Genomic DNA, 262,235 nt, shown 5'->3' with positions numbered 1-262,235 from the left:
CCTCCTCTCCTCTCTCCTCCCCTCCCCTCCTCTCTCCTCTCCTCCCCTCCTCTCCTCTCCTCTCTCCTCCCCTCCTCTCCTCCCCTCCTCTCCTCTCCTCTCTCCTCTCCTCTCTCCTCCCCTCCTCTCTCCTCTCCTCCCCTCCTCTCCTCCCCTCCTCTCCTCTCCTCTCTCCTCCCCTCCTCTCCTCTCCTCCTCTCCTCTCCTCTCCTCCTCTCCTCCTCTCTCCTCTCTCTCCTCCTCTCTCCTCCCCTCCTCCTCTCCCCTCTCCTCCTCCTCTCTCCTCTCCCCTCCCTCTCCTCCTCCCCCTCCCCTCCCTGCCTCCCCATGGCCCTGCACTGGGAGCTCCCGGAGTGTGACAGAAAAAGAAGGTCTCCAGGCAACGAACAACAACTCGCAGAAAACTCCTTCATAATTCATCGGAGCAGCGGCCTGTGAGGGAGCACAGGAGCACCCCTCACTGCAGGAGCACCCCTCACTGACAGGAGCACCCCTCACTGACAGGAGCACCCCTCACTGCAGGAGCACCCCTCACTGGAGCACCCCTCACTGCAGGAGCACCCCTCACTGACAGGAGCACCCCTCACTGACAGGAGCACCCCTCACTGACAGGAGCACCCTCACTGGAGGAGCACCCCTCACTGACAGGAGCACCCCTCACTGGAGGAGCACCCCTCACTGCAGGAGCACCCCTCACTGACAGGAGCACCCCTCACTGGAGGAGCACCCTCACTGCAGGAGCACCCCTCACTGGAGCACCCCTCACTGCAGGAGCACCCCTCACTGACAGGAGCACCCCTCACTGACAGGAGCACCCCTCACTGGAGGAGCACCCCTCACTGACAGGAGCACCCCTCACTGGAGGAGCACCCCTCACTGACAGGAGCCCCCTCACTGCAGGAGCACCCCTCACTGGAGGAGCACCCCTCACTGGAGGAGCCCCCTCACTGGAGGAGCCCCCTCACTGGAGGAGCCCCCTCACTGGAGGAGCACCCCTCACTGACAGGAGCACCCCTCACTGGAGGAGCCCCCTCACTGGAGGAGCACCCCTCACTGGAGGAGCACCCCCTCACTGGAGGAGCACCCCTCACTGGAGGAGCACCCCTCACTGGAGGAGCCCCCTCACTGGAGGAGCCCCCTCACTGGAGGAGCACCCCTGACTGACAGGAGCACCCCTCACTGACAGGAGCACCCCTCACTGGAGGAGCACCCCTCACTGACAGGAGCACCCCTCACTGCAGGAGCACCCCTCACTGACAGGAGCACCCCTCACTGCAGGAGCACCCCTCACTGACAGGAGCACCCCTCACTGCAGGAGCACCCCTCACTGGAGGAGCACCCCTCACTGGAGGAGCCCCCTCACTGGAGGAGCCCCCTCACTGGAGGAGCCCCCTCACTGGAGGAGCACCCCCTCACTGGAGGAGCACCCCTCACTGGAGGAGCCCCCTCACTGGAGGAGCCCCCTCACTGGAGGAGCACCCCTGACTGACAGGAGCACCCCTCACTGGAGCACCCCTCACTGGAGGAGCACCCCTCACTACAGGAGCACCCCTCACTACAGGAGCACCCCTCACTGACAGGAGCACCCCTGACTGACAGGAGCACCCCTCACTGCAGGAGCACCCCTGACTGACAGGAGCACCCCTCACTGGAGCACCCCTCACTGGAGGAGCACCCCTCACTACAGGAGCACCCCTCACTGGAGGAGCACCCCTCACTGCAGGAGCACCCCTCACTGGAGGAGCACCCCTGACTGACAGGAGCACCCCTCACTGCAGGAGCACAGGAGCACCCCTCACTGCAGGAGCACCCCCAACCCTCACAGGAGGAGCACCCCTCACTGGAGCACCCCTCACTGCAGGAGCACAGGAGCACCCCTCACTGCAGGAGCACCCCTCACTGACAGGAGCACCCCTCACTGCAGGAGCACCCCTCACTGGAGGAGCACCCCTCACTGCAGGAGCACCCCTCACTGGAGGAGCGCCCCTGACTGACAGGAGCACCCCTCACTGACAGGAGCACCCCTCACTGGAGGAGCACCCCTCACTGACAGGAGCACCCCTCACTGCAGGAGCACCCCTCACTGACAGGAGCACCCCTCACTGGAGGAGCACCCCTCACTGCAGGAGCACCCCTCACTGCAGGAGCACCCCTGACCCCAGGAGCACCCCTGACCCCAGGAGCACCCCAGGAGCACCCCAGGAGCACCCCTCACTACAGGAGCACCCCTCACCCCAGGAGCACCCCAGGAGCACCCCTCACCCCAGGAGCACCCCTCACCCCAGGAGCACCCCTGACCCCAGGAGCACCCCTCACTACAGGAGCACCCCCTCACTGCAGGAGCACCCCTCACTGCAGGAGCACCCCTGACTGACAGGAGCACCCCTCACTGGCAGGAGCACCCCTCACTGGCAGGAGCACCCCTCACTGACAGGAGCACCCCTCACTGGAGGAGCACCCCTCACCCCAGGAGCACCCCTGACCCCAGGAGCACCCCAGGAGCACCCCTCACTACAGGAGCACCCCTCACCCCAGGAGCACCCCAGGAGCACCCCTCACCCCAGGAGCACCCCTCACCCCAGGAGCACCCCTCACCCCAGGAGCACCCCAGGAGCACCCCTCACTACAGGAGCACCCCAGGAGCACCCCTCACCCCAGGAGCACCCCTCACTGCAGGAGCACCCCTCACTGCAGGAGCACCCCTCACCCCAGGAGCACCTGTCACTGACAGGAGCACAGGAGCACCCCTCACTGCAGAAGCACCCCTCACTACAGGAGCACCCCAGGAGCACCCCTCACTGCAGGAGCACCCCTCACTGCTGGAGCACCCGTCACTGACAGGAGCACCCCTCACTGCAGGAGCACCCCTCACTGGAGGAGCACCCCTCACTGCAGGCCAGGAGCACCCCTCACTGACAGGAGCACCCCTCACTACAGGAGCACCCCCTCACTGCAGGAGCACCCCTCACCCCAGGAGCACCCCTCACTGCAGGAGCACCCCAGGAGCACCCCTCACCCCAGGAGCACCCCTCACTGCAGGAGCACCCCTCACTGCAGGAGCACCCCTCACTGCAGGAGCACCCCAGGAGCACCCCTCACCCCAGGAGCACCCCTCACTGCAGGAGCACCCCTCACCCCAGGAGCACCTGTCACTGACAGGAGCACCCCTCACTGCAGGAGCACCCCTCACCCCAGGAGCACCTGTCACTGACAGGAGCACAGGAGCACCCCTCACTGCAGGAGCACCCCTCACTACAGGAGCACCCCAGGAGCACCCCTCACTGCAGGAGCACCCCTCACTGCTGGAGCACCCCTCACTGCAGGAGCACCCCTCACTGCAGGAGCACCCCTCACTGCAGGCCAGGAGCACCCCTCACTGACAGGAGCACCCCTCACTGACAGGAGCACCCCTCATTGATAGGAGCACCCCTCACTGACAGGAGCACCCCTCACTGACAGGAGCACCCCTCACTGCTGGAGCACCCGTCACTGACAGGAGCACCCCTCACTGACAGGAGCACCCCTGACTGGAGGAGCACCCCCTCACTGACAGGAGCACCCCTGACTGGAGGAGCACCCCTCACTGACAGGAGCACCCGTCACTCTCAGGCGGTGCCCCCGAGACCTGGCTCAGCCCACCCTGAATCTCCCTCACAGGTGTCCCCACCCCGTTCAATCCTGTATTTTTGAGGGGTGCTCTGAGTCTGAGGTCCCCCTTGTCCCTCCGATCCTGGATCCAACAGAGGGGGGCCGCTGAGGTCAACCCCGGCCCCCCATCCTGAGCCTCGGATCGCTCCTCCGCAGGGGGGATCACGGATGGGAGATGCTGCTCTGAAGGTGAGTGACCCTCCACCCTAGGGGGGCTCGTGCGGCGGGGGTATTGTGAGATTTTCAGAACCACCTCCCACCCCCCTCTGAAATGTTGTTTAACTCCGCTCAACACTAGGAACTCTCTCAATCAATCAATCATTCATTCAGCGCTTCTAGGGCGGGGCCTATTCCCTGTGCGGGTCTCCAGGCGCTAGGTGCTGAGCTCAGTCGAAAAGCCAGGTCTTGAGTCTCTTCCTGAAGTCCACAGCGCGGGGGGGGGGTCGGAGGTGAAGGGGGGCCGCGCCAGGACTTGGCGGCGACGAGGGAGAAGGCGGGGCCTCGTCTGTGGCGCATGTGCGCTGTCTGTGTGAGGGTGAGAGAGGCGCAGTGTCTGTGTGAAGGTGAGGGAGGTGCTGGTCTGTGTGAGGGTGAGAGAGGCGCAGTGTCTGTGTGAGGGTGAGGGAGGCACGGGTCTGTGTGAGGGTGAGGGAGGCACGGGTCTGTGTGAGGGAGGCACGGGTCTGTGTGAGGGTGAGGGAGGCACGGGTCTGTGTGAGGGAGGCGCAGTGTCTGTGTGAGGGTGAGGGAGGTGCTGGTCTGTGTGAAGGTGAGAGAGGCGCAGTGTCTGTGTGAGGGTGAGAGAGGCGCAGTGTCTGTGTGAGGGTGAGGGAGGCACGGGTCTGTGTGAGGGTGAGGGAGGCACGGGTCTGTGTGAGGGAGGCACGGGTCTGTGTGAGGGTGAGGGAGGCACGGGTCTGTGTGAGGGAGGCACGGGTCTGTGTGAGGGTGAGGGAGGCACGGGTCTGTGTGAGGGAGGCGCAGTGTCTGTGTGAGGGTGAGGGAGGTGCTGGTCTGTGTGAAGGTGAGAGAGGCGCAGTGTCTGTGTGAGGGTGAGGGAGGCGCAGTGTCTGTGTGAGGGAGGCGCAGTGTCTGTGCGAAGGTGAGGGAGGTGCTGGTCTGTGTGAGGGTGAGAGAGGCGCAGTGTCTGTGTGAGGGTGAGAGAGGCGCAGTGTCTGTGTGAGGGTGAGAGAGGCGCAGTGTCTGTGTGAGGGTGAGGGAGGCACAGGTCTGTGTGAGGGCGAGGGAGGCGCCGATCTGTGTGAGGGTGAGAGAGGCGCAGTGTCTGTGTGAGGGTGAGAGAGGCGCAGTGTCTGTGTGAGGGTGAGAGAGGCGCAGTGTCTGTGTGAGGGTGAGGGAGGCGCAGTGTCTGTGTGAGGGTGAGGGAGGCGCCGATCTGTGTGAGGGTGAGAGAGGCGCAGTGTCTGTGTGAGGGTGAGAGAGGCGCATTGTCTGTGTGAAGGTGAGGGAGGTGCTGGTCTGTGTGAGGGTGAGAGAGGCGCAGTGTCTGTGTGAGGGTGAGAGAGGCGCAGTGTCTGTGTGAGGGAGGCGCAGTGTCTGTGTGAGGGTGAGGGAGGCGCAGTGTCTGTGTGAGGGAGGCGCAGTGTCTGTGTGAGGGTGACAGAGGCGCAGTGTCTGTGTGAGGGTGAGAGAGGCGCAGTGTCTGTGTGAGGGAGGCGCAGTGTCTGTGTGAGGGTGAGGGAGGCGCAGTGTCTGTGGGAGGGAGGCGCAGTGTCTGTGTGAGGGTGAGGGAGGCGCAGTGTCTGTGTGAGGGAGGCGCAGTGTCTGTGTGAGGGTGACAGAGGCGCAGTGTCTGTGTGAGGGTGACAGAGGCGCAGTGTCTGTGTGAAGGTGAGGGAGGTGCTGGTCTGTGTGAAGGTGAGAGAGGCGCAGTGTCTGTGTGGGGGCGAGGGCGGCGCCGGTCTGTGTGGGGGCGAGGGCGGCGCTGGTCTGTGTGGGGGCGAGGGCGGCGCTGGTCTGTGTGAGGGTGAGAGAGGCGCAGTGTCTGTGTGAGGGTGAGAGAGTCGCATTGTCTGTGTGAGGGTGAGGGAGGCACAGGTCTGTGTGAGGGCGAGGGAGGCGCCGATCTGTGTGAGGATGAGAGAGGCGCAGTGTCTGTGTGAGGGTGAGGGAGGTGCTGGTCTGTGTGAGGGTGAGAGAGGCGCAGTGTCTGTGTGAGGGAGGCGCAGTGTCTGTGTGAGGGTGAGGGAGGCGCAGTGTCTGTGTGAGGGTGAGAGAGGCGCAGTGTCTGTGTGAAGGTGAGGGAGGTGCTGGTCTGTGTGAAGGTGAGGGAGGTGCTGGTCTGTGTGAAGGTGAGAGAGGCGCAGTGTCTGTGTGAGGGTGAGAGAGGCGCAGTGTCTGTGTGAGGGAGGCGCAGTGTCTGTGTGAGGGTGAGGGAGGCACAGGTCTGTGTGAGGGCGAGGGAGGCGCCGATCTGTGTGAGGATGAGAGAGGCGCAGTGTCTGTGTGAGGGTGAGAGAGGCGCAGTGTCTGTGTGAGGGTGAGAGAGGCGCAGTGTCTGTGTGAGGGAGGCGCAGTGTCTGTGTGAGGGTGAGAGAGGCGCAGTGTCTGTGTGAGGGAGGCGCAGTGTCTGTGTGAGGGTGAGGGAGGCGCAGTGTCTGTGTGAGGGTGAGAGAGGCGCAGTGTCTGTGTGAAGGTGAGGGAGGTGCTGGTCTGTGTGAAGGTGAGGGAGGTGCTGGTCTGTGTGAAGGTGAGAGAGGCGCAGTGTCTGTGTGAGGGTGAGAGAGGCGCAGTGTCTGTGTGAGGGAGGCGCAGTGTCTGTGTGAGGGTGAGGGAGGCACAGGTCTGTGTGACGGCGAGGGAGGCGCCGATCTGTGTGAGGGTGAGAGAGGCGCATTGTCTGTGTGAAGGTGAGGGAGGTGCTGGTCTGTGTGAGGGTGAGAGAGGCGCAGTGTCTGTGTGAGGGTGAGGGAGGCACGGGTCTGTGTGAGGGTGAGGGAGGCACGGGTCTGTGTGAGGGCGAGGGAGGCGCCGGTCTGTGTGAGGGTGAGAGAGGCGCAGTGTCTGTGTGAAGGTGAGGGAGGTGCTGGTCTGTGTGAGGGTGAGAGAGGCGCAGTGTCTGTGTGAAGGTGAGAGAGGCGCAGTGTCTGTGTGAGGGAGGCGCAGTGTCTGTGTGAGGGTGAGGGAGGCACAGGTCTGTGTGAGGGCGAGGGAGGCGCCGATCTGTGTGAGGGTGAGGGAGGTGCAGTGTCTGTGTGAAGGTGAGGGAGGTGCTGGTCTGTGTGAGGGTGAGAGAGGCGCAGTGTCTGTGTGAGGGTGAGGGAGGCATGGGTCTGTGTGAGGGTGAGGGAGGCACGGGTCTGTGTGAGGGCGAGGGAGGCGCCGGTCTGTGTGAGGGTAAGGGAGGCGCCGGTCTGTGTGAGGGTAAGGGAGGCGCCGGTCTGTGTGAGGGTAAGGGAGGCACGGGTCTGTGTGAGGGTGAGAGAGGCGCAGTGTCTGTGTGAGGGTGAGGGAGGCACGGGTCTGTGTGAGGGTGAGGGAGGCACGGGTCTGTGTGAGGGTAAGGGAGGCACAGGTCTGTGTGAGGGTAAGGGAGGCACGGGTCTGTGTGAGGGAGGCACGGGTCTGTGTGAGGGTGAGGGAGGCACGGGTCTGTGTGAGGGAGGCACGGGTCTGTGTGAGGGTGAGGGAGGCACGGGTCTGTGTGAGGGAGGCGCAGTGTCTGTGTGAGGGTGAGGGAGGTGCTGGTCTGTGTGAAGGTGAGAGAGGCGCAGTGTCTGTGTGAGGGTGAGGGAGGCGCAGTGTCTGTGTGAGGGAGGCGCAGTGTCTGTGCGAAGGTGAGGGAGGTGCTGGTCTGTGTGAGGGTGAGAGAGGCGCAGTGTCTGTGTGAGGGTGAGGGAGGCGCAGTGTCTGTGTGAGGGAGGCGCAGTGTCTGTGCGAAGGTGAGGGAGGTGCTGGTCTGTGTGAAGGTGAGAGAGGCGCAGTGTCTGTGTGAAGGGGAGGGAGGTGCTGGTCTGTGTGAGGGTGAGAGAGGCGCAGTGTCTGTGTGAGGGTGAGGGAGGCACGGGTCTGTGTGAGGGTGAGAGAGGCGCAGTGTCTGTGTGAGGGTGAGGGAGGCACGGGTCTGTGTGAGGGTGAGGGAAGCACGGGTCTGTGTGAGGGTAAGGGAGGCACAGGTCTGTGTGAGGGTAAGGGAGGCAAGACTGCATCAACTCACTTTACCATCCTAAAATGGCTCTGTAAAATACTTTGGATTGCCGGGTCCCACTCAAAGATCCGTGGTCTAAGCCTTGATCATGTCTAGGCTGGACTATGGCAACGTCCTGTACCTAGGAGCCAATAAGGAGGTAGTTCGAAAACTGCAAGTGGTTCAGAACTCTGCGGCGAGGCTGCTTTGCCATGTGCCAAAAACATCTTCCATCTCAGGGGCTCTGCGCGATCTTCACTGGCTCAGGAGAGAGAACTGGACTAAATTTAAGGCCCTATGCTACATGCATAAGATCAAACCGGGCATAGCACCCCTATATCTTTCCTCCTTAGCCCAGACATATCTCCCGACACGTCTGCTCCGATCCTCATCTCATGCCAAATCTTTAGGCCCTAGGTTCAAACGGTCACGCATGGGTGGACGGTCTTTTTCCTTTCTGGCCCCTCTGCTGTGGAATTCGCTACCCACACCACTCTGACATGAAGTCAGCCATAAGATCTTCCGTAAAGGCCTCAAAACCTGGCTTTTTACTCAGTAGATGTTGTCCTCTCTGTTGCAATTTGTCCATTGGCGCCGGGAAACCTCCGGGGAACTGTGCGGCTTATAAATGTAATTTAATAATACATAATAATAGGCACAGAGAGGAGACGTGACATGGGACCAGAGGCGAAGGTAAGTTTACATTTTTTTTAATGAAACACCCCCCTCCCAGCGTGACCGCCCCCGCGCGAGCCCCCACCCCGCCTGCCCACCGCTAGTCATGCCGGCCGCCACTGGTGCAGTCTAGGGGTGCCCGAGAAGCCAGGTGTGTGCAAAATGTGTCATGGAAACTTCACTGGTTGTGTTTTGTATAAAGGAACAGGTGATTGACGGGCGTGACTGAGGGCGGTCAGGTCACTCAAACGGGAAATCCGTCCGCCAAGATCTAAATCAGGCCGTAGGTGTTCATAACTCTGCGGCCTGGAGCTCACGGACTACGAGAGAGGCTGGTGGCCCTCTTCAGTTTACTACGGGGGACCTGCTTTTCATCTGGTTCTTCTCCCTGGACTGTGCAAGAGTCCTGCCCCGTTCGATACACCCGACTATGTGGCCGTTCTCTGCCTCCAGCGGGGTAGAAAGCTCTGCCCAGCCCTGGGAGGGACCCCAGCGGACCTGGGGGTGCAGTCCATTGAGGCTGGACTCTGTCCGCGGGGCCACCATTTCACAAGGACCCCAACACAGGGCTCTGGATGAACCAGGAGGGTTCCCTGCTCCAGCAGGGTGGCACGCTCTCACTGGGCCCCTGTCAAAGCCCTGTGAGGGCCCCAAGCCGAGCCATGCCGGTGTCTGTGCCCTGTCTCCAGTTTACCTTCAAATCTGGCTCCCAATCAAAGGCCAGCTGAACACTCCCTTCAAAAGGCTCGGTGCGACCAGACCGCCCTGTGAGTCCGGTCCCCTGGTCACGTGAGGAACACAGGGTGCAACCAGCTGGCCCTCACGTACCAGAGGAACACACAGGGCAACCAAAGGACCATCCCATGATGTTGGGTCATCAGGTCACGTGTCACGTGTCAGAGGGACACATGGCGAAACAAGATCACCGTCTTGTGAGTCCGTTCATCTGGCCATGTGCTGGAGGAACGCATGGTGCAGCCAGATGACCATCCTGTGAGTCCAGCCATCCGGTCACGTGCCGGTGAAACACATGGCAGAATCAATTGAGTGCCCAGTTAGTCCAGTCATCTGGTCAAGTGGCATAGGAACACATGGTGCAACCAGCTGACCGTCCAACTAGTCCGATCATCTGCTCATATGCGGTACGAACACACAGCGCAACCGGAAGACTGTCCAATTAGTCTGGTCATCTGATCACGTGGCGGAGGAACCTAGGAACCCACCCTCAGGTAAGCCCCAAAGCACCCTGAGGTGAGGGTTGGGATGATTCAGGGGTCCTTCCCAGAGGAGGGGTCGGAGAGTGGGGAGGATACTCCCATGTCCTTTGTCCAGTTTTGCGCCAGAGCGGGAGCCAACGGCTCCCTGATCTAGTTTGAACTCGGCTATGTGAGGAGGGCACCGAGTGTGCCCTTCCAGCAGACTACGTGGCGCAGGCAGGCGCCCCCACCCTGTCTGGGAGGTGGTCACACCTCCCTGTGACAGGAAATCTATTGTACCACCTTCCCCTGCTCGGGCTTGTCCCAGCAGCAGGGGGGCAGAATCGTGTCGGGCCGGCAGCAGCCCTAGCTTGCAGTTAGACTCTGTAAGATCGGTCTCTGTATCTCCAGTGGCTTTAAACGTGATACATTTTTCTTTAGAAACTGGAATAGCGCCTTCTCAATGGAAACAGGCCATGGTTAGACACTCTTGAAGGAAACGAACCTTGACCCCGGAGTACTCTCTAATTACCGCCCTATCTCTTCATTACCAGGGATTGGGAAACTGGCTGAGAAGCGTGTGAATCGTACTCTTTCTTCCTTCCTTGAAGACATCTTTCATCTCCATCCTTCACAGAATGGATTTAGACCACAACATGGTACAGAAACTGCGCTATTGATAGCAGTGGAGGAACTACGGAAAATCTTAGATGGCGGAGGCTGCGCTGCGCTCTTTCTGTTGGACCTCAGCGCAGCCTTCGACACGGAAAACCATCACTTGTTGATTCAAAGACTGAGGAAGATAGGAGTAGCAGGAACAGCATTACAATGGCTGCCGTCCTTCTTAGAGGATAGATCTTTTGTTGTTTTCGAAGAAGGAATTACCTCCAAACAAATGCCCCTTAGATGTGGGGTTCCTCAGGGCTCTTCCCTGAGCCCCACCCTATTTAATACAGATATGAGTTCGTTAGCAGACATAGTTACACCGTTCGGCATCCAAATTGTCACCTACGCAGATGACACCCAGTTGGTTGTTGCCCTCAACCAACAGGAAAACACAGGCTCGAATCTAGCCTTATGCCTTGAAAAGCTGGATGGACGACTCTTATTTGAAGCTGAATGGAGATAAAACTGAGCTCATGCTTTTGGGCAATTCCACCTCGTTGAACATAGATTCCCTCTGGCCCAGCTGTCTAGGGACGACCCCCTCTCCAAAGCTCTTCATCAAGAGTCTAGGTGTATGGCTAGATCAAAAACTGGACTTTAAAGAGCAAGCTGGTAAGGTGGCAGGCTGTTGCGTCGGGATCCTTGGAATGCTAAGAAAGATCCTTCCTCTGCTACCCTCTTCGGCTAGAAAGCTTCCGGTTCAAGCTTTGATTTTATCGCGCCTGGACTACGCTAATGCCCTTTATCTAGGAGCACCACTCACCACAATAAAAGAATTACAGATAGTCCAAAACTGCGCCGCACGTTTGCTTCTGAACACCCCCAAACGCCTCTCAGCCAAACCGGCACTGGCATCACTCCATTGGCTGCCCATGCAGGAAAGAGTCCAATTCAAGGCTCTATGTATTATGCATAAAGCATTCTCAGGCAGAGGCCCTCCGACCATCAGAGGCATGATTCAACCTTACCGCCCCAAGAGGTCTTTGGGATCAGACAATAAACAACTGGCAGGAGTCCCAAAAAGAAAAACGTTTGAAGCGGAGGACGTCGCTCTTCATTTAATGGTGCAAAGTTGTGGAATCATCAACCTGCCGTCATTCGCCTGCAACCTAACTATTCGATTTTCCGAAAGCAATTTAAAACGTATCTGTTTCCTTAGGACTGCTTGTAGCGGGAACCGCAACGCTACTAGCACTGGGATGCTCCCGGGTAGCCATGCGATTTAGAAATGCCTTTCAATTCCATTCCTTTCTGTTCCATGGAGGGCTCACCGGAGGAGCACTACCGTGGATGGAATCATACCTCCAACACCGGATACGGTCTTGGGGTACGATTCCAACACGTTTGATACCAAACACGCTCAGGTTCGTTCCAGCCAGCTTAGAGATGGTCATTGCGTAATGACGCGTGGCCTCTCTAAATATTAACGGCTGATTCACTTGCAAAGCCCGGAGAATGGACTCGGGTTTGTAGGGGTGGTCTGCTCGTGCAGGACCACCCTCACACTCCTAACCAAGCCCCCTGCCTTTGGGACTGAAAGGCCTCCTAGAGGGTGACTTATAGGTTTCAAGTGCAGTGACGTTAGATATAAGGAAAATTATATATCTTTCGTGAGAGGTGTATGCCCCAACTCACACAGGCTGCATCGGCAGGCCTGTAGACAGAGTTTGGAGGGTCCTTGTGGGTGGCATAATAAATGCTGCAGCCCACCGGGACCCCAGGGCTTGGATGGGTTCCTCCTCTCTAAGAATAAACCTGGATTTGTTACTACTAAAACGCCTCCAGCTTCTCCCTTCAGCTGCACTCAAGAATCCTACAGAGAACCATCAGTTTTAGGACTTTTGCGCTAACCCTCAGTCGAGAAAGGAGTGCGAACAGATATGGCCATTCCAAGGTTTCAAATGCCTTGGTGCCATACAAAAGCATTGCAGCCACCTAGGGCCTTATTTATGAAGGCCTTGCGCCGCCGGTGCGTCACTTTTAACATGGGAAAAAGTGACGCACCGGCGGCGCAAGGCCTTCATAAATAAGGCCCACTGGAGTCTATTTCTTGTACAGTCCCGAAAAAGGTTGCGTAGGTTGGGAGATGTGGCTCTGCCAGGGACAAAGCCGCACGGGTCAGGGCGCAGCACAAGCGGTAACAGCGGGAGGAGTCTCGCAGCAATGAGTTTAGCGAGAATTTTACTGTACAGGATTATCGTTAATAATGGTATGTGATTCTTATTAAAAGTATTCCAAAAGTAATTACTGTGTGATTTAAACTGCTTTTTAAACCAATACAAACCTGTAACAATCGCTCATCCATTCCCAATTGCATTTCTGTGTTAAGTCTTGCAATTGAAAGTACATTTTACCTACCTGTACCAAGTCCTGCTTGGTTCCAGAAATAAAACATAAGTATACCTTTTTATACTTACCTAATTGGTCTGGAAAATGTGTAAACTTTCATTAAGCAATCGAAAGTTTGCATGCATCGCTATATGTGGACTTCTAAATAACCGAGGGCCAGATGTAGGTAATCTTGATTTACCGATTCTAAAATACCCAATTTTATCGATTCGGTATTTTAAAATAGGTAAATGCTATGTAGGTAAATATTCGGTAAGTATTACTGAATCGGTACCGATTCGGTAATTCCTATTCATTCCTATGGGCCTCCAGGCCCATAGGAATGAATAGGAATTACCGAATCGGTAAATACAGATTCGGTAAAATGGGGAACTCATTCAAGGGTGGCAGGGTGTCACATTGACACCCTGTTGCACCCCTGAATAGTGCATGGGTGTACATGTGGCAGACATACATGCCCTAAGGCCAAATCGCACTGTAGTAAAAGCAAAATAATTGCTTTTGCGAAGGTTTTCGATATTTACCACCAACTTGTAGTTGCTGGTAAATACCGAATCCTAACCTATGCAATGCACTCATTTGAGTGCTCCCTACATTGCAAATTCGTGAATTTACAGATTCGGTATTTTAAGGAATCGGTCATTTACAGATTCCTTAAAATACCGAATCGGTAAATTGCCGAATTTGTAATTGAGGCCACCTACATCTCAGTAGCCTAATACCGGTTGGTAACGGACGAAATTTGGAAATTTCGGCCGTTACCGACCGGTATTAGGCGACCTACGGTGCACAGACATAATATCGACTCCAAAATATCGTTTGGACAAAATATCGAGGAAAAAATATCGTTTGGACAAAATATCGACTGGACAGAATATCGACAGCCAAAATATCGTTTTTAAGGTAAGTGCAGTAATATCGACTGTAAATAATATAGAAAGTGAAAATATGTAAGTATATACTATAGATAGTAAAATAAATTGTTTTTATTTTTAGGGTTCAGGGTCAGTTTTGGGTTTTTGGGTAAAGGGGTATTTTTAGGGTTCAGGGTCAGTTTTGGGTTTTTGGGTAAAGGGGTATTTTTAGGGTTCAGGGTCAGTTTTCAGTTTTTGGGTAAAGGGGTATTTTTAGGGTTCAGGGTCAGTTTTCAGTTTTTGGGTATTATTTTATTATATTTTATTACTATATATATATGTTTAATAAATATGAAATAAAAAAATATTTATTTAACTTTCATTAATTATTTAATTATTATAAGTTAATTTAAGTAATTTTAAGTATATTTTAGTAATTAATTATTAATATTAATTTAATTTAACACTGTTTTTAGTAAATACGATATTTTTTACAACTATATTTTTGTAAACGATATTTTGTACTCGATATTTTTGTACTTACCTGTTTGTACATACAAACTCGATATTTTTGCTGTAGATATTTTTTCCTCGATATTTTGGGTAGTCGATATTTTGGTAGTCGATATTCTTTCAGTGATCCGCGACCTACATCTGGCCCCAAGTCTCTTACCATGTGTAACGTTGTTTCACAGCACGGGCAATTACTAGGAACCGAGAAAGTCACAGGCGCACCTATGCTGCCTCCTATAAGAATTAATAATTTTTATATGTGATTATTATTTTTGTGCATTATAATGTGGTGTGATTTATATATGTAATCATTTGTACATTGGATATGTTTTTGTATTGGATTGTGTACATATTTTTGTGATTATGTGTGTGTATATAATTATATCTCTAATACATATGAATTGTTTGATTGGCTTCTGTATGATTATTTGAAGTGATTGGGAGACTTTCTGAAAATACCGTTTCTATCATTAAATGATTATCCCCAGTGGGTGGGTTGGATTCGATTGTTAAAGAATTCCTAGAGAGAGAGGAAGCAGAGCCATTGTTCGTATCCTCAGGTTCTGTACTTAAACTGGGTTCCCTGATTGATATTAATAATGTCCCAACAAACCAGCACTTAGTCCCCCACCAGTTGCTACTGGTGTGGCAAATCTCCAGATGGGATCTATAGTGTGCCCAGAAAAATCAGGGTTCACACTGAGGCTGTTTCAGTCTCTGAAGGGGAGGGAGGGTTAGCCACCTTGACTGTCTGGCCCCCCTAATTTAAAGAAATAACTGTAATACCCCCTTAGTGAATGGGACTAAGATAGAAGCCCTGAGGGAAACAGGTGCCAGTGTCACAGTGGTGTAAGATACACTGGCTTCCCCACAGCAAGACCTAACTGGAAAAACCTACCCAGTTACCCATACAGACAGTGTCACCACTAACTATGCCATGGCTTTGGTGATATTAGACTGGGGGGTTACTGGCCTGAAACAGGTGGTGGTCTCTCCAAAGCTCGCGGGTGCTGGCTTGCCTGGAAATGATCTGGGAGCCTCAGCCTGGACTGAGGGAGAAGGAAAGACACGTGCAGCCACGATGCAAAGCCCAGAGACGGTGTGTGTGAAACAAGAGCTCAGTGCCTCACACAGGGTTACAAGGAGTGGAGCCAGGAATGATGGCCGACCCTCCCACGAGGAAAGGTAGAAAGACTGGAGGAACAGCTTCCACACAGCAGAAGGATCAGAACCCCTCTCCTCGGGAGAGGACTGGTCAGCCCCAGAGGGAACTGAGCCCAATCAATCAATCAATCAAGGCATTTATATAGCGCACTACTCACCCAGAGGGTCTCAAGGCGCTGGGGGAGGGGGGTCCGCTACTGCTCGAACAGCCAGGTCTTGAGTTGCTTCCTGAAGGCGAGGTGGTCCTGGGTCAGGCTGAGGTGAGTCGGGAGGGAGTTCCAGGTCTTGGCGGCGAGGTAGGAGAAGGACCGCCCCCCTGCGGTGGCTCTTCGGATACGGGGGACGGCGGCGAGGGCGTGGCCGGTCGATCGAAGCTGGCGTTTGGGAGCGTAGAAGTTGAGGCGGGTGTTGAGGTATCCTGGGCCTTCGTTGTGCAGGGCTTTGTGTGCGTGGGTGAGGAGACGGAAGGTGATTCTCTTGTTGACGGGGAGCCTGTGCAGGTCTCTCAGATGTCCGGAGATGTGGCTTCATCGGGGGATGTCCAGGATGAGACGTGCTGAGACGTTCTGGATCCGCTGGAGTTTCTTCTGGAGCTTGGCGGTGGTTCCGGCGTAGAGGGAGTTGCCGTAGTCCAGACGGCTGGTGACGAGGGCCTGGGTGACCGTCTTCCTGGTCTCGGTGGGGATCCACCGGAAGATCTTACGTAGCATGCGCAGGATGTTGAAGCACGACGAGGAGACGGCGTTGACTTGTCTGGTCATGGAGAGGGAGGAGTCCAGGATGAAGCCTAGGTTGCGTTTGTGGTCTGTTGGTATGGGTGCGCTGCCTAGGGCGGGGGGCCACCAGGAGTCGTCCCAGGTGGAGGGTAAGGATCCCAGGATGAGGACTTCTGTCTTGTCTGAGTTCAGTTTCAGGCGGCTGTTCTTCATCCATTCGGATACCTCTTTCATCCCTTCATGAAGGTTGGCTCTGGCGGTGGCGGGGTCGTTGGTGAGGGGGAGAATCAGCTGGGTGTCGTCGGCGTAGGAGATGATGTTGAAGTTGTGCTGGCGTGCGATGTCTGCGAGGGGGCTCATGTAGACGTTGAAGAGGGTTGGACTGAGCGAGGAGCCTTGAGGAACTCCGCAGATGACTTCGGTGGCTTCAGATCTGAACGGGGGGAGGCGGACTCTCTGTGTCCTTCTGGCAAGGAAGGAGATGATCCACTCCAGTGCCTTCTCCTGGATTCCGACGTTGCTGAGTCGCTGCACTAGTGTACGGTGGCAGACAGTGTCGAAGGCCGCGGAGAGGTCTAGGAGGATGAGGGCTGCTGTTTCTCCGTTGTCAAGCAGTGCTCGGATGTCATCGGTGGATGCGATCAGGGCGGTCTCGGTGCTGTGGTTGGCCCGGAAGCCGGACTGCGAGAGGTCGAGGGATCCGTTTGTCTCGAGGAAGGCGGCCAGCTGCTTGTTGACGGCCTTCTCGACGACTTTAGCAGGGAACGGGAGCAGCGAGATGGGGCGGTAGTTCTTGAGGTCGGTGGGGTCCGCTGATGGTTTCTTTAGTAGAGCGCTGAGTTCGGCGTGCTTCCAGCTCTCCGGGAAGGTAGCGGTGTCAAAGGAGGTGTTGATGATGTCCCGCAGGTGGGGTGCGATGACAGCGTCGGCCTTGTTGAAGATGTGGTGAGGGCAGGGGTCGGTAGGGGATCCGGAGTGGATGGAGTTCATCGTGCGGACGGTGTCTTCGGTGCTGATCGGGGTCCAGGCGTGGAGGGTGGTGGTGGGGGGCGGTGGTTCAGTCGTGGTGTGCATCGGTTGAGTGCTGAAGCTGTTGTGTATGTCCGCGATCTTGTTGTGGAAGTAGGAGGCGAGGGAGTTGCAGAGGTCTTGCGAAGGGGTGATGTCGTTGTTTCCGGCGTTGGGGTTGGAGAGCTCTTTAACGATGTTGAAGAGTTCCTTGCTGTTGTGTGCGTTGTTGTCCAGTCGTTCCTTGAATGCGGTTTTCTTGGTGGCGTGGATGAGTTGGTGGTGTTTTCGGGTGGCGAGCTTGAGGGCGGTCATGTTGTCCGGTGTTGGGTCTCTGCGCCATGTTCTCTCGAGGGCTCGGCAGTGCTTCTTGGAGCTCTTGAGTTCGTCGGTGAACCATGGGGCTTTCTTGCTACCGGGTCTGCTAGGCCGGGTCTTCAGAGGGGCGAGGTCGTCTGCGCAGTTGCTGATCCACTTCGCGAGGTTGGTGGCCGCCTGGCTTGGGTTCGTTGCGCTGGTGGGTGGGTTCTTGCTCAGGGAAGTCACGAGCTGGTCGGCTGTGATCTTGTTTCAGCTTCTGCGGGCAGCCCATGGAGCTTGACCCTTACGAGGTGGAGCTCATGGGACCAGGGGGACCCTCGAGGGAACAGCTGCGCCTCGGGCAGCAGGTATGCCCCACTCTTGAAGGCCTGAGGCTGCAAACTGCTGCCCAGGAGCAGGGAGAGGTCAGTGGTACCCACAGAGCCTATTGGGAGGAAGGAATCCTGTTCACTGAGACCAGAGACCCCAAACCTGGAGCCAGTAGGAGAGTGGGAGAGCCTCAGCTGTATAGGGGCCTTCTACTCACTCTAGCCCGTGATATCTAGTGCGATATCATGGTTAGGATCAGCACTGCAGGGGCCAACGACCAGCACAGGAGCTGCACCACCAGCCGCGGCCGAGTGCAGGGTGCAAAACGGGCATCGGGGACCCTGTGCTTTTTCAATGGAGACCTTTGGTTTTACTAAGTTGCTGCGGGCTCGGGCAGGGAGACTTCCTGAGGTGACCATCGGCTGGCGAGGTAAGCTGGGATCTCGGGAGATGACTGGACACCGTCCGCTGGGCCTCCCAAGGCCTTGTGCCAAGGGATGTCCTTAGGCATCCAGTTTTCTTACCAGCTCTGGTTGCGGTCAGGGGGACCCTTCAGGTTGAGGTTGCAAGCTTGTCTTGAGGCTTGAGGGAGGTCGGGGCGGGGGGTCACCTAATTCCCAGGCCAGGATCACTGGGGAGACCTCCTTGTGGTGTTGGGCCACTCGAACTTGGGCCCTGTGCGTTTTTGCTTTGAGCAAATCCAGTGCTCGTGGAGACAGAGTCTGAGGAAAGGTGGAAGGGCGGCTCCTCTGGACTCTGGGGTTCGCTGGCTGTTGGACTCACCGGGGCTCTTGCTGTAGGCAGGTCGTTGACTGGACAGCCCTGTAGGTCTGGGGCCAAGGCAGTTGGTGTCCTCTTCTTCCTGGGTCAGCACGGCTCTTCGGTTCTTCTTCTTTCTTCCTCACATGTCAGGAGGCAAGGTTCGGGGTTGACCCTAAAAACTCAAATTTGGGTCTTTAAAGGGGTGTGCATTTCCATACCAATGGGTCCCTTCCTTGTTGTGGGGCACCCCCTATTATCCCACTGTCCAGTGGAAGGGGGGCACGAGCCTCCCCCTAACTGTCTGAGTCCCCCCATCTTCAAGATGGAGGGGACTGAGGTGAGTGCTTCACCTCGCCTCCCCCGCCTAGCTTGATTTCCCCGTCGATTCTCCCGCCCAAAGTGGGGGCCAAAACCAGTGTCTTTGAAGCTTTCCCTTTCTTGGACCCCGCCCATCCTGGGGGAGGCGGCATGACACCTCTGCCCAGGATGGGCATCGTTTCTGGACCCAGAGAGCGGAGGCCCTCTACCCAGGGGTCCAGAAACCTGTCTCGTGGTGGCAAATGGTGGCAGCCACTCAGGAACCACGCCAGAGCTGGTTGGTTTTCAGGGATCATCTCTAAGATGCCATCTGAGTGCATTTTACATTAAATCCCACACTGGCATCAGTGTGGGTTTAATGCACTGACAGGTTTGCACCCAAACGTCACAGGTTTCAAATCCGCCATTATGGAGCTGTGGAGCTCTTACTGACCGACTCCCAGACTATATACACGCTATGGCTTCACTGCACTTACAACGTCTACGAATGGGCTTATACGCTGTAGGGGTACAGGGCACCTGCCCCTGTACCCTCATCTGAGGGCTAGCGCACCCTGCTAGAGGGGAGACGTGCCTAGGCCCCAGGCACTGGGCTGCAGGCATGGCGCACAGGGATGGCGCACAGGGATGGCACACAGGGATGGCGCACAGGGATGGCACACAGGGATGGCGCACAGGGATGGCACACAGGGATGGCACACAGGGATGGCGCACAGGGATGGCACACAGGGATGGCACACAGGGATGGCGCACAGGGATGGCGCACAGGGATGGCGCACAGGGATGGCGCACAGGGATGGCGCACAGGGATGGCGCACAGGGATGGCACACAGGGATGGCGCACAGGGATGGCACACAGGGATGGCACACAGGGATGGCGCACAGGGATGGCGCACAGGGATGGCGCACAGGGATGGCGCACAGGGATGGCGCACAGGGATGGCGCACAGGGATGGCGCACAGGGATGTGTAATTATACAATCAAGCACTTGTACTTGTTCCAATGTGCACTTTTGCAAAAAAACAAATCTATTACTTTTTGCACAAAATAATGTATATTTTGAATGGTATAATTTCACTTTAAGAGTTCGTATAACATATAAATGTAAATGTTAATGTGTGTATACTTGTAAAGCGCACTACCACCTGAAAGGTATCTTGGCGCTGTATACCGCTGGGGAACCCCTCCTGGCTTTCCCTGTGAGATGCCCCCTTACTGGGCACCTCCAAGGTGAAGCCAGGCATCCTAGCGCTTTCGGGGCTGGTGTGGAGATTAAGCAGCTATTGCCCAGAGATGCAGAGTGGGACCCATGATTAGAATAGGCACCGAGGCGAGATTTATCGAGTCTGTGGACATTGAGCCCAAGACCCTGCCGCGTCGGGAATTGAACCCTGGTCCCGGGGCTAGACCTCTGCCTCAGGGTCTGCCGCTCTAATCGGTGAGCCACACTTCTCCGATATATACCATTGCAATTTTTTTTTCTTTTCCTACATATACATTAAATACACCTGTCTATTCTGTTCACATCACAGAGTTACGTCTTCAAACTGTTAGTGTGCACAGTTTCCTTTGTTCCACGCTCAATGCGTTTCAAGACACGCGTCCCTTCATCAGGGGCCAATTAGATGTGAATCTGCAACTCCAGTTTGCGATGAATTATAAAACAACCTGAAAGCTGTGTGTTACTCTCAAGCTATAAAACCCGATCGAAGAAGCCACCGTTCGTATCTCATAACTATATTGCAAGATTTTAACGGGATTCTGGATGCTCCAATTGTTCGTGTACCACCGGGATGTGTGCCATGTTGACTCCTCACTTTTCTTTGCACCAAAACAGGCAGCGGCAGGGTGTGGGTGTTAGGGTGCAGGGCCTCTGAGGGTGGCACAATAGGTGCGGCAACCCTCAGAGGCTTTCCCTGGTCTCAGTGCCCTTGGTACCCACGGTGCCTTTTAGAAGGATCTTACCTGTGGCCAGAGACGGGCCAATTGTGGGTACAATCGCAAAGTCTTGGGAAAGAACACAGGCCCTGGAACCTGATTGGCAGGGACCCAGGGCACATCAAGTCAAAGTGCATCAAATGTCGGCCAAAAAGTGGAGGGTAACCATGCAAAAAGGGGCACTTTCCTACACATACTGTGCAAAACAGCTACTCAAATACCCACTCATGTACCCGTACATCCACTTACACACCCAGTCACTCACCCAAAGAACCATTCACACAGCCACTCAGTCACCCAACATAGTGGAGTGGTGTGGCTCACTGGTTAGAGGCGGCAGACCCGGAAGCAGAGAACGGCCCGGGGCCAGGGTTCAATTCCCGACGCGGCAGGGTCGTGGACCAGGGTCAGCGGACTCGATAATTCTCGCCTCGGTGCCTACCCTAACCAGGGATCACACTCGGCAACTCTGGGCATTAAGCTTGCCTCATCTCTACAACGGCCCCCCACAGACGCCGGGGATGCCTGGTTTCACCTTGGAGATTCCCAGTAGGGACCATCTCACAGGGATAGCCAGGACGGGTTCCCTAGCGGTCTACAGCGCCAGGACGCCTCAGGGCAGCAGTGCGCTTTACAAGACACATACATTTACATTTACATACAGCCACTCACACACACACTCATCCACCTATAGAGTCACTCTCACAGCCACCACAGTCACTGATACAGCCACACACACACTCATCCACCTATAGAATCACTCTCACAGGGATGTATGACGTTACAACGCATACTTTTACAACGACTACCATTACAACAAATTTTTTACAACGCAAAAACCTTTACAACGCATACCATTACAACGCAAGATTTTACAACGCAAGTACCTTTACAACGCATACCATTACAACGTAAATATTGGTAAGTATATAATATTTTTTTTTATTTCAATTATTTTAAATTATTAAAATATAATTAAATTTTATGTAATTTTATTTAATTAATTTAATTTAAATATAATTTTAATTTATTTTTACAAATTAACCCTGTACCCCAAAAACCCAAAACTGACCCTGAACCCTAAAAATATTTTTTTTAATTTAAATTAATTTAAATTATTAAAATATAAATAATTTTTATTTAATTACATTTAATTAATTTAATTTAAATATAATTTTATTTTATTTTTACAAATTAACCCTGTACCCCAAAAACTGAAAACTGACCCTGAACCCTAAAAATACCCCTTTACCCAAAAACTGAAAACTGACCCTGAACCCTAAATATACCCCTTTACCCAAAAACTGAAAACTGACCCTGAACCCTAAAAATACCCCTTTACCCAAAAACTGAAAACTGACCCTGAACCCTAAAAATACCCCTTTACCCAAACACTGAAAACTGACCCTGAACCCTAAAAATACCCCTTTACCCAAAAACTGAAAACTGACCCTGAACCCTAAAAATACCCCTTTACCCAAAAACTGAAAACTGACCCTGAACACTAAAAATACCCCTTTACCCAAAAACTGAAAACTGACCCTGAACCCTAAAAATACCCCTTTACCCAAAAACTGAAAACTTACCCTGAACCCTAAAAATACCCCTTTACCCAAAAACTGACCCTGAACCCTAAAAATACCCTTTTACCCAAAAACTGAAAACTGACGCTGAACCCTAAAAATACCCCTTTACCCAAAAACTGAAAACTGACCCTGAACCCTAAAAATACCCCTTTACCCAAAAACTGAAAACTGACCCTGAACCCTAAAAATACCCTTTTACCCAAAAACTGAAAACTGACCCTGAACCCTAAAAATACCCTTTTACCCAAAAACTGAAAACTGACCCTGAACCCTAAAAATACCCCTTTACCCAAAAACCCAAACATATAATATTTTAAAAATAATTATATACTTACCAATACTTACGTTGTAATGGTATGCGTTGTAAAAGTACTTGCGTTGTAAAATCCTGCGTTGTAATGGTATGCGTTGTAAAAGTTTTTCCGTTGTAAAAGTTTCGTTGTAAATGTTGTTTCCCCTCTCACAGCCACCACAGTCACCCATACAGCCCGTCAGTCACTCATACAGCTACTCACACACCCACTCTGGAGCACTGCACCTGCTCGGAAGGGGGGGCCTTGGCCTCCCACCGACAGTGCAGTGCTCGCCCCTGGAGCACAGTCCCTCCTGGGGCAGATTGCCTCCACTCCACCCCTGGGAGGCCTCGAGGTCTGGGGCCAGCCCACCTCAGTGCTGCAGTGAGCCCAAGATCACACCTCTCCTCAAAGGCTAGAGCTGCCCCCCCACCCTAGTGCCTTCCGTTGAGTCTTTGGCGCTCGCATCCTGCAGGAATGATGCTTCTCTGCTTCTTTTTGAACAGGGATCCGTGTGTGCCTCCCTGCACATCTGGGAGGAGCCCCCGCCGCACAGCTGCACCAGAGGAGCCCCCGCCGCGCAGCTGCACCAGAGGAGCCCCGCCGCGCAGCTGCACCAGAGCATGGGACCGTAGTAGGGTCGATCCAAAGCCAGGATGGAGCGCAGGAGCCTGCCGGGGTCTCACAGCAGGAGCCGGGTGTCGGTGAGTCTGTCTTCTACCCTACTTACCAGCCGTCATGGAGTGTGCGTCTTCCAGCTCTGCCTGGTGTCTTCCGTGCAGGCCTGTGCCAGGATGTGGGATCTGGGAGGAGCTATGAAGGAGCAGGGGTGGGCCACGAAGAAGCAGGGGCTAGCCATGAAGAAGCAGGGGCGGGCCACGAAGAAGCAGGGGCTAGCCATGAAGAAGCAGGGGTGAAACATAAAGATGATTGGGGTTGTTCAGAGCATCCTGGGTGTCTGAGAGTTGGGTCCGGGCATGCTGGGCTGTACGGGTGTTGTATGGGTGGTGTACAGGTGGTGTATGGGTGTTGTACGTGTGGTGTACGGGTGTTGTACAGGTGTTTTACGGGTGTTGTACGTGTGGTGTGCGAGTGTTGTATGGGTGTTGTACGTGTGGTGTACGGGTGTTGTACGGGTGTTGTACGGGTGGTGTACTGGTGTTGTACGTGTGTTGTATGGGTGTTGTACGGGTGTTGTACGGGTGGTGTACGGGTGTTGTACGTGTGGTGTACGGGTATTGTATGGGTGTTGTACGGGTGTTGCACGTGTGGTGTATGGGTGTTGTGCGGGTGGTGTACTGATGTTGTACAGGTGTTGTATGGGTGTTGTACGGGTGTTGTATGGGTGTTTTACAGGTGTTGTACGGGTGTTTTACAGGTGTTGTATGGGTTTTGTACGGGTGCTGTACGGGTGTTGTACAGGTGTTGTATGGGTGGTGTACGGGTGTTGTATGGGTGGTGTATGGGTGTTGTACGGGTGGTGTACGGGTGTTGCACGTGTGGTGTACGGGTGTTGTATGGGTGTTGCATGGGTGGTGTACGGGTGTTGTACGGGTGTGAGCTGCATACCATGCCTACTGCCAGGTTCTGTCTTCTAGTTTATAATGTGTATTTCTAGAGGTTTAAAGCTATATGCCTGTGTAGGAAGCTGGCTCTGTATATACTGTACCAAAGTAAGGTATAGTGGGCACAGAGTCCAGGGAGTCCCCAGAGTGATAGCAGAGGCTAAATTAGAGAAGTACTAATAGCTCTCTTTATGGTAGTGTGGGCGAGCAGTTAGGCCATTCGGGAGGGTGTGTTAAACATTTATTGTATTCACTCAAGCCCCCCACGCCATCTCCTCCTCCCTCCGAGTCTACCCCTCCCTCGTCTTGCCCCATCTCTCTCTCCCTCCCTCCCCGTCCCTCGTCTCTCCCCTGTCTTTCTCTCTTTCTCTTCCCCATCTCTCCCACCCTCCCGCCCTCTCTCCCGCACACCCCCTCACCATTTCTCCTTTCCTCATCTCGCCCTCCCTCTCCCATGTCTCCTGCTCTCCCCACCCCCTCTCGTCTCTCCCTCCCTCCCTTTCTCCCCATCCCTCATCTCTCCCTCCATTCCTCGCCATCTTTCCCTCTCTCCCATCCCTCGTCTCTCCCTCCCTCCCCGCCTCCCTCTCCCTTGTCTCTCCCTATCTCTCTCTCTCCTTCCCAGTCTCACCCACCCTCCCGCCCTCTCTCCCTAACACCCCTCCCCATTTCTCCCTCCCTTACCTCTCCCTCCCTCCCCATCTCTCCCTCACTCCCCCATTTTATTTTTTATTTTATGCGTTTTTATGTAGCGCAGACTTTCCCCGAAGGTGTCAGAGCGCTTCACAATAGGAACAGAAATGAAACATAATGAGAAAATTACAAGTGAGCATGTTACAATAGCAAACTTTACGTTACATGAGGCAATAGTGACAATTGTGCAAGTATCAAGAGCAAATAAAATACAATAGGTGGCAAACAATACGTTACATGAGGAAAGAAAGTGACGTGTGTGCATGTTACAATAGCGTACAAAGTACAAGTAGAGGTATAAAACTGCAATAAAAGGCAGATACTCAAAAACACAAGAACAAACGTTGCGTTACATGAGGCAATGGTGGCAATTGTGCATGTATCAGAGGCAAACAAAATTCAAGAGGTAGCAAACTATACATTGCACGGGGAAAAGTGAAGTGTGCATGTTACAAAAAAGTACACAATACAAGTAGAAGTATAATACTGCAATAAATGGCAGGCACTCAGACTACAAGAGCGCACTGGGAAGGCACTTCTATAGTCATGGAGAACAGAATTTCATATAATGGAAGGGCTTCCTTCAGATAATAGAGAGGGCGTGAATTAAATTTGGAAGTGTCTTTGAAGGAGGAGAACTTTGAGGTCCCTTTTGAAGGCCTGGGAGGAGGTGGTGGTCCGGAGCTGAGGCGGAAGTGAGTTCCAGATTCTCACTGCGCTGCCTGAAAAGCATTGGGCCATTGTTCTCTCCTTCTTGAAAGTGGGAGGTTCAAGCAGTAGATTCTCCGCATTACGTGATGGTCTAGAGCCTCCAGAGAGTTTAAGTTTATTCGCCAGGTATCAAGGAAAGGAAGTGTGCAAGGCTTTGTGGGTGATACAAGCGGTCTTGTAGATAGCTCTAGCCTCGAAGGGAAGCCAGCGGAGGGTGGATAAAATGGGTGTGATGTGGTCGCTTCCTTTGGCCCCATATATGAAACGAGCTGCTGAATGGAGAACAGATTTAAGGGGGGGCAAGTGGGATTTGGGGAGGTCAGTAAGAAGAGAATTGTAATAGTCCAGTCTGGAGAGGACCAGCGATTGGACCAGGGTTATAAGGTCCTGCTCCGGAAAGAAGAGACAAATCCCCCAAAGAAGGCGCAGTTGGTATCGAGCAGACTTTGCAGTGGAATTGATGTGGGAGATTAGATTGAGTTTTGTGTCGAGTATGACACCAAGGGATTTTGCGCTGTCGACAATGATGGGTTTATTGTTAAGTAGATTCATCTGATCCATCCATGATTGAATCGGGGGAGGAGAGAGTGAGGAGGAGAGGAGGAGGAATTCAGTTTTGGAGGGATTCAGAATCAGTTGATGAGTTGACATCCAGTTTTGAATGGAGTCGAGGGTAGAGCTTAGGATAGAGAGATCGTGAGTGGAGGCAACCTTGAGGTAGATTTCAGTGTCGTCTGCGTAGAGATGATAGTGGATCCCGGATTTACTCAGGAGATTTCCCAATGGTTCTAAATAGAGATTGAACAATGTGGGTGCAAGTATAGACCCACCGCCACAGGAGATGAAAGACTGTCCGCTATTTTGATCATCTGGGATCTATCAGAGAGGAAGGAGGCAAACCATTTAAGCACAGTGCCCCCCACCATGCCCATTCTCTGTTTAAGAATGTTGAGGAGGGTGTTGTGATTGACAGTGTCAAAGGCTGCAGAAAGGTCAAGGAGAATTAAAAGACAAGATCCCCCGAATCGAGTATCCGCAGCACGTCACCAATCACTTGCAGTAGGGCTGTTTCAGTGCTGCAGAATGAAGCCGGACTGGAAATTGTCAAGAAGATTATTGTCCTTGATATGACGAGAGAGTTGTTTCGCTACACAACTTTCTGTGATTTTCGCAAGAAAAGGTAGGCTAGTGATGGGGTGGAAGTTGTTGAGGTTGTTAACATCAGTGGTGGGTTTTTTAAGCAGAGGGGTGACCTGCCCAGTTTTGAAGGACACAGGAAGGGAGCTTTGACAGAGGGAGAGGTTGACCAGAGTGGTCCAATAGGAAAGAGAATGGGTATAGAAGTCAATGGCAATGGCACTGGGGATGGGGTCCAGAGAATGGTTGGAGGGCTTTGTTTCGAGGATGCATTTGAGGAGGGCATATTCAGAGATGGGGTCAAAGTTCTGCCAAATGGTAAGGATTTGCGCTCCTCTGGAGGGGTAGGATGAGCGACCTGATCCACAAGTGATTTCACTTTTTCGTCAAAGAATATAGAGAATTCCGCTGCTTTCCTTGTAGAATCCTCCAACTTGGAGGTTGGGGGATGTTAGAAGGGGCGATCCCAGGGAAGGCCAGACTATGTACCTGACCACCCTGTGGCCCACCTCTCCCAGGAATGCTGCCGAGCACTGATGGGAGACCCTTCAGGGGGAGAGTATCGAATCTAGGATCGCACGCGCTGAGCTAGCACCATACGACAAAGGGACACCACACTGTAGGTTTTCAGGAGAACGTAGTCTTTATATCTTAAGTAAATGGATCCTTATGATCCGCAGGATTCTTATGTACAAGTAGAGCAAGGGCTCAAAGAGTCTCGGTAGGGATTTGGGCAGCGGGACAGTCTTAGTGTTCAAGAGAGATGCAGGTGCGTATCCGGCGCACAGCTCTCAATCTTTGAGCTGGGGGATACGAGTAGATCTTGGGTCCAGCCGGACCCGGATAGTCTCTGAGCCGCGACCACGTCCGCAGGGCTCGAACAAGGATGTGGCAGTTCTTACGGTCTTAAGGGAGCCGCGATCGAATCAGCAGGGCTCAGGTGTTCTCAAGGTGGCGAGGGAGTCGCGACCACGTTTGCAGGGCTCAGATGGTTCCGGGCAGAAGTCCTTCTCTGCCGGGTAGGAGCCGCGACGATGTCAGCAGGGGTCAGATGGTTTCGGGCAGAAGTCCTTCTCTGCCGGGTAGGAGCCGCGACGATGTCAGCAGGGCTCAGATGGTTTCGGGTATAAGTCCTTCTCTGCCGGGTAGGAGTCGCAACGATGTCAGCAGGGCTCTCGTAGTTCCAGGATTCAACTAACTCGATCGTCCCAGAGCACCCCTTGATATAGGAGTGTTCCTCTTTGATGTCCGGAGTCCTCGCAGGCAGAGGTCTTAGCACCTGGGGGCTGCTTGTTGGGGGTTCCTCCCACGAGGGCCCTTTCATCCTTTCCAGTTGGGTCTGGAGGGATCCCAGACACGCAGCAGGCTTGGAGCAAGCCCTCAGGGAGGCCGGATGGGCGATCGAAACCCATCTCTTGAGGGGAGGTGGGAGGTGTGATCGAACTACTCCACCCTCTCTCGCTCACGGGGAGCGCTCTACCCCCCAGCCGGGTATGGCGCGTCTAGGGCCGAGGTCGTGCTGGGGCCGAGGGCGGCCAGCTTAGGTGCAGTGGAATGGGCATCTGGGGCCTTTGGGACCTATAGGGTTTGGGTGCGTCCGGTACCGGGAAGATGGAGGGGGGGAGGACAGGAAAGTCCAGTGTCGTGTGTGTGGATCATGGAGGGAATGGCGGGTAGGCCGTGATAATCAGGGGCCTGGTGTGGTGCACGGGTCAGGGCGGACCACGCCACGAGGCCGGGTCTAACACGGGAGGGCAGCTTGGATTCTTATTTTTGGCTGAGTCGAGGAGGGTTCTGAAGTGCGCCGCTTTTCCTAGGAAGATGTGCTGTGGTCCTCGGATCTTGCTGAACTAACCATGGCCAAAATATCAGTGGAGGGCTCTTGTCTCCATTGTTTCTCCAGGAATCTTAGGTACTTCCTTTCTTCATAGAGGGATTTGCTGAACTGTTGAAACCTGAGTCGGGTCGGGGACAATCGATATTTGCCCGGCGGTATTGCCTCTGTGACCCTCTAGTTATTTAATCAATGAAGAGGCAGGCGCTGGAGACTGGAAAGCAGGAAACGAGGTTTTTATTCTCTCCGGAGGAGAACACAGCAAAACGGACAGAAGGTATCGTTCTGAGGTGCTCTAACTGCATCCCTGAGGCCTGGCCTCTTATACACAAGTTTATCTCTTTATTACATGTAACACATTCATGTTAAAGCTTTGATATATGGAAAAGACATTCCCGGAACCCCCTCTTTGGGCCTGTTCCCACACACATTTACAGTTGAAGTCCCCACCCTAGTCACAACAGGTGATGAGTATCGCGCAGCTGGATATTCCGCCGATTCACGGAATGTGGGGGGTTTGATCGGATCTCATGGAGTGGGGGCTTTGATCAACCCGGGGATCCTTTGATGGGGGAAGCTTTCTATTGTACGGGGAGGGTCAAGGAATGGTATCGGCAGAGCTGGGTGTCGGCCTGGGAACGGGGAAGACAAACGGGCACACGGGGAAAAAAGGGGGGGTTTTCATCTAAGGGCCGGAGATCATGAAAGGGAAGAAGGGAGGTGTCGCGCTGGGAACAGGATGAGGGCCTGGGGCAGGGCAGTGCCGAAGAGGGGTTTATGATTCTAGGCAGGTGCAAGCAGGGGGTTGGTCAGCGTGCGGGCTAAGTGAAGGCGAAGGGCTATGTCAGGGGCCATCGGCATGAAAAAGGGTTCGTTCTGATCAGGGCATTCTAAAATGGCGGGTGCGCACGACAAAAGTGTGGCATCGGGGGAAGAGGCAAGATGGCGCAGATAATGTTCACCAAACTGTACTAATTTTCAACAGTCCTCCCTTTAACATATTTGTTGGACTTTGGCCCTTAGGGCAGGTTCACCCCTAGACTTTTTGCTGGAAAAGGGTGACCTGGAGATGGTGATTTTGGGATTCTGCGCACTTTCACTGTGTCCCAGGGGAAAGTGCGTGCGCACTCTGAGTGCATGTGCTGAGCTAGGCCTGCCCACCCATAGGAATGCATGGGGAATGTATGTGTCCCTGGTAGTTCCTGATGCGTGGGGTGTACAGGCTTGAATCTGGTATGTGTGAACTCGTGTGAGTGAATGCTGCGCAACGGTGTATGCAGCATGTATGTGTCTAGTAGCGAAGCGCCATTTCTAGACATGGCTGTACGTGTGCTGTGAGGGTGCTGGCGTGTGATTGGCTGGAGCTGGCTGGGATGCCAGGCTCCAGGAAGTCTGGATGGGTCTGCCTGGTGGTGAGTGGGAGATTAGCATGAGTGATGTGTGGGAGGAGTATACCTGTGTCCTGGATGGGCTGGGTTTTCCCCACACAATGCTGGCTCCGCCCCCCTGTGGTGTGTCTAATGACCCAAGCCCTGCCAGTGAATAGAGAGGGTGGTTGAGGTAAACAGAGTACTCAAGAACCAGCTGCGACTGGTTCCGCCCCCACTCTACACCCTTGAACAAAGGAATGCACTGTATAAAAATGGGGCTGTGTCCCCACTGAAGTTGTTCTCTTCCAGGATCCTGAAGGGGCTGTTGCTGCTGCTGGGCCAGAGGACCGCCACTTGGGGTGTCTCCCTGCCTGGAGACCCAGTGTGCTGGCTCTGGGCCCAGCTTTGCCCCTTTGCCTGCCTACAAGGACTTTTGCTGGGTCTTTTCCTGATTTATAGCGCTAGGAGCGCTTGGCTTTTCCTCCTAGCGCTTGGAAGCGCTTTGTTTCGTCCTAGCGCTGGGAGCGCTGTGGTTTGTGCCCCCTAGCGCTTGAGAGCGCTTTATATAGACCCCGAGGCGCTTGGGAGCGCTTTTGTAAGGCAGGTGCCCACCCTGCATTTTGCCTGCTCTAGCGGCTGCCCACGCCGCATATTTGCGTGGTTATCGATCTACGAGGGAGCCCACTCCTCGGATCATCTGGGAAGCCGCCTGCCTGCCTAAATCGGGCCGCCGCGCTGCCCGCGGTGACCCGGAAGTGAAGGGCCGACCGGCCAATCGCAGCGCGGCCCAGGAAAGGCCGACCGGAAGTCCCGCCCCGCAGCCGCGACCTGGAAGTCAGGCAGGCCGGGGGCAGGAGAGAGTGAAGCCGGAAGCTGCTGCCTTCACGGGGCTCCCGGGACCGAGGGAGAGCCCCGGAGTGCCGTCAGGAGTCAGAGGCAGAGAGCTCTGCAGCCGCCGACGAGACGCGGTGAGTGTTTCCCGGGAGGAGGGGGGCGTCGGGGCCAGTTCAGAGGCCTCTGTGAGTCCGAGTCCCCCAGGAAGAGACTCCGCCGGCCCCCGAGTCCACGAGAGACTCCAGCTAAAGGGGGGTCTGCCCAGTTCAGAGCCCGGTGGGGCTGAAGTGCTGAGCTCCAAGTGCCCCATGTGTTGAGGAGCCGAGAGAGGCTCAAGGCGACCCCTGCTTGGTTCCAGAGTTCCCCGAGAGGAACTCCACCGCCCGCATCAGTGATTAGGAGCTCCAAGACTCCTAGGCCCCATTGTTGTTGCAAGCCCAGAGGAGGTTCGAGGGGCATTTCATTGAGTCAGAGCCCTGAGAGGCTCTTGTGCCCATAATTGTGTTTTGAGCCCAGAGAGGCTCAAGAAGGGCATTTGGTGTTCGTTGAGCCTAGTGAGAGGCTCGAGGCACCCCCAGTGTTCCCGGGTCCCCCGTGAGGGACCCCAACAGCCCAGTGAGGCTGCACCTTTTTGGTTGAAGAGCCCCGAGAGGCTCTGAGAGGGCCATTCGTTTTGTGAGCCCAGAGAGGCTCTGCAGTGCCACAGTGGTGGTTCTTGAGCCAGAGAGGCTCCAACGTTGCCCTAACTTTCCCTGCACCAGTTGCCCAGCACTTTGTGGGCAACTGCTACGTTTAGGCCCCCCCTGACATTGGACACAGGGCGTCCTAGCCCCAGAGAGGCCAGTTGGCCTAGGGACAGTCACAGGTGGTGACTTACGTGAGTTTGGCGCAATTGTTATTGTTTTTGCACCTCTGAATGTATTGTTTATGCGTCATGTGCCTTTACACCTCTGAATGAATGTTATGCATTGCATCATGTGTTTTCCTCTTACACCCCTACAGGTATTGTGATACATAGGTGGTTGTTTTCTCCCTAGTACAGGTGGTGCTAGTGAGATCCTGTTACCAGTAGTTACTGGTTGTGTGCTATTTTGTGCTATATTCTATGTGATAAGTGCTATTTCTGAAAGTGCTACTTCTGATTCCTGACAGTGGTCCAGGTGGCCCTGTCTTGTACATATCCCCTGTAAATTCTGCCCGTGCCCCTGGTACATTGTAAAGTGTGTGTTTTATCTAATGTGTTTTGGTGTAATACAAAGGCTATTTTTATAGAACCTTGTGTGGAGTTTCCTTTGTGGTGGGCCTTTGGTTGTTGTTGCTGGGGTGCGTGCGCAAATACTTAGCCTACATCGCCTCCAAGTTTAGCCTTGCTGCTCGCGCCACGTTACCTAGAGGGTGAGTAGGGGTTATCTTGGCGTGTAACTCCCTTGCCCTGACTTGGGTGTGGTGGTCTCTGACTGACTTTGGCGAAAGCCCTGGCCAGCCAGGGATCCCATTTCCAACATTGGCGGCAAGCGGCGGGATAAGGATTTGTGTTTGCGTTGTACCTTAGTAGTAACTGGCCATACCACAAAACTCTGCATTTTAGATGACCACATTTTAGGGGATTGTTTTTGAAATTCCATTGTTTCTTCTCCTGAAGAGTGTCATTTGATTGTGTTCAGTACATTTGTCCCCCGCCCTGCTTCCAGAGTTTGGTACCTGTGTCGCTTTGGTCAGGTTGAGAAGTCAGGGGTGGTAGAAACTGCCTTACCGATCCGAGGGGAGGGTGTGTGTGGATGAATGGTGTGTTTTCCTGGACGCATGAGTATGAGTTCTCTTTGATAAGGAGATTGTTGAAGTTTTGGAATTGTGTCCTCTTACTTCAGATTGTTCAGTCCCCTGTGTTGCACGTGTCTGTGAGCATCTTGCCAAGATGGAGTCTGCTTTTAATGTCTGGGGTCTGTTTTTGCATGAACTGAGAGAGTTTTGCGAAGAGAGAGACATTGCAGTGAATGAGTCCGACACCCAGTCCCAACTTAGGGGTAACCTGATCCAATGGCAGAAGGATGACTGGGAGCGTGAGCACAGTGCGGAGAGGGCCCGGGTCTCACACCATGAGGGTGGTGGGTCAGAGGGGAGCCCTGAAGAGTCTGAGGAGGAGGAAGATGATAGCACAGGGACGCCAGCAGATAGTGAGGACCCCATAGATAGGGAGTCCCTTGCTGGGTCCAGTTTAGGAGGCAGCGCCTCATCCCTTTCCCTGTCCCCAGAGGAGCTGGAAGATAGGAGGAGAGAAAGGGAGCACCAGCTGGCTTTAGAGAAGCTCAGGTTGGAGCATGCCCAGGCTATGGCACAGCTGGGCATTAGAAAGCAACAACTGGAGACCGAGAGGGTCTTAGCGCAGGACAGGATAGAGGAGGCTGAGAGGGCCGCCACCAGAGGCAAAGTAGCTCTGGAGGGTAGACTATCCCCTGCGCGCAGTGTTGAGTGCCTGGATCCCCCAGGGAGGGTTGGGTCCAGTGGTGGCAGCTATTTAAATCACAGTGTAGAAATTCCCAGTTCCCAGAGTATGGTTCCTGTTTCCCCAGAGGAGGAGAATAGGTTGAGGTTTAGGAACCTTAGGAAACCGTCTCACCAGTCTTGGGTAGACTTTGAGGATGACTGTTGTGGAGCACTGTGGGCTTGGGTAGAGGTTCACACTGACTCTGATTTTGAAGTCTTGTTTGATCTTATAGTCAAAGAGCAGGTGCTCAGTGGTTGTTCGCCAGAGTTGCGCCAACACCTGTTGCAAGTTGGATTTACTGATACAGAGTTACTGGCAAGGGAAGCCGACCGCTGGGAAAGGGCCAGAGGTTCTCTAGAGTCATTGGTGAGTGACTCCAAAAGTAGTGGTTCAGGTATCCTCCAGCCCAGCGTGGTGGAAGAGGCTCAGTGTAGCCCAGCTAGGTCCCAGGATAGCGAGGGGGGTGTAGGGGCTCACTGCCTGGCTCAGTGGAGCAGGAGTGAGGGGGAGACCGAGGTTCCCCAGACGCCCGAAGCCCTGCCTCAGGACTTGGATGGTTTCTTGAGGGAACACCAGGTTGGGGACCTAGGCTGTCCTGTTAGTCCACTTGAGGAAGATCTCCTAGTGAGTAGAGGACCTGGAGTGTCTGTAACCAGAGCTCCTGTGGTTCTAGAGTCTGGCAGTACCGCTCCGGTAGGGAGGGTACAGGAGTCCAGCGTGAGGAGTGATTGGGGGAGTTCCCCAGTGGAAGGACCAGTGGGTCAGGGACTACCCAGTTGGGCTAGGTTCCCGTGTAGTGACCATGGTGACAACACTTCTGGTCTGGGGGATCTTCACGCACTGTCAGGTGGACAGAGGGCGGGAGATCTGCGCCAGACAGACAGTCACACAACAGATGTGACATTTGTTAGCCTCAGGGGGATTGTGTGTGAGTCCCCAGAAGTCCTGGAGTGCCAGGCAATTGTTCCACCGAAGGTTTTAGACCAGAGGTTGGAAGGCCAGGTTCAGGATCAGCCTGACCTGAAGGGTAGGACAACTGTAACCAGTGTCCTGACCGGTTCTTCTTCCAGAGGAACTTCTCCAGGTGGGAGAGGGCAGACCTCTGGAAGGGGGTGCAGAGGGTGGGAGAGCCCACCTCTGACCCCGGTGCAACCTGAGTGGATAAGTCCTGGGTTGGAATGGCGTTCTAGGGGTACCCCTCGCAGAGGGAGGAGGAACCCTAGGAGAAGAGGTAGGGGGAGGAGAGCCTTCCCTGAGACTCCTGGTCCGCCTAAGGTTGTAGGCCCTAGGCTGGAGTACCAGTGGCAGTCTAGTCCTGTCTTGCAGACAAGAAGAGTGGAGAATGGCTCCTATGTGCCAGGGGTTACTACCCCCCGCTCTGCGAATTGGCATGGACCAGTGGCACCTGGGTGGCCCAGGGCCTGGTCCTGGCCGCGGACAACTTGGGAGTACCAGTGGGGTAGCCCAGTTGGTCCAGACAGTGTGTTTAGAAGGAATCCCATTGGTTCACCGTGGCGTAGAACAGGAGGGTGTCCCTGCAGTTGTGGGCCCGCGTCCGTGTTCTATCGCCCCAAGCAGGGAAGTCCATCACGGTGGTGATTGGTCTCCCCTGCGTTTTGGCTGGAAGGGGGTTATGTTGGACTTTGGCCCTTAGGGCAGGTTCACCCCTAGACTTTTTGCTGGAAAAGGGTGACCTGGAGATGGTGATTTTGGGATTCTGCGCACTTTCACTGTGTCCCAGGGGAAAGTGCGTGCGCACTCTGAGTGCATGTGCTGAGCTAGGCCTGCCCACCCATAGGAATGCATGGGGAATGTATGTGTCCCTGGTAGTTCCTGATGCGTGGGGTGTACAGGCTTGAATCTGGTATGTGTGAACTCGTGTGAGTGAATGCTGCGCAACGGTGTATGCAGCATGTATGTGTCTAGTAGCGAAGCGCCATTTCTAGACATGGCTGTACGTGTGCTGTGAGGGTGCTGGCGTGTGATTGGCTGGAGCTGGCTGGCATGCCAGGCTCCAGGAAGTCTGGATGGGTCTGCCTGGTGGTGAGTGGGAGATTAGCATGAGTGATGTGTGGGAGGAGTATACCTGTGTCCTGGATGGGCTGGGTTTTCCCCACACAATGCTGGCTCCGCCCCCCTGTGGTGTGTCTAATGACCCAAGCCCTGCCAGTGAATAGAGAGGGTGGTTGAGGTAAACAGAGTACTCAAGAACCAGCTGCGACTGGTTCCGCCCCCACTCTACACCCTTGAACAAAGGAATGCACTGTATAAAAATGGGGCTGTGTCCCCACTGAAGTTGTTCTCTTCCAGGATCCTGAAGGGGCTGTTGCTGCTGCTGCTGGGCCAGAGGACCGCCACTTGGGGTGTCTCCCTGCCTGGAGACCCAGTGTGCTGGCTCTGGGCCCAGCTTTGCCCCTTTGCCTGCCTACAAGGACTTTTGCTGGGTCTTTTCCTGATTTATAGCGCTAGGAGCGCTTGGCTTTTCCTCCTAGCGCTTGGAAGCGCTTTGTTTCGTCCTAGCGCTGGGAGCGCTGTGGTTTGTGCCCCCTAGCGCTTGAGAGCGCTTTATATAGACCCCGAGGCGCTTGGGAGCGCTTTTGTAAGGCAGGTGCCCACCCTGCATTTTGCCTGCTCTAGCGGCTGCCCACGCCGCATATTTGCGTGGTTATCGATCTACGAGGGAGCCCACTCCTCGGATCATCTGGGAAGCCGCCTGCCTGCCTAAATCGGGCCGCCGCGCTGCCCGCGGTGACCCGGAAGTGAAGGGCCGACCGGCCAATCGCAGCGCGGCCCAGGAAAGGCCGACCGGAAGTCCCGCCCCGCAGCCGCGACCTGGAAGTCAGGCAGGCCGGGGGCAGGAGAGAGTGAAGCCGGAAGCTGCTGCCTTCACGGGGCTCCCGGGACCGAGGGAGAGCCCCGGAGTGCCGTCAGGAGTCAGAGGCAGAGAGCTCTGCAGCCGCCGACGAGACGCGGTGAGTGTTTCCCGGGAGGAGGGGGGCGTCGGGGCCAGTTCAGAGGCCTCTGTGAGTCCGAGTCCCCCAGGAAGAGACTCCGCCGGCCCCCGAGTCCACGAGAGACTCCAGCTAAAGGGGGGTCTGCCCAGTTCAGAGCCCGGTGGGGCTGAAGTGCTGAGCTCCAAGTGCCCCATGTGTTGAGGAGCCGAGAGAGGCTCAAGGCGACCCCTGCTTGGTTCCAGAGTTCCCCGAGAGGAACTCCACCGCCCGCATCAGTGATTAGGAGCTCCAAGACTCCTAGGCCCCATTGTTGTTGCAAGCCCAGAGGAGGTTCGAGGGGCATTTCATTGAGTCAGAGCCCTGAGAGGCTCTTGTGCCCATAATTGTGTTTTGAGCCCAGAGAGGCTCAAGAAGGGCATTTGGTGTTCGTTGAGCCTAGTGAGAGGCTCGAGGCACCCCCAGTGTTCCCGGGTCCCCCGTGAGGGACCCCAACAGCCCAGTGAGGCTGCACCTTTTTGGTTGAAGAGCCCCGAGAGGCTCTGAGAGGGCCATTCGTTTTGTGAGCCCAGAGAGGCTCTGCAGTGCCACAGTGGTGGTTCTTGAGCCAGAGAGGCTCCAACGTTGCCCTAACTTTCCCTGCACCAGTTGCCCAGCACTTTGTGGGCAACTGCTATGTTTAGGCCCCCCCTGACATTGGACACAGGGCGTCCTAGCCCCAGAGAGGCCAGTTGGCCTAGGGACAGTCACAGGTGGTGACTTACGTGAGTTTGGCGCAATTGTTATTGTTTTTGCACCTCTGAATGTATTGTTTATGCGTCATGTGCCTTTACACCTCTGAATGAATGTTATGCATTGCATCATGTGTTTTCCTCTTACACCCCTACAGGTATTGTGATACATAGGTGGTTGTTTTCTCCCTAGTACAGGTGGTGCTAGTGAGATCCTGTTACCAGTAGTTACTGGTTGTGTGCTATTTTGTGCTATATTCTATGTGATAAGTGCTATTTCTGAAAGTGCTACTTCTGATTCCTGACAGTGGTCCAGGTGGCCCTGTCTTGTACATATCCCCTGTAAATTCTGCCCGTGCCCCTGGTACATTGTAAAGTGTGTGTTTTATCTAATGTGTTTTGGTGTAATACAAAGGCTATTTTTATAGAACCTTGTGTGGAGTTTCCTTTGTGGTGGGCCTTTGGTTGTTGTTGCTGGGGTGCGTGCGCAAATACTTAGCCTACATCGCCTCCAAGTTTAGCCTTGCTGCTCGCGCCACGTTACCTAGAGGGTGAGTAGGGGTTATCTTGGCGTGTAACTCCCTTGCCCTGACTTGGGTGTGGTGGTCTCTGACTGACTTTGGCGAAAGCCCTGGCCAGCCAGGGATCCCATTTCCAACAATATTCAAGACATCTTGCTGGTTCATTTTCTACTCGGTTCTATTGTGGTGGGCATGAGAAAGAAAACGGTAGGAACCCTAGACGAAAAAGGAGTTGAAAACAATACATTTTAACATTTCTAGTTTTAGGAGGTGGACCTATTTGATAGACTTTGATCAATTTGTTTTTAGCAGGAAAGTCATAGAAATGCAATACAAAAACGATTCTGTAGCGAGAGCAGCAAGTACATTTCATAACGTGGACTGGTAGGTTATTACATATCTCAGATTCGGATTGGAGCAGGATCAATACAATGGCGGCTGGGAGAGGAATGAGGCATAGCAGAAACGGTGCTCATTATTCTTTGTGGTCTTTCGTTGGCGCTGTGGAGCACCGGTGATGGAGCTACGGGTCCAGCTCTATTCTAAGTTCTGCGTTGCAGGGCACGACCCTTTCCTCGCGTTTCTGGTCGGAAAGGTCCCTTTCGCCCTGTGTCCTTTGAGGTGATTGTCAGAAAGTTCAGATGGAAGAAGAGCGTACAAAACAGTCCATAGGGTAGGTCGGAGAAAAAGGGGGATGGAGCAAGGTCAAATTAGGAACAGACTAGGGGAACGAGAGACTTCAGATAGGCGGGCGTGTGACCGAATTCAGAGAGCGGGGACTTGTCGGCAAACACTGGACATCGAGCAGGGGCATCAGGTCGGCCCTTTCTTCTCATGTTGTCGAAAACAGTGCCTCGTCCTGCAGCTCTTTTCTGTCGTGGTCTCGCCTTGGCTAATGTCGCAGGTGTTCCTTAGTCTGTAGTCAGGCCTCGTGCTCCCACATCCGGTCCTTCTCTCCTCCAACGGCAGTACCCTTAAACAAGTTTGAAAAGACAGTCTTTAGAGAATTTGCAGATCAAAAAGTCTATTTCTCTCCCAGCTCCAGGCAAAGAATGAAAACGTCCGTTATATCAATGTTCACAACTGGCATATGAATGACCGGTGACGGGCCTGTTGGATTTACTATGACTTTCCTTCACAATTATTTTTTTTTTTTATAGTCACGACAGTTCATCTGATGGTGACCCACCTTCGTAAGACAGGTTTGACAAAGATGTGCCGTTCTCTAGGGCTTTATATTTACCAAGGGTACTGTGTGCTATCGACATGGTACTAAACAGATATATTGCTGATGGACGAACATAGGCTAAACATTTATTTTCTATCAATGCCTCCTGCTTTTCAACTAAACATTTTCGCTTTCGGCATGGTACAGTGTAATGGTTTCCTTTGCTCCAGTCTAATCTTAACTTTGCAAAAAACATCATTCTGGTCCCTATGCAGCCTCTCGCGGCCGGATTACTAAATTAGAGAAGACAGGGGTCTCATCGGAAGACATCTAGAGACATAGAAAACTTATGGTAAGGGCGTAAATCGACCCATCTCTCACAACCGGGAATGAGGGGTAGTCTCATAACTCCAATTTTGAGCGGCTGATACAGGGGATGTAACAGGGGTGATCATTTTTCCTGTTTGGGTATTGCGACAATTCGGGGCGGGGAGGGTCGCGCATTCTGGGGTCCTTGTTTTATACCATAGGAGCCGTTGACATGTAGTTCCCTTATTACGGGCCAGATTAGGGAACCTCTGTCGTCTTACCTGTCCTTTCCCTTACGGCCCAACCTCGGTTCATTGACTTCTAGCGGAAAAGGAGAGGTAATGACACGGTCTCAGGGTGATTGTATTAAAGACAAGTGTTTGTGCAAATACTGACGGTATTTGAAGCCAATTAGGTGGTGTGCTAGGGGTAGCAGTCTGCCAATTTCGGGGTTAATCGCTCGGAAGAGTGGGAGTGCAAAAATAGAGGGAGAGAGAGAGAGAGAGAGAGAGAGAGAGAGAGAGAGAGAGAGAGAGAGAGAGAGAGAGAGAGAGAGAGAGAGAGAGAGAGAGAGAGAGAGTGCAACGGCAGGCTAAATAGTACACGTGCAACAGAGAGGGTGGCAGTGTATTCAAGAAAGGCTATTTAGTGCATTACACAGTAAAGGACATTCACGGGTCTGCGTTAGAATCTTGTAATCATGCAGTTTGAGCATTAGACAGGGTAGAGGGGACGTGCCTTGAGAAAAGGAAAGAAGAAAGGAGGTACCATTTTGTCGCACTTTCTCGCACTCTCGGTCCTTCGACCAGTTGGGTCAGCGCCTCAGTCACACACACACATTCTCTCATAGTTTCGCATCATACGTGACATGGGTTCATTCGTCCGGTCTGGTTTAAGGGTGATCACTTTTTATCAGGTTGTGCTAATTTTTCGGGTTTGTTCGATACGTGAGTAGTTTGCAGGCGTGCTTAGGCACCACCTTGCGGCGCTAGTCTGCTTCGTGTATTAGACATGGCAAGGCTTCAGATCTTCGCCACACCTCGGCTGTAATCTCTGATGTAACCTGCAGAGGGAGGAAAAAAGGGGGTGGGGGAGACAGCATTCGCGCATATTCAGATACATGGATTCATAAGTCCTTTACTTACCTCTTACTCGTCTTTCCTCCTCGGGGCAGGGTCCCGGGGGTATGGTTTCTGGGGTCGGGAGGGGAGGGGGGCAGTGTGCCCTTATAGGTCGTGTGCGGGGAAAACGTAAAAAGAAAACCAGAGGTGCCTAGTGCGAGGTATCTAGTCAAAAGATGTATCTCACTATCGGGATCCTTAAACCTCCTTCAACGCTGTGGCGTTCTAAGGTTCTTCGGTTCTTGGGTCAGCTCCGTTCCCTGATACCTTGGAACGTTGTACTTTATAACATTTACATTATTTCATTTCACCCTCCTTTTACATTCCCTCATTTACACCGTTCGTTTTACCCATCCTTGGAAGTCGAGGTCTTCCTCTACGCGAGAGTTCATGAGTCAGTCGCGTACTTTGAAGGCAGAGTGTCGTGTTGTCGATCCGATCCGTCCTCCAGGGCTGGGCAACCATCTTCTTTCAACCTTAAAGAGAGAGCAGAGTAGGGTGCACAGAAAAGAACTTTCCCACCGATCCCACATTTTTAAAATAAAGCATGCAATACCCGTCCATAGTTTCAAAAAAACTTTATTTTGCAAAATCATTTCAGCACGTGGATTATGAGGGTGCGGTCGTATTTGGCCGGTCGTGGCAATGGCTAAAGTGCGTACAGTGGGGGGTGTCGTTTGCAGCAATAAAAACATCGGAAAGTTTTATTCATTCATTTGTAAGAAACTAAAACGTCTATTAATTGGCTGGGGGTTCGGGGGCATTTATTTTCATAATTTAGAAGCATAATCATAATAGTTGCAATCAGATTTCCTATATGCATACTGTATGTGTGCGTCGTAGATGAGGTCATACATCAGCTATAAAAATATAATACATTGTACATTTGTAATCAACTTTTTAACGGGATCCTTTCATACTGTTCGTCGAGTGAGCTCTCCTTGTCTTTTCTAGCCAAGTGTACAAAGGATCATATAAAGTCTCAGAACATCAAGTTTATATTAGTGCGAAGGAACACCACGAGGTGTTCGTAAGTTCCGATTGATACCAGCGCCATTTTGGGCGGGGCCGGCTCAGTCCGGAAGCAGCATCAGGGGGAAATGTTTCCCATTACTGGCAGTTTGGACCAGAGTCCTTTTCGGCAGTTCTAGAATTCATGCTAACAGAAGGAGTGGCAATGTCATGTTTGTTTCGTTGGCGATCAAGGCAGCCGTCCCTTACCGGAAGCCTGCAGAGGCCGAAGGTTCCGCCGGGGACTTTTGTAGGGTCTTCAAGGCTGCGGAGATGCTGTCGGAGATGGGGGCTCGTGCCCCAGTGGGCAAATGTCCGAGTTATATTGCTGGTCAAAGTTACTCTAGTGGCCGGGGCCCGCCTTCCAGCGGACCCAGACGCCATTTTGAGGCCCTACAGGGGCCACTCTCGTCGAGTTTGCAAGAGTGGGAGAGATCCTTCGGAGTGAAAGGAAGAGGTCCCTGTTGTGTGAAAGCGGGACGTTCAGCTGGGGTGCAGCTGTGATGCCCCCACCTGGGGGGGGCGAGGGAGACTCGTTCGCGCCGTCTCCTTCTCCCGGTGCACTCCATGCTGTTCTTTTTCATCGCCCCGCATGAAGGTCTCTCCACATCCGGTGTTCCCCAAGTCTTGTGCTCAATGCTGTGGGAGTATGGCCACCTGTGGCGCGCATTCGGCGCGGCACGAGTATCAGTGCAGTCATTGCTGGTTCGGTGTTCCGAAAATATGGCCACCATTGCACGTTCGGTGCTGCGCAAGTACTGGGGTGCCACCATGGTGTGTTCGGTGCTGTGGAAGTATTGGCACCATCGCCTGACTGGGGGTGTTCGGCGTCGGGCCGGGGGCTGGGAGACCTCCTATCGGTGGAGGTGGGAGAGGCTCGTCCGCGTCGCCTCTCCCTCCCAGCCCAACTTGGACAAATTGTTGTGGAGGTACGTGCAGGACATCCCGCCGTCCAGAGCTGCTGCGGCTGTTACGGAAGGGAAAAGAAAGAGGTGCCTCGTTCTTCTCTGGACATGTGGCGGGACTACTTAAGTCTATCCAGGCCCGTTGCGGCAGGCTGAGGAGACATGTGGCGGGACTACCTACAACTGCCCAGGCTGCTGGCTCCTGCCTCTCCTCCGGCTCCCCCATACGTTAAGATTTCCTGACCAAGAGTTGGCAGCGGGGCCCGCCTTATATGGGTTGTCGCTGGTTGGGCGTAGCCGTAACCCTGCCCTACCTTGGAAGGTTCCAGAATGGGGGGGGGGTGAATGTTCTGTTTGACTTTCATTTTCTACAGTTTTACCGTTATTATTCCTTGTTTGTTGTGCTAAATTAAAAGTTCAAGTTCATCAATGGTCTACGGATTTTGTTTTGCCATTTCTTTCTTTCCAGGTTGCTTTTATGCTAAGTTTCTGCTAACAGAGGTCGAGTAACACGGAAACACGTGTAGAGGGATGACGCAGATTCGTACATTACATACACACAAACTCAGACGGGGGACAGTACAAGTACGACATACAAAGACCCAAGACGAATATAAAACAGTTATTGGTCATGATTATCTCTTTCCGTCTGTGAATTTTAAAGCGAGGCTGGGTTCCCGTCTTGACGTTGCCCGACCTAGGAGAACTTGAGCATGCCGCTGAAATTGTCCTGGCGAAATCTGTGCCATCGGGCATAATCAAACGTGGTGGTTCTATCTGGTCTGCCTATGTAAGTCGGGTTCTTCTTTGTCTCGCGCTTTTTCTCGTACTGCCGGTCTGTCGTTCCTGTCGGCCCTTTGCCTTTACTCACGCTCAGTAGAGTCGGGCATTGGGCTTTCCAGTGTCCGACATATCTACAAAAAGCGCATTGGTCTGGCCCTAAGTCTGGTCGTCTTTTGCATAGTGTCGGGGGATAAGTTGTGGGTAGCGGTGTCCTGGGGTTGTCCTGTCGGTATATTTCTCTACTTGGTTTGTCCTCGTCTTTTCTCTGTCGTTGCATAGCCTCTCTGCGCCACATACCGAGACTGTCGAGCATAATAGGCGTTGTCTTATTATTTCGAAGGGCTATTTCTAACGTTTCTATTTTATCAAGGTCAAAGGATCCTGCCAGTGGCCACTGTTTGTCTTGACTTTCTTTGGTATACCTGTGCCACAATTTATTATAGGCTATGGTAACTAATCCATAGTTTATGAACATGTCCTTATTAGGGGTGCCTTCTAGTGGAGCTATATGGTCCACCTCTAATACACGGTCCGGGCTGAACCAATTATCAATCAATGGGGAGAAGACAGACATGACGGCTCGTAACGAGGGACTAATAAGTCAGCAGTGCCTATCTTATCACTAGGTGCAAAGACTAGACAGAATATTCCTATTCTACGTTGTTTGCAGGCAGTGAATACCTCATGAACAAAAATAAAAAAGAGTAACCAAGAACGCGGAACAATCAAGCAATTAATAAATAAATAAATAGGATAGAAAAAGGACAATGGGGAGAGTAAGTAGGGCGCAAAAGTCTGCGTCCTCTACCCTTTCACTAACCGCAAAGAGGAAGCTGTTGTTTCCGGTTTGCAGACAGAGAATCTCCAGAAGACAATCTGTGAACAGTAGTTCGGGGTTAAAGAACCCAGTTAATCAGTGAGGGAGTGGGGAGTCTCCCAAAAACCGTTGAGAAATAATAGAGTCAGTGGGGGAGAAAGATAGGCGCGACGGTTACGTTACCTATCCTTCACCGTTTGCAAAAGAGAAGGAGCCTACTGTTTCTCCGTGTGCAGACAGTGAATCTCCAATTAGGTCAAACAAAGAGTAATACTAGTATTTTATAAATAATCAAGCAATCAAACAATCAAGCAATCATTTCGCACCTTGTCGTGATTACACGACCTTACCCGGACCATGTGGACAGTTTCTTGTCTTCCGAATCCAGCGCCCGATCGTCCTCTTTTTCTCGTAATTCTCACGGCACTCCTAATGGTCCCCAGTCAGGACCGTAGATCACTCGAGAGAGGTCTGTTCGGAACTAGTGAAGTTCGGATGATCGGCTGCCAGACGAGGGTCTATTGGGCAAGAGCTCTCCCGATCGTTGCAGTCGTTCACTCTGTCGTCGGGACCTCTCCCACTGGATCCACGAGTCGCTGATGGGCCCCACGCTTGGGACGCCAATTGTTGAAACCTGAGTCGGGTCGGGGACAATCGATATTTGCCCGGCGGTATTGCCTCTGTGACCCTCTAGTTATTTAATCAATGAAGAGGCAGGCGCTGGAGACTGGAAAGCAGGAAACGAGGTTTTTATTCTCTCCGGAGGAGAACACAGCAAAACGGACAGAAGGTATCGTTCTGAGGTGCTCTAACTGCATCCCTGAGGCCTGGCCTCTTATACACAAGTTTATCTCTTTATTACATGTAACACATTCATGTTAAAGCTTTGATATATGGAAAAGACATTCCCGGAACCCCCTCTTTGGGCCTGTTCCCACACACATTTACAGTTGAAGTCCCCACCCTAGTCACAACAGGTGATGAGTATCGCGCAGCTGGATATTCCGCCGATTCACGAAATGTGGGGGGTTTGATCGGATCTCATGGAGTGGGGGCTTTGATCAACCCAGGGATCCTTTGATGGGGGAAGCTTTCTATTGTACGGGGAGGGTCAAGGAATGGTATCGGCAGAGCTGGGTGTCGGCCTGGGAACGGGGAAGACAAACGGGCACACGGGGAAAAAAGGGGGGGTTTTCATCTAAGGGCCGGAGATCATGAAAGGGAAGAAGGGAGGTGTCGCGCTGGGAACAGGATGAGGGCCTGGGGCAGGGCAGTGCCGAAGAGGGGTTTATGATTCTAGGCAGGTGCAAGCAGGGGGTTGGTCAGCGTGCGGGCTAAGTGAAGGCGAAGGGCTATGTCAGGGGCCATCGGCATGAAAAAGGGTTCGTTCTGATCAGGGCATTCTAAAATGGCGGGTGCGCACGACAAAAGTGTGGCATCGGGGGAAGAGGCAAGATGGCGCAGATAATGTTCACCAAACTGTACTAATTTTCAACAGTACCAGGGTGCTGAGGGAGTGGGCCTTTTCGTTTTGCTTTTGAGAGGAGCGAAGTTCTTGATTTCGACTGCAAGGACTGTGAGGCATTGGGAGGTGAGTTTGTTAACATCTAGGTTCGGGTCTAGCCTTGGAAGTGACAGCAAAGCTGATTCACAGAGGGGACCGAGGTCAATATTTTTAGAGTCACAGAACCAGGAGGTAGCCCTCTTAGGTTGGCCAAGAGTTATAGAGTGTGATAGTTGAAGAGAGAATGGGATGAGGAGGTGGTCAGACCAGTCTACGTGAATAGGGCTAGTGATGGAAAGGATGCCTGCTTTAGAAATAACAAGGTCCAGGATTGCGCCCTTAGAGTGTGTTGATTCTGTGCAGTGTCGGATAAGATCGTTTGTGGAGAGGAAGGTGGCCAGTAGGTTCGCGGACGAGTCTTGCAGAGAGTCCCAGTGGAGATTGAAGTCACCCACGAAGGTCTGATTGTCACTTTGCGAGTGTTGGTCGCTGATGAAGTCAGTGAGTTCCTCCATAAATGAAGGGCCGCTACAAGGCGGGCTGTAGATGACATGGAATCTGAGGGGTGAGCGGTGGTGCAATTGAAGCTCAAGAGATAGACATTCAAAAGTGCCGAAGGAGCTGTTAGGAAAAGCCTTAAGTTGAAGGGAGTTTCTAAAGATGACTGCAACACCTTCCCCCATGCTGTCAGTTCTGTCATTTCTAAATATAGAGCAGCCTGTGGGTAATAGGAGATCAAACATAGAGTGAGAGGTATCTTTGAACCAGGTCTCTGTGAGGAAGAACAGGTCAATATTGTGAAAGGTGATGGTGTCGGAGATTTCGAGTTTGTGTTTTATTGCAGATCTGCAGTTGTGGAGCAGACAGCGCAGCTCTGTCGAGACTGTTTTGGTGACGGGGCATTTGGGCTATGAGGGTTGATAGGGATAATGTACTTATACGAGGGTGCTCGGGAGGGTTTAGGTGGATGAGTCGTTCTGACAGAGGAGATGATCGGAATAGTGTAGCTAGTTGGGTTACTTGGAGATAAAAGTGGAAGATGGGTGGCGTTCGAAGGCTTGTGTGAGTTTGCGATGTTTACAGACGCAGGTTATGTTTGGCTATTATGGGGTGAGGGGGTGAGGTTCATCTCATTGGGAAGGTGAGAGTTTTCCAAAGGAATTGAGGTGTATGGAAAAGTGGAAATCTTGGAGCTTAAAAGTGAAATGGAAGGTACAAGCTGGGAGATGGAGGTGATAAGAGAGCCTAGCTTATTTTCCAGAGAGAGTAGGGCAGAGCACGCCATGTTGGGTGGCTCGATGGAAACAGGAGGGGGTGCAGTTGGCAGTGGAAGGCAGGGGGAAGTCGGGGGCGGGAGGGGAGTTGGGGTATAGGGTTCAGAGGTGGGGAAAGGTGGTGGTTGAGAGCGGGCGCTGGTGCATCAGAGGTGAAGGGAGAGTTGTCTTTGTTGGCGTTGCAAGAAGGATAGGAATTAAAGACATAATTAGGGGGAGATGGGTGCCGATCAAGGCGGTGGGGCGGAGGGAGAGGGGAGGAATGTGTGGAGTAATAGGAATGTAGGAGGTTTGGGAGGAAGCGGGGGTAGGGGATTGGAGAGGTCCTGTCAGCTCGGAGAGGTGGCTGTGAGGGAACGGGCACCTGGCAGAGTGAGGGGGGTTGGGAGATAGGGAAATTGAAGAAAGGAAGTGGTTGTGCTAGGCCCGAGGGAGGGAAAAGGAAGGGGTTACGAAGGGGGAAAGGGGGTACCACAGCATTGCTGGAGGAGTGGGGGAAGGAGAGGGATGCAATGGGATTTTGGAGAAATCAGGGTACAAAGCGAGGGGAGGAGAGGGAAGAGAAGAGGAGAAGAGGAGGGAATAAGGGGACGAAAGGAGAGTTAACAAGGGGGAAGGTTGGAGGAGAGGGTGGACTAAAAAGGGGGGTGGCAGGTAGGGATAGTGGGGAGGAGATGAGGTTGGATGGTGCAGTTTGGACGAGGAGCGGATTAGTTAGAGGTCCGGATGAAGTGATGAAGGGGGGGCAAACTGTGAGGGGGAAGAAAGGGAGAGGAGGGCACGGGGAGGGGGAGGGAAGGGGGCCGACCTGCGCCTCCCGAGGGTGCAGCCTATTGGAGTGTAGGGGGTCAGCGGAGGAGAAAGGGAGTAATGGGTGGAGCTAGATGGAGAGTCAGGGGATGACCCGGTAGTAGGGGCGGGGAGTAGGGAGGGGAAGAGGTGGTCAAAGAGCGAGAGACAGGTGTCTTCACCTTGGATCACGACAGTGCCGTTGTTATAGAGTGAGACAGTGAGGGAGCCGTTGAAACACGCAGAGGGGGAGACTTTTAGCTGTTTCCCATGAGGAATAGAGGAGGAGGAGGAGGTGACATTGAGGGAATTATATAAGCTGGTGGAACAAGAGGAGGTGTCGTCAGTGAAAAAAATGAAATAGTTTTTGAGCCTCCCATGACGACCATTGTAAAATTGATCGACAAAAAAGGAATCAGGGAAACGTTCAATGGTGTTAGCTTGAATCGTTTTGCTGCAGCTTTAGTCTGGCCGGGAGGATACATGATTTTGTAGCAGTTAATTCCAGACTTAACTGGAGTGGAGGCCATGTTGAGAAAATGAGGAGGAGGAGGGTGGGGGGGGATATGAGAAGAGTGTAACTAGGGAAGCGGTGGTGAGGAGAAGTATAAGGACCAAAAGGAGGCACATATTCAGGACATCGGGTGAAGATATCTGAACTAATGTGCAGCCTCACCGTCTCCCCTCTCTCATCTCTCCCTCCCCCGCCCTCTCTCTCCCTCTCTCCCCCTCCCTCTCCCTCTCTCTGTCTCTCTCCTCTCTCTCTCCCTCCCCCTCCCCCCGCCCCCACCTCCTGACTCAGCTCTTCTCCACAGATCCCCATTCAGCCGGCAGAATAGAGGGCGGGAGCCGCCCCCCCTCCCCACTGACACAGAGGGGCCCGTGGCACGCAGTGACGCCGCATTGTGCAATGCTGTGCACTCTGTACCGCACTCTACTGCCCTCTGTACCGCCCTGTACTGCCCTCTGTACCGCCCTGTACTGTCCCCTGTACTGTCCTCTGTACCGCCCTGTACTGTCCCCTGTACTGTCCTCTGCACCGCCCTGTACTGTCCTCTGTACTGTCCTCTGCACCACCCTGTACTGTCCTCTGTACTGTCCTCTGCACCGCCCTGTACTGTCCTCTGTACCGCTCTGTACCGTCATCTGTACTGTCCTCTGTACTGTCCTCTGTACTGTCCTCTGTACTGTCCTCTGTACCGCCCTGTACTGTCCTCTGCACCGCCCTGTACTGTCCTCTGTACCGCACCGTGTAGAGGGAGAGTAAAGGAGGGATGAGCAGGGACAGAGAGTCAACAGTGGAGCCGAACACACGAGAGGGAGTGCGAGGGGGGGGGGAGAGAAGGGGGAGTGGAGAGGGGGGGGCTGGGGCAGGGTGCAGTGAGCCAGAGCTGAAGAGACGGATGGACCGAGACCGGAGCACGGGAGAGCCCCCCGGGCAGAGACCCCCCATGCCAGATGAGGTAGGTGCTCGACCCTCCAAGCCAACAGCGGGGTCTGGCATTTGGGGCGGGCTGGGGGATATGGGGGTGGAGGGGGGGGACGCTGTCAGGGTAAGAACAAGCATTTGCAATGCAATAGGTCTCGCATTAGGAAAGAATGAGCTATTGGTATTTTAAATGATAATTTTTTTATTTATGTGTTGAAATTAATAGCTTTTTCATTTACAATGCCAATAGTTTTAACTTTCGCAAATGTGACACCTATAGCATTTGTAATACAATATGTGTTGTATTTACGTGACTTAGATGTATTGATATTACAAATAACAATGGGGCATATTATCAACACAGGCGATAAAATTATCGCCCGCTTTATCGGCAGAAAACTGCCGCTAAAGCTGCTTTTGCTGCAGTTTTCTGCCGATAAAGCGGGCGATAATTTTATCGCCTGTGTTGATAATATGCCCCAATGACTTTTATTTTTTTTAAAATAATTAATACTTAAATAAAAGTTGTTGTAATTTATAACAACAATAGCTTAATTTTTTGTAAATTACTTTTGTGAAGATTATGTTCAGTGTATTTTATTGTGTCAAAAATCCACGAACAGAAGTGAAATATTAACATCTTTTTGTGACGTGAATTTCTATCTTTATATGCTAAGTGCATATAGTACTTTCACAATGGTGAAACTGAAAATTAGCAAACAGTTGGAGATGTGAGGATTTTGGGATAATCCCTAACCTAGGGAGAGTACCAAACAGATGCCTTGAAAACAAAAAAGCACATCTTATTGAACGATTTAGTTGTGGTCCCATCCTCTTAGGACAAACCCAAACGCAGGTTTTGGCAAAAAAACATTCCCAACCAAAGGCCCTGCAAAGCATTATGGGATGAGATTAGCAGTGGGCAGTGAATATTTTATAGTATACAATATCAAAAGAATTCTACCAAGAGCTGCAGTTCAACTGGTCGTCCCTAGATGTCCCTCACGAGTCAAATGCAAATGCTTGATGAAAGGATTTCAATGGTTTTGCATTTGACTCGTGAGGGACATCTAGGGACGACCAGTGGAACTGCAGCTTGATGTAAGAATAATTTCAATGCTTTGCATTTGACTCGTGAGGGACATCTAGGGACGACCAATGGAACTGCAGCTCTTTGTAGAATTATTTTGATATTGGATACTATAATATTCACTGCCCACTGCTAATCTTGTCCCATAATGCTTTGCAGGGCCTTTGGTTGGGATTGTTTTTTTGCCAATAACTGCTTGGGGTGGTCCTAAAATGATGGGATCACCACTGAAGTTCAACAAAATGTGCTTTTTGTGTTCAAGGCATCTGCTTGGTGCTCCCCCTAGGTTAGGGGGCACCCCAAAATCATCAGCTCTCTCATTACCTTATGTTTTCATTGTAAAAGTTCATTTTTGTGAATTTGTTATATGTTGTTAAGCATGTGAAATTGCTTCTTCAAAGCATCTGAGAATATTGTTTATTTGGAAGCTACGTTTTAAGCCCAGGGTTAAACATTTGTCATAAAGCTTGCAACATTGAGAGAACATATTTGAACCAGTTGTTGTTGAATGTTTGCACAGATTGATGCTGAGGTGGCGCGATAGATAAAGTGAGTGCAATAGATAGTTAGAGTGAGGGCGATAGATAAAGTGAGTGCAATAGATAGTTAGAGTGAGTGCGATAGATACATAGAGTGAGTGCGATAGAGAGATAGAGGGAGGGCGATAGATAGATAGAGTGAGGGCGATAGATAAAGTGAGGGCGATAGATACATACAGCCTGATTCATCATTCTCCCGTTTTGCGAGCCTCTAATAGCGATTCATAACGAATCGCTATTAAGGACTTGCAAAACGGGATTCATGTAGGAATTGCAATAAATATTGCGATTCCTACATGTTCCTTATTTGCGATTAGCTAATTGCTAATCGCTAATAAGGAATAACTCCCCATGCATTCCTATGGCCTACAGGCCCATAGGAATGCATGGGGAGTTACTTCTTATTTGCGATTAGCAATTAGCTAATCGCAAATAAGGATGCGATTTCAAGGGTGCAGGGGTGTACAAAGGACACCCTGTAGCACCCCTGAAATGTAATCTACATTGGCGTTGCGCACACACATGTCCAAAGGACATGTGTGTGTGTAACATGCAACTTAGAAAAATGCATTTAAATGCATTTTTCTAAGTTTTTGCTATTTACCGAGAGGTCTGACCTCTCTGTAAATAGCGGCCCAAAATTGCAATTTCGCAATTTTAAAATGCTTCATGAATTGCATTTAAGGAATCTCAAATAGAGATTCCTTAAATTCAATTCTTTGCAAATGTGCGAATTCTTAAATAGCGAATTTTGCATTTGGGATGATGAATCCCAAATGCAAAAATTGCACTCGCAAAAGGCAAGATTCTGAGAATCTTGCCCTTTGCAAGTGCAATTTTGCTTGATGAATCAGGCGGATAGAGTGAGTGCGATAGATAGATAGAGAGAGGGAGGGCGATAGATAGAGTGAGGGCGATAGATACATAGAGTGAGGGCGATAGATATATAGAGGGAGGGCAATAGATAGAGTGAGGGCGATAGATAGAGTGAGGGAGGGCGATAGATAGAGTGAGGGTGATAGATAGAGTGAGGGTGATAGATAGAGTGAGGGCGATAGAGGGAGGGCGATAGATAGATAGAGTGAGGGCGATAGATAGATAGAGGGAGGGAGATAGAGGGAGGGCGATAGAGGGAGGGCGATAGATAGATAGAGTGAAGGCGATAGAGTGAGGGCGATAGATAGAGTGAGGGCGATAGATAGAGGGAGGGCAATAGATAGATAGAGGGAGGGCGATAGAGTGAGGGCGATAGATAGAGGGAGGGCAATAGATAGAGTGAGGGCGATAGATAGAGTGAGGGTAATAGATAGATAGAGTGAGGGCGATAGATAGAGTGAGGGTAATAGATAGATAGAGTGAGGGCGATAGATAGAGGGAGGGTGATAGATAGAGGGAGGGTGATAGATAGAGGGAGGGCAATAAGATAGAGTGAGGGCGATAGATGGATAGAGGGAGGGCGATAGATAGAGTGAGGGCGATAGATAGAGGGAGGGCGATAGATAGAGTGAGGGCGATAGATAGAGGGAGGGCGATAGATAGAGTGAGGGCGATAGATAGAGGGAGGGCGATAGATAGAGTGAGGGTAATAGATAGATAGAGTGAGGGCGATAGATAGAGTGAGGGCGATAGATAGATAGAGTGAGGGCGATAGATAGAGTGAGGGCGATAGATAGAGTGAGGGCGATAGATAGAGTGAGGGCGATAGATAGAGTGAGGGCGATAGATAGAGTGAGGGTAATAGATAGATAGAGTGAGGGCGATAGATAGAGTGAGGGTAATAGATAGATAGAGTGAGGGCGATAGATAGAGTGAGGGCGATAGATAGAGTGAGGGAGGGCGATAGATAGATAGAGGGTAATAGATAGATAGAGGGAGGGAGATAGATAGAGGGAGGGCGATAGATAGATAGAGTGAGAGTGATAGATAGAGTGAGGGCGATAGATAGAGGGAGGGAGGGCGATAGATAGCTAGAGGGAGGGCGATAGATAGATAGAGTGAGGGCGATAGATAGAGGGAGGGAGGGCGATAGATAGATAGAGTGAGGGCGATAGATAGATTGAGGTCGATATATATATATATATATATATAGTGTAGTGCTTAGAAATCGCTGGAGGGTGCTGGGGTGTCAAGAAGTTTCTAAACATGTTAGCAATGTTTATCTTATTTTCTCTGCTTCTGACATGCATACATGCTTTCATATCTTCATGCTGTGGTTACTGTGCACATGTTGAGTATGACATTAACACTTTTTAAATACAAGCTTTAAATAAATCCCTGTTGCTCCTGGTACCTTTCAATTTTCTTGATTGTGTTGCTCAAGAAGGAAAGATTGTTAGGAAGTAGCCAGGCAGAGTTGCTCCTGGGTGAAGGACAGGGCTGCAGGTGAATGGGGGTTCCTCCTCATAGTAGTGAACTGAACTAAGTTCTTGCACTTGTGGTTCAGAAATCTGACCCCCTCCAGATCTGGGGATCCCAGAAGTGTATCATCTCTCCCCTCCTTGTCCCACTCCTCTCCTGATCTCTCCCCTCTTCCCGCCCTTCTGTCCTTTCCCTGCCTCTCACCTCACTGTCTTTGTCTCCTCCCAGCCTCTCTTCCCTGCTCGTCCCAGTCTCGCTCCTCTCCTGTCTCTCCTTGCTTCTCTTCCTGTCCTCCTGTCCTTTCCCTGCCTCTCACCTCACTGTCTTTGTCTCCTCCCAGCCTCTCTTCCCTGTGCGTCCCAGTCTCGCTCCTCTCCTGTCTCTCTTTGCTTCTCTTCCTGACCTTCTCCAGGGCTCAAAAAATCCACTCGACCGCTCGCATAGGCGAGCTAAATTTAACGAGGGCAAGCTGTTTTTAGGTCCTACTCGCCAAAGCTAACTTTTGTCCTCGGTCTGTGAAAATGGAGCAAATGTGACAAGATAACAAGATTTAAAGGCATTTTTATTGCTCACAAAGTTAATGAGCAATAAAGAGGCCGTTAAATCTTGATATCTTGTCACATTTGCTCCGCTTTCAGAGACAGAGGTCAAGTAGGTTTCAGTTAGGTCGAGGAGATTTTTCAAGGTACTAGTCCTGCAGGAGTAGAACCATTTGGGGGATTTTTCGTGCCCTGTTCCCTCCTCTCCCTGCCCCTTTCCTCTCTTTGCATTTCTCATTGCCTCTCTTCCGCTCCCCACCCTGTCTTTCTGTGCTCCCTGACTCTCTCCTTCTCTCATACCCTTGCCTCACTGCCTCTCTCACTCCTCTCTTTGCTTCTCTCCTCACCTCCTTCCCATGGCCTGCTGCATGTCCCCCTTGCCTCACTGTCTGTCTTGTCTCTCTTGCGTGACTGCCGACTCCTTGCCTTGCTGCATGTCTCTTTTGCCTGTCTTCGCCTCTCTCTCCCTGCGTTGCTGCATGTCTCCCCTTGCCTCACTGACTCTCTTGCCTGTCTTCGCCTCTCTCTCCCTGTCCTGTAGCATGGCCCCCTCTTGCCTCACTGCCTTCTGTGCTTCTACCTCACAGGCCATGACACAGGGGAGCACTGTGAGCAGAAAGTCTCGAAACGCAAAGCGAAGGATCTTCTGGAGATTGCGGCAGAAGTGGAAACTCTTGGGACTGTTTGAGATCGACCAGGAACATGAGTTTTACAGCTTCACCTGTGTTCTGAAGGAGGGCCTGAGGGACGCGGTGCAGGCCTCCATTGATGCGTCCAGCCTGGTAAGTGTCCTTTGGTGAGTGTCCTGTGTGGGACCAGGATCCCGAAGGAGGGCCTGAGCGATCCAGTGCAGGCCTCCATCGATACCCTGAGCCTCCATCGATACCCCGAGCCTCCATCCATGCCCGTTCATTCACGATAACTCGCGCCTCCATCAATACCCTGAGTCTCCATCAATGCCCCGATCGTCCATAGATACCTCTAGCCTCCATTGATACCCTGACCCTCAATCAATACCCGAGCCTCCATCAATACCTCTAGCCTCTATCGATACTCCGTGCCTCTATCGATACCCCAAGCCTCCATCGATACCCTGAGCCTCCATCGATACCCCGAGCCTCCATCGATACCCCGAGCCTCCATCGATACCCCGTGTCTCCAACCATGCCCGATCATTCACGATAACTCGCGCCTCCATCGATACCCTGAGTCTCCATCAATGCCCCGAGCCTCTATCGATACCCCGAGCCTCCATCGATACCCCGTGTCTTCAACCATGCCCGATCATTCACGATAACTCGCGCCTCTATCGATACCCCGAGCCTTTATCGATTCCCCGAGCCTCTATCGATACCCCGAGCCTCCATCGATACCCCGAGCCTCCATCGATACCCCGAGCCTCCATCGATACCCTGAGCCTCCATCGATAGCCCGAGCCTCCATCGATAGCCCGAGCCTCCATTGATACCCCGAGCCTCCATCGATACCCCAAGCCTCCATCGATACTCCGAGCCTCCATCCATGCCCGATCATCCATGAAAACTCGAGCCTCCATTGATACCCCGTGTCTCCAACCATGCCCGATCATTCACGATAACTCGAGCCTCCATCGATACCCTGAGTCTCCATCAATGACCCGATCGTCCATAGATATCCCTAGCCTCCATTGATACCCTGACCTTCGATCAATACCCGAGCCTCCATCAATACCTATAGCCTCTATCGATTCCCCGTGCCTCTATCGATACCCCAAGCCTCCAACGATACCCCTAGCCTCCATCAATACCCCAAGCCTCCATTGATACCCCGAGCCTCCATTGATACCCTGAGCCTCCATTGATTCTACGAGCCTCCATCAATACCCTGAGCCTCCATCGATACCTTGAGCCTCCATCGATACCCCGCGCCTCTATTAATACCGTGAGCCTCCATCAACACCCCAAGCCTCCATCGATACCCCGAGCCTCCATCGATACCCGAGCCTCCATCCATGCCCGATCATCCATTGATACCCCGAGCCTCCAACCATGCCCGATCATTCACGATAACTCAAGACTCCATCGATACCCTGAGCTTCCATCAATGCCCCAATCGGCCATAGATACCCCAAGCCTCCATCGATACCCTGAACCTCCATCAAAACCTGAGCCTCTATCGATACCTCTAGCCTCTATCGATACCCCGTGCCTCTATCGATACCCGAAGCCTCCAACAATACCCCTAGCCTCCATCAATACCCCAAACCTCCATCGATACCCCTAGCCTCCATCAATACCCCAAACCTCCATCGATACCCCAAGCCTCCATTGATTCTCCAAGCCTCCATCAACACCCCAAGCCTCCATCGATACCACGAGCCTCCATCGATACCCCAAGCCTCCATTGATAACTTGAGCCTCCATCGATACCCAGAGCCTCCATCAATAACCTGAGCCTCCATCGATACACTGAGCCTCCATTGATACCCTGAGCCTCCATCGATACCCTGAGCATTCATCGATACCCCGAGCATTCATCGATACCCTGAGCCTCCATTGATACACCGAGGCTCCATTAATACCCCGAGCTTCCATCGATACCCCGAGCCTCCATCAATACCTCTAGCCTCCATCAATACCCCGATCATCCATCGTTACCCTTAGCCTCCACCAATACTCCAAGCCTCCATCAATACCCTGAGCCACCATTGATGTCCCGATCATCCATCGGTACCCCTAGCGTCCATCGATACGCCAAGCCTCTATAGATACCCCTAGCCTCCATCGATACCCCTAGCCTCCATCAATACCCTGAGCCTCCATCAATACCCTGTGCCTCCATCGATACCCTGAGCTCTGAGGCAGTTAGCTACATGAGACTCTAAAACTTTACCCAGGTAGGGCAGCAGGGAGATGGGGCGGTAATTACTGAGGGCCGATGGGTCTGGGCCCGGTTTCTTCAAAATTGGAATAATTTCTGCCCTTTTAAATGAGTCAGGGACAATACCAAGCTTAAGCGAGTTGTTGAGAATGAGAGGGGGGTCTGGGCAAGTAGTGAAGGCTTCTCGAGGTAAGTGAGGGGACAGCAATCAGTGGGGGAACCAGGGCTAACCTTTTTTAGTAGATTCAAAAAGATCTCCTCAGGGATCGGAGGAATTTGATCAAGACAGTGTGGATTCTGACCAATTTTCGAATCCTGTATAGGGAGGGATACTAGCCTTAATGGCGACTATTTTCTCAATGAAATATGAATTAAGAGAATCACATAGACAGTGTGATGGAGCAGGTTTCAACATACCGCTATCTGGTTTAGAGAGTTCGTCGACTATAGAGAAGATCTCTTTAGACTTATTTGATGAGTTGATAATTTTTTAGGAGAAATAGTTTGCCTTTGTTTGAATAATCAAAATTTTATATTCTTTCAACAAGGTTAAGTAAGGGACCTGTTTATCTGGGAGCTAATGGCGCCGCCATCGGCGTTCTTGTCTTAATGCAACTTTCTTTGTTTTTAAATCATCGGAGAACCACCCTTGTGCGTCGAGGGGTCTCATGATCTTTGTTTTTTGAGCGGAGCGACGCAGTCGCTGGCCGATTCAAGCTATGTCTTAATACTCTGGGCCCGATTCACAGAACTAACTTAAGACAAAATCCTAAACTTACTACCATTTTGGTATTCCCAGAAGGCACTTACTCATTTCGGTTTTCACAGTAGTTAGGAGTCCTAACTTTAGGACTCCTAAATGCCTTCTGTGAATACCGAAAGTCTTAACATTTGGATTTTTCTCAGTTTAGGAGTATTAAAGGAGTTGGGATTTCAAAAAAGGAGCACAGAGAGAGTGAATCTGATCAAATAGTGGTCCGACCAGGCACACAGAGCTATCAGGGGAGTGGAAATCTTCAAGTTTGATGTCCAAACTTGATCTAAAATGTGCCCTTTTTCCCTCACGTGCGGGGTACAGTTCATCCCAGAAAGAAGGTCGGCCAATTCCCTCGAGCTGGTGCTCTCCCGTCATCACTGGGCCAGTAATTGAAATCCCCAATTATAAGAATTCTTGCATGATTGATGACAAGGAGGGATATCATCTCCCCCAATGCCTGCGGGAATGTGGGCATGTTACCGGGAGGTCTATAAAAGAAGGCGCAGATAAAGGACGACTGAGGAGGTTCAAGTTTTAAGACCAGGTATTCAACTGAGGGCAAACCAGTGACCCCTAGGGAAGTAAACTGATGTTCCTTGCGGATAATAGCTGCAACCCCGCCTCCTGCTTTCCCGCAGGACCGATTAGCCGGAAGGATGTAATAGCCTTCCGGAATTGCTGCTAAAGTATCTGGGACAGATTCTTCAGTAAGCCACGTTTCGGTAAGAAGGAGTGTATCAGGGTTTTCAGGTTGTAAGAGCAGTAAGATTTCAAGCTGGTGTTTCACCATAGAGCGGGTATTCAGATAACAGACTGTGAGTCCCATTAACTCTTGAGCCTTACGGGTATCGGAGGTGGAGGAGGACGTATTGTTGGGATAAGGGATTTTTAGATAAATTTCAGGGAAGGTATGTCTTTATGTTAGGATTCCCTCCTTGTCTAGGTTAACTTTGGCATTAACATTTGATTTGACGGTTACCCTCCAACAATTTCAACTCGTTGGAAGAGGACCAAACAAAATGGGCACATAGGGTTGCCCCAGGCCCCGTTCAGCCGCGGACAGGTGCAGACGGGCTTGCCTTTGGCGCGCCTTCGACGCACCCGCTGCGCGTCCGGGGGGGCATCTTATTTTTATCACTTCTGATATCCCGCCACCAGCCCGATAACCAGCCGGAAGTGGGGGTGGTCTGGGAGGGTCGGAGGTGTCCCCTAATGCGTTTCTCCGTACAATCGGCACAGGGAAGCCGTGACGGACCGGAAACGCTGACAATAGCACGTAAACAAATGAGCAATGCAAGGAGTGCAAAGACGCTAACATAAACAATTTAAAAGTTAAGAAACATCCAGACACAATTAAAAAGTATTTGCAAACGTAGCACAACCTTGCCAAGCAGACCTCGATCCTCTCCCTCCCTCCTTCTCTTGAATCTTTCTCTCTTCTTGTTTATTCTCTCCCTCCATCCTTCTCTTGAATCCTTGTCTCTCTTCTTGTTTATTCTCTCCCTCCATCCTTCTCCTTAATCTTTCTCTCTTCTTGTTTATTCTCTCCCTCCATCCTTCTCCTGAATCTTTCTCTCTTCTTGTTTATTCTCTCCCTCCATCCTTCTCCTGAATCTTTCTCTCTTCTTATTTCTTCTCTCCCCTCTCTTGAAACTTTGTCTCACTTCTTGTTTATTCTCTCATCGCTCGCCCTGTCTTGAACCCGTGTCTATCATGTCTTGTTCCCTCGTCTTTCTCCAGCTCGCCCTCTTCTCCTTGACTAGTGACCTTCCCTCTCTTCCTTGGACCTGTGTCTCTCTTCTTCTTTATTCTCTTCCTCTCTGGAATCTTTGTCTCTCTTCTTCTTCCCTCGTCTTTCTCCAGCTCGCCCTCTTCTCCTTGACTAGTGACCCTCTCTCCCTTTTCCTAGGACGCCCCGAGTGACACCGACTACAAGGCGGTTCTCACCCAGAGTCACGAGGTAAGTGCTCCAAGTCACCAGAGTGTGAGAGGTGGTGGAAATGGCAACATTAACCCCTTGACCCCAGATGATGTCATAGGGTTGACCCTTCTTTTTCCTGTCATTGTGGTGGGCAAGGAGAGGGAACTACATGAAGACTTACAGGGTAGGAGGAGACTGCAGAGGATGAAGGGGAAGAAGCTGAGAATGAAGAGAAGAGAAGGGAGAAAGCTCGCCCAGCACTGGGCAGGGAGGTCCAGGGCTGGCTGTGGGAAGGCCCGGGGTGCTGCTCTGACTTTAACCTGCTTGCTGACCAGTGCAGACCAGTGCAGACCAGTGCAGTATGTGGGCAGACCCGGCAGACTCAGTGCGTAGGCCTAGTGTGTATCTCCTGAGCCTGGCACTCACCAGATGACGTGTCCTGGCACTCACCAGATGACTTGTCCTGGTACTCCCCAGGTGACGTGTCCTGGCACTCACCAGGTGAGGTGTCCTGGCACTCACCAGGTGAGGTGTCCTGGTACTCCCCAGGTGACGTGTCCTGGCACTCACCAGGTGACCTGTCCTGGCACTCACCAGGTGAGGTGTCCTGGCACTCACCAGGTGAGGTGTCCTGGCACTCATCAGGTGAGGTGTCCTGGCACTCAACTGGTGACGTGTCCTAGCACTCACCTGGTGTAGTGTCCTGGCACTCACCAGGTGACGTGTCCTGGCACTCACCAGGTGTCGTGTCCTGGCACTCACCAGGTGTGGTTTTCCTCGCACTCACCAGGTGACGTGTCCTGGCAGTCACCAGGTGACGTGTCCTGGCACTCATCAGGTGAGGTGTCCTGGCACTCACCAGGTGAGGTGTCCTGGCACTCACCAGGTGAGGTGTCCTGGCACTCACCAGTTGAGGTGTCCTGGCACTCACCATGTGAGGTGTCCTGGCACTCACCAGGTGAGGTGTCCTGGCACTCACCAGGTGAGGTGTCCTGGCACTCACCATGTGAGGTGTCCTGGCACTCACCAGGTGAGGATTCCTGGCACTCACCAGGTGCAGTGTCCTGACACTCACCAGGTGAGGTGTCCTGGTACTCCCCAGGTGACGTGTCCTGGCACTCACCAGGTGACCTGTCCTGTGGTTTTCCTCGCACTCACCAGGTGACGTGTCCTGGCACTCACCAGGTGACGTGTCCTGGCAGTCACCAGGTGACGTGTCCTGGCACTCATCAGGTGAGGTGTCCTGGCACTCACCAGGTGAGGTGTCCTGGCACTCACCAGGTGAGGTGTCCTGGCACTCACCAGGTGAGGTGTCCTGGCACTCACCAGGTGATGTATCCTGGCACTCACCTGGTGCAGTGTCCTGGCACTCACCCGGTGACATGTCCTGGCGCTCACCAGGTGAGGTGTCCTGGCACTCACCAGGTGACGTATCCTGGCACTCACCTGGTGCAGTGTCCTGGCACTCACCCGGTGACGTGTCCTGGCACTCACCAGGTGACCTGTCCTGTGGTTTTCCTCGCACTCACCAGGTGACGTGTCCTGGCACTCACCAGGTGACGTGTCCTGGCAGTCACCAGGTGACGTGTCCTGGCACTCATCAGGTGAGGTGTCCTGGCACTCACCAGGTGAGGTGTCCTGGCACTCACCAGGTGAGGTGTCCTGGCACTCACCAGGTGACGTATCCTGGCACTCACCTGGTGCAGTGTCCTGGCACTCACCCGGTGACATGTCCTGGCGCTCACCAGGTGAGGTGTCCTGGCACTCCCCAGTTGACGTGTCCTGGCACTCCCCAGGTGACGTGTCCTAGCACTCACCTGGTGTAGTGTCCTGGCACTCCCCAGGTGAGGTGTCCTGGCACTCACCAGGTGATGTGTCCTGGCACTCACCAGGTGTGGTTTTCCTCGCACTCACCAGGTGACGTGTCCTGGCACTCATCAGGTGAGGTGTGCTGGCACTCACCAGGTGAGGTGTCCTGGCACTCCCCAGGTGAGGTGTCCTGGCACTCACCAGGTGACCTGTCCTGGCACTCACCAGGTGACCTGTCCTGGCACTCACCAGGTGAGGTGTCCTGGCACTCACCAGGTGAGGTGTCCTGGCACTCATCAGGTGAGGTGTCCTGGCACTCAACTGGTGACGTGTCCTAGCACTCACCTGGTGTAGTGTCCTGGCACTCACCAGGTGACGTGTCCTGGCACTCACCAGGTGTCGTGTCCTGGCACTCACCAGGTGTGGTTTTCCTCGCACTCACCAGGTGACGTGTCCTGGCAGTCACCAGGTGACGTGTCCTGGCACTCATCAGGTGAGGTGTCCTGGCACTCACCAGGTGAGGTGTCCTGGCACTCACTAGGTGAGGTGTCCTGGCACTCACCAGGTGAGGATTCCTGGCACTCACCTGGTGCAGTGTCCTGGCACTCACCAGGTGTCGTGTCCTGGCACTCACCAGGTGTGGTTTTCCTCGCACTCACCAGGGGACGTGTCCTGGCACTCACTAGGTGAGGTGTCCTGGCACTCACCAGGTGAGGATTCCTGGCACTCACCTGGTGCAGTGTCCTGGCACTCACCAGGTGACATGTCCTGGCACTCACCAGGTGTCGTGTCCTGGCACTCCCCAGGTGCGGTGTCCTGGCACTCACCAGGTGACGTGTCCTGGCACTCAAATTCAAATTCAAATTCAAATCTTTATTCGGTTAATTGAACAAACAACCATAAAAGCATAGTTCAGTAGGCAAAATTTTAAAAAAGATAGAATCAGCCTAAAAACCACTTCCAGAATTTAAAAATCACATTTCACCTTATACAATACAATGTTAAAACGATATTAAACATTTATCCCTCCATGCTATTTCTAAATTTTAGTGCCAGTTTTAAAAATCCGGTTACAAATAAAGTGCAATCGTGGGTTAGCAGCTGTAAATAACAGAGTGCAGGTAAACCTGGGTAAAATTCATTTTTTTAAGAAGAGGCTTTAAGTAAAGCCTCCGAGGTATGTCATAATAAGGACAAATAAATAGGAAGTGCACCAAGTCCTGCGGAGACGCGTTGTCGCAGCCGCAGGACGGTAGCACTTGACCTCGGTGGCTCCCCTTAGGAGCGGCAAGCAGTAAATGGAAGAGGTCCAGACGGAACCTACTTAACAAAAATCGATCAAAGCCCGACATTGGCCAAGACAGGTACGGTTCCGTACTGGGTGTAGATTTTATTACAACATATGTCTGGACACTGCTTTTGTTCAGTTCCACCTCCTCTCGATGCAGATACCGAGAGAGGGAAAAGGTTTTCCTCACATATGTTATATCTGATCTGTTGATAGAGTCTGGTCTTGTAAAAAGCTTAGGTCGCCCCAGTTCTGAGAAGCAATCTTTCAAGTATTTCAGCCACGGGATTTTGTGCACATTGTCCCAGGTTAGGGCTTCTCTCAGAAGTTGGTGATTAAGTGGCAGGTCTTTGTTTAGCCAACACTTTAACCAGCAGATGAAAGGTCGTAGGGCTCTAGTATCACTTATGAAGGGGACGCCCAGTTCTTCATGCACTATGAAACTGGCCGTTCCCCTTGGGACCCCCAGCAGCTGTTTCAAGAAATTATTTTCTACTACCAACAGATCATTGGGTGCCGTATGCCCCCAAAGCTCACTCCCGTAACAGCCAACCGCCACACTCTTTGCCTGGTCAATTTTTAGCAGTGCAGCCATTGGGCGATTGCCCATTTTCCTAACAAAGCTAAAAATGGCCGCGTTAGCCCGAGTTAACTCCCCCCTTCTCCTCTGGACTGCAGGGCCCCATTTCAACTGGTTATTAAACAGGACTCCTAGGTATGAGAAGGTTTTAGTAGTGGGGATCTTCTCCCCATTAACTTGAAATGAGAACGACTTCTTATAGCCCTTCCCTACGTTCATTACAAAGGATTTTGTGTTGTTAATGGCGAGATCTCGGGATTTCATAAAGCTCTGAAAGGAGTCAAGTAGCGATTGAAGCCCTTTTGCGGTCCTTGCCAACAAAACGGCGTCGTCCGCGATAAGTAAAACGGGAAGTCCTTTACGCCCAACATAGGGGTAATCTGCTCCGGTATTTAAAAGGTTCTCCTCCAAGTTATTAAAATATAAATTAAAAAGAAACGGAGCTAAAATACAGCCCTGTCGGACTCCCCGATGCACTCCAAAGTCCCTTGTTACCTTTAGCTCTTGGGAGTAACGTACATTGGCCCTCGTGTCCTGGTGCAGGTCTGCCAGCAAGTTTTGCTCCACGCCCATATGTCCCGTTGCCTCCCAAAGCTTAGCCCGATTGACACAGTCGAAGGCTGATGAGAGGTCCATAAATGCCATGTGTATTGTGCCCTGGCGTGCCAAAGTGTATTTTCCCAGGACCATATACAAGTTGAGGCACTGTGAGATCGTGGAGTGACCTGGCCTAAAGCCGTATTGGATCGGGGAGATTATATTATGCTCTTCCGCCCAGGTTGTTAATCTATTCAAGATTACCCCCCGCTACTTTGACCACGGAATCGATTAAAGATATTGGTCTGTAGCAGGATGTGCTATTGCGTTCCCCTTTCTTAAACACGGGAACTATCGTGGAGACCCCCCACGACCTAGGGCATCCAGATACAGCGGCTGCATTAAGCACAGCGGTAAGAACTGGCGCCCACAGTGATACACGTGACTTAAAAAGGTCCAGGGGCAGGCCATCGGGCCCTGGCGCTTTATTACTTGTTAAGCCTTTAATTCCCTTTTCGACCTTGCTAATGGAAAAGCACCGAGGGTTATCTTCTAAAACAACAATTATAAATTCAGCTTGTGGTAAATTACTATAACAAATAGAGCTAAAACGAGAGACCCGCTCTTCTTCTGATATGTTAGTGCCTACAGCGGAATTACCTGTTAATTCAAAAAGTGGTGTATTTATAATTTCCCAGAATTTTGCACTATTTCCAAGAATGTTGGGATCTAACAGGTTTTCCCAGATAGAGGCCTTCACTTCTGTTTTGCGTTTAACTAGGGCCTTATTGTAATGAATGCGTAGTGCCCTGATTCGTGCCTGGTCTCTGGGCCTGGCCTTTAATGCCGCCTTTAGGTCACGGCTTGCCTTAGAGCAAGAGTAGTCAAACCACTTCGGGCCGCTACGAGCCCGACCCGTAGAAGGCACGGTTAACATTGCCCCGACTTTTGATACAATACCGTCAAAAGCAGACAGGGTCTCCAGGGGTGGAGGTGCCAAAGACGCACAGAGGGACAACTCGGAGCCACACGTGTTATTAATTGATTCATACAAGTGGCTCGAGTTTACCATTGTCCACTTTAAGCGACGTTTACCGTCCGTACACTTTAAAAACCCACCATCTGACCTCTTCTTGCGCAGTTCAAATAACATGCCACCCAGTTGAATACAGACTGGATTATGGTCGCTATGTTGGTTCTCCTGAATTTTAAAGTCCTGGATGGAAGAACCAAGGTCACCAGAAAGTAGTATATGGTCAATATAGGACCCCCCTTGATTTCCTTTATAAGTGGGTACATCATGAAGGGTGTCGTCAGCCACCACAGACATGGCCGAGGTTAGATTGAATTCATTCAGAAGGTCATTCAGCAAGTTACCCCGCCGTGTGTGATCAAAATGAAAACCTCTCTGCCTGTGGCAACCCAGTGAACCCGTTACAGTATCCCCTGGATTCCCACAGGGATGCGTATTAAAGTCCCCTGCAATGAGTATGTGGTGTGGGAGGCTCTCCAGGTTATTCCTGAGAAAATTACCCAGGTCCACGAGTCTACCCTCACCTGCGTGATTAACAGCGTTGTAAAGGTTAATCAGGGTTAATGAGTCTTTCCCTTTCTTGACCAGCAGCGCTTGAGTGTCAGTATTGGAGAGGGTTAGTGCTGGATTTACATACACAGCCAGTCCTCCTTCGGCTCTACCGCTACGTGACGGCTCTGCGGGTACAAAGAAGCTTTTGTACCCTTCTATGAATACGTTATTCCCCCCCAACCATGCCTCTTGAAAGCATATCACTGCAAAGGATCTTATAAACACTAACCAGATCGGGTCACTAATTTTACTTGCTAGCCCAGAGATTACATTGTATCTGGAGGTCATCGGTTCAGTAGGGGCCATCACACATGCGGATAAGGCTTTATCTGGGGGGGCCACAGGATGGCTTCAACGCTATCCCCTACGACTGTATCTAATTTAGTGACATCTCTCAGGGTGATTTCTGGCACCTGGATAGGTTCACAAGTGGTTACGGGGTAAACTTTATCTGGGCCACTATAATTCAGGGAATCGCTATCAACCGCTAGTTGCCCAGGGATAGGTTCAACCATACCTGTTACCCTGGCTACATATTCTATAAATAAATGTGATATTTCCCGTGCAGCTGTTAAAAGGTCCAAAGCTACCTTCACCTGATCCCCAATTACTATCCCACTTCGTAATTCAGAGGGATTGTAACTAACAGAGGGCGGAGTCTTTACACAAAGTCAATCCTGAGAGTGGAAGGCAATGAAATGATTGAAAATAGGGACCCTATATCAATGATCATAGTGATCAAAGTACCTGTTTTCATGGATATAATTTGAGTGCGGATTGCCATGGGTCATGTATTGGTTATCACAATGATCGTAAGACCTGCTTCCCTTTGTGTAATGTTGGGACGTATTTCTTTGGGCCATGGGGGTTGGTGGGTAGAAGTGAGTTCCACAGTTTGAATCTTGCTTTCTAAGTCGCCTTCCCTCCAGCCGCTGATATAGTTTACCACGCGCCTGTCTTTAAAATTTATGATGATGCAGTCGCCTTCTAAGACCTTGGGGCATATTATCAAGGGGCTTTATCTCCGCTTTAAAAGCCAAGAAAGCGGAGATAAAATTATCTCCCTATTACCTAGCTGTCGCTAACACCAGTTAGCGACAGCTAGTAGGAGATAGCGACCATCTTGGGCCCCGCTTTGCATGTCAGTGATATTTACCACTAATGACATGCAAAGTGGGCGTGCCAAGATGTTAGCGACTGGAAACAGTCGCTAACATCGCTATCTCCTATTACCAACTTTTGGAGATATTCGCGCTAAGCGCGAATATCTCCAAAAGCTAACACCTGCCCTGAGCAGTTCTTAGCCATGTTATCCAATGGGAGGTGGATAACATGGTAAGAGCATTTGCTCGATAATGCATGAATATCGCTGACTTTTCAGCGATATTCATGCATTGCGGCTGTTTTTTATCGCATTTGCGATAAACCTTGCTAATAGCAAGGTTTATCTGCGATAAAAATCGCCGATTTGCGGCGATAATGCTTGTCTCTAAATAAGTTAGAGACAAAAATTATCTCTATTGGTTGGTAATATGCCCCCTTGTCTTTCTGACCCACCCAGTCCACCCTTCTAACGTGAAGCATTTGGCCGTTTAGGTATGAGGGAATTGGCCTATATCTGGTTAACCAATGGCCAACTTTGTTTTTTAATTCACTATAATTTTCCGATTTCCCCTCTCCTAGTGTTGGTACACCTGTCGTGACCACGGTAAAGGGGTGGGATTCAGGGGGCAAATCAATGCGCGCATTCTTGTCAGCAGGTCTTGGACTTTTGGGTTGCTCTGGTTGGTTATTACTAACAATATTGGTCAAAACCTCTGCCGCCCGCTCGCTCCCGTCCTTTCCGTTTCCATTTTCCGCTGCTGCTTCCATGGGTTGTGCATCAAGAGGGGACAACTCGCCACTACTCCCGCCAGCTCTTTATGAGTCTCCTTGTGACTTTTATCTGGAGGTGTCAATGACTGTACCTGCTTGGCCGACTCACCTGAAGCTGGTACAGCTCCTGGGGTGCTATTATTGTTTAGCGAGTTCGAGTGTCTATCATTAAGTTTATGTTTAGACTGTGGTTTGTGGGATTTAATACATTTTGTCAGGATTTCATTATTCTGCTGTTGCACTACTTCTAATTTCTCCATTTTTGCCCTTTCATGAATGGGGAGCGTGAGGGACCTCATTGGGGGTTCCATTTGTTCCATGAGAGTCTTCGTACAAGTGGGGTTATCACAGGCCTGGTTTGCTGATTTAGTAGTGTCTTGACCTGTGTCTCCCTGGGTGTCTGTTGTCTGGTTTTGGGTTACTGTTGTGATAGATTGTGAAGCCCTGTGGGTAATCCTCTGAGTATGGCGCGTGCTTCTCCTCTGCCCGAGTCTAAATTTGTGCCCTGGGTTTACTGGCAGCCCTCATGATGCTTCTAGAATGTGCCCTTTCTCTCTCAAGTGCTCGTTTGAGGGCTCCCTTTATCAGATTCCATTAGAGATACAAGCATCAGTCCCTTCTTCTCCACCCATCACGTTGATGAGGTCAGAGGGTTCTACGTTTATCTGCATGCTGGGGGTCAGTGACAACCTACTTTCCCTGCTGTCAGAGTCAGGTGGTGGAGATTGGTCTGATGGAATTATTGTTGCTATCTATGCTTGGAAACCTGCAAATGATTGCGTAAGGATAGAATCCTGTGATTACGCGGTAGTATTAGGGGAATTGACGTTCGTATTGATTTGGGGGTAAGGAAAGGCCCCTCTCCGTACTCTCAATCGCATTGACCACAACACCAATTGCGCTGAGACTTGGGAGGGGGGTGGTAACTTGCGCATTTTTCCTTGTGGTAGATCTAGTCGACATTGGTGCGTGTTTAGACATATTCGTGTTATGATATCTTGGTACAGCTACAAAATAAAGTGCAGTTCTCTCCTGGATTAAAGCTGTTATACATACACGAAAGTGCAGACGTGTGCCTAAATAGAAGTCCATATACCAGAAAAAAGAAAGTCAAGAGTCACCTTACTCACAGTTACAAAGGGCGCCACAGAAGGGGGATGGGCCAGCCGAGCCTCCTCGAGCCTCTGAGGGCCACAGAGGGCCCGCCCTTTGCTCGGGCTTAGCCCAGCGTCCTGCTCGCGTCCCGCGACGCGGGGGACTCGCAGCCTTTGTAGCGCCTCCAGGCGCAGGGATGACGATTCCGGGCTGCGCCGCCGCAGGGGGCGATGGGAAGCCGAGTCCTCCACTCAGCGGCTGCGAAGATGGCAAAAGCGGCGGCGGGAGGACTCGTGCAGCACAGCAGCAGGGTAAGAAAGCGCCCAAAGTCACTAATATCAATGTCCCACAAATTTCCAGTGGAGCTGGTTGTGAGTGAGGATGCGTGAAAGAAAAAAAGGTAAGTCTGTTAAAAATTGTCCTGGTTTAACTTAAAAAATAAAGTTTTATTTGTAAGCAACTGGACAATATTAAAATCAAAGTGGAGAGATAAAATGAGGGTAATTATGAGCCCATGTATCTCTATGTGTTGTCTGGTCTACATGTTTCAACCATAAAGGTGTAGGTTCACCAGGTTTTCTTCAGGACCGATGACCCTGAGAGTAGATGGTCTGCGTCCCCTAAAAGGCGCACCCGGTCCTACTCTCTGGGACCACAAAAAGTGGCAAAAAGTATGCCTGTGGTATAGGCTAAGCCCGAATGGGTAAGCCTGAAAAATCAAAATACCTGTAAAGGAAAATTGAAGACTAATGTCAGATAATTGGTCTTGTACAAGCCTGTTACGTAGTGCAGTGTCTCACATACGTGTCTGCATGCTGATGATCCCATTAGGAAAGGTACCTTTTGTGAGGATTTACAAGGTACTGCTTCTCAGTGTGATGATGTGGAAGTGCCTTGGCCATATTTTTAGCGATAAAATGTTTTTCCAGGTGCGAAGGTTACTTACAGTTCTGTAGCGAGGAGTCTGGCCGTATACCTATTACCGTCCTCCGCCCTGTTGCAGTGTGTCCGGGGCTCGGGGATCGGAATGTAAGCAATCTGCTTCCGCATTGGGCGGGGTTGTGTGCCGGTCACGTGGGGCGGCACAGGAGCGTCAGGGGCGGAACCAACCGAACGGTGGCTGCAGAGGCCCAGTAGCCCCTGCAATGGAGGGGTTCGATTCCCATTGCAGGAGTCAGCGGAGGGATTAGTAAAAATGTATTAAAGTGATGGCTAAATAGCGCTTGATTGCAAGGTTCGAAAGTACAGAACCCTGGAATATGGAACAGGGGTTATGAACCAAAAAATTAGTTAATTAAGAGCTAAAAATTGAAGGTGGTAGACCAAATTAATGGGGATCGGAGTGTTGGTTGGTCTCCGCAGGAAGGAGAGATCAGGAGAATTATGTGGTGAGCTGGCCGTCACTCCCAAAAGGTGATGATCGGGCGGAACTTCGCTTGGTGCTCCATGGTCAAGAGCTGCAAATCGGGGCAAATTATACTATTGGTAAATGAAGATGTGCATTAAGGGACTGTATGGCAGAGGTGATAATTGATAAGGCAACCTGTCTGGTACAGTAGCTAAGGTGATTATGAGGGTTAGGTTCTCATGTCATTTGAGCACTGAATGCCACGGAATGTTATCATTGAGCCCTGTTCTGTGGGTCGACATTCTGTAGACCCAGCGTTGTTCTTTTTCATAGAGGAGTCGTTGAGCATTCGGTCCAGATGGGACTTGTTCAATGACGGTCCATCTCATGTCGTTTGGTGTATGGTGAGCCTCAAGAAAATGATCAGTGAGTTTCGTCGCATTTTTCTTGCACCGTATGGTGCTGTGGTGCTCACAGATACGTTGCTTGACTTTTCGAGTTGTCATGCCTACGTAAGATTTCCCACACACACACACTTGATCAGGTACACCACATTAGCACTATTGCAGTTCGTATGTGCCCGCTGTTCCCACACTTTGCCTTCCTCTAAGTCCAACGTCTTTGTGTTCTCTGTCAGGTGACAGACACTGCAGTCTCCGCATTTGAAATGTCCTGTTACAGGGGGGAGGTTCCATGCTGTTGTGATATTCGGGTTCTGGTTGGCAGGTTTCACTTTTGGTCTGGTGGTGACCAGGCTGTTTTTGAGACTGGGTGCCTTTTTGTAAGAAAACAGTGGCTTGTCCCATTTGAATGCACCTGTGTTTACTATTGACCAATGTTTGTTGATACATTTGCTAACTTGGTTTGATATGGTGTTATATGTCGTAACACAGGTAAGCGGTACTTGGTCATTTGCCACAGTTTTTTCTTCAAGGAGCCCCTCTCTAGGTTGGTTCCTTGCCCTCTTTTGGCATTTTTTGATGATCTTGGTTGGGTACCCACGTTGCTTCAGTTTGCTGGTTAGATCTTTGGCTTGGGATTTGTAGTCAGATAAATTACTGCAGTTTCTCCGGAGTCTTAAATATTGCTCATAGGGTAGATTTTCCCTGAGAGGGCGAGGGTGAAAACTCTCGTATCTGAGGAGATTGTTTTTCGCAGTTGGTTTGAAGTGGGTTTTTGATGTAAGTACATTTCCCTCTTTTGAAATTTCTAGGTCCAGGAAGACAATGTGTTGTTTGTCATAACAGTGGGTGAATTTCAAATGTGGGTCGCAGGAGTTTATCCATCTGATGAACTCCTTGAGTGTTTCCTCTGGTCCTTGCCAGATGGCTAGGACGTCGTCAATGTAACGTCGCCAGAATTTAATGTGGTCACTGAAGGGGTTAGTCTCTGCTCGGATGAATTTCTCTTCAAAGTCATGGACGTATAGTCCAGCCACGCTTGGGGCAAAAACACTGCCCATGGAGGTCCCCCCGATTTGAAGAAACAGAGAGCCCTCATATTCAAAATAGTTCCTTTTTAATGCCAGGGTGGCACACTGAAGAATGAAGGATATTGGTGTCTGATGCTCCCAATTGTTACTTTCTAGGATGGTTTTTAGTACATTAATGGTGGCATCCTGTGGTATGCTGGTATACAGACTTTCTATGTCAAAGCTGAGTAAGATGGTTTCTTCGTCAACTCTGATTTCTCTGAGCAGTACCAGCAGGTCTTTCGTGTCCTTCAAATATGTGGGTGTGGATTGTACGATGGTCTTAAGGAAGAAATCACCGGTCGGTCTGAAGGGTGATGGAAATACATTGTTGATAGAAACATCAAATAAAAGGAACAGATTATACAGACTATACCTATAACAAGCCGAGCAGTGAGGGGCACAGCAAGGGTGAACCATGAGGATCATGGTAGTGACAAAAATTGAGTAGGTTGATAGGTAAGATGGGCGGAGTCAGTGTTCTCACAGTCAAGTGAGGCTCTGTTTACGTAAGTTTGCCATGAGGATGCCTTTACTTCCAGTTTGAAGGAAGAGATGGAGGGGTTCAGTCTTATTTCTAGTGGAAGAAGCCTGCCTCTCACGGTGCCACTGGGCACTGCTGGTGCTGGGTGTGGGCGGTGCCAATACCAATCTCCAAAGAAACCTTCTGGTCACCAGTGCACTTTTTTCCCAGCAAATTAAGCACGGAGTTGGAGTGAAAGTGTCACACGTGGGACAGATCCGCTTGACAGCTATGTTTTAGAATTGTAAATGGTGGTCTAGTCCCTTTCCCAGTGATGTTTCTCGTGGAACAAGAAACGTAAACACTTCGGATGCTGGAGGAGTCTGCATTATAAATCCACTTCCCTGCTTCTCCCAGACAAACCCCAAAGTGAGTGGAAGGAGCAGTAAAGTATAGACCGTGCCAGGGCAGGCCAGCATCCGGGTGCAAGGAGGGGTTTATCGCAGGAGCCTCTGTCAGTGCGTTTGCACTCGTCGTTAATGTATGGCTCGGTGGCAGCACAAGCAAAGGGAGGACTCCAGTCAGGGTCCCCTCAGTGGACAGAGGCTCTGTGTACCCCCCCCTACTGCCAGCCGCACCTTCCGTCTTCTTGCGAGAGAGCACCAGGCGTCTGTTCAGGTGCAGGAACGTGAGCTCCGCGCTGGCTGAGGGTGCAGGAACGTGAGCTCCGCGTCTGTTCAGGTGCAGGAACGTGAGCTCCGCGCTGGCTGAGGGTGCAGGAACGTGAGCTCGGCGCTGGCTGAGGGTGCAGGAACGTGAGCTCGGCGCTGGCTGAGGGTGCAGGAACGTGAGCTCTGCGCTGGCTGAGGGTGCAGGAACGTGAGCTCCGCGCTGGCTGAGGGTGCAGGAACGGGAGCTCCGCGCTGGCTGAGGGTGCAGGAACGCGAGCTCCGCGCTGGCTGAGGGTGCAGGAACGTGAGCTCCACGCTGGCTGAGGGTGCAGGAACGTGAGCTCCGCGCTGGCTGAGGGTGCAGGAACGTGAGCTCCGCGCTGGCTGAGGGTGCAGGAACGTGAGCTCCGCGCTGGCTGAGGGTGCAGGAACGTGAGCTCCGCGTTGGCTGAGGGTGCAGGAACGGAGGCTCCGCGCTGGCTGAGGGTGCAGGAACGTGAGCTCCGCGTTGGCTGAGGGTGCAGGAACGTGAGCTCCGCGTTGGCTGAGGGTGCAGGAACGTGAGCTCCGCGTTGGCTGAGGGTGCAGGAACGTGAGCTCCGCGCTGGCTGAGGGTGCAGGAACGTGAGCTCCGCGCTGGCTGAGGGTGCAGGAACGTGAGCTCCGCGCTGGCTGAGGGTGCAGGAACGTGAGCTCCGCGCTGGCTGAGGGTGCAGGAACGTGAGCTCTGCGCTGGCTGAGGGTGCAGGAACGTGAGCTCCGCGCTGGCTGAGGGTGCAGGAACGTGAGCTCCACGCTGGCTGAGGGTGCAGGAACGTGAGCTCTGCGCTGGCTGAGGGTGCAGGAACGTGAGCTCTGCGCTGGCCGAGGGTGCAGGAACGTGAGCTCCGCGCTGGCTGAGGGTGCAGGAACGTGAGCTTGGCGCTGGCTGAGGGTGCAGGAACGTGAGCTCTGCACTGGCTGAGGGTGCAGGAACGTGAGCTCGGCGCTGGCTGAGGGTGCAGGAACGTGAGCTCTGCGCTGGCTGAGGGTGCAGGAACGTGAGCTTGGCGCTGGCTGAGGGTGCAGGAACGTGAGCTCTGCGCTGGCCGAGGGTGCAGGAACGTGAGCTCCGCGCTGGCTGAGGGTGCAGGAACGCGAGCTCGGCGCTGGCTGAGGGTGCAGGAACGTGAGCTCCGCGCTGGCTGAGGGTGCAGGAACGTGAGCTCCGCGCTGGCTGAGGGTGCAGGAACGTGAGCTCCGCGCTGGCTGAGGATGCAGGAACGTGAGCTCTGCGCTGGCTGAGGGTGCAGGAACGTGAGCTCGGCGCTGGCTGAGGGTGCAGGAACGTGAGCTCGGCGCTGGCTGAGGGTGCAGGAACGTGAGCTCTGCGCTGGCTGAGGGTGCAGGAACGGTAGCTCCGCGTCGGTTCAGGTGCAGGAACGGGAGCTCCGCGCTGGCTGAGGGTGCAGGAACGTGAGCTCCACGCTGGCTGAGGGTGCAGGAACGTGAGCTCCGTGCTGGCTGAGGGTGCAGGAACGTGAGCTCCACGCTGGCTGAGGGTGCAGGAACGTGAGCTCCGTGCTGGCTGAGGGTGCAGGAACGTGAGCTCCGCGCTGGCTGAGGGTGCAGGAACGTGAGCTCCGCGCTGGCTGAGGGTGCAGGAACGCGAGCTCCGCGCTGGCTGAGGGTGCAGGAACGTGAGCTCTGCGCTGGCTGAGGGTGCAGGAACGTGAGCTCCGTGCTGGCTGAGGGTGCAGGAACGTGAGCTCCGCGCTGGCTGAGGGTGCAGGAACGTGAGCTCCGCGCTGGCTGAGGGTGCAGGAACGTGAGCTCCACGCTGGCTGAGGGTGCAGGAACGTGAGCTCCGTGCTGGCTGAGGGTGCAGGAACGTGAGCTCCACGCTGGCTGAGGGTGCAGGAACGTGAGCTCTGCGCTGGCTGAGGGTGCAGGAACGTGAGCTCCGCGCTGGCTGAGGGTGCAGGAACGTGAGCTCCGTGCTGGCTGAGGGTGCAGGAACGTGAGCTCCACGCTGGCTGAGGGTGCAGGAACGTGAGCTCCGCGCTGGCTGAGGGTGCAGGAACGTGAGCTCTGCGCTGGCTGAGGGTGCAGGAACGTGAGCTCCGCGCTGGCTGAGGGTGCAGGAACGTGAGCTCCGTGCTGGCTGAGGGTGCAGGAACGTGAGCTCCACGCTGGCTGAGGGTGCAGGAACGTGAGGTCCGCGTCTGTTCAGGTGCAGGAACGTGAGCTCCACGCTGGCTGAGGGTGCAGGAACGTGAGCTCCGTGCTGGCTGAGGGTGCAGGAACGTGAGCTCTGCGCTGGCTGAGGGTGCAGGAACGTGAGCTCTGCGCTGGCTGAGGGTGAAGGACCGTGAGCTCCGTGCTGGCTGAGGGTGCAGGAACGTGAGCTCTGCGCTGGCTGAGGGTGCAGGAACGTGAGCTCTGCGCTGGCTGAGGGTGCAGGAACGTGAGCTCCGCGTCTGTTCAGGTGCAGGAACGTGAGCTCCACGCTGGCTGAGGGTGCAGGAACGTGAGCTCCGTGCTGGCTGAGGGTGCAGGAACGTGAGCTCTGCGCTGGCTGAGGGTGCAGGAACGTGAGCTCCGTGCTGGCTGAGGGTGCAGGAACGTGAGCTCTGCGCTGGCTGAGGGTGCAGGAACGTGAGCTCCGCGCTGGCTGAGGCTGCAGGAACGTGAGCTCCGCGCTGGCTGAGGGTGCAGGAACGTGAGCTCCGCGCTGGCTGAGGGTGCAGGAACGTGAGCTCCGTGCTGGCTGAGGGTGCAGGAACGTGAGCTCCGTGCTGGCTGAGGGTGCAGGAACGTGAGCTCTGCGCTGGCTGAGGGTGAAGGACCGTGAGCTCCACGCTGGCTGAGGGTGCAGGAACGTGAGCTCGGCGCTGGCTGAGGGTGCAGGAACGTGAGCTCCGCGCTGGCTGAGGGTGCAGGAACGTGAGCTCGGCGCTGGCTGAGGGTGCAGGAACGTGAGCTCCGTGCTGGCTGAGGGTGCAAGAACGTGAGCTCCGTGCTGGCTGAGGGTGCAGGAACGTGAGGTCCGTGCTGGCTGAGGGTGCAGGAACGTGAGCTCCGTGCTGGCTGAGGGTGCAGGAACGTGAGCTCCGTGCTGGCTGAGGGTGCAGGAACATGAGCTCCGTGCTGGCTGAGGGTGCAGGAACGTGAGCTCCGTGCTGGCTGAGGGAGCAGGAACGTGAGCTCCGTGCTGGCTGAGGGTGCAGGAACGTGAGCTCGGCGCTGGCTGAGGGTGCAGGAACATGAGCTCCGCGTCTGTTCAGGTGAAGGAACGTGAGCTCCGCGCTGGCTGAGGGTGCAGGAACGTGAGCTCCGCGCTGGCTGAGGCTGCAGGAACGTGAGCTCCGCGCTGGCTGAGGCTGCAGGAACGTGAGCTCCACGCTGGCTGAGGGTGAAGGAACGTGAGCTCGGCGCTGGCTGAGGGTGCAGGAACGTGAGCTCCGTGCTGGCTGAGGGTGCAGGAACGTGAGCTCGGCGCTGGCTGAGGGTGCAGGAACGCGAGCTCCGTGCTGGCTGAGGGTGCAGGAACGCGAGCTCCGTGCTGGCTGAGGGTGCAGGAACGTGAGCTCCACGCTGGCTGAGGGTGCAGGAACGCGAGCTCCGTGCTGGCTGAGGGTGCAGGAACGCGAGCTCCGTGCTGGCTGAGGGTGCAGGAACGTGAGCTCTGCGCTGGCTGAGGGTGCAGGAACGCGAGCTCCGCGCTGGCTGAGGGTGCAGGAACGTGAGCTCCGCGCTGGCTGAGGGTGCAGGAACGTGAGCTCTGCGCTGGCTGAGGGTGCAGGAACGTGAGCTCCGTGCTGGCTGAGGGTGCAGGAACGTGAGCTCCACGCTGGCTGAGGGTGCAGGAACGTGAGCTCGGCGCTGGCTGAGGGTGCAGGAACGTGAGCTCCGCACTGGCTGAGGGTGCAGGAACGTGAGCTCTGCGCTGGCTGAGGGTGCAGGAACGTGAGCTCCGTGCTGGCTGAGGGTGCAGGAACGTGAGCTCCACGCTGGCTGAGGGTGCAGGAACGTGAGCTCGGCGCTGGCTGAGGGTGCAGGAACGTGAACTCGGCGCTGGCTGAGGGTGCAGGAACGTGAGCTCGGCGCTGGCTGAGGGTGCAGGAACATGAGCTCCACGTCTGTTCAGGTGCAGGAACGTGAGCTCCGCGCTGGCTGAGGGTGCAGGAACGTGAGCTCCGCGCTGGCTGAGGGTGCAGGAACGTGAGCTCCGTGCTGGCTGAGGGTGCAGGAACGGGAGCTCAGCGCTGGCTGAGGGTGCAGGAACGTGAGCTCCGTGCTGGCTGAGGGTGCAGGAACGGGAGCTCAGCGCTGGCTGAGGGTGCAGGAACGTGAGCTCCGCGCTGGCTGAGGGTGCAGGAACGTGAGCTCCGCGCTGGCTGAGGGTGCAGGAACGTGAGCTCCGTGCTGGCTGAGGGTGCAGGAACGTGAGCTCCGTGCTGGCTGAGGGTGCAGGAACGTGAGCTCTGCGCTGGCTGAGGGTGAAGGACCGTGAGCTCCACGCTGGCTGAGGGTGCAGGAACGTGAGCTCGGCGCTGGCTGAGGGTGCAGGAACGTGAGCTCCGCGCTGGCTGAGGGTGCAGGAACGTGAGCTCGGCGCTGGCTGAGGGTGCAGGAACGTGAGCTCCGTGCTGGCTGAGGGTGCAAGAACGTGAGCTCCGTGCTGGCTGAGGGTGCAGGAACGTGAGGTCCGTGCTGGCTGAGGGTGCAGGAACGTGAGCTCCGTGCTGGCTGAGGGAGCAGGAACGTGAGCTCCGTGCTGGCTGAGGGTGCAGGAACGTGAGCTCGGCGCTGGCTGAGGGTGCAGGAACGTGAGCTCCGCGTCTGTTCAGGTGAAGGAACGTGAGCTCCGCGCTGGCTGAGGGTGCAGGAACGTGAGCTCCGCGCTGGCTGAGGCTGCAGGAACGTGAGCTCGGCGCTGGCTGAGGCTGCAGGAACGTGAGCTCCACGCTGGCTGAGGGTGAAGGAACGTGAGCTCGGCGCTGGCTGAGGGTGCAGGAACGTGAGCTCCGTGCTGGCTGAGGGTGCAGGAACGTGAGCTCGGCGCTGGCTGAGGGTGCAGGAACGCGAGCTCCGTGCTGGCTGAGGGTGCAGGAACGCGAGCTCCGTGCTGGCTGAGGGTGCAGGAACGTGAGCTCCACGCTGGCTGAGGGTGCAGGAACGCGAGCTCCGTGCTGGCTGAGGGTGCAGGAACGCGAGCTCCGTGCTGGCTGAGGGTGCAGGAACGTGAGCTCCGCGCTGGCTGAGGGTGCAGGAACGCGAGCTCCGCGCTGGCTGAGGGTGCAGGAACGTGAGCTCCGCACTGGCTGAGGGTGCAGGAACGTGAGCTCTGCGCTGGCTGAGGGTGCAGGAACGTGAGCTCCGTGCTGGCTGAGGGTGCAGGAACGTGAGCTCCACGCTGGCTGAGGGTGCAGGAACGTGAGCTCGGCGCTGGCTGAGGGTGCAGGAACGTGAACTCGGCGCTGGCTGAGGGTGCAGGAACGTGAGCTCGGCGCTGGCTGAGGGTGCAGGAACATGAGCTCCACGTCTGTTCAGGTGCAGGAACGTGAGCTCCGCGCTGGCTGAGGGTGCAGGAACGTGAGCTCCGCGCTGGCTGAGGGTGCAGGAACGTGAGCTCCGTGCTGGCTGAGGGTGCAGGAACGGGAGCTCAGCGCTGGCTGAGGGTGCAGGAACGTGAGCTCCGTGCTGGCTGAGGGTGCAGGAACGGGAGCTCCGCGCTGGCTGAGGGTGCAGGAACGTGAGCTCCGCGCTGGCTGAGGTTGCAGGAACGTGAGCTCCGTGCTGGCTGAGGGTGCAGGAACGTGAGCTCCGCGCTGGCTGAGGGTGCAGGAACGTGAGCTCCGCGCTGGCTGAGGGTGCAGGAACGTGAGCTCGGCACTGGCTGAGGGTGCAGGAACGTGAGCTCGGCGCTGGCTGAGGGTGCAGGAACGTGAGCTCCGCGCTGGCTGAGGGTGCAGGAACGTGAGCTCCGTGCTGGCTGAGGGTGCAGGAACGCGAGCTCCGTGCTGGCTGAGGGTGCAGGAACGTGAGCTCCGCGCTGGCTGAGGGTGCAGGAACGTGAGCTCTGCGCTGGCTGAGGGTGCAGGAACGTGAGCTCGGCGCTGGCTGAGGGTGCAGGAACGTGAGCTCCGCGCTGGCTGAGGGTGCAGGAACGTGAGCTCCGCGCTGGCTGAGGGTGCAGGAACGTGAGCTCCGCGCTGGCTGAGGGTGCAGGAACGTGAGCTCCGTGCTGGCTGAGGGTGCAGGAACGTGAGCTCCGCGCTGGCTGAGGGTGCAGGAACGTGAGCTCCGCGCTGGCTGAGGCTGCAGGAACGTGAGCTCTGCGCTGGCTGAGGGTGCAGGAACGTGAGCTCCGCGCTGGCTGAGGGTGCAGGAACGTGAGCTCCGCGCTGGCTGAGGCTGCAGGAACGTGAGCTCCGCGCTGGCTGAGGCTGCAGGAACGTGAGCTCTGCGCTGGCTGAGGGTGCAGGAACGTGAGCTCCGTGCTGGCTGAGGGTGCAGGAACGTGAGCTCCGCGCTGGCTGCGGCTGCAGGAACGTGAGCTCCGCGCTGGCTGAGGGTGCAGGAACGTGAGCTCGACGCTGGCTGAGGGTGCAGGAACGTGAGCTCCGCGATGGCTGAGGGTGAAGGAACGTGAGCTCCGCCCTGGCTGAGGGTGCAGGAACGTGAGCTCCGCGCTGGCTGAGGGTGCAGGAACGTGAGCTCCGTGCTGGCTGAGGGTGCAGGAACGTGAGCTCCACGCTGGCTGAGGGTGCAGGAACGTGAGCTCCGCGCTGGCTGAGGGTGCAGGAACGTGAGCTCCGTGCTGGCTGAGGGTGCAGGAACGTGAGCTCCGCGATGGCTGAGGGTGCAGGAACGTGAGCTCCGTGCTGGCTGAGGGTGCAGGCGGTGTGCACCGGTTGACGCTACAGCAGCCCTGTGAGAGCGGCGCTGCAGGCCTCTGGGCACGCACTTTACCACGTGCACGCAGCTACTCACAGGTCTCCTTTGGGGTATCTCAGTCTATGGCGCTCACCACAACAAGAATACACGTCATGTTTACACGGCTTCAGCTCCTTCACTAATATGGCTGCCACCCAGGGCGTAACAGAGGCCCCCACAGCCCCCACCCGGCGGGGGACCCACCCCGAGCTCCAGGGGCCCCTTCAGCCGAGTCCCCTGTCAGCAGAGCTCCTGAGTGTGGTCGGAGGGGGCCCCGAGCTCCAGGGACCCCTTCAGCATGTCTGAATTTATACCGTGCCCACTGCCGGTCATATGGTGCCTAACTTTAAGGAATGACTAAGTCCTGCTTACCCCCAAACTAGCATATTCACGAATAGGGGGGCGGGGGGCTTCACCTGCCCACACTGAGCAGCCCCAGGGGTGAAATATAACCTGCCCTGCAAATTAAATTCCTGTAGCACACTGGGCATGCCACATGCTCTACTGCAAAGTCTTTCGTGCTTGACACCTTGTTTCCCCATTTCTTGGGACGGCAGCACAGGATGACCTCAACAGTCCGCTTGGTGTGCTACGGTAAACCCCAGTGATCATAAGGACCTTGAAAAGCATCCAATTTCCAGCTGGGCGTACCTCAAAGTTGAGGCTGGCTTTGCACAGCTGTAAGGCCACAGAGACACATCTCACCTATTTACTGGTTGTTGCCACTTGGCACTTTTCTGGTTGCAGCTCTGTGGTTTAGTGAAGCGCGCGTGCCCCCGGGGCCCTCTGTTGCTGAATAGACGTATATGTTACCCATTTGCTGATACGGTGTATCAGTAATCGCCCAACTTGGATTGAAGGAATGCTGAATGGACCCAAGGCCTTTGCACATAATCCTCCCCTCAGTTTGCCCCAAAACAACAACAAGTTTGAGACACCAGTCACAGAAGCTGCACTTTACAGTCTCGGTTCAAGCCCATGGGAGGAACACCCGGGGGGGGGGTGGCAGGCAAGTGTGATGGAACCAGAGGGAAACCTTATGTGCAACTACCTTCAGTTTCCCGTATATCCGGAATGCCCAATGGTCTAAAATATCCTGTCGCTCCAACTCAGTGTCTACCAAACGTTTTGCACAACAGCACCCCTGTTAGCCTACAACACCACCCCTCGCCTGCTGGCCTGGCTAAAGTCCATCAGGGGTCGAGGCGTTGCCTTCGCCGCCCTCTCTTGTGTTGTAATTGCCAAGGGTAAGTGTAAAATTGTACTGTCCCCACTAATGGGCTAGTTGGATGGCTGACACCCTTGCGGGGACCTGGTAGTGGTATAAAACCTTTATATCCTCGCCGCATTGCAACAATCCCGCCGCAACATTGACATGGTGCGTGAGCGTTCGCTGATCGCGCTGGTCAATCCCTCAATTATTTCAACTCATCATGAATAAAACCATGCACCGGCAGCTGAAAATTTCACCTGTTAGTCAATGTGAAACATTTTGGATTTGTCCATCGAATTAAACCCGGCACCACCCTGGGAAAGTCTTGCCCTCCCAAACTTCCGCTACCAAACCCGGGAGCCGACAGGGAGGAGGGGAACTATATGTATCAGACCTCACCCTTTATAATACTGGGAATGCCAAATGTTCGCTAATCCACTGACACCTTTTTGTGTTTTCACTTTGGCTCGCTGTTCTAACCCAGTTCGACCCCAAATGTAGGGGTTTTCCAGAGCCCCGCTATGTATACTTGGCTACCTAACCGCTATGCACAGGTAAACTACCCCCTACCCGTCAAGTTGGGTTGCACAGTACATACAATGGATGCTGTGGGCAATGTTAGCGGTACAAAAGGGGGTGGTAATGGACGGAGCATCTGAACCAATCAAACACTCACATCCAGTCAAAAGATCTCGGTTTAATCCATCACCGTTCTTTAGCCCACTCTGCCACCCCAGTTCAGACATGGCTATATGCAAATCAGTCTGACCCTGTGCCTCATGGGAACAGTCCAGCCCGAACTGCCAAGCCATGCCTTCCCTGGACCGGAAACAAGCTTCCGAGGACCGGTTTCTGGCATTCCAGCCGTCTTCAGCCCGGCTTGCTTGAATCCAGTGGCAAAGTGAGCAAGGGACTCACATCTGAGCATACCCTGCCACACTTATGTTAGACCTGGCACCATTGGTGTGGGTCTCCCTTCCATTTTTTCTGTTGCCTCATGTATTTTTGCTGGTGTTGTATGCTTTGGGCACTGTGCCACTGCTGTCCAGTGCCACAGTGCAAGTGCTCCCTACTGTAAATTGATGTATGAACCAGTGATTCTATGTTTGGCTATTTTGGTTTACTTGTCAGACCCCAGTCTAGTGCATTGAGTGTGCCAGGGTGTGTAATCCAAATGCTGCAAGTGGGCCTGCAGCACTGGTTCTGCCACCCACAGAAGCAGCATTGTAAAATGTGTCTAAGGTCTGCCATTGCAGAGCCTACATGCAGTCTGGTACTGTCATGCTGACTGGGCAAGTGCACCCACTTGCCAGTCCCTAAACCTTCCCTTAACTTCATATTAGTCACCCCTATGGTACGCCCAAGGGCAGGGTGCATTGTAGGTATAAGGTAGTACAAGCCCTGGTGTGTGTGGCATGTCCTAATAGTGAATTACAGTCATTTTCGTTTTTCACTATTGCAAGGCTACCTGTTCTCCATAGGCCAGAATGGGCTGTTAGAGTTATTACATTTTATAATCCTAACCGTCTCAGAGAACATGGTAGAAATTCGAGTTTAGTATGCCTGAACTCAGAATAATAAAATACATCTTTTAGTGAAGTTTATTTTAATATTCTGTGTTTGCAAATACCACTTTTAGAAAGTAGGTATTTGCTTGTCTAACCATTCAAACCTGCCTCTGCTAGGTTGTGTATTCCTAGGTCTGGTTTTGAGAGTGACAGGGCTGGGGGATTCCAGGAGACAGGCTGAGTCACCCAGTGGTGAATAGAGAGATCTGCATCTTGATGGGAGGGAGGAGTGCACCTGAACCTTGAATAGGGCTGTACTTGCCTTCCACAATGCTGGCTCCACCTCCTGGGGAGCGGCTGATGTCTCTGCCCTGCGCACTGAAAGAAGAGAAGGAGTCCTGTAAACAAGGTGCTCCAGGACTGTACTGCCTTCCACAATGCTGGCTCCACCTCCTGTGGGGCGTCTGATGTGCATGCCCTGCACTGTGAAAGGAAAGGAGGAGTCTGGTAAACAGAGTGCTACAGAACTGGTTTGGACTGGGCAAAGGTCCCTCTGCCCTCAGAGGACAAAGGATTTTGGGGTATAAATATTGGGACCCTGATCCCAAGAAATTAGATCACTTTTGGACAAACAAGAAGAAACCTTTACTGAGGAGAGGAACCTGAAGAAACTGAGGAGAGACTATTCCCAAGCTGAAGTGCTGCTTGGGGGATTGGCCTGCAGTGGTTGCCTTACTGCCAAAGGAAGGAGAAAGGAACTTTGTGTACTTTGCTTTCAACTTGTGAAGGATCTCCAAGGGCTTGGAAAAGAGCTTGCCTCCTGCTGAAGTCTCAGGGACAACAGACTTCACCCCCTGCTCTCCAGAGTTCTTGTGGAAGTGCCTGCTGCTTTTTTTGGCCTTCTGAGGAACCGCGTGTCGCAAGGAGCTGGAAGCGTGACTCAACGAGAAGAAGCGTGTTGCCGTCGCTGCGCCTGCCGTCGCAACTCCGAAGGAGGGTGTCGCCGCTGGAACTGTCGCACTGCACCGCATCGAGAGAGGGAGAGGTGTGGCGCCGCGGCCAGGGCGACTGACGCTGGAATCTGGGGAGCAGGGTTCGATCCCCGGCTCCGGCGGCAGGTTAGCCCAGCACCATGCGACTCTGGGCAATAGCTTGCTTAATCTTCCCGACGGCCCCCAGCGCCTAGAGACCCTAACGGGTGATTGTGCGCTATACAAATGTGGATTATTATTATTATTATTATTATCGATGAGAAGCGTCGCACAATGAAGCGTAAGCGGGTCGCCGTCGCTGCTGCTGCTGTTGCAACTCCGAAGAAGGAGGGTGTCGCTGCTGAAGTTGTCGCATTGCACCGCATCAGGAGAAGAATCTCCCAACAAGGTCGTAGCATGTCACCATCGCTGTGCCTACCGTCGCAACTCCGAAGCAGGAGGGTGTAGCCGCTGGAACTGTCGCACTGCACCGCATCGATCAAGAGCACCTAGCATCCCCGAGAAGCGCGCCGCCGTCGGAGCTGCTGCCGTCGCATCTTGGATGTCGCCGCTGTGACTGTTGCATTGAGCAGAAGATTCACGCATCGTGGAGAAGAGCGTCGCCACTGGAGCTGTTGCCGTCACATCGTAAGGGTGTCGCCGATGCAGTCCACGCATCGATCCTAGGACTTCTCACATCCCGAGAAGCGTGCCGCATCTGGAAGATCTTCACGACTTTATTTCTTTGTATTTAAACTTTGCCGCATTTCCATCGCTGTGACATTGCTTGTCGTGGAAGCGCAACCCAACTTAAGGTACATTGACGCAGAGTGTCGCATCTAAGAACTGAACTAAGCTTAAATCTACCATCTAAAAGTAATCATAGTGTGTATTTTTGTTGTTTATGGTCTTGTGGTAACTCTATATATATATAAAGTCTACTTATTTGTTATATAAAACCTGTGTGGCGTCCATTGGTAGTGTTGTCACTGGGTTACTGTATGTGTTCACAACTGCTTAACTTACAACGCCTCTGAAGTAAGCCTTGTCTGCTCGCGCCACGCCACCTACAGGGAGAGCAGGGGTTATTTTAGGAGTGTAATCCCCCTTACCCTGACTAGAGGAGAGGGTCCCTATTTGTCACAAGTACCTACCTGAGCCAACTAGAGACCCCCAAATCTAACAGGCAGTTATTCTCCTGAGGCGCTATGCCACTGCACTCGCGGCGCTAATGAAAACTTTGTTGATTTGGGTGTCAGGTTTGCTGCCTCCACCACCCGCCAGCCCGTTTGAAATTGTGCTGGACTCTCGCTTATACCCTAATGGGTGACCCACTGTACACACCGAATTCCTCAACAATGTCCGCTTCCGCCTGTAATTGGGACCCGGCCCCCCCCATGTGATCAGGGCGCAGCCCCCCCATGTTTATTGTTACTAAAACTCCATAGTACTTATGTTATCGACCTCAGGGGTGCGAAATGCCAGGTGGACCTACCTGGATCTAAACCTGCGACCCAGGGGTTGAACCAGCCGCGCCCCAGGCCTGTGCACTGCCTCCCAGGGCCGACTGCGGCCCTTGAACCCCTGCTAGGACAGGCCTGAGCTAGAGACCGCAGATCTAGGAGGCCTGCCCCTGGCTGACCGCTTCCAACACCAGAGAGACAAGCAGCCACTGCTCAGCCGAATATATGATGATACAACGAATTCCGTTGCAACGCATGCCTTTACCACGCATGCGTTACAACGGAATTCGTTTACCACGCATAAACATTTCCTCGACTATTAGCGTGGTGACGTCATACGTCGTTAAGAGAAAACTGCATTTTTTCCCGATTTCTCTTAAACGACTATGATGCCGACGTGACTTATGGTGAGTTGTTTTATTTGGGGGGGAGACCCCCCCAAGCCCCCCCTTTATTTTTTTTACCTTTACCACATATACCTTTACTACAAACATCGTAGTAAAGGCATGCGTGGTAAAGGCATTAGTGGTAACCACGCATGCGTTGTACTGCATGCGTGGTTAAAGATTACGTGGAAACGGCTTCGTTGTAAAGGCCGTTTCCCCACCGGGCACCCAAGATTATTACTGTATGTTATTAATTCTGAACCGTTTGAGGCTGAATGGTCATATCGTATCAGACACTGGGAATCGGTTGCATCCGGAAGTGACTTTTGGTTCCTAGTTTTTGATTTCGTTATAAGTCATGGGGCCACATTTTGTGAGGTTGCTGCTCTGAAAGGAAGCTCCTGAATGAAGGGTGGGGGCCCTTTAGGGGGTAAATGCAGATCTGGGGATGACGTCATCATTAACCCCGGCTCAGGGGGGAGCCCAGCCTGCTGCCCTCAGAGCTGAACATCCCTGGATACTTCACAGGTTGGAAGCCCAATGACGTCACCGCTGGGACAGGAAGTGACACTGGATCCAAGCCTGGCTGCATTACACACGTCACACTTGCTTTTAACATTTCTTCAAGCCAGAACTGTCTAAACGAATCGTTAATGGTTTAAACGATGCCAGTGTCTAAAGCTGGTGCGCCCTCTGTGCACAGGGGGGCACCGGACACGGCGTCTGACCTCCTAACCCCTGACGTGTCCCTATAGGTGGGGGGTCAGCATATGAACCCTGGCAGCTGCTAATGACGCAGGTTATTACCCAAAGCCAGGCCCGGCTCCAGGAATTTTTAATTGGGTGGGCCAAGGGTGCAGTCGGGTGGGCCACTGCGGGCTCGATTTGTGGCATATATGTCTAGGCAGGCCTGCTTCAGGGCCCTCCTTTACCTCGTCTTAGTCTTACAAGGCCCAGTAAAACTCACTCTTTTCCAAATCTCTTTTTAATGTTATCACTCACAAAAAGTATTTTTTCTATGTAATGTTCCTTTGATGGGAAGAGGGGGTTTCTGAGGTGGGAGTATCAGGCGAGTGACACTTCTCGGGCTCCCTCTGTTTGAGCCTTCAGGGAGAATCCCTCTTCATTACTACCTCCACCTGACCCCGGACTCTGCAACGCACTCCCTTACAAGCTTGATTAGCCACTATTCCTCTCCGGTGCACCTTATCTCACAGATGACCTTGCCCCATGTCAGGCACCATCTCACGGTAAAAACATTAGTAAAATCACCTTCATACTTAAAACATTGAATAGAGCAATACATATAATTAGCACGCACTTTAAAGTATTTTCCACAGTGGCCCTTATGGCCCGACTGCTAATTAAATAAATAAAAACAGAAAGGCCATGACAGGGCCGGCTTCAGCGCTGATGCAAAAGTCTTTTTTGGCGCTGCACCAAAAACCTCTTTCTCCATAAATACCTTTACTACCACCTTCCAACAGTGTACCTCATCCATCCATCCCCCCCCCTATTGACCTCTTCCTCGGATTCCCTCACTGCCACCCTCCACAAGTGCCACTCGTCTCTCTGTAGCCCCTCCCCCTCATGACCTTCTCCTTAGACTCCCTCACTACCACCCTCTACCAGTGCCCCTCATCTCTCTCTAGCTCCCCCCTCCACCCATGAACTCTTCCTCAGATTCCCTCACTACCACCCTCCACCAGCGCCCCTCATGTTTACGTATCCCCTCTCTCATATGCATTTAATTTGTTGTATAACGCTGCTCATATCAATGTAGTGTGTGTCAGTACTTTACACCACGCACACCCTTACAGAGACAATGAATCATGCAAGTATGTAAATCAGTCTATAGGGAATGTCACATAAGCCAATGAGGATTACAAGGTGTAGGAATCATAGGTCATCCATTCTGGAGGGCAGGATATTTTAAGAGGGTTTGGTCTGTGGAAACACAACCTTAGGATTTAAAGAGTATTCCATGGGGGTCGGCTTTACTGATAAAAATAAAGTAAAAAAGTCCACATTTGTAAAGCACACAATCACCCGTAAGGGTCTCTAGGCGCTGGGGGCCGTCGGGAAGATTAAGCGAGCTATTGCCCAGAGTCACATGGTGCTGGGCTGACCTGCCGCCGGAGCCGGGGATCGAACCGTGGTCCCCAGATTCCAGCGTCAGTCGCCCTGGCCGCGGCGCCACACCTCTTCCCAAAAATGTATATCTGCCCAAACATACTCATTTTAGCAACATTAGAATAATGAAAAGACTAGGGAAATTCTAACTATATCCCAAAACAAAAAAAGCGAGGTTCTAATTATACCATTCATGTTTGTTTGCAGCCCTTTGGTGGCAGTTCATTGTTCACTGCCTTTTGTTAGGATTGTAACTTCTGAAGTAACACAAGGATCTCTGTGACAAAGGCAGTAACCCACTGAGCTACCCACATAAAATACAGTGCGTCTGCATTTAAAAAATACTAACAGACAAACGCTTGCTCTCCAGCAGGATCATTAATCACCAACTTTATCTGGATATTGCCATTTTGTATTGTTTGATTGTTGACCAGCATCGGCTCTGATGAAATGATAAAAACTGTTTAAATGAAGCACATACGAAGTATGCGTCCTGCTGGGTCTGTGCAGATTTTAAAAAGATTTTTTTTTTGTAACACATTCTCTTACCTACTCCATTAGTCACACTTTGTGTCACGGCCTTATGTGATAAGCAGCTGCAGGGGTCAGGGGGTGACTAGGAATAAACAGACCACTTTTCCCCTGCGCTGCATAGAAAAAGAAATATCAACACAACAGGACAGGAGGCAAAGGTGACCAAAGGTTACCAAAGGTTACCATTGTCAAAGAAAGGATGTGTCGCCTTTCGCCATGCAGAGATGAAGGGGTGAAAAGTAAACAAAGCCTAGTTAACATGTTAATGGTCTTTTAAAGACCTGTTAAGTACTTTGGTGCGGCTGCGGATAATCTTAAACTGTCTGTGTGTGTGTGTGTGCGCCCGGGAAGCTGTCTCCCCGGGCTGACACACACGACCTGCGTTGCACGCCTGCCTTCAAGCCCTCACTGCGAGGGCCAAGGCTCCTGTTTGGGTGGGCCGGGCCCACCCGCTAGAACCGGGCCTGCCCAAAGCCTGGTGAAGTTCACCCGCTCTTACTATTAAACGATAGTAATTTACAATCAGTAGTATTTTGCGTCTGCTCGGTCTGTGCCAACCGAGTGCATCAGCAACGTGCCCCTGGGGGTAGGGGGGGGGGGGGGGGGCTGCGGGGACAAAACACTGCGTTCTCCAGAGCGCGGGACGAACCTGGCAAAGGTGGCCCCTTCATGAGCCCAATGGAAACAGAGAAGGACCATCCGTGGTCGACCGGATGTGACCGGGGAAGGACGGTGAGGCCTCCTGTATGTACATAGGCCGGGCCCCCAGGAGCTCCTGCACGAGGCTGTCTTGATCTTGCTGTGCCAAGGATGACGGTGCTGCGAGCTGGCACCGGACCCGGACGTGTTCCCTTGTTTCAAGGGACAGACAACCCTTCGTGTGTACCCCTAGGACTGCCACAGCCATCGGACCCCCCAACCCCAGGGCGTCGCCGACTGTGAGACTCAGACTTGCCTCTCCGGCTGCTCCGCACAGCAACTTCCTGCCCAGCAAGCCTCTGTCCTCGAAACTAGGCACCTTTCTGCCTAGCAAGCCTCTGTCCTCGAAACTAGGCACCTTTCTGCCTAGCAAGCCTCTGTCCTCGAAACTAGGCACCTTCCTGCCTAGCAAGCCTCTGTCCTCGAAACTAGGCACCTTCCTGCCTAGCAAGCCTCTGTCCTCGAAACTAGGCACCTTCCTGCCTAGCAAGCCTCTGTCCTGGAAACTAGGCACCTTCCTGCCTAGCAAGCCTCTGTCCTAGAAACTAGGCACCTTCCTGCCTAGCAAGCCTCTGTCCTCGAAACTAGGCACCTTCCTGCCTAGCAAGCCTCTGTCCTGGAAACTAGGCACCTTTCTGCCTAGCAAGCCTCTGTCCTCGAAACTAGGCACCTTCCTGCCTAGCAAGCCTCTGTCCTCGAAACTAGGCACCTTCCTGCCTAGCAAGCCTCTGTCCTAGGAACTAGGCACCTTCCTGCCTAGCAAGCCTCTGTTCTAGAAACTAGGCACCTTTCTGCCTAGCAAGCCTCTGTCCTGGAAACTAGGCACCTTCCTGCCTAGCAAGCCTCTGTCCTCGAAACTAGGCACCTTTCTGCCTAGCAAGCCTCTGTCCTCGAAACTAGGCACCTTCCTGCCTAGCAAGCCTCTGTCCTCGAAACTAGGCACCTTCCTGCCTAGCAAGCCTCTGTCCTAGGAACTAGGCACCTTCCTGCCTAGCAAGCCTCTGTTCTAGAAACTAGGCACCTTTCTGCCTAGCAAGCCTCTGTCCTGGAAACTAGGCACCTTCCTGCCTAGCAAGCCTCTGTCCTCGAAACTAGGCACCTTTCTGCCTAGCAAGCATCTGTCCTCGAAACTAGGCACCTTCCTGCCTAGCAAGCCTCTGTCCTAGGAACTAGGCACCTTCCTGCCTAGCAAGCCTCTGTTCTGGAAACTAGGCACCTTTCTGCCTAGCAAGCCTCTGTCCTGGAAACTAGGCACCTTCCTGCCTAGCAAGCCTCTGTCCTGGAAACTAGGCACCTTCCTGCCTAGCAAGCATCTGTCCTCGAAACTAGGCACCTTCCTGCCTAGCAAGCCTCTGTCCTGGAAACAAGGCACCTTCCTGCCCAGCAAGCCTCTGTCCTCGAAACTAGGCACCTTCCTGCCTAGCAAGCCTCTGTCCTGGAAACTAGGCACCTTCCTGCCTAGCAAGCCTCTGTCCTCGAAACTAGGCACCTTCCTGCCTAGCAAGCCTCTGTCCTGGAAACTAGGCACCTTCCTGCCTAGCAAGCCTCTGTCCTCGAAACTAGGCACCTTCCTGCCTAGCAAGCATCTGTCCTCGAAACTAGGCACCTTCCTGCCTAGCAAGCCTCTGTCCTCGAAACTAGGCACCTTCCTGCCTAGCAAGCCTCTGTCCTCGAAACTAGGCACCTTCCTGCCTAGCAAGCATCTGTCCTAGAAACAAGGCACCTTCCTGCCTAGCAAGCCTCTGTCCTGGAAACTAGGCACCTTCCTGCCTAGCAAGCCTCTGTCCTGGAAACTAGGCACCTTCCTGCCTAGCAAGCCTCTGTCCTGGAAACTAGGCACCTTCCTGCCTAGCAAGCCTCTGTCCTGGAAACTAGGCACCTTCCTGCCTAGCAAGCCTCTGTCCTGGAAACTAGGCACCTTCCTGCCTAGCAAGCCTCTGTCCTAGAAACTAGGCACCTTCCTGCCTAGCAAGCCTCTGTCCTAGAAACTAGGCACCTTCCTGCCTAGCAAGCCTCTGTCCTAGAAACTAGGCACCTTCCTGCCTAGCAAGCCTCTGTCCTAGAAACTAGGCACCTTCCTCCCTAGCAAGCCTCTGTCCTAGAAACTAGGCACCTTCCTGCCTAGCAAGCCTCTGTCCTAGAAACTAGGCACCTTCCTGCCTAGCAAGCCTCTGTCCTCGAAACTAGGCACCTTCCTGCCTAGCAAGCCTCTGTCCTGGAAACTAGGCACCTTCCTGCCTAGCAAGCCTCTGTCCTAGAAACAAGGCACCTTCCTGCCTAGCAAGCCTCTGTCCTCGAAACTAGGCACCTTCCTGCCTAGCAAGCCTCTGTCCTCGAAACTAGGCACCTTCCTGCCTAGCAAGCCTCTGTCCTCGAAACTAGGCACCTTCCTGCCTAGCAAGCCTCTGTCCTCGAAACTAGGCACCTTCCTGCCTAGCAAGCCTCTGTCCTGGAAACTAGGCACCTTCCTGCCTAGCAAGCCTCTGTCCTGGAAACTAGGCACCTTCCTGCCTAGCAAGCCTCTGTCCTAGAAACAAGGCACCTTCCTGCCTAGCAAGCCTCTGTCCTCGAAACTAGGCACCTTCCTGCCTAGCAAGCCTCTGTCCTCGAAACTAGGCACCTTCCTGCCTAGCAAGCCTCTGTCCTCGAAACTAGGCACCTTCCTGCCTAGCAAGCCTCTGTCCTGGAAACTAGGCACCTTCCTGCCTAGCAAGCCTCTGTCCTAGAAACTAGGCACCTTCCTGCCTAGCAAGCCTCTGTCCTCGAAACTAGGCACCTTCCTGCCTAGCAAGCCTCTGTCCTGGAAACTAGGCACCTTCCTGCCTAGCAAGCCTCTGTCCTGGAAACTAGGCACCTTCCTGCCTAGCAAGCCTCTGTCCTAGAAACAAGGCACCTTCCTGCCTAGCAAGCCTCTGTCCTCGAAACTAGGCACCTTCCTGCCTAGCAAGCCTCTGTCCTCGAAACTAGGCACCTTCCTGCCTAGCAAGCCTCTGTCCTGAAAACTAGGCACCTTCCTGCCTAGCAAGCCTCTGTCCTAGAAACTAGGCACCTTCCTGCCTAGCAAGCCTCTGTCCTCGAAACTAGGCACCTTCCTGCCTAGCAAGCCTCTGTCCTAGAAACTAGGCACCTTCCTGCCTAGCAAGCCTCTGTCCTAGAAACTAGGCACCTTCCTGCCTAGCAAGCCTCTGTCCTAGAAACTAGGCACCTTCCTGCCTAGCAAGCCTCTGTCCTCGAAACTAGGCACCTTCCTGCCCAGCAAGCCTCTGTCCTCGAAACTAGGCACCTTCCTGCCTAGCAAGCCTCTGTCCTAGAAACTAGGCACCTTCCTGCCCAGCAAGCCTCTGTCCTAGAAACTAGGCACCTTCCTGCCTAGCAAGCCTCTGTCCTCGAAACTAGGCACCTTCCTGCCTAGCAAGCCTCTGTCCTAGAAACTAGGCACCTTTCTGCCCAGCAAGCCTCTGTCCTCGAAACTAGGCACCTTCCTGCCTAGCAAGCCTCTGTCCTGGAAACTAGGCACCTTTCTGCCCAGCAAGCCTCTGTCCTGGAAACTAGGCACCTTCCTGCCTAGCAAGCCTCTGTCCTGGAAACTAGGCACCTTCCTGCCTAGCAAGCCTCTGTCCTGGAAACTAGGCACCTTCCTGCCTAGCAAGCCTCTGTCCTGGAAACTAGGCACCTTTCTGCCTAGCAAGCCTCTGTCCTAGAAACAAGGCACCTTCCTGCCTAGCAAGCCTCTGTCCTGGAAACTAGGCACCTTTCTGCCTAGCAAGCCTCTGTCCTAGAAACTAGGCACCTTCCTGCCTAGCAAGCATCTGTCCTCGAAACTAGGCCCCTTCCTGTCTAGCAAGCCTCTGTCCTCGAAACTAGGCACCTTTCTGCCTAGCAAGTCTCTGTCCTGGAAACTAGGCACCTTTCTGCCCAGCAAGCCTCTGTCCTGGAAACTAGGCACCTTCCTGCCTAGCAAGCCTCTGTCCTGGAAACTAGGCACCTTCCTGCCTAGCAAGCCTCTGTCCTCGAAACTAGGCACCTTCCTGCCTAGCAAGCCTCTGTCCTGGAAACTAGGCACCTTTCTGCCTAGCAAGCCTCTGTCCTGGAAACTAGGCACCTTCCTGCCTAGCAAGCATCTGTCCTCGAAACTAGGCACCTTCCTGCCTAGCAAGCCTCTGTCCTGGAAACTAGGCACCTTCCTGCCTAGCAAGACTCTGTCCTGGAAACTAGGCACCTTTCTGCCTAGCAAGCCTCTGTCCTCGAAACTAGGCACCTTCCTGCCTAGCAAGCCTCTGTCCTCGAAACTAGGCACCTTCCTGCCTAGCAAGCCTCTGTCCTCGAAACTAGGCACCTTTCTGCCTAGCAAGCCTCTGTCCTCGAAACTAGGCACCTTTCTGCCTAGCAAGCCTCTGTCCTCGAAACTAGGCACCTTCCTGCCTAGCAAGCCTCTGCCCTGGAAACTAGGCACCTTTCTGCCTAGCAAGCCTCTGTCCTAGAAACTAGGCACCTTCCTGCCTAGCAAGCATCTGTCCTGGAAACTAGGCACCTTCCTGCCTAGCAAGCCTCTGTCCTGGAAACTAGGCACCTTCCTGCCTAGCAAGCCTCTGTCTTGGAAACTAGGCACCTCTCTGCCTAGCAAGCCTCTGTCCTGGAAACTAGGCACCTTTCTGCCTAGCAAGCCTCTGTCCTCGAAACTAGGCACCTTCCTGCCTAGCAAGCCTCTGTCCTCGAAACTAGGCACCTTCCTGCCTAGCAAGCCTCTGTCCTCGAAACTAGGCACCTTTCTGCCTAGCAAGCCTCTGTCCTAGAAACAAGGCACCTTCCTGCCTAGCAAGCCTCTGTCCTCGAAACTAGGCACCTTCCTGCCTAGCAAGCCTCTGTCCTAGAAACAAGGCACCTTCCTGCCTAGCAAGCCTCTGTCCTCGAAACTAGGCACCTTTCTGCCTAGCAAGCCTCTGTCCTAGAAACTAGGCACCTTCCTGCCTAGCAAGCATCTGTCCTCGAAACTAGGCACCTTCCTGCCTAGCAAGCCTCTGTCCTGGAAACTAGGCACCTTCCTGCCTAGCAAGCCTCTGTCCTGGAAACTAGGCACCTTTCTGCCTAGCAAGCCTCTGTCCTAGAAACAAGGCACCTTCCTGCCTAGCAAGCCTCTGTCCTCGAAACTAGGCACCTTTCTGCCTAGCAAGCCTCTGTCCTAGAAACTAGGCACCTTCCTGCCTAGCAAGCATCTGTCCTCGAAACTAGGCCCCTTCCTGCCTAGCAAGCCTCTGTCCTGGAAACTAGGCACCTTTCTGCCCAGCAAGCCTCTGTCCTCGAAACTAGGCACCTTTCTGCCTAGCAAGCCTCTGTCCTAGAAACTAGGCACCTTCCTGCCTAGCAAGCATCTGTCCTGGAAACTAGGCACCTTCCTGCCTAGCAAGCCTCTGTCCTGGAAACTAGGCACCTTTCTGCCTAGCAAGCCTCTGTCCTAGAAACAAGGCACCTTCCTGCCTAGCAAGCCTCTGTCCTCGAAACTAGGCACCTTTCTGCCTAGCAAGCCTCTGTCCTAGAAACTAGGCACCTTTCTGCCTAGCAAGCCTCTGTCCTAGAAACAAGGCACCTTCCTGCCTAGCAAGCCTCTGTCCTCGAAACTAGGCACCTTCCTGCCTAGCAAGCCTCTGTCCTAGAAACAAGGCACCTTCCTGCCTAGCAAGCCTCTGTCCTCGAAACTAGGCACCTTTCTGCCTAGCAAGCCTCTGTCCTAGAAACTAGGCACCTTCCTGCCTAGCAAGCATCTGTCCTCGAAACTAGGCCCCTTCCTGCCTAGCAAGCCTCTGTCCTGGAAACTAGGCACCTTTCTGCCCAGCAAGCCTCTGTCCTCGAAACTAGGCACCTTTCTGCCTAGCAAGCCTCTGTCCTAGAAACTAGGCACCTTCCTGCCTAGCAAGCATCTGTCCTCGAAACTAGGCACCTTCCTGCCTAGCAAGCCTCTGTCCTGGAAACTAGGCACCTTCCTGCCTAGCAAGCCTCTGTCCTGGAAACTAGGCACCTTTCTGCCTAGCAAGCCTCTGTCCTAGAAACAAGGCACCTTCCTGCCTAGCAAGCCTCTGTCCTCGAAACTAGGCACCTTTCTGCCTAGCAAGCCTCTGTCCTAGAAACTAGGCACCTTCCTGCCTAGCAAGCATCTGTCCTGGAAACTAGGCCCCTTCCTGCCTAGCAAGCCTCTGTCCTGGAAACTAGGCACCTTTCTGCCCAGCAAGCCTCTGTCCTCGAAACTAGGCACCTTTCTGCCTAGCAAGCCTCTGTCCTAGAAACTAGGCACCTTCCTGCCTAGCAAGCATCTGTCCTCGAAACTAGGCACCTTCCTGCCTAGCAAGCCTCTGTCCTGGAAACTAGGCACCTTCCTGCCTAGCAAGCCTCTGTCCTGGAAATTAGGCACCTTTCTGCCTAGCAAGCCTCTGTCCTAGAAACAAGGCACCTTCCTGCCTAGCAAGCCTCTGTCCTCGAAACTAGGCACCTTTCTGCCTAGCAAGCCTCTGTCCTAGAAACTAGGCACCTTCCTGCCTAGCAAGCATCTGTCCTCGAAACTAGGCACCTTCCTGCCTAGCAAGCCTCTGTCCTGGAAACTAGGCACCTTCCTGCCTAGCAAGCCTCTGTCCTGGAACCAAGGCACCTTCCTGCCTAGCAAGCCTCTGTCCTGGAAACTAGGCACCTTCCTGCCTAGCAAGCCTCTGTCCTCGAAACTAGGCACCTTCCTGCCTAGCAAGCCTCTGTCCTGGAAACTAGGCACCTTCCTGCCTAGCAAGCCTCTGTCCTGGAAACTAGGCACCTTTCTGTCTAGCAAGCCTCTGTCCTGGAAACTAGGCCCCCTCCTGCCTAGCAAGCCTCTGTCCTGGAAACTAGGCACCTTCCTGCCTAGCAAGCCTCTGTCCTGGAAACTAGGCACCTTTCTGCCTAGCAAGCCTCTGTCCTAGAAACTAGGCACCTTCCTGCCTAGCAAGCCTCTGTCCTAGAAACAAGGCACCTTCCTGCCTAGCAAGCCTCTGTCCTAGAAACTAGGCACCTTTCTGCCCAGCAAGCCTCTGTCCTGGAAACTAGGCACCTTCCTGCCTAGCAAGCCTCTGTCCTAGAAACTAGGCACCTTTCTGCCCAGCAAGCCTCTGTCCTGGAAACTAGGCACCTTCCTGCCTAGCAAGCCTCTGTCCTCAGAACTAGGCACCTTCCTGCCTAGCAAGCCTCTGTCCTGGAAACTAGGCACCTTTCTGCCTAGCAAGCCTCTGTCCTGGAAACTAGGCACCTTCCAGCCTAGCAAGCCACTGTCCTGGAAACTAGGCACCTTTCTGCCTAGCAAGCCTCTGTCCTGGAAACAAGGCACCTTCCTGCCTAGCAAGCCTCTGTCCTGGAAACTAGGCACCTTCCTGCCTAGCAAGCCTCTGTCCTAGAAACTAGGCACCTTACTGCCTAGCAAGCCCCTGTCCTCGGAACTAGTCACCTTCCTGCCTAGCAAGCCTCTGTCCTGGAAACTAGGCACCTTCCTGCCTAGCAAGCCTCTGTCCTAGAAACTAGGCACCTTCCTGCCTAGCAAGCCTCTGTCCTAGAAACAAGGCACCTTCCTGCCTAGCAAGCCTCTGTCCTCGAAACAAGGCACCTTCCTGCCTAGCAAGCCCCTGTCCTCGAAACTAGGCACCTTCCTGCCTAGCAAGCCTCTGTCCTAGAAACTAGGCACCTTCCTGCCTAGCAAGCCTCTGTCCTGGAAACTAGGCACCTTCCTGCCTAGCAAGCCTCTATCCTAGAAACTAGGCACCTTCTGCCTAGCAAGCCTCTGTCCTGGAAACAAGGCACCTTTCTGCCTAGCAAGCCTCTGTTCTCGAAACAAGACACATTCCTGCCTAGCAAGCCTCTGTCCTAGAAACAAGGCACCTTCCTGCCTAGCAAGCCTCTGTCCTCGAAACAAGGCACCTTCCTGTCTAGCAAGCCCCTGTCCTAGAAACTAGTCACCTTTCTGCCTAGCAAGCCTCTGTCCTGGAAACTAGGCACCTTTCTGCCTAGCAAGCCTCTGTCCTCGAAACTAGGCACCTTCCTGCCTAGCAAGCCTCTGTCCTAGAAACAAGGCACCTTCCTGCCTAGCAAGCCTCTGTCCTAGAAACAAGGCACCTTCCTGCCTAGCAAGCCTCTGTCCTGGAAACTAGGCACCTTCCTGCCTAGCAAGCCTCTGTCCTGGAAACTAGGCACCTTCCTGCCTAGCAAGCCTCTGTCCTAGAAACTAGGCACCTTCCTGCCTAGCAAGCCTCTGTCCTGGAAACTAGGCACCTTTCTGCCTAGCAAGCCTCTGTCCTGGAACCAAGGCACCTTCCTGCCTAGCAAGCCTCTGTCCTCGAAACAAGGCACCTTCCTGCCTAGCAAGCCCCTGTCCTCGAAACTAGGCACCTTCCTGCCCAGCAAGCCCCTGTCCTCGAAACTAGGCACCTTTCTGCCTAGCAAGCCTCGGTCCTAGAAACTAGGCACCTTCCTGCCTAGCAAGCCTCTGTCCTCGGAACTAGGCACCTTCCTGCCTAGCAAGCCTCTGTCCTCGAAACTAGGCACCTTTCTGCCTAGCAAGCCTCTGTCCTAGAAACTAGGCACCTTCCTGCCTAGCAAGCATCTGTCCTCGAAACTAGGCACCTTCCTGCCTAGCAAGCCTCTGTCCTGGAAACTAGGTACCTTCCTGCCTAGCAAGCCTCTGTCCTGGAAACAAGGCACCTTCCTGCCTAGCAAGCCTCTGTCCTGAAAACTAGGCACCTTCCTGCCTAGCAAGCCTCTGTCCTCGAAACTAGGCACCTTCCTGCCTAGCAAGCCTCTGTCCTAGAAACTAGGCACCTTTCTGCCTAGCAAGCCTCTGTCCTGGAAACTAGGCACCTTTCTGCCTAGCAAGCCTCTGTCCTAGAAACTAGGCACCTTCCTGCCTAGCAAGCCTCTGTCCTCGAAACTAGGCCCCTTCCTGCCTAGCAAGCCTCTGTCCTAGAAACTAGGCACCTTCCTGCCTAGCAAGCCTCTGTCCTGGAAACTAGGCACCTTTCTGCCTAGCAAGCCTCTGTCCTGGAAACTAGGCACCTTTCTGCCTAGCAAGCCTCTGTCCTAGAAACTAGGCACCTTCCTGCCTAGCAAGCCTCTGTCCTCGAAACTAGGCACCTTCCTGCCTAGCAAGCCTCTGTCCTGGAAACTAGGCACCTTCCTGCCTAGCAAGCCTCTGTCCTGGAAACTAGGCACCTTTCTGCCTAGCAAGCCTCTGTCCTGGAAACTAGGCACCTTTCTGCCTAGCAAGCCTCTGTCCTAGAAACTAGGCACCTTCCTGCCTAGCAAGCCTCTGTCCTCGAAACTAGGCACCTTCCTGCCTAGCAAGCCTCTGTCCTAGAAACTAGGCACCTTCCTGCCTAGCAAGCCTCTGTCCTCGAAACTAGGCACCTATCTGCCTAGCAAGCCTCTGTCCTGGAAACTAGGCACCTTTCTGCCTAGCAAGCCTCTGTCCTAGAAACTAGGCACCTTCCTGCCTAGCAAGCCTCTGTCCTCGAAACTAGGCACCTTCCTGCCTAGCAAGCCTCTGTCCTAGAAACTAGGCACCTTCCTGCCTAGCAAGCCTCTGTCCTGGAAACTAGGCACCTTTCTGCCTAGCAAGCCTCTGTCCTAGAAACTAGGCGCCTTCCTGCCTAGCAAGCCTCTGTCCTGGAAACTAGGCACCGTCCTGCCTAGCAAGCCTCTGTCCTAGAAACTAGGCACCTTCCTGCCTAGCAAGCCTCTGTCCTGGAAACTAGGCACCTTCCTGCCTAGCAAGCCTCTGTCCTGGAAACTAGGCACCTTTCTGCCTAGCAAGCCTCTGTCCTGGAAACTAGGCACCTTCCTGCCTAGCAAGCCTCTGTCCTAGAAACTAGGCACCTTCCTGCCTAGCAAGCCTCTGTCCTCGAAACTAGGCACCTTCCTGCCTAGCAAGCCTCTGTCCTAGAAACTAGGCACCTTCCTGCCTAGCAAGCCTCTGTCCTCGAAACTAGGCACCTTCCTGCCTAGCAAGCCTCTGTCCTGGAAACTAGGCACCTTCCTGCCTAGCAAGCCTCTGTCCTAGAAACTAGGCACCTTCCTGCCTAGCAAGCCTCTGTCCTCGAAACTAGGCACCTTCCTGCCTAGCAAGCCTCTGTCCTCGAAACTAGGCACCTTCCTGCCTAGCAAGCCTCTGTCCTAGAAACTAGGCACCTTCCTGCCTAGCAAGCCTCTGTCCTAGAAACTAGGCCCCTTCCTGCCTAGCAAGCCTCTGTCCTAGGAACTAGGCACCTTCCTGCCTAGCAAGCCTCTGTCCTCGAAACTAGGCACCTTCCTGCCTAGCAAGCCTCTGTCCTAGGAACTAGTCACCTTCCTGCCTAGCAAGCCTCTGTCCTCGAAACTAGGCACCTTCCTGCCCAGCAAGCCTCGGTCCTGGAAACTAGGCACCTTTCTGCCTAGCAAGCCTCTGTTCTAGAAACTAGGCACCTTCCTGCCTAGCAAGCCTCTGTCCTAGAAACTAGGCACCTTCCTGCCTAGCAAGCCTCTGTCCTGGAAACTAGGCACCTTTCTGCCTAGCAAGCCTCTGTCCTGGAAACTAGGCACCTTTCTGCCTAGCAAGCCTCTGTCCTAGAAACTAGGCACCTTCCTGCCTAGCAAGCCTCTGTCCTCGAAACTAGGCACCTTCCTGCCTAGCAAGCCTCTGTCCTAGAAACTAGGCACCTTCCTGCCTAGCAAGCCTCTGTCCTGGAAACTAGGCACCTTTCTGCCTAGCAAGCCTCTGTCCTAGAAACTAGGCACCTTCCTGCCTAGCAAGCCTCTGTACTGGAAACTAGGCACCTTCCTGCCTAGCAAGCCTCTGTCCTAGAAACTAGGCACCTTCCTCCCTAGCAAGCCTCTGTCCTGGAAACTAGGCACCTTCCTGCCTAGCAAGCCTCTGTCCTGGAAACTAGGCACCTTTCTGCCTAGCAAGCCTCTGTCCTGGAAACTAGGCACCTTCCTGCCTAGCAAGCCTCTGTCCTAGAAACTAGGCACCTTCCTGCCTAGCAAGCCTCTGTCCTAGAAACTAGGCACCTTCCTGCCTAGCAAGCCTCTGTCCTCGAAACTAGGCACCTTCCTGCCTAGCAAGCCTCTGTCCTGGAAACTAGGCACCTTCCTGCCTAGCAAGCCTCTGTCCTCGAAACTAGGCACCTTCCTGCCTAGCAAGCCTCTGTCCTGGAAACTAGGCACCTTCCTGCCTAGCAAGCCTCTGTCCTCGAAACTAGGCACCTTCCTGCCTAGCAAGCCTCTGTCCTCGAAACTAGGCACCTTCCTGCCTAGCAAGCCTCTGTCCTCGAAACTAGGCACTTTCCTGCCTAGCAAGCCTCTGTCCTAGAAACTAGGCACCTTCCTGCCTAGCAAGCCTCTGTCCTAGAAACTAGGCCCCTTCCTGCCTAGCAAGCCTCTGTCCTAGGAACTAGGCACCTTCCTGCCTAGCAAGCCTCTGTCCTCGAAACTAGGCACCTTCCTGCCTAGCAAGCCTCTGTCCTAGGAACTAGGCACCTTCCTGCCTAGCAAGCCTCTGTCCTCGAAACTAGGCACCTTCCTGCCCAGCAAGCCTCGGTCCTGGAAACTAGGCACCTTTCTGCCTAGCAAGCCTCTGTTCTAGAAACTAGGCACCTTCCTGCCTAGCAAGCCTCTGTTCTAGAAACTAGGCACCTTCCTGCCTAGCAAGCCTCTGTTCTAGAAACTAGGCACCTTTCTGCCTAGCAAGCCTCTGTCCTAGAAACTAGGCCCCTTTCTGCCTAGCAAGCCTCTGTTCTAGAAACTAGGCACCTTCCTGCCTAGCAAGCCTCTGTCCTAGAAACTAGGCACCTTCCTGCCTAGCAAGCCTCTGTCCTAGAAACTAGGCACCTTCCTGCCTAGCAAGCCTCTGTCCTAGAAACTAGGCACCTTTCTGCCTAGCAAGCCTCTGTCCTCGAAACTAGGCACCTTTCTGCCTAGCAATCCTCTGCCCTGGAAACTATGCACCTTTCTGCCTAGCAAGCCTCTCTCCTGGAAACTAGGCACCTTCCTGCCCAGCAAGCCTCTGTCCTGGAAACTAGGCACCTTCCTGCCTAGCAAGCCTCTGTCCTAGAAACTAGGCACCTTCCTGCCTAGCAAGCCTCTGTACTAGAAACTAGGCACCTTCCTGCCTAGCAAGCCTCTGTCCTAGAAACTAGGCACCTTCCTGCCTAGCAAGCCTCTGTCCTCGAAACTAGGCACCTTCCTGCCTAGCAAGCCTCTGTCCTAGGAACTAGGCACCTTCCTGCCTAGCAAGCCTCTGTCCTAGAAACTAGGCACCTTCCTGCCTAGCAAGCCTCTGTTCTAGAAAGTAGGCACCTTCCTGCCTAGCAAGCCTCTGTCCTGGAAACTAGGCACCTTTCTGCCTAGCAAGCCTCTGTCCTGGAAACTAGGCACCTTCCTGCCTAGCAAGCCTCTGTCCTGGAAACTAGGCACCTTCCTGCCTAGCAAGCCTCTGTCCTGGAAACTAGGCACCTTCCTGCCTAGCAAGCCTCTGTCCTGGAAACTAGGCACCTTCCTGCCTAGCAAGCCTCTGTCCTAGGAACTAGGCACCTTCCTGCCCAGCAAGCCTCTGTTTATTCGAGAGAAGCTCCGTGGCTCACCGGGGCTGTGCTCGGCCTCTGCAGCCCTGCAGACCACGGTTCGGGTCCCGAGGGGTCAGTGCGCTTCACAATAGAAACAGTAATGAGACATGAGGAGAAAATTAAGAAAGGGCTCAGCTGCATATAAGTGACACGAGCCCCCTAGACTCGCTGCCATTGGGAGCAACGAGAGGCCACTGGAGCCGCAGGCATAGGTTTCCGATGGTGGAAATGGCGGTAACAAGCCAGCGCATTGATGAACCTTGCATTACTGAGCCCTGGATGCAGGGGAAGCTGCCTGAGCCCCAAGCACACCTTTTTTAATTGAATTTGGAGCGGGGGGTCGAATTGTAGCGTTCACACCCGCATCAGGGCGATATTTCTGAATGTTTGTTACAGGACGGGCGAGGTTGAGATTCCCGCATGACACCATCTTGGGTTAAAGGAAGGGGGGGTGGTATGGGTCGGCCTCGCCTCGGTGTCTCTAAGTGCGACCCCGGCCCTGCCAGGCTCTGTTGGACGATACTGTGGGGTTGATGCTGTGGGGTCGATGCTGTGGGGTCGATGCTGTGGGGTCGATGCTGTGGGGCAGATGCTGTGGGGTCGATGCTGTGGGGCAGATGCTGTGGGGTCGATGCTGTGGGGCTGATGCTGTGGGGTTGATGCTGTGGGGTCGATGCTGTGGGGCGATGCTGTGGGGTCGATGCTGTGGGGTCGATGCTGTGGGGCAGATGCTGTGGGGTCGATGCTGTGGGGCAGATGCTGTGGGGTCGATGCTGTGGGGTCGATGCTGTGGGGCTGATGCTGTGGGGTCGATGCTGTGGGGTCGATGCTGTGGGGCGATGCTGTGGGGTCGATGCTGTGGGGCTGATGCTGTGGGGTCGATGCTGTGGGGTCGATGCTGTGGGGTCGATGCTGTGGGGCAGATGCTGAGGGGCCGATGCTGTGGGGCCGATGCTGTGGGGCAGATGCTGTGGGGTCGATGCTGTTGGGCCAATGCTGTGGGGTCGATGCTGTGGGGCAGATGCTGTGGGGCCGATGCTGTGGGGTCGATGCTGTGGGGTAGATGCTGTGGGGTCGATGCTGTGGGGTCGATGCTGTGGGGTCGATGCTGTGGGGCACATGCTGTGGGGTCGATGCTGTGGGGCACATGCTGTGGGGCACATGCTGTGGGGTCGATGCTGTGGGGTCGATGCTGTGGGGTTGATGCTGTGGGGCACATGCTGTGGGGTCGATGCTGTGGGGTCGATGCTGTGGGGCACATGCTGTGGGGTCGATGCACGGTGGCTGCCGTTGCCGAGGACTCAAACGCTCGTCCTCTCAGCCAGACCTGAGCATCAACAGGTCATCTCATATGATCAAGCACGATCCAGCCGGATGCAGTTTCCAAACGTCACTATCGCGACTCCATCCGACCCCTTATCTATGACGAGCTGGAAATCGAGTTGTACAAAATAATCCATCGAGAGAAACATGTCCACGCGCATATTAAGCACGCATAACCTCTTACAAACTGCCCGGATAAACAAAACACTACACGGAGAATGTTCAATATTATCTGTACGGTGCTATTAATGAAATTGCAGGAGAAAATCCATGAAATGGTCATGAAAAACTCTGGCGTGTTCGGAGAAACTGTAAAACCGAGGGATGGCGCCGCCCATTGGCCAAAACCCCTCACTGCCCCTGAGTATGGACGCGAACGAGCAAAAGGTGTTCGTGCTCTTTGGAAACTTTCATGAGCTCGATTTGAACCATCCTCCTCACCCAGCGGGGGGCCGAGCCCACCAATTTGTGTTCGTGGCCCCCCGGTGTTGGCCTCTACAGCCAGCCCTCCGTTACGCCACCCCGCACAAAACCAAGTTTGCACAAGTCACCTTCAACGGTGTACGTGCAAAGAAAACCCTTTTTACTCACACGCTACAAACCGACAGACTCAATGAATCCGGGACGACAAAGAGGTCGTCAGCGTGGTGAGGGGGTCATATATACCCCTCGTGCACCGGGCATGACGCTTCACTGCCCGCGACCAGGAGGGGACCCCCCAAGAAAGGGGGGTGTGGGGTGCCCGATGGCGCTGCAGGGCCACCCTCTTGAGTGTCCTCCAGCAGTGGCCTCGGGCAGCCGCAGAAAGGAGCTTGAATATTGTCCTTGCATCTCAGACTCCATCTCAGACCTCCCACTGACCTCACACCTCCCATCCCTGCACAACTTACACTCCCCCCAATGCTTCCCAACCCTGCTTCCCTCTTGATAATTCCCTCTTCCCTCCCTTTGACCGCACAGTCCATCACTCCTACCACAACTTTCATTTACGTTCACCTTTCATTACCCATGGTACCTGGCCTGCACCCTCTCTCTTCTCCCCACTCCTGTGGCCTTCCTTTGACCTCCCTCCCTCCCCTCCCTGTTCATCCCCTTCTCCTCTCACCTCACCGTATCCATGGCCTTCCCATAACCCCACTCCTCCCCCCTCCTCCTCCAGCCATCCGTTTCTACTTCTCAACTTCCTCCTAGGTATGATCTCTATTCTTCACCTCTGCTCAACTCCAGTAAAAATATCACAGTAACTCCATCCACTCCTTGCTATCACCTTCTTCCCCCCCTCAGACCCTTGTATCACATCTCTCTCCCCACTCCCCCACAGCCCACTGTCCTCCTTCACCTACTTCACTTCCTCCCCCACCTTCGACCCCCGCACCCCAACACTCTCCCCGGTCCCCCACTTCCTCCTGTCCTCCTTCGCCTAGGCCACTCTCTCCCTTAGCCATTGAGCCACCCTTCGCTCCGTGCTCAGCTCACCTCTCGCTGGAAACTAAACTTGATTCCCTCCTCTTCCATTTCCCAGCTTGAAGCGTCCATTTCACTCCTTTGTGCTAAGATATCCCCCTCCACGAATAACCTCCCGAGGAGTTCCTTGCTCCCGCGCCCCAATAGAGCCAACCACAATCTATCCTCCACAGACATCACCAACTTATTGGCTACCTACAAGACCATCAATGTAATTTCCCCTCCACTCGCCTCTCCTAACAACTCTGCTCAATTTACCAATCAGACCATCTCTTCTGTCAGAACTTACCAGCCTCCCCCTCAAGGGGCACCCTCATTCTAATCCCTATCCCCCTCATCAGTCCAGACACTCACATCACCAAAACAGTTGCGTCAGAGCTACACTGTACGCTCCATAACTGCAGATCCGCAACCAAACACAAACTGGAAATCTCCGACACCATCACTCACCACACTCTCGACATGCTCTCTCACTGAGACCTGGTTTAATGACTCCTCTCACACTTCATTTGATCTTTTGTTACCTACTGACTACTCTATTCTCAGAAACAGACCAGGCAAGATCGGGGGAGGTGTTGCGATATCTTCAGAAACGCCCTCCAAATCAAAGCCTCTCCCACTACCCTCTTTCGCACCTTTGAATGCCTCTCCCTAGAACTCCAAGTTCATCGCGGCACACCCTTCAGGTTCCATATCATCTACCACCCGCCTGGAAACTGCTCTTCCTTCATGGAGGAATTCATTGACTTCATTAGTGACCAATGTTCACAGAGCGACAAGCAGATCTTCCGAGGTGATTTCAATCTCCACTCGGGCTCCGTGGAAGACTCGGCTGCCAACAAGCTTGCAACCTTTCTTTCCGCTAACGATCTTGCACAACACTGCTCGGAAATTACACAATCTCCATCCACCTCAACCTCTCTCTTTTACGTTCAGCAAGATCCATATACCACAAGCACATCTTCCTGTAAAAAAACATCACACTTCAGATCCCTCCTCGATTCAGCTAAAAACAGACCCCAAAAACTTTTTGATCTCATCAAAAACCCAAATTGTTCTCCCCAAACCATCAAGCCTAAGAATGCTTCAAAGAGAGCAACTGAGTTCGCTATATTCTTTGATCAAAAGGTTACATCTCTTTGTAATTATTATTTAATTATATATAATAATATATATATAAAAAAATATATAACTATTATTTAGTGGAGAAATAGTGATTGAAACTGCAGTGACCTTTCACATATAGCAACAGTGCGCAGAGGTTGAGTGGCTAGTCCATTCAAGTTAGGCTGTTCATGTACATAACAGGATTACCAAAATAATTTATATTCGGTCCGCCGACCACACAACTTGAGGAACATCAGCAGAACACGCGTGCTCACAGAAAGGGGTCACATCAACGTTTGGAGCTTTTTGAATGTGCGTTGCATCACCTTAGGAAGGAGGTGCGGTCTTGAGTTGTTAGCGAGCCCCCCCCCTCATTTTGTGAGCGCGGATAGAAGCCTCCTTGACCTCCTTGCTCCCCGTTGATTCTTTGCACCCCCAAGGGCCTCACATATGAGGCCATGCGTCAGTTTTGTGCTTCCGATCCGTCACTTTTGCACCTACAAATACGTCAGAAATACTGACGTATCTGTGACTCCTTGCGACATGATGCGTCATACTGTACATATAATGCATCAGGTATGTTGCAAGGAGGGCGCACTGAGACGTGACGCATCGCTGCTTTCACGCAGCGATGCGTCATTTCTCATGAATGAGGCCCCTTGTGAGGATGAATAGCAATGTAACCCTGATCACCAATTACCACAACTCGACCGACAAGGGCTCGGGGGGGGGCAGCACCTGAGGGGCCTCTTGTGTAAACTTCTGTTGCACCTTAATGTGTTCCACGCGCTCGCATGTGTGCTTTACATGCACAGCGCCTCGCTCCACGTTGCCAGACCTAAGCGCTTTGCTTGCCTCCACTGCCACCCACCCTTGCAGAGACCCTTCAGCAGCGCGATGATGAGGAGCTGTGGGGGAGGTGGAGGGGGGTGCACAGCGCCTTGCTCCATGCTCTAAGCGCTGTGCTTGTCTCCTCAGGGCTTCCAGATGCGCACCTACGCTGCTCCCGTCTTTGGCGCACCTGCGCAGGGGTGCAGAGACCTGTATGGGGTGTGGGGGTGTGTGTGGGGGTTTAGGGGGGTGCACAGCACCTCACTTCCTCCTCTAAGTGCTGTGCTTGCCTCCGCAGGGCTTCCAGATGCGCACTTACGCTGCGCCCGTCTTTGCGCACCTGTGCTGGGGTGCAGGGACCTTTGTTGGGCTGTGGGGGGTGGTGTGGGGGTGTGTGTATGTGGGGGGTGCACAGCGCCTTGCTCCATGCTCTAAGCGCTGTTCTTGCCTCCGCAGGGCTTCAAGATGCGCACCTACGCTTTGCCCGTCTTTGCGCACCTACGCAGGGGTGCAAAGACCTTTGGGGGGTGGTGGGGGGCGGTGGGGGGTGTGTGAGGGGTGCACAGCACCTTGCTTCCTCCTCTAAGCGCTGTGCTTGCCTCCGCTGGGCTTCCAGATGCGCACCTACGCTGCGCCCATCTTTGCACGCCTGCGCAGCGGTGCAGAGACCTTTGGGGGGAGTGTGTGTGTGGGGGGGGGTGTGTGTGAGGGGGTGCATAGCGCCTCGCTCCATGCTCTAAGCACTGTGCTTGCCTCTGCAGGGCTTCCAGATGCGGATCTACGCTGTGCCCGTCTTTACGCACCTGCGCAGGGGTGCAGAGACCTTTGGTGGGTGGGGGTGTGGGGGTGTGTGTCGGGGGTGCACAGCACCTTGCTTCCTCCTCTAAGTGCTGTGCTTGCCGCCGCAGGGCTTCCAGATGCGCACCTACGCTGTGCCCGTCTTTGCGCACCTGCGCAGGGGTGCAGAGACCTTTGGGGGGTGGTGGGGGGCGGTGGGGGGTGTGTGAGGGGTGCACAGCACCTTGCTTCCTCCTCTAAGCGCTGTGCTTGCCTCCGCTGGGCTTCCAGATGCGCACCTACGCTACGCCCATCTTTGCACGCCTGCGCAGCGGTGCAGAGACCTTTGGGGGGAGTGTGTGTGTGTGTGTGGGGGGTGTGTGTGAGGGGGTGCATAGCGCCTCGCTCCGTGCTCTAAGCGCTGTGCTTGCCTCTGCAGGGCTTCCAGATGCGGATCTACGCTGTGCCCGTCTTTACGCACCTGCGCAGGGGTGCAGAGACCTTTGGTGGGTGGGGGTGTGGGTGTGTGTGTGAGGGGTGCACAGCACCTTGCTTCCTCCTCTAAGTGCTGTGCTTGCCGCCGCAGGGCTTCCAGATGCGCACCTACGCTGCGCCCGTCTTTGCGCACCTGCGCAGGGGTGCAGAGACCTTTGGGGGGCTGCGGTGTGTGGGGAGGGTGTGGAGGGGTGTGGGGGTGCACAGCACCTTGCTTCCTCCTCTAAGCGCTGTGCTTGCCTCCGCAGGACTTCCAGATGCACACCTACGCTGCGCCCGTCTTTGCGCACCTGCGCAGGGGTGCAGAGACCTTTGGGGGGCTGCGGTGTGTGGGGGTGTGTGGGGGGTGTGGAGGGGTGTGGGGGGTGCACAGCACCTTGCTTCCTCCTCTAAGCGCTGTGCTTGCCTCCGCAGGGCTTCCAGATGCGCACCTTCGCTGCGCCGTCTTTACGCACCTGCACAGGAGTGCAGAGACCTTTGGTGGGTGGAGGTGTGGGGGGTGTGTGTGGGGGGTGCACAGCACCTTACTTCCTCCTCTAAGTGCTGTGCTTGCCTCCGCAGGGATTCCATATGCGCACCTAGGCTGCGCCGTCTTTGCGCACCTGCGCAGGGGTGCAGAGACCTTTTGGGGGCTGCGGTGTGTGGGGGTGTGTGAGGAGGGTGTGGAGGGGTGTGGGGGGTGCACAGCGCCTTGCTTCCTCCTCTAAGTGCTGTGCTTGCCTCCACAGGGCTTCCAGATGCGCACCTACGCTGCGCCCGTCTTTGCGCACCTGCGCAGGGGTGCAGAGACCTTTTGGGGGCTGCGGTGTGTGGGGGTGTGTGGGGTGGGTGTGGAGGGGTGTGGGGGGTGCACAGCGCCTTGCTTCCTCCTCTAAGCGCTGTGCTTGCCTCCGCAGGGGTTCCAGATGCGCACCTACGCTGCGCCCGTCTTTGCGCACCTGCGCCAGGCGCTCGGCCTGCAGGAGACGGAGTACCAGCGCTCCCTGTCCTCCGAGGCCTCCTACCTGCAGTTCATCAGCAACTCCAAGAGCAAGGCCGACTTCTTCCTGACGTGAGTCCCGGGGGGGAGGGGGAGGGGGTGCAGTGTGTGCTGTAAACAGAGGCATGTGTGCGTGCACTGTGCAAACAGAGGTGTGCGCTGTGCAAACAGAGGCGTGTGTGTGCTGTGCAAACAGAGGCATGTGTGCGCTGTGCAAACGGAGGCGTGTGTGCGCTGTGCAAACAGAGGCATGTGTGCGCTGTGCAAACGGAGGCGTGTGTGCGCTGTGCAAACAGAGGCGTGTGTGCGCTGTGCAAACAGAGGCGTGTGTGCGCTGTGCAAACAGAGGCGTGTGTTCGCTGTGCAAACAGAGGCGTGTGTGCGCTGTGCAAACAGAGGCGTGTGTGCATTGTGCAAACAGAGGCGTGTGTGCGCTGTGCAAACAGAGGCGTGTGTGCACTGTGCAAACAGAGGCGTGTGTGCGTGCACTGTGCAAACAGAGGCGCGTGTGCGTGCACTGTGCAAACAGAGACGTGCGTTGTGCAGACAGAGGCATGTGTGTCCTGTGCAAACAGAGGCGTGTGTGCGCTGTGCAAACAGAGGCGTGTGTGCGCTGTGCAAACAGAGGCGTGTGTGCGTGCACTGCGCAGAGGCGTGTGTGCTGCAAACAGAGGCGTGTGTGCGTGCCCTGTGCAAACAGAGGCGTGTGTGCGTGCACTAAGCAAACAGAGGCGTGTGTGCACTGTGCAAACAGGTGTGTGTGCACGCAATGTGCAAACAGAGGCGTGTGTGCGTGCACTGTACAAACAGAGGTGTGCGCTGTGCAAACAGAGGCGTGTGTGTGCTGTGCAAACAGAGGCGTGTGTGCGCTGTGCAAACAGAGGCATGTGCGCGCTGTGCAAACAGAGGCATGTGTGCACTGTGCAAACAGAGGCGTGTGTGTGTGCACTGTGCAAACAGAGGCGTGTGTGCGTGCACTGTGCAAACAGAGATGTGCGTTGTGCAAACAGAGGCGTGTGTGCGCTGTGCAAACAGAGGCGTGTGTGCGCTGTGCAAACAGAGGCGTGTGTGCGCTGTGCAAACAGAGGTGTGTGTGCACTGTGCAAACAGAGGCGTGTGTGTGCTGTGCAAACAGAGGCATGTGTGCGCTGTGCAAATAGAGGCGTGTGTGCACTGTGCAAATAGAGGCATGTGTGCGTGCACTGTGCAAACAGAGTCGTGTGTGCGTGCACTGTGCAAACAGGCGTGTGTGCGTGCACTGTGCAAACAGAGACGTGCGTTGTGCAAACAGAGGCGTGTGTGCGCTGTGCAAACAGAGGCGTGTGTGCGCTGTGCAAACAGAGGCGTGTGTGCGCTGTGCAAACAGGCGTGTGTGCGTGCACTGCGCAGAGGCGTGTGTGCCGCAAACAGAGGCGTGTGTGCTGTAAACAGAGGCGTGTGTGCTGTAAACAGAGGCGTGTGTGCGTGCATGGATGTGTCTGTGTTCACACACAGAGGTCAGAGGGGAGAGATGCATACACACAGAGGTCAGAGGGGGAGGGATGCATACACACAGAGGTCAGAGGGGGAGGGGTGCATACACACAGAGGTCAGAGGGGGAGGGATGCATACACACAGAGGTCAGAGGGGAGGGATGCATACACACAGAGGTCAGAGGGGGAGGGATGCATACACACAGAGGTCACTGAGGGGGAGGGATGCATACACACAGAGGTCACTGAGGGGGAGGGATGCATACACACAGAGGTCAGAGGGGGAGGGGTGCATACACACAGAGGTCAGTGAGGGGGGATGCATACTCACAGAGGTCAGAGGGGGAGGGATGCATACACACAGAGGTCAGAGGGGGAGAGGTGCATACACACAGAGGTCACTGAGGGGGAGGGATGCATACACACAGAGGTCAGAGGGGGAGGGGTGCATACACACAGAGGTCAGTGAGGGGGGATGCATACTCACAGAGGTCAGAGGGGAGAGATGCATACACACAGAGGTCAGAGGGGGAGAGGTGCATACACACAGATGTCAGAAGGGGAGGGATGCATACACACAGAGGTCAGAGGGGGGAGAGGTGCATACACACAGAGGTCAGAGGGGGAGGGATGCATACACACAGAGGTCAGAGAGGGGGGATGCATACACACAGAGGTCAGAGAGAGGGGAGGGATGCATACACACAGAGGTCAGAGGGGGGAGAGGTGCATACACACAGAGGTCAGAGGGGGAGGGATGCAATGCATACACACAGAGGTCAGAGGGGGAGGGATGCATACACACAGAGGTCAGAGGGGGAGGAATGCATACACACAGAGGTCAGAGGGGGAGGAATGCATACACACAGAGGTCAGAGGGGGGAGAGGTGCATACACACAGAGGTCAGAGGGGGAGGGATGCATACACACAGAGGTCAGAGGGGGAGGGATGCATACACACAGAGGTCAGAGGGGGGAGAGGTGCATACACACAGAGGTCAGAGGGGGAGGGATGCATACACACAGAGGTCAGAGGGGGGAGAGGTGCATACACACAGAGGTCAGAGGGGGAGGGATGCATACACACAGAGGTCAGAGGGGTCACCATTAAAAGCAAAAAGTTCAGGGGTGAACCTGCCTGAAGGGCCAAGTCCAACAGCCGGCCTTACACCCACCCAACACCAGCACCACCAATCAGGTGACCCTCCCAGAGGGCTGGCCTTACCCACCCCGCACCCACCCAACTCCAGCACCACCAATCAGGTGACCCTCCCTGAGGGCCGGCCTTACCCACCCCGCACCCACCCAACCCCAGCACCACCAGTCAGGTGACCCTCCCTGAGGGCTGGCCTTACACCCACCCAACCCCAGCACCACCGGTCAGGTGACCCTCCCTGAGGGCCGGCCTTACCCTCCCAGCACCCACCCAACCCCAGCACCACCAGTCAGGTGACCCTCCCTGAGGGCCGGCCTTACCCACCCAACCCCAGCACCACCAATCACATGACCCTCCCTGAGGGCCGGCCTTACCCACCCCACTCCGCACCCACCCAACCCCAGCATCACCGGTCAGGTGACCCTCCCTGAGGGCCGGCCTTACCCTCCCAGCACCCACCCAACCCCAGCACCACCAGTCAGGTGACCCTCCCTGAGGGCCGGCCTTACCCACCCAGCACCCACCCAACCCCAGCATCACCGGTCAGGTGACCATGTCAATAAAAACTAAAAAGGCCAACGTGCCCGTGCTGAGGGCCAGTTCTCTCCTCCACTGACTAGTGTCTGTGGTTTGTGGGCCCGGGGCCCAGAGCACCACAAGGGCCATTGGTTAAAGGTAGCTGAGGAGCAAGGGTTACAGGCAGACAGTGGTGTCAGTGGGGTCAGAGGTCAAGAGTGGCAGGTGAGAAGTCAAGAGTGGGAAGGTAGAGGTTGATATTGGGGGCCACTGGTTAGAAGAAGGTGGGGAGCGTTCGTTCTAGACAGAGAGTGGGGTCAGAGGTCGAGAGTGGGTTCAGAGGTCGAGAGTGGGGGCCATTGGTTACAGGTAGATGAGAAGCGGGTTAAGTTGGTTTGTGGGGTCAGAAGTCAAGAGTGGGAGGTCAGGGGTCGAGAGTGGTGTCAGAGGTCAAGAGTGGGGGCTATTAGTTGAAGGTAGGTGGGGAGTAGGTTAAGGCAGAAGGAGGGCAGTCATAGGTCGAGAAATTACAGGAGGTCGAGAGTGAAGGTCAGGGTTCAGGTGTCAAGCTTGTGACTTTGTTTGTAGACAATAGTTATCCAGCTGGAGTTGTCTGAATTCTGGAGTTAAACATAGAGCGTGCGTGTTTGTTTCTCTTAGTGTGTTTTAAAAATCCTGTCACTGGGTCCTATATATAACAAATCGAATTTACTTTGAGGAATCTGCGGAAGTGTTTTCATGTAAACCTGAAAGCGAATAACTTATTTCATGTAGTATCTCAGCTGAGGCAACCCCTCCCCCCATATCTGCCTTTGAACGCTGGGGTAACATGCCATATCACAGGTCTCAGCTCCTTGAAGCCCCATGAACTCTGGGGCAGATTTACAAGCCTAAAGTGCCACATTTACGCCGCCGTTGTGTCACTTCTGTGACGCAGCGGCGGCGAAAACCATGCGGCACGTTGCGCCTTATTTACAACGTGACGCATCTAGGGAGATGCGTCACGTGGCACATCTTTCAAATGCTGGCGGCGGGCTGAGGAGCGCGGCGTCGTACTGGAGCAGTAAATGAAGTAACTGTCTATATATGGAGATTCACCTATCAAAGTGAACGTGACAAATGAATTCGGATTATGATACACAGTCTGAGGATTCAATGTTTTTCCAAGAAATTGTGGACCACTAATTGAAAGTGTGGGAGATACTGGGGATTTTTCGTGATTACTACGGGACACAGAAGAGCATACATTGGCGTTAAGTATAAGGTTCAGTGATCCTGTTACAGCAGTGATCACCCTAAGATTGGAGGATTCTAATTACTGCCCTGAGGAAGCCCCACTGGGGCGAAACGCGTTAGCTGTATTGTTTGCTGCTGTGTCCAATCATCTATACGCAATGAATGATGCAAGAATCTATAAAAATGGAACATATCACATATTTCTGAAGAGTCTGGATTGAGTTACCTGTTGTACACTTGTGCATTTTCATAATATTTTGTGTTGCCTCTCTGTGGGTTTTGGATTATACTTTATTTGTGTGGTCCCGTGGCAGTGGACTAATGAGGTGTGCAACATTGACTTAGTAGCATATTAACAGTGTGTGTATAGTAGGGTAGTGCAACCTTTATTCCTTACTGCCGTTGTTCTGTTTTGTGTCACGTTGTAAAGCCCTGCGCCACATGAAACCTGCGTCAGTTTTCATGTGGGCGTTCCGGCGCAGGGTGAGCGTTCTGTCGCAGGAACGCCTTGTAAAAGTGATGCAATGAAATCTACAAGATTTCACTCAGTCACTTTTACGTCGATGCTGCGTCAAAACCCTGCGCCTGCTTGAAGCAGGCATAAGGAGTGATACAGCATGTTAGGCATAGGGCGCCCCTGAGCATTGCTGGAGCCGCGTCGCACTTGCGACACGACTCCAGCAATACGCCGCCCTTATGCAACAGGATGCGACACGCATCGCCCTATCCTTGCGCCACGGTGCGCAGAATTGTAAGTGTGACGCATCCGTGGTGGCGCAGGGAGGGATTTGTGTGTTGCATCTTTTCTGGCGCATCCCTGCTGATTTTCAGAGATGCGGCAAAACTCGTAAATATGCCCCTCTGAATGTGGAAATGCAGCCAGGGCGGGGGTCGTAGGGGTGGCAGTGAAGGGGGTTCAGGTCCCCGAGATCTAATTCCTAAAGCCCTTTTTCTCTTCCCACAGGAACGACAAGCGGTTCTTCCTGAAAACTCAAAGTAAACGAGAAATCCACTTCCTGCTGAACAACCTGAGCAAGTATGTGCAGCACCTGGAGTCCTACCCTCACACCCTGCTCGTCAAGTTCCTGGGTAAGATGAGTGTGTGTGTGTGTGTGTGTGTGAGTGTGTGTGCAGCACCTGGAGTCCTACCCTCACACTCTGCTCGTCAAGTTCCTGGGTAAGATGTGTGTGTGTGTGAGTGTGTGTGTGTGTGTGTGTGTGTGTGTGTGTGGTTGTGTGTGTGTGTGTGTGTGTGTGAGAGTGTGTGTGCAGCACCTGGAGTCCTACCCTCACACCCTGCTCGTCAAGTTCCTGGGTAAGATGTGTGTGTGTGAGTGAGTGTGAGAGTGTGTGTGCAGCACCTGGAGTCCTACCCTCACACTCTGCTCGTCAAGTTCCTGGGTAAGATGTGTGTGTGTGTGAATGTGTGTGTGTGTGTGTGTGTGGTTGTGTGTGTGTGTGTGTGTGAGAGTGTGTGTGCAGCACCTGGAGTCCTACCCTCATACTCTGCTCGTCAAATTCCTGGGTAAGGAGGTGTGTGTGTGTGTGTGGGTGTGTGTGGTGTGGGCATCTCTGAGGTGTGTACTGTGTACATGTGCTGTGTGAGCAACACGTGTACAAGGACTGGCACATCCCTGCATATCAGCAGGGATGCGCCAGTAAAGATGCGACACGCAGGAATACCCTTGTGTCACCACGAATGCGTCTCATTTACAATGCGGCGCACCGGGGTGCAAGGATAGTTAGATGCGTGTCGCATCTTCTGGCGAAAGGGCGGCGCGTTGTTGGAGTCGGGTCACAATCGCGATGCAACTCCAGCAATGCTATGGGGCGCCCTGTGCCTAACATGCTGCGTCACTCCTCACTTCTGCTTCAAGCAGGTACAGGGTTTTGATGCAGCATGGATGTAGGAACTGGGGTCACCAGTTCCCCGGGGGTAGTCTGGCACAAGCAGGTAGGCACCCGAAAGCTTAGGTGTTAAGTGACTACACAGCACATGCATCCACTGAGACAGTGAGACGCACACAATGACTGACACCACACCAGTAGATTTGATTCAAAATCAATAAGCTTGTATATAGGATTAGAATCAGGGCAATCAATATTCAAGGTATCAAGAACTCAGTGCATTTCATTAGGGGAGCAGAGGGAATACTACAATCACCCATGCAGTATGTTTCTATATCCACCTCCTTGCAGGAGTAAAAGGGGTGGTGATGCCTTAATCACTACAGCAGATCTCCATAAACATTTCATTCAAGGAGCGACTTAGGAGATAACTATGGGCATTTCAAACCCCAGGTCAGTAAGTCAGGATAACCGTTTCAATAATCACATTAGCAGTAACCATTTCATTAAAGCAGTGAGCACTTCCCTCTGTAACCGTAGGCATTAAGTTCACCTTTCATTAGATATGCAGCAACATTTCATCAGGTAACAAGCAACATTACATTAGGTAAGAGTAGAACATTTTCGTCAGGCAGGAATAAACATTTCAGTTAACCAGGAATGGGTGTTCCAGCACTCAAACAGGTCAATATGCCCAGCAGCCTGGCTTCCTTGGAAAAACACAAGCGGTGAAGAGCTAAGCCTCAGCCAGGGGTTAACTCTACTAACTGGGCAGTCACTAAGTTCTTACTGAGGGCTCTCGCCCAGTCTCAGAAGCCCTGCGGGCACAAAAGGGGCCAACGGGGCCCAACAACAGTCTCCCTCGGGGAGGGGCGAACTCGGGCCTCCCTCCAGTTCTCCAGAGGCCCCGCGTTCACTCAAGCGGCCCGCCCTCCTTCCCCGAGGGGTTGCCTGTTTCTTCGGGCCTCCTCGGGCCCCTTGCGTCAGCTGATGGCGGCTGGTATGGCCACCGGGGGACTTGTGCTCTTCCTGAGCCCTCCGGTGGTCTTTGGGGCCTTGTGGTGCTATGGCGCCCCTCCGGGGTTGCTCCGGCATGTGGGGGGGGGGGGGCACTCGCACACTTCTGGTGCCCGGCGCGAGCTCTGATCTCGGTCCCGGGCCTCCAGAGGCTTCCCGGGCCCAGGACCAGTCGGCAGGCTTCCTTAGGGGGGCGCGGCCGCCAATGGCAGCGCGGCCCGCGGGGGCGTTCCCGCCTTCCTTCAGACGACGTCAGCAAGGGCGGGGGCGTGGCCAATGACGAGGCCGGGTGCCCCCGTCACGTGAGGAGGGGACGGTGACTTCAGGCCCATCGCGGCCTAGTGGACTCGGTGCGGCGGCCCTCTCCTGGCTCTGAGGGGCGCCGAGGGGGCAACGATGTCGGCGCTAGCTCTGTTGAGGGAGTGTCGGGCACAGCACGGTGGCGGACAGCAGAGCTCGCAGGCACAGTGCGTCACGGGGATTTCTACGTGCGGCGCTGGAGCCGCGGCCACAGGGATCGGATTCCTCAGACGCCTCAGCAGGGCGCGAACAGCTCCGGGCCGCGCCGGTGAGTCTGGCCCTACTGCAGCGCTTTTTGGGCCCCGAGGGGGCTCCACACGATGGGGGCAGAGGTCAAAACACAGCGCCTCAGGTGTCACGCCAGTTACGGGCTCAGTGCTCCACAGGCATCAATAATCTTCCGAATCTCAGCACTTCTCGAAGGGGCACAGTAGGAGAGCGCTGGGTAGGTAGGGAAGGCAGTCTATCCGCCCAGCAGTTTTAGCAAAGGAGATAAGACAGGACAGCGCTGGGGCGACAGATGCAGATAGAGGGGGCAAAGTTGGCGCAGCCCAGTACCTGGTTGATCCCCAGTAGTCCTGTGGGCTGTGTGGTTTCTTCTTGGCGCTTGCTGGTTCTGGCGCCCCTTTGGGGAAGCAGTTTCTGGGTTTCTTGAGAAGGTGGGGGGTTGAGTTGAGGGCTGGTATCAAGTTTCCTCAGCAGGTCATTTCAGATGGTCCCTGGGTTCCCCTCCCGCCGGGCCAGATCAGTGGGCTAGTTCAGTGTTCCTCACACAGCTTGGTGGGCAGCGCCTAAACCCTATCACTCCCAGTGGTATAGGTTTCTGACTAGGCCCTCCCACCTAAGTCTCCTGCGTAGGGTCCCCCAGGTCAGTAATGCCCCAACTGACTGAAAACTTTCCCTCCCTTTCTTTATATAGGCCCAGGTCAGGTGACCACCCTCTAAGGCGGGAAAAACAGACTCCGCCCCTATTCTAGAAATTTCCAGGAGCTTCCCTACTCTAACTGTGGGCAGGCAAGGCAGGCTGGAATGGTTACAATGTTTAGGGGTTCCAGCCAGCTCCTGGCAACTAGAGTGCGACTAAAAAGACCACGCTGCAGTAGCAGGGGCCAGTGGCAGCCATGTTGGGAGAAGAGAGCACCTGCACCTAGCAATGATTAGTAATGGGAAGGCGCTCGGAGACCTAAGGCCAACAAAAAAGAAAGGTGGGAAAAATGAGGCAAGGGCAAAAAAAAAAATAGGGAAAGACCACCCTAGGGCTGACAGGTCTCACTATGGACGTAAAAGTGACTCAGTGAAAATGTGTAGACGGAACAACCACCCTGTGTACATTATATCTGACGCAGGTATAATGTAGCGCAGGGCTTTACAACGTGACGCATCTCTCTAGATGTGTCACATTGTAAATCTTTTGCATGGAGGCGCATTGTTTACGACACGCTGCATCACAGAAGTGACGCAACAGTGCCGTAAACATGTCGCAAGGGGCTTGTAAATTTGCCTCTTGGAGTCCTACCCAAACCCTCTGCTTGTCGAATTCCTGGGTAAGGAGATGTGTGTGGTGCGTAGTGGTGTGGGCAGCTCTGAGGTGTTGTACTGTGTACATGTGCTGTTTGTGCGACACCACTGCTCATCTCGGACAGATTTACAAGCCCCATGCACCTCTTTTACGCCGCTGTTGCGTCACTTTTGTGACGCAGCGACGGTGTGGAGCCAGCACCATGCTGCGGGGTATTTACAACGTGACGCATCTGGGAGATGTGTCAGGTTGTAAAGCCCTGCGCCACATGTAGGCGTTCTGGCGTAGGGGGGGGGGGCGTTCCGGTGCAGGAACGCCTCCTAAAAGTGGTTGAGTGAAATCTACAAGATTTCACTCAGTCACTTTTAGGGCCAATGCTACGTTAAAACCCTGCGCCTGCCTGAAGCAGGAGTAAGGATTGACGCAGCATTTAAAGGATAGGGCACCCCCGAGCCTTGCTGGAGATGCAACTCCAGCAATGCGCCGCATTTCCGCCGGGGACGCGTCACGCATCTGCCCATCCGAGCGCCATGGTGCGCTGCATTGTAAATGCAGCGCATCAGTGGTGGCGCACGGGTGGGCATTGCAACTCTTCTGGCGCATCTCTGCTGATTAGCAGAGATGTGCCAGAAGTCGTAAATCTGTGCCCAAATGTATAGGGTAAGGAGGTGTGTGTGTGTGTGTGTGGTGTGGGCAACTCTGAGGGCACTGGTCATCCCTGGAGGGCCCTGGTCATCCCTGGAGGGTACTGGGCATCTCTAGAGGGCACTGGTCATCTCTGGAGGGCACTGGTCATCCCTGGAGGGCACTGGGCATATCTAGAGGGCACTGGTCATCTCTGTAGGGCACTGGTCATCTTCTGAGGGCACTGGTCATCCCTGGAGGACACTGGGCATCTCTAGAGGGCACTGGTCATCTCTAGAGGACACTGGTCATCTCTGTAGGGCACTAGCCATCTCTAGTGGGCACTGGTCATCTCTAGAGGGCACTGGTTATCTCTAAAGGGCACTGGGTATGTCTGTAGGGCACTGGTCATCTCTAGAGGGCACTGGTCATTTCAGTCGGGCACTGGCCATCTCCGGAGGGCACTGGTCATCTCTGTAGGCCACTGGTCATCTCTGTAGGGCACTGCTCATCTCCGGAGTGAACGTTACCCATCAGGCAGCCAGTACCTGACAGTTCCAGTCATGTTGAGGCTGGGACAAGAGCCACAGCCAGAACCACAGCATGCCGAGGATAAGGTGGACACACAGATGTAACAACAGCAAGCCTTAAATGTGACCATCACCACCTGACCCGAGTCAAACAGTCCTTCCTGCAACCCTCACAACCTGAACCTTCCACATTACACTTGTTGTCATATGTGCCACAGGCAAGACCCCACACACCTCTATCTTTAACTAACAAAATAAACACATTAGAAGAAGAACAGTAAACATGAAATACACAGTTTAAGAAAGAAACATAGAACAGCAGGGAAAAACAAAAAAAGTGGTATCCAGGAAGGAGAAAACTGAAATTCAACCCAACACAAAACCTTTGAAACAATTAGGTGAATATCGTTTTCAGGGTGGGCGGCCAACTTGCATGCCGCCAGTAGATGTTTCCACCTCACTGACTCCTAAACAAGAGCTCAGGTTTATTGTCTGGAACCACAACCACTCTTTCTTGATTCCACAATCGTCCATCACTGGGCCTCACAGCAGAAGGCAACACTGGAAAGACTCGTACAGGAGGTGAACCTTGGGCTCACCCTTCACCCCATGGCTATGGTCCTTAATTCTCACCCAACTTCCTACTGCATTATGGAAACGTTAGCTGTGACATCACCACCATTCTTTTCCTGTACTTGTTTTCTGACATTCGCAACTTGGTGTAGACGTGAAGAACCCATAGACCAATCCACCTTCTCTTCAATTGTCAACCCGGTCGTCCCCCTTGACTTGCAGAGACATTCTTGTTGCTCACAAACATTAACCTACACCATCCTCCATTCAAGCTTGTTCATTAAAGCCAATTGTAGCAGGCCTTAGAAGGTGCTGTTAACACGCTCAGCAATCCCATGACTCCCTGGATGATACAAGGCTCTTTTCATACATTTGATACAATTGGTTTGCAAAAAATACCCTTATCTTCTCAGACACCAACTCCTTGAAGAAACTTGATAGCAGTCTGGGTATTAACATTCTTCATCAAAGTGATTTCCTATATTAACATTCCCCCTCTAGTTGAATTTTCAACTACATCCTTTACCCTATACTTCATGACAGTCACATTATTCAAAGTTTGCTGTGTTTCTGTTGTGGTTGTTACTAATTCCCTAGTTATTTGCATTCTACCTACCTTGAGGACTGGGTTTTTACTTTTTACTTGTAGTAAATCACACAAAAATAGCACAACAGTCTGAATTTTTCCAGATTTTCCTTATACTGAGCCCAGACAAAGTAATCAGCAGTTCTTTTTTCTCTAGCCTGATGCAATAGAGTTGTTTTCTTCTGTAGGTGATATAGAAATAACTCAGATAGATCTTCTCCAGGGATGATCAGGGTCAGGCTGTGTATGGTTATGAGGGTGCAGAGGCCTCGCCATCCGGGGAGGAGCTGGTTGTAGGCAAACTTCCCATGTTGCCAGTAGATGCCCATCAACAGGTGGGTACCCCATTACATATCTGGTATGTACTGTATTGCTTCACAATATTTGTTGGTACCAAGCCATATCATTCCTTTGCCTCCGAAACACAGCAAATACAGTGTACGTTTCTGTACAATTAGGTGTTGCCCCTTCCCTTCCAGCCATGTGTCAATTAATCAATCAGGTGATTGTAAGTACGCTACTCACCCGTGATGCTTTCAAGGCGCTGGGAGGGGGGGTTGCAATCTGCTTAGCCAACGAGTCAGGCCTTGTGGGTCTTTATGAAGGTGTTCAGGGTGGGGGCGCACCCGATGTCTGCCGGTATCTCGTTCCAGGTCTTGGCTGTGATGTGAGAGAAGGATCTTCCGCCTGCTCTGGCTCTGTGGATGCGCGGGGTTTCGGCCAGAGTGAGGTTGGTGGATCGGAGGTTTCTTTTGGGTACGGGGAAGTTGATTCTGTCCTTGAGGTATTTTGGCCCGTTGTGTAGGCATTTGTAGGTGTTGGTGAAAATCTTGAAGGTGACTTTTTTCTCCACGGGGAGCCAGTGGAGTCTCGGTAGGTGTTGGCTGATGTGTTCGTGCTGGGGGATGTCTATTACGAGTATGGCTGCGGCGTTCTGTATTGTCTGGAGTCTGTGGAGTAGGGATCTGTTGATGCAGTCATAGAGGGCATTTCCATAGTCCAGTCTGCTGGTGATGAGTGCGTGGGTGATCGTTATTCTTGACTCAGGGGGGATCCATTTGAAGGTCTTGCGGAGGATGTGGAGTGTGTTGAAGCAGCTGGTGGTGACGGTGTTGACCTGTCGGTTCATGGTGAGTGATATTTAGAGTACGATGCCGAGGTTTTTTCATGGTCCGTGGGTGTTGGTGGGCTCCCGAGGGCGATCGGCCACTAGGTGTTGTCCCATGCCATGGGGGTGGTTCCGAGAATGAGGACTTCTGTCTTCTCGGCGTTGAGCTTCAGGCAGCTGTTGGTCATCCAGACCGCGACGTCTTGCATTCCTTTCTGAAAGTTGAGATTGGTGTTGGTAGGGTCTTTGGTGAGAGAGAGGATGAGCTGGGTGTCGTTGGCGTAGGATACCATCTTGAGGCCGTGTTGTCGAACGATGACAGCGAGGGGGGCCATGTAGATATTGAAGAGGGTGGGGCTCCGAGATAAACCCTGTGGGACTTTGCAGGTGATTTTCGTGGGTTTGGAGAGGAAGGGTGGCAGTTTGATTCTTTGGCTTCTTCCAATGAGGAATGATCGGATCCAGTCCAGGGCTGTTCCTTGTATGCCAGTGTTGCGTAGTCTCACAACTAGTGTGCAGTGGGAGATGGTGTCGAAGGCTGCTGATAGGTCGAGTAGGATGAGGGCTGTGGAGTGGCTTTAGTACAGGAGGGTGCAGATGCCGTTTGTGGCGGTGAGTAGGGCCGTGTACCTATCTCTCTCAGTATCCCAGTATTTCTGACATTGGGTTTCTATGCTGGCATTAAACTCTTGCCTTCTAGACTCATTCCTCCTGGTATCATCGAAGTGAATGGTCCTGCACTGGAACTCAATGTCTGGGGTCCATGTGTTGTTAAAGAGTACTACCCCAGAATTGCTAAGGGCCACCCTGGGACAACAGACAGAGGCGGCAGCGGACATGTTTGTGCCCTGGTGTGGTGGCCTTGCTACCTCCAAGACCCTCTTTTCGGGAAAATCTCGGGGTCAGGTAGGGTCCTCCTCTATACTGCCTCGCCTGCACATCCTTTCTAGTTCTGTTTGAATTTCGCTTGCGCGGAAAAAAGATGTAGTGCTGTTTGGTTGGTTTTATATCGGGAAATGTTTACCACTACTCTATGGGGTTCTACTCTATTAGGCACAGGTGGATGAAACACTTTGCTTTCTCTGGGTCTATTTCTTGGGCTAAGTAAAGTCTGTCTGCGCTCACGACATGGGGTATCAGCAAGCAGACATGGCATGACTTAGCCAACGTCTGGGCGCCCATGGTGGTATCATGTGTTGTCCAAAAGTGTGCTGTGTAGTGCATGTAGAATACTAGCATTTGGTTCAGTATAAGTGCACGTGCAGTGAGAGAGGTCCCTACGCAAGCGCTGTAGCAATGTTGAGGTAGACTCCATATGACCAGGCAGATTTCTTGCTACGGATAGATGTGACCACACCCATACCAAGCAGATGGTGTAAAAAGGTGCAATAATACACAACTTTTGGAACATTGCAGGTCTTGAGAGGGTGTCTGGAGGGGTTGTTGTCTGCAGCTTTCTGTTGTCCTTGGTGTCTTTGCTTGGCACAGTGTAAGGAGTCTGTTTGTAAAACATAGTCTGTGGTCTTTGTTAGCTTGAGCCCTAGTGACTCTCTGGGATTTCGGGGGTTGCTACTGAGTAGGTTGAAGGCCCCAGTAAAAGTGGTGCACTTACGGCTTAATTGCAGGCCTGTTGGATAAGAGCTGTGGGTTGTAGGTCAGCTTGTTAGAGAAGCATGCTGTCCCCCTCTCCCTCGGATCCAGGACGCTGTGGGTCTGCTGCCCTTGGCGGGAAGGAGGGACTTCCTACCCAGTGACATGCGACTCCCGCTGCTTTGGAGGGACGTGATCCGATGAGAAGACTTGGGATGTTGGAAGCATTAGGGTAGAGGAGGAGGCAGAGTGTTCTGCTTACGACAGGAGTCCGGTGCGCAGCTGGGACCCGTCATGCTGCGGGCAGTGAACTGAGATGGCGACTGCCCTGGCGGATTCACCTACTGGCTTGGTGTCAGAACTTTGTGAAATACAGAGTTCTATGGGGGATACCATCAACCCACATGTGCGGCAAACCTGACTTCAATCACTGGAGGGTCGCCTCATTTTGGAACTATAAGGGGGTCCCGCAAGCTGGAGGCCTAAAAATGTTGAGGAATGATGTCCTTTTGAACTTGGCACAGGAACCCGTCCCCATTGTACTTGGATGAGGGGGGCCTGGATGCTTGTTTTTATGTACTGGTCAGGGCCTGCCCAGCTCCCTCATCAGGCTGCCCTTCCCCTTCGACGAGGCGAATGCCCCCCCCCCCACCCCTCCCGGGGACAAGCAACAGAACGGGGCCTAGACCCCTGCAGGCACCCAAGATGGAGTTTTTTTGTGTGGATTTGCGATCAACTGAATGTGCAGCAACCCTGAGTTTTTCCTGAACGCAAGTAGAGGTTGGGTTCTCTCCTGATGCTGTGTCACTAGTCTTTATTGTTGTGGCGAGTTTCCTGGAGTTGGTGTGAAGTGGATGGGTCATATTTTTGAATGTACGGCTTATTTGGATTGGGCGAATGCGTGAAGGCAGTGCCTCCCCAGACAATCACCCCTCCCTGCCGTGGTTGTGACCCGGTGCTTGCTTGGTTGGGTTTCCTGCCTTTCGTAGTTGCCATGTGTGTAGCCAACCACCTGGCCCTTGTTGTGGTGGGGTGTTTGTTGACTGATTCCCTTGTGGCTGAATGTGCGGGCGATCGGGTTGTTCTGGGCTTGGCTTTATGGATGGGGATTTTGCCTGGACTGGCCCAGGCCTCTCGATCTTTGCTCCTGATGTGCATTCAGGTGGCTTTGGTCAGTCAGGCGGCCCATCCTGAGGCAGTAGAAACATTTTCGATGGTCTGGCTGCAGCCATTCTTCCTGACCTCTGCTGCCATCATTGGGACGGACCCTTTCTGGGGTTCCGCGGTGGAGTCCCTTTCAAATCTGGCACCACTTGCACGCTTGCAGCCAATGCGTTTCGCGTGGGTTCATTTTACTCAGTTTGTGGGGGCCCGGTTTGGTGGAGTGCTTTTGGACTTGCTCCTGGTTTCCACCCTTCCTAGTGGGCCATTGTGTGGGGGGTGCGCGTGGTGGCCAGCCTCCCTCCGGCTCTGGGACTCTCCCCCTGTGGCGGGTGGAGGCACTTCCTTGGGATAGTGTGTCATCTGCTGGATACACAGAGTTCCCTTCAATGGTCACTTGCTTGGGCTCCGCATTCGGCAGCAAATAGGGGGCTTCAGTGTGGGGGACTCACTGATTAGTGACGGGCAGCCTTGTCTGTGCTACTTTCTCACTCGGGGAGGTGCCAGAGTGTAACAGAGGCTTAGCTCAGTAACCCTGGTGGTACGCGCTGGCTATTTGTCACCGCCATTGCCCCTGCGCGCCTTGGGTCAGCTCGCCACCTAGCCTCGGGGGACTCAGCAGCCATGGACAAGTCGAGGTCCTGGCTCTCTTGCTCCTTGTTTGCCCTTCTGGCCAACAACGTTTTTGTCCTTTGTGCGGTTTCCACTAGAAGGTGGTGTGTGCGGCATGTCCACCACATGGCTCTTTCACACAGCACGATAAGGTTTCCTATATACTACAGGGCCGCCCTGTGAAAGGGGTGCGCCCGGCCGGGGCACCCTGGCTGGCGTCCATGTGCTGTGGGAATGTATGGCTGGTTGGTGCCCTGTGAGGAGAACTCCAAGGAAGGAGCAGACTGCAGCCATTTTCTCAGCAAACTGGATTGACATTTTTAGTTTGGTCATTAGGTCCTGACCTAAGATATTAGTCGGGGAAGAGAGAAAGTACAACAATTGTTCCCTATTAAAGTGTGCACAAATACTTTACGCCTTGCCTCTTAAGTTAAGCCTGAGTGGTTTGTGCCAATCTACCAGAGGGAGGGCACAGGTTAGGTTGTGTATCTGATATTCTAGGCCAACCGCCTAAGCCCAAGGAATGTGTAAAAAATCTGGGAGTCTGGGTCAACTCAGCACTGAAATTCACTCACCATACCAAAAAAGTCACAGCCACCTGCTTCGGCATCCTGCGCAATTTAAGACCTACGCTGAAGTTCTTCAACTGCCACACCCGCCAGGTAATTGTCCAAGCTACCATCCCTTCTAGGCTGGACTATGCCAGCTCCCTCCTGTGGGGGGTAACCAGGCGGAAACTGCCAGACTTCAGAGAGTGCAGAACGCAGCCGCCAGAGCGTTGGTAGGTCTCCCCCGCCACTCCTCAGCGGCTGGAGCTCTGAAAAAACTGCACTGGCTCCCGGTGGGAAAAAGGATTCAGTTTAAGGCACTCTGTCTTGCCTTCAAAATCCTTAAAACCGCCTCCCCCCCGATGTTGTGCCCCCTCCTGACGGAGTATATTCCTGGGAGGTCACTGCGTTCAGAAGGACAACATCTGGTGGTCATTCCCCGTACCAATCTAGCCAGAATGGGCGGTCGATCCTTCAGCCTGCTCGCTGCCAAGCTCTGGAACAGCCTCCCGGAAACCATTCGTGGTATGCAGGACCTTCTGGCTTTCAGGAAAGCCATCAAAACCCACCTCTTTCAGTAACCGCACCTCTTCTCCTTTGGCACTCTCTTTTTCAGTTTTAGTTTTGCTCGCAGCGCCGGGACGCGCCTTTGCTGGGGCAGCCGAGCGCTATATAAATCCCAATAACATTAACATTAACATTAACTTATCCTGACAGGGATTGTGGCTTCTGCTTGGACGGGGTGTGTACTTCGCCAACCAGAAATCTCAATTTCTAACAATAAACAATTTTGCATAAAAGACGATGCATAAGAAGATGGGGAGTGCTGTTGCACCCCTCACAGTGGATACCGTAGGGGAGAATATGGACAACGATGAGGAGCAGGACAGGGCAGTGCACATACCCCAACTCCGCACTCATAAAAGGTCCCCACCAAAGAGCCAAGTACTTGTAGATGACAGAACAGGGACTTCCGTTATCCCCTTCGCCGCGCAGCAAATTCTGCCACGATGCGAGTGGGCGGGGCTGCTCATGGCGCTCCGGTACCCAGGACGGCTCCCGGCCGTCATAAATCATGGTGGGCGTGTGCCTATGACGGCGGGAGCCGTCCGAATTCCGCCCACCAATTAATTCGCCGCACTATGGGGAATAAATGGCGCGTGGGCGGAGCGGCAACGGTCAGACGACTCCCGGACATCATGAGTACACTACTGTGACTCATTACGGCCGGGACCCATCATCACCATCGATAAGGGTGTTGATACCTGCGCTTCTGCTGACGTTAAGGCGAAAGAAACCTATGAAACTTATTGAGCAGTCGGCGATGACAGCCTCCAAAGAGAACATCTAGGCCTACTGACCCGAGAACCCACTAACCCCTGTGGGCCTGTTCATCACTGACATTACCCATGACGATGTTAACGCTCGAGGCAATGTGTATGTCACCCAACAAGGGGCAGGCATACGACTGAGTTCTAAGGCAGCTTAAGAATGGATTTGAAAGGGGCTCGGTGGAATTTAGGAGTTCCAGAGAGAGTGGCATTACCATCGTCGAGTCTAGACGGGACCAGTGATTGCACAACTGATTTAAAGTCAACAGGAATAAAGGGTTTAATTGTTTTGAGATGGTGGAGTGTGAAGGAGCACCTTTAGCTCAATTATTTATGTGGGGAGTAAGACTGAGGCTCAGGTCGACGCTGATGCCGAGGGATTTGACTGAGTTAGAGATGGAAAGAGAACAGTTGAGAGCTTTGATGTCAGAGATCCAGTTTTGAATAGGGAGTGAGTTGTTTTTAGGAGAGAATAGTATGAGTTCCGTTTTTTAGGGTTGAGTTTGAGGGGGTTGTCCTGAAACCACATTTGAATCCTAGTCAAGGCATCATTGAGATGTAAGCCGTCGGCAGGCATGGGATTTGATCCGATAGTAAAGTTGGGTGTCATCAGCATAGAGGTGGTAACTGATTTTCGCTTGCTTAAGAATGAGGGTGAGGGGTTCCATGAAGAGATTGAATAGAGTGGGAGAGGGAATAGAGCCCTGGGGGACGCCCAAGGTGACTGGCAGAGGTTTAGAAAGGCAATCGCTGAGTTTAATTTGTTGGGTTCTGTGTTGGAAAAAGGAGGTAAACCACTTGAGAACAGCACCGTCAAAGCCAAAACGGTCTTTGAGAATATTGATTAAGGCAGTGTGGTTAACCGTATCAAAGCAGCGGAGAGGTCAAGGAGAATGAGAAGGGATCATTCACCCTTGTCGAGGGAGTGGTGGATGTCCTCAATAATGTTGAGCATGGCAGTTTCAGTGCTGCAGCCCTTTCGAAAGCCTGATTGTAACGGGTCCAAGAGGTTAAATGAGTCGATGTGTTTGTCCATCTGAAGCAGGGTGCATTTTTCCAGAGCCTTAGACAGGAAGGGAAGGTTAGAAATAAGGCGCAGAATATTTAAGTCATTAGGGTCAGCTGTAGCATTTTTGATGGTGGGGTGATTTGTCCTAGTTGGAGTGAGGCAGGGACACTACCAGTGGCTAGGGAGGAGTTGATGATAGTGGTCCAATATGGGGCGATAATGTGTTTTAGGTCTTGGACAAGATAGGCTGCGATGGGATCTCCGGTATGCCAGGATGGTTTAAGCTTGGAGATGATGTTGAGGACTTCCCGTTCAGAAACTGGGCAAAAGTTATTCCAGGGTGCATTATTTTTTAGCTGGAGGCTAGTGTAGCAGCGTTCAGAGGGGGTGACAATGGGGGCGAGTTGGGAAGAGTCCGGGGAGGGGTAGGTGTGGATGGAGACTTAGGGGGAATGTCAAGGAGGGGTGGTAGGCTTTGCGGAAGGGGAGTTAAGACGAAGGATTGATCAATCTTAGTGATTTTAAACGAGAAGAAGCTGGCAATGTCTTCACATCTCTCAACCGTAGACATTAGTTTGGGAGGGGGGGAGCTAACGCAATTTGGTTTTTGACAATGCTAAATAATTTTCTGGGTCCGTTTCCTGCCCGGGCGAGTTGTGACCGGAAGAAGGAGGTCTTTTAATTGAATATGTGTTTTTTGTAGTTGGCCTTGCGGCTCTGAGGAGGACAAGGTTAGAGGAGGAAGGGTGTTGCCTCCACATGCGTTCTGTCAGTCTAAGAGCGTGTCTCTCATTGTAGAGGTCGGTGTTGAACCAGGATTTGGAGTGGCTGCATTTTTGCAGTTTTAATTTGGTTGGGGTAATTTGGTCAAGGACTTCAACGATGGATTTGTTGTAGTGTTCAGTAAGGTCATTAGCACTTTGGGAGAGAGGAGTAATCCGTAGGTGTGTTTTAATCTTAGGGGCAGATTTATGAAGGCCTTGCGCCGCCGGTGCGTCACTTTATTTGACGCAACGGCGGCGCAAACAATGCGCCCTATTTACAACGTGACGCATCTAGGAGATGCGTCACGTTGTAAAGCCCTGCGCCATAAGGAGGCGTTCCTGCGCAGGGGGGGGGCGTTCCGGGGCAGGTGCGCCTCGCAAAGGTGGCTGAGTGAAATCTATAAGATTTCACTCAGTCACTTTCAGGACAATGCTGCGTCAAAACCCTGTGCCTGCTTGAAGCAGGCATAGGTCTTGACGCAGCATTGTGGAGATGGGGCACCCCCGAGCCTTGCTGGAGCTGCGTCGCGCTTGCGACGCAGCTCCAGCAATGCGCCACCTTTACGGCACAGATTCGTCACGCATCTGTGCCGTTTTTGCCCCATGGTGCGCCGCATTGTAAATGCGGCGCACCATGGGTGGCGGAGCAGCAGCGCAGGAAGACTGGCGCATCCCTGGGGATGCGCCAGTCATCATAAATCTGCCCCTTAGTCTCCAGTTCACCCGAAGTAATAAGGTGAAGATTTCTGGTCAAATTCTGATGTGTGGTGGTTGTTATGGATGCAGGGGGCACAAAGCTGGTGATCGCGAAAAGGATGAGGTGGTGGTCGGACCAGTCAATGGGGACGATGTGGGAAAGAAACCAGTTCTTTGCTAGTGATGATAGCGTCCAGAGTGGTACCTTTGGAGTGTGTTGGAGAATGGCAGAGTTGTTGCACGTCACTGATATCGAGAAAGTGATTGATGAGACTAACCGAGGGATCGTCATTTTTGTTCCAGTGGAGGTTAAAGTCTCAGAGGAAGAGGTTTCTAGATTTGGAAATCGAGGACTCAGTAAGAAGAGCGGACAATTCCTCCACAAAGGAGAGAACTCAACATCATTGAGAGGGTGGAGGGACACGCTCCCTGTGTGTCGCCAGATGTGGTCACCCTTAAACCCAAGCAACCCGGAGAGGCGAGACAGGAGACACAACATGGATATGCTGATCCCAAACGTAGCAAACAAACAGAAGCAACACCTCACCCGACGGTCAACAACTTGGTAAACAAAATAAGTGGATGCTGCTGGTTCTTGAAGATGGATCTACAGTCAGATTACCCCAGGTTCTGTTAGTTCCTGATCCCACTGCATTACATCTTTTTCTACACACCTTGGCCTTCAGAGCTACAAGAGATTGAACATTGGTATCTCTAGGGCAGCTGAGGTTTTCAAAACACCATATGAGAGGTATTCTCTGGTCTAAGGGGGTCATTGATGTCGGTGATGACATTTTGCTGTACGCCTGCTCTCTGGAAGAGCACGGTGCTTGGCTTTGCGCAGCATTGCAAAGACTACAGAACTGTGGCCTCACCTTACAGCAAGAAAAGTGTGAATTCCTGCAGTTTGCACATCAGCTTTTTATCGGCTACCACTTCTTGGCCGCTAAGGTGGCTCCTGACCAAAGTACAAGACATGAACTCAGCACCTGCCTCAAATCCGTCAGTAGGGCGAGGAGTCTCTTGCGCATGGTCAACTATTGTGGGCAGCTTATTAAGAATCTGGCCTCCCTCACTGCCCCTCTTCTGGACGTCACTGAAGTCGTTGAGACCGGGGTGTGGGATGGGACCTGACACGGCGTACTCAAATATGAAGAATCCACTATCTACCGATTCCACAGTCGCCAATATCGACCGCGCCAACGAATGAGACAAAGGTCATCGAGAAGAGTGTGATGGATGGATGCTTGAATGAATCTCAGCCGCTGGCAGATGCTCTGGGCCGCTCCAGTGCATCGTTTCTCGCCCACCATGCCATCTCAGTTGGATCCAGCCGTGTGCAAATCAGTCTTGACCCCGCTCAGTTAACAGTCAGGCGAGGCCCTCCCTGAATCAACCTCAAGGAGCCCATGTCCGGTGTCGCTCTTTTTAGGGCTCATCAGCCAAGTTTAGCTCGTTTGCAGTGACAGTGCGCACTGCACCCATGTCTGAGATATCGTCCCACTTTGGGCGCCACGCTGAGGTATACCAAAAAAGTGATGGATAGAACGCTCAAACTAATCTCCACCACTGGTGATTACCCAGGGCCGCCACAGAGCCCGTCACTATTTTGCACATCACACCTTCTCAGTTTTGGACACAGCCGTATGCTAATCAGTCTCGACCCTGCCCCAATGGCAACAGTCCGGCCCAAACTGCCAGGCCAGGTCCTTCCGGAACAGGAAGACAAGCAGCCCCAGCCAGTGGGAGTCTCTCTGGGCTGCATCCCAATCCATCGCTGGACTGTTCCTGTTTGATCGAGGTCAAGACTGATAGGCATATGGCTGGGTCTGATCTCAGGTGGCAAAGTGAGCCAAAGAACAACGGGTTGGAATGGTACCAGAGCCATTGCCAATGGGTAGACTTATGGGACACCTTCTCCTGTCACCTTTTGTGTGTTTAAAGAATTGGGCCTGATAGTAAACACTAGACAGACTGCATTAGTTCCCAGACCCTAAGAGCCAATTGACATCCCACACCCTCCATTTGCGGACTCCAAGAGCCTTCTGTGCCTCCATTATCCTCCCACGCGCTCAGTCCCTGGACCGTGAGAGCCTCCCGTGCCACCATTAACCTTCCATGCCATAGTCCCCGGATGCTAAGAGCCTCCTGACCTGGAGTGTAAGGCCAGCCCAGGCAGTGTTGAAACCAGCCCCCCCTGGAGGAGGCCTCCACTGGAAGGGGGCCAAGTGGGCATGGTTGGGTTGTAGCGAATCATCCTGCTCTGTAATCTGCCCCTAAACTTGCAACCTACCAGAAAATATGCCAGTGTGTGGGAGTGTGCTGGAAGGGCCTTCCTCAATAGGTTGGCTCATCTGCCGTGGCCGGATTAGAAGGGCCGTCCGTCCCCTCTGCCTTGGCCGCACCGGAAGGGCCGTCCCCTCTGCCTTGGCTAGACCGGAAGGGCCGTCCCCTCTGCCTTGGCTAGACCGGAAGGGCCGTCCCCTCTGCGTTGGCTAGACCGGAAGGGCCGTCCCCTCTGCCTTGGCCGCACCGGAAGGGCCGTCCCCTCTGCCTTGGCTGGACCGGAAGGGCCGTCCCCTCTGCGTTGGCTAGACCGGAAGGGCCGTCCCCTCTGCGTTGGCTAGACCGGAAGGGCCGTCCCCTCTGCCTTGGCCGCACCGGAAGGGCCGTCCCCTCTGCCTTGGCTGGACCGGAAGGGCTGTCCCCTCTGTCTTGGCTAGACCGGAAGGGCCGTCCCCTCTGCCTTGGCCGCACCGGAAGTCCTGTCCTAAATAGAGCTGCCTCGCCACTATGTTGTAAGCCCTAAATTGCCATTGGAACGATAGAACAATTAAGAGCGCTCAACATCAAAAAACCTATGTGTATGGAAGATGGAATCTCCAGCGGCAGCCGGCACCAATTGGGGGTGGTGGAGTGGCGTTAGGGTGGGGGTGAGGTTAACTAAAAAAATTAATTCAACTTACCTGCCTGCCGCGTCCTCCCTGCCGCGTCCTCCTGGTCGCATCTCTCTTCCTCCCACTGGCCGGGACAGAAAGCAGCCTGGAAGTGCCCAGGCTCCCCTGAGCCAAACATAATGCTGCAATGCAATGTTGTTATTGGTCTGAGCGCCATGGCTCGGGGCTCAGGTGGTGCATGGGGGTCTGGGCATGAGAGATTACAGCCTGGGTGGAGAAGAGGGAAAGTGCGCATGACTGTTATGGTCGGCTCGAGAGGGCCGGCCAAACAGTCATGTGCACTTAGGAGTGGGCGTAAACTCGCTCCTCGGCTGCTCTGTCAGCCCCGCCTGCCTTCCAGAGCTTAGCTGCCGTGCACGGAAAATAAAATGATAATAACTCAGTTATCAATTTTTTATAATGCTGAAAAAAACAGTGGGGCGACACCCCTCTGCAATAGCCGAGAAGCCGTCTCCTAGAATCTCTGCCATGTCTATCTAGGAGGCAAGTGAATGTGGACCTAATGACATCATTAAGATGATAGTTTTAAAGTTATTAATCACCATATGCTCTCTTCTTCCCTCTCTCTGCAGGTGTCCACAGTGTAACACTCCCCCAGGAGGGCAAGGTAGGACCAGAGCCCACCCCCGCCCCCTTATCGGCTGTGGGGAGAGGGGCATTGCAGCTCTCTTGTCTCCCTCTGTGTGGCCCTCCACTTGTCAGGCTGACCTTCCTTTCTCTCTGTCCTCCATTCCTTTTCTCTCTGTCTTCCATTCCTTTCCTCTCTGTCCTCCATTCCTTTAATCTCTCTCCTCCATTCCTTTTCTCTCTGTCCTCCATTCCGTTTATCCTTGTCTTCCATTCCTTTTCCCTCTGCCCCCGTTCCTTTTCTCTCTGTCTTCCATTCCTTTTCTCTCTCTCCTCCATTCCTTTTCTCTCTGTCTTCCATTCCTTTTCTCTCTGTCCTCCATTCCTTTTCTTTCTGTCTTCTATTCCTTTATTTTTCTCTCTGTCTTCCATTCCTTTTCCCTCTGTCCTCCATTCCTGTTCTTTGTCTTTCATTGCTTTTCTCTGTCTTTTCATTCCTTTTCTCTCTGTCTTCCATTCCTTTTCTCTCTGTCCTCCATTCCTTTTCTCTCTGTCCTCCATTCCTTTTCTCTCTCCTCCATTCCTCTCTGTCCTCCATTCCTTTTTACTCTGTCTTCCATTCCTCTTCTCTCTGTCTTCCATTCCTTTTCTCTCTGTCCTCCATTCCTTTTCTCTGTCATCCATTCCTCTTCTCTCTGTCCTTTTCTCTCTGTCTTCCATTCCTTTTCTCTCTGTTCTCCATTCCTTTTCTCTCTGTCTTCCATTCCTTTACTCTCTGTCTTCTATTCCTTTCTTTTTCTCTCTGTCTTCCATTCCTTTTCCCTCTGTCCTCCATTCCTGTTCTCTGTCTTCCATTCCTTTTCTCTCTGTCTTCCATTCCTTTTCTCTCTGTTCTCCATTCCTTTTCTCTCTGTCTTCCATTCCTTTACTCTCTGTCTTCTATTCCTTTCTTTTTCTCTCTGTCTTCCATTCCTTTTCCCTCTGTCCTCCATTCCTGTTCTCTGTCTTTCATTCCTTTTCTCTCTCCTCCATTCCTTTTCTCTGTCCTCCATTCCTTTTCTCTCTGTCTTTCATTCCTTTTCTTTCCGTCCTCCATTCCTTTTCTCTCTGTCCTCCATTCCTCTTCTCTCTGTCTTCCGTTCCTTTCCTCTCTGTCCTCCATTCCTTTTCTCTCTGTCTTCCATTCCTTTTCTCTGTCCTCCATTCCTTTTCTCTCTGTCCTCCATTCCTTTTCTCTGTCATCCATTCCTCTTCTCTCTGTCCTTTTCTCTCTGTCTTCCATTCCTTTTCTCTCTGTCGTCCATTCCTTTTCTCTCTGTCCTCCATTCCTTTTCTCTCTGTCTTCCATTCCTTTACTCTCTGTCTTCTATTCCTTTCTTTTTCTCTCTGTCTTCCATTCCTTTTCCCTCTGTCCTCCATTCCTTTTCTCTGTCCTCCATTCCTTTTCTCTCTGTCTTCCATTCCTTTTCTCTGTCCTCCATTCCTTTTCTCTCCGTCCTCCATTCCTTTTCTCTCTGTCCTCCATTCCTCTTCTCTCTGTCTTCCGTTCCTTTCCTCTCTGTCCTCCATTCCTTTTCTCTCTGTCTTCCATTCCTCTTCTCTCTGTCTTCCATTCCTTTTCTCTCTGTCCTCCATTCCTTTTCTCTGTCTTCCATTCCTCTTCTCTCTGTCCTTATCTCTCTGTCTTCCGTTCCTTTCCTCTCTGTCCTCCATTCCTTTTCTCTCTGTCTTCCATTCCTTTTCTCTCTGTCGTCCATTCCTTTTCTCTCTATCCTCCATTCCTTTTCTCTCTGTCTTCTATTCCTTTCTTTTTCTCTCTGTCTTCCATTCCTTTTCCCTCTGTCCTCCATTCCTGTTCTCTGTCTTCCATTCCTTTTCTCTGTCTTCCATTCCTTTTCTCTCTGACCTCCATTCCTTTTCTCTCTGTCTTCCATTCCTTTTCCCTCTGTCCTCCATTCCTTTTCTCTGTCTTCCATTCCTTTTCTCTGTCCTCCATTCCTTTTCTCTCTGTCTTTCATTCCTTTTCTCTCTCCTCCATTCCTTTTCTCTCTGTCTTCCATTCCTTTTCCCTCTGTCCTCCATTCCTGTTCTCTGTCTTCCATTCCTTTTCTCTCTGTCTTTCATTCCTTTTCTCTCTCCTCCATTCCTTTTCTCTCTGTCTTTCATTCCTTTTCTTTCCGTCCTCCATTCCTTTTCTCTCTGTCCTCCATTCCTCTTCTCTCTGTCTTCCGTTCCTTTCCTCTCTGTCCTCCATTCCTTTTCTCTCTGTCTTCCATTCCTCTTCTCTCTGTCTTCCATTCCTTTTCTCTCTGTCCTCCATTCCTTTTCTCTGTCTTCCATTCCTCTTCTCTCTGTCCTTATCTCTCTGTCTTCCATTCCTTTTCTCTCTGTCGTCCATTCCTTTTCTCTCTGTCCTCCATACCTTTTCTCTCTGTCTTCTATTCCTTTCTTTTTCTCTCTGTCTTCCATTCCTTTTCTCTCTGTCGTCCATTCCTTTTCTCTCTGTCCTCCATACCTTTTCTCTCTGTCTTCTATTCCTTTCTTTTTCTCTCTGTCTTCCATTCCTTTTCTCTCTGTCCTCCATTCCTCTTCTCTCTGTCTTCCGTTCCTTTCCTCTCTGTCCTCCATTCCTTTTCTCTCTGTCTTCCATTCCTCTTCTCTCTGTCTTCCATTCCTTTTCTCTCTGTCCTCCATTCCTTTTCTCTGTCTTCCATTCCTCTTCTCTCTGTCCTTATCTCTCTGTCTTCCATTCCTTTTCTCTCTGTCGTCCATTCCTTTTCTCTCTGTCCTCCATACCTTTTCTCTCTGTCTTCTATTCCTTTCTTTTTCTCTCTGTCTTCCATTCCTTTTCTCTCTGTCCTCCATTCCTCTTCTCTCTGTCTTCCGTTCCTTTCCTCTCTGTCCTCCATTCCTTTTCTCTGTCCTCCATTCCTCTTCTCTCTGTCTTCCATTCCTTTTCTCTCTGTCCTCCATTCCTTTTCTCTGTCTTCCATTCCTCTTCTCTCTGTCCTTATCTCTCTGTCTTCCATTCCTTTTCTCTCTGTCTTCCATTCCTTTTCTCTGTCCTCCATTCCTTTTCTCTCTGTCTTCCATTCCTTTTCTCTGTCTTCCATTCCTTTTCTCTCTGTCCTCCATTCCTTTTCTCTGTCTTCCATTCCTTTTCTCTCTGTCGTCCATTCCTTTTCTCTCTGTCCTCCATTCCTTTTCTCGCTGTCTTCTATTCCTTTCTTTTTCTCTCTGTCTTCCATTCCTTTTCCCTCTGTCCTCCATTCCTATTCTCTGTCTTCCATTCCTTTTCTCTGTCTTCCATTCCTTTTCTCTCTGACCTCCATTCCTTTTCTCTCTGTCGTCCATTCCTTTTCTCTCTGTCCTCCATTCCTTTTCTCTCTGTCTTCTATTCCTTTCTTTTTCTCTCTGTCTTCCATTCCTTTTCCCTCTGTCATCCATTCTTTTTCTCTGTCTTCCATTCCTTTTCTCTGTCCTCCATTCCTTTTCTCTCTGTCTTTCATTCCTTTTCTCTCTCCTCCATTCCTTTTCTCTCCGTCCTCCATTCCTTTTCTCTCTGTCCTCCATTCCTCTTCTCTCTGTCTTCCGTTCCTTTCCTCTCTGTCCTCCATTCCTTTTCTCTCTGTCTTCCATTCCTCTTCTCTCTGTCTTCCATTCCTTTTCTCTCTGTCCTACATTCCTTTTCTCTGTCTTCCATTCCTCTTCTCTCTGTCCTTATCTCTCTGTCTTCCATTCCTTTTCTCTCTGTCGTCCATTCCTTTTCTCTCTGTCCTCCATACCTTTTCTCTCTGTCTTCTATTCCTTTCTTTTTCTCTCTGTCTTCCATTCCTTTTCCCTCTGTCCTCCATTCCTGTTCTCTGTCTTCCATTCCTTTTCTCTGTCTTCCATTCCTTTTCTCTCTGACCTCCATTCCTTTTCTCTCTGTCGTCCATTCCTTTTCTCTCTGTCCTCCATTCCTTTTCCCTCTGTCCTCCATTCCTTTTCTCTGTCTTCCATTCCTTTTCTCTCTGACCTCCATTCCTTTTCTCTCTGTCGTCCATTCCTTTTCTCTCTGTCCTCCATTCCTTTTCTCTGTCTTCCATTCCTCTTCTCTCTGTCCTTATCTCTCTGTCTTCCATTCCTTTTCTCTCTGTCGTCCATTCCTTTTCTCTCTATCCTCCATTCCTTTTCTCTCTGTCTTCTATTCCTTTCTTTTTCTCTCTGTCTTCCATTCCTTTTCCCTCTGTCCTCCATTCCTGTTCTCTGTCTTCCATTCCTTTTCTCTGTCTTCCATTCCTTTTCTCTCTGACCTCCGTTCCTTTTCTCTCTGTCTTCCATTCCTTTTCCCTCTGTCCTCCATTCCTTTTCTCTCTGTCTTTCATTCCTTTTCTCTCTCCTCCATTCCTTTTCTCTGTCCTCCATTCCTTTTCTCTCTGTCTTTCATTCCTTTTCTTTCCGTCCTCCATTCCTTTTCTCTCTGTCCTCCATTCCTCTTCTCTCTGTCTTCCGTTCCTTTCCTCTCTGTCCTCCATTCCTTTTCTCTCTGTCTTCCATTCCTCTTCTCTCTGTCTTCCATTCCTTTTTTCTCTGTCCTCCATTCCTTTTCTCTGTCTTCCATTCCTCTTCTCTCTGTCCTTATCTCTCTGTCTTCCATTCCTTTTCTCTCTGTCGTCCATTCCTTTTCTCTCTGTCCTCCATACCTTTTCTCTCTGTCTTCTATTCCTTTCTTTTTCTCTCTGTCTTCCATTCCTTTTCTCTCTGTCCTCCATTCCTTTTCCCCCTGTCCTCCATTCCTTTTCTCTGTCTTCCATTCCTTTTCTCTCTGACCTCCATTCCTTTTCTCTCTGTCGTCCATTCCTTTTCTCTCTGTCCTCCATTCCTTTTCTCTCTGTCCTCCATACCTTTTCTCTCTGTCTTCTATTCCTTTGTTTTTCTCTCTGTCTTCCATTCCTTTTCTCTCTGTCCTCCATTCCTTTTCCCTCTGTCCTCCATTCCTTTTCTCTGTCTTCCATTCCTTTTCTCTCTGTCTTCCATTCCTTTTCTCTCTGACCTCCATTCCTTTTCTCTCTGTCCTCCATTCCTTTTCTCTGTCCTCCATTCCTTTTAACTCTGTCTTCCATTCCTTTTAACTCTGTCGTCCATTCCTTTTAACTCTGTCTTCCATTCCTTTTCTCTCTGTCCTACTCAGAGATGTGCTAATGACTCCCAGGAAAGGATAAAATAGAGGTATGCTCTGGAAGGATGTGTCTACTCCCTCCTACAAGAAGCCACATGTGTGTTGGCCCACGAGGCATCTTCAAAGGGCAAATGGGTAACACCTGGGAGAGGGGCTGCTCCAGTGTTCAGCCAGAGGCTGGCACGAGGGCCAGGAGAGGGGAAACCAGTTGCCAGACTGGTTTTCCAGGGGTGTGTCGCCCCCTTGGTAGCCACACCTCTGGGTTGGGCTCCACATGCTAGGAGAGGGGTCTTGCCATATTTGGAGTGGGCAGAATGGTGCTGCCTCGGATGCCCAGATAACAAACCTCATAGGAAGTGGTCATCAGGTAAGGGGGAAGGGGGTGATAGCTCATTCGCTAACAACCGCATTCTGCAACGCGGGTATTTTCTGAGCATAAGTGGGGCACCCCTGGCATCCCAAACTCAGATCTCGATTGGACTAGAAGAAGCACCGAGGAAGGGCTGCCAGGCTGCACCGTGGAACCAGCAACGAGAGGCTGCACCGGCGTGGACTGCACCTGCTGCACCATGGAACCAGCCACGAGAGGCTGCACCGGCGTGGACTGCACCTGCTGCACCATGGAACCAGCAACGAGAGGCTGCACCGGCGTGGACTGCACCTGCTGCACCATGGAACCAGCAACGAGAGGCTGCACCGGCGTGGACTGCACCTACTGCACCATGGAACCAGCAACGAGAGGCTGCACCGGCGTGGACTGCACCTACTGCACCATGGAACCAGAAACGAGAGGCTGCACCGGCGTGGACTGCACCTGCTGCACCATGGAACCAGCAACGAGAGGCTGCACCGGCGTGGACTGCACCTGCTGCACCATGGAACCAGCAACGAGAGGCTGCACCGGCGTGGACTGCACCTACTGCACCATGGAACCAGCAACGAGAGGCTGCACCGGCGTGGACTGCACCTACTGCACCATGGAACCAGCAACGAGAGGCTGCACCGGCGTGGACTGCACCTGCTGCACCATGGAACCAGCAACGAGAGGCTGCACCGGCGTGGACTGCACCTGCTGCACCATGGAACCAGCAACGAGAGGCTGCACCGGCGTGGACTGCACCTGCTGCACCATGGAACCAGCAACGAGAGGCTGCACCGGCGTGGACTGCACCTGCTGCACCATGGAACCAGCAACGAGAGGCTGCACCGGCGTGGACTGCACCTACTGCACCATGGAACCAGCAACGAGAGGCTGCACCGGCGAGGACTGCACCTGCTGCACCGAGGGACCAGCAAAGAGAGGCTGCACCGACGAGGACTGCACCTGCTGCACCGAGGGAACAGCAAAGAGAGGCTGCATCGGCGTGGACTGCACCTGCTGCACCTGAGACCCAGTGAAGGAGAGGGACTGTGCCTGCCGTATTCTGCTCGAGGAGCAGTCATCTCCAGAGCCCAGCCAAGGACAAGAGACCCCAAGGGCCAGCTGACTCGCCTCCTGTTCGCAGCCCAGGGACGCAACAGAAGAAGAAGTCCGCTGGGGCGAGTTAGCAGCCCACAGGCTTCTACTCGCCACCAACAGCCGTCGTTCAGCAGCATGGACGAGGACCCAACGCTCAAAGCTGCACCCACGTTCACTGAACCTGGGAGTGTTGTCGGAGTGCAGCGGGCCCCCAGTGAGTGAGGTATTGACCCAGGAAGGATTGTCCTGTGATTGTGATACTGGGTGACTGGTGGTCCAGTGGCAGCTGGACTCTGCCAGCCCTGAGAGGACTTTGAGGGATGTTGACTCTGTGACCAGGACCACCTCACTCCCTTCGTGGTCTGAGGAGCAGTCGCAGCAAGACCCCCCACTGGCTGCATCGCATCCTTGCACCTCTCTAGCATCCTTAATCCCCAGCATCAGGACCACTTCAGTAGGAAAGCCCTACAAAGGATAAAAGTGCCTGTAAATGAAGACTGCTTCACCTGCTGAGATACCCGTTTCTGAGGACCATGCTGGGTCCCCCTGACTCGCTTCCGAATAGCGTTGGTGGCCTAAACTGACTCCAAGTGACCGCATTACATCTAGCCCTAACTTTGGTTTCTGAGTGTCAAACCCGTTGAATTTGCCAGTGCTGGTTGACAAATGAGGGAAATGCTTTGATTCACTATACCGTATAAATGCTATATCTCCAGCATCCTCCAGTGGATCGTTTTTGTTGTGGTGTCTAAAATACATAAGAATACAGTCTATTTTTATAAAGTGTTGCGTGATTTCTTTGGTGTTTTGCTGATTTCTTCTTCATTTGTTTTGGTGCTGTTTAAATGCTTTACACTTGTTGCTTTGTGTAAACCTCGCTGCTTAGAGTCACAGCTAACCAGGGCCGAGCTGAGGGTTCGACAAACGAAACCTAAGGGTCTTAAAGGGGTTGGTAAGTGCATTACACAGTGGGGTCGCACAGCCTCGCCATACAATACGCCCCATTCCCTCACAGGTTGCCTCAGCTTCCCTGAGGTGGGATCTCTGGTGGTCTAGCTCCCTCTCTTGTTCTGATCGACGTTCTCAGCTGCTCGCCTTTCCCTGTGTCTCATTCTGGTAGTTTGTCTTTCTCCTATAATCTCTCTGGTCGGCTATCTTCCTCACCATGATAGGTTGCCTCAGGCTCCCTCTGCTCTTTATCTTTCTGTCTCACAGTGATGGGCTGTCTGCCTCTCTCTGTCAGCCTGTCTCTGATAAACTGTCTATTCATTTCTATGTCTTACTCTCACTTCGCCGACCCTTTCCTCTCTCGGTCTCTCTTCTGACCTCTCCTGTCTGTCTCCCTGCCTCTCTCTGCGTTTCCCTGTCACCGCTCCTTTTTCCTCCCTCTGCCTCACTTCTCACTCTTCCTTCTGATCCTTCTCGCATCTCCTCTTGCGGTTTCTCTCCTCATCTATCCTGCCTCTCCTCCCTCAACGTCTCTCCTCACCTTTACTGCCTTCCCCTTTCACCCATCTATGCTCTTCCTCCTCCCTCTCGCCTCCCTCTTCTCCTTTCTTGTGCCCCTCCCTCTCACCTCTTCTCCCTCTGCGTTGCCTGTAAAATGTTTTCATGTCTTTTCTTTTCAGAAATATTTGATCATTATGCAGAGTGTCTTTTACCCGGATGAGCGGATTTCTGCCAGGTGAGCACCGACACATCTGAATCAACCTGTGAAGATGCAAAAGTAAAGTGCACGACGGGACACGATGGATTCCTGGTTGTGTGGCTGGATGGGTGGATGGGTGCATGGATGAATACCTCTTCACTATCTTGATTCTTGAAAAGCGCCAGGCTAACCCATGGTTACCATCCAAGTGTGAAGCAAGCGCTGTAAGCGTGAGGTTGAAATCAAGAATGCCTCGGTCTGTTCCTTCACTAGTGCAGCAGTTTGTGGCGCGAGTCCCACACCTGCTCAAGTCCCCCCTGTTTCTGGACCTGTTGTAGTAACAGGCGCCTCGATGGGAGGCTTCAATTTGGAGGATGTTCAGCTGGTGTGGTTGGCACTTTATGGGGGTGCTTGCTTCCTTTTGTTATGTTATGTGCATTTGTAAAGCACACTATCACCTCTAAGGGTGTCCTGGTGCTCCGTAGGAGTGTGTGCCTCGCTCTTCTTAGGTTCGGTTGGTTAACTGATAACTCAAGTCTTTGGCTTCCTCTGGAATTCAAGAAGAGAGGAGGGCGCCTTCATGTGGAGAGGGAGGTCATTCCACGGTTTAGGAGCGACGTAAGAGACGCCCGCCCTCCTGATCTGGTCTGTGTGTGCGTGCGATGTTGGCAAGTAGGAGTCCTGCAGAGCGGAGGTGTCTGGGTGGTTGGTGGAAGGAGATGCGACTGTTCAGGTGAGCGGGCCTGCGTTGTGGAGTGACTTGAATGTGTGTGTGAGGAGTTTGACTTGAGCGGGTTTGTGTATCGGGAGCCGGTGTGGTGGTGTAAAGCGAGGTCTGTGTCAGAGGTTGAAGATGTGTCTGGCTGTCGAGATCTGGATGGTTTATAGCCGTCTAGTCAGTTGCTTGATGATCCCGGAGTAGAGGGGGTTCCCGTAGTCCAACTTGTTGGTGGCCAGGGCTGAGTTACAGTTTTCCTTGTGCTGCTTGAAGCCATTTGGAGCTCTTCTTTAGCTTCTCCAGGGTCTGGAAGCAGGATGCAGCGACGGCGTTGACTTGTGCGGTCGTGTCCAGCTTGCGGTCAATGATGGTTCCAAGGTCCTCAGGTGGATGTTGGGTGTGGAACAGGCTTTTCACCAGTTGGAGTCCCATGGTGAGGTGTTCTTGCCAAAGATCGCTACTTTTGTCTTGTTGGTGGTGAGTTTGAGCCGGGTGGCCTTCATCCAGTAAGCAACATTGGTCATACAGGCGGTGAGCTTGTCTCTGGGCCTGTCCGAGAGAGTGTATGATTCTTCTTTAATGTTGGCGGGCACTGGTGGCCGGTGACATCATGGGGCGTATATGTCATTGTAATGAGGACACAGAGCCAGGTGACAGCTGGTATATTAAGGTAGAGTAACCGATGAAAGGCGCTTCCTAAGCCAGGACCTGACTCCCAGCAGACACCCCTCAAAAGCTGCAATGACCTCAATTACAAGACTCAGCGCGGTGACCTTCTGTAAAGCATTAAATGACCAAAGAGTAGTAAACTTAAACAAAAACGAGCCAAACGCTGCATGCACATTTTTTAAATAAGAGTTTAATGACATTGCGAGAAATAAAGTTGGACATAAAACAATTGAGCTTAAACAAACCAGGGATCACACAATGTCTTTACATTATGGTTTCATCACACACCCGGACGTAGGGAACAGGCTCAGGTACAGGAACAAGCCATTGGTTTAACAGAGGCACTCCCAGAGCCTGATAGGGCACTTTCACTCTGGTCTGTGTGAACATGACCCTTCTCTTCCCCACTCACCTCTCTTATGCACTCACTGTCACTCACCTCTCCCCACCCATCCTTCTTCACACACACATGCCAGAGATCTTACTCTCACCTCCTCTATACACTGCAGATCTCCTCCTCCTCCTGCTCCACCTCAGACCACTCTCTAAGATCACATACTTTTCACAGTCCCCCATCACCTTTTACAGCCCCTGGACTGTCGCATACCAGCACACACACCTCCCCCTCTCACCTCCACAATACTTATCTTCTTTCCCACGTTTGCAAGATTTCCTTTCTTAAACAAGTCCTTCAACCAGTATTGTGTCAGTTTGTGCCCCTTCTCTGCATCTCATCAGAGAGAGGTGCCCGCCCTGTGACGTCATTGGCACAGTTGCTGCACAGGAAAGCAGCCTTTTTACGTCCAACCTGTGTCTCGCACTCTCTATGACACGATTGGCTCACTCCACCGTACCATTAGCTTGAGGGTTATACTCCGCTGTTGTACAATGTTTCACTCCTTGCTACTCCAAGAAGTCTTGCATTGCCTTGGATGTTAAATGCAGGGCTTTAAATGGAGACTGAGAGGTCCTGGTCTCACTAGTCAGAGTACCCGTTTGCCCATGGAAAGCGGTGGTACTCGTCCATCAAATGTATTGCAGCTGAAAACTGCAAGTACTCTCTGTTCCAAATTAAAGAAGCCTAGGTACTCATTCCAGGAGAGTACCCGCTCATTCAAAGCACTGGGTATATCAGTCCCATTATCAATCACCAAACCCAAATGCACTGTTTGCCTCATTCATGTTTTTAACGGATTGTTTTTTTTATCAGTGACTGAAGAAAGCAATTTCACCCCCAAACAAAGGAGACAAAAAAGGCTCAAGACACAAATGTCCGTGGCGTGCAGAATGAGTGCAACACTGGTGTAAACCCGAGAGCTAGGGATGCAGAAAACATGATTTTATAGTCTTATCTCACCCCAGCCCCCATGCACCTGCATCCCTGGGTCCACACAGTTGCAAACCCCCACAAGACATTGAATATTTCCACAATCCATGCCCTGGGGTCCGGATACCCAAGCGCTGGTGGGCATGGTCAGGATGAATGGCTTGAGAGCCCCACATGTCCTGGTGTCTAGAGGACGGAGGCCGCATTGTGGCCTCAAAGTCAAATTGTTCTTTGCAAAAGAGTCAATCGAACTTTACATCTGAGTGAGTCCCTCGTCCCCAGCAGCAGCCAGCCGTCTTTGCGCCTCTAGCAGGGCGAGTGCTGTATACCATCCATAGGACACCATGATGTCCCACACCCAGCCCCAAACTGCAACTCTTGGGTCCTTGGGCCCATCATACTCAGTCTTTGTAGAGAGTGCAGACAGCACCTTCTACCATGAGGCGTGTAAAGCATCCCAGGGCCACGCCAGGTGTGGAACCTTCGCCTCTGGTTGACCACATCTGGCACAGTGCGTGTCCTCTCGGAGGCCATATCTGTGCAGGTACCAAAGGGTGTAGTATGTGCGATGCAGCTCTTTGTAGTACAGTACACAGAGCCTGCTACTCGGAGATATCATGCCCATGTGTGCACAACAGAAGGACCACATTGTCTCAGGTATCTCGAGACCCATCTCCTCCTCCCACTGGCAGGTGCAGCGTGTGTTGTGCTGGGGCGTCCTCATGCGTGTTTTAGTGCTTGGGTGTCCACATCCATGTGTTGTGCTGGGATGTGCTCATGGGTGTGTTGTGCCCGGGTGTCATCATGCGTGTTGTTATGCTGGTATGTCCTCAAGCGTGTATTATACCGGGGTGTCACCATGTGTATGTTGTGCCGGAATGTTCTCATGGGTGTATTTTGCCGGGGTTTCCTCATGCGTGTTTTGGTGCCGGAGTGTCCTCATGCATGTTGTTGTGCTGGGGTGTCCTCATGCATGCGTTGGTCCGGAGTGTCCTCATGCATGTTGTTGTGCTGGGGTGTCCTCATGCATGCGTTGGTCCGGAGTGTCCTCATGCGTGTTGTTGTGCTGGGGTGTCCTCATGTGTGTGTTGTGCTGGTGTGTCCTCATGCATGTTGTTGTGCTGGGGTGTCATCATGCGTGTTGTTGTGCTGGGGTGTCATCATGCATGCATTGGGTTGGGATGTCCTCATGCATGTATTGGGCCGGGGTGTCCTCATGCATGTGTTGTTGTGCTGGGGTGTCCTCATGCATGTGTTGTTGTGCTGTGTGTCCTCATGCGTGTGTTGTGCTGGGGTGTCATCATGCATGTTGTTGTGCTGGGGTGTCCTCATGTATGTGTTGTGCTGGGATGTCCTCATGCATGTATTGTGCTGGGGTGTCTCATGCGTGTGTTGTCCTGAGACGTCCTCATGCATGCGTTGGGCCGGGGTGTCCTCATGCGTTTTGTTGTGCTGGGGTGTCATCATGCGTGTTGATGTGCTGGGGTGTCATCATGCGTGCATTGGGCTGGGGTGTCCTCATGCATGTATTGTGAAGGGGTGTCTCATGCGTGTGTTGTCCTGAGATGTCCTCATGCATGCGTTGGGCCGGGGTGTCCTCATGCGTTTTGTTGTGCTGGGCTGTCCTCATGTGTGTGATGTGCTGGGGTGTCCTCATGTGTGTGTTGTGCCGGGGTGTCTCATGCGTGTGTTGTGTTGGTATGTCCACATATGCAGCTCGGTGTAGCATAGAGATTGGCTGTGTTGTTGAGGTGGCTGTGAGAGGCGAGTCCAACACCCCACAGGGCACTGGTTCCGCCGGGAACTGGGTCCTTTCCCTGAATGACCTTCAGTATATCATACAAGAAGGTATCTAATGGGGTTCTATGTGTAGTACCAGCAACAGGAATATTTTATTTATGTATGTCTACCCATTTCAGACGCCCTTTTTGGTAAAGTTGAGAGAAATCCTTCGGTTTGTGTGGCCGGTATCTGTGGGAGGGTATCTGCAGGTGGGTAGGTGTGGGTGGGTATCTACTGGTGGGTATCTGTGTGTGGTTATTTGCTGGTGGGTATCTGCGGGTGGATATCTGCTGGTGGGTATCTGCTAGTGGGTTTCTGCTGGTAGGTTTCTGCTGGTGGGAACTGCAGGAGGGTATAGTTCAAGTTCAAGTTCAGGTATTTGTATAGCGCACTATTCACCCAGAGGGTCTCAAGGCGCTTGAGGGAGGGTGGGTGCATTACTTATCGAATAGCCAGTTTTTTAGCTGCTTTCTGAAGGAAAGGTGGTTCTGTGTAAGGCGGAGGTGGGTAGGGAGAGAATTCCAGGTTTTGGCCGCTAAGTAGGAGAAGGATCTACCCCTCATGGTGGATTTATGGATGCGCGGAATATCGGCGAGGGCTTGGTTGGACGATCGTAGGTGGCGGGTGGGGGTATAGAAGGACAGTCGCGTGTTGAGGCATTCGGGTCCTAAGTCGTAGAGGGCTTTGTGTGCGTGGGTGAGGAGACAGAACGTTATTCTCTTGTTGACGGGGAGCCAGTGGAGGTCTTTCAGGTGACCGGAAATGTGAGCTTGACGGGGGATGTCTAATATGAGTCTCGCTGAGGCGTTTTGGATGCGTTGGAGTTTTTTCTGTAGTTTGGCTGTGGTTCCGGCGTAGAGGGTGTTTCCATAATCCAGTCGGCTAGTGACCAGTGCGTGGGTGACTGTCTTTCTTGTTTCGGTGGGGATCCAACGGAAGATTTTTTTGAGCATGCGTAGGATGTTGAAGCATGAAGATGAGACGGCGTTGACTTGTCTGGTCATCGAGAGGGAGGAGTCTAGGATGAAGCCCAGGTTACGTGCGTGGTCCGTATGTATGGGTGCTGTACCCAGGGCCGGTGGCCACCATAGGTCGTCCCAAGCAGAGGGGGATGATCCTAAGATGAGGACTTCCGTTTTGTCCGAGTTTAGTTCTAAGCGGCTGTTCTTCATCCATTCGGCAACTTCTCTCATCCCTTCGTGTAGATTGGTTTTAGCTGTGTTTGGGTCTTTGGTGAGGGAAAGGATCAGTTGGGTGCCGTCTGCGTAGGAGATGATGTTGAGGTTATGTTGTCGCGCGATGGATGCGAGGGGACTCATGTAAACGTTGAAGAGGGTGGGACTGAGTGATGATCCTTGTGGTACGCCGCAGATGACTTCGGTGGGCTCTGAATTGAATGGGGGGAGGCGGACTCTCTGGGTTCTACCTGCGAGGAACGAGATGATACAGTCCAAAGCTTTTCCTTGTATTCCGACATTGCTGAGGCGTTGTATGAGGGTGCTATCAATCAATCAATCCTGCTATTTGTATAGCGCACTACTCACCCGGGAGGGTCTCAAGGCGCTTGGGGGGAGGGGTATGCTACTGCTCGAACAGCCAGGTCTTGAGTTGTTTCCTGAAGGCGAGATGGTCCTGGGTCAGCCGAAGGTGGATGGGGAGGGAATTCCAAGTCTTGGCAGCCAGGTAAGAGAAGGATCTTCCTCCGGCGGTGGCTCTGCGGATGCGTGGTACGGCTGCGAGGGTGAGGCTGGTGGACCGTAGCTGGCGGGTGGGCATGTAGAAGGACAGGCGGTCGTTGAGGTACTTGGGGCCCAGGTCGTGGAGAGACTTGTGTGCGTGGGTGAGGAGCCGGAACGTGATCCTCTTGTCGACGGGGAGCCAGTGCAGGTTCCTCAGGTGGCTGGAGATGTGGCTGCGTCGGGGGACATCCAGGATGAGTCGGGCGGAGGCGTTCTGGATGCGCTGGAGTCTTTTCTGTAGCTTGGCTGTGGTTCCGGCGTAGAGTGCGTTTCCGTAGTCCAGTCGGCTGGTGCCTGGGTGACAGTCTTCCAGGTCTCGGTCGGGATCCAGCGGAAGATCTTGCGAAGCATACGCAGGGTGTTGAAGCACGATGAGGAGACGGCGTTGACTTGTCTGGTCATCGAGAGGGAGGGGTCCAGGATGAAGCCCAGGTTGCGTGCTTGGTCGGTTGGCTTGGGTGCGGTGCCCAGGGCTGGGGGCCACCAGGAGTCGTCCCAGGCGGAGGGCGAAGATCCCAGGATGAGGACGTCCGTCTTGTCCGAGTTCAGTTTCAGGCGGCTGTCCTTCATCCACTCTGCGACATCTTTCATCCCTTCGTGTAGGCAGGTTCTGGCGGTGTCGGGGTCTCTGGTGAGGGAGAGGATCAGCTGGGTGTCGTCGGTGTAAGAGATGATGTTGAGGTTGTGCTGGCGTGCGATCGCTGCGAGAGGTTTCATGTAGATGTTGAAGAGGGTGGGGCTGAGTGAAGATCCTTGCGGGACGCCGCAGATGACTTCGGTGGCCTTGGAGTGAAACGGGGGGAGGCGGACTCTTTGTGTTCTTCCGGCGAGGAACGAGATGATCCACTCCAGTGACTTCTCTTGGATACCGATGTTGCTGAGGCTCTGGACTAGGGTGCGGTGGCAGACCGTGTCGAACGCAGCAGAGAGGTCCAGGAGGATGAGGGCCACTGTTTCCCCCTTGTCGAGCAGGGTCCGGATGTCGTCGGTGGCTGCGATGAGGGCGGTCTCGGTGCTGTGGTTGGCTCTGAAGCCGGACTGCGAGGGGTCGAGGGATCCGTTCGTCTCGAGGAAGGCGGTCAGCTGTCTGTTGACGATCTTCTCGATGACTTTAGCAGGAAAAGGGAGGAGCGAGATGGGGCGGAAGTTTTTGAGATCGGTGGGGTCCGCTGTAGGTTTCTTCAGGAAGGCGCTGATCTCGGCGTGCTTCCAGCTCTCCGGGAAGGTGGCGGTGTTGAAGGAGGCGTTGATGATGTTCCGGAGTTGGGGTGCGATGGTGGAGTCGGCCTTGTTGAAGACGTGGTGTGGGCAGGGGTCGGTCGGTGATCCGGAGTGGATGGTGTTCATCGTGCGGGCTGTGTCTTCGGTGGTCACCGTGGTCCAGGTGCGAAGGGTGGTGGTGGGGGGCGTTGGTTCGACGGTTGGGTGCGTGGGTGGGGCGCCGAAGCTGTTGTGGATATATGCGATCTTGCGGTGGAAGAACGAGGCGAGGGAGTCGCAGAGGTCTTGTGACGGAGTGATGTCGTTGGTGCCGGTGCTGGGGTTGGAGAACTCCTTGACGATAGTGAAGAGCTCTTTGCTGTCGTGGGCGTTGTTGTCCAGTCGTTCCTTCAGGGATTTCTTCTTGGTGGTGCGGATGAGCTGGTGGTGCTTGCGGGTAGCGTGTTTGAGGGCGGTCATGTTGTCGGTGGTCCGGTCGAGGAGCCAGGCTTTCTCGAGGGTGCGGCAGGTCTTCTTGGAGTCCTTGAGGTCGTCGGTGAACCAGGATGCCTTCTTGCTTCTGGGTCTGCTGGGAGGGTTCTTTAGTGGCGCGAGGTCGTCGGCGCAGGCGGTCAGCCACTGTGTGAAGTTGCGGGCTGCTTCGTTGGGGTCCGTTGTGTTGGCGGGTGGGCTCTGGCTGAGGGAGGTGGTGAGCTGGTCTGCGGTGATCTTGCTCCAATTCATGTGAGGTACCTGTTGCGGGTAGTGGTGGGTCGTGGATCTTTTGAAGCTGAAGTGGACGCAGCTGTGGTCGGTCCAGTGGAGTCTGGTGGCGTGGCTGAAGGTGATGTACTTGCTGGAAGAGAAGACGGGATCAAGCGTGTGGCCGGCGTAGTGGGTGGGGGTGTTGACCAGTTGCTTGAGTCCGAGGTTGGTGAGGTTTTCCAGCAGGGCGGTGGTGTTGCGGTCCTTGTTGTTCTCCAGGTGGAAGTTGAGGTCCTCGAGGAGGATGTAGTCGGTGGAGGGGAGGGCGTGCGGGCTGATGAAGTCTGTGATGTCTTCGCTGAATTGTGTGCGTGGTCCCGGGGGTCTGTAGACGAGGGTGCCTCTGAGGGTCGTCTTAGGGTCGGTGTGAATCTGGAAGTGGAGATGTTCGGCTGCGGCGAAGGAGTCGTTGGCGTCGGTCGTGATGCGGATGGTGTTCCTGTGGACGATGGCGATGCCACCTCCGGTCTGGTTGATGCGGTCCCTCCTGATGATCTTGTACCCGTCCGGGATGGCGATGGCGATGTCGGGTGCAGAGGAGACGTTCATCCAGGTTTCCGTGAGGAAGGCGACGTCCGGTGATGTAGCGTCGAGGAGGTTCCAGAGTTCCACGGCGTGTCTGTGGACGGAGCGGGTGTTGATCAGGATGCACTTGAGGTGGTTGCTGCTGGTGTTTGTCTTGGCGGGTGCGGGGCAGGTTCGGAGGCAGGTGAACTTGCAGGTGCAGCAGGTGAAGGGTCCGTGGGTGAGTCTCGGGGTGGCTCGGCAGCAGGCGTGGGTCCGGCCGGCATTGAGTGCGTTGAGAGTGGCGGCGTCGTAGGTCAGTCGGGTCGTCTTGCCTCGGCGGGGAGGTCCAGGGGTCCTGGCGCTGGGCGCAGGCCAGGCGCGGACGAGCGCAGACGGGCTTACCTTTGGCACACCTTCGGCGCTCAATCGGTGCTCCCGCTGCGCGCGTCCGCTGCGCGGTCGCTCTGGGGGCGTCATAAGTAAGGAGCCGGGAGGGAGGAGCAGCTGGGTGGCGGGAGCGGGGCGGCGAATGGAATCACAGGGGGGCGGGGCCGCAGGGAGGCAGCGGCGGGAAATTCCAAGAAGCAGCGGGCAGCGGGAAATTCCCAGGAGCAGCGGGAAATTCCCAGGAGCAGCGGGAAATTCCCGGGAGCAGCGGGCAGCGAGCGAAGGAATCTGCAGGCAGGAGGTGGCAAAGGCAGGCAGGAGCGGCAGCAGTGAGTGGGGCGACCAAGCCCTGTGGAGGGCTGAGCGGTCACACCCGACTGACTGTGTCGAAGGCAGCGGAGAGGTCAAGTAGGATGAGGGCAACTGTTTCTCCGTTGTCCAGTAGCGTTCGGATGTCGTCTGTAGCAGCGATGAGGGCGGTTTCGGTGCTGTGTTTGGCTCGGACGCCGGACTGGGAGGGGTCGAGGGAATTGTTGGATTCGAGGAAGGTGGCGAGTTGACTATTGACGGCTTTCTCAATGACTTTGACAGGGAAAGGGAGGAGTGAGATGGGGCGGTAGTTCTTAAGTTCAGAGGGGTCTGCTGTGGGTTTCTTTAGAAGGGCACTGAGTTCGGCATGTTTCCAGCTTTCCGGGAAGGTAGCGGAGTTGAAGGAACAGTTAATGACATCGCGGAGATGGGGTGCGATGATGGAGTCTGCTTTGTTGAAGATGTGGTGGGGACAAGGGTCGGTTGGTGAACCTGAGTGGATGGAGTTCATCAGGCGGATGGTGTCTTCAGTAGTGATTGGGTTCAAGGCGCAAAGGTTGTGAGAGTACTGTTTTGGTTCGGAGGTGGGTGGAGTGGACTGTTCTTCGGACTGGTTTTCAAAGCTGTTATGTATGTCGGCGATTTTGTTGTGGAAGAAAGAGGATAAGGAGTCGCAGAGGTCTTGGGAGGGGGTGATGTCGTTGGTGCCGGCGGTGGGGTTGGTAAATTCTTTGACGATGTTGAATAGTTCCTTGCTGTTGTGGGCGTTGTTGTCGAGTCGGTTCTTGAATGCTGATTTCTTGGTGGATCAGATCAATTGGTGGTTTTTGCGGGTGGCGTCCTTGAAGGTGGTCAGGTTGTCAGTGGTTGGGTTTTTCTCCAGGTTTTCTCGAGGGTACGACATAACTTCTTGGATTTCTTAAGGTCATCGTTGAACCAGGGGCCTTTTTGCTACCTTGTTTGATCTGGTGGTTTTTCAAGGGTGCTAATTTGTCAGCGCTGTGGGTGATCCATTGTCTGAGTTTGGTGGCAGCTTGGTTTGGGTCCGATGATATGGCGGGAGGGTTTTGGTTAAGCGATGTGAAGAGATGGTCGGTGGTGATTTTGTTCCAGTTTCTTCGAGGAATAGGTTGTGGAGGGTTGTGGGTCGTGGTCGTTTTGTAGCTGAAGTGAACGCAGCTGTGGTCCGTCCAATGGAGAGCTGTGGTGTGATCGGAGGAGATGTGTTTGCTGGAGGTGAAGATAGGGTCGAGCGTGTGTCCTGCTAAGTGGGTGGGGGTTTCAACAAGTTGTTTGAGTCCGAGATTGGCCAGGTTGTCCAGAAGGGTGGTGGTGTTGCTGTCGTTTTTCTTTTCCAGGTGGAAGTTGAGGTATCCCAGTAGAACGTAGTTCTCAGAGGTGAGGGCATGTGGGCTGATGAAGTCAGTGATGTCTTCGTTGAATTGTGTGCGGGTTCCTGGTGGTCTGTAGATGAGGGTGCCTCTAAGTGTGGTCCTGGGGTCAGTGTGGATCTGGAAGTGAAGGTGTTCGGCGGTCGCGTGGTTATCGTCGGAGCTGGTCGTGATTCGGAAGGTGTTCCTATGGATGATGGCGATGCCTCCTCCTGTTTGGTTGGTGCGGTCCTTTCGGATGATCTTATAAGCGTCCGGGATGGCTATGGCGATGTCGGGTGCTGAGGAGGCGTTCATCCAGGTTTCTGTGAGGAAGGCGAAGTCTGCCGATGCAGTGTCGAGTAGGTCCAGAGTTCAGTGGCGTGTCTGTGGACCGAGCGGGTGTTCAGCAGGATGCACTTCAGGTGGTTAGAATCGGAGCTTTGATTGGAGGAAGTGGATTTGGTGTGGGCCGTGATGCAGGCGAACTTGCGGGAGTGGCAGGCGAATGGTCCATGGGTGTGTCCTGGGGCAGCCTCGCAACATTGTGGTGAGCGTCCGGTGTTAAGGGCAAAGAGGGTAGCGGCGTCATACGTTATGCGGGTGGAGTGGGATTTGCGGGGGCCAGGGCGTCTGGCGCTAGGCGCGGTCCAGGCGCGGACGGGCGTAGACGGGCTTACCTTTGGCGCACCTTCGGCGCGCATGGGGCGCGTCCGCTGCGCGTGAACGCTGCGCGCAAAGGCATCGGTCATAAGTGGATAGTGGAGGGGGAGGGGCGAGGGAGGAGCAGCTGGGAGGCGGGAGCGGGGCGGAGAGCCGGGCAGGGAGGCACAAACAACAACAAAACACAAAATGGCAGTCAGCCCAAAAGCAAAACCGGGTTGGGGCACACTATGAGGATAAAAACGCTATGTGAATGGCAGTGGAACCGGCACAAGGCACAATCAGGCACAGAAACCAAAATACAGGCAGGAGGGTATCTGCTGGTGGATATGTATGGGCGGATATCTGCTGGTGGGTATCTGCAGAAGGGTATCCACAGAAGGGTATCTGCTGGTGGGTATCTATGTGTTGATATTTGCTGGTGGGTATCTGTAGTTGGTATCTGCAGGAGGGTATCTGCGGGTGAATATCTGCTGGTGGGAACTGCAGGAGGGTATCTGCTGGTGGATATTTGCTGGTGGATATCTGCGGGTGGATAGCTATTGGTGGGTATCTACGGTGGATAATAATACCAGCTATAGGCATTAATAAAGTATAGGTTCCATGTAGCCAGGTGTTTTTTTAGACTCACTATTCTTTTTGACCCTTGCACTCTCACAACATCACATAGTATTATCTCATGAAAAGTGCTTCCCCGTCTCCGTTGGTCGTAGCACGCCCATCCTGCAGCACGGTGGGAAGAACCCGATGATGAAGTACGCCACCGAAGGACTCGTTGGGGGGTGAGGGTTATTTTAGGAAAACTTATCATTTTCTCTGAAGAAATCCATTTCTTCCTGGGAACTCTGGTAGCAATCACTGGAAGGACAATATGTGTGCACCGAGTGAAGGTTTCATAATGACGGGTGGACTTCGAGGGTTATGTGGCACCTGCTCCTTATTCACGAGCTCTCTTTGATCCTCAGGTATGACATTAAGGGGTGCCAAGTGAGTCGCTGGACGGCCCCAGCCCCCGAGGGCAGCCGGCTGATCGTGGTGCTGAAGGACCTCAACTTTGAAGGGAGCTGCATCAGTCTGGGTGAGTGCCCTCGGTCACGTGATATCCGTCTGAGTTAGTCTTTGCTGGTTGTGCCTTTTCACATCTGTAAGAGAGACCTGATTGGCTGAGCACAACCACGGTCCGCGTCATTTGACTGGGAGAGTCCTATGTGTGCGTGACCCTTGCCCTCTGACATCTGGCTGGGGCAGTCCTCATTGGATGAAGGAATAGAAGGTGTCTTTCTTTTGTCATTAAAAAATTTGCAAACTGACATGCACATATTTTTGCCCCTGTACATACTTTCGATGCCAAAAGAGTGCCTTCACCTCCAAGAAGAGAGGTTTGGTTTAATGACATAAAGACATGTATAAACATTCTGTTCCCACTCCCTGCCCCAGGGCTGAGGGGGGATCACCCCCATGAGGACCTGTCGGCTTCAGTATCTTGTCTTTGGGCTGAGCGTCCTCTTCTGCTGGATGGACGTTCAATCGATCAATCAATCAGCATTTGTAGAGCGTGGCACTGTCACCGGGGGGGGAGAGGGGTCGGTGGAGGTCGTGGTGGTGGTAGCTGGTGCTGGGATGTGAGGTCTCTGTCGCGTCAGCTCCCCCTGCAACAGGTCTTGAGGAAACGGTGGGAACAAACAAGCAGAAAAGGCAAAACAGGGGGCAGAAAAACTAGCGAGCAGCAAAGGAGAAACGGGGGGTAGAAAAACAAGTACAAAAGACAAAACAGAGGGGAGAAAAGCAAGCAGAAAGGCAAACCGGGGCAAAAAAATGAGCAGGAAGGCAGAACAGCATTTGCAATGCAATAGGTCTCGCAGTTACGCGAGTTTAAGCTATTGGCATTGTAAATTACAATGCCTTTTATTTTTGTTTTTAAAAAGAAAACAAAAATAAAAGGCATTATTATTTGCAATGCCAAAAGTTCAAACTTGTGTCAATGTGAGACTTATTGCACTGTAAATGCTTGTTTTGTTTTGTTTACAGAGACAACTTGGATCACTAAACAAAGCGAAAAAAAGCACTTGCTTCACTTAGTCAGCACGAACATGCAAAATGACCTTTTAATCCTCAGTGCAAAGCTTCGGGGATGTGTGCTGTACGGCTTGAAACCATTGGCAAAGCTGGTCGGTCCACGAAGAGATACTTATTGGTTTTACTGGTGTTTGTTTGTATCACTAATGGTGCCGGCTGCAAAAGCGTGTTGTTCTGAGGTCCCCCTACGCTGCTTACAGGCTTCTCCCACGCAAAGGAGACGTATGTAGGTCACGCGTGTGATAGGCCAGGACACTTTGCACCCTGCAATGTTGATCATCGCTCGGACGTGCTGCACAGTTCACGAGTGAGACTGGTGTGTGTCCACCTAACACGATTGCTCATTCAAACGAGACGCACTGTTTCACTCCTACTCCTGTATTTCCGCGTTCTTGGATCTGTTGTAGTGCCCGGCATTTGAACGGTCTTGTTTTAATCCCTGGTATCCCTTTGTTTCTTATAACATTGCAAGAACTCGAGCAACTCAGGGATTTACTTTTAACTATGCGCGAAGCAAGCAGGATTTATACATGACCTTCATCATGCAGCCCCTCCCTGGCGTACATTGGTTCGCACGGAGTGCAGTTGTAAACAGCTTGGACTTGGGCACCGGAGCTGATGTTATTCTATGGCTTTGAACTGCGCATCACTGAAATGTAGTAGCGCTTTCTTGAAATACGTTCAGGGCGGGGTCCGTAGACCATTACCTACTATAGATGGAGAGGCTATCTGCCCGCTTCGGTGACATAATCCGGGGCGCGCACGCCTCGAAGGGCGTCGTTTGATGAAGGTCAGCATGTTCTAAAGTAGGCTGCCTTACTGTGTGGAAATTAGTCCCAAAATGCTACTGCGTTCACAAACACTATTGAGAATTGCTTCCAGCATTCAGGGATTTGAGGATTCTTTTTATTGCTCTGTTCATTTGTACTGTGCTAGTTCGCGGTTATTTGTATTAAAAGTGCGCACCTACATATCGCTAACTTTGAAGTGACTGTGCCCAAGGCACTCGCTGTTCAAACGAGCTAGCAACTATCTATCTCTATTTTTTCGTATGGCATAATTGTTGTAAGTTTTAAGCACCCATGCATTGTTTGTTTTATGTGTCTTGTTTCGGATTCCTGGTCTGACGCCCTTTCATACCTTTCTTACAAAGCAGAACAATACAGCACATGCCGAATTTGCTTTTCCCCCTCCCCCTTCCCAAAACTCCTTAAAAAAAAAAAAACAAGCATCGATCTCCTGCCTTTATGGGGCCATGTGTTTCTAATTAGAAACACATGGCCCTATAAAGATAAGAAAGTGCTTTGCAACAGCCGCAAAGCAGACGACCCTGTCCGGAACGGCCGGACGAAAAGGAGAAAGGGCAGCGGCTACAAAACCCCATTTCCAATGGCAGGCCACCGTGTAGCATAAACGGTGACGCTAGCCAATGGAAATGAGGGGCGGGGCTTCAAGCCCCTTTCTCAAATCTGATCTTTTACAAAATTTCTTGCCCAGTGAGCAGCGCTTTGCGCTGCAACGCCAGGCGAGACCTAAAAAACAAGAAGAAAAGGCAAAATGGAAGGCATAAAAGCAAGCAGAAAATGCAAAACACAGTTTGGAAAAATCAGCAGAAAAGGAAGCAGAAAAACTAGCAGAAAAGGCAAAACAGAGCAACAGAGGTTAGAAAAACAAGCAGAAAGTCAAAACAGAGGGAAGAAAAACAAGCAGAGGAGGCAGAGCAGAGAGCCGGAGGTAGACATGCAGAAAAGGGTAGCAGACGCCGGACAGGGGTCACCCGCAGGACGGGCTCTCACGAGGACCCGCTTCTTGTACTCTTCTTCCTCTGGATCACAAGAGGAAGACAGGGGACCAAGAAGACCAGTTTCTTTTATCTATTTATTTATTTTATTTATTTATTTTGTATAGTGCAGCTTTATCCCAGAGGGCACCAAAGCTATGGGAGGATAAACATTTATACATCAAGAAAATAAGGTACAGCCTCATAACAAACTAATTGGAGAAGATTTGTGACACTCTTGAGGTAGGTACAACAGAGCATTCGAATCAGGGGCCTGGAGCGTGGTGCCCCCTCCATGTACTTTGCAGCTTTGCAGGGGGGCCCCCTCAAGTTTCTTTATGTAACTAACAGGTGATAGAAGGTGAGGTCTCCTTACATCACTTGGGTTTGAGGTGTCGATTGTGTTCGAAACCAGCCTCTGACTCCCCATAGTGTAGCCTTCTTCAGGCTGTGAGGTGGGCCGGGTTGAAGGACTTCTTAAACTCCACACATTGACCTCTCCTTGGAGAGGGAGACATTTCTTCTTGATTCATACAAGGGTGGTGGTGAAACATCTCAGGGCCTCGTTAGGAGCACTGTCGATGTGTCCCTAGTAACACTGGGGGGGTGCGGAGTTACCAGGGATTACTAGTGTGAGCCGCAGGTTCTAGTGAGATGAGGGGTCACTCAGGGGATGGGCGAGCGATGCACCTGGTTGAGCTGGTGAAGCTTGGACGCTGGTACTCCCACTCCTGGACCCATCAGAAGCTCGTCAGGGGGCTTCAAGTATCTGAGATGAGTCCGGCCCGGACACTGAGGATTGTGTTTTATGGCGCTCTTTAGGTGGAAGCGGAGAGGCCTGTCTGGTACGTCATGGTTAGGTATGGATTATCCATACTAGGACCTGGCTGACGCGTTGTCGGTCACCTGGCGGGGTGAAGTGTTTGATACATTTAAGATATTTCGTTTGTAGAGAGGGTCGTTAGTCATAGTATTCATGGGGGTCTCCCATTGAGTTTATTGTCCAGGGCAAACCTGGGGGACTTGGCCTTCTTTGCCCTTTAAGAGCCGGGGCTGCTCTTTAGTCGTTTGTTTGCAGCTTTTAACGAATAAGTCTTGGGTTATTTGGCCATTGAGAAGGAACTCACTCAGGGTCTCGCTTTGGTTTAGCTGCTGACGAGAGAACCCGTTCTGTATTTGCAGATGCGGTCAGTCCGCGGGGCAGGTAATGGCTCGCTCACTCTTCATTTCACATGGACCTGCCAATCTCCTTCATACAGCTGGAAAAATCGGTAAAAAGGTCTTAGGGATTCAAAGTAGAGGTTGAGTATATGGGGCGTGGATGCCGAGCCCTGTGGTGCTTCAAGAGGGGGTTTATGGGGTGAGAGAAGTGTGATTTGTATAGAGCAGCTGACAGCGCCCATCCTCATAGGACTGGAGCCAACATCTGGAGCGCTGCTCCACCAACACAAAAGTGAGTTGGGAGCGTACAAAGACACGCAATGATCCGTCATTTCGAGGCCAATCAGAGGTCAAGCGAGATCTGCATCCCAAGGAGGAGAAGAGAGGAGCTGGTTGGCTGTGCAGGGTTGGCTTGTTTGGGGACAGGGGGTAGCCGGATGGACTGGTCAAGTGGTGAAAGGACTGATCGACGGCCCGCCTGCCTGTGGGCATTGTGTGACGGGGATTGAAGGGAGTAGAACTAGCGATGATCCGAGCGGAAGCAATTCCCTTCCTGATGTCCTGCAGCTTTTTCTTGAAGTACTTCAGGCCTGCACCGCTCTCCGCTGGGGCTCGGTCAGAGTCACAGAGATTCTTCGTTTGAGCTTCAATATTGATAATAAGTTTCTTGGTTTCATTTCTGGTAACTTTTATCTGTTTTTTTAGGGAAGTAGCTTTATTGTTTACTATCTTGCATCTGTCTGCAGCTGTGTGATTTTCTTTTTATTTCCATCCAAATGGTAACATAGTATTGAGTAAAATGTGTTTAAGGAATGCAAGCTTGTCTCTACTTTTAAGGAGGGGTGAATCAGTCTTCACTATTTGTTTTTTTAAAATTGTTTTAGAGACTGGAGCTAAGGTGTCCAGAATAGCCAGGATGGACTTGTTGCAAGGGCCTTCTAAGAGGAGGACAACATTGTGGTCTAGTGAATACAGATGGCAGTGATGGATGGGACGGCATTGGTCCCTCTACATTCTGGTCAGACAAAGGCTCCAGGTCTGCTCTTTGCCAACCCGGACACGTGCCATACTTCACCCGACTCCAGAATAACCACATGCCCTTTCCCAGACTTGCATCCCCTCCTTTCTTGCCATCCAGGTTTCTTGACATAAAGTTCCTCGCCAAACAATCACTGCTCGCCCTCACAGGACATTTTTAATCAGAGCTTCCTTCTACTTTATCTGGAAATACTTCTGTTTCTCAGAGATTCCTCTTCCACAGTGAATTCAATGTAGGTTCGGCCGGTCACCATTCGAGGCTCATAGATGGGAACTCACGAGTAACACCATTAGGAGTGAAATCTGCCCACATATTAAATGCAGTATCTCGTTTAAGGTCTCCCGGTGTTCAAAAGTCATTTGAATACGAGATTTAACCAGATTATTGACAAGCTCCACAGGCCATTTCCTTGCGTCGAGTACAGAGCATGCTGTGTGATGCACCGTGGAAAGATTCTTTACAAATCCTGCATTTCCTTTGACACAAACTGGACTCCGTTATCAGATATAAAGGTTGTGGGAATCCCTTCACATGGATACACCTGGCCAAGGAATTCAGTAACATTCTTAGTAGTAATTCAATCTACCCAGCTTGTCGTAATCCAAAGCGAAGTGTTATCAACCAAAACATATCTTTTAGGGAGAAACAATTGCTCGAAAGGATCAACAATATTGGGACCTCCCTTTGTTTGGGGTTCTTCGGGAATCTCTGCTGGTACTGAAGGTGCTTCCCTCACAACCTTGGACGTATCAACACTTGCAAAAGACACAATCTCTCACTGCTTATTCCACCCCTTTATCCTTTCTACCAGTAGCGCTCGCGACCCTCGCTTTGGTGAGATTTCTCCCTTGATGAACTTCATGGGCAAGGTTTAGGAATGTCTTCCTCAACTCATATAGAGGTTTTAACCTGTTGCCACAGAACAAATTACCTCCAGAAACACATGATTAATGCCTCACTTTCCAATATTCCCTTAAGGAATCTGATAAGTCAGACAACCTAGGCCATCCCCCAAAGATAAACATAAGAGTTGCTGAACCATTGCGTAGACTCAAACTCCCTGCTCAACTCTTCCTCTTGCAAAGCTGCTTCCCTCACTCACATAATAGGTAGGCCACTGTCTTCTAACGGGCCCCTCGGCGAACAATCTGCTGCTGTGTTCTTACAATGAGTTTAGAAAAAAGGGGTAACCCAGTAACGCTGGCCGTACAATTATTAGCAAAAAGGTGGTCCGAATGAGAAAGTGTAGCCTTGGACTTCCACGGCAATAGCGATATGAAGAAAGTGAAACATATCTTACTTTGACAATGTGAAAAATGCAGTATCTGGTTTCTCTCTTTCCTGTCTGTCCTGAAGATGACCCCGTTTTAAAGGGGTCGAAACTTTGACAAAGATTTCATGTGGACTGGTTGTAAAAAATGTCAGTGTGTCATGGGACACTTTAAATGCGAGTGTTTTCTATAATAACATATTGTCAGAATCAGTCACTTGAATGTCTTATATATAACACAAGCGCACCACTTAGTCAATGTTATTCACGTTACTGCACAATTAACCTATAGGAGCACCACACGAATAATTTATTCCTTGAAAAATGACAAAAGATAAAAACGTTAAAATATGAATGTTGTGCCATTTTGTGCCTCTTGTCTAAATAAATAAATGAGTGCACTTAAAGCATTGTGAAAGTAAGATCTGTTTAACTTTCTTTGTATCACTATTGCCGGGCAAGTCCAAGGCTACACTTCCCACTTGGGGACCGCCTTTCCGTGGCAGATACTCCATAACGAGATTAAGTTCAGGTAACTTCAGCCTCCCCCATGATTCTGGGCATGGCTCTTTCAGAACCTATATTTGAAAATATCTGTACTTATGGCGTACGGACACTCTTCAACACAACTGGAAGACCCCACAGAAGCAACTTGAAGTGGTCAGCAACCCACTCCCAATGAAAGCCTCTTGCTCCATAACTGAGTACGGCTCTTCTGCCCCCTTCAGCGAGTATGACGCAAATGCAATCATACACTCCTTCCCATCAGCGTACTGAACGTGTAAAACCCCCAAATTCTTCAAACTGGTGCCGGGGTGAACCCCATTTTCCTCCTTGCATTAAACGATCTCAAAGCGGGCATCTTCCCCTTGTCATATTTGAGCATAGTGAAAACCTCCTAACGTTCCTCCAACCCACCGAATAAGTGACTTTCTTCAGTAGTCGCCTTAAGGAATTTGCCACACTTGTAAAATCACGAATACATTTGGAGTAACACTCGGTGAGGCCTAGCAACGAATGAACCTGACCCTTGTTAACAGAGTTTGGTGCCCTCTTCAACAGAATCCGCGAACTCACTTTTGGGACTCATCCCTTCACCAGATACAGTATGGCCTCAACACAACACAGCACCCACACAAAAGCTGCACTTGTCTCATTTCAAGATTAGACTGTCCCCCTTTAATCTGACTAAAACCTGCTGAGTGTTCTGTCATGTCCTGCTTATCACACCCACGGACCAAAATGTCATCCTGAAAAAACAATGCATTATGTAAACCCTTCAACAGCAGTTTCATTACCCTCTGAAGACACACCGCTGCAGAGGCCAATCTGAAGGGGAAGTGAATAAACCCAAAAGTTACGAATCATGCAAAAATGACATCAGAAGAACCCTTGAACTTATGTGACGAAGAACCTGGTGGTACGCGGCAGAAAGATCCATCACACTAAAGAATTCAGCATCACCCAAAGGAGAAAGAGATAATATAGGAGAAAGGCTGTCTATCACCCCAAATATTTCTGTTCCAGTAGCAGAGGTCGACACACAACCTGACTTTGTTATTGCCATCCCTTGCTGCCAGTACCACAGGTACGAGCCATTCTAAGGCCTCAATCGCCAACAATTTTCAAGTTTGTCTAACTCTTTTTCAAATAGGACCATTGTTACATTTAGTATGTTTCTTACATTGTGTAACACTTGGCTGGCACTGTGTTTTAAAATATTCTGTGCTGATTTAAAAAAAAAAAAAATCTATGTTCTCTATAAAAACTTTAAAATTGTCTACAAAATCACTATCATTAGTAAGATTCACAAAAGACAAGACTTGATTGGGAGAATTGGGATGAAAACTAATCCCTCAATCTCGTCTGCATCTCCACCCAGGCACATTACCTCCATGTTTAGCCACAAATACTTTCCCCACAGTCTCTAATCGGAAACTTTATGGTCAATGTGGTATATCCTATGAAATCAATCTTTAATCCACAGTAACCACTATAATTAATGCCAGGCGGATACAACACTATGTTATCTTGATCAAACATGCTATCCTAAATAAATAAATAAATAAATAAAATATCCTAATTCTTGTCTCTAATAAGCTGTACCGCGACCTCAAATCTGCTGGTACCAGAACAGCTTTGCTATTGGTTACTACCTCACACTCAGGTAATATCAGGGCATCCTCCACAGACATGTTCCCGCGACAGAAGCCTCTGAGATGCAGAATCAACTTCTGTGCACTTCTGTCAGGGCTCGACACACCGACATTCACCCTGCGCTATGTGCGGCTGTCATTTACCGCAGTCGTTGGGAGGATGCAGGTTATATTGCGGTCGATCAACAAGGATTTCTGGGGTTGCCCGTCTAGTCTCTCGCAAGCCAGAGCGGGCAGGAGGACAGGATCGTCTGTGAAGAGCGTTGACCGCCTTCCAGGCCACGCGCTTCACCAACGACTTCACGGAGAGCGCTTGACCACGAGTTTACTAGTCACTCAGAAGTTAGAGTAGGGAATTCAAGTCTCTTAGTCTGCTCAGAATTAGATTAGGTTAGGTTTCATTTGGAGAGCGACAAGTTAGTTAGTCAGTATTACTTATGTTTGTGGAAGAGTTTGAGTATTCATTCTAAGGTCTAAAGGAAACAGAGAATGAGCCAGGCTGCTGGGGGTTCACCCCCATTATTGCGTTGATTCCTTGCAGAATAGAAAAGAGAAACTAGGCGCATTGTACGGGACTGCAATAACCGTGATTCCTGGCAACGACCGCGTCATGCCCACCACAGAGGGACGCGCACCCTGGACAGCAGAAGGGACATTATAAGGGGCACACATGGACCAGGAGGTATGAAAGACGCCTTGGAGTGGTAACTGGTTTTAAGTGCTCAGTCTATGCAACAAGGCACATGAGACCGACCAGGCCATTGCTCTTAACTTGTTCTTTCTGCTGGGACATTAATCCCAGCTCATCATGACAACTGCATAACAGAGTGTGACAGCAGGCGCATGCCCCTGCCTGTGTCCCATGAAGTATTAATTATACTTTCATGGGAAACAACAACTGTTGGAAGCTCCATTATCCCTGAATAATTGAGCCTTCCACCAATGACTTTGCAGTGCAGTGCAGTGCAGTGCAGTGCAGTGTGCCTCAGTGAATGCAGTGCAGTGCAGTGCAGTGTGCCTCAGTGAATGCTCACACTGTTCATGTGCATATCTGTTTGTCTTTGTCTCCAGAAAGCATGTATGTCCCATCAGGGACACGACTATGCATAAGATGCATGCTGGTGTGTCGTGGTACGCCTGCCTTCGCGGCTTTGATACAACAGTGATATAATATATGACACCTGCTGATACAGAATCCGTGACTCTCTGATCTTTTATCTGTTTCAGGCACTCATAGATGCAGACAAAAACAGGCAAGTCAGCCTGGTGACACGTTTTATGTTGTTTTGTATGTCATACGATTTAGGATTTTATTAAACATGCATATAACCCGAGGGTCTCAAAGCGCTGGCCAAAACCATAGAAGGGATGGAGAGACAACGGCAGAGGAAGCGGCGTGATCAAACGAGCCAGGTTTTTAGCCTTTTCCGAAACTGACTATAATCAGTAAACATAAGCAGCGGCAGAGGGAGTGCTGCCCAGACTCAAGGGGCCAGGACAGTTTTAGAAGAACAAAGTAGTAATATGCGGCATCAATTGAGTCCTGACGAAGCCCCTGAACCTCAGTGGCATAAAGAGAAGGCCGAAACATGTCGATTAGTGTCAGGGTGTAGTGAGAATATACCCCTGAACACCAGCATAGACTATTTTTAAATCACACCACACGCACCCAATATTAAGGGGATAATAGTGTGTCCTTTTGGTATTTTATTGCATCGGTCCCTGTCTGACAACTAACATAAGTGCTCCCTGGAGCATCGTTGAGAGCATCCTCTTTTATAGGGACCAGGATAAGACCCGATGATGAAGCATGACACTGCGAGAGTGGGTAAGGTTCAAATATTATGGAGCCGTCAATAAGGCTCCAGGGTTCTCAGCGACTTTTAGAAGCGGTGAAGAAGATTGCAAAGAAAAAATAAGCTTCATTACAGCTTTCAATGTGTCTGTCACTATTTTAAGAGGCGAAGAAGCCAATTCTGAAGTTAATTTACTGTGTCTTTCACTATTCTCAGGTCTCCATCTACTATTCGAAGTGTATCCTGAATATGTTCAGCATCCTTCCGACCCTTCTAGCAGCTTCCATTGCGGAATCAGCTGATTGTTACATAAGCGTCACATCCGCTGGTGACGTCGGACCCTCCTGGCCGAGGCGCTTCAAGGAACCAGGGAACTGTTATAAAACAGGGGTAGACCCAATATAGTCAAAGGACCTGGGTATTCATTAGTATAGACAACAATTGGTCCTCGACATCATTTTACTGGTAAAAATACTCATAACATTTGATCAATCTAATTAACTCCACAATCAGACTTAATCTATAGTCTTTCTGACATAAATGATGTTAGCCCACAACTTCAAAAAACATTTACAGTATGTGCCAATAAATCAATAAACTCGAAAAGAGAGGAGGTTCAGCTGACGTAAGTAATTTAATATATCATGTATTAACAAATGGAAATCAATATTTCTATGTACACATATTTACACAAATCCTAAGACGAAATACATTTTTACTCTAAAACAGGAAAAAAGGAGAGAACGTGCACAGAGATAGATAAAGCGTGTGCTCAAGTGAATGATCAAGAAGATCAGGAAAACAGTGTAGATCATTTATATACAGGGAAACATTGAGCCTGTCCTAGGTATAGCTTGTAAAAAATACTTCTTTTTTACTCGCTAAGTGCTATCTACAATTCCTTGGTCCTTGAATTGCCCCGTTGGCAATAGGATTACCAGGGAAAAGGGGGTGGAAGGTGGACTGGGGACAGGGGTCAATAGGTACAGGCTCCCAGAGGGGAATGTCGTCGACGTTTCGACCCAAAAGAGAGTGGGCGGTTTAAGTCCTCAACAGCGGGTCTTCATCAGGACGGAGTGACAAGGGATATCTCTCAAAGTGCACGTCAATTAAAACCATTTGTGTGGCACCTGTAATGATAAATGAATAGTGGGGCTAAGTATCACTGTATGTTTTTATTTGTCCACTAATGACCATTGTAAAAAAGCACTCACCCTCCCGTGGTGCCTTGATACGTCCAAGTGCGACGACTGGTCCGCACTTGTAATATGCAAGTGTCCAAAAATTTTTTTACTGTAAAATATAAAGGAAAGGTAGCCATTAGTGCTACACCGCTTCTGGTCACCTATGAGTGACTGCTTTTCATAGAAAAAACCATCAATATTACAAGGTTTCCCTAGGGTTGGATATTTGATTGGGGGAGTTGTATTACAAATGCCAACATTGGCTGTAAACCCTATATCCAGGATCTATTTTCAAAAGCCATGGTACTTACAAGAAATCTATCAAGAATCACTGGATTATATAGTGACTGTCGTTGCAATGGTCACTTACCCAATGCGTTTGTCACTGGTGTACTTAATTCAGAGTTGTATGCTGTTAACTCAGCACGTCTGGTGCCTCACGCTGTAAGAGAAAAAAGACACAAAGTCTCTTCGTGAGCGCGCTCCCCGAATGGCTTAGTCCGAGCTTGAAATTGAACCATTGTATATGTTCCCAAACCCTAACATACCTCGTGTGTGCAATCAGCGCCGAGGTATCTAGTTATTTTGCTTCGTTTCGCGATGTGCAGCCTTCCGTCTTGCACCGCGTTTTGGAATGCGGAAGCGGAGACGGGCCCGGCGCGGTGGTATACGTAGCTAGGCAGACAGCACGCCTACGTCATGGCGTCCCGTGCAGCTAGGCAACAGGCACGCCTACGTCATGGCGTCTTGCCGGTTGTTAAGCTATCGGCCGTTGTTTACCTAAAATACCGGGATAGAACATACATACCGGTACTGCGTCCTATTTCCTGGTGAGCCTTCGATTATGCTCAAAAGGATGCATGCGTTTGTGTAGATGGGGCAACTCATAGATGCAATCCAATATTATGGAGAGGGGTACTCTCACACATTAAATCGGTAAACATTGACGAATTAACGCAATGTCATAGGTAAGGCCAGAATGATACAAGTTACACCCTGAAGGCGCCTATGTAAGTATAGGTACCTGCATCAGTGTTCGTGGAAAGAGTCAGAAAGACAGAATACTGTGACCAGTACAACAAATACATAATACTTTCACCGCACTGTCAAAACCATGATCCAAAGCAAAACAATCAATATTTGAACATATATGGACAATTGTAATACATACATAATGCATAGATTTATAGTATATCAACTACATGATGCATAAATGAGCAGTACTTTTGTAGACTCAGTATCACCCAATACACGAAATCATGGGTTCAACTGTACAGTTAGTGAATGCATCAGGGTAAAGCTACATGATTACTTCAGCACATTCAGCCATTATATAGTGTTGCCATCTGTCTTGTTATTTCCTCATATTCATTGAGGCCCTTGTTGACAGTATCGAAAGTGTGCATCCATTTACATTCCCGAACACTTAGACAGTTCGAGAAATTACCTCCTCTTATGTTTACAGTAACCTTCTCTAACACCCACCATCTCAAGCTCTCAGGTGAGTGATCGAATTTTGTGAAATGTTCAACTAGCGGTGCTCCTTGCACTCTGCAGCGGATCCTGCTGCAGTGTTGGAGGATTCTGGTTTTAACTTTTTGGACAGTTTGACCTATATACCAAAAATCGCAAGGGCATACAATCACATATATAACTCCAGATGAGTTACAGTTGGTATGTTGTTTCATTACATGCGTGTAGTTGTTATGAGTGCATGATGTTAGTTCTTCCGCTAGTTGACATGCTTTGCACGATCCACATCTGTGGTGGCCCAACACTGGTGGCGTGTTCCATAATGTGGACTGGGCATCCCTGGATACACTGGGTAACAATGATTGGACCACATGGTCCCTCACACTTCTTCCCTTTTTAAAGGCAAACATAGGTGGGGTCAAGACCCCCACATCATCGGCCACCAGGTGCCAATGCGTGTTTATAATTTTCTTGATCTCCGTGCTCTTTGTATTAAATGTGGTGACACATGTTAGCCTTCCCTCGCTGTTATTGACTTTCATTTTTGGTTCTAATAGGAATTCTCTGTGGCAGAACCAGGCTTTTTTTCGGGCCTTCTTTAACAGTCGATGTGGATAGCCTCTCTCCAACAAACGCTCCATTAGCGACATAGATTCATTAAAGAAATCCTCCTTTCGAGTACAATTCCGGCGCAATCTCAGGAACTGACCATAGGGTAGATTGTCCCTGAGATTGCGCGGATGGTGGCTGTTGTAACGAAGCAGGGTATTTCTCTCACTGGATTTCCTATATAGGGTGGTGTGTAACAGTCCCTCTTCCTCCACTATGTTAATGTCTAGGAAATTAATTTTCTTCTTACTATATTCCAAGGTAAACTGTATTTCCTTGGAACGTTGATTTAGCCATCCATGGAATTCCGTCAAGGTCTTCTCCTCCCCTTCCCAAATCATCAGGACATCATCGATATATCGACGCCATGTCCTGATGTTTGAGAAGTATGGGTTTGTGTCACTATATATGAATTTTCTTTCATAAGCGTCCATGAAGAGTATAGCCAGGTCTGGCGCAAAGCTTGCCCCCATGGCTACTCCGCATGTCTGTATATAGTAATCTCCTTCAAAATAGAAAAAATTCTTACGCATAGCAATCTCCAGCATATCTAAGATAAACTGAGTTGGTATCTGCCAAGGTCTAGGGCGTTCTTCTAAAACCTCTCTAATCACTTCAATAGCTGCTGACTGTGGTATATTTGTGTAAAGTGATGTAACGTCCATCGTGGCCAAGATGTTCGTATTCTGATTGAAAACATAGCCATCCACCAGTTGTATTGCTTGCATGGTGTCTCTTACATAAGACATCGTGCCCTCCGCCGCTGGTTTTAGGAAGATGTCTATGAACTTGCACACGGGTTCTAAAATAGACCCGCAGCCAGACACGATGGGTCTGCCTGGGGGGTTATTCAACCTCTTGTGCACCTTCGGGAGTGTGTAGATCGTAGGGAGCCTAGGGTGTGTGCTGTTCAAGAAATTATATTCCTGTTTGGATAGGTATCCCTCTTCCAGTCCTTTGTTTGTGATAGATTTGATCTTAGATGCTATCTCCTTTGTTGGGTCTGATCTTAATTTTTTGTAATTACCAACCACTCCTAGTTGTGAAAGTATCTCTGCTTTATATTCCTCTCTCCCTTGGACAACGATGGCACCACCCTTGTCCGCGGGTTTTATGACAATGTCAGTATTCAGTTTGAGGGAATCTAGGGCCTGACGTTCCTGCCTACTGATGTTATATTTGATGTACTTTTTTTCTTTTAGTACTTGGTTCACGTCCCGCATCACCACCTGTTCAAAAGCTAGAATTTTGTGTGATACCATCTGACATGTTGGGGTAAAAGATGATGGTGGTCGTAGGCCAGTACTAGTAAAGGTTGGTTGAAAAGGGACTTTGTTAAAATAATGCTTCAGTCTGACTTTGCGGAAAAATTGATGCAACTCTGTTTTCAAACCAAATGTATTGGGTAGGTTCGTAGGGACAAACGAGAGACCCTTCTCCAATATATTAAGCTCAGCTGGTTTTAGAGTGTAGGAAGACAGATTTATTATTGGGCTTATATTGGCAACATTCACCATTGGAGCAGCTCCAAAGAAACAAGTTCGGTTCAACCAGGAAGCTCACGGGGAGATAAGGACAAGACGACAGCATTACCAATGGTGAATGTTGCCAATATAAGCCCAATAATAAATCTGTCTTCCTACACTCTAAAACCAGCTGAGCTTAATATATTGGAGAAGGGTCTCTCGTTTGTCCCTACGAACCTACCCAATACATTTGGTTTGAAAACAGAGTTGCATCAATTTTTCCGCAAAGTCAGACTGAAGCATTATTTTAACAAAGTCCCTTTTCAACCAACCTTTACTAGTACTGGCCTATGACCACCATCATCTTTTACCCCAACATGTCAGATGGTATCACACAAAATTCTAGCTTTTGAACAGGTGGTGATGCGGGACGTGAACCAAGTACTAAAAGAAAAAAAGTACATCAAATATAACATCAGTAGGCAGGAACGTCAGGCCCTAGATTCCCTCAAACTGAATACTGATATTGTCATAAAACCCGCGGACAAGGGTGGTGCCATCGTTGTCCAAGGGAGAGAGGAATATAAAGCAGAGATACTTTCACAACTAGGAGTGGTTGGTAATTACAAAAAATTAAGATCAGACCCAACAAAGGAGATAGCATCTAAGATCAAATCTATCACAAACAAAGGACTGGAAGAGGGATACCTATCCAAACAGGAATATAATTTCTTGAACAGCACACACCCTAGGCTCCCTACGATCTACACACTCCCGAAGGTGCACAAGAGGTTGAATAACCCCCCAGGCAGACCCATCGTGTCTGGCTGCGGGTCTATTTTAGAACCCGTGTGCAAGTTCATAGACATCTTCCTAAAACCAGCGGCGGAGGGCACGATGTCTTATGTAAGAGACACCATGCAAGCAATACAACTGGTGGATGGCTATGTTTTCAATCAGAATACGAACATCTTGGCCACGATGGACGTTACATCACTTTACACAAATATACCACAGTCAGCAGCTATTGAAGTGATTAGAGAGGTTTTAGAAGAACGCCCTAGACCTTGGCAGATACCAACTCAGTTTATCTTAGATATGCTGGAGATTGCTATGCGTAAGAATTTTTTCTATTTTGAAGGAGATTACTATATACAGACATGCGGAGTAGCCATGGGGGCAAGCTTTGCGCCAGACCTGGCTATACTCTTCATGGACGCTTATGAAAGAAAATTCATATATAGTGACACAAACCCATACTTCTCAAACATCAGGACATGGCGTCGATATATCGATGATGTCCTGATGATTTGGGAAGGGGAGGAGAAGACCTTGACGGAATTCCATGGATGGCTAAATCAACGTTCCAAGGAAATACAGTTTACCTTGGAATATAGTAAGAAGAAAATTAATTTCCTAGACATTAACATAGTGGAGGAAGAGGGACTGTTGCACACCACCCTATATAGGAAATCCAGTGAGAGAAATACCCTGCTTCGTTACAACAGCCACCATCCGCGCAATCTCAGGGACAATCTACCCTATGGTCAGTTCCTGAGATTGCGCCGGAATTGTACTCGAAAGGAGGATTTCTTTAATGAATCTATGTCGCTAATGGAGCGTTTGTTGGAGAGAGGCTATCCACATCGACTGTTAAAGAAGGCCCGAAAAAAAGCCTGGTTCTGCCACAGAGAATTCCTATTAGAACCAAAAATGAAAGTCAATAACAGCGAGGGAAGGCTAACATGTGTCACCACATTTAATACAAAGAGCACGGAGATCAAGAAAATTATAAACACGCATTGGCACCTGGTGGCCGATGATGTGGGGGTCTTGACCCCACCTATGTTTGCCTTTAAAAAGGGAAGAAGTGTGAGGGACCATGTGGTCCAATCATTGTTACCCAGTGTATCCAGGGATGCCCAGTCCACATTATGGAACACGCCACCAGTGTTGGGCCACCACAGATGTGGATCGTGCAAAGCATGTCAACTAGCGGAAGAACTAACATCATGCACTCATAACAACTACACGCATGTAATGAAACAACATACCAACTGTAACTCATCTGGAGTTATATATGTGATTGTATGCCCTTGCGATTTTTGGTATATAGGTCAAACTGTCCAAAAAGTTAAAACCAGAATCCTCCAACACTGCAGCAGGATCCGCTGCAGAGTGCAAGGAGCACCGCTAGTTGAACATTTCACAAAATTCGATCACTCACCTGAGAGCTTGAGATGGTGGGTGTTAGAGAAGGTTACTGTAAACATAAGAGGAGGTAATTTCTCGAACTGTCTAAGTGTTCGGGAATGTAAATGGATGCACACTTTCGATACTGTCAACAAGGGCCTCAATGAATATGAGGAAATAACAAGACAGATGGCAACACTATATAATGGCTGAATGTGCTGAAGTAATCATGTAGCTTTACCCTGATGCATTCACTAACTGTACAGTTGAACCCATGATTTCGTGTATTGGGTGATACTGAGTCTACAAAAGTACTGCTCATTTATGCATCATGTAGTTGATATACTATAAATCTATGCATTATGTATGTATTACAATTGTCCATATATGTTCAAATATTGATTGTTTTGCTTTGGATCATGGTTTTGACAGTGCGGTGAAAGTATTATGTATTTGTTGTACTGGTCACAGTATTCTGTCTTTCTGACTCTTTCCACGAACACTGATGCAGGTACCTATACTTACATAGGCGCCTTCAGGGTGTAACTTGTATCATTCTGGCCTTACCTATGACATTGCGTTAATTCGTCAATGTTTACCGATTTAATGTGTGAGAGTACCCCTCTCCATAATATTGGATTGCATCTATGAGTTGCCCCATCTACACAAACGCATGCATCCTTTTGAGCATAATCGAAGGCTCACCAGGAAATAGGACGCAGTACCGGTATGTATGTTCTATCCCGGTATTTTAGGTAAACAACGGCTGATAGCTTAACAACCGGCAAGACGCCATGACGTAGGCGTGCCTGTTGCCTAGCTGCACGGGACGCCATGACGTAGGCGTGCTGTCTGCCTAGCTACGTATACCACCGCGCCGGGCCCGTCTCCGCTTCCGCATTCCAAAACGCGGTGCAAGACGGAAGGCTGCACATCGCGAAACGAAGCAAAATAACTAGATACCTCGGCGCTGATTGCACACACGAGGTATGTTAGGGTTTGGGAACATATACAATGGTTCAATTTCAAGCTCGGACTAAGCCATTCGGGGAGCGCGCTCACGAAGAGACTTTGTGTCTTTTTTCTCTTACAGCGTGAGGCACCAGACGTGCTGAGTTAACAGCATACAACTCTGAATTAAGTACACCAGTGACAAACGCATTGGGTAAGTGACCATTGCAACGACAGTCACTATATAATCCAGTGATTCTTGATAGATTTCTTGTAAGTACCATGGCTTTTGAAAATAGATCCTGGATATAGGGTTTACAGCCAATGTTGGCATTTGTAATACAACTCCCCCAATCAAATATCCAACCCTAGGGAAACCTTGTAATATTGATGGTTTTTTCTATGAAAAGCAGTCACTCATAGGTGACCAGAAGCGGTGTAGCACTAATGGCTACCTTTCCTTTATATTTTACAGTAAAAAATTTTTTGGACACTTGCATATTACAAGTGCGGACCAGTCGTCGCACTTGGACGTATCAAGGCACCACGGGAGGGTGAGTGCTTTTTTACAATGGTCATTAGTGGACAAATAAAAACATACAGTGATACTTAGCCCCACTATTCATTTATCATTACAGGTGACACACAAATGGTTTTAATTGACGTGCACTTTGAGAGATATCCCTTGTCTCTCCGTCTTGATGAAGACCCGCTGTTGAGGACTTAAACCGCCCACTCTCTTTTGGGTCGAAACGTCGACGACATTCCCCTCTGGGAGCCTGTACCTATTGACCCCTGTCCCCAGTCCACCTTCCACCCCCTTTTCCCTGGTAATCCTATTGCCAACGGGGCAATTCAAGGACCAAGGAATTGTAGATAGCACTTAGCGAGTAAAAAAGAAGTATTTTTTACAAGCTATACCTAGGACAGGCTCAATGTTTCCCTGTATATAAATGATCTACACTGTTTTCCTGATCTTCTTGATCATTCACTTGAGCACACGCTTTATCTATCTCTGTGCACGTTCTCTCCTTTTTTCCTGTTTTAGAGTAAAAATGTATTTCGTCTTAGGATTTGTGTAAATATGTGTACATAGAAATATTGATTTCCATTTGTTAATACATGATATATTAAATTACTTACGTCAGCTGAACCTCCTCTCTTTTCGAGTTTATTGATTTATTGGCACATACTGTAAATGTTTTTTGAAGTTGTGGGCTAACATCATTTATGTCAGAAAGACTATAGATTAAGTCTGATTGTGGAGTTAATTAGATTGATCAAATGTTATGAGTATTTTTACCAGTAAAATGATGTCGAGGACCAATTGTTGTCTATATCAAGGAACCAGGGGGCATATTAACAAGGGCTTTATATCCGCTTATTTGACATTAAAAGCCAAAGAAGCGGAGAAAAAAATATCGCCCTATCAACCACAGGGTGCTAATATGCAAAATCGCATGTTCGCACCCTTTTTCACTACGCTTCCCCTTGCATCTCTAAAGAGATGCAAAGTGGGCGTTCCAGAGAAAAATAATAGGAGAAATGTCGCTAAGCGACATTTCTCCTATTATCAAGCTTCAGCTAACCTTGTTAGAGACAAAAAAAGCAGCGCTAACCACGGTTAATGCTGCTTTTTTACGTCTGCTAATTGTCAGACTTAGCCATGTAATTCAATGGGAGGTGGATTACAAGGCTGAGTCCACCGTGGGTTATCAACAAGGATTATCTCTGCATTACCAGCGATAACCTCCCAGAATGCTGCTATCGCTGGATTTTTTATCGCCTAGACGGTTAACATTGTTACTAACGCGATAAGCAGGCGATATTATCCAGCGATAGCCGGCGTTAAAAGAATTAACGCTAAGAGCCCTTAGCGTTAATTTTCCCTGTTCCTTGTTAATATGTCCCCAGGCGCCTCCATGTGTTCATTCAACCATTCACTATGTGACATTACTGCAGCCACAGGACACTTGTTAGACACATTTTCCCCACCTATTCTGACATGAACTTTACTAAATCTAGGCTCCTTTTGATTGGCAAGCGGGTTTACAACTTCCTCCCCGAGCCTTGGGTGGCATCAACTTCTGTGAGGACCGCATCCGGTTCCATTTGAGCCTTCCCTCGCCTTCTGAAGAGCCGCTGTCAGGCGTAGCATTCATTCATTCATTCATTCATTCATTCATCCATTCATTCATCCATCCATCCATCCATTCACTTATCCATCCATTCATCCATTCATTCATTCATTCATCCATTCATTCATTCATTCATTCATCCATTCATTCATTCATTCATCAATTCATCCATTCATTCATTCATTCATCAATTCATCCATTCATTCATCCATTCATTCATTCATCAATTCATCCATTCATTCATTCATTCAGTCAGTCATTCATTCATTCATTCATAGCTATAGAAGGCTCTGCTGAGCTTTCAGTTTGGACAGTGTGGGTATTTCAGTCTTGAGACTAGAGGGCGCATCCGTTTCTAAGCATTAGACAAAACTGAGGCGCAGACCTGCTGAGCGCTGTCACTCAGGACATGTCAATCAGTAGGATGATAAGATGCAGGAAGGGGAGGCCTGAGCCCTGAGCCCGCCCCCTCCACCCAGCCCCACACCAGCTGGAAAGGGGCATGTTGTCCTGATCAGACACAGAGGTGAGGCATTATTTCGTGCCCAGAAACACACGCTTGAGTTAGATTTGTGGAATTATTGCCATAGAAATCAGTCTCCTTCCAACTCTGCCTTCTGATGCTGCTTCAAAAGAGGGACATTACCCCATGGACTGGTTCACTCTCCCACACCGGCAGGGGGCGGTGTTGCCACTGGTTGTTCGGATGTATCATCCTTGTGGCATCGAGATGTGTCAAAGGCAATCATCACACAGGTGCAGACGGGACAGGTATTTGTAAGTGTTTGCGTTGAGACGAGGAGGTGAGGACTGGGGACCCTCAAGGAAGGTCTTCCCAGGGCTTCCATCCCAGGCGCTTGCAGAAGCTCCTGGCAGTAACATGTCCCCTCGGTTCAGACGAAAGGCGTGTGGCCCTTGTGCTGTCTCCAAAACCCTACACGGAATCCTCTGTCTCTGTGGCTGCCTGATTGGGTCACCAAGCTTAGCCCAACAGACGCCATCTTGAGGAAGGTGACGCTTCACGTGACTGTAGACGCAGTTGATTCGCACCTGCGACTCATGTGGTTATCCGAGCTTCTCTGTGACAGAATTTAGGGGCATATTACCAACCAATAGAGATAATTTTTGTCTCTAACTTATTTAGAGACAAAAATTATCGCCGCAAATCGGCGATTTTTATCGCAGATAAACCTTGCTATTAGCAAGGTTTATCGCAAATGCGATAAAAAACGGCCGCAATGCATGAATATCGCTGAAAAGTCAGCGATATTCATGCATTATCGAGCAAATGCTCTTAGCCATGTTATCCACCTCCAATTGGATAACATGGCTAAGAACTGCTCAGGGCAGGTGTTAGCTTTTGGAGATATTCGCGCTTAGCGCGAATATCTCCAAAAGTTGGTAATAGGAGATAGCGATGTTAGCGACTGTTTCCAGTCGCTAACATCTTGGCACGCCCACTTTGCATGTCATTAGTGATAAATATCACTGACATGCAAAGCGGGGCCCAAGATGGTCGCTATCTCCTATTAGCTGTCGCTAACTGGTGTTAGCGACAGCTTGGTAATAGGGAGATAATTTTATCTCCGCTTTCTTGGCTTTTAAAGCCAAAAAAGCGGAGATAAAGCCCCTTGATAATATGCCCCTTACTTCTTCAATTTCTGGAATATATTCACTGTGTGTTACCTGGCAAGAAACACCACCACTGTTGGCCAAACTATACCTGTACTCAGTGTCAATGCTAAGAAGACACTAGTCCGGTGACACTTCGTATACATCTCCCTTGCACCCTTAAACTCAACCCATCTGCTTTCTCAGTTCAGGGTTCGGTTCTCCAGAACTGTTACTTCAGGTCTGTAATTCGATTGATCATAAGTCATTTGATATATAATGATGGTTTCACATTTTGAGGAATCAGAATCTGGTGAGTTTCATTTGGTTAACATTCAACGTCTTTGGGAGTGTTTTTCTTTTTTTTTTTTGTTTAAATGTTTTTATTCATAGTATTACATTTATTCCCCCCCCCCCCGATCCCCCGTATGACAGACAGGTAAACATACGCACATTAACGTCATAAGCATTACATTGTTTTTTCTTTTTGTTTTAACCCATCATTACATAAACCAGACTTGAGAGCAAAATTCTATATACATTACAGCATTATACATGCATTTGATTATGTTTGTGAATCCCGCCATAGTGTAAGAGGGGTCCAGATTCTCATACCCCTTTTATGCCGTTGTTTACCTTTTCGTTGGTAAATGGCTATCTCAACATTATGTACCGCTAATAGCCTAGCTAACCACCGTTGGAAAGAGGGCGCTAAGGGGTCGAGCCAAGCGGAAGCTAGGCATAACCGCAGGACGGCCATCGCTACGAATATGAACTCTTGGCCACTTTCAATGTTATCTGGTTCGTCTGCCCCAAGTACCATTGCCTCTTTTGATAAAGTCACCTCTCTATGAAGAACAGATGATAAGAACCTCTCTATGTCTTGCTTTAAAGGAATTAGCCCAGGGCAAGAAGCAAAGATATGTATGGAATCGGCTTTAGATAAGTTGCATCTCGGGCAACAGGTCCCTTTGCCGGTTCCCCATTTTGCAATCTTGTCAGGTGTATAATAAAGAAAAAAACAGGTTTTGTAGAATTGTGCCTGAAGTTTTGTAGAGATCAGAATAGATTGAGATAGTTGATAGGTGTATAGAAAACCTTTGTTTGAAATCTCAAGTTTGCTTTGCCACTTCATTGATGTTTTATCAATGTCGTCCGGGAATAAGGCTAACAGCAGCGCGTAAACTCCACCTATAGAATGATTTTTAGAGTGTATGATCATCTCTACTAGGGTAGATTCTTCCCCCAATGTCCTAGCCCCCAGTTTGCGAGTTAAAAAGTCCCTAATTTGGAGGTATTTAAAAAAAATCACTCCAATCTAGGCTGTATTCTTCCTTCAAATGATGTATGATCTTCTGTGTTATCTCCCTCTTGTAGTAGTTCCTTACTGTAAAGTAGTACACATGACCAGTAATATCTTCTCAGATTCGGAAGAGCTAGCCCACCTCTATCTTTAGGAAGAGTGAGATATTTGTATGCCCGCCGGGGTTGTGCATATGCCCATATACATTTTGAGAACGTACGTTCCATTGAAGTAAGCCACTGGTTAGAGAATTCCAAGCAAATTGACCTGAATAAGTATAATATTTTTGGGAAAACCACCATTTTGATTGCGTTTGCTCTCCCAATGATGGACAGATGAAGGTTATCTAGGCGTCGTAAGTCCTCATGCATTGAGTTCAGCATTGGCTTGACATTAATATCCACAACTTCCTCCAGGTTTGAGGAGATGGTAACCCCCAGGTAAGTTGCTCCCTTTACCACTCTGGGGTCGTCCATCACAATTTTTTGATTTAAAACAATTTGTGTCTTCCCCTGATTGAGTGCATAGCCAGAGACAGCTCCAAATTTCACCGCTTCGGCCTCAATGTTCAGCATTGCACCTACAGGATCTGGGGTGACTATAGCAATATCGTCAGCATATGCAAGCGTTTTTGTAGTGTGTCCCTGAGATATGATAGGTGCAATGTTGTCATTTTTTTCCAGGTAGCGAATAAAAGAGTCTATATATATTGCAAAGAGCAATGGCGAACAAGGGCAGCCTTGGCGAGTACCTCTAGATATATGAAATTCCTTGGTTAAGCTTCCATTAACGGACACTACAGCCTTTGGATTAACATACATTTTTTGTGTAGCCCGAATAAACCCTTTTCGAAATCCCATCATAGCCATTGCTTTCCAGAGAAACTGCCAGGAGACCCTATCAAAGGCCTTCTCTGCATCCAGAAGGATTAGGGCCATAGGGTCTCCTGCAGTTCCTGTTCCATCAAAAAGCGTGATAACCCGCTGAATATGATTTATTGTTGACCTCCCGGGGACGAAACCATGTTGGCTACTTGCTACTCATTTTTGTATAATTGGTGCTACCCGGTTTGCCAAAATGTTTGAATATATTTTGGAATCGGCATTTATAAGAGTTATGGGGCGGTACGACCCCAAGAGTTCAGGGGGTTTCCCTTTTTTGGCAAAAATCACAATTTTAGCCCTGGACCAGGAGCTAGGTGGTTGACCCCCAGAAAAAATATGTATAATCAAGTCAATCAGTATATGCTTGATTTGATCTATAAATGTACTATAGAACTCTGAGGGGATGCTATCAAGTCCTGTTGCCTTCCCTTTCGGGAGGCTTTTGACAGCCGTTAGCATCTCCTCCATACTAGGAGTTTCCTCTAGAGTCTGCTGTACGTTTTCCTCAAGGCTGCCGCTTTCGCAGTTCTTTAGGTAATTTTCTATTTCGGCTATATCCCTACTGCCATCTTCTGAATATAGTTCAGTGTAAAACCGACAAAAGGCTTCCCTAATTAATTCTGGGTCTTTTAGTTGTCCCGCCACTGGATCTTTAATCTCCCTAATTATGTTAACATTGGTTTGTTGCCGCATTCGCACCGCTAGTTGATGACCCACTTGTTCATTTACTTCATATACTAGCTCTTTTCGTGCAGTGGCTTTCCGAATGGCTTTGTCTGTAAAGATATTAGTAATTGCTGCTTTAGCAACTGCTACTTGGGCTAAGCCACACGAGCTATCCACAGTTGGATCACCATTGCTGGTGGCTCTAACAAGACCTACTTCTGCTATCGTCACCTTATCCGGTAGCCTCCGTATCTCCTCCTTCTCCTGCTTGTTTGATCTGAGTGAGAATAGCATGGTCTCGCCCCGGATCCCAGCTCTTAAAGCGTCCCATACAATTTCTATTGAAGTGCTGTCAATATTCTCTACTAGAAATTTGGGGATCCAATCTTTCATATGAAGACAATATTGGGAGTCATTCAATAGGGCTTTTTCAAATGTCCAGGGTGTTTGTTCTAGTTTAGCCGATCTATTAGTTAAAGTACAAAATAGGGGATTATGATCTGATAATATACGGGGCAATTTCACAGTTTGACAGTCCTGACTAAGCGAGTTTGATATAAGCATATAGTCTAATCTGGCGTGTGTACGGTGTGGATTAGAGTAATAGGTGTAGCCTAAATCACTACTATTAGTATTAGAAGTCTGCCAGCTATCCACAAGCCCATGTGCTAAACAGAGATTCTTGATAGCACGAAATACCTTTGGTTTTCGGCCTTTATAAACCCAGTCGTCCTTCAGAGACCAATCGGACGGGAGATTTATGTTGAGATCCCCACAAACCAGGAGTGGAAGAGACCAGTGTGAAAGTTCGTTAGAAACCTCGTCAATGACCCCAGGATTGTCTAGGTTGCTCCCATAAATAGCACAAAGTGTCATTTTTTGGCCTGTTTGATAGTGGCATTCGGTGATAGCCCAGCGGCCAAATTTGTCGGTTTTGGATTTACTAAAAACATACCCACTCGCTTTAGCCAAGATGGCAACCCCCTGTGTCTTAGCCCCTTGTGAGGTAGCACACACCAATGTATACCCTAATGAATTCAAAATATGGCTCTGTGCTCCTTCGATATGAGTCTCTTGCATGCATACAATATTTGCTCCCCAATTTTGTAGGCCAATTGCCACTGTTTGTCTCTTTTTAAGATCGTTCAGACCACATACATTTAAAGATATTGGGGCATATTACCAACCAATAGAGATAATTTTTGTCTCTAACTTATTTAGAGACAAAAATTATCGCCGCAAATCGGCGATTTTTATCGCAGGTAAACCTTGCTATTAGCAAGGTTTATCGCAAATGCGATAAAAAACGGCCGCAATGCATCAATATCGCTGAAAAGTCGGCGATATTCATGCATTACCGAGCTAATGCTCTTAGCCATGTTATCCACCTCCCATTGGATAACATGGCTAAGAACTGCTCCTGGGCAAGTGTTAGCTTTTGGAGATATTCGCGCTTAGCGCGAATATCTCCAAAAGTTGGTAATAGGAGATAGCGATGTTAGCGACTGTTTCCAGTCGCTAACATCTTGGCACGCCCACTTTGCATGTCATTAGTGATAAATATCACTAACATGCAAAGCGGGGCCCAAGATGGTCGCTATCTCCTACTAGCTGTCGCTAACTGGTGTTAGCGACAGCTAGGTAATAGGGAGATAATTTTATCTCCGCTTTCTTGGCTTTTAAAGCCAAAAAAGCGGAGATAAAGCCCCTTGATAATATACCCCATTATTTTTATCCTGGCCATACTATCAATGTAAGAGTGCCATAGCTGTTGATCCCTTCCTTCAAATTTCCTCTGAGCCTTGCGTGCGTTTCCCTAGTCTTTTTTGACCTAGATTTTGATAACCTGTCCGTCAATCCCATTCTCCCATTCACCCTCTCCACCCCAGGACCCACCCCCCACCCCCCACCCCCCACCAACCTTGGAGGTTACCTCGCAGCATCGCCAGGGGTGTAGCGTCCGTCCGGAAAGCCCCACCGCGCCCCCCTGAGCCCTCCCAGCATGCATAGAAAATTTTGCAATAAGAGTAATTAAGACAAAACATAAACGCCAGGCTATACCTGTTCTAGCAATCTGTAGTCCTATGATTCATATTCTCAAATTCTAGTTTGTTGGCTTTAGCAGCCTAATACTATTTCACCAAATTAAGAGGAGAATGGAAGAAATTAAGAACAAGGCATGGAAAAGTAAATTCAAACTCAAAAAGATTAACATATCTCTTTCCGAATACCTTCAGCCAAGACAAAGATCCTTGTGCCTAAACAGAATAATGAGGGAAGGAAAAAGGAGAAGGAAAAAAAATTATAGAAGAATTCCTAATTCATTTGCATTAATCTCCTATTCGAACACAATAATACTAACACTTTTCCTGAGCTGAGATTTCATCAAGGTATGCTCTAACTTGTATCTCGGTGACAAAGCTACGGGTGGTCCCATTAAAGATGACCTCCAGTCTGGCTGGGTTCTGCAGGTACACAGTAGCCCCCAGCTTCTGTAGGGGATCAAAAAACTGCCTTAATTTCCACCTTCTCTTGACTGTGGCGTGCGCAAAATCTGGCCTGGTGAAGAAGGTGAAGCCTTCAAACGACTTTTTACTATTAGGTCTTGCCAGATCAAATAGGGCATCTCGGAGTAGAGAGTTGCTGAGGAACACCAACATAGCTCGAGGGTGTTGTTGTGAGGTGTGTGCTCGTTTGTTGAGAAACAGAGGAAATCGGTGGACCCTTTGTACTTCTCTGTCCCAGTCCCTGTCCTTCAGCTCGGGAAAAGTTTCTCTGATAAGGGAAATCATGAACTTCCTAGGATCATCCTTCTCGATTCCCTCGGGGATCCCTAGAAATCTGAGATTGTTCCGTCTCTGTCTGTTTTCCTGTTGTTCCATCTTCGACAGCAGATCATTAACAGCGCATTCCTGTTCCTTGCTGGATTTCTGAAGCTCGCTGGCATCTTCCTCGAGCTGATCCAACCTTGCTTCAATTGAAGCCACGCAATCCACAATTACAGCACAGGTCTTTCCCATCTTCTGGACCCCCACCTGTAATTTGTTAACTGCTAGGCGTGATCCTCGGCTATCATTTTTGACCTCAGCTTGAAAGCTCTTGATGGACTGTAAAATGGCAGCTAAAGGAGGTTCTTGGGTGGGCTCCTGTTGTGGGCTCTTACTATCAGCAGTAACCTCCAAATTGGGATGAGGTGACCCAGAACCAGAACTAGAACTAGACAAGACTGTGAGTCTTGTCTCCTCACAGTCCCATCCCAAACTAGTGTCATCGTCGCTGTTGGAGGAATGGTCTTCCTTAGACCTTCGCCTTCTCCTATGGTTCCCCCTCCTAGCTCTCCCGTTAGACCTCCTGTTCTTAGGGGGATCGGTATTTGAACTCTTTGAACTCTTTGAGCTCTTTGAACTGTCACGCCATCTACTACCCGCCTCCGAGACACCAATGTCAGAAGACTCCGAGTCCTTGTTCATGTAGCAAAATTCTTCCAGAGCCTCTGGTGGGTTTGGCACACTGGTAGAACCCAAGTGAACAGAGTCGTAAGGGTCCCGGGGAGCAGTTACAGGGGTTGGGTTTTCATTTAGAATATTACTCACGGTGTTCCCCTGCTCTAACTCTGCAGCCACCCCCTCAGACACACCCCCTTGTTGATTTGCTAGCATGAGCATAGTTGTAGCAGTTTCCTTTATTTTCCCAGTTTCCTCATTTAATGCCCTTACCGTTGGCACTTCCTTGTGGATTTCCTCTGCCTGGGTACCATTTCCAATTCTTAAATTAGCTATTTGTTCAGGTGTGGTGAAGTTTGTAATTGTTTGTAACTGTGCGCCATTGGAGTTCTTAATGAGGCGTGCTTGACCATTTTTGGAAGACATCGGTTTCTTGGGCTCTAGTACAATATTTTCTGAACCCAAAGTATCATCCTTAACCCTTGCTCCTAGGGTTTCGATCTTTTTCCCCCCTCGCTGTAGATTACGGGCAGAGGCTCCCTGCAGAGAGCTAGGGAATAGGCTGAGCTTCCCACCGTATGCCCCCTTACCAGTCATGTAGAGCTTCTTAGCGCCAAACAACAGGAGCGCTACCGCAATGCAGACACTCTTCTGAGGCTGCCGGTAAAGAAATCTGTGTCCCGATTTGTGTCCTGATCTATGTGCGTTCTCCATGCCTCGCCTAGATCGCGGGGCTGATCCTGGATCCGGGCGGGGGCTGCGCAGGGCAGCGGCGATCGGTGGAGCCAGAGAGATGCGTGAAGCTCCCTGCGGCACAGGCTTCCGACGCTTCTGACGCTCTTCCAGCTGAGAAACATCCAGGGTGATGGAAGAAAGCCTCAGTGACATCTCGTGCACTCTTCGGCTGTCATCCGTCAGTGGGCTGCTACAGTGCTACAGTGTTGCAAGGTAAGCCATTAAGATCAGCATTTCAGCATTTCATGCGTTTTCATGCGTTTTCAAGTGCTTCATGCGGAGAGGCTCAGCAGAGCCCTACGGCAGGTCAGCCGGACGCCATCTTGCCTCCGTCTCTAAAGCTTTCGCCTCCAGTGTTTTTCGTACTCATGGATGTTCGTCGTACTCAGGGATGTTTGTCGTCCTCAGGGACGTTTGTCATCTTCTGGAACGTTTGTCCTTCTCAGGGATGTTTGTCGTACTCAAGGATGTTTGTCATACTCAAGAATGTTTGTCATCCTCTGGGATGTTTGTCGTCTTCTGGGATGTTTGTCATTCTCAGGGATGTTTGTTGTACTCAAAGATGTTTGTCGTGCTCAAGGATGTTCGTTGTACTCAGGGATGTTTGTCGTCCTCAGGGATGTTTGTCGTACTCAAAGATGTTTGTCGTGCTCAAGGATGTTTGTTGTACTCAGGGATGTTTGTCGTCTTCAGGGATGTTTGTCGTACTCAAGGACGTTTGTCGTACTCAAGGATGTTTGTCGTGCTCAGGGATGTTTGTCGTCCTCAGAGATGTTTGTCCTTCTCAGGGATGTTTGTCCTTCTCAGGGATGTTTGTCGTGCTCAAAGAAGCTTGTCGTGCTCAAGGAAGTTTGTCGTACTCAAGAATGTTTGTCGTGCTCAAGGATGTTTGTTGTACTCAGGGATGTTTGTCTTCCTCAGGGATGTTGGTCTTATCCAAGGATGTTTGTCGTGTTCAGGGATGTTTGTCGTCCTCAGAGATGTTTGTCCTTCTCAGGGATGTTTGTCGTCCTCAGGGATGTTTGTCGTACTTAAGGATGTTTGTCGTACTCAAAGATATTTGTTGTGCTCAAGGATGTTTGTTGCACTCAGGGATGTTTGTCATCCTCAGGGATTTTTGTCGTACTTAAGGATGTTTGTCGTACTCAAGGATGTTTGTTGTGCTCAGGGATGTTTGTTGTCCTCAGGGATGTTTGTTGTCCTCAGGGATGTTTGTTGTACTCAGGGATGTTTGTCCTTCTCAGGGATGTTTGTCGTCCTCAGGGATGTTTGTCGTACTCAAGGATGTTTGTCGTACTCAAGAATGTTTGTCATCCTCTGGGATGTTTGTCGTCCTCTGGGATTTTTGTCATCTCGGGGATGTTTGTCGTCCTTTGGGATGTTTGTCATCCTCTGAGATGTTTGTCATTCTCAGGGATGTTTTTTGTACTCAAAGATGTTTGTCGTGCTCAAGGATGTTTGTTGTACTCAGGGATGTTTGTTGTCCTCAGGGATGTTTGTCGCACTCAAGGACGTTTGTCGTACTCAAGGATGTTTGTCGTGTTCAGGGATGTTTGTCGTAATAAGAGATGTTTGTCCTTCTCAGGGATGTTTTTCGTCCTCAGGGATGTTATTCATACTCAAGGATGTTTGTCGTACTCAAGAATGTTTGTTGTCCTCAGGGATGTTTGTCGTACTCAGGGATGTTTGTCCTTCTCAGGGATGTTTGTCCTTCGGATGTTTGTCTTTCGGATGTTTGTCATACTTAGGGATGTTCGTCATCCTCGAGATGTTTGTCAGTGCAGGTGCAGAACGAGTCACTACAGGGTTCTCCTCAGCATCACACTCGTTCTCATTCACCACCATGCTTGCAGCTGCTCATCTGTGCTTGGACCTGCTTGTTCTTCATCCGGAGCGTGTTCCGACGGTGCACAGTTTGCAATCGCAATGGTTGACTGTAAAGGACGGACCGCATGGTATGTCGCCACTGAATTGATGGACACTTGTATCCTTTTCTTCTTTCCAAGCAACCATTGAAGGATCACCCGTCTTGTTCCTTCTTTTACTATGACTGGTAGGGTTCAGATTCCTCTTTCAGTCCACACCAACCACAACTTCAGCGACCCTGGGTAACCAGCCAATAGCACAGGTGTTTTGTCGGGTAAGCTGCAAGTCCTGTAAGAGATCAGAGAGCGACTGTTCATGAGGATTCCCCCCTCCCAGAACATCCGGCTCACACACCTTCATGCCAAGTGGTGAGCAATCTTTCATAAGGTGTGTGATCCATCAGTACATGTCTCAGTATGTTAGTTAAAGCTGCCTGTGTGTTATCTGGGTTATTTAGCTAGCGTGCACCATTACTTACAACCCTCACAGACAAGGTGCATTTAAGCATGCCGTTGGCGCACTCGGGGACCCCCTTTAGATGAGGCTTAAAGGGAAGGGGTGTGAGAAACGAAGGTATGCCCCCGCTGCAGGAAGCGACACCACCAACACTTCGGAAGGTAAAGCTGCTCCTTGGTCTGAGTGAAAGGAACTCGCTCCCTCCATCTCTAAATGCACAACAAGTCTTTTGCGCCTGCGCCCCAGCACTGTGGCCACACCCACTAAAAGCAAATAAAGACAACTACTGCTACCAGCATGCATGAGTATTTGTTTATTGGGGTGAGTGGATCGATGGGGCCAAGGTAGATTGTTTGGATGGATGTTGTTGCCTTCAAAAGAGGGGTCTGTTGGGTCTCATTGCCAGGGACGTGTGTACCTGTTGTCGTGTACCCCCCCAGCATCCTTCTTTTAATATACTCAGAGTAGCAGAGACCCCTGTCCGTGCTGAAGCGACCTCTCGCTTGCGGATGGAATGAAGACCAAGTCACGCGGTATAACTCGATCACCTTTCCTGGTGTTGTGACTTAGGGAAGCCTTCTTCTCCAGGAGCAGCCTGGAGGGGGCTCCCTGTTCGTGAGATACTTGTATTGCTGAATATATTCCAGACCAGCTCTGGTCTGTGCCTGGGCGATGCTCATACTCTTCTGCAGATGTTGCACCTGGGTTGCCTTTCGAAGTGATTTCCCTCACACCGGTGGGTCAGTGTGTCTGGTACCTCCACCAGTGGAATATGACTTCTGAAGTCACTCATTCATGCCCAGAGCTGCTTTCCTCCTATTGTTGTCAGTCTTTGTAATCAGTGTATCCTAATGGTGTAAGTCTGCATGAACCCCAGGTACACAAAACAAGGGGTCAGACACAATTAGTGTTGGGGCTAAAGTTTTTCTTCTGAATCTCAATGAACATGCCAGAAAACATTGATAGCTGATGCCCCGTACAGTGGCAGTGGTGGGGCACTGTCCATAGGTAACATTGCTGCCACGTCAGACAGGGAAGAGAAGGGAAGGGTGAGTAACTGAGAGGAGAAGGGAAGAGGGTGGAGGAGGTGTCTGCTCCTGCTCGACGGCGGAAGATCAGTGCGCGTGCACCCTTCATGCGATGGTGATATGAAGTTGTGGAGAACTATCTACTGGTTTCCCCCTGTTGACCATGTGAAGGGGTTGAGACCCTGAAGGGGTAGTAGTGCGTAAGATGAGGTGTATCTGTGCATCACTCTACCCGTATCCTATGCATCAGTTAATGAAACGGAGGACGCGAAGGCTATATGGGGTAAAGAATTGGTATTCAAGTCGAGACATATAATGTTATGTGAGTGAATGTGTGTGCTGTGAGTGTTAAGGTGGCTGTAATCTTTCCATAGGTAGCACATGCCACATTTTATGGAACCAGGGACCGCAGGTGGGGTTTCCTGCCTCTTGCAATATAGGGCCATCAATTGTTTTTCTGCCCCTGTCGTGTGCCATGTGAGCGTGCTGTTCGAGTGAGTCAGAGTGGTAGGAGTTGATGGTGGCATACCCAGGAGTACCATCCGCGACTCGGCTGGGACGCGGTATCTTACTGTCTCCTTGATATGACCCAGAATTTCCTTCCAGAGAGTCTGGATGAGTGCACAGGTCCACAATATGTGCAGAACTGTTCCTTCCTCTCTGCCGCAACGCCAGCATTGATTGGACTCGGTAGGTCCGATGTTATGAAGTCGGGCCGGGTTAGGTACCTTTGGTACATGAGTTTGTAGAAATGTTCCAGCAGGGAGTGATTTAAGAACTTTGTATATTTCGCCTGTCGTTTGTCGAGGATCTCGAGACGGGCACTCGCAGTCTTGTAGATATGTTTGTATGTCCGCCTCGTCTTCTTGCCTCTTTCGTACAGATTTTGAAAAAGGTGTGAAATGTGGCTTGTTTTCTCGTTCTCCTTTGTTCCACTCTCTGTTGTGTGTGCAAACTTGCGGGATGAATGTTTTGATTCTGTTAAGACAGATTTTAGTTGTGGGAAGGTGAGCCACTTTGTCACCTTTGTAGGAGAAGGCTTCTCCCACAAAGGTGACATGGTGGTCTTCTACTAGAAGAATTGTCCTATCACTAGGAGATCTCTCCCATATTAGTTCTATATGCTTTTAATTGACCTTCAAGTTCAAGTTCAGGAATTTGTATAGCGCACTACTCACCCAGAGGGTCTCAAGGCGCTTGGGGAGGGTTGTGCATTACTTATCGAAAAGCCAGGTTTTAAGCTGTTTTCTGAAGGAGAGGTGGTCTTGGGTGAGGCGGAGGTGAGTGGGGAGAGAATTCCAGGTTTTGGCCGCTAAATAGGAGAAGGATCTTCCTCCCATGGTGGATCTATGGATGCGCGGAATTGCGGCGAGGGCTTGATTGGATGATCGTAGTTGGCGGGTGGGTGTGTAGAAGGACAGACGTGTGTTGAGGCATTCGGGTCCTAGGTCGTAGAGGGCCTTGTGTGCGTGGGTGAGGAGACGGAACGTTATTCTCTTGTTGACGGGGAGCCAGTGGAGGTCTTTCAGGTGACCGGAGATGTGAGCTTGACGAGGGATGTCTAGGATGAGTCTGGCTGAGGCGTTTTGGATGCGTTGGAGTTTTTTCTGTAGTTTGGCTGTGGTTCCGGCGTAGAGGGTGTTTCCGTAGTCCAGTCGACTAGTGACCAGTGCGTGGGTGACTGTCTTTCTTGTTTCGGTGGGGATCCAACGGAAGATTTTTTTGAGCATGCGGAGTACGTTGAAGCATGAGGATGAGACGGCGTTGACTTGTTTGGTCATCGAGAGGGAGGAATCTAAGATGAAGCCCAGGTTACATGCGTGGTCTGTAGGTATGGGTGCTGTACCTAGGGCCGGTGGCCACCATGAGTCGTCCCAGGCAGATGGGGATGATCCTAAGATGAGGACTTCCGTTTTGTCCGAGTTTAGTTTTAAGCGGCTGTTCTTCATCCATTCGGCTACTTCTTTCATTCCTTCGTGTAGATTGGTTTTGGCGGTGTTAGGGTCTTTGGTGAAGGAGAGGATCAGCTGGGTGTCGTCTGCGTAGGAGATGATGTTGAGGTTGTGTTGTCGCGCGATGGATGCTAGGGGACTCATGTAAACGTTGAAGAGGGTGGGACTGAGTGATGATCCTTGTGGTACTCCGCAGATGACTTCGGTGGTCTCTGATTTGAATGGGGGGGAGGCGGACTCCCTGGGTTCTCCCGGCGAGGAACGAGATGATCCAGTCCAATGATTTTCCATGTATTCCGACGTTGCTGAGGCGTTGAATGAGAGTGCTGTGACAGACTGTGTCGAATGCGGCGGAGAGGTCAAGAAGGATGAGGGCAACTGTTTCTCCGTTGTCCAGTAGCGTTCGGATGTCGTCTGTAGCTGCGATGAGTGCGCTTTCGGTGCTGTGTTTGGCTCGGAAGCCGGACTGTGAGGTGCCGAGGGAATTGTTGGATTCAAGGAAGGCGGCGAGCTGACTGTTGACGGCTTTCTCAATGACTTTGGCAGGGAATGGGAGGAGTGAGATGGGGCGGTAGTTCTTAAGTTCAGAGGGGTCTGCTGTGGGTTTCTTCAGGAGGGCGCTGAGTTCGGCATGTTTCCAGCTTTCTGGGAAGGTAGCGGAGTTGAAGGAGCAGTTGATGACATCGCGGAGATGGGGTGCGATGATGGAGTCTGCTTTGTTGAAAATGTAGTGGGGACATGGGTCGGTTGGCGATCCTGAGTGGATGGAGTTCATCAGGCGGATGGTGTCTTCAGTAGTGATTGGGTTCCAGGCGCGAAGGTTGTGAGAGTTATGTTTTGGTTCGGGGTGGGTGGAGAGGACTGTTCCTCGGACTGGTTTTCAAAGCTGTTATGAATGTCGGCGATTTTGTTGTGGAAGAAAGAGGATAGGGAGTCGCAGAGGTCTTGGGAGGGTGTGATGTCGTTCGTGCCGGCGGTGGGGTTGGTAAATTCTTTGACGATATTGAATAGTTCCTTGCTGATGTGGGCGTTTTTGTCGAGTCGGTCCTTGAATGCTGATTTCTTGGTGGATCGGATCAATTGGTGGTGTTTGCGGGTGGCGGCCTTGAGGGTGGTCAGGTTGTTAGAGGTTGGGTTTTTTCTCCAGGTTTTCTCGAGAGTACGACAAAACTTCTTGGATTTCTTAAGGTCATCGTTGAACCAGGGGGCCTTTTTGCTACCTAGTTTGATTTGGTGTTTTTCCAAGGGTGCTAGTTCGTCAGCGCTGTGGGTGATCCATTGTATGAATTTGGAGGCAGCTTGGTTTGGATTCGATGATATGGCAGGAGGGTTTTGGTTAAGCGATGTGAAGAGTTGTTCGGCGATGATTTTGTTCCAGTTTCTTCGAGGAACAGGTTGTGGGGGGTTGAGGGTCAAGGTCTTTTTGTAGCTGAAGTGAACGCAGCTGTGGTCCGTCCAATGGAGAGTTGTGGTGTGGTCGAAGGAGATGTGCTTGTTGGCGGTGAAGATGAGGTCGAGCGTGTGTCCGGCCAGGTGGGTGGGGGTGTCAACAAGTTGTTTGAGTCCGAGGTTGGCCAGGTTGTCCAGAAGGGTGGTGGTATTGCTGTCGTTTTTCTTTTCCAGGTGGAAGTTGAGGTCTCCCAGTAGGATGTAGCTTTCGGAGTTGAGGGGATGTGGGCTGATAAAGTCAGTGATGTCTTCGCTGAATTGTGTACGGGGTCCTGGTGGTCTGTAGATGAGGGTGCCTCTGAGTGTGGTCCTGGGGTCGGTGTGGATCTGGAAGTGGAGGTGTTCGGCGGTAGCAAGGTTATCGTCGGAGCTGGTCGTGATTCGGATGGTGTTCTTATGGACGATGGCGATGCCTCCTCCTGTTTGGTTGGTGCGGTCTTTTCGGATGATCTTGTAAGCGTCCGGGATGGCTATGGAGATGTCGGGCGCTGATGAGGTGTTCATCCAGGTTTCTGTAAGGAAGGCGACGTCCGGAGAAGCCGTGTCGAGTAGGTCCCAAAGTTCAGTGGCGTGTCTGTGGACCGAGCGGGTGTTCAGCAGAATGCACTTCAGGTTGTTAGAGTCGGAACTGTGTTTGGAATTAGTGGATTTGGTGTAGGTCTTGATGCAGGCGAACTTGCAGGAGTGACAGGTGAAGGGTCCATGGGTGTGTCCTGGGGCAGCTTTGCAGCATTGTGGTGTGCGTCCGGGGTTAAGGGCAGAGAGGGTAGCGGCGTCGTACGTTGTGCGGGTAGAGTGGGGTTTGCGTGGACCAGGGGGACTGGCGTTCGGCGCGCATGGGGCGCGGCCGCTGCGCGTGGACGCTGCACGAAGGTCCATCTGTCATAAATGGAGAGTGGAGGGGGCGGAGCGAGGGAGGAGTAGCTGGGAGGCGGGGGGCGGGGTAGGATGGTCAGTTAGAGCTGGAGGGAGCGGGGTTGGGGCCGCGGGGGAGCAGTGGCGGCGTGGACGGGCTAAAGACACAACAACTATGCTGGGAGGTCGTGGGCACAAGACAAACAATCGCTGGCACAGTCAAGGGCACAGAATGTGGTCGCAGGCACAATCAGCTGGCACAATAGATGTCAATGCAGGCAACGATACCAGGCACTATGGCAGGGTACAATGCGGGTCGCTGGCACAGATGGCAGGGCAGGATGCAGGTCGCTGGCACAAATGGCTGGGGCGAGCTGCGAGAGGAGCGACCAGTTCTGACCGGAGTCAGGCTGGACACCTTGTACTATTGGTATTTTACGCTGCGTGTCAATGCATTCCCCAGGTGTCCCAGCAGTTCTTCGTATCTCTCCTGCAGCTCAGCAGCCCTTCAATGTCTATCCTGCTGTGCCGCTGATCACCTGGTCCCCATGTGTCTCAGCAGTCCTTCTGTATCTCTCCTGCAGCTCAGCAGCCCTTCCATGTCTCTCCTGGTTCTCTGCTGAGCTCCTGTTCCCCAGGTGTCTCAGTTCTTCTGTATCCCTCCTGCAGCTCAGCAGCAGTCTCTCCTAAATGTGCACTGACCTCTTGTCTCCCTTGCATCAGCTCAAGTCTCGCCTCTCCTTGCAGCTCAGCAGCGCCCGTGGCTGGTGCACCAGGTGGAACTGGACACCAAGTTCCTGCGCGAGATGAACGTCCTGGATTACAGCCTCCTGGTCGCGTTTCAGCCTCTTCACGCGGACGAGAGATCGCAGAGCTGGTCCTTTGCCAACCTCATCCTCCGGACAAAGCAGTGAGTACGCGCCCTTATTGCTGCAGGAAATGTATGGAGTAGTGATGGACAGGCATGGGGGGCTCCTGAGTGCCTCACAGTCACTCCCTCACTCACTCATCCTATCAGGGTGACAGATGGGTGATGAACTGACAGACCTGTGGGGCTCCTGTGTGCCTCAGAGTCACTCCCTCAATCACTCATCCTATCAAGGCACAGATGGGTGATGAATGGACAGCCCTGTGGGGCTCCTGTGTGCCTCACAGTCACTCTCCTTTCACTCATCCTATCAGGGTCACAGATGGATGATGAATGGATAGCCCTGCAGGTGTCTTGTGTCCCTCACAGTCACTCCCTCACTCATCCTATCGGGGTCATAGATAGGTGATGAATGGACAGCCCTGTTATGCTCCTGTGTGCCTCACAGTCCCTCCCTCACTCACTCATCCTATCGGGGTCACAGATGGATGATGAATGGACAGCCCTGTGGGGCTCCTGTGTGCCTCACAGTCACTCTCCTTTCACTCATCCTATCAGGGTCACAGATGTATGATGAATGGACAGCCCTGTGGGGCTCCTGTGTGCCTCACAGTCACTCACGCCCTCACTCATCCTATCGGGGTCACAGATGGATGATGAATGGACAGCCCTGTGGGGCTCCTGTGTGCCTCACAGTCACTCCCTCACTCACTCATCCTATCAGGGTCACAGATGGGTGATGAATGGACAGCCCATTGGGGATCCTGTGTGCCTCGCAGTCCCTCCCTCACTCACTCATCCTATCAGGGTCACAGATGGGTGATGAATGATCAGGCCTGTGGGGCTCCTGTGTGCCTCGCAGTCACTCCCTCACTCACTCATCCTATCACGGTCACAGATGGGTGATGAACTGACAGACCTGTGGGGCTCCTGTGTGCCTCGCAGTCACTCCCTCACTCACTCATCCTATCAAGGCACAGATGGGTGATGAATGGACAGCCCTGAGGTGCTCCTGTGTGCCTCACAGTCACTCTCCTTTCACTCATCCTATCAGGGTCACAGATGGGTGATGAATGGACAGCCCTGTGGGGCTCCTGTGTGCCTCGCAGTCACTCCCTCAATCACTCATCTTATCAGGGTCACAGATGGCTGATATCTGGACTGGGGGGAGTGGGGCTTCTGTGTGCCTCACAGTCAACCCCCTTATCAATCAATCAATCAATCATTGCATTTGTAATGTGCACTACTTAACCGTGCGGGTCTCAAGGCGCTGGGGGGTGGGGAATGGTGCTACTGCTCGAAAAGCCAGGTCTTGAGGCTTTAGTCATCCTTTCAGAGTCACAGATGGGTGATGAACTGACAGCCCTGTGGGGCTCCTGTGTGCCTCACAGTCACTCCCTCACTCACTCACTCATCCTATCGGGGTCCCAGATGGGTGATGAACTGACAGCCCTGTGGGGCTCCTGTGTGCCTCACACAAAAATAAAAAAACAGATTAGGATGAAGATCGTACAGGCATAGATTACAAATGTACAATATTGAGACCTTCCTGGAGGGACATGAAAAGGGTTGTATTAGTTCTGGAAGAGTCTTTGGAAAAGAAGAGATTTGAGATCGGCTTTGAAAGTCCGGATAGAGGTGGTGGTACGGAGAGGTGGAGGAAGTGAGTTCCAGATTTTTACCACATCGCCTGAGAAGGATTGAGCCATCGATCTTTCCCTTTTGAAGGAGGGGGGCTCAAGCAGAAAATGTTCTGCATTACGTGAAGGTCTAGAGCCTCCAGAGATTTTCAGTTTATTCGCCAGGTATCGAGGGGAGGAGGAGTGCAAGGCTTTGTGTGTGATACAGGCAAGCTTGTAGATTGATCTTGCCTCAATGGGGAGACATCGAAGAGAAGACAAAATGGGTGTGATGTGGTCACTTCTTTTGGTCCCAAAGACAAAACGAGCTGCTGAATGGAGAACGGATTCAAGAGGGGAAAGGTGGGATTTGGGGAGGCCAGCATGAAGAGAATTGCAATAGTCCAAACTAGAGAGAACCAGAGATTGGACCAAAGTTTTTAGGTCTTGCTCCAGAATGAAACGTTGAATCCCCCAGGGAAGGGGCAGTTGGTAACGTGCATTCTCTGCAATGGAATTGATGTGGGAGAGTAGATTGAGCCTTTTGTCAAGTATGACACCAAGGGACTTTGAGCTGTCGACAATGATAGGTTTATTGTTGAGTAAATTCAGCTGATCCATCCAAGATTGAACAGGAGGAGAGAGTGAGGTCGAGAGGAGTGTGTTATCTGGCACCAGCGTACAGATTCATTCACATCTCGATACTTGGGTACCCCTTCTCACTGCTGCCTTCACTGTTATCTGGCGCCAGCGGACGGTACCAGAGTCGTGGAAAAGTGCCATAATTATTCCTCTTCATAAGAAGGGCCCGCGGAAGGATCCGCAAATTATCGACCAATCTCCCTGCTCGATGCAGTAGGGAAGATTTATGCAAAACTTTTGCACACTCGTCTAGATAATTGGAGGTATTATAATGGGATCATCAACGTGTCGCAGGCAGGGTTTAGGAGAGGCCAAGGAACAACTGATCAAGCAATGGAGCTATTTAAGATTGGCCTGAAATATTCCAGCTTTCAAAAATCTAAATTATATTTGACGTTTATTGAATTGAAAATTGTTAGAAATGGGATCCCTGGCTGTCCAGGGCTTGCGCCAAAGTCAGTCAGAGATCACCATTCCCACGTCAGAGCAAGGGAGTTACACGCCAAGATAACCCCTGCTCACCCCCTTGGTAACGTAGCACGAGCAGTAAGGCTAAACTCGGAGGCAATGTGAGTTAAGTGTTTGCGCATGCACCCCCAGCAACAACACCCAAAGGCCCACCACAAAGGAAACTCCACACAAGGTTATATGTAAAAATAGCCTTTGTATTACACAAAAACACATTAGATAAAACACACACTTTACAATGTGCCAACAGGCACGGGCAGAATTTACAGGGGATATGTACAAGACAGGGCCACCTGGACCACTGTCAGGAATAAGCACTTTTAGAAATAACACTTTTAGACCATAGAACATATAATCGAGTGATCTCCTCAGTAGGCCTGAGAGGGCGGGGGCGACCCGCGCGCTACAAGCGTTTGGTTGGGGCGACCAAGGTGTGGGCTCAGAGGAGGAGGGGGCAGGGTGCGGGCGACCCAGCGAAGCGGACGCGGCTCAGAGGAGAGCTGCGCGGCTCGAGGCATGAAGGCGGCCCAGGCACAAGCTGCCGAGGTGCAGGATGCGGGCGGCCCAGGCGGAGCAGAGCACGGCTTCACAAGGAGTGGTGCGGCTCTTGGCGGGGGCGGCAAGGCACGAGCTGCAGGGGAGTGAGCGAAGTACACTTCAGGCGAGGCCCCAGCGGCCCAAGGAGATCAGACAAGTCCCTGCAATTTGTCAGGGAAGGCACAATAGAGTCCACTGGTCCTGGGACTCTGGTCAGGGGACGAGCTCAGTATCAAGCCCTTGGAGATAGTTAAACACCAAATAATCATGTAGCACACAACCAGTAATCATTCGTAAGAGGTAAGTACCACCTACGCAACCCTAACCACCTTAGGAGAATGTCACGCAGAGAACCAGGACCTCACTAGAAACACCTGTACTAGGAGAAAACAACCACCTAAGCATCACCATACATTTAGGGGTATAGGCATGGGAACAAAACACATAATGCATAAACATACATTCAGCGGTGTAAGAACAAGGCACATGATGCATCAAAAACACATTCAGACGTGCAGCAAAGAACAAGTTGCAGAAACCACATTAGCACAGAACTTACATCAAAGTCCAGGTTGCGCCACTGCGCCAAAACCTAAACGTAGCAGCTGCCCACTACTGGCTGGGCAGCTGAGGACAGGGACAGAACAGGGCCTAAACGCTGCGGCTGGCACTAACTGCGCAGCTGGGGAAGGTCCAGGTAGGGATGAAGGAGTGCGTCTCACTCCTAGTCCAAAGAACAAGTCCCTTGAAAGCAAAACCTAAACGGTGCAGCTGCCCACTACTTGCTGGGCAGCTGAGGACAAAACTGCAACGGGGGCTCTCGCTAGCCCCTCAGGACCAAGACTGTGCCAAACGGCTGGAGCCCTCTAGGCTCGGGAATAAACAGGTGCATTGGAGCCCTCTGGCTCCTACAATACAATAATGTCCAGTGTAAGGGGCAAAGGCTGGCCCCCAAATACTGTGAAGCACGCTGGCGCTTTAGACAACTGGACACCCCGAAGGGAGAGAACTTGCCCCGCAACGTTGGAGCCACTTAAATCAAAGGCTAGAGCCACACGGGGCTTCTATAACTACATGCCGCACCTGTGGGGGCACTCGGGATCGTTGGAGTCCCCCCTCTGGGGACTCGGAAATCAAAGGCCCCTAAGTCACGCTGGGGCCTCAGGGGCACTAACACAACATGCCCCCAAACTGTAGGAGCGGCCCCCTGCAAGGCGCGGCCGCTCGTGAGCACTCTCTTGGTCTCCGTGCCTTCTAGGCACTTCTAGGCCTACCGGAGCTTCCCCCCCAGCCCTTTGACACTCACCGGGCTAGTCTCTGGCGGGGGGGAGGCTCCTCCGGTCGGCGGTGCGAGCGGGGCTCTCTCCTCCACCTGGGAGCCCCGTACTGTAGCTCACCCGGCATCCTCACCCAGTCCCCCATCTCGGGACCGGGCCTTCGCTGGCTCGCGCTTGTCTTGGTTGGCGGCCCCGGGGCTCTCCACAGCTCACAGGAGCCCCGGGCCGCGGGGGGGACTTTCCTTCCTGTCTTGTCTCGGCGGTGGGCTGGACTTCTTTCGGCAACCCGGAAGTCCTGCCCACAGCCAGGCGTGATGCCGCCTGACTTCCTGTTTGAGGGCCGCCAATGACAGCGCGGCCCTTGGTAGGGAGGCGGGCACAGCGCCTCTTTACACGATCTCCGGGCCGGCGGCGGTGATTCCACTCGAGGGCACAAAATGAGGGGTGGGCACCCTTGATACATTAACAAATAATTACGGCAGTGTCCCTGGCGGGGTGGGCACTTGCCAGGGGTCAAATAAAGGGGCAGAAGACCGCTCCGAATGCGGCAAAATGCAGGGTGGGCACCTGCCTCCTTAAATCAAAACCAAAGGGGCAAATCAAGCGCTCCCAGGCGCTAGTGAACCAAATAAAGCGCTCTCAAGTGCTAGGGGCCAAATAAAGCGCTCCCAGGCGCTAGGGCACCAAACACCCAAAGTAGCAGAAAAAGTCCTGGGGCAAAGAAGGTGGAGCACAGCAGCTCCCAACAAGAAAAGTCCTCCAGCTCCCCCAGGAAGGCAGAGGGGCCCCACAGGGAGAGAGCTTTCCAAGCATCCAGGATATCCAGGGGCTGGGCAGGGCCCAGGGAGGCAAGCCTTCCCCTGGGCCCCAGCAGCAGCACGCCCCTGGTAGATTCCACTCAGAAACTAGAACATTTTGTAAGGAGACAGAGCCCCTTTTTATACATTGAATTCATTTGTATAAAGGTGCAGGGTGGGGGAAAAACCAGGCGCAGCTGGTTTGGGAGCACTCTTGATGTGCTCAGCCCCTCACTCTATTCACTGGCAGGGCTAGGGACATTAGACGCACCACAGGGGGCGGAGCCAGCATTGTGTGGGGAAAGCCCAGCCCTATTCAGGACCCAGGTGCACCCCTCCCTCACATCAGCATGCTAATCTCTCCATTCACCACTGGGGCAGACCCACACAAACTCCTGGAGCCAGGCTCCCCAGCCAGCTTCAGCCAGTCACGTGCCAGCACACTCACTGCACACACACGCCCATGTCTAGAAGTGGCACTTCTCCCATAGACACATACACGCCGCATACATCATTTCGCAGCATTCAATCACACGAGTCCGCACATACCAGACTCCAGCCTGCACACCCCACGCATCATGCGTTTTTTAAAGAATTACACTGTATTGCGATTAACAGCAATTTTAATAATATTGTGTGCTCGTATTTTTTAGCTTTTAGTTTACCCGCTCTATATTGCACATAGCACTTAACTGCCGACGGTAATCCCCCGGTGCTGCTGGCGTCTTGAGAGCCTGTTTCATCTGGCTCCCCGCAGTCCCAGTCTGGCGAGGTCCGTCCGTGCGAGCGGAGCCGCCATTGTTGCCTGGTAGCGGTCTAGTCTTTTCCCCAGGCCCTGGCCCAATCAGATAAAAACAGATGCTGACGCGAGCGCGCAGCATTAGAGATTGTGGAGTGTGAAGGACAGTTGCGGGAGCTTTCAGCTGCTTATTACTAGCGCGTTTTTAAAGGATTACACTGTATTGCGATTAACAGCAATTTTAATAATATTGTGTGCTCGTATTTTTTAGCTTTTAGTTTACCCGCTCTATATTGCACATAGCACTTAACTGCCCACGGTAATCCCCCCGGTGCTGCTGGCGTCTTGAGAGCCTGCTTCATCTGGCTCCCCGCAGTCCCAGTCTGGCGAGGTCCGTCCGTGTGAGCGGAGCCGCCATTGTTGCCTGGTAGCGGTCTAGTCTTTTCCCCAGGCCCTGGCCCAATCAGATAAAAACAGATGCAGACGCGAGCGAGCAGCGGACGCGTGCAGCAGGCGCGACGGTGGCGTGCCGGAGTCGTGCCTGAGTCCTGCCCGTCTGCGCCCGCCCGCGCTAGGGCCGCGCTCAGCGCCAGCCATGCTGCCGTTTCGGTAGTGGTTGGTAGGAACTCTGGTAATGCTGCCTGTAGGTCTATCCAGTATTCGTCGGCGGAACTCCGACGTATTGAATTAGAGAGTCAGACCAAGGGTGGGATTTGTTTGGCGGACTCTGCTCGCCCCCTGTCCGAGTTTTTGAAACAGGGTACAATTCCGTGCGGCTTACTAAATGTAAGATCATTGGGGAAGCACAAGATAGAGATTCAACTGGCACTTGAGTCCCATGACCTGGATATTCTGTTTATGACAGAGACCTGGACTCTTCCTGAATGTAAGATCGACCATGGCCTTGCATGCCCCCCTAACTACAAAATTCTGCATAAACCTAGAACGAGTGGTAGGGGTGGTGGGTTGGGTCTAATTTATAAGGACTCGCTCAAGCTTGCCTATTTAGATATTGATGAAGTGCTGGGTTTTGAGTGCCTGGGTTTCTCGATTACTAACTTGCAGGGTCAGACCATAACAGGCATTATTTGCTATAGACCGCCGGGGGCGCTCAACCAGCGACGGCAGCAGGCGTTGCTGGAGATGTTGACTAACATGAGCACTACCCATCGGAGATTATTGGTCCTTGGTGACTTTAATCTGTGGTACAATGGTAAACTGGACTCCGCTTTTTCTAACATCATTAACTCCTGTGAGGATTTGGGCCTGGTTCAATGGGTATCGGAGGCTACTCACACGGGTGGCCACACACTTGATCTTATTCTGTCAGAGGTAGAGCTTCTCTCTATGGGAGAGATTCTCCCTATGGACTGGGCTGATCATTTTTTGATCAAATTCTATATTAATGATGTCATTCAAGCTAATTGTGGTAGTAATCAGGTTGGTGGGTATGTTGGTAGAGATTGGAAAGCACTGCTGCGGAAGAAGGGCGCTAAGCAGTTGTTTCAGGGACAGGACTTCTCCCCGGAGGTGCATGTGGAGGGAAACTACTCAGCCCTCTGTGGAGAAATTATAGCCGTCCTGGATAGTTTAGCCCCTCTGAAAAAGCACTATAACAGGGGTAGACCATCAGCCCCGTGGTTTAATGACAACCTTAAGCAACTTAAGAGCGTGTGGAGGCACCACTATGAGGCCGGAGATAGAGCTTCTTGGAGAACGAAGCTGGCTATTTATAGGAAAGCGATTAAATCTGCGAAGGCAGATTTTTATTCGAACCGGATACTGAATGCCCCTAATAGTACAAGGAGCATTTTCAATATCCTCAATAACCTGACTAACCCTGACTGTGTTAAAAACATAATCCCTCCCACTCAGGCACTTTGGGATGATTTGGCGGTTTTTTTTCAGGAGAAAGTCAATAAAATTATTGAGGAATTAGAGAGTACCATAGGGTGTAAGGAAGAACGAAGGGTGCCTAATTTAGAAGTGGTTGACCAGGTAGCAGTCAACCCAACGAACATTGTAACCAGTGCCGAGAGAGGTAAGGACTTTCAGTTAGATGTTTTTCCATCGCTCGATATGAAAGAGTTCCGTAGCCTTGCAATGGCTATATCCTCGGGCTTCTTACTGGATCCATTACCTTGCAAAATATGGAAAGCATTCGAGGACGAGTTGTTCCCCTCTCTTCTTCGGATTTGTAACCAGTCCTTTAGTGAAGGACAGGTTCCTATACAATGGAAACAAGCTCTGGTAACGCCATTGCTGAAAAAGCCCTCCCTGGACCCTGAATGTGCCATGAACTATAGGCCTATCTCTCAGTTGCCCTTTCCAGTGAAAATTATGGAGCGACCTGTGAGTCGTATCCTCTCCAACTATTTGGAACATCATAAGTTGTTGGAGGATGTCCAATTCGGCTTTCGGCCTGCTCATGGCACATAAACGGCCCTAGCGACGGTAATGGATGATCTTCGGATGCGTGCAGACAAAGGGCAGGCGGCGGTACTTGTACTGCTTGACCTGTCTGCCGCATTCGATACGGTTAATAATCTCACCTTGCTAGATAGACTGCATGAACTGGGAGTCACGGGTTGTGCTTTGAAATGGCTTGGGTCGTTTTTGATGGGTAGTCAGCAAGCGGTATCTCTTCCTCCGTTTCAGTCGGCATTCTCCAATGTCTCGCATGGAGTGCCTCAAGGCCCGGCTATCAGCCCTATTCTCTTTAACGCTTACATGAAACCCTTGATCGCGGAAATTATACAATATAACATCAACATTGTTAACTATGCTGATGATACTCAGCTGATTCACTCCCTGGAAGGAGAGAATTCAACTTCGGTCGAGGAGTTTCATAGTTGCCTGCGTGATACGGCTGTGTGGCTGAGGGAAAATTCGCTGAAATTTAACGCCTCGAAAACGGAGGTGTTGTACTGCTCGACGCAAAAGATCCCTCCGACGTTGCCCTCCAATTTCTGGCCATCGGAGACCCTCAATGCGGTCCAGCCTGTACAGACCGTGCGCAATTTGGGGGTGATGGTTGATGACAAGTTAACCATGGAGGTGCAAGTGACTAAAACCGTGGGTTGCTGTCTATCCATCATCAGATCCTTGCGCAAGATTCTCCATCTGCTCCCCCCCGACGCACGTAAGCTAATTACTCAGAGCACGATCCTCAGTAGGCTCAATTATTGCAATGCCCTCCTGCTCGAGTCTCCTAAAACTCTTTTGGATAGGTTGCAAAGAGTCCAGTCTTCTGCGGCGAAACTGGCGCTTGGTTGGCCTAGGAGATCTTCATCTTCGCGGGCTCAAGCCGAGCTTCACTGGTTGCCAGTGAAGCAGCGTATTCAGTTTAAGTCACTCTGTATATTGTATAAATCCTTGCATGGAGCTGGCCCGGTTCCCCTGCAGAACAAGTTTGACTGGTATGTTCCTACCAGACTGTTGCGTTCGGCTGAAGCAAAGCTGGTGAGGGTACCAAGATTTAAGAAGGTCAGAGCTGGTGGTAGGTCCTTCGAAGTTGCAGCAGCCAAGTTGTGGAATACCCTTCCGCTGGAACTCAGGCAAATCAGTGAACTCCTCCAGTTCAGGAGGAGGTTGAAAACATGGCTATTTCCCACACTAGAGCCTAGTCTCAGCAGTTGTGTCCTGTGGTATTGTCATTTCTGATCCCTTGGTATCACCGTCCCACCCTTTCTCTAGCGCCGGGATGCCTGTCAGGTGATTGCGCGCTCTATAAATTCAATAAATAAAAATAAATAAAATCAGGAACTACCAGGGACACAGACATTCCCCATGCATTCCTATGGGAGGGCAGGCCTATCTTACCACATGCACTCAGAGTGCGCACGCACTTTCCACTGGGACACAGTGAAAGTGCGCAGAAACCAAGAACCACTAATACCATGTCACAGTTAAAAGCAAAAAGTTCAGGGGTGAACCTGCTAGAAGGGCCAAGTCCAACAAAAATGGTAGGTAAACCAGGAGTTGCTTTGGTGAACACTATCATTCCTGCCCAGAAAGACTGACATCGGCAATTAAAGTCCTATGTAATAATGATATGTCTTTTCGTAATATATGGCCTGAGAGAAGTCACTGATAGCTTCAATATCAATGTTGGGATCGGCCGGGTTGTGTTCTGGCCACACCTGTGTTTAATATTTTTATCAAGGATGTTGACAGCGATCTGAAGGCCCTCAACCTCGAGGTGCCGCTCTGTGGGGGTCGATGCTCCTGTGCTCCCGGCACGTACCGAACTGGCCATCATAAATCTGGAAGGCATCCGAATGTTTCTGCAGCGTAAAGAGTTACAGATTAACACCACAAATGAAAAATACAAGATCCTAAAGAGCAGTGCTAGGTTGAAGATTCGTGGAGCTCCTTTAGATCGCGTGGAACCCTCACGGGTGGGTAGCGCGCTTTATAAAACCCTGATTGATTGATTGGGACACTGGGACCACCTTGGAGCGCTTCACAATAGGAACAGAACTGAGACTTGAGAGCACTAGAAGTGAACACGTTACAAAGCAAACTTAAAGACAGTGGCAATAGTGAGCTAACAATACTAGAGGTAGCAAACGAGGCATTACAGCAGGAATAATGACACGTGTGTGTAAGCGCGGGACTAGGAAATGGAAGTAGACGGGTTTTTGTTGCTGATCTATTTATTTTAGAGAGCAGTGCATCAGTACATGTCTTTCGTGTAGATCCCCTACGGGGTGAACGGCTCCTCTCCTGGCGAGTCTTCCGGAGAACGCCCTCCTCCTTCCTTCTGACGGGGCTCCTCCTTCTGCTAGGCTCCGGAGGCTCCGTGGTGTCCGCTCTCGCCGATGACGAGGGAACAAACAGAAATGAGGAAACGTAAATATTCAAGCTAAGCTGTTTTTCTTCACACTGGGACTGGGGAAAGTGAGGGACGTGCTAATAACCCCCAGGTGCCTTTTCACTCTACCTAGCGGGACGAGTGCACGGGAGTGTGAGTACAGGTGAGAACGGGAGGAAGGGGGGGGGGGCCCGGACCGATCTAGACAACGGGGAATTTAAGGCCGGCTTCGACCTTTCCTCCACCACCCCAGGAAGCGTTCACGCACCTCTGTTAGCCGTACCCCTCCTGGCGTACGGCTGGGCGGATCGTGGTGTTGGCCTCCGGGCTCAGCTGGTCCTGCTAATTGTTGTTCCGTTCTTCCAGAGACCTCCTCGGGTTCCGCTGGGTCTCGAGGCGTCGATCTCTGTCCTCTGCTCTCGATCCTCTCAGGGTCTTGGACGCTCTCCTCGCTTCTCCACTCCTCTCCTCTCCGCCGCTCCTCCTCGCTGCTTCCCGCCTCTCCGCTCTCCTTCACACTGACCGCTCCTCCGGTGTAGTAACACACCTGTGGGCTGTCGATGTCGTCCTCAAGTACTGTACGAGGCTCCTCCTCCATCAGACTTCTTGTCCACTTAAAGGGCCCCCAGTCCTCTTCCTCTTCGTCGTCGCAGCTGTATCTCTCCGGTCCCGACCATACCGGGGGCTGCTGAGGCTGGGGAAAAAAGAGGGGGGGTCGCATGTGATTACTTGAGGGCCCTCCTCGGGGCAGGTTGGCTGGCCCCGGTTACACACCTCCCCCCCAGAACACTTCCGATCGGGAAGTGGATACCGTGACAGGTAGTCAGCCCCCTTATTGTCAACCCCCTTCATGTGTCTAATTTGAAAGGCAAATGACTGAAGGGCCAGGAACCACCGCATGACCCTCGCATTATTGGATTTGTTGCGTGCCATCCAGAGAAGGGGGGAATGGTCAGTGTATAGAGTGAAGGGCCTCCCCTCCAGGTAATAAGCCAGTTTCTCGACCGCCCACTTGATGGCCAAACATTCCTTCTCCACGGTCGGATATTTGAGCTCTCGTGGAAACAGCTTCCGACTGATGAATAAAATGGGGTGATCAGCTCCATCCACCCCCGGCTGAGACAATACAGCCCCGATACCGTAGTCCGAGGCATCTGTGTGTAGCGAAAAGGGTCTTGAAAAGTCTGGCGAAGTGAGGAGCGGGGTCGAGGTGATCGTGCGTTTGAGGGAGGTAAAGGCGTCGGACATTGCCGCGGTGGGGGTCTGTAAGGCCGCCTGTTTAACCGTTGTCTGCAGGGCATCCGTAAGGGGGGCTGCCTTTTGCGCGAACCCTGGTATAAACCTCCTGTAATATCCGATAAGACCTAGAAACGCACGCAGCTCTTTTTTTGTAGTCGGGAACCGGGTCTCGGCAATGGCCCTCACTTTCTCAACTTGGGGCTCGATGAGACCGTGCCCGAGAACGTATCCCAGATACTTCACTTTCTGAAAAGCGATCCTTGTTTTCTTGGCGTTTATCCTCAATCCGGCCTGGGCTAGGGTTTCTAACACTTGGTGTAAGTGTTGCAAGTGCGTTTCCCAATCCGGACTAAAGACTACAATGTCATCCAGATATGCTGATGTAAATTCCGAAATGTCTTTTAGTACTGTGTTCATCAGCCTTTGGAAAGTGGCAGGCGCGCCGTGTAGGCCAAAAGGGAGAACCGTAAATTCGTATCTGCCGTTTTCTGTGGTAAAAGCCGTTTTGTGCCGATCTTCTTCTTTCAGTGGGACCTGCCAATACCCTTTGGTGAGGTCGATCGTACTTATGTATTTGGCTTCGCCCAATTTCTCGATGAGTTTGTCTATTCTTGGAATGGGATAAGCATCGAAAGTGGAAATGTCATTCAAAGCTCGAAAGTCCATACAGAACCGGCGTGTCCCGTCTGGTTTCGGGATCAGGACTATGGGACTTGACCAGTCGCTGTGGGAAGGACGAATCACCCCTAGTCTCAGCATGTCATCCACTTCTTGTTTGATCCCTTTCCTTCTAGCTTCCGGTATCCTGTAGGGCTTGATCCTTACCCTTTTTCCTGGTTCTGTGTTTATGCTATGTTCGGCCAGGGAGGTCTGCCCGGGAATATCCGAGAACACCTTGGCATGTTGTTGCAATGTCTTAAGAAGATCTTTCCTCTCGGCTTCCCGCAGCTCATCATTGAGCACGAGTTGAGCTAGGGTATTAGAGGGGTCGAGTGTCGTTGTTCCTGCCAGATGAACCGCAGTCGGGGGGCTACCAAGCCACTTTTTTAACATGTTTACGTGGTACACCTGCTGCTTCCGTGGCCGTATCTGAAGTCTGTAACTGGTGTTGCCAATAGTTTCCACCACCTTGTACGGTCCTCCCCACTCTGCCTTGAACTTCTGGGTCGAAGACGGCAGGAGCACCAGAGCCCAGTCACCTATTGAAAGTCTTCGCCACTTCTTTCCTTTATCGTAGAAGGATTTCTGTTTCGCTTGGCTTTTTTCCAAGTTAGCAAACGCCAAGTCTCGTAATTTGCCTAGTTTGGACCTGAGGTTCCGGGCGTACTCCAGGGTCTTGGCTACCTCCTCCGGGGTCTCCTTCTCCCATGCCTCTTTGGTCATATCCAACAGAGAGCGAGGCTGACGACCGTAAAGCAGTTTGAATGAGGAAAACCCCAGGCTGCTTTGTTTTTGCCCTCTAATGACGTATAGAGCTAGTGGGAGCACCTGGTCCCACTCCGTACTGTTTACCTCCAACATCTTACGCAGGGTAGTCTTCAGGGTGTGGTTGTACCGCTCGACTAGTCCATCCGTTTGGGGGTGGTAAACTGCGGTGCGGATTTGGTGGATGTGTAAGAGGTCACACACTTCTCTCATAAGCCGTGACACAAAGGGGGTCCCCTGATCGGTCAATATTTCCTTCGGGAAACCCACTCTGGAGAAGAGTTCCAGCATCTTCTCTGCGACGTTCTTCGTTGTTGCTGACTTGAGAGGAAATGCTTCGGGGAATCTCGTGGAGTAATCTACCACTACTAGTACATATTGGTGACCTTTCTTGGTTTTGGGTAGGGGTCCTATGAGGTCCATCCCAACCCGTTCAAAGGGGACTCCTATAATTGGGAGAGGTTGTAAAGGAACAGCGGGTGGTCTGGTCATGTTCCTTTTTTGGCACACATCGCATTCTTGACAATATGTCATGGCGTCCTTATATATCCCGGGCCAGTAGAAGCATTTCAGGAGATTGTGTCGTTTTTTCGGCCCCGGTGTGACCCGCTACTAAGTGTGAGTGGGAATAGAACAGGACTTGCTCCCGGAAAGGTACGGGTACCAACAGCTGGTCGGGTTCCCGTTCCTTCCCCTGTCTGTACAATAAGTCGTTTTTGATGAAGAGGCGAGGATATAGGATAGGAACCTGATCCTGTGTTTGGTGCGCTTTCTCCCAAGCGTTAAATAAGGTCGCATCATTGGCCTGTGCAAACTGAAAGCTCTTGTCTAGGGTCCAGGGTTCCGGAGAAACCATGGCGTCGACGGGGTTCCGTCTCAAAGAGGGATTTATCTTTCTTCCCTTGGTTCCTATGCTTTGTTTGAACATGTCCAGAAAAGCCGGGTTATCCGTTCCGATTATCAGGTCCTCCGGTAGTGAGGACAACACTCCCACTCTGACTCGATAGGGTTCTCCCTTAGAGGGAACTAACGGGAGAATGGCTACGGGGTAGGGTTTTACGTCCCCGTGGACACACCGGATGTACACCTTCTCCTTGGGCAGAACCTGATGTGTATGCACATGGTGGGCTTGAACTACAGACTGGCGACATCCAGAGTCGAGAAGGGCTTTAACAGGGTTACCGTTTACCTCCATACTCACTCGATAGGCTCGTCCCATCTCTGCTGAATATAAAACGGTCCGGGGCAGGTACCCGACCTCCATGGGCTCTTCCTCTTGTTTCCTACGTGGGCAATGACGAGCGATGTGTCCCCAGGTACTGCAATCGAAACACTGCGGTCCGCTGTGTGGTAGGGGCTCTGGCCTCCAAGCCCTGTGTTTCTGTGGCTCTGGTACTTTCCCGAGTCTCTTCTCGGGTTTGGTAGCGATTTTCTGTCTCTCGGACTCTCCCATCCCCGGTGGTCTCTGTTGTACTCTGGAGAATGTGTTCGCCATCTCGACTGCCTGAGAGGTGGTTAGGTCGTGGTGTTGTTTTAACCACCGTTGAGTAGAGAAAGGAAGAGCCTCCAGGAACTGCTCGAGATAAATGCGATCCATTATCTCTTCTTTGGTGCTCTCGTTGGGCTTCAACCATTTATCCGCAGCCATGTTCAGGCAGACAAATAACGTTTTCGGCATTTCCCCCGGCACTCCTCTCTCCCTTCTGAACCTCAGCCTATACGCCTCTTTGTCCAGGCCTAGATGGTCCAATATAATCTGTTTGATGTCCGTATATGGAGTGTCCCCACGGGGGTTCGCCACCTGATAGGCCGCTTGGGCCTCACCAACCAATAGAGGAGCCAGAAAGAATGGCCACTTCGCTCCGGGCCACCCGCATGCTCGTGCGGCCCTCTCAAAGTTTAGAAGAAACGCGTCCGGGTCCTCCCCGGGCTGGTACTTCTGCAGTGATACTCCTCCTAGGCTATGAGGAGTCCCGCCAACCGCCACCGGGTTGGAGCCCAGAGGAGGATCCAGGGACCGGGCTACAACAGCCGCCTTGATGATCTCCCTGTCGGCTTCTGCAGCCCGCAGCTGCTGCTCGGCTATGCGTTCAAGTCTCTCCTGCCCGTGTACAAGGGCTTGTACAATTTCATCCATCTTTGCTGGACAGACGGAGGTTATGCCCGCATTCTCCACCACTGTAAGCGCGGGACTAGGAAATGGAAGTAGACGGGTTTTTGTTGCTGATCTATTTATTTTAGAGAGCAGTGCATCAGTACATGTCTTTCGTGTAGATCCCCTATGGGGTGAACGGCTCCTCTCCTGGCGAGTCTTCCGGAGAACGCCCTCCTCCTTCCTTCTGACGGGGCTCCTCCTTCTGCTAGGCTCCGGAGGCTCCGTGGTGTCCGCTCTCGCCGATGACCGAGGGAACAAACAGAAATGAGGAAACGTAAATATTCAAGCCAAGCTGTTTTTCTTCACACTGGGACTGGGGAAAGTGAGGGACGTGCTAATAACCCCCAGGTGCCTTTTCACTCTACCTAGCGGGACGAGTGCACGGGAGTGTGAGTACAGGTGAGAACGGGAGGAAGGGGGGGGGCCCGGACCGATCTAGACAACGGGGAATTTAAGGCCGGCTTCGACCTTTCCTCCACCACCCCAGGAAGCGTTCACGCACCTCTGTTAGCCGTACCCCTCCTGGCGTACGGCTGGGCGGATCGTGGTGTTGGCCTCCGGGCTCAGCTGGTCCTGCTGATTGTTGTTCCGTTCTTCCAGAGACCTCCTCGGGTTCCGCTGGGTCTCGAGGCGTCGATCTCTGTCCTCTGCTCTCGATCCTCTCAGGGTCTTGGACGCTCTCCTCGCTTCTCCACTCCTCTCCTCTCCGCCGCTCCTCCTCGCTGCTTCCCGCCTCTCCGCTCTCCTTCACACTGACCGCTCCTCCGGTGTAGTAACACACCTGTGGGCTGTCGATGTCGTCCTCAAGTACTGTACGAGGCTCCTCCTCCATCAGACTTCTTGTCCACTTAAAGGGCCCCCAGTCCTCTTCCTCTTCGTCGTCGCAGCTGTATCTCTCCGGTCCCGACCATACCGGGGGCTGCTGAGGCTGGGGAAAAAAGAGGGGGGGGTCGCATGTGATTACTTGAGGGCCCTCCTCGGGGCAGGTTGGCTGGCCCCGGTTACAGTGTGCAAGTTACATAAGCTTACAAAGTACTAGGAGAGGTATATTATTGCAAGGAATGGAGGACCTAAAAAACTAGAACAAACGTTACGTAGGCAATGGTGGCACTTATGCAAGTTCCGGAACCACTCACGATGCAAGAGGTAGCAAGCAGCATGTCACAAGAGATAAGTGAAGGATGCATGTTACTATGAGTACCAAACACAGGTAGAAGGATAATTCTTTGTAAATAGCAGACTCTCAAACCACGAGATCACACGGGGAGGACACTTCCATAGTCAAGGACAACAGAATTTTCTACATAAAGGTCTCCTTTTAGTTAATAGAGAAGGCATGACATTTTGGAAGGGTCTGTAAAGGAGAGACGTTCAAGTCAGTTTTGTAGGCCTGGGAGGCGGAAGTGGTTATGGGATGTAAAGTAAACAACGTGCATCGTTCATCCGACTTAGCATTGGAACAATTACTTAGAATCTGCCTCACCCAACTACTTTCGAGAATGTAGGTGGTCGTCCTAGTTCTCGTAACTGGCAGCAAGTTTGGCCGTGGTTGTGTAGTGCATTATTGGCCCCGGTCCCATTGCAGTGAATTCATTTGTTATTGAAGGGGGTCAGGGCTTTTTATGGATGTTTTGTTTCAAATGCACAAACGACAATGGAGATCCACCCTCCTCACATTGGGGGCCACCTGTAGTATTAACAGGTATAAGGGTGTGTGGGGCTGTGGGCACAGCGGGGGCAGTGCGTAGGTCACCATAGGGGGTGTTGCATGTCCTCAAGTCTCAAAACAAGGGGCCATTCTGGGGCATGCTCTTGCTGTTTACAACGTGCAAGTCTCTTGCATGTGTATGTAAGGGCATGTGTTGGACCCGGCCTCGTGGCGTGGTCCTACCCCTCCCGCATGGCGGGCCCCGGACGACATCGGCCCTCCATCCAGCCCGGGTCGGCCTCGGGCACACCTCTGCACGCCCTCCAAACCACCAGATCCGCCACCCGGCGGCCCACAACCACTGACACGGCACCCTCGGGCCGCCCCAGCATTACCGGTCCGGTGCCCACCCCGGACCCTCATTCCAGACCCGACGCCATCTTGGGCCCATCACGTCACAGACACGTGGTCCCGGACCAGCCGCGGCCACGGCTCCAGCGAGCCCGCCATCGAGGCACCAAGAACCCTCCGGGTGGGAGAGTGGCCACTCAACCAGAGACAAGGAGAGGGGAGTTTCGATGGCTCCCCAACCATCCCCGGATGCCTGGTTTCGATCGACCTCCGGCCTCCCTGAGCGCTGGCCCCACCCCCTGCTGGGTGTCACCATCATCCCGGCCCCTCTGACCCCCAGGCGAGAGGGTCCGGACATCAAAGGACTCCAGACCTATATCTGGGCCAGCCCCGGAGTAGGACGGCAGTTGTATCCCGGAGTCGAGAAGCCCTTCTGACGCTGTCGCGGCTGACTCTGAGACGAACTCCCCTTGCTGCTCTCCCTGGAACCTGCTGGCGCTGCCGCGGTCCATCTTCGCTGTAACCACCTTGGAACCTGCTGGCGCTGCCGCGGTCCATCTTCGCTGTAACCACCTTGGAGCCTGCTGGCGCTGCCGCGGTCCATCTTCGCTGTAACCACCTTGGAGCCTGCTGGCGCTGCCGCGGTCCATCTTCGCTGTAACCACCTTGGAGCCTGCTGGCGCTGCCGCGGTCCATCTTTGCTGTAACCATCTTGGAGCCTGCTGGCGCTGCCGCGGTCCACACTCGCTGCACCATCTTGGAACCTGCTGGCGCTGCCACGGTCCACACTCGCTGAATCATCTTGGAACCTGCTGGCGCTGCCGCGGTCCACACTCGCTGAACCATCTTGGAACCTGCTGGCGCTGCCGCGGCCCAACCTTCCGGAACCCCCCAGCTCGAGGATTGAGAGCTGTGCGTAGGGTCCCCTTGCAACCGACCATCTATAAGACTGTCCCGCTATCTCGCCCCTTGCCCCGAGACTTTCCAGATCTCTGGATCTGCTGTATATATTGAAACGATACTTATTGCCCGATAAAGATTGAAAACTCTATATACGTGTGGTGTACATTTGTAGTGGTGTGGTTACTCTGCTGTACGATTCTAGGAGAGGGCCCTCCCGTCGGAGGCCTCTCGACATCGCTCGGTCCCTTCTCTGAAGGAGGGGTAGACCTAGGGGTGGTCAGTCAGACACCTTCTGCCTCCCCCGGGTTCGCCTTTCTAACATTGGTGGCAGCGGTAGGATCCGAGCCAACGCAAAATCGTACAGAGAGTGATCTACCCGCTGCGACGGGAAAACACACAGAGACCATGACGACCCAAGGAACCAACCTACCTGCCGAATTCCAGAAAGAGAAGATAGAAGAATACAGCCACAAAGAACTAAAACAATTCTGTAAAGACATGGGTATCGCTACCACTGGCCTGAGCACAAAAGAGGACTTCAAATCGGCCCTACAAGCCTGGGTGGAAACCCGAGACAGACCACCCCAAGAGGAGAATGGCCCGACCGGGCAACCGGAAACTAGCACACCCCCGACGGGGGAAAGAACCGCAACACTAAACGCGGACCTCATCTATGAAGACGCTCGAGAACGAGAGCGCAACCGGCTACACGAAGTGGAACTTGCACAACTCCGGCTAGACGGAGAACTCCAGCTAGCGGAGAAAAAGATAGCCCTCGAGCAACTACGGCTGGAGGGGGATCTAGAAGAGAAACGGAGACAACGTGACCTCGAAGAAAAACGACTAGCATATGAACACGAACGAGGCCTGAGAGAACTAGAAATCAAGGCCAAGATCAACGAAGATAGCGCGGCCGGGGCCAAGACCTCGGCCCCTCCCGTGGACACCAAGGTGCACCTACCGAAAGATGTAGTCAAAGAATACTACAAGAACGATGATATCCAACAATGGTTCAAAGCCTACGAGGTGGCCATGACCGCCCATCGGGTGCCCCTGAAGGATTGGGGCGCCGGCCTGTGGGGAAAGTTCGTCAACGAAGGGAGGGACGCCCTGCTGGAACTCCCTGACACCGAAATGACCTCCTATGAACACATGAAAACGGCCCTACTCACGCGCTACGGACTCACCCCCGAAATGTACCGGCAGAGGTTCCGAGACTGTAAAAAAATCCCCGGGACCACTTGGGTAGAATATGTGAACTTTTTTAGCAGAGCCTTCGAGGGGTGGGTCAAAGGCAGTCAGGTCACTACCTACCAGCAGTTGGTCGACCTGATGTTATGGGAGCACCTCTCCAACAACTGCTTCATTGAACTACGACAGCACCTCCTCGACAGCAAGTTGACCGAGCCGCGAAAGCTAGCGGTCGAAGCAGATCGGTGGGCAAGCAACCGCGTCCACCGAAACACCACAGGAGAATACGTACGAGGGTCCCCGGGGATCCACCGGCCGCGAGGCGGCGGGTCTGGCATCAGCCGAGGCCGAGATCTCCCGCCGGGGTCTTCGCCCGCCTCCTCTACACCAGCCTCCAGCCCGAGGGGGGCCCATCCAGCCCGACCGGGGCCACGCCCCAACGTTACATGCCACAGATGGCAGCGGCTGGGTCACTATGCCAATGATCCTCTCTGACCCATGAACCAGCGGCCCGGCACCACCGGGCCCCCCGGTCGACAAATCACTGCAGCGGCTCTGAGCGAAGAAAAGGATGAAGAAGAAGAGGTCCCTATGGAACCAGAAGAATGGGAGTCCGCGGCCATGTGCCTCGCCTCCCTGGGCGACAAAGACATGATCCCCCGAGACCAGATTCCGATCAACACCCAGAAGTACCGCCAGTGGGTCACCATCAACGGACGCCAGGCCGAGGCTCTCCGTGACACGGGGGCCAGCATAACCGCCGTCCGCTGCCATCTGGTGACCCCGGAACAAATCTTGCCCCACGTTCTGTGCCCTGTCCGGTCAGCGGACAATTCCGAGAGCCTGTGCCAGATGGCTCGCATCCCCTTCGAGTGGGGAGGAGTGTCCGGCATGCTGAAAGTCACCGTCCGAGACGATGCCCCGGTAGACTGCCTCCTAGGGAACGACCTGGAAAGTTCCCCCTGGGCACAGATCGAGCGAAGAGAGCATCTGGGGATGCTAGGCCTTCCTGAATGGGTTTGCGTAACGACCCGATCCATGTCCACCCGGGACGCCGTCCCAACCGAAGACGATCTGCCCGAAGAACCTGAATGGCCGGCACCTCCGCCACCCGCCACTGCCACGGCCGAACCCGAACTGGGGCCGCAGGGCCCCAGCCATGAAGAACTTCCCGAGCTCGGGCCCCTTCCCGAACTAGCCCAGTGGCGCCAAGAAGGGGGCCCCACCCGCGAGCAGTTCCGTCGGGAACAAAAGACATGTCCTTCCCTTGAGGGACTCCGACAACAAGCCGCCACGCAAGCCACAGGAGACTCCTCGGGGTCCCACTGGCTCTATTGGGACCAGGACCTCCTGTACAGTGAACAAAAGATCGCCGAGCTGGGGGCCGGCCGAGTGCTAGTCGTCCCCCTCCACTTCCGAGACTTTCTCTTAAACCTGGCACATGATGTGCCCCTCGCCGGGCACCTGGGGCAGGACAAAACCTACAGCCGCTTGGTGACCCACTTTTATTGGCCGAAGATGCGCCGCGATGTGTACAATCACTGCCGAACCTGTCCGACCTGCCAAGCCAGCGGAAAGAGTGGGGGGAAAATCAAGGCCCCACTCCAACCGTTTCCCGTGGTGACCACTCCCTTCGAGCGAGTAGGGATCGACATCGTGGGGCCCCTGGATCCTCCAACCTCTCAGGGGCACCGCTTCATCCTCGTCCTGGTGGACCCCCCTCCGGACTATCCCCCTCCGGACTATCACAGCCCCCGTAATGGGTCGGGCGCGAATGGGGATCTTCTCCAGAGTCGGCTTCCCCCGAGAGGTCGTCAGTGATTGGGGCACAAACTTTATATCGAAATATATGCGGTCCCTGTGGCAACAGTGCGGGGTCGCGTATAAGTTCACCACCCCGTATCACCCTCAAGGGAATGGACTAGTGGAGCGATTTAATAGGACCCTGAAAGGAATGATCAAGGGCCTAGAAGAGCCCCTCCGGCGCAAATGGGACGTTCTGCTGCCATGCCTCCTGTTCGCCTACCGGGAGGTACCCCAGAAGTCCCTGGGGTTCAGCCCCTTTGAACTATTATATGGACACCCGGTGCGAGGCCCCCTCAGCCTGGTCAAGGAAGGCTGGGAGCTGGCCGCCTCCGATACTCCACCCGATGTTATCCGATACCTCTTGACTCTCCGCAACCAGACTCGGAAGTTCCGGGAACTGGCCGAAACCAACCTGAAGGCCAGTCAAGAGGAGATGAAGCTCTTCTATGATGAAAATGCCTTGTCCATTGAATTCGAGCCGGGCCAGCAGGTCTGGGTCATGTCCCCGGTCGACCCCGGCGCCCTCCAGGACAAATGGACGGGGCCCTTCAACGTGGTGGAGCGCAAGAGCCCCGTCACCTACCTAGTGGACATGGAGTCCCCCCGGAACCCCCTCCGGGTCCTACACGCCAATCGGCTCAAGCCCCACTTTGTCCGCACCGAACTGAGCCTGTTGTTGGCTACCGATGACGGAGCAGAGGACGACTCCGAGCCTCTACCAGACCTCCTGAGCACCTCCGAGAAAGATGGCTCCGTCGAGGGAGTCTCCCTCTCTCCCGCGCTGACACCCAAACAGCGCCAGGACTGCCAGAAACTGCTGGGTCAATTCGCGAACTTATTTTCCCTCACCCCCGGAGTCACCCAGTGGTGTGTTCACGACGTCGACACCGGGGACAGTCCGCCCATGCGGCACCGAGCCTACCGAGTCCCCGACCGAGTCCGGGCCTGCATCCAAGCCGAAGTTTCCAAGATGCTAGCCCTAGGGGTAGTCGAGCCCTCAGACAGTCCATGGGCCAGTCCCGTCGTCCTGGTCCCTAAGGCCGCCGCCCCCGGGGTGCCCCCGGAGCTGCGGTTCTGTGTCGACTACTGGGGACTGAATGCCGTCACCAGGACCGACGCCCATCCCATTCCCCGAGCGGATGAACTGATCGACCGCCTGGGAGCCGCCAGGTACCTCAGCACCTTCGACCTCACGGCCGGATATTGGCAAATCGGCCTCACGCCAGGGGCACAAGAACGATCCGCTTTCTCGACCCCCGATGGCCATTTCCACTTCAACGTGATGCCCTTCGGCATGAAGAATGCTCCGGCCACCTTCCAGAGACTAGTGAATCGGGTGCTAGCAGGGCTGGAAGAGTTCAGTGCCGCCTATCTGGACGATATTGCGGTGTACAGCCTCTGTTGGGACGAGCACCTGACCCACCTCTGGAAGGTCCTGACGGCCCTCCAACGGGCCGGACTAACAATAAAAGCCAGCAAGTGCCAGATCGGTCAAGGGTCCGTGACCTATCTGGGACACCAAGTGGGGAGCGGCCAAGTGGCTCCCCTCCAACCCAAGATCGACGCCATCCAGGCCCCCGACTACAGCCGAGAGTTCATCGTCCAAACTGCCGCCTCGGAACACGGCATTGGGGCCGTACTGTCCCAAATGAACTCTGACGGAGTTGACCTTCCTGTGGCCTTCATCAGCCGGCGCCTGCTGGCCCGAGAACAACGATGGAGCACCATCGAGAGGGAGGCATTCGCCGCCGTATGGGCCCTAAAGAAGCTCCGGCCCTACCTCTTCGGCACCCACTTCCGAGTACAGACCGACCACCGGCCCCTGCGGTGGTTGATGCAGATGCGGGGTGAGAACCCGAAGTTGCTACGTTGGTCCATCTCCCTCCAAGGGATGAACTTCACCCGTGGAGCATCGCCCTGGCAACGACCACGCCAACGCTGACGGCCTCTCCAGATTCTTCCGCCTTGGCGAGGAGAATCCCCAAGAAGATGGGTGACTCTCCCCTGCCTTCAGCTGGAGGGGACGTGTGTTGGACCCGGCCTCGTGGCGTGGTCCTACCCCTCCCACATGGCGGGCCCCGGACGACATCGGCCCTCCATCCAGCCCGGGTCGGCCTCGGGCACACCTCTGCACGCCCTCCAAACCACCAGATCTGCCACCCGGCGGCCCACAACCACTGACACGGCACCCTCGGGCCGCCCCAGCATTACCGGTCCGGTGCCCACCCCGGACCCTCATTCCAGGCCCGACGCCATCTTGGGCCCATCACGTCACAGACACGTGGTCCCGGACCAGCCTCGGCCACGGCCTCAGCGAGCCCGCCATCGAGGCACCAAGAACCCTCCGGGTGGGAGAGTGGCCACTCAACCAGAGACAAGGAGAGGGGAGTTTTGATGGCTCCCCAACCATCCCGGATGCCTGGTTTCGATCGACCTCCGGCCTCCCTGAGCGCTGGCCCCACCCCCTGCTGGGTGTCTGGACACCATCATCCCGGCCCCTCTGACCCCCAGGCGAGAGGGTCCGGACATCAAAGGACTCCAGACCTATATCTGGGCCAGCCCCGGAGTAGGACGGCAGTTGTATCCCGGAGTCGAGAAGCCCTGCTGAAGCTGTCGCGGCTGACCCTGAGACGAACTCCCCTTGCTGCTCTCCCTGGAACCTGCTGGCGCTGCCGCGGTCCATCTTCGCTGTAACCACCTTGGAACCTGCTGGCGCTGCCGCGGTCCATCTTCGCTGTAACCACCTTGGAGCCTGCTGGCGCTGCCGCGGTCCATCTTCGCTGTAACCACCTTGGAGCCTGCTGGCGCTGCCGCGGTCCACACTCGCTGAACCATCTTGGAACCTGCTGGCGCTGCCGCGGTCCACACTCGCTGAATCATCTTGGAACCTGCTGGCGCTGCCGCGGTCCACACTCGCTGAACCATCTTGGAGCCTGCTGGCGCTGCCGCGGCCCAACCTTCCGGAACCCCCCAGCTCGAGGATTGAGAGCTGTGCGTAGGGTCCCCTTGCAACCGACTATCTATAAGACTGTCCCGCTACCTCGCCCCTTGCCACGAGACTTTCCAGATCTCTGGATCTGCTGTATATATTGAAACGATACTTATTGCCCGATAAAGATTGAAAACTCTATCTACGTGTGGTGTACATTTGTAGTGGTGTGGTTACTCTGCTGTACGATTCTAGGAGAGGGCCCTCCCGTCGGAGGCCTCTCGACATCGCTCGGTCCCTTCTCTGAAGGAGGGGTAGACCTAGGGGTGGTCAGTCAGACACCTTCTGCCTCCCCCGGGATCGCCTTTCTAACAGCATGGTATTTCACAAGAACTGCATATTACATACATCCAACAGTACCTCCGGGAGACAGGCACGCCCACTTCGCATATTTCGGTGGTGGGCTAGCAGTCCCGGGGGCTACTAACGAACCAAGGCATGGGTGGTTCTACACCAAGGGTCCCTTTCGGGCAGCAGATAGGGTTACCTGGGATAGGACCAAAAGAATTTAGCTTGAGGGGATGGTAGGGGTCTCCCCACAGGGGATGCAGTGACTGCCTTTGACTTTTTCGACATTGGTACATAGGGACTACAGGATGACTATTTCTTTCTTGTAGCACCACTTTAGATCTTGTTTGCAACACAATTTTGTATGTGGCAGGGGAGAGACCCTATCATACTTTACCCCTGCCTTAATAAGACCCAGCAATACACAATTTGGTTTCTTGAAACATGCAATTTTGTTCAAGCCTCCTGGTTAGCAAAATATTTGATTGCTTTCGACCAGATGCACCAGGGAGCCCCACAACGATGCCGGGGTATAAGCTTTCACACTTTAGTGTTATGGGGCATGCTCCTTTCGACATGTAGTAAGGGTAGTTACATGTATTATTGTGATAAGTTGTCTCACGTCATGTTTCTAGCAGGCGACGCTCATGCCTCCTCTTGATAGGGATCGTAGGAGTGCTTACCTTACTAAGTGCAGCTAGTGTATTGTGTTAATAGTTTTGGTATGGTTCAAATCAACTATTGTTGAACTCCTTTAACTAGCTGGGCAAAAATATCTCCGGACACACTTCAATCTATTATATTTTTATGTCATGACATCCACCTGGGTCGCACAAGGGGGGAGGGGCCCTCACGTTTTTCCCTATTTAACTGCGGGGTACACACTGGTCATACTGGTAACTTTTAACCCCACAAGGTGAGAGTCAAGCCTGGACTCCCGGAGGTGCGGCTATGGCCCACCACTGCTTTTGCAGAAGCAAGTTTATCGGTGCTCGATTTTACAGGGTGGTTGTTTCTGGTGTGCGGCACCGTCCCTCAATTGTCTTCTTCAGCACTGTCTGGCTTTCAGAGAGGACCGCTCGATGCCACGGAGTAAGTCAAGATCATTGTTGACTTGGCCTGTGGATTTATCGGTTTGTTTATTTTCTGTTGCCCAGGTGGGCCTGCAATTGTTTGGGCTGGGTTTTACTTGTAGGGCCCAGAGGGGGCAGGCAATATAATTTTTATACAAACTGCAGTGGAAAAAAACAATGTCACTCTTTGTGCACTGCACTAATGGAAATGTCACACATAGCAGTTTAACCCGTGTAGCCCTGTTATAGGGTGGCTAGTTCGTGGTCGGCTATGCAAGAAAGCTTTGTTTGTGGCTTCTTGATCTTGTGCAACTAAGCAGCATTGACTACGTCAACAGATGGGCTGTTGGAAGTGCAGTGCTCCTTTGGTAAGAATTATAGGGAGGCCATGGCGTAGCAGCTATATACCAGGCAACATTCAGCACATCTCCCGTCAAGATGGGTAGCCCTGCAGATTAGACGGGCCTGCAAGAGCCACACACATATAACTCATACATTCTGGCACAAGCCGAGACACTCACTTAGTTGTACCACAGCTTTGCCAGTTTTCTATACTCTGGCAAATTTCAAGTCTGGCCCCGCGCCGGGTCTGACTGATACAACAAGCCTCTATCTGGCTCCACTTCTCTGGACACAGGTTCGTGTGTTTGTGGCCAAGTAGGCGCCTGGTTGGCTGATGTTACTTGAAGGGTCCCGAGGTGGCAGGAAAAATTCAACAGTCAAAATTCAACAACTAGGGTTGACACGCTGGGAGGGCCCGTGGTGAAGTCCATGGGTAGGCTGTTACCTGACAGTATTTCATTTTGTGGTTTTTTCAGGTACCTAAGTAGGGTTCCCTTTCGCAGTTTCACAGGCCAGGAAGTAAAAGTGAGGAAGTAAGAGTAACCCTAGCGGCACTACATGTTTACACAGTTGGGTAGGCTGCTTGTTATAAGCTTCATAGGGTCCTACGAAGGACAGGCAAAGGGGGACGATTTGTACAAGTGACAAACATGAGGAGATACTATACTCAGTGTTAAAGGGATGTTGCCTAAGAAACTCAAAACGGCCTTATTCGCATGATGGAGAAGCTTGCGGCCACGAAGTGAGTTGTCCAACTAATGATATTGTGCACCAGGCACCATAATGAGGCACCTCGTATTTTGATGGATTTTGTATGTTTATGTACTTGTAGGGCCCAGAGGGGGCAGGCAATATCAGTATTTATACACACTGCAGGGAAAAAACCAATGTCACGCTTTGTGCACTGCACTAATGGAAATGTCACACATAGCACTTTAACCCGTGTCGCCCTGTTAAAGGGTGGCCAGTTCGTGGTCGGCTATGCTTGAAATCTTTAATTGTGGCTTCTTTATCTTGTGCAACTAAGCAGCATTGACTATGTCAACAGATGAGCTGATGGAAGTGCAGGCTTGCACCGCAAGATGGTTCATCTAGATCGTCTTAGACAGTCTACAAGTCCTGCCCTTTAGACAGGTTTTGGCTCTCGCGACCAACTGTCTTGCTTAGTTGGGGTGCATTATGCTGAAGGGAGCAGGGGGCAGAGCTTATTCTGGCACACCTTACTGGAAGCAGGCTTGTGGGGGCATCTCTCTGCTCTCTTATCTGGCATGTTTTTGGTCTTTGACCCCCCCTGTGGGTTCACTGCAAGTTCATTTCCCCAGGGCTAGGTAGTCAACTAAGGAGGGGGGGGGGGGGGGCTTGCCTCCGACAGGCCTTGCCAGGTCAGAGGGAGCCAATCTTTAGCTAGAGCCTGTGGTGGTGATGGTGTTCGAAACCCAGTCTGGGGGTTCTGGGCCAGTTTTCCCTCGCCATGCGCTGCGGGGGGGCAGCGGGCTCTAGGTGCCTTTTGAGGATCAGGCAAGGGTATTCTGGACTGAGGTGCGTGTCACTGTATTTACACGTTCACAGACGGGTTCCAGCGGATGCTCCCTGTCCACCATATAGGGAACCTTGTGACTCACTATCTTTCTAGTCGACACCATCCTGGTGTGTAGATCAGGGTCTCAAGCGGTTAGCAGGGTCCAGGCATCTGTGACCAGTCACTGGTTCAGCAAGCAGTGTAGGTTGACACTTTGCAAAATTTTGCAGTGTTTCTTGATCGGATCCAATACTCTTAATTCCCCATTCCCGAACGTGACAGCTGGTGTGTGCACCAAGGATCTTTCGCGATTTGTGCGCTGGCCATCACGGCATGTTATGGCACCTGATAGAACGACCACATTGAACTTACGGTGGGTCTTGCCACCAGTGGGGGACAGGTAAATTCCAGTGGTCAGACATGTCTCCATCTCTGTAGGCAAGGCGCTCGTCAAGGGAGGCGCTGGAGCCCAGGCGCAGGAAGTCCTGCGCTGTGTGTAATTCAAGGGGCAGATGAGACAGGGCGTCATTAGACTTGGGAGACCTTACGCCAAGCGCTAGGGGCCTTGGGAGGATATTTTGACACTCCTGCCCGATTTACCTTGGACTGTTTCTGGCTGGTTAGGGGAGAGGCCCTAGAAATAACACGCTAGAAATAGTAGGAAGAATGACGGCCTTGGTGGGGGGGCCCTGGCTGCGACGGTCGCCACACCCAGGGCTGTGGCAGAGTTACAGGGCGATCCAGAGGCGGAAAGGTACCCGGGAGTACCCTCTTTAGGAGCACAAAGGATGCTGAGGCCTAATATCCCCAGGAAGTCTGTGCGGTGGACCCTGGGGGTGCGACGGCGCCCCGCTATCCTACGGGCGGTTGGAAACCTGTACAACCGGGGGTCGCTTGAACGCTCCGCCCCTCGTAGGGGGGGGGGGGCGTGAGCAAGAGGGTGGACCAATGGTTCACCGGAAATGGGAGGGGCTATCTCCTCACCACAACCGCTAAGCAATGATTGGCTAAGGCCACTTTGCAAATTGGCCCATCAGGTGGTAGGTCGCGAGGGGCGGCTTGCCTTTGGATCGTCTGTAAGATAACCCACCTTGTTGGCATGTGTATATGCTAATAAACCTGCAGCTACTTTTCTCCAACAAAAAGTTGTCTTGCCTGCTTATTTCTGCGACATGCATGTTGCTGCGAGCGGGCTGGTGAGTGGGCCGATATTGGCACTATGTGTGATGCCTTGTTTGTTGTTCTGCTCCTCCTCCCTGAAGGCTGGAGCGGATGAGTCCGGCCTCCGTCCTGGTTTTATCACTCATGGTATAAGACACTGTAGGATGCCTCGATTGTACGCATGCGCACAGACTCTATAAGGAATCTTTACACAGGTTTCTTTATATATATTTGCGCTTGGAGAGCAACTAGATCTTTTCATGAGACATTGGAACTGTGAAATCCAAGATCTTTGATAAAAGTTGTGTCTGCTTGTTCATGTGATTGCGTTGCTTAAAGCTTTCAACGTAGTTGTCGACATTTGTTTTCATCAGAAAATGGGGATTTTTGGGAGCACTGGGGCCTCGTTTACAGCGATGCAACACTTTTCATTGCACTATTCGTGCAACACCATGTATGCGCTGTATTTACTGTACAGCACTCCATGTCGCAAGGTTTGACCCAGTATGACAGGAATCCTGACGTATCTGGTGGCGCTGTAATGCTGGAGTGTGTCGGAAACAGATGCTGCTCCAGCAGTGTTCATTACACATGGGCGAGTCCCATGTAAAAGGGCCTACAGCAGTTCTTACGCCTGCTGTGAAGTAGGCGCAATGATTTGACGCAGTGTGGCCGTAGAAGTGTCACTGTAAAATCTCCGAGATTTCACGGCGCCACTTTTACGGGCTTTTTTACACGGGGGAATGCCCACCCTGCATATATTATACTTGACGGAGGTGTAATGTCGCCAGCGGTTTATAAAGTGACGCATCTGCCTAGATGCACCACTTTGTAAATATGGAGCATTGTTTACGTCGCCGCAGCATCACAAAAAAGAGATGCAACAGCGTCGTAAGTCCTCATAAATAATGCCCTTTATCTGTAATTTCACATTTTCTTGGCCCTATTACAAGCCTTTCTTCTCATTAAAAAGATGTGACTCCGGCCGGTTGCTGATGATGCACTTATCATAAATATTAGCACTTTCTTGGACGGCTGAACGACCACACACTAGCACTTTATTACAAGCCACCTCTGAATTATGAGAGGAATCTTCTGCTGTGGGATTCTTTTTAAGTAACCTTGGGCGGTGAACTACGCTCCACTCCCAGAGTTTGTGGAGTTTCCTGCACTCGGCGTTACGCAGAACTCGTGGAAGTCCGAAAAACTGTGCTTCGCAGAGCGGAGTTTTTTTCCTCACTCGCGATCGTCAACGTCAATTTGGCGACTGCGAGCATGGGAAATCAACCTCCCGGCAAGATTTTTCTCAGTTCGCGATCGCCAACATCAAGTTGGCGGGCGTGGAAAATAAACATCCTGGCGAAATTTCTCAACGCGGGGTGGTCAGGTTTCTCATTGCGAGTGGTTGCATATGCTAGCGATGAAAAACTGCTTGTTCACGTTGAGAAAGCTGCCACTCGAGTAAAAATCTACTCGAGCGTTAGAAAAGGGAAAGAAGGAACCGCTAGCGCTGTGCAAAGTGCCGTTTGCGATGATTGCACAGTGCGGACAAACATCTGCACTGTGCAATCACCGCAAAGTGCATTTTTCTATGGAACTCCGCCGCTTACAGAGCTCTGTGTAGTGCGGCAGAGTTTTTTTGTCACTTTGCGGAGTTCCACGTAGCACAACTCCGCAAACCCCCGCCGAGGCTTATTTTTAAGCTTTTTTAACAATTGTTTTTAGTTTGCAATTATTTCTGATATGTTGTCAAATGCTTAATGTCCGTTGATCATGTGTTGTATTATATGGTCTGCTTTTGTCAGGCTGTCACAATAAAGTATTCTGATTTTCTCCAATTATGGGGTTGTTGTAACCCTCTTCCTCTCACATTAAGGATTGTTTTAACTGCCTTTCTCTCCCATCAAGGATTTGTTTTAGTTCTGTTTTTTTAATCTCTGTAAGAGAAGGGTTAGCGTGGGTTAGTACGCCTTTTAGCTCTCTTTTTCCCCTATTAAGGAGTTAACTTCCTTTCTCCCTATAATGGTTATTTTAACTTCATTCATTATCCCTTAAGGAGTTGTTTTAACTCCATTCCTCTCCCATTAAGGAGTTGTTTTAACTCCCTTCTTTTCCCATTAAGGAGTTGTTTTAACTCCCTTCTTCCCCATTAACGAGTTGTTTTAACTCCCTTCTTCTCCCACTAAGGAGTTGTTTTAACTTTCTTCTTCCCCATTAAGGAAATGTTTTAACTCCCTTCTTCTCCCATTAAGGAGTTGTTTTAACTCCCCTCTTTTCCCATTAGGGAGTTGTTTTAACTCCCTTCTTCCCCCATTAAGGAGTTATCTTAACTCCCTTGTTCTCCCACTAAGGAGCTATTTCAACTTTCTTCTTCCCCATTAAGGAATTGTTTTAACTCCCTTCTTCTCCCATTAAGAAGTTGCTTTAACTCCCTTCTTTTCCCATTAAGGAGTTGTTTTAACTCCCTTCTTCTCCCATTAAGGAATTGTTTTAACTCCCTTCTTCTCCCATTAAGGAGTTGTTTTAACTCCCTTCTTCTCCCATTAAGGAGTTGTTTTAACTCCCTTCTTCTCCCATTAAGGAATTGTTTTAACTCCCTTCTTCCCCCATTAAGGAGTTGTTTTAACTCCCTTCTTCTCCCATTAAGGAATTGTTTTAACTCCCTTCTTCTCCCATTAAGGAGTTGTTTTAACTCCCTTCTTTTCCCATTAAGGAGTTGTTTTAACTCCCTTCTTCTCCCATTAAGGAATTGTTTTAACTCCCTTCTTCCCCCATTAAGGAGTTGTTTTAACTCCCTTCTTCTCCCACTATGGAGTTGTTTTAACTCCTTTCTACCCCATTAAGGAATTGTTTTAACTCCCTTCTTCTCCCGTTAAGGAGTTGTTTTAACTTTCTTCTTCATGCAATAAGGAATTGTTTTAACTCCCTTCCTCTCCCATTAAGGAGTTGTTTTAACTCCCTTCTTCTCCTACTATGGTGGTGTGTAACTCCCTTCTTCTCCTATTGTGGAGTTGTTTTAGCTCTCTTCCTCTACAGTTAAAGAGTTGTTTTAGTTAGTTTTCTATTTAGTTTAGGTTTGTACTTGTTTTAACTCCCTTCTTCTCCCATTAAGGAGTTGTTTTAACTCCCTTCTTCTCCTATTATGGTGGTGTTTAACTCCCTTCTTCTCCTAGTGTGGGATTGTTTTATCTCTCTTCCTCTACAGTTAAAGAGTTGTTTTAGTTAGTTTTCTATTTAGTGCAGGTTAGTACTCGTTCTAACTCTCCTTCTCTCTCTCCACACTTCTATGCAGATCTATCAATGGAGCCGGGAGCCCCACCACCTCGATGCGCACTGTGGTACCTGGTGTGGTGGAAGAGGACTCTGACCTGGACCATGAAGCCCTGAGGGGGACAGACATGACCCAGGAGGGCTGGGCTGGACGTCGAGCCACACTACAGAGAGCAGGCCCTCAACTCAGCGCAGAGTCGGACCTCTCTGACATCCTGGCCCAGAACCGGCGGCTGTTGCCCAACTACAAGAACCCTCTGCATGTCATTGACGGGCCCGAGCTGAGATACTTTGTGGGCATTATAGACATCTTCACCGTCTACAGCTTCCGCAAGAGGCTGGAGCATCTCTGGAAGAGCATCCGGTACCGCGGACTCGCGTTCTCCACCGTCAGCCCTACGCAGTATGCCCGACGGCTCTGCCGGTGGGTGGACACCCACACAGTATGACCTTTGCATGACATCAGACCATTGGCATTGCGCCCACAAGCTATGCCATCCCACTGGTCACAGGTGATACCACAGTGGAACAGCAGCGCGTTACAGTGGTACCCTCGGCTGCTGTACTGCCCCAGGACAACGGCATATTGGTGTCGTTGACATCTCTCCATCCATTATCCTATCACACACTCCTTACACATAGACAACAGATTGGTGCACACTCTGCTTTCGGTAAAAAGGGAGGCGCTGTTCTGCAGCTGCATACAGAGGTATCCTCTGGGGGCAGAGAGCAGGTGCCTCCCAGTGCCCGTGTTCACCACAGCCTGCATGCACTAGAGGTGGGGTTAGAGAGCCCGCACAGGCCCTCTGACCACATAGGGGTCTTTACGCAGCCTGCGTGCACTGGAGGTGGGGTTAGAGAGCCCGCACGGTCCTGTGACCACATAGGGGTCTTTACGCAGCCTGCGTGCACTAGAGGAGGGGTTAGAGAGCCTGTGTGGGCCCGGTGACCACATAGGGGTCTTTACGCAGCCTGCGTGCACTAGAGGAGGGGTTAGAGAGCCTGTGTGGGCCCGGTGACCACATAGGGGTCTTTACGCAGCCTGCGTGCACTGGAGGTGGGGTTAGAGAGCCCGCACGGGCCCTGTGATCACATAGGGGTCTTTACGCAACCTGCGTGCACTGGAGGTGGGGTTAGAGAGCCCGCACGGGCCCTGTGATCACATAGGGGTCTTTACGCAACCTGCGTGCACTAGAGGAGGGGTTAGAGAGCCCGTGTGGGCCCGGTGACCACATAGGGGCCTTTACGCAGCCTGCGTGCACTAGAGGTGGGGTTAGAGAGCCCGCACGGGCCCTGTGATCACATAGGGGTCTTTACGCAGCCTGCATGCGCTAGAGGAGGGGTCAGAGAGTCCGTGTGGGCTCTGTGACCACATAGGGGTCTTTGTGCTCCACAACGTTTGTGCATGTAGTATGTTCATGTGGAGGACTCACGAAATGTGCGCCTTGCCCATGGGTCACAGAGCAGACATGTCTTCTACTACGGTTGTAGGAGAAACTGGAGTGTGCCAATAACATGAACCATCAGCTGTGCAGCACTGGAAGAGGCCAACAAGCCCAGGGGTAGGGTATGACACCAGCAGGAAGCCCAGGTGTAGGGTATGACACCACCAGGAAGCCCAGGTGTAGGGTATGACACCACCAGGTAGCCCAGGTGTAGGGTATGACACCACCAGGAAGCCCATGTGTAGGGTATGACACCACCAGGAAGCCCAGGTGTAGGGTATGACACCACCAGGAAGCCCAGGTGTAGAGTATGACACCACCAGGAAGCCCAGGTGTAGGGTATGACACCACCAGGAAGCCCAGGTGTAGGGTATGACACCACGAGGTAGCCCAGGTGTAGATTATTTTTGCACATCTGTTTGACATGAGTCAGATTGTCGTGATCAGTGCATTCTTCCTGCGTGCATGCTAGACCCCTGACCAGTGCATGCAGACCGAGCCAGTGCACTCGCCCTCAGCTCGTGCATGCCCCCCCCAACTGGTTCATGGATCCACAGTTGATAAGTACACACTGAACCAACGCTTGTTTTCTTGGCCTCTGCTCAAGCTCTTCGTCTGCACAAAAACACTTCCTTCTGTGACTGGACAACACCACCAGCTTATTTGCTCTTAATGCTTGCACTGTGCTAGTTCACCTGCCTGCTTTCACTGAGTGCACCTGCCTGTTTGCACTGTGCTATTGCACCTGCCTGTTCTGTTTCTGCCTTACTGCAGTGATTGATTGCATGCTCTCGGGAGATGGACTTTGGGCTTCTACTCACTTGCAGAGTCTATACGCTGGACTGTGAATGTACCAAAAGGAGGTTGTACTAAAGCTCTTGTAGAAAGTAACCATCCCGCACCCGGCGAGGGCAGAGCAGAGCGTCTAGGCGATTCAACCGAATGGAGTGGTCGATGGTGTCAAAGGCTGTGGAGTACTCAACAAAACCACCAAGTTGTTTGGTTGCTTAGAGGTTGAGCTGGAGAGAGAGAGGTTGGGTGGAGCTGGAGAGAGAGAGATTGGGTGGAGCTAGAGAGAGAGCGAGGTTGGGTGGAGGCGGAGAGAGAGAGAGAGAGGTTGGGTGGAGCTGGAGAGAGAGGGATTGGGTGGAGCTAGAGAGAGAGAGCGAGGTTGGGTGGAGGCGGAGAGAGAGAGGTTGGGTGGAGCTGGAGAGAGAGGTTGGTTGGAGGCGGAGAGAGAGATTGGGTGGAGGCGGAGAGAGAGAGGTTGGGTGGAGGCAGAGCGAGAGGGGTTGGGTGAAGCTAGAGAGAGAGGTTGGGTGGAGGCAGCGAGAGAGAGGTTGGGTGGAGGCGGAGAGAGAGAGCTTGGGTAGAAGCGGAGAGAGAGGTTGGGTGGAGGCAGAGAGAGAGGTTGGGTGGAGGCGGAGAGAGAGAGGTTGGGTAGAGGTGGAGAGAGAGGTTGGGTGGAGCTGGAGAGAGAGAGGTTGGGTGGAGGCAGAGAGAGCTTGGGTAGAAGCGGAGAGAGAGGTTGGGTGGAGGCAGAGAGAGAGGTTGGGTGGAGGCGGAGAGAGAGAGGTTGGGTAGAGGTGGAGAGAGAGGTTGGGTGGAGCTGGAGAGAGAGAGGTTGGGTGGAGGCAGAGAGAGCTTGGGTAGAAGCGGAGAGAGAGGTTGGGTGGAGGCAGAGAGAGAGGTTGGCTGGGGGCAGAGAGAGAGAGGTTGGGTGGAGGCAGAGAGAGAGGTTGGGTGGAGCTGGAGAGAGAGAGGTTGGGTGGAGGCAAAGAGAGCTTGGGTAGAAGCGGAGAGAGGTTGGGTGGAGGCAGAGAGCTGTTGGAGGCTGGCATGCATTGGGCTTCTTTAGGATAGACCAGACCAGGGCAGTCTTGAAGTGGCCCGTTGAGGTTGGTCATCGCTGATCAGACTCTAGTTTCACATGCTTACCCAATGAGAAGGAGCTACAGAGTGGCAGGAAGGAGTCATGCTGGGGCCGGCTGTAGTATCAACGAAGTACAATTCGGGGTGGTCGTATCTTTGGTTTGCAGAAGAGACTCCTGGAGCCACTGAGGACATAGGAATGAATGCTGGAGATTGGCGGGTCAGCGGACCAGTTAGTTCATTTATAGTGTGAAAATCTGTTTTTTAGGTTTATCTGGTTTCCTGTATTTTGAGTTGAGTATAAGGATTGACGTTGAAGCCTACAGGCGCTTCTGTAAGCCTGCGAGGCAGCTATGTATGTAGTGGAGCCAAGCTTGTAGGTACAGAGCTGCTTGATATATTTATTTATTTATTATAAAACAACATATCAATCAAAACGTAGGGCCAGCTTCGCCTGAAAGGTTCTCAATTTAGTGTTCATAAGTGACGGTTCTGTGTAGCATCGGTGACTCTGGACCGAAGTCGTACCCCGATGCTTGAGGCGCATCAGAGTGACCTGAGGGGTTCAGTGGGAACGGCTGAGCTGGGCGTGGGAGACCAGTGGCTTCAGATGAGCTTCAATAAATGGATGAGAAAACGAAAATGTAATCAAGTAGTCCTCTGTCGGTTTCTTTTGCTTGGATGAAATCTTACGGATAAAGGATGTGTCAGCGCGATGACCTCCGAAGATTTAAAATAGCCCTCTAAACTGTTAACAGGTTGCTGTCCCCCTCTAAGAACCTGCGCTGTGTCCCTCAGACAGGTGATTCTTTCCGGCATTGTTCTGTAGGTTGTTTCAAACTTCCATCTGAATCAGGAAATATTCCTTTCTACTTTCTTCCATAAATCAAGGGCTCCCCTGCAGCAGCGCTCGGCATGGCCTGGAGGTTGGACCGTGCAGAGACCTTTGTGCCTTTAAACAGATCCCCTGTCACATGGCGCGTCATCCTGTGTAACATGGCGCATCATCCTGTGTCACATGACACGTCATCCTGTGTAACATGGCGCGTCATCCTGTGTCACATGGCGCGTCATCCTGTGTAACATGGCGCGTCATCCTGTGTCACATGGCGTGTCATTCTGTGTCACATGGCGCGTCATCCTGTGTCACATGACGCGTCATCCTGTGTCACGCGGCGTGTCACACAGGGTGGCTTGTTTAAGATTCACCTGCACCGTGCAGCGGTCTGCACTTCACTTGTTCCTTCCCTCAGGGCCTCCACTCGCCCCCATTTACAGACGTCACTTCCCCTTGTTGTTGCCTCAGATCCGGCTTGGTAGCGGACGCCACGCGGCACTCTTTGAAGGCGCTTGGCATTGACGTCAGTTCCGGTGCTCATGCTGACGCAGCGCCAGGAGGGGATGACGGTTGTAAAGATGCTCGATCGGCCTCCTCGCTCAGACTCTGCCGTTAGAGGCCACCTCCCGTGAGACTATATATATTGTAACCTTGAACCTACGACCCTCCCCGCCCTCCTGCCACATGTAGTAAAGGAAGATGCACAGTCCAGCTGTGTAAGCAGATAATCCTTTATTGTAGATTGCTTCTATGATAGGTAAGTAGGAGAAGATAGGAGTACAGATGTAACCCCTCCAGGAGCAAGATCCAAGCAGCACAGCCTGAGTTGACGAACTGACACCGTGAGCCAGAGAGACACCCTGGCACTCAATGACGTCATGGACATTCTATTCAGTGGAGAACAGTAGAGAAGTAAGTTACTACACCTCACCTCTCCGTACTCTATATATGCGCTTCAGTGGGGAGGGGGAGGGAAGCGATGAGGGGGGCGCCCTGAATATCAAACCCATAATATTGGCGGCAAAGAATGTCAAGGACAAAATGACAAAAACAAACCCCGAAAGGTAAGTCTAGATTTCCTATACCTATCTCCACATATATGTACCGACTCTGTACATACACATTTACAAGGTCCGCGGATGTGGCGCTGGGAATAGGGCATCTTTACTTCCATATATGCACTTACCTTTCGATGTGCTCTCCGCGAGGGTCATGTATGTGGGTGTTGGTGCTGATAATCACCAGCACAACCACCATGGAGGTCCCTGTGGGAACAACGGGTGCTGGAGCAGCGGCGCATGGGCTCGGCCAGCCTCGCTTCTTGCTCGATGGGCTCGTAGAGGGGTCGTCCTGCTCGTGAGGGGGGGTGGGCAATCAAGTCCCTCAGGTTTGTAGTTTGCATCTAGTAACCTTGGTTCAAGTTCAAGTTCAAGTTCAACAATTTGTAAAGCGCACTACTCACCCAGAGGGTCTCAAGGCACCTGAGGGATGGGGGGTATTTTACTTATCGAATATCCAAGTTTTTAGTTGCTTTCTGAAGGAGAGGTGGTTCTGTGTAAGGCGGAGGTGGGTGGGGAGAGAATTCCAAGTCTTGACCGCTAAGAAGGAGAAGGATCTACCTCCCATGGTGGATCTATGGATGCGCGGAATTGCGGCGAGGGCTTGATAGGACGATCACAGTTGTCGGGTGGGGGTGTAAAAGGACAGGCGCGTGTTGAGGCATTCGGGTCCTAGGTCGTAGAGGGCTTTGTGTGCGTGGGTGAGGAGACGGAACGTTATTCTCTTGTTGACGGGGAGCCAGTGGAGGTCTTTCAGGTGATCGGAAATGTGATCTTGGCGGGGGATGTCTAGTATGAGTCTGGCTGAGGCGTTTTGGATGCGTTGGAGTTTTTTCTGTAGTTTAGCTGTGGTTCCGGCGTAAAGGGTGTTTCCGTAATCCAGTCGGCTAGTGACCAGTGCTTGGGTGACCGTTTTTCTTGTTTCGGTGGGTGTCCAACGGAAGATTTTTTTGAGCATGCGAAGGACGTTGAAGCATGATGATGAGACAGCGTTGAATTGTCTGGTCATCAAGAGGGAGGAGTCCAGGATGAAGCCCAGGTTACGTGCGTGGTCCGTTGGTTTGGGTGCGTTTCCCAGGGCCGGTGGCCACCATGAGTCGTCCCAGGCAGAGGGGGATGATCCTAAGATGAAGACTTCCGTTTTGTCAGAGTTTAGTTTTAAACGGCTGTTCTTCATCCACTCTGCTACATCTTTCATTCCTTCGTGTAAGTTGGTTTTGGTGGTGTTTGGGTCTTTGGTGAGGGAGAGGATCAGCTGGGTGTCGTCCGCGTAGGAGATTATGTTGAGGTTGTGTTGGCGCGTGATGGATGCGAGGGGACTCATGTATACGTTGAAGAGGGTGGGACTGAGTGATGATCCTTGTGGTACGCCGCAGATGACTTCGGTGGCCTCTGATCTGAAAGGGGGGAGGCGGACTCTCTGGGTTCTTCCGGCGAGGAACGAGATGATCCAGTCCAATGCTTTTCCTTATATTCCGACGTTGCTGAGGCGTTGTATGAGGGTGCTATGACAGACTGTGTCGAAGGCTGTGGAGAGGTCAAGTAGGATGAGGGCAACTGTTTCTCCGTTGTCCAGTAGTGTTCGAATGTCATCTGTTGCTGCGATGAGGGCAGTTTCGGTGCTATGTTTGGCTCGGAAGCCGGACTGTGAGAGGTCGAGGGATTTGTTGGATTCGAGGAAGGCGGCGATCTGACTGTTGACGGCTTTCTCAATGACTTTGGCAGGGAATGGGAGGAGCGAGATGGGGCGGTAGTTCTTAAGTTCAGTGGGGTCTGCTGTGGGTTTCTTCAGGAGGGCGCTGAGTTTGGCATTTTTCCAGCTTTCCGGGAAGGTGGCGGAGTTGAGGGAGCAGTTGATGACGTCTCCGAGATGGGGTGTGATGATGGAGTCTGCTTTGTTGAAGATGTGGTGGGGACATGGGTCGGTTGGCGATCCTGAGTGGATGGAGTTCATCAGGCGGATGATGTCTTCAGTGGTGATTGGGTTCCAAGCGCAAAGGTTGTTAGAGGGGGTTTTGGTTCGGAGGTGGGTGGAGCGGACTGGTCTCCGGGCTGGTTTTCAAAGCTGTTATGTATGTCGGCGATTTTGTTGTGGAAGAATGAGGCTAGGGAGTCGCAGAGGTCTTGGGAGGGAGTGATGTCATTGGTGCTGGCGGTGGGGTTGGTAAATTCTTTGACGATGTTGAATAGTTCCTTGCTGTTGTGGGCGTTGTTGTCAAGTCGATCCTTGAATGCTGATTTCTTGGTGGATCGGATCAGTTGGTGGTATTTGCGGGTGGCGTTCTTGAAGGTGGTCAGGTTGTCAGTGGTTGGGTTTTTTCTCCAGGTTTTCTCGAGAGTGCAACAGAACTTCTTGGATTTCTTAAGGTCATCGTTGAACCAGGGGGCTTTTTTGCTACCTTGCTTGAATTGATGGTTTTTCAAGGGTGCTAGTTCGTCGGCGCTGAGGGTGATCCATTGTGTGAGGTTGGTGGCAGCTTGGTTTGGGTCCAGTGATTTGGCAGGAGGGTTTTGGTGGAGCGATGTGAAGAGCTGGTCGGTGGTAATTTTGTTCCAGTTCTTCGGGGAACTGGTTGTGGGAGGTTGTGGGTTGTGGACTTTTTGTAGTTGAAATGAACGCAGCTGTGGTCTGTCCAATGGAGAGCTGTGGTGTGGTTGAAGGAGATGTGCTTGCTGGAGGTGAAGATTGGGTCGAGCGTGTGTCCGGCATAGTGGGTGGGGGTATCAACAAGTTGTTAGAGTCCGAGGCTGGCCAGGTTGTCCAGGAGGGCGGTGGTGTTGCTGTAGTTTTTCTTTTACAGGTGGAAGTTGAGGTCTCCCAGTAGAATGTAGTCCTTGGAGGGGAGGGCGTGTGGGCTGATGAAGTCAGTGATGTCTTCGCTGAATTGTGTGCGGGGTCCTGGTGGTCTGTAGATGAGGGTGCCTCTGAGTGTGGTCTTGGGGTCGGTGTGGATCTGGAAGTGAAGGTGTTCGGCGGTTTTGAGGTTGTCGTCGGAACTGGTCGTGATGCAGATGGTGTTCTTATGGACGATGGCGATGCCTCCTCCTGTTTGGTTGGTGCGGTCATTTCGGATGATCTTGTAGCCGTCCGGGATGGCTATGGCGATGTCTGGAGCTGAGGAAGCGTTCATCCAGGTTTCTGTAAGGCAGGCGGCGTCCGGCGATGTAGTGTCGAGTAGGTTCCAAAGTTCAATGGCGTGTCTGTGGACCGAACGGGTGTTGAGTAGGATGCATTTCAGGTGGTTAGTGTTGGAGCTCTGTTTGGAGTTTGTGGATTTGGTGTGGGTCCTGATGCAGTCGAACTTGCAGGAGCGGCATGTGAAGGGTCCATGGGTGTGTCCTGGGGCGGCTTGGTAGCAGTTTGGGAATCGGCCGGGGTTAAGTGCTGAGAGGGTAGCGTCGTCGTACGTTATGCGGGCGGAGTGGGATTTGCGGGGGCCAGGGGCTTTGGCGCTGGACGCGGTCATGGCGCCGACGGGTGTAGACGGGCTTACCTTTGGTGCACCTTCGGCGCGCATGGGGCGCGTCCGCTGCGCGTGTACGCTGCGCGCAAGTGCATCTGACATAAGTGGATAGTGGAGGGGGGTTGGGCGAGGGAGGAGCAGCTGGGAGGCGGGAGCTGGGCGGAGAGCCGGGCTGGGAGGCAAATAAACAACAAAATGGCATCAGCAACAAAAGCGAAACCAGTGGTGGCTTCCCAAGCTGCTGTGAGAATTCATGAAAATAAAAGAAGTCTGTGTGCAGCACTTGGGGTTCTTGTGATTGTAAGAGTTCTGCTTTTGGGTTCTCTCGATGTTCCATTTGCACAGTGTCTGTGCAGGTAAACACGCCCAGCCGTCGCACACCTCATTGACATGCCCAAGTAGGCTCTATACCTTCTCCGAGTATTTCCCAAATGTCTGAAAACCTTCCATGCCTCTGAACAGCCCAGGAAGGGCCTCTCTCTCCCAAGAACATGCCTGAGAAGGTTTTTCATCTCCTCGAAACATTTGTTATCACTTTATAGTTTTATTCGTTGTGAATGGGGCATACATTGCATTGCAGCAACGCACAGTGAATCAATGCATGAATGAATGATGGCGTTATACCATGCTGACTGCAAAGGGGGTCTCTCTCGGAGCAGTACAGCAAGGTTGAGAGCAGCAAAGTCATGCAGATAATATATATATATACATATATATATATATCCCAGAGGTGGTGGCCACTGCGTAGTTATAGATAGTGACATGTTTCCATAGCAAATTGATTTCTTGGTATGCTCATCATTTTGACGCAGGTTGACAAAACTTCACAAAACTTTCCCCAAAAAAGTCTTATCCACCTCGGCTTCTTCCTGTAAGGCATCGGGCTGATCCCTCAAGCGGGGGCTGAGAAAAAGGGGTTCCCCGTGCAATTTTCCATATTAAAATCATAATGCCGTAAAAACGGCTGAGCGGAATATCACCAAATTTAGCAGAAAGCTAGATCTTGATCCAGAAAGTGTGCCTTTGTGATTTGGTGTAAACTGCTCAGTAGAGTTTGAGAAATGAAAGCTCTAAATATGTATATTTGAGATCCACAAGCCCGAGCACGCTTTGCGATTGTCTGGTCGCAACCTGAAAGAAAAATTGCTGCCGCCAGCTTAGGAGTCGGTGCCTTGGTCACCAAGTCCTACAAAATAAAATAAAAAAGATATCAGGGGTCTTGGAAGGGGTACCCTGATCCCTGCGCCATGTGGGGAGAGTCCCAAAGGGAACCCTGAGGACAAATTAAAATAAAAAAAGAATTGAAGGTGTTATGTGGATCAATAGATCCTCTGTGAGCCCCAGCGCGGCCGCTGAAGAATCACAACGCATCCATGGATCCACAGATCCACTCAGATCCCCAGTGAGGCCCCTGGAGAATCACAACGCATCCATGGATCCACAGATCCACTCAGATCCCCAGCGTGGCCCCTGGAGAATCACAACGCATCCATGGATCCACAGATCCACTCTGAGCCCCAGCGCGGCCGCTGAAGAATCACAACGCATCCATGGATCCACAGATCCACTCTGAGCCCCAGCGTGGCCCCTGGAGAATCATAACGCATCCGTGGATCCTCAGATCCACTCTGAGCCCCAGCGTGGCCCCTGGAGAATCATAACGCATCCGTGGATCCACAGATCCACTCTGATCCCCAGCGCGGCCCCTGGAGAATCACAACGCATCCATGGATCCACAGATCCCCCCTGAGCCACAGCGCGGCCGCTGGAGAATCACAACACATCTGTGGATCCACTCTGATACTCAGCACGGCCCCTGGAGAATCACAACGCATCCGTGGATCCACAGATCCACTCTGAGCCCCAGCGTGGCCCCTGGAGAATCATAACGCATCCGTGGATCCACAGATCCACTCTGAGCCCCAGCGTGGCCCCTGGAGAATCATAACGCATCTGTGGATCCACAGATCCACTCTGATCCCCAGCGCGGCCCCTGGAGAATCACAACGCATCTGTGGATCCACAGATCCACTCTGAGCCCCAGCGCGGCCCCTGGAAAATCACAACGCATCCATGGATCTACAGATCCACTCTGAGCCCCAGCGTGGCCCCTGGAGAATCACAACGCATCTGTGGATCCACAGATCCACTCTGATCCCCACTGTGGCCCCTGGAGAATCACAACGCATTTGTGGATCCACAGATCCACTCTGATCCCCACTGTGGCCCCTGGAGAATCACAACGCATCTGTGGATCCACAGATCCCCCCTGAGCCACAGCACGGCCCTGGAGAATCACAGCGCATCTGTGGATCCACAGATCCACTCTGATCCCCAGCGCGGCCCCTGGAGAATCACAAAGCATCTGTGGATCCACAGATCCACTCTGAGCCCCAGCGCGGCCCCTGGAGAATCACAACACATTTGTGGATCCACAGATCCACTCTGATCCCCACTGTGGCCCCTGGAGAATCACAACGCATCTGTGGATCCACAGATCCCCCCTGAGCCACAGCACGGCCCTGGAGAATCACAGCACATCTGTGGATCCACAGATCCACTCTGATCCCCAGCGCGGCCCCTGGAGAATCACAACGCATCTGTGGATCCACAGATCCACTCTGAGCCCCAGCGCGGCCCCTGGAGAATCACAACGCATCTGTGGATCCACAGATCCACTCTGATCCGCAGCGCGGCCCATGGAGAATCACAACGCATCTGTGGATCCACAGATCCACTCTTAGCCCCAGCGCGGCCCCTGGAGAATCACAACGCATCCATGGATCCACAGATCCACTCTGATCCCCAGCGCGGCCCCTGGAGAATCACAACACATCCATGGATCCACAGATCCACTCTGATCCCCAGCGCGGCCCCTGAAGAATCACAACGCATCTGTGGATCCACAGATCCACTCTAATCCCCAGCGCGGCCCGTGGAGAATCATAACGCATCCGTGGATCCACAGATCCACTCTGATTCCCAGCGCGGCCCCTGGAGAATCACAACGCATCCGTGGATCCACAGATCCACTCTGAGCCCCAGCGTGGCCCCTGGAGAATCACAACGCATCTGTGGATCCACAGATCCACTCTGAGCCCCAGCACGGCCCCTGGAGAATCACAACGCATCCATGGATCCACAGATCCACTCTGATCCCCAGCGCGGCCCCTGGAGAATCACAACGCATCCATGGATCCACAGATCCACTCTGAGCCCCAGCGCGGCCCCTGGAGAATCACAACGCATCTGTGGATCCACTGTAAGCCCCAGCGCGGCCGCTGGAGAATCACAACGCATCTGTGGATCCACTGTAAGCCCCAGCGCGGCCGCTGGAGAATCACAACGCATCTGTGGATCCACTGTAAGCCCCAGCGCGGCCCCTGGAGAATCACAACGCATCTGTGGATCCACTGTAAGCCCCAGCGCGGCCGCTGGAGAATCACAACGCATCTGTGGATCCACTGTAAGCCCCAGCGCGGCCCCTGGAGAATCACAACACATCTGTGGATCCACTGTAAGCCCCAGCGCGGCCGCTGGAGAATCACAACACATCTGTGGATCCACTGTAAGCCCCAGCGCGGCCGCTGGAAAATCACAACGCATCCGTGGATCCACAGATCCACTCTGATCCCCAGCGCGGCCCCTGGAGAATTACAACGCATCCATGGATCCACAGTTCCCCCCTGAGCCACAGCGCGGCCCCTGGAGAATCACAACGCATCTGTGGATCCACTGTAAGCCCCAGCGCGGCCGCTGGAGAATCACAACGCATCTGTGGATCCACTGTAAACCCCAGCGCGGCCCCTGGAGAATCACAACACATCTGTGGATCCACTGTAAGCCCCAGCGCGGCCGCTGGAGAATCACAACGCATCCGTGGATCCATTCTGAACCCCAGTGCGGTCCCTGGCGACTCACAATGCATCTGTGGATCTGTGTTGCAACAAAATGTAAAAGAAGGGTGTTGGTTGCTTCTTAAAAGTGGCTGAGTGAAATCTATAAGATTTCACTCAGTCACTTTTGGGCCCATGCTGCGTCAAAACCCTGCGCCTGCATGAAGCAGGCGTAAGGATTGACGCAGCACTTTCAAGATGGGGCGCCCCAGAGCCTTGCTGGAACTGCGTTGCGCTTGCGACGCAACTCCAGCAATGCGCCGCCTTTACGGCACAGATGTGTTACGCATCTGTCCGTTTTTGGCCCATGGTGTGCCGCATTGTAAATGCGGCGTATCCATGGTGGCGGACCCGTGGCGCACAATAACTGGTGCATCCCTGCTGATATGCAGGGATGCGCCACTTATTGTAAATCGGCCCCAGAGTTCCTTTCCCTTGAGAGCCTCTGTGGACAGCGCAGAGTGCCGTGAACATGACCCTTCTTGCTTTGGGTGCCAGAGGGGTGATTTCAAGACGGCAGTCGCGTGCTCTCTTGGGTGAAGGCAGAGAAGAAGTCTTACAGCAGCATCTGGATGAGCTGTGTTTTGCCTATAATGAATGTGATGTGCCAAAGTACAGGCTATTAGCATAGTTAATCTCAGAGACCACAAGCGCGTAAAGTTATTATTTCTGTTTTAAGTCCTCATTTGTCAATTTTTCGGATAGGGGTCAAAAGGAGTTCGGGCGGCATCGACTCAAAGAAGGGAAGTTGCCGGTCACTCCCCAAAGGGAGGGATGGATAACATCCCGGGTCCCTTCGCGTTACAGCCTAAAGTCTGGCTGCGTTGACCCCACAAACCAAGATACTAAACATAATTTAGCGATCCCTTTCAAAGAAAAACCTGTATATCCGATTGATAATCATTGGACAGGTGTTTAACATAATAGAGACAAAGAAAAAGAAGTTAAAACTAAGATTTTTTAAAAAGAGTACAACGGGAAAAGAGGGAATATCTCAGATCCAAGGTATGCTGTTTCAAAGTTCCCAAAATTTTGTTTTCTTAGTGTACAGTGTGGCCCGATCTAAATTTGCTATTCTTACTATTGAACTTACCCATTCTCCCTCAAGTGGAGGATTAGGTGAGACCCGTTTAATACATAATTCTCCACGTGCCAGAAGAACTAGAATAAAGGTAAGTGCTTTATGTAGTTTGGAGAGAGCCGTGCTCCCCTCCTCAACCGGTGTTACCCCAAAAATAGCTAGTGCCAAGCTCACCTTGATTTCTTGACCCAAAATTCCTGATAAAGTCATACGCACTTCATGCCAGAAGGTCTGGATGGAGGGACACTGCCGAAACATGTCTGCTTTGTCCGCATTGGCCTCGCCGCACTTTGGACAGTTCTTCACAGCCTGGGTCCCCAATTTTGAAAGCCTCCAATAACCCTTGTGAATGGTAAGAAGGTGATTTTTTCTGAGTGGTGCAGGTTTCACATATGACCATAGGAGAGATAGAGATACTTGCCGTAATAGGTTGAGATCGTGTGCCGGCAGTTCCCTTCTCCGAGCCGCTATCAACGAGGCCTGTATCAGCATCCAACACCATTCTGAACCTTCTCTTCAGAGAAGCGGCCTGAGGAGATCTTTGTTTCCCAGAATGGATTCCCCTTTCCACCTTTTCTAGGCACTTTTACCCAACTCGTTAGTAGATAGTACTTACATTTTGACACTGACCCTTCAGAAATCTCCTGCATCCTTTGCCGGGAGATTAGTTCGGTACCTTCCAGGAGTTGACCCCATCTGAAAAAACCACATCCCTTTAACGGGATCGCAAGTGAGTCTTGGAGGCAAGCTGGCGGACCTGGTGAATTCCAAATGGGTGCATAATAACTAAAATATGGTATCTGTAACGGTGTTCTTATTTGGTACTAGATCTTACATGCCCCTGAGGACCTTTAGCCTCACTTTTTTAAATACTTAGGGTCCCCAAATTTAAAAAGAAAACGCTCGATTCATCTGGTGGACCAAATGTAAGAGCTTGAAAGAGCAGTGATAGATTGGGGGTATCCCTCAACAATTGCCTAAAAAGTTTCAGGTGGAAAGCCCAATAATACTGGAGGAGGTCCGGACTAGCTATACCCCCGCTTTCCTTTTTCTCCCGGAGTTTTCTCCAGGCAATTCTGGGCCTTTTTGTGCCCCATATGAAGCTGGCAAAGTCCCCTTTGTAGCTTTTTGATCCACTCCCTCTTAAATTCTAAAGGGATTGTATTGAATAAAAAGGTATATGTAGGGAGAATAGACATTTTTAGAAGATTGGATCTGCCTAAAAACGGTAAAGGGAGGGATTCCCATGTCTGAAGTTGTTTCCGCACTTTAGATGTTACATTGTCAAAGTTCACTTTTGCTATTTTCTCCAAACTTTGCACAACTCAGATTCCTAGATACCGTACGCTTTGCCTGATTAGATCGCAAGGGTAGTTAGTGTTCCATTGCATAATCTCAGTTTTGAGTTGGTTCACGGCGTAACCAGATATCTTTCCAAAACTCTCTAATGTTTCCCAGAATGCTGTGAGAGATAGATGTAAGTGACCTGTGAAGATCGTCAGCATAAAGCCCGATCTTTTTCTCCCCGTCATTGCATACAAAAGGAGAAATGCTGTTACATTGTCTCAGTGTTTGGGCCAACGGCTCGATGTAGAGGTTGAAAAGGAGCGGGATAAAGGGCATCCATGTCTAGTCCCCCTTCCGATATTTGATGGCTCAGACAGATACCCATTGACCGACACTTTTTATAGAGGGCTTGGACGACAGATGGAAAGGTTTCTCCTAAATTGAAGCGTTGGATCACCTCTTAAAGAAACGGCCAGCTAACCCTATCAAATGCTTTTTCAGCATCGCATGTCATGACCGTCGGAGGGTTACCATACTCCATTGCCAAACTAATAGCGCCAAGTAACTCAAACGTCAAATCTTGTGATTGCCTCCCCTTTATAAAGCCTTTTTGGTCGGAGTGTATCAGAGACCCTACTATCAGGTCTGAACGCCCAGTGAGTATCTGAATAAAAAACTTACAGTCGCTATTAAGAAGGGAAATAGGTCTACACGATTCACACACCCTCGGATTTTTGTTGGATTTAAGGAGGATGGTTATAGTGGCAAAGTCCCAAGAAGATGGTCATTCTCGGTTGGAAACAAAGGCTGAATTAAAGAGTTTAAACAAAATAGGGGCTAATTCTTCTTTTAATAACATGTACATTTAGTTGGGAAAGGCATCAGGACCTGCTGCTTGTCCTTTTTTAAACTACTTCTGGCTTCATGGACTTTCTCAATAGTGATTGGGTCATCCAAAGTGTCTTTTAGGTCCTTGTTAAGGGATGGAAGTTCAAGATCCTGAAACAAAGCCTCTTGTTGCTCCTTGTTTAGGGCTGTATCCTCTGTATAGAGGTCTTGGAAAAACTGGACAAATGTATTTTCAATCTCGCCGTTTATTCAAGAGCTGAGAGAGCTGGGTGCTACGGCAAACATAAGATTCCCTGCATCCCTGAGGGTCATGGGAAACAATAAATGCATAATTTTAGAGACCCAATTGATGTGAGAGACTTTATAGATCAGATTAAGGCACAACCAGTATCATTATTTACTATTGCCAGCTGCCACGCAGTAGGAGCGCTCAAAGGAGGTAATCCATAGTACACCTCTAGTTCATAGGGAGGGTTCCCCAGGGTGGATGGAGGGGGTCACTTGTAGAAATGTAAACTCAAAAGAAAAAAAACATAATCACATTGGGTGGGGGAGCATGTGGAGGAGAACCAAATAAAATGTCCTCTTTTGCCAATTTTAGAATAAAACCCCTTTTTTGCAATTTTGTTTTTCCTTTCTTCTTGTTTTCGGACCAAGATTTCCAGGCCTTTTTGGTATCTCTTCCCTTTTTTAAATACCCTTACATTTCACGTCGAGCCCGGATAAGCCTAGGGTTCTAAGGATATATCCTGAGATGTCAATGGCCTTAGGATCCCTTTAAGAAGGGGGAAGATTTCAGAATAGCTCAGGCTCACTGATTCAGATATTATCTTTATTCAGGAATCACATCTAGTTAAGGAGGAATGGCGGGAGATTTTAAAAGGTCAACAATGGATGGAGCACTGTGTATGCACCTCACAGTCTTGCACAGTCAAAGGGGTCGCTCTGCGAATCAAAAACTCTTCTCAGGCTATATTAGGGGAGTGTGGGGGGGGATCCTTTAGGTAGAAGGGTAGATGCTAAGGCTAAAATGTATGGTGCCTAGTTGCCATTGGTTGGATACTACCGCCCCAATGTGGATGACCCTATGATCCTAGGTCATTTGTTTCAGCATCTAGTAGATATTAATGAACCAATTATATTGGGAAGTGATATCAATGTCTTCCTAGATCCAGCACAAGACACAACTTCCAAAAGGGCAGTTGCAGCAACCTCTAACATGAGAAGGGTTCGAAACAATTGATTTTCGATTCAGGTCTTATTGACATTTGGAAATTCATGAGTTCCAGGGAGCGGACCGAGGGAGGAAACATCACTTTTTATAATAAAAAGCATGGACATCGATCTAGGATCGATTTCTTTCTTGTGGATTTAGTCATTAGTAAAAACACTAAGAAAGTTACACATATCACCGAGCATTTATCGGTCCATTCGGCGGTCTCCCTCGAGATTCTCCTTAGAGATAAAGTCCTGTTACGGCTTTGGACCCTAAACCGCAATTTACTATTAGATCCCTCGGTAACAGATAACTTGAAAGCAGCCACGACCACACTTTTGGCCTTTGACTTGGATTCAGCCCCTCTGAATACGGTATGGGACGCATATAAGGCCTTTCTTAGAGGCCTTCTATCTCGTTTAAATGCGGCTCAGCATAAAAAGGTTCAGGAAAAGATTAAAACCCTTGAAGACTCTATTAATACCTTCCAATGTGCTTTACTACATTCTCCTAACCTCGCCACTAGAAACCAAATAGAAAGGGATCTGTTATTGGCAAAATCCAAACTGGCTGATTATTTGTAGGTCACGGTAAGACGAAAATGGGAAGCCAGCAGGTTATCCTATTATGAGTTTGGGGAGGGGTGTGAAAAACTCCTAGCGTGGAAGACTAAAGCCGGTCAGTCTAGAAATGTTATCAAAGATCTTAAATGCCAAACCTCAGGCCATGTAACGTCATTTTCTGCAGTAAATTTTGAAATCTGGGTAAACACTGTTCCTTTTCCCCTCAGAATGGTCATTTGATATGGGCCTGTAGTTTGCTGGGTTAAATGGTCTATTGTAGGAGGTTTTCAGCTCAGGTGGGAATGAACCATCTTCCTCAGACGTGTTGAGCCAGTTTCTCGCGCCCGCTCCTCCACAGGGGGTGAGAAGCATCGCGTGAAGGTTGTTTGTGGGTGCCGTGTCTGGCTCCGTCATGATGGTCGGCTCGCAATGACAACATCAAGCAAATCTTTGTCTGAGAGGGTGCTGAAAGCAAGTAGCTGTGGAAGATTGCTCCAGTCTCTTTCTGGGGGGGTCATGTGTTGGGATGGGGTTCTTGTGAGCAGAAAGCATGGCTCTTACATGGTACAATTCAGATTCACTCAAATAAAGTTGTGTTGTCACATTCAGGAATGAAAGGCCTTCACGGTTTAATGTCAACGCATCATTGCTCCATTGGAAAGAATCTGAACCATGAGCACTGGAGCCAGGGGGCTCGGGGGGACACAGCCAGCATGAAGAGAGGTTCAGGCCCTGCTTGTATTGACTCAGAACCAGCAGGAAAGCTTCGCCCCAGCAGACTGATCTCTTCTTTCTGCAGAGGGCGGTCGGCTCCATGTGGTTGACGTCTTCCAGCCCACCCAAACAAGCGCCCGGAGAAGATGACAAGTCAATCCCAGGGAGGAATCCTGCAGCAGAGCGGGCTGTCGACTCAGGGATTGCAGTCAAAGGTGTTGGCTGGAGGGTAGACCACACCTTTGTTGTGTCTTTGTGTTGTGCCTCCGGAGGGAAGAACTCCTCTGTCAGAAGCTCTGGTGTCTCCCAGCTCCATGCTCCACCTGCAGTGCCTTGTGTGGAGCCAAGAAGGCCGGCCTCGGGACCTGGCAGCAGTGCTGATGATGAGAAGGGCTTGGCATGGACCTTGCCGCCAGGGTTGAAGTGAGGATCGTCTCTGGTGAGTCTTGATGTGAGCCATGTGCTCACGCTAGCGAGCAGCTTGTACCTGACAGAGAGAGCTGTGGAGACAACGAAGGAGGACTTTGCCATATTCTAAAGTCGACACCATCTGACTGGCGCAAACCAAGCAAAGCTTCGGACGCTTGGGGGAGCAACGTCTTTTCAGCTCAATGCCAACTCCTCCTGGCTTGCTGCAGCCACGGATGGTGGGATGTTGCTCAAATGATCCTTCCACATGCCCCCCACATATGAAGGATCGCTTCCAGCAGCTCATTGTGGATGGCCCGAATCCCTCCTGGTATATTATTAAATCTGGCCAGGACATCACGGACTCTGTAGCCTGGGAAACAACTCTAGATCAGTGCTGCACCATGCTTGCCTCAGGATGTTGGATTTCCCTTCGGATGAACAATCTAATTCGATGAATCTCCCATTCGATGAATCTCCCATTCGATGAATCTCCCACTCGATGGATCTCCCATTCGATTGATCTCCCATCCAATGGATCTCTCATTCGATGAATCTCCCATCCAATGGATCTCAATTCAATTCAATAATCTTTATTTCGTTGCAATTGCATCATAAAAGATATACAATTAAAAATACATTAAAATACGATTTTATAAAAAATCAAAAACACAGATGGGATATAGGGTGTCTACTCAGAATTACATTACATTATCAGTTCAGTTCATCCCGGTATACATCATCATATTTGAATCATGGTATTACGGCCAGTAAAATCATCACACATTTTGAACAAATATAGAGTTAAAAGTAATCGACATATTTACAAGCTAAAAAGACAATTAAATTTGTAACCACCATGGCATAATAATTAAAAATTACAATGAGATGATAAAAAATAATAATACATGGTTGTATACTCAACCATAGAGTTGGGTACATGGTCATCCTTTGATTATGGCATATATAACAATCATGGTAGTATTAATTTTAAGAGGACTTCGTGAAGTTGTATGGTTAGAGATGAAGACCCATTTTTAATCTAATAAAATTAGCAGCAAGTAGAAATCTACTGATGCCAAACACAACTACTTGACTGGTATCTGTTTTTAAAATTCTACCAGCCTCCTTATAGGAATTCAAACCAATAATGCGACATAGCGGCACTATCCACTTTTTCCTTGACTTCGCATAACTGGTGCAGAAAAATAATATATGTAAGACATCTTCCCTTGCGTTGTTAGAGCATAGAGTGCAGAGATCACTGCTTGTCTTCACCCAACTTTTCTCAAGAGCTTTAGTTCTCAATGTTCCATACCTGTATTTAATGTACAAGGTTTTAGCTAGTGTCGGCTGTACCTCATCCAAAAATGTCTCAAAGTGTGCCACATCATTAACCATTAAAACATTTTCAGTTAAGGGGCCATGGATTTTTGTGTATACAGAATCATAGCTTGTATAGGACCAGAAAGACATTTTGACAATTTTTCTTGAACCCACACTCATCGATTCTGGCTCGCTCCAAAAATGGGCTAGTCCTAGTTTAACCAGCCAGGATCTTGCGTGCTTTAACCAGTAGATTTTGCTGCCACTATCTAGATCCATGACTTCTTTCAACCCGTTTTTATATTCATTCAGTTCGGGGGTTGTCCATAATCTGGCCCACAGCAATAGTGGTCTCAGCATTGCACGTTGGTCAGTACGTTTAATATTCAGATCCAGAAATAGTGGTATCAGCGGGGTGTTAATGGGCACTTTTAATAATCCCCTAAAAAACTTGTTCTCGAGTGTTTCAAAGGTTTTCCTACAAACTGGTCCCCATAATTCTGCTCCATACAGTACTGCCGATTAGACCTTATACATAAAAAGCTCTAAAGCTGGTGTAACTGCCTTATTCAGACATTTATTGTGTCTTTTTAAAATTGGGAGGCAGTTTTGTTTAAACACTATTTTCGTTTTTTCTAGCTGCGGTCTCCACGCTAGTAGTGAATCAATTAATACGCCTAAATATGTAAAATTCTTCTCATGATCTAATTTGTGACCATTTAGCATTAGGTGTTTTCTAAAACTTTTGTGCGGGCTCAGTGCCATATATTTTGTTTTTTTATGTTAATTTCTAACCCTTTAAGATTGCAATATGACTGGAACCTTTCTAATAAATTCTGGAGACCCCGCGGTGTTTGTGAAATAAGGATTGTATCATCCGCAAAAAGGAGGGACGGAACCCGTTCACCCCCCAATCTAGGTGAATCATTATCACACTTCTCCATGTAGGACGGGATATCATTAACAAAAAGGGAGAAGAGTGTAGGAGCCAGCACGCATCCCTGGCGCACTCCCCTTTTTATAGGGATAGATTGTGAAATTTCCCCGTTTGGGCCCCACCTAACCTTAGCGTAATTCTCCTTGTGCAGACCCTTCACCAAATTTAACAAATCCCCTGGGAGTCCCTGGCATTTCAATGATTCCCATAGTAGATCTCGAGGGATAAGGTCAAATGCTGCTCGTAGGTCAACAAATGCCACATACAAGTGGCCTTTGCGAATGATGACATATTTCCAGTACAAGCAGCATAGCCTTAGTACCTGATCTATGGTTCCTGGTTTTTCTCTGAAGCCCGCTTGATATTTCGTTAAAACTGATACTTGCTCCAACCATGTATTAATACAGTTTAATATGTGCCTGGCATATATTTTTTGGGTTATATCTAAAAGACTTATGGGGCGATAGTTAGCTGGATCGCTTCTGTCCCCCTTTTTAAAAATTGTGATAATTTCTGCGCCATTCCATGTCTCCGGGATTGGTTCGCCAGCCGCAACTATGTTGCACAGATGATTTAAATATGGTGCCCATACAGCAATGTCGTGCTTAAAGAGGTCACCTGGGATTTTGTCAAGTCCAGGGGCTTTCCCCTGTTTTACCGAGTTAATAGCTACCTCTGTCTCCTGTAAGTTGAAGACTACCTGTGGGTGTACATCATCTACAACAGGTAGAACTCCCTCCTCCTGCCCTGCTCCCCCAGACCCTTGCGCTGCGTAAAGGTTTGTGAAGTGGTTTATCCACATAGCCTCATCTAGGAAGACCTCTTTCGAGCCTTTCTCCCTTTTATTTCCCTTAGCTACTATTTCCCAGAATAACTTCTGGTCCTTTGTCTTAGCCGCTAACAACATACTGGACCAGAGTTCTTCGTCCCAGGAAGATTTTGCTTTTGCCAGTACTTTGTTATATACTTTCCTTTTTTCTTTTACTTCTAGAGCACCTTTTGTTTTAAGTGCATCAATTAGTATAGATTTAGCGACACGGCACTCCTTGCTAAACCAAGGTTTGCCAGCAGGCACTACATTCACTACACCAGTCCCTTTTTTAGGTTTTTTTGTCATGAGTTCTAATAGTTTGTTGAAAAAGGCTTTGAGCAGTCTAATAAATTCACCTGATTCACATTCAGCAGGGTTATATGAATCAAATGTATTCACAAGTGAACAATACATTTTGACCAACAACTCTTCTTTTCCCAAGATGTATGCCCATTTCACAGACCGTCTATTATTGCTAAGAATAATGTTGTCTATCCTGGGTGGTTGTATTTGGTTTTGACCTCCCTCGCTTACTTCCGACCCCTTTAATAAACTCTGTAAAAAGCTAGTTTCAAGGGGGCGGTGATCGCTCTCAAATCTTTCCTTAACATTCAAGTCTTTTGTATATGGCCATAGGTCAAATGAAACAATAACATAATCTATTTTACTTTCACATGTACCCCTCGTGAAGGTGGGAGCTTTCGGGGTGTACGATGGCAGGCGCCCATTACATGCCCTCAGTCCTTGACTTGAGAGTAACCTTGTGATCTGAAGAGCTAGGGTGGTCCCAGCAGCCGCCCCATTACTAACTAAGGAAGGTATTCCATTAGCAGCATCCTCTTCTTCATATAATTTATACATGCCTGTAATAGGTTCAAAATTACAATTTATGTCCCCACATAAAATTACACGTGCTTCTGGGCCCAAAGTGTCCATAAGGATTTCTAGTTTGTCAATGCATGGTGACTCCTTATACGATGGACATGGTCTATTGTAGACATTAATAAGATATATCACCCTTTTATCATCAGTGGTAATTTCCAGGCCAAGTAGATCCAAAGACTCGATATTTAGATTTTTTATGCCGATGTTGATAGATACATTGACCCATATTAATAAACCACCTGAGGCCCGTCCTCTGGTTGATGGAACCGCGTCTATCTGATATGTTTTATGTCCAACTCTGTGTATTTGGTTTGTAGCCCAAGTTTCCTGCAAAACGCAGATATCAAAGGCATTCATGTAATTATTCCATTCAGGGTCACGTGTTTTTGTGCACACCCCTGCTACATTCCATGAGACTAATTTAACTATACTCAACCCTTCATTTGTACCTCTACTACTCAATGGTGGAGGTGTAGTTGGGCTTCTAATTGCCTCTATTCGAGAACTGTCATACCTGCCCACTACTGGTAGGTCTGTACAGACTATTCCTGTCTGTAAGGCTGTGACCTCTTCTACTATGCCTCCACTTGAAGACTGGTCTGTAGGGACAGTTATCCCCTTTGGGTCAGCTGCCTGAATTGTACTAGGACATACTGCTCCATTAGTGTCGCTAATTCCTACCTCTTTTAAATCGGGTATTCTAAGATATTCGGGTACCTGTTCTACAGTCCCTTGACGTGATGGCAATAAAAGAGGAGGGGGAGGGGTATCTTGCAGTCAATCAACTGCATCTAAGCAATTGAAGCGATTGTTGGTGGAAATATAATCTAGATGTAGAGACGGCCTTAGCCAGCCCTCACCTCGTGGCCCCCTACCATTTCGCTGCACCATTGTCCAACCATCTGCCCCAGATGAAAAGTGGCCTGGTGGGTAGAAATAGGTCAGCTGAAAAGGACGAATAGTGGTGCCTAAACTAGGGTACCTCCAGTTGCAGATATGTTTTACTACTCTAGGATTGTCAAAATGTATTATTATGCAATCCCCATTTATATTTTTTGCCAAATGCCCCACCCAGGGTCCTCGCCTGATATTAAGGATTCTACCCATCATATGCGAGGGTAGTGGTCTATTAACATCCAGCCATTGGACGACCCTGTTCCATAAGGATCCAGAGGATTCTACCTCATGTTTGCCCAATTCCGGCACTCCAGCCAGAATAACCACAAATGGGCAAACCTCTGGGGGGAGGTTAATGGTCTTTGTAGTGCTTTCTGTACTGTAATTGTTGCCATTACTATCCTGTGGTACACTATTTTTATTTAGCTTACTTAATTTAGGTTCCGATACATCCTTCTCTTTCGCTGCCTCAGAAATCCCCTCAGTAATTTTTGGTCCCGATGGGTTCATCGGTACCACTGATGCCTCTGCGGTTTTAGTGACCTTAGCCTTTGGTAACGTATGGTTTACATTAGGTTTGGCATTTTTTAGGGAGGATTCTGCAATTCCCTTAATATCCCTCTCAATCCGTTTTAGATAGCTCTCTACCTTACTCAACCTCTCCTCAAGTGGACATAATAAGAGTTTCAATGTGTCAAAAATAATGTTTGACTCAGTGTTCACAATTCCTCCCGTAACCCCTGTAGTTAAGTGGCCCCCTGCCGGTTGTATCGTGTCCCCATTGTCTAATGCATCATGCTCCACATTTGTACTATCGCTGGCAACAGGTATTTCTATGATACCAGGGCTTGTTGCGGTATTTTTAGAACCCTTTTTTTTCCCTTCCTTCCACCATGTGTAATTGGTGGGCCCGATTTCACCTTGGGAATAGTCCCTGTATTAGCTCCTTTCTGTTGTCTGTTATGCACCTTGACAACGTTGAGGACAGTGGGCAGTTTATTCGGTGAAAATAAGAGTGATTCTGAAACAGTAGAGGAGCTCCCATCTGTAACATGTGGTGTATCACTATTAGTTTCCTGCAATTCTAAGGACGACAGGCTCCTCAATGCTTTTGAGGCTTCCAATGAGGTTTCTGCTTTCGCTCTCGTCAGTACCCCCCACATCACTCCAGCAAGGCCGAATCACCTTGTCAAAAGGGACAGAGGCCGTGGCAGAGGGAAAGGTCGCGTATCCACTCTGCAAACCCCCTTCTCTTTCTACTCCAACGCGACCCAAGGAAAGCAGGCCTAGATCCCTTCCCAGCCTTACACGGATCCTCTGGGGGGAAGGGTGCCCCATTTACTGCCAGGCTGGAAGGCGTTCACTTCGCAACCGTGGGTCCTTCAAGTTGTGGAAAAGGGTTCACCCTCCCCTTTCTTCAGCTTTTGTCCATCTCTCCTCCTCCTTCCGCTCGGCCATTCTCCAGCAGGAGATGCAGCTCTCCTCCTCAAAGAAGCCGTCAATCAACATTGTGTTCAAAGAAGACACCAGCCAAAGTATTTTAAGTTGTAAAGAAAATAAATTTTTGTTGGCAAGGGGCAAAGGACTTAAGACAGGTCTAAAAAAGATATAGACTTGTTATACCCGAAGGCAGCAGAGGGTTGCGGCAAGCTGGGCAGGACAGTCACAGGGGGAGTTGGCCCAAGGACTACAGGAGGAGCAGGTACCAGAAAACAAAAAGGGACAAGGTTGTTACCCGAATTACTTCCTGGTGCTCAAGAAAGGCGCCAGTCTCCGTCCTATTCTGATTTCCTCATAAAAGAAAAGTTCAAGATGCTGACCCGAGCTCAAGGTCTACTAGCAATGGAGCTTGGAGACTGTGGGATGTCACTTGGCCTGAAAGATGCGTACTTCCACATTCTGATCCTGAGATTTGTGGTACGTTCTACACAATACCAATTTCGGTACTACCTTTGGCTTGACTTTGGCACCTCAAGTCTTCATGAAGATGGCAGTGTCGGCAGCCGATCTCAGACGGTCAGGCATCCCCACGTTCCCATACCTCGATGACTGGCTCCTCAAAGTCAGATTACTGAAGATAGTGTCGAGAGGTCTGCAGGCAACAGCCTCTCTTCTGGTCTGCCTGGGCTTTTCGATCAACGAGCTCACATCTCATCTGTGGCACTTCCAGTGACTCCAGGTCATAGGGTTGGCACTGGATGCCACCCTTCTCCGCGCATTTCATCCTATACGAAGAATATGAGACATCCAGGAGATGGGTTCATCTTTCCATCGAGGCGCAAATGTCACACTGGAGCGTCCTACAATTCTTAGGTCTGCTGGCGTCCTGCAATCTCCTGGTCACGCACACGTTGGCACAGGTGGACCCTGTAGTGGTGCCTTCACAGGCAGTGGCTCCAGTTTGGGGGACATCTCTCAGGATCTGTCGTGATCTCCCCCAACGCTGCGGCAGACGTAGCCTGGTGAACGAGGCAAACCTTACTCACGGGATGGCATTCACTCCCCCTCTGACCCTGACTATGGCGGTGATTGCTGCTTCCACTCTAGGGTGACCAGCCCATCTGAGGGTCTGGGGAAAAGAGGTCTCTGGTCTTCGGGGGAGCAGGCGCTTCTCATCAACCCGCTGGAACTGCAGGCTATTCGACTGGCACTTAAAGTCTTCCTCCCGCCTTTAAGACTCGATCCCTCCAAATCCAGATCTTGTCGGACCACACAACTGCGATGTGATATGTGAACAAGCAAAGGGGAGCAGGGTCTCACCTCCTTAGCCTGGAAGCGATGAGACTGTGGTCTTGGGCACACCACAAGTGGATTTGGCTCACCGCCAATCACCTGGATGGGTCTGTGAATGTCAAAGCCGACAGCCTGAGCCGGCGTTATCTTGCGGATCTGCTGGAGGTGGCCAGACATCTTTGCCCAGTGGACCTTGACCTATTCACCTTCTCAGAGAATACTTAGTGTCAGCAGGTCAGTGTGAGAAGTGGCCTGGCATATGCTGTCCACTATTCTAGTGGGCACCTTGCACCAGTGCAAACCACCCTTATTGATGGTAGGTTAAAGACAACATTATAGAAAGCTATCTGTGGCGTGGCGGAGAAGCAGACCCGGACAAGGGAGCGGTTTATAACTGGGTTGAGGCTTTATTGACAAGTTGTTGAAGACAGGGATGTAAGGGAGGGGCAGCCCAGTTCCAAACAAGCTATTCAAGGAAAAGGGAGAAAGGAAAAATGGGCGTTCAGTTCACCAAACAAGTGGTCAAGGGAGGGTAGTCCAGTCTTTCAGTCAAAGGGGTTATGGGAGATGTAGTCCACTTTCTTCTTCCTCTTTGTTCCGGTGGTGTGGGCTCAGTTAGGCAGTTGTATTCCCCCTTCTATGGTTGTGTTGTCAGGTAGTTGCCTCACGGGTGGACATGACCGTAAAGAAAAGAAAGAACAAAAAGTGGTAGGAAGGAGTTTCTCCTTCGTAAGAGTGTTGTGTCACCAGTGTTCGCAAGCGTTTTCACACGAGCGCAGGTTTAGCCGGGTGCTGTAGCTAGGGGTTCTCTCCCTTTACACCCCCACCCGTAGGTATGATAATGCTGTGCCCCGCCAGCCCAAGGCGCCCCGTACCTTGCTAAGCCACGACCCTCCGGGGCCGTAGTGGGAGTCTCAGCGTTGCCAGGTAGGGTCTGGCTGCCCATCTGTTTCTCCTTCCAGTTTCGCTTCCTGAAACGGCTCCCCGATGTCGAATGCTTCCTCCTTCCTTGTGCGGGATGGTCCTGCGTCGTTCCACGGTGGCACTACGAAGGTCCTCACGAGGGTCTGTTCCTCCCAGGCTACACGAGACGGTCCTACTGAACGCCTTCCAGCTTCGGCGTCTTGAGGTTCCGTGACAATTTGAACCCGTGTTTTCAACATTGTCGTAAATACATAATTTTGGTATCAGTGAACCGCAAATGATCCATTTAGCCTATCCTGGTGTTTTCGCTATGCTACGAGCAAGAGCACTCCTGTTATGAACACATTTCTGATCTACCCATGGCATCCATCTTAGATCACGGAAGCCATTTTGTGTTTCTTGCCCTCACGTAGACAATGGACACGCAGTGACCTCTAGCACCTAAGGACACGTAGGCTTTAGCCGGAGATTCACCTTGCTAGCGACACGTGCACCTTAGAACAGAACACGCCATGGCCGCATGACTCGACAGAAGTTGCCTCCACTGCCTGAGGCCAGTCCTGCTATACTGGTTCTCGTGTTCGTTGGCCTGATCATGATTAGGCAGCCGAATCTGGTAGCCTTGCCCATTTACGACCCACAAACATCTCTTATCCTACTTTTCTATCTTCTGCACCTGGCTCTGCTCCTTTCCTTCTGGGCCTTTATTAGGGGGAGGTAACGAAATTTACAATGAGGCGGTCCGGGTCTTGAATGAAAAGTTGACATGGGATTATGATGGAATAGTGGGAACCCCTCGTTCGTAATGTTTTGACATCAGATATTGCTGACGATTCCTGTGCAACGCCAAATATTTATTGTTTAAGATACAAAGGTTTTGGAACATGCTAACATGTAAAGAATTTTGCCTGAAGCCCAATATTCAATATATAAGGAGCAACCCTCGTTGTACAATTCGAACAGGCTCCTAGACACTGCCCATGCGTAGTTTCTGTGACTTCTGTGTCCCTGCAGTAATAAACCTTTGGTCTTTGACGCCACCATCGAGAAGCCCGTGTTTCTGTTTATTTGCGCACCGAGACAGGTAGAACTCCGGGGTCTTCGGGTGTTATCCCTGACACCTCTGGACGGAACCAAAAAGTCCAGAACTCCAATTGGCGCCCAACGTGGGGCGACGTCATTCGGTACCGGTCCAAAAGCCTGAAGAGTTCGAGAAGCTTCGTGTGAAGATTCCTGAGGGAGGCGCCCCACTTCATCGATCCCGGCATATCGCAAAAGTGGCCCGACGTTCTCTTCCACGAGGGTTCCCGTTCAGACGGCTGCAGTGGTCCGTTGCCTTGACCGTCGCCCTGTCTTGGACCCGAGGTGCAGTCCTTAGTACGGCGAGACGAGACGGGTTTCTCCTTGGTGACGTCTTCAGTGCCTCAGTTAAGTATCAAGTGGTTGCTAGTTGGTTACTTCGTAAGGGTTGTTCCTGTTAGGATTAAATCCCTTTTCAGTTCTTGGTTTGGTTTAGTTTCGTAAGATTATCACTGGTTGTTCTAGTCACGATAATCATTTGGTTTAGTTTGGGTATCGATACATTTGTTCGCTTTGGTAGGCCTAAGTTCTTGGTCCGAGTGCGCACCCTTGTTCGTGTGTTTGTTTGTTCTGTGTTCCGGGTTATAAAATGGTAAGTCGGAAAAATTGTATGTTGTCGTGCTTTGGTTGCAACAGTAATTCCCGGTTGGAGGACTCATGTCTGGTTCCTCCGATTGGGACTCCCCTTTATGATCTGTATTGTAAGTTTGGAGTGGGTCCTATATCTTATAATGAGGTATGGGTCCGATATACGCAGAAAGACGGTGTCCTTAGTTGGCCACTGCATGGTAGTTTTGAACCCCAAGTTCTTGATAATTTAGAAACGAAATTGTTCAAGAAGAAAGCCCGGCCGGCAATGTTTGATTCTCTTCATTATTGGCGAAAAGAATCTAAACAGAGAGAAATTAAAAAGTTGAAGAAAGAACAGAAAGAGCAAGAGTTGACTTTAGAACAGTCTGCTAAGCAGCTGCAACTCAACGAGTCTGAGAAAGCAATGGAGGTGGCCAACAGAGAGCGTAATTTAGCGATAGACAAGTGCTATCCTGCTTTGCCATCCAGTACAGCTAAGATAGTAGAGGACCCTGAAAACGATCCTCTGTTGTCTTACTTGTTACGGTCACCCCCACCGTATGCACAGGGTGCTACGGCTCCACCTTTACCGAATGTTCAATTACCGGTTGCTGGGCAACCTGGTGCTCCTGCTCCCCTGAATCAAGCTCCTGTACCTCCTGTGGTCAATATTAATGTTCCTTCGGCACCCCCTCTTCCAGGGTTGCCGGCTTCTTTACCTATACCTGTATCGCTTACACCTGCTAGTTCACAGGCTACTTTGCCCGCTACTCCTACTGATCCTGTTCTATCTGTCCCAACTGCTACTTTATTGTCTGCGTCTGCTAGTGTTATGACTCCGCTTTCTGTTCGTCGGAGAATCACTGATTCTGTCTCTAATATTCTATCCCCCTTCTATAAAACTCTGATTAAGACTCCTACCTCTGATTTTGTGCAGAGACGTAGTCAGCTTCCCAGTACTGAAGAACGAGGAATATTAGATTCCACAGCTCTTAGATGGATTTTAAAAAGTGGAAGATATAGTACTAGAGATGTATTAGATACATTTATGCAATGGAAAGAACCGACACAATGATATGTGTTCGATGAAATGTGCTTCCTTTTACGTAAGGAATTGGAAGAGGATGACTCTGAATCAAATCTAGAAGAATTAATTAATGTTCAGAAAGAGTTTGCTGCAGGTATGATAATTGGTCAAAATATAAAAGAAGCGATGGAACTGATTTTAAGTTATAGGAATGACCCATCCCTTCGTTCACCGAGGGAGTTAGAGAAACGTAGTACGAAACAAAATCGTCAATACCCAATGAGGGAGGTTCCACCAATTTGGCGTGAAGCTGTGCAAGCTAATGTAAACCTTGGTATTGCAGCCGCTCCAGCCCAATTCCAGAGAGTATGGATACATATTCCATGGAAGCGAGCTGAAGTATTAGCAGTGAAGCAGGCCTTGCCTGATCCGAGTAAAAATCCAGCCGGATATTACAAGGAGTTAGCACAGACAGTTGAGGCTTGTGTGCTGAATCTAGCGGACATTGACATGTTATTTGGGAATGTAGTTCTTCAACCAATTTGGGCTAAAATTCGTAAAGAGAATCATCCAGTTGCCCTAGGTGGTGATTGGGCAGCTATAATTGCAGCGGATGGTCAGCAGATAGGTGGTTCCAAACCCGAACCTCTAATTGCTAATTTACCCGGTAGAATAATTGAATTAATGAAGACTCTGATGCCGGCATTGCGCGTTAACTGGGACAAGTTGTCCGCATGCAGGCAAAAGAAGGACGAAAGTGTTTCCGACTTTTTCACAAGGTTCGAAGAGACTTTGTGGATCATAGTGGTCAGGATATGAGCACAGAGGGAGGACAGAGACTATTCGTTGATAAATTTGTACACAATTTGTTGCCCGAACTTAGTAATAAATTGAAAGATTCCGAGAGTGCGTGGGCTGTCTCTACGACTGCGCAAATACTTGCGACTGCCCAGTACTATGAAAATAGGGATAAAGAGGAGAAGGAAAAATCAGAGAAGAAGACAAAAGATTTAAAAACTAAAGTCCTTTTACAGCAAGCATATCCGTCTCGCACGAATCAGACTAACACGCAGCAAGGTTCATATCAAAGGACAGATTATGGTTCTCAGAGACCACAATACCAGTGGAACCAGTGTGCATACTGTAAGAAGGAAGGCCATTATAAGAGTGAGTGTCCAGTCTTAGCGCAGAATAATGCTGCGGCAGCTCAGAGAGGTCGTGGTGGTTATATGCAAAATTCTAGGGGTCGAGGACGAGGTGCTATGCCTCCACAAATGAACGATCGCCCTTCTAACCATTTTGATCAGCGAAATAGTCAGTCTGCTCAGCAAAATAGATCTCAGCAGTATCATGTTGAAGACTATTGTGAAACTGATGAAGGGTTTCAGCAAAAAGAGTACTAGGACAGCCAAGGACAAAGAGAGGGAGTAGTATCAGTTCCAGTAGATCAGAGTGGGCCTTATGTCGCAGTAGCAGCATCAGGTGTAGTCGAACCGTTTCTGTTGGATACTGGTGCAGCAAAAAGTTCTATCATACATGAGAAACTCCCTGGCGCACCTTTGTCTGGCTTAACAAATGTTTCAGTAGGTTTTTCAGGCGCCCCTGTTTACAACCCCGTATCTGGTCCTTTGTCTATTTCTGTCGGACCCCGTCAATTGAAAGCTCCCTTGATTTTGATGACAGGTTGTAATGAAAATCTGCTTGGTTTAACTTGTTAAAACGCCTATATGCGACATTGTACTGTTCTCCGGAAGGAGTACAGCTTACGTTGGGTAAAAGAATCACCTCTCCAATGTACTTGTTGATGGATGCGCTCCCACCAGAGCTGCGTTCTCTCCCTGATACTCTTTGGGCGACTGGTCCTAATGATGTAGGTCTTTTAGAAATCCCACCATATGTAGTTACTTTGAAAACGAATGTAAAATTTCCACGAATTCCACAATACAGAATCTCTAGTGAAGGTGAACGCGCACTTTTATTAATTGTGCAAGATTTGATCGAGAAAGGTGTAGTAGAAGAAACTAGAGGGAATGTCTGTAACAGTCCTGTTTTGCCAATTCTGAAACGTACAGATCCTTCAAAGCCTCCAGTATATAGGTTTGTCATAGATCTTAGGGAGGTTAACAAGATTGTGATTCCACAGTTCCCTGTAGTTCCAGACATAACTGCATTGTTAACGTTGATTCCTGCTACAGCCACATGGTTTTCAGTTATCGACTTGAAGAATGCCTTTTTCAGCATTCCGATAGCCGAGGAAAGCAGGGATATTTTCGGCTTCTCTTTAGGAGGTCGAAGCTTCAGGTTTAAACGTGCTCCGCAAGGGTATTGTGAGAGTCCGTCCATTTACAGTCAGGCATTAAAAAGTCAGTTAGATTCCTTGGTACTTCCTCCTGGTTCTGCTTTAGTGCAGTATGTAGATGATCTTCTAGTAGCTGCCGATGACAAGGAAACTTGCAAAACAGCTACAATTTCGTTATTGCATCATTTGTCTAATTTGAATCACAGGGTGTCACCTTCGAAAATGCAATATTGTTGCCAAGAAGTGACCTACCTAGGTCATCTCTTGTCAAAGGAGGGAAGGAAGTTGACCCCAGAGAGAATAAAAGCAATTACACAGATGAATGTTCCTAGCACACAGAGAGAAGTACGTGCCTTTTTAGGTATTACCTCATACTGTAGGCAGTGGATCCCAAATTTTTCTCTTTTGGCAAAACCGTTGGTAGCTTTGACTGGGAAAAATGTTCCGAGTCCAGTGCCATGGTCTGCTGAATGTCAGGAGAGTTTTTCTGAGTTACGAAATGCACTGTGTTCAGCTCCTGTGTTGGGTACTCCTGACTACAGTAAGCCATTTACGCTCTATGTTCACGAGAGAGAAGGTTGCGCGTTGAGTGTTCTGACACAGAAATTTGGTGATAAACAACGCCCTTGTGCGTATTTTTCATCAATATTAGATCCAGTAGCTAGAGCGTTGCCTAGTTGTTTGAGAGCTACAGCGGCAGCTGCGGCTTCCATTTGACAATCTGCTGGTTTGGTCATGAACAACATGCTAGTGGTTATGGTTCCTCATGCTGTGGACACACTCATGAACCGAACTAAGACACAACACCTTACCAGTGCTAGATTATCTGGCTATGAGCTGACACTGCTAGCGAGTCATATTCAGATCAAAAGATGCAATGTATTGAATCCAGCAACATTGTTGCCGACTAGTCAAGAGTCGAGTGATTCCGAACCACATGACTGTTGCTTTAGAACCGAGGAAGAGACAAAAGGACGAATTGATCTTAAAGACACTCCGTTGTCAGATCCGGATGGCACGTTGTATGTTGATGGGTCTTGCTTCAAATTGGAGAATGGTGACGTGACTGCTGCCTATGCAGTAACGACTTTGAGTACGATTGTGGAGACTGCAAGAGTGAGTCAGAATTCTGCCCAAGCTGCGGAATTAATCGCGCTAACAAGAGCGTGTGTTTTAGCTAAGGGAAAGAGAGTGAATGTGTTCACAGATAGTCAGTACGCGTTCGGCGTGGCCCATAGTTTTGGCCGTTTGTGGAAAGAGAGAGGTTTCATTACGTCCCATGGGACTAAGATCCAACATGGTCAGCTAGTTAATGACTTGTTGGAATCTCTAACCTTGCCGACTGAAGTTGCGGTTGTGAAGTGCAGCGCTCATAAAGCAATCACGGATGATGTTGGTCGTGGGAATGCTTTTGCTGACGAGACTGCTAAACAGACAGCTAGAAATATGATGAGTAGAATGTATGTTGCAAGGTCTGCAAGATGGATTTCTGAGTCTGGAATGTGTGAGGACACAGTGGAAAGCGTGAAAGAAATTCAGAAAGAGGCGACTGAGGAGGAAAAGCTTGCATGGAAAGAGAGCACAGGTAAATTGGACTCGAATGGGTGTTGGATTGACTTGTCGGAACAGCAGCGTTGGATGTTGCCTGATGCGTATGTGCTTGCAGTAGTAACGATGGCACATGGAGCAGCGCATATCAGTTCGAAAGGGATTTGCAAGATGTTGGCTTCAGTCTGGAAGAATGATGGGATTAGTAAGTGTGCAGAGAGAGTGGTGAGAAATTGTATGGTATGCCTGATGCATAATCCTGGCAAGGGAATCCCCACACCTGCAGGTCACTTCGCTCCTCCTTCTTGCCCCTTTGAAGTGATTCAGTTAGACTTCATTCACATGGATCGCTGCAACAACCTAAAGTACGTCCTAGTGGTAGTTTGTGCTTTCTCCAGATGGATCGAAGCATATCCACTGAAGGACAATACTGCTTTGTCCACTGCCAAAATTCTTCTCAAGGAATACTTCCCTAGGTATGGCATGCCACGGATTGTATGGTCAGATAACGGAAGTGAGTTCGTAGGGAAAGTCATGCAGAGTGTGTGTGCCGGTTTAGGGATTAAACAAAAGTTCCACAGTGCGAACCATCCCCAGTCTGCTGGTTTAGTTGAGGGTTACAATGGCACCCTCAAGCTGAAACTCGCTAAAGTACAGGCATCCACAGGTTTGTCCTGGCCAGATGCACTACCCTTGGCTTTGTTATCAACGAGAGCAACTATACATTCTAGAGTAGGGCTTAGTCCATACGAAATAGTTTTTGGTCGTCCCGCCAATGTTTGGGGGGTGCCTAGGCCAAAAGAATTTAGACAGCTGGAATATCCAATGTTAATTGATTACCTTTTCGACTTGACTGCTAAATTGAGCCTTATTCACCAACAGGTTTTCGATGCATTGCCAAAGCCACCGGAGAGTCCAGGTCATCAGCTGAAACCTGGGAATCAAGTCGTCATTAGAAATTTTGCAAGAACGAAAAATCTTCAGCCCAGATTCATTGGCCCCTTCCAGGTGTTATTGACAACGAGAACTGCTATTCGTGTGGCCGGACGGAAGAATTGGATACACACGACACACGTCAAACGTGTGCCCCTGCCACTTCCTTACGGCAACTGGGTGAAGAAAGGAATCGGTGCCTCTGAAGCAGAACACATACCCAGTTTCATCCCTTTCAGCGATGCAGAACTGATCACAGATACGTCAAACTCTGGCTCTCCTCCTGAAACTGCTCTTTTGAACCCTGAACATTTGCCATCTGCGAACGTGAACATTGCAACGTCGGCTGAAAATACATTGTTTCCAGATCAGACAGCTCCTGCAAAACTGAGATACAATCTACGATCTCGCAATATGGACAAATAAAGCAGGAAACTGCCTACTTTCACATTTGAATTTTTTGATACATTGCCTCCAGCCAGGAAGTTTGCTATTGTTTTGTTGTTTTAAAAATTGCCTTGCCATCTGGGTAGCCGTAGGGTCGTGGCTGTGTGCCTAGTTGAATCTGCGGGGGTCAGACACAAGGTCGATCTTTCTGTTAGTTCTGGGAACTCCCAGGGCTGATAGAGGCATTTTCATCTACGTACACATCATCAGTGGTCGCGAGCGGATTGTAGAAGATGGAGCTTCCTGAGCTGCAACGACAGAATGTAATTTATGTTCGCAGAAATAGACTGTACAGAATACTTCACAGCAAATGCTTTCTAATGCAATGTGCAGTTACGTTTTTAATTGTTTTGATAACGTTAGTGGGTGGAATCGTCTTTGGTGTGCATTTGATTTTTATGCCAGTAACTACAGTACCTCCCCTTGATCCTGCTACTTCTACTGTTTCTTTTATGCATTCTTTTCACTCGTTTCCTGAACACGAACAAGCTCGACGCTCAGAATTTATTAACAATACATTTGTACAGCTCTTGCATCAACACCAACTGGTAGTTAATACTACAGACTGCTGGGTGTGTGGCTTGATACCCCACACTATGGATAAAGGCATTCCCTATCTAGTCTTGCCTTTTAGCTATAATGGATCATTTCAGGCCTTTCAGACTATTTTTGCCTATGCCCTTGAAACCTATCCTCCGCGTCCACCACGTTCCACTAAATACAACTCAGCCAACAAAGCTTTAGTCCAGGGAATTGTTGACATGATTAAAGACGTCAATAATACTCTATCTTACCCTAGAGATGAATTACGGGTATATTTGAGTTGGAACTCTACAGAGTATCGCCTTAGTTTGGGAGAAAGCAAGCGTAAAAGCTCCACTCCAGTCTGGGTCGTGCCTCACCGAGGTCAGGTCTGTTTGCAAGGAAATGGGAGAAATTCGAGAGCTCAGCTAGGGAGGAGTGAGTGCGTTGAGACGTACGTGTTTCCGTCTAACTCTTCCCCTGCCTTCCTTACTGCTAGGGGTACTTACTTCATCTGTCAAGACAGAGCGTATACATGGCTGCCTGCTGACTTCTCAGGTTCATGTTATATTGCTCGATTGTTGCCTCCGACATACACTGCTTCTTCAGATTATCAGAAGACCAGAGTAGCAAGAGGTGTCTTCAGTAAGGAAGATACCGCTGGTCAGGAAGCTGGAGACTTCTTCAAAGGTTTCCTTCCGTTTTGGGGGCCTATGGCCAATAGTAGAAATCTACGTCAGCTAACACGGGTGGTTGAATCTACTATTACAGAAACTGCTGGTGCCCTTAGTAACTTGACAGCTGAGCTTCAGGCGGATCGTCTCATGACGTTGCAGAACCGTATGGTTCTAGATGTAATACTTGCAGATCGAGGTGGGGTATGCAGAATGATCCAATCGAGCTGCTGTGTTTTTATTCCCAATAATGCTCCAACCGTCTATGAAGCGATCTCTAAGCTACACAAGATTTCCGACTCTATACACGTAGACAAGGGAAACTGGTCCTTCATGGAGTGGTTTTGGACTCTGGTATCAGCGTGGGGATGGAAGGTTCTGATGGTCATTGGTGTCATCCTAGTATTTCTGTTCTCATGCTGCCTGATTATCCAGTGTGGTCCCGCTTTGTGTAGTCTTTGTGCTGCAACATGTTTCAGAAAACCACCTGCGTTTGGAGAAAAGGTGCGAGAAAGAATGATGATGCAACAACATGTCACTGACCTGATGAGCATAGAGATAGACTCGGACATAGAATAATTGCCTACGTAAGGGCAAAAGGAGGGTCTGAGGTTCCGTGACAATTTGAACCTGTGTTTTCAACATTGTCGTAAATACATAATTTTGGTATCAGTGAACCGCAAATGATCCATTTAGCCTATCCTGGTGTTTTCGCTATGCTACGAGCAAGAGCACTCCTGTTATGAACACATTTCTGATCTACCCATGGCATCCATCTTAGATCACGGAAGCCATTTTGTGTTTCTTGCCCTCACGTAGACAATGGACACGCAGTGACCTCTAGCACCTAAGGACACGTAGGCTTTAGCCGGAGATTCACCTTGCTAGCGACACGTGCACCTTAGAACAGAACACGCCATGGCCGCATGACTCGACAGAAGTTGCCTCCACTGCCTGAGGCCAGTCCTGCTATACTGGTTCTCGTGTTCGTTGGCCTGATCATGATTAGGCAGCCGAATCTGGTAGCCTTGCCCATTTACGACCCACAAACATCTCTTATCCTACTTTTCTATCTTCTGCACCTGGCTCTGCTCCTTTCCTTCTGGGCCTTTATTAGGGGGAGGTAACGAAATTTACAATGAGGCGGTCCGGGTCTTGAATGAAAAGTTGACATGGGATTATGATGGAATAGTGGGAACCCCTCGTTCGTAATGTTTTGACATCAGATATTGCTGACGATTCCTGTGCAACGCCAAATATTTATTGTTTAAGATACAAAGGTTTTGGAACATGCTAACATGTAAAGAATTTTGCCTGAAGCCCAATATTCAATATATAAGGAGCAACCCTCGTTGTACAATTCGAACAGGCTCCTAGACACTGCCCATGCGTAGTTTCTGTGACTTCTGTGTCCCTGCAGTAATAAACCTTTGGTCTTTGACGCCACCATCGAGAAGCCCGTGTTTCTGTTTATTTGCGCACCGAGACAGGTAGAACTCCGGGGTCTTCGGGTGTTATCCCTGACACCTCTGGACGGAACCAAAAAGTCCAGAACTCCAGTCTTACGTCTTGAAGGGTTGGAAGTCATGTGACTCCGTCACATGACCGGACAAGTCGAGGGATTTAAAGGTATAGCCGTCCTCGGGCTGAAAACACAGAAGGGAAGAGGGAGATATATGAGGGAGAAAATGTTCAGTCGGGGCCTCCAGGGACTGCACGTCCTCACACTGTCCTAGTGGTAGCTGTGGAGAGCAGACTTCAGGCTAAGTCTTGAAGGAATGTAAAGCAGCTTGTTTTACCGGTCTATAATCTCGTGAATGACTATGAGAGAATCTGAGGCCGCACTGCCACACGGCGCTTGTCGCTGCGATAAGTAGACTTCTCAGTTTCCTCTTTCTCTTTCGTTTTACTTTGATCACCAACTTCAACACAATAACCCATGCCTGCAAATGGTGGTACTCGACCACTTCCAAAACGGCAAGGACACACACCACACCAAGATGTCTAACGTTGTGGCCAGAGCGAGTCACTCCTCTCTACCCCCACGACCCCTCCATTAACTATGTGGTAAATAAATAAATAATACCCTATTTTTGACTAGACATATATCATAACAGATAGCTCAATAAATAAGAGTCAAGATTCGAGGTAGTAGGAGTTTTGCAGGTTTAATACAGCATAAGGACAGGAACAGGACAACCTGCATGGGAATAAGATGACAGGGCCCCGCAGGGTGGCAGGGGCCCAGCAGCTGCTGGGGCTGGGTCTGGGATGAGCGCGCTGGGAAGGAAGGATAACCTTTTAATAACAATACGTGAGCATATATACATAACGCAAACACATAGCATTACATTGCAGTAGGCGTAGCAGTGGGTGGAGCAGAAGGCGTGGCGCGTAGCAGTCGCGAAAGATAAGAGTAAAAAGAGGTGTAACTGGGCGTATACATAGACATGTGGTGCAGACGTAACAGGATATGTCATGAATGGGGCGGAAACATAGGAGGGGGCTACCTAAGGAGCCGGGACCTCTAACCTGGTGGTGCACGCAAACTGGCAATGACGTATTACTAGGAGAAGCTGGGGGCTATGAACTCTGTGCTAGGAGCAGAGACTAAAGTCTGGAGGGCCGGAGCGACATGTACCTAAACAGTATCTAGTATCTGATGTTTTAGAGAACATGTTGATATAAACTAGAAGTCATGAGGGGAAAAGCTAACTGACTCTAAGACTGGACCATGCATTTATTCTACACATAGTGCGTGACGAAGAATATTAAATGACCATTAAATACAGTATTTCTCTAACGTGGAGCCGCATAGGCTAGACAATGACGGAAACTATTGATGCAGTTCAGTAGCTTAGGAATGCACTAAACTGATAACTGGAATCATAACATAGTCTTGGCAGACTCAGAGGCAGAGCCAAGGTGCACCGGGCACTGCGAGGCAGGAAGTAAGTGAAGGGTCGAGGATACAGGTGGGGGCTGGATCGCTCCTCAGCAAGGCTTCAGGAGACAGGAGCTGAATCTGATGTCCGGGCCCTGTTGAGGCCTGGAAACGGGGACTTTATAATGAAATAACGTGCACACTGAGAAACGTGGCAACATAACTTTACATAGGCCTGATATTCGTAGTATTCACGAGGACTGGAAACTAGCATACTAGAGGTGGACACAACTGTAATTGCGTCATTAATCGGACATGGGGAATAACATATGCATATTGGTCATGCACACATAACATATGATGGATGACACGTAGGGACACAGAACATGGCAAAATTTACTTTTCCACATTCCCTCCTTGTCACTACGTTTCCATCAGGAAACATCAATATTCATGATACCATCTATCATTTCATACAGTACCATTTGTTCGTCTCGAATTGTCTTGGAACGGGATTTAGAACGAGGCTTGGGACTAGGAATACAAGAGGTAGCACACATGCCGCAAATCGCAGGGCCACATTGTATACAGAGGCAGCAGCTGAATATGATCGCTACTGCAATACCTAGAAAGGACAGGACTTTCCATCCCCAGGCGGAAATTATATTCCAGAACCAACCGGACCATGTCCAGGTGCCTGGATCTTGGTGTAACAGATGGGCAATTTTATGGAGTCTGGTTATAGCTGAATAAACAGACGGCGCGTTATTTGGAATGAAAATGCAACAACTGGATCCGAGGACTCTACAGGCCCCGCCCCTATCGGCCAGTATGACGTCAAGGACGAGACGATTCTGGAGCACGACAATTCTCATAAAGGATTGCTCTTCGGTTAAGTTACCTAGAGCGGAGGCAGTCTCATCTACTACTGCTTCAAGGGTTCTTGTTAACCTACGGATTAGCTTACTATTTACAACTGTACCTAAATAAGGGAACACACCTTTATCAATATCAATGAATTGTTCTGCAGTAGTTTCAGTATAGTCGACAATCGGGAGGTTTCTCTTGTGTCTAGTATGTACTAGGAAGGAATTCCTATGATAGTCAGGTGGGGCTAGGAAAACAGGTGGCAGTAGGAAGGCAATGTAACAGGTTCCCTCCCAATCGAGGGGCAGACGAACATATGCAGTCTGACCACAAACAAAATAGGAATGACGTGAAGTTTTAAAAATAGATTTCCCACTGTCACTATACTTGATAATAGTAGTACAATCACTATGTCCTACGTGTACAGAACCATAACTACGGACACATAATTCGCCTTTGACTGGTAGTACTGAAATAGCAGGTGAGTCTGGAGTAGTATCAGACTGAACATTCAGGACCATGAAATTCGACGAATAATTACCTAAATTATACACTTCATTTTCTAGATCTAAACCTGTTCTGTGGGGGAAACCTTGCTTGTCTGGGAAACATGTACTGTTAAGAAAAGACATATCTGTTGAGGATGACGTTAACGTGGACCATGCTCCACACGAACCATTATGTGAAAAAGGATAAGGAAAGAGTGGCAGGACTCCCTTCGGTGTCTGGAAAGGGGGGAGTCGACCACACACCCAACAATTAGTGGCATTGCTGGTCTGGTGTGAGTAATGTAACATACGGATAAATGAGTTATTACGCATAGCGAGGCGGTATGAATATTCGTGAGGAGGCAGATCACTAAACGTGTGCTCTACTGTAGCATTATCAGACATATTCACATGAGGAACTGGGAAACACAGGAAAAATGCGTAACTAGTGCAGGAAATCATTATGCTGATGAATAATATGAAACTCAGAAAAACGATACATCGGTTTGAGTTTTGACTAACTCTCTCACTATGGGGGTCTATTTTATACATGTCAGAAACAGTCTAACCGTTTCACCTAGGGGAGGACTTATACAATCAAACTGACTGACTTATTTTACTAGACCGGAGTTTTTGCTTATACTCCTGCTGCGGAGTTTTCTCTAACAGGGGAGGGGTTGTAGCAATGTCTTTTGCGGGACAGTCCTTAGGAACAATATTTTGACAAGTCTTGATATCCTGGGAAATGTTCTTTAAGGCGGGTTTCAGTCCATTAAAAAGTTTAACATGAGAAAGGTGCACCCAGCCGCGGCGTCCTTCCAATTTCACGGCTGTACGGGTGGTGAGGAGGACCTGACGGGGCTCTTTCCATCGGGGCTCCAGCGGACTTGATCTGTCAAAGTTTCGGACCATCACCATGGATCCTGGAACGATTTCATGCGGTGCCACCTCGGTATTGTCTGGAAATGCGGCGGCAACCTGTGAACGACATGAGTTGAGGGCAGACATCAAGGA

The 262,235-nt window shown here is 51.2% G+C and overlaps 1 protein-coding gene across 1 annotated transcript; it reads left to right on the top strand.

The window, feature by feature from the left end:
• Nucleotides 1–22,994: 22,994 nt before the first annotated feature.
• Nucleotides 22,995–223,358, top strand: PIP5KL1 (phosphatidylinositol-4-phosphate 5-kinase like 1). The gene is made up of 10 exons (XM_078646581.1): nt 22,995–23,168; nt 53,520–53,714; nt 58,458–58,508; nt 106,509–106,663; nt 111,936–112,060; nt 130,317–130,351; nt 138,560–138,615; nt 150,981–151,093; nt 188,303–188,465; nt 220,701–223,358. The coding sequence occupies exons 1-10, from the start codon at nt 23,121–23,123 to the stop codon at nt 221,125–221,127; spliced, it is 1,368 nt and encodes a 455-aa protein (XP_078502707.1). The 5' UTR covers nt 22,995–23,120; the 3' UTR covers nt 221,128–223,358.
• The last annotated feature ends 38,877 nt before the right edge of the window (nt 223,359–262,235 follow it).

The sequence above is a fragment of the Lissotriton helveticus genome, chromosome 5_2 (genome assembly GCF_964261635.1).
Source record: "Lissotriton helveticus chromosome 5_2, aLisHel1.1, whole genome shotgun sequence".
NCBI lineage: Eukaryota > Metazoa > Chordata > Amphibia > Caudata > Salamandridae > Lissotriton > Lissotriton helveticus.
This window is presented reverse-complemented; position numbering and strand designations above follow the sequence as displayed.

Bases quoted from the DNA above. Each gene is read 5' to 3' on its own strand.
- PIP5KL1 (XM_078646581.1), top strand. From the start codon at position 23,121: ATGGAGCGCAGGAGCCTGCCGGGGTCTCACAGCAGGAGCCGGGTGTCG. The intron at 112,061-130,316 runs GTAAGATGAGTG...CTCTCTCTGCAG, and splicing joins CCTGCTCGTCAAGTTCCTGG to GTGTCCACAGTGTAACACTC. The intron at 188,466-220,700 runs GTGAGTACGCGC...ACTTCTATGCAG, and splicing joins CTCATCCTCCGGACAAAGCA to ATCTATCAATGGAGCCGGGA.